General features: G+C 38.0%; 2 protein-coding genes across 6 annotated transcripts; one reads left to right on the top strand and one right to left on the bottom strand.

Annotated features, from left to right (window-relative positions):
- Positions 1–473: 473 nt before the first annotated feature.
- On the bottom strand, positions 474–41958 carry LOC145985841 (leukocyte elastase inhibitor-like). The gene is made up of 8 exons (XM_083119938.1): positions 41651–41958; positions 24373–24488; positions 23143–23325; positions 14280–14427; positions 11888–12120; positions 9887–10072; positions 8802–8955; positions 474–701 (listed from the first exon to the last, which is right to left on the bottom strand). The coding sequence occupies exons 1-8, from the start codon at positions 41667–41669 to the stop codon at positions 574–576; spliced, it is 1167 nt and encodes a 388-aa protein (XP_082976064.1). The 5' UTR covers positions 41670–41958; the 3' UTR covers positions 474–573.
- Positions 41959–69223: 27265 nt separating this feature from the next.
- On the top strand, positions 69224–248747 carry LOC145985122 (apoptosis-resistant E3 ubiquitin protein ligase 1). 5 transcript variants are annotated; one of them, XM_083118758.1, is made up of 18 exons: positions 69224–69265; positions 87335–87594; positions 189424–189580; positions 199446–199586; positions 206071–206276; positions 209826–210025; positions 215164–215401; positions 217151–217320; positions 217613–217781; positions 221963–222174; positions 225973–226114; positions 228955–229076; positions 238362–238437; positions 238863–239152; positions 241374–241499; positions 241655–241843; positions 242176–242438; positions 246365–248747. In XM_083118758.1, the coding sequence occupies exons 2-18, from the start codon at positions 87420–87422 to the stop codon at positions 246465–246467; spliced, it is 2979 nt and encodes a 992-aa protein (XP_082974884.1). In that variant the 5' UTR covers positions 69224–69265; positions 87335–87419; the 3' UTR covers positions 246468–248747. The 5 variants fall into 5 exon arrangements, with proteins under 5 accessions (XP_082974884.1, XP_082974883.1, XP_082974887.1 ...); XM_083118757.1 differs by having other exon boundaries at positions 215143–215401; XM_083118761.1 differs by lacking the exon at positions 199446–199586.
- Positions 248748–264460: the final 15713 nt, after the last annotated feature.

Raw genomic sequence — 264460 nt, 5'->3', positions numbered from 1 at the left:
CAATGTCTTCACTAAAAATGTAAAAATCGCTTAGGGCAAGTCTCTGACCTCTTTCGTCCTTTTGGTGTTCACCAGGTACAGCAGAGCATTGGTATACGACTGTTAAAATATTAGAGCAAGTAAATAAAAAAGACCATACAGTAAAAGACAATACAAGGCAGAGTCGTATTATGTGGTAAACCAAGGCCAACAACTTTGTGAGATCGCCTCATATATAATTTGTATTATAACTTTCAAGCCATGTTGAGTCAGATGATCAGTTTAGCACATTACTCGTATATATAGTCATGGCCCCTTGCAAACCATTTCCCCCAGTGCCACGACGGCCGTCCGTAAAAGCTTAATTTTATATGTACGTACACTGCACCATAAATTTGCCCCTTTTAACAAACAAACAAGAATCCACAAATAAGTTTTTTCTGGTAACTGTGTAATGGAATAGGTAAAAAATAATAGAGCTTAAGTCGTTTCTAGTTGTATTTATAAATCAATTTATTACAAAATATCATACAAGAGCAGCAATGTACAGGTAACAGGCATAAATATACTCTAAAGTGGAACTCTGGGTGTATGTCAGGGTACTTGAGTTGGTCTCTCCACCTTTCCAGACATAAGGACCAGGCTCGAATCTCGTTGCAGGACGAAGAACATGAAAGGGTGGTTTATTGTGATGGTTTCGGCGTCCCTACGAACCCTTCGAACTGAAAAAAATATGTATAATTAACACTCCAGCGCTGAATTATATGAATTAGTTTACATGAAAAGTGAAATCCCCCCCTCACCTCTCTCGAACTTCCTACATCATCCATCGTCTTACTGTTCATTTGTCCATTACTTCATCACCATATGACATGACAAATGAATTTCAGAAGGTCGAGTTTTTCTAGCGTGAAAAAACAGAATGATTATTGACTTACCCTCGTACATTTCCTATGAATAAAATACCTGTTTATAATTTGATTGATTGATTTGGTTTATCTTACTTTGTTTTTTTACCACTTTTGGCTAATCGCGAAGATGAGGATGAGTGGTGATATGATGGAATTGATGAAGGGACACTCACAAAGAACATCCACGCTCAGACCGCGATTCGAACGCGGGATCACTGGTGCGCTGTAAAAAATACATGTTTATTTTCGTATTTAAACCAATAAGACTTAATGTGTGTAATGGTGGATGTTCGGGAAACACCTTTGTTTTTGGTCGATTTTTCAAATCTTAGGAAAGGTATGTAAAACTCAGTTTGTCTGCAGCTTTTGATAATTTTCAGGGGTCGTTTAGAACCAGACATTTTAACTACTTGTTATTTTTATTTTGTAACACCTTCACGTGTTTACGTATATTTAGTGTTGTTCATTTTATGGTAAGTTGCAATGTTTTTCAAGATGGCAATGTTTGTATTATGGATCGCCATGGTGGAAATATTTGCTTACACTGATTTTTTTACGTATGCTGCGGACAAATGTGGGTCCAGCACCACCATAAAAAGAAACAAAAAAAAAACAGAAAAAAAACGGAAAAACTGGGAAAAGGTCAAGATGACAGAGACAGTCATTGCAGTCAGAGAGAAGAGGATGGGGCTAAAGAAATGGTTTGACATTACGGAAATGATATTGCGACCGACGACTGGCGCAAGAAGTATAAATATTCCCATGGATGTACTCTTCGCAAGATCTTACTTGACCGCCCTGAAAAATTTCAATGTCCGGAATTCGTGAATGTAGCAGCATAGCGCTTCAAAGACAACTAAGAGTAGCCAACTTTGCAACATTTCTTCTTTCTAAATGGAAATACTCTTGTGAATTTTTCTTATTCTTTCACATTCCATGAAATTAAGATACCCTAAACCAGTAATACGTACAATACAATACTAGTGTGGTTGGAAAGCAAGAAAAAATGGAAGAATATTTCACTTCCGGCGGAGAACGCGCCCTTTGGGGGGCGGATACTACATTAATTCCCGAACCTAAAACGACCCAGACCCCAACTTTTTAAGCCCTCGTTTGTCTGTAATGACGTCTTCAAAATGGCGGTCATGGCCAAGATTCTATTCCTGTTCATTGCAGTTATTTATCATTCATGACATCTTATTTTCACGTAATTTGCTGTTTACAACTGTATTATGATAATAAGAAATTAAAAAGACCCACTTTATCAAATATTATTAGATATGGCGGCCAATATGGCCGCGAAAAGTATAAAAATAACCCTTTCAGCTATGTGATCATGTTTGAGATCAAACCTTATGTTTTGGAGGTTCCAGAACTCAACGGTGGCATCAAAAGTAGTGTCATACTAAGCCTACGAAATAATAATAGTTCAATTTTTTATAATCTGTATATGTACAGGGTGTTTCAAAAGTCTCACATCAAAGGACAAACTGCGTTATTAGTGCAGATGGCAAAAAATGGAAAGAGGGGAAAGTTGTTGGAAACATGAGGTTTTAAATATAATGTGCTTGAATTTTCAACGTAGCATGCACCGTTGAGGCTATACGTTGGTACGAGCCTCAATGAGAACTGACATTGCCTTGCTGCCACATACATGCTTAAAGGAAGCATTTGCGTTATCGTAACACCGTAATGTACTCGGTGAAGTGAGAATGATGGCGCAAAATTAAAGGCAAAGTAAGAAGTGCATGTGTGTGTGTGTGTAAAACACAGACACACACGCACACATACGCACAAGCACACAACTACAAAACCTGTAATTGTGGCTAATGTTTTCTGAAATAGAGTTTGTTCATTATAGTACAGTGATATGAACAAAGGATAAAATTTCGAAACGAAAGGGGTCTTAATTTTTTCCCTTCTAATCAGGATAGATCACCACTAAAATATATTTGTGCTCAGACAACATCTTCTGTTGGCACATACCTGAAATGCCAACAATAATGACAATTAAGAGGGTAAAGGTTCACGTAGACTTCGGAAATTGCTCAGAAATGTAGATAAGTATTCTCGTCCAAGGCAGTCTACTTTCTGAAAAGGTCTCCGCAAAGAAGCAAGAAGTTTGAACCAACGACCTTTGAATCCGCAAACAAACACGATCCCCCTACACCACGTCGACAACGTTATTTTAAGTACTCCGTTCGACAGAGGCATTTCTGTACAGGTGTAGTGTAAAGTGGAAAACTGTAGGTGGGGGAACGGAAGGTAGCGGCTTACGTAAATTTTCATTGCTAAGCAATTGTATATCTCAATGTTATAACTAGGGGTCGGAAGTTGAAGACCTATAAATTGCCAAAAAAAGACCTATAAAAAGATCTAAAAATGTCAAAAAAGGACCTAAAAACAGAAAAAAGGACGTATAAATGTGATCCAAATTAATCAATAACTTCAGTTTTAATTACATATTTAATGAATATGTGCGGCACCTCCTTACCTGACTTGAGAACTTTGCAGGCGCGTGCTGTCTGGTCGTATACACCGTGCTGAAAGCTTCAAAACAAGATAAAGTTGCCACTTACAGCGCGATCTTCCAAACAAGTTACGGTTAAAGGACCCTGTACCTTACCTGCTTGAGTCGTCCAAAAATGTTTTTCTCTCGTTTCAGGGATTGTTCAAATATATATATATATATTTTTTATATTTCCTTACTATAGAAAGGATGTTTAAGAGGTGATGAACTGATGATGATTCCAATTGAGAATGGGCACTAAAAACGTAGTCGAAAGAAGGTGAAGTTGCAAAAAATGCCGTTAAGACCTAAAAAACGGCTAAAAAAGGACCAATAAGCCAAAAAACGCCGAAAAAGGCAAAATGGACAAATAAAACCCACCTTTTTCTGGCTTACAATGACCCAAAATGAACATATATTATGTTGGGCCTCGTCTTCGGACACTAGGGGAAAAAAATGGATTTTTTCCTCAACTTCCGAGCCCTAGTTATAACACAGAAAAGTCAGGTTCATATTTCCAAAATAACGTGAAGATCAATGCCCCTTGTCACAACCAAAAAAGGTTTTTCATAGTTTGTAGTTCGTTAATATGCAATTGTAAGATTTTCCATTGTTTTAACTTCACACATGGGTTCGAGTCCGCCTGGGTTCAGTCTCTTGGTATTTGGCCTGTGCATAGGACGGGCGGCAACACACCAACGTGAAAAAAAAATGGGAAGTTACGAGTGAGTAGTCATAAAAATCTCCTATAACGGCTGAGGGTTTGACGTGCTGAACCCACGTCAACTCATTACCGGTTGAAGAACTCCACACCTCTAGGTAGGATTGTGGGAGGGAGACTGGCAGTTGGGAGATAGGCTGAGGCCCTTCCAGGGCTTTTGCGCCATGGGTTATTATATATAATATATATACTTCGAGGAATGTTCCTTTAGCTCAGTTTGATTTTCTCTGACTCAATACTTGTCACGTATTAAAGTCGGTTGGAGAAGCAGGTAAGGTAGGCTCGAATTTAGCTGCAAATCAGTGCCTTCGTTACAGGAAAAATCCCCAACAAAGCAAGAAAATAACTAATGAATGATAATGCTTTACGATCTTTACGGTTAAAAATAGGTGAACGAACCTCTTTCGATTTAAAACTTTAAAAGAAAACCGTTTTACAGATGGAATAGGTGTATGCATGAATAGCAAACAAAAAGTAAGATATCGTATTAGCTGTGGAGTTCACTATGCTGTAGCTTTGTGGCGCATTTCTGTAAAGGCACCCATTTACAGTTCCACTTGTGTTTGTGGTAAGGGTTCCATCCTCACTTCATCTGGAGACTGGATATTTATATTAAAGCCTATAAGACAATAATATATGCAAGGTTCCGAAATATTTCTTATATGGGTGTATTTTTTTTATTTTTTTTTATTAATTTCTTAGTCAAGGAGTACTCTTGAAACTCTATAGTTGTAATCATGCGATTTGTTTTTCGCAGAGTGATCTGTTATAATCAAGGTTAAATTATTACAAAATTCTTGTATTCGGTAAATATCGTACTTCTGTGTCCACTTCTACAGAAAAAAATGAGCGGCTGGGATTTGAACTTCTGATCTTTCATTTTAGATTTAAAAAAAAACAAAAACATTTCCTCCTCTTAACGCAGTTGAAGCAACAACATCTGCCAGTGATCAAAATATTTCTTTGCCACAGATTGTGGGTAAGTTGGTTTCTACTAGTGTTGCCCACGAGACGAGATTTTGGCCTGTCTCGTCTCGTGGAGTCTCGTGGAATAGCTGTCTCGTCTCGAAAATATTCGTTTGTCTTATGACACATGGTCAATCTCGTCTCGTCTCGAATTTTTAATAGCCTGTCCCGTCTCGTCCCGTGGGCAACACTAGTTTCTACAGAAATGCCGGTAATGTGCAGTGTATTTTAGCTCAAATTTTGCCTAAACTCATTCGAACTTTGATGAAGAGGATTTACCGGGATATCAACCAGGTTATTCCCGAATAGTTTTCCGAGGTTTCGAGAGCTCTTTCATCTTCTGGGATTGAAGTGATGACTGATAACGTGCTTGTTCCTGGAAAACGTGGTCGTAACTTCGATTCCTCAGGATTTTATTTAGAATTTTATTTTCAGTAGGAGTATGGCATCGGACGTAAAATATATATACCCTGCTTGGATGATCTCTCTGTGTATTTCACGAGGTGGAAGTAATGATGAAGCGTTTAGCATTTCCGGAAACAATTTCAATTATATTACGCAATCACTCACCACATGGAATGTGGCAGAATCAAGTAACGTATAGGAAAGTCTGATGGTGGTTGTTTTGAATATTGCGAATTTCGTGGAAAGACCGTTAGATATAATATTTTCTGTTGAAATAACACAGTTGAAATTAGACAAATGTTTTGGATACAAACCAGTGGCGAATTAATGATCATTCTCAAGTTTTGCATTTTTTAGATGTCACGCAATATATAAATAGTTATTAGTCGATTTTTAACGCATCGGCCTCGGTAGTACTAGCCATTTACTTACGTTAATTGGGAATTTATTATTAGTTTTAGATGCATCGGAAGATGGAAGTGAGGGGAATAAGAACAGTTATTACTAAAGAAAGGGACATACACTGCTCCACAAAACTTAAGGAACACCAAGAGATTATCAGAACAAGTAGAGTACTAGAGAATATTGTAAATCTTGACAATAACCTTACAATAAAACATCTCTTTTGCACATCATCGTCCCAAGTTTATTTAAGCTTTGTCACGCCACTCCCGCATACGCAGAGAGGGGTTGATGAGGCTTCAGCCGAATCCAAAATTGGGAAAAACAGCATTTTGCGTTCATAAGTTCCCTATTTCCGGGGAACATTTGGTCCGGAGTTCCTATTTATGGATGACCATGCTCGCCCGCACCGCGCACGTATTGTGTCGTAATTCCTGGAAACAGAAGACATCATCCGTATTGAGTAGCCTGAATGCTCACCGGACCTCAATCCTATCGAGCATGTTTGGGATGATGTTGATCAGGGTTTATGAACACCAATAAGGCACAGATGCAACATGCTACGAAAATGACCAGCAACATTGTAAAATGGTACGCAGGGTAAACCCTGTTTTTGTGTTTGTTTCCCTCTCTTCCCTTGGTGTTCCTTAAGTTTTGTGGAGCAGTGTAACATAACCAATCTTAGCGAATTGAACACATTAAAATCTCTCGTTCGTTACAAAAATGCACTACATCAATGTAGTGGATTAGTTCCTAATATAATTGTGTGTGTTTGTGTGTTAGTATTTCGAAATAATTAATATTTTAGGTGTGCAATCAAGAGAATACACAACACTTATCTTAAATTCCATTCCTTGTTTGATTATTTGGTTTAAATTACTTCACCTTTGTGACACTTTTGGTTAATCGCGAAGATAAGAATGGGTGATGGTATGATGAAATTGATGAAGGAACCAAGATTCGAACCCAGGATTAAATACCATTACCTACAGCATCCTGAATGCATATACGTATATGATATGTAAATTAGTCATAATGTGTGTTACCACAGCTTATGAAGAATAGCTAAAATACAAAAAGTTTTAACCTTAAATCCTGGCAACCAACTGAAAAAGTATTAACCTTCTTAGGCAAAAATGTGCAGAAGAGACATCCCTCAAAGTGTGCATCGGATATTTCTAGTGTTGAAATATCAACTGTCTCTGTTCAGGGGAAAAAAGGAGAGGGTGGGATATGAACCAGCGACCTTTTGAAGCGTATTGCAAAATAAGGATACCAGCGTCTAACCAACTGCTCTATATTAACTTACTGACAACATCCCCTTAAAAGCACGTTGACGTTTATGATAAAATCGACCTTCCTGTGTTCCAGCACGTTTTATCACAAGTCGTTAAAAAAATAATTTTTTGAGAACTGTTCCATATTGTGCAGGGTATTGTAAATAAAATGTCGCATAAACTTTTCAGAAATTTGCCTCTTTCTACTCAAACTTGATGGCGATTTCTTCCAGGTGGAGAAAACACCTGTTCAGTGTCTCAAACCTACGTGATTTCAAGTCGAGCACGCAGAATTGTTACAATTCTGCAAGATTCTTATTCTTATTCTAACTACTATTTACTATTTCTGTTTGGTTGTTTGAGTATGTATTATATTAGCGATTTATAGTTTATAAGTTAATGGAATGTGCGTTATTGGAAACCTTTCATCACAGCGCTTTTCATCTAGTTGAGAGACCGACTCAAAGTTGGCTACTCTCAGTTGGCACTGAAGTGCAATGTTGGTAAGTTTACGAATTCAGGACTTTGAATTATTTTGGGGCGGTCAATTAACATGTTGCGAAGAGTGCGTAGAATGGTTTACCAATTAGAGGCGAGGTGTTGACAGGGATGCATAAGTAGATTTAGGGAACCACTCCTTATATATCCATACACTGCTTGCCCACGTACAATTCACCCCATCCCCAATCAATAGATTTAATATATCCCCCACCAATGATAAATGAATTACTAATTAAACTACCAGAAGATAAATAAGGAAGAAATCAGATTCCCCTTATTGGAAGTTCTGAATATGTATGTTCAGATGGTGGAGTTGCTTGATATCATTCAATTGATGATGTTTGTTGTATATTAAATAGTGCTAGAATCCTATTTTTGTTTATTATTTCTTTCATTTTGTGTATGTGAGGGAGCTCTTGGCTTATCTATTATAGTATCACTTACATGCACACATGGTAATGATTATTTTAATTCTTTTGTACCGGAAGGTTTGTCTAGTTTGGTTAAACATCGTTAAAAGATCAAAATGGATTTCGCTTTGGTTCATTATTTTCTATTCAAAGAAGCAGCTATTGTATGCTTTAAACATTATGTTAACATATTTTACCGTTACATAAAATAGAAAATACTTTTCTAAAATTATCATTATTTTTTAATTTTAAAAAAGAGGTCCATATTACCAGAACATTTGTATAAAGACTTACCTGTACTATTCTCGCTAATTTTTTGCAAAGATTACCCTGTAAAAGGTATATTGTACATCAAATTACGAATGGATAGCCAACAGAACAAGGAAGCTCGACATAGCAGAAACTTAATAATTGAGCTTATAGACAGACAAAATAGCTCATAACACAAAGTGGAGTTCCATGTTACCACTTTTCCTATAATTCAAGGAAAATGTATGTGAATACTACACTTTCATCAGTAAAATAAGGATAATCCGCTTGCAGTTCTTGCATGCAATATGTTCCACAAGTTATGGCTTATATAAAATGAAATAACTGTAGAAGTAACTTACAGTCAATGTTTAAAGTAACAGTACCTGAAACTAAGTTACATTTCAAAACAAGTCATTAAAAGTAACTTTGTATTGACTGCTCTAGATGAAAGGTCGACTAGTCACTTACCAAAGTTGGCGGAGACCCCGCCCACAGAGTTGACAGACACGAAGGAAGTGGCGAAGTACGCCTCTTGGATGACGGATCTCAGGAGCACGCTCTTCTCCTCGCTGGCACCCGAGAAGTCTGCCTCGGAAGCATCAAACGCTGCCTTCATGCCCAGCTGAAACGAAACGACACACATGAGCCCTGGGTCACCCATCCAGTGTTCTTTTATGTTAACTAAGAATTAACATTTGTTCCTATTTTTCTACTACAGTTAAATAAAGATGAAATTGGAGAAAATAGTAGCACTTATCACCTATTGTGTAAAATAAGCTTTTACCACAGAAAAACTTATTGTACATAATACGTTTATCTATGCTTTTACTAAGCATACATACGCCGTAGGAGGCCCAAGATAGAATCGCGGATGTGCTGGCTTTTAACAAAATCATTTAAAAATAAGATATTTCTGTCATATAATAACTATCCCCTTGTTCCTGTGAACACACTGTGAAGCAGTTTGCTGGTGCCAAAGCACGCAAGTGAAAGTTTTAGTTTCTGCAAATAAATATTTTGTGATGAATTCACTTTTGTTACTTTTACTTATTTCTTGAACATACTTTTTTCAATATACATCAGGCATGCAATGTAGTATTTTCGTGTTTCAGTCTGCTTTCTTAATGTAAACAAGGACTTAATATCATTATAAGAACCACTTTTTATTAATGGATTCTACTTATTAATCATAAAAATAAAGACACAATAAATATTTTTAACCCACTATTATAACTAATATATTATAGTGCATAATTGTAATGACTTCCTCGCAGCGTAAAAAGTACTTTTGCTGGGATAATGGCATGGCTTTGATGGGGCGTGGGAAGAGGGCAAGATCATAACACGCACCATGGCCCCCAACGTTTTAGTTAAGGCACTGATACAGGGTGGAAGATCCAAAATTTCGTTCTTGACTCACCACCGTGAAGACAATTGAGGAGCTAAGTAGCAGACTTCGGTCTCAAAGGCCAGAAAATTGTGCCGATGGGACACAATATACTCGTACATGAAAGATATCCACGTAAAGCATATTGTACTACAGAAGCACTCACCTGCTGCAAGGGTGATGTGAGGTCCAAAGCATTCGCAACTGCGAACTGGGGCAGTGAGACTTGGATCTCGCTTTTGGAGAGGGAGTTGATCTTCTGTGACAGGGAGACAGAGTCCAATCGTTGCACGGCGTACGCCAAGCCATCCACCTCGTCCGGCACCAGGAACAACACACTCGAAGATTTCTCCTGCAAGAGCGATTTCAGAACTGAGAAAATAGATTTTGACTGTTTTTCATTTGATTACTTTGCTTTTTTGGCACTTTTGGCTGATAGTGAAGATGAGAATGATCGGTGACAAGATGAAATTGATGAAAGGACACATGAACAACACGCAAGTCCCACAGAGAGTTATACTGACTGACTTGAGTCCAGACGCCAGAGCCTTGTTAGTCTGCAAAATGCAGTCCTGGGTGTGCACTACATCAATGTAGTGGATTACTTCCTAATATAATTGTGTGCGTTTGTGTGTTAGTATTTCGAAATAATTAATATTTTAGGTGTGCAGTGAAGAGAATACACAATACTTATCTTAAATTCCATTCCTTGATTGATTATTTGGTTTAATTTACTTCGCCTTTGTGACACTTTTGGTTAATTGCGAAGATGAGAATGGATGATGGTATGATGAAATTGATGAAAGAACACTTACAAAGAACACCCATGCCTGACCAGGATTCGAACCAATAATTAAATACCATTACCTACAGCATCCTGAATGCATATATATGATATGTAAATTAGTCATAATGTGTGTTACCACAGCTTATGAAGAATAGCTAAAATACAAAAAGTTTTAACCTTAAATCCTGGCAACCAACTGAATAAGTATTAACCTTCTTAGGGGAAAATTTGCAGAAGAGACATCCCTCAAAGTGTGCATCGTATACTTTTAGTGTTTGCATTTGAGTTCCTCCTTTACACCCAACTGATAAAATTCTTCACCTGGTGAAGCAGGGAACGAAAAGTTAGGCGAAACCAGGATTGGTAGCTCCGTTGAAGACTAACATTATTTTGAAAGATAACAACCGGGATTGAAATAGCATTAGCCAAAAGAAATGTAGTAACCAATGAAATATCTTTTATAATTTGCTTTTCTTGTGCTGTTTACAACTACAAACTACAACTACAAAACGTGCATATTTTACATTGACATGATTGTTACCTTTAAAATTTGTATTTCGTTACAACTGTCTGTAACTCGTTGGAACTACTTTTACAAAATGTCTGCAGGCAGTGGCGGCGACTGGGTTCCAAAACTAGGGGGAGGGCAAAGACAATATATATCTCCCTTTGGGGATAAGATTTAGCATAGTGCAGGGGCAAAAGTGGCGAAAAGTGGGGCAATTCCCCACCTCGGCCCTCCCTAATCGCCGCCACTGCCTGCAGGTTAGAGTAGGTTCAGGAGATATGAATTACTATGTTGTATGAAAAAAAAATTAAAAATGCTAGAATCATTGATGGATTAAATAACAGAAGATATTTAAATGGTTTATCTTGAGCGTCAGTAGTGCAAACAAGTTTCAACTATAGTTATGTTAGCTGAAGCTACAATCGATGCAATTACCTGATATAAAATTTAACTTTCTAAATGGCATCGGACAGTGCCAGTTTTCATTGAAAAAGTTAGGTTTAAAAATAGGCATTCGTTAAAAATAGTTGTAATCAGTTAACACTAGTCTAACTTACATACATTCGATAAAACTTGTACCGAACTCTGTACAAAGACAGAGAACTCAGTTCAAAGCTTGATCAGGCATGGATACATCCTTGTGTTTGTCCCAACACTTTTTCTTCAGTACATCCTCCTCCTCGCAATTAATCCAATAAATAGAAAGGAGACTTAAAAATAACCAACATTCTGGATCAAATCTACATGGATAAATAAAACTAGCTTCAACTAATTTTACATAAATTAGTCTTCTAACGATGCGAAGATTCAAGCATCAAACACTTTTACGAAACGAAGTTAATTTTGACTCGAACATGAAGATGAGCTCTTACCGTGAGCGGCAGCTCAATGGCCGTGGCGTTGAGCTCGTTGATCCTTCCGTGGCGGAAGACGCCGATCTGCGGGACCATGGGCACCACCACGACTTCCTCGCGGGACACGTAGAAGGGGGCCCTGTCCTTGTGCTGGAGGAACACGAACACCACCAGCGCCTCGTAGTCCTTCCAGTGGCTCAGCACTCCAGTGTCGCTCCTCACTTCCAGCACCTGGTCGTCCGGGCGAAGGCCTGCGAAGTTTTTAGAAGTATAGAAGTTAGGTAGATGAATTGTTTCCTTGTAATGGCGTAACGACGGTAGGAGTTCAATTTATCCATGAAATGAATACGAAATCTAAGCACTAATTTTGCATGCAGATGGAAAAATGTAACAGACAACTGAATTGAAAGAGGCAGTCACTGTAGTCAGAGAGAAGAAGATAAAACTTCAAAAAGCACATAAAACAATTTGAAGTTCCGTAAATGACATTGCAACGACTGGAAATGCAAATCCCCATGGTTGTATGTACGTAGAATGGCTTACCAATTTGAGGCAAGGTGCTGACAGGCGTGCACGTGTGTCACTTTTCCAGATAGATTTAAATATTCAAAATTCATTTCACTTCGATTTATTATTTTCTATTAAGAGAATCAGCCATTGTATGCTTTTTTTTTCTTCTCATTATTTAGTTGAAAGAAGTCTGTAAAATATTTGCACAATAAATGTATACAGAATAAACAATTATAGGCCAAGAACATTGTATTGAAAAGTATGCTAATAACGCTTTTTCGTCTACTTTGTTTTGTCTTGTAGTTGCTGTATAACTTTTTTTTTTTTTTTTTTTGTAATTCTGCTAAAATTTGTGGTCAACCTAGAATTTTACCTTTTGCTGTAGGCTAATTTTTTAAAAAAAATCCTATGGGACCCTACTTTACAAAGTAGAGGGATTTATATTACCACCATCTTTTGTGTAATGACTTACTCGTACTTTTGTCGATAATTTTTGCACACATTGGTCTGTAAATGGGATATTGTACAATCAAATTAGGAATTTGTTCTGACAAAATAGCTCAAAAACAAATTGGGTTCCATGTTACCAAAGTTTACTATAGTAAAAACCATTATTGAATTAATTAATTAATTGAAATTTATGGGCGCAGCAGCCCTTGTTGTTGCTATTTGCGCCCTTCTAAATATGCGAGGGAAATCCCTCATCTAAATTCTATACCATATGTAAACAATTTGAAACGGAGGGGAGGGTACATGTCTGAAATGAAAGGTACATGTTGTGTAGTGTAGATATATATATATATATATATATATATATATATATATATATATATATATATATATATATATATATATAGAACAGAACACGTTAAAAGAGTATTAAATTAATAAAACAGAAACCTCTCCTTCTCGAAAATCTAAAGCACTCAGTAAATACTTTCATCATCTTTCAATGTGAAAGATAGAAAATTGGTAAGATTAAAAACAGATCTGAAGATATGAAAGTCAGCTTGCTCAAGAAGAATGTGGAACACAATGGAAGGTTTCATTTTTTTACAGAAATATTTCAATTTAGCTTTATTTTCGACTTCCACTATTTATACTATATGTAACAGTGTGATTTATATACATGAATACATTTGTATATATATATATATATAACATATACACATACATATACACATACACATACATATATATACATATACACACGCACGTTTTGCAGACACTGAATATGACCATTCAGTGTGTGTACTGTATTATGAATTAAGTTAGAACTTATCATTTTATCATAAATAAACAGATACATTATTAAATGTATAATTAAATGTATAACAATCTGCATATTATAATATATTCTTCGAAAGGAACTTTTTTCTGGAAAAGTAATTACTGAACATTCAGCAACAAGTGAGAGGGAATTGGTTATATCTTATCAACTTATAAAGTGAAGCAAACTTTTTCGCCGCCAGAAGTCCAGAGATTTCTCGAGCCAAATATTTTCGCCTCACTTCCATCCCAGTGTGTACTCAGCTTAAAGCAGGCAAAGAACGCTTCTTCCCGTGGTTAACCTATGTTATATAAATCATCTGTATCAATTAAATAAACAAAAATCCTAGAATATATTTTTCGGGGACAATGTAAATGAAAATATTTGCACTAAATTTTAATAATTAAATAATATGTTCTTGAGTTGTTTCAAGTTCATTTTATGTACAGATAGGCTAATCGGGACTGAACCTATAATTTAAAGTGGTATCTGAACAACTGTGCAATATGTCTCCACCGGGTATCTAACCCGGGACCCCTTGATTACAAAGCAACAATGTTACCACTACGCCGTCGGTGAGGACCGTCAGAAGTGCGAAACCTTAATTAGATTGAATTTCGAATCACTCACCTGTGATGTTTGAGAACTTGGCGTTCTCCGTGACATTAGCTCTGTAATAGTTCCGCAAGATGTCTCTGTAGTCGTGAAGCAGCCTCTGGGACGCCGAGAGACCGACGTGGTTGAAGGTGCCAGCCGCTTCCTCGTTCAGGGACTGCGACTGAAAAACATCCGAAGTAAACTTTTTTTATTCATTGAGTTGATTAGGCTTGACTTGAAGTCCAGTTATGAACACAATCACGCTACAAAATATTCTTTAATTTTTTTTTACCTTGATCTCTCAATAAGCAGCAAAGGTAACTCAAATATTATTCTTATATATTGTTTAGTGGGATACACAAGTATTTCTTGGAGGAAAATTGTCTTCTTTCATTATTTTTTTCCTCTATCGTATGTGTTTTTCAGGAATTGCTTTGAAAAGGGCCACGAAATGATATAAAACATAACACCATTAAGCCTTGTTCCAATGATAACCAAAAACTCAATATGCTGACCAAGGCAGAATTCATTTTATTTTAAAACATAAACTAAACGTTACTTTTCAACTTTCTAGCAAGGTCTTCTTCAGACTCTGTACCAAATACAAATAAGGTACAAAACAGGAAGATATATATATATATATATATATATATATATATACAGGGTGACTGGTAATTAGATGTATTCCCTGAAAGGGGTTAAAGTAGAGACAATTTGCAATAAATTTGACCATATGATACCCCGTCCGAAAATTAGTAGTTTTCGAGATAATCGAGTTTCAATTGTTTTTTTAAAAAATGACAATTTTCCACATAAAAAGATGAATTGAGAAAAAAAACTGCTCATTGTATGGAACTTATTTCAGCGTTTTCTGATAGCTAACAAATAAGTGGTTCATTGAAAAAAAAGTTTTTCCCAAATAACAATCACATGTAAGTAACGGGTGGGTCTAAACTTACAAGTGATGATAAAAAATGCACTCTTAGTTTACTTGGCAACGTATTAATAACAAAAATGGTATAACACGAAGCATACAAATTACGTAAATTACTTCCTTGTGACATCTGCTATCCAACAAGGTACAAATGTTGCTAACATTCACATTTGTGTACAAGAAATAATACTTCATTCATCTTCATGTGAATGGAATCAATGAACAATACAATTAAAGAACATTGCATGTCTTGCTCAAAGTGGGCACCTCCGTTACGAATGCAGGCACGCAGGTTTTTACGGACATTTGTTCTCTTAACTCGTGATGTGATGGTGTCCTTGATGTGTTGACCAACTGTTAAGATCCTCTCCCTGAGCTCTTCTTGCGAGTTTACCGGTGTCTTGTCATGTGGCTCCAAATGTAAAAGTCGCAAGGCGTCAAATCGATAGGGGATCGAGCTGGGCAGTCATCATGATGATAAATCATGTCGCGTCTTGTAGCTAGAGGCACATCCTCCAACAACATTGCCATCCCGATCCTCAAAAAATGTTCATAAGTGATGCCATTTAAGATTTGGGGCAGGAAAAATGGCTCGATCAAATGATTGTTGATGACGCCCATCCATTCTTCTGCCTGGGCGTGCGACTGTGGCTGGATGAAAATTACCCAAAGAAATGGATTGGCCGAAGCGGTCCGATTCTCTGGCCGGCTCGATCCCCCGATTTGAAGCCTTGCGACCTTTACATTTGGAACCACATGGCAAGACACCGGTAAACTCACAAGAAGAGCTCAGGGAGATGATCTTAACAGTTGGTCAACACATCAAGGACACCATCACATCACGAGTTAAGAGAACAAATGTCCATAAAAACCTGTGTGCCTGCATTCGTAACAGAGGTGCCCACTTTGAGCAAGACATGTAATGTTCTTGAATTGTATTGTTCATTGATTCCATTCACATGAAGATGACTAACTAACTAACTAACTCTCTAGCCTTCTTAAACCCGAAGGTTCATGGCTGCAGCAACACAGGCCTTCCATCTGTCCCTATCTTGAGCAAGATCTATATACTCTTTTCCATCCCTACCGATTTCCCTTAGGTCCATCTCGACGTTGTCCCTCCATCTTCGTCTTGGCCTTCCTACTGGTCTCTTACCATCAGGTTTCCCAACAAGAATCCTGAAAACTCCTCTTTCCTCTCCCATTCGTGCCACATGGCCTGCCCACCTAAGTCTTCTTGATTTAATTATTCTAATAATGTCTGGACATGAATACAAATTATGTAGTTCTAAATTATGTAACCTTCTCCACTCACCTGTCTCCTCATCCCTTTTAGGTCCAAATATTTTCCTAAGGATCCTATTTTCAAATACTCTCAATTTATGTTCCTCTTTCAATGTAAGGGACCAAGTTTCACACCCATATAATACTACAGGCAAAATTACGGTTTTGTATATTTTAACTTTTAGATTCTTAGATATTAAACGAGAAGACAAAAGTTTATGAAGAGAGAAGTAACATGCATTTCCTGAATTAAGCCTACTTTTTATTTCCTCTTTAATATAATTTTCATTTGTTAATATTACTCCTAAGTATTTGAATTTGGAAACTGTTTCAAACGAGTTGTTATCAATAATTAGATTTTGATTATTACCTAACACTTGGTTTCGGCCTGTAAGCATATATTTAGTTTTCTCTTTGTTAACTTCCAAACCTATCTCTTTAGCAGTTTTGAAAAATATTTTAGCATTATTCTTAATTGTATTCACATCATCCCCGAGTAAGTCTACATCATCTGCATATGCTAACAACTGAGTCACACCATTTAATTTTAGTCCTTCTTTAGTTTCTTTTACCTTCCTAACAGCATATTCTAAGGCAAAAATAAAGAGCAATGGAGATAATGCATCTCCTTGTTTAACCCATCATGAATTGTAAATTTGTCAGACATATTATTACCCACACGAATTTTACTTTCTGTTTCACTGGTGCATATTTTTATCATACTAACAAGCTTCTTAGGTATTCCAAACTCTACTAATATATTATATAATTTATCTCTTTTGACAGAATCATATGCTTTTTTGAAATCAATGAATAGCTGATGGACATTTTGATTATATTCCCACTTTTTTTCAAGTGTCTGTCTGATGTGAAAAATTTGATCTGTAGTTGATCTGTTGCGTTTAAATCCACATTGATAATCACCTATAATTTCATTAGCATATGGGGTTAGTCTTGTTAAAAGAATGTTAGATAATATTTTATATGTTGTTGAGAGTAGAGAAATTCCACGGTAATTATTGCAGATCATTTTATCACCTTTTTTAAACACAGGAACAATTATGGATTCTTTCCACTGTTGAGGGATTTCTTCTTTATTCCATATTAAACAAATTAATTTATGAATTTGACAAATTAATGAATTTCCACCATATTTAATTAACTCAGCTGGTATTAAATCAATGCCAGGTGCTTTGTTATTCTTTAGCCTTTTAATAGCATCTTTAACTTCAGTCAAGTTAGGTTCTGGGACTAAAGGTTCTGCTGTGTGTACTTCATTCACTTCTGATTTATCTCCTACATGGACATTTAAAAGGTCATTAAAGTAGTTCTTCCATCTATTTAGAATATCGCTTGGGTCAGCTAGAAAATCACCGTCTTTATCTTTTATCAAGTTTACTTTAGGTTGCCACCCCTTTCTAAACTCATTTACACCTTTATATAAATCTCTGATATTTTTATTTTTGCTGTTTGTTTCAATTTCGTTAATTTTGCTTTTCAAGTAATCTCTTTTTTTAATTCTAAACGTGCGGTTAACTTCTCGCTTTATTCTATTATAATTGTTTAGATTTGTATCATCAGAGTTATTTAACCACCTAAGTCTAGCCTGATTTCTTATTTCTATTAGATTATGACATTCATTATCAAACCATGGCTTACTTTTTCTCGGTTTATGGTATCCTATACTTTCTTTAGCTGCTGATTCTATTGCATTACGTATGTGCTCCCAATTCTTATTTACGTCTGTTTCATTTATATTTTCATCATCATTTAAATCCTGCAAAACATCAAATCTATTTGACAGTTTAATTTGGTAATCTTTCTTAATTCTTTCATCAGTAAACTTTCCTGTATCAAATTTTATAACTTTTAGATTTTGTTGCTTATGATTTATCACTGAGAGTCTTTCTCTTAATTTAGCAATTACTAAATAATGGTCACTGGCACAGTCAGCACCTCTATGTGTACGAACGTCAATTATACTAGTATGCCTTCTCTTATCAATGAGAATATGATCTATCTGATTATGAGTTTTACCATCTGGAGAAGACCAGGTATATTTATGGATATCTTTATGTTTAAAAGTGGTACTTTTCACAATTAAATTCTTTGAGGTTGCAAAAGTAATCAATCTTATACCATTATCATTACTTAATTCATGAAGACTTTCTTTACCAATCGTGGGTTTAAATGTCTCTTCTTTGCCAATCTGTGCATTACAGTCACCTAACAGAATTTTCATATCATACTGAGAAAATTTATGAAAGACCTGTTCTAACTCTGTATAAAAATCATCTTTAGTATTATCATCTTTATCTTCCGTTGGTGCATGTATGTTTATTAAAATAATTTTACACCACCTACCCTGTAAAACTGCATATGATATCCTATCATTAATAAATTCTATTGTTTTAAGAGCCGAGATAATTCTATTATTTATGAAAAAGCCTGTTCCAAAATTATGATTTTCAGTACCACCATAGAAAAAAGTATAATTTTTAGTTTTACAATTCCCTTCTCCTGGCCACCTAACTTCCTGGACAGCTACTACATCTAATTTATACTTGACTATCTCATTAACTGTACACTGAAATGCCCCAGGCCGGTAAAGGCTCAGAACATTCCAGGTGCCTAATTTAATATTTTTCTTATTCCTAACGTAGATCTTATCCTTAGTCCAGGGACCTCCCAAAGTAGTCCCCACCCGGAGATCCGAACGGGGGACTATTTTACCTCCGGAATATTTTACCTTGGGAACATCCATGAAGAACAACTTTCTCTCAGAGAACAACATGAAGATGAATGAAGTATTATTTCTTGTACTCAAATGTGAATGTTAGCAACATTTGTACCTTGTTGGATAGCAGATGTCACAAGGAAGTAATTTACGTAATTTGTACTCTTCGTGTTATACCATTTTTGTTATTAATACGTTGCCAAGTAAACTAAGAGTGCATTTTTTTATCATCACTTGTAAGTTTAGACCCACCCGTTACTTACATGTGATTGTTATTTGGGAAAAACTTTTTTTTTCAATGAACCAATTATTTGTTAGCTATCAGAAAACGCTGAAATAAGTTCCATAGAATGAGCAGTTTGTTTCTCAATTCATCTTTTTATGTGGAAAATTGTCATTTTTTAAAAAACAATTGAAACTCGATTATCTCGAAAACTACTAATTTTCGGACAGGGTATCATATGGTCAAATTTATTGAAAATTGTATTCCCTGAAAGGGGTTAAAGTAGAGACATCTAATTACCAGTCACCCTGTATATATATATATACTGGGTGAGTCTGTTAAAAGAGGCCCCGTGGAAAATGTGCTCCTTGCATGTAGGCAACCCTGGTACACTGAAGAGAAGAGCGGGGTAGAGAACAGTTCAGGATATCGGTGACAAGCAGTTTCGACAACATGAAATAGAGGGAAATTGAAAAGAAAGTGTCCAGTAGTGACCTTGAGGCAGACAGCCTGCAGGTCAGTTGAGTGCAGTTGAGCGGCGGGGAAAGTTGTAAGTGTGGTTCGGTGGGTCGGCATATCATTGTTGTCTAGACGTATGCACGCCTCGGTTTGGCGGGAAACCAGATCCGTGCTGAATAGGCCAAAAGTGAGTCCAAAGACTGTCCGCACTGAGGCAAAGGTGGGCGACGCAGCGCAGCTAATGATATGCAGTCCACGAAAATCATCTCGGCGTTTGGCACAACAGTTGCAGGTGTCCCAGTCAACCGCTATGCGGATCCTGAAACAGGACTTGAACTTGCACGCATTCAAAGTTACCGAGATGCATCAGGTGCGGGATGTGGACAAGGCAGCTCGCGTGCAGTTTTGTGAGTGGTTACTGTCCAATATTGCTGCAGAACGGTTAGTTGTTAATTTCCGATGAAGCATGGTTCCATCTGTCAGGCTACATAAACTCCCAGAACACCGGTCAGGTGACAATCCACACGTTTTCATGGAGGTTCCACTGCAAGCCAGAAACTCGGTGTCTGGTATGCCGTGTTGTCACGCCGCATCATCCCCGTGTTCTTCCATGAGACTGTGAACTCGGCTCGTTACATCAGCAAATTATTCAACGTGTTTGCTGAACAACTGACTGAGGATGAGCGAAGAATCGCTTACTTTCAGCAGGATGGAGCCACGGCGCATATAGCATGTCCAACGATCACGCGCATTGAGTCAGTTCCCGCCGTCAGTTCGCGTCATCAGCCGTGGCACGAACCAACCTTGGCCACCTCGTTCTACAGATTTATCACCCTGTAATTTCTTCTTGTGGGGAGCTCTAAAGGGACAGGTGTATAACAACAACCCTCACACACTCGAAGAACTCCAGAACAATATTTTCACAGCTATCCAGAACAGCCCGCAGGATGTCCTCCCCGTGCTTTTCAGAACATGTGGTATCGTCTGCACACATGCCTCGATGTCAACGGAGGACACTTCCAGCACTTCTTCTAGGTAGGTTGTTGTCACGCTGTACTGTATTTACATAAGAGATGTTTCATTCATTTACGTTTATGTCAAGTTTTCTAAACTGCTTGGCACCGATATCCTGGACTGTTCTCTACCCCGCTCTTCTCTTCGGTGTACCAGGGTTGCCTACATGCAAGGAGCACATTTTCCACGGGGCCTCTTTGTTACGTAACTCAACAGAACTGAGCAACGCAACAACGCAGAATCGCTCCCCATGACACCTGTCACGCGAATTAAACATTACATGAATTATAATACGGTCAGGATAAGTGCCTACAGTCGGAGTTACCGAGAATAAACCTAGGAGGATTTGATTTTAAGTACCTGAAATGACGTTACATAATACTACGGTGGTTCTGAATATACACATATATTAAAGCACAGATAAATACACAGTACATCTTGCCCTCTTTCACTCGATCTCTCATTCATACACTCATTCCATGGCATATTGCGACAATATGACAATTACAAAGGTTAGATTAATTAATACTTTGACTATACTCATGCTATTTCTTGGCTACATTGCCTTTTACAATTTATCGTTTAGGGTTTTAAGTATAAAGTGAGTAATTGTTCTTTGTGCGAACCCTTTTAGCTTTTCAGAAGGTACAAATATATTTCAATGAACTATTGTTTAGCTGTAAACATAAACTCTGATCTCTAACCTTGATTGTCCGCCGGAATAACGATGTCTAGGTATGCCATAGCACTAATTTAAGTTATGCAATGATTTGATTTACGCAGATTCGCGGTAGATTGGCGTCATCTCTCTCACACACGCACATGGTTGGATCTTACCTTCGCTGCATTCCCTCTGACCTGGGTAGGGTGAAAGTGGTCCTACAGTTTTGGAAGATGTCCGCACTCCAGCGTCGTACTTCGCTGTTATCCTGTTTGGCGAAAATGGATCTCCCGGCAGTTCCGTCTGGCATCATCGGATCCTGGCTTCACTCGTTCACTTCTCGCGGTTCCCATGGACACACATGGATATTAAATGTTATTAACTTCTGCTAACTTAGGACGTTGTTTCGGACGATTAACACAGGTGGACGTGTCTGGCGTTACTCTCACATACCACACGTATGTGCACGAATGAGTTGACGGCGAGGGGGAAACGACCCCCCCCCCGGGTCTACTCTGCTCTACTCCATGGCTCTAAATACTCACGCGAGTCAAAAAACAAATCCAGACCACGGGTCTGATCGCGACTCTGAGCTAGGTCGCACGTAGCTCACACTCCGGTGGCGATTCTAGGCAAAACTGTTTTTCGCTATTCCAAATCATCCCTTTTATTCAAGATTTGAACGAGGTGACGCTCTAGCCTCTGTGTTTAGGTATTCATTTATTGTTTCTGGTGCTTTGACCGTTGTCCTCCTATCCTGGTCAACGCTCACTCCGGTCCTTAACCTCTGGTAGCAGCCTCTCGTGCAGAGATTAGGCTAAATCCTCGGCTATTGTGTCAGTCACGGACAGAGAGGGCCAACTCACCAGGATACCGTCTCCCATTGAATCCAGCGATGGATATTTAATAATTCATAACTCCCATAGTTCTGTTCTGATTAGGCTCAAATCTTGGAATCAGTACTTTCATGATGTGGTCTTCCGCTGGTTAAAATCTCCTCCAATTCGGTCCATTGGTTTAGAAGTTGCTCTTTTCCTGCTATTCCCATAAGAATGCATGTAAATCCGAATTCGGGCGAAAAACGGTGGTTGAGCAAGTTAGTGTTGGCTAAGACAGTCGCTAGACAACTTTATTCGCGACGGATTTTAATATTACCAATTGTAATTAATTCTTAATAACGGGCAATTAGATTAATTACCTGTTACTCAATATTTGACCGTTATATCTTTTAACAGACTCACCCAGTATATATATATACAAAAATTACTCCCCTCCAGACACAAGATTATTAGAAAGTTGTTTATCTGGAACATTTTGTATTTGGTACAGAGTCTGAAGAAGACATTGCTAGATGGTTGAAACGTAACGTTTAGTTTATGTTTTAAAATAAAATTTGATGATAAAACATATCCGAAACGAAACGTGGAAAAAATTTGAAAAATAGTCTTACTACCTAACAAAACTTGGGCTAAAAGTTATAACTGAAATTGTGTATTGTGAATGGGGATGTCCTCATCGGGACCTGGGTGACACCCTGTATATTCAGCTAGTAAATAAATGTTTAGAAAAGATATAGCTACTCACCTCAAACTTTTCGAAGTAGTATTTGAATCCGTATCGCAGCACTTCCAGCCTGTGCGAAGTGAGGTTGAGCAGTTTGAGTATTTCGCCTTCGGTGTTGCCCCTCGACCCCTCCAGCAGCATGGCCAAGTTGGTCGTCACTCCGAAAGGGGAGAAGACAACGTTCTCTCTCTCTGTTGACAACAGCTGGAAAAATAGGAAACAAATACAATGTAAGTGTACAACGTACGAACTAAAAGGACGCAACAACATTCAAAGCATTACAAAGTGTGAATAATTGGGGATGTGATAAATTACATTGAGCTGTGATAACATTCTTAGTAAGCATACAACTCGAATGCATCAAATCAAGGTTGTTGCACTTTTGACAGTCATGTCTTTAAGCGTTTCTGGTGCATCACAACGAACAGCTTCCCTGATGGTGTAGTGGTAACGTCGTCTTGTAATCAAGGGGTACCGGGTTTGACACTCTGTGGAAGTACATGGTGGTTCGGATCCAACTTTAAACTTTAGGTTCAGTCCCGATTACACTATTTATGCACAAAGTGGACTTAAAAACAAATTAAACGAAACAGCAGCTGATAAAAGTACCTTTTGATTCATTTCTGTGTGTATTTTGATTCAAGGACGTATTTAGATTTGCAAAATACTAAAAAAAAAATATGAAAATGTACTTTTTAGCATTGCATGTACTATAATCAATGGCAATTTATTTCCTATGAACTTGGAAGACAAGGATTGTTATATTGGCATCATACTGCTTTGAAGAACAGTACCAAAGGAGATTTATGCACACTACCACTTATGAAAATATGCAATAAATATTAATCAGGAACATCCTTTTTTATTATTCAATAAATATTCAATTCTTCATCTATTTGACATTAATTTCCTTGTTTTTTTTTACAAATTTGGAGATCTTAAGTACACGCAAATTAGATAATAAATATATGCTGTTATATTTATACCTATACAATCTTTTTAAGTATTCATGCAATATTAATAAATTTCCATATTTTAATTTATATTTAATTTAATTATACTTTAATTTAAACATTATTATTATTATTATTATTATTTTAGGGCAATCACGAAGTTTATGCTGTATCTTCTCTCATACAAAAATCTCAGCTTTGGAATGTATTGGTCAAGTTATGACTTGTGTGTTTCTTCTTCAATTCTAGAGAAGAAAACTCCAACATGGCAACAGAAGTAATATTAAAACTTTCTTACCTGCAGCAGTTTGACAGCCAGTCTGTTGCTGACATCCGTGGTCAGTGTGATTGGATCAGTTGTCTTCTGCAACGACAGAGGGAGCTGGTGGAGGACCACGAGCGCAGTTAAGAGCACTGGAAAACGAAATTGGCAAGTGAGAGCCATAGCAATATCAAGGATAAGTTTGAGCAAGAAGGTCATTAAATACCTTTAAGTAGCAGCAGTGTATACTCTGGGTCATCTAGGTAATCGGAGATGACCCGGCTATATTTTTTATACTTTTTCTTCCCGATATTATTTCGACAATCTTGGAATCATACATTTCTTCGCTTCCAGCGCGCGAATGGTCCCAACAGTTTGCCGCTGATTGTCTGAGAGGCTTTCTTCACCTGGAGGAATCTCGGCCGGGTGAGATTCCACCGGCTCCCTATAAATCTTCTGACGGAAGGGTTGGGAGAGGGAAGGAAACACTGCTTCTCAGGCGGGGTGATTCCGTGGTCAGGGTAACCTCCTTCTGGAGAAATCCACCGGTCGCACTCTCCACCCCAGAGCTTTTGACGTTCCCTCGGCTGGAGCCCTCTTCTGCCATTCTTCCCCGATGGCCTTTGTATCGTAGGAACTGTGTTGTTTACGACAGGGAAATTTCTCAGGAATGGGAATTCTGGGTTCACAAATTACGTACTGAAAAGGGAAGTAGGGAAAATACATCTGAAAGTGAGCAACAAACAGGGAAATCTGAACAAAATGGGTAAACCAATTCTATGCTGATTTTCATTTTACATTTGTTTTTAGCCTTCATGATTTCTGCTGTTTGAAAAGAAAATTGTCAAGGGGAAAAATGTTAAACATTGAACATGACGATAATTAAATAAATTAAAATTTAAAGCTCAAGTAAATAAAGCCGTCCTCCGTGGCGGTGTGCCTGGCACAACTTTCTACGACGCCAGAAGTCCCGGGTTAGAATCCAGGCCTGGGCGAGCATTGGTGTTCTTAGTGAATATCCCTTCATCAATTTTATCACATCACCACTCATCCTAATCGTCACGATTAGCCAAAAGTGGAAGAAAAGCGAAGTAAAATAACCTAATTCAACCAATCGATCAATGAAGTAATTAAACTATTTATATGCTGACTTTTGTTTTCCATTCTTGTATTTAAAAATGCATGATTATTTTCTGTAGTCTTCAAAAGCAGTGAGAGTGTTCTTTCATGGAATCGATAACACTGGGGAACAAAAAAAAAAAAAAAAAAAAAATTGTGGCATAAAGTTTAATAACAGTTTCAGCACACAAAACAGCTGTGATTGCCAATTGTATGATTGATTCAGTTGAATTGGCTCCAGTTTAAAAAATAAACACACCATGGAAAATGTAGGAGGTAAAATTACTCCACGCTTTTCTCGGTAATATCAAAATTTGATAATGGGCTGAAATTCCCATTAAGAAACTTATTAATATATTTTTAAATTGTTGGTAGGCAACTTATGAAGCATTGCTAGGCAATATATCTCCTATGTTTGTGGGATAGTCGTGCTAGAGAAAAGCATTGGACGATAAAAGTTTGGCCCCCAAGGGAAAATATTACAGTGGGAAAAGCTAATATCATTCATGAACCGCTGATAGATAGGGACAAAATCATCCTTCCAGCAGTGCATATTAAACTTGGGTTGATAAAACAGTTTGTCAAGGCCTTAGATACAAGTGTTGATTGTTTCAAATATATATGCCACACTTTTCCAGGACTAAGTATAGAAAATTGAAGGCAGGAATCTTTGACGGACCACAAATTCGTACACTTATAAATGATGCCAATTTTACATGTCTTACATCGAATCTGAGGCCTGGCTGAGCTTTGTGTCCGTCGTCAAAAACTTTTGGGGGAATCACAGAGCAGAAAACTACCGCGATATAGTTGGAAATATGTAGAAAAAGTTTTAGAAATTGGGAGCTAATATGAGTGTGAAGATACATGTTCTACATAGCTACATTGACAGATTCCCTGAGAACCTTGGTGATTTTAGTGAAGAACAGGGAGAAAGGTTCCATCAGGATATAAGGATAATGGAAGAAAGGTACCAGGGATGGTGGGATCGCCACATGATGGCCGACTACTGTTGGAGCTTACAGAGGGATTGTCCTAAAAAGCAATACAGCAGAAAATCGTATAGAAAACGTTTCAAATAGTTTGTTACTTCATTGTGTACATATTTTCTTAATTATTATGATCATAGGCCTATATAAATTATTTTTTTTAATAATTATTGTAATCACAAAAAGAAATATTAAATTGTAGTTGGAAGTTCATTTATATGTATGTCTTATGTTTCCGCCATTTTGATTTAGTTGCATTTATTTCATAAATTAGAGCCAATTCAGGAAATATATTATTATATCATTATTCAGCAGCATGAAGTCGCCCTAAATTAGCTCTCAAACACTGTGCCGCAATTTCACTGTTCCCCAGTGTAATTCTTGAAAGGGAAAGGTATCAGAAATAAATGTTATATGCATTAGTTCATTTACGTTGCCACACCTTTAGATCAATAGTGATGATGAAGATGAACGATAAATAAAAGACAAACATTATGATTCTAACTTATATGATCACGGCCATCGCAGGGAAATTCAAGCTGGGAGAGGGAATATGTTAGCATCCATAGGGAATTTCATTCTGAACCAGGCAGGAGAAATTGAATGCATGGAGTCTTTATGTTGTACTACTTGGTGTTCTTATGGCGATTCGAAAATTTAATATGGGTTAGTGATTTAGTAGCTAGTGCTGTGTTTACTTAAATTAAAGACAATGGATAAAATAGAACATTTGCGTGTGAAAATATTTGGAACGAGATGTTTTTCGGAGAAATTGCAAATCGCTAATGCAGGTAGGCCAGCACCATCTCTTGATCCACAGTTCTTTAACTTATAAAAACAAGAATCTGGAATGCTCAAGCCTCTGGGTACTTGAATTTTACACTTAGATTAATACCGAGCGATTTTATTTCACTAGTACATGCCTTTCAAGTTATATTTTATTGGCTCTCTTCTTTATAGCTTTGTTATACTTTCTTGTTGTATTATTTGAAATTCTACACCTAGATCAAGAATTAATTGATACTGGTTGTAAAAATAAGATAAAATTTGCCACACAATATTCATAAATCCGATGTGGATGCTGAAGTAAATTTGCAGGGAGACTAAAGGAGTGGGTGGATGAATCAAGGTCGGAGATTACCCACTAGTTAAAACCAGCATACGCCACTGTTAAGTAGAGGTAATTGGCATTTAAACAAATTGACCGCCGCAATTTTCATTCATCTTTCTCTTATACCCTGCTAAATGAATGGCACCGACATTGAATAGTTTTACATTCCACGTCTACCAGGTGCACCTGGTAAAGCGAATATCTGGCGTACACTGTTAGATGGTACCGTACCGCAATAATCTGCCGTTAAAATTTAACAGTCTGCCTGTCAGTTTACAAGAAAATAGACTCAACAGTTTATTTCGTAAACGCATGCGCATTCATGTTGTGTCATGTCGCGGCGTCGGTAACCACTTGGAACCCAGACACGACTCATACATGTATATTACATACCTAGGTAGACCTTTGGCACAGCATCGACGCTTATATATATATATGTATGTATGTATTATATAAAAACTTTCCAATTTAAATTTGAACATTTTATCTTGTACAAAGATAGATACTTTATATACTGCAATTGTGTACTGTATACCATATTTTTGCATTTTGCTGTTAATATAATGGCCGTTAATACTTCAAAAATGGCCTTGGTCATTTCTTTACGGTAGTTGGATGGCAGCGGAAATTGGTGGTCTTAGACGGTCATGTTTGCAGTCAACTTTTTACAGTGCGGGTTTAGGGGCGCACGAATTTCTGGTGGCAAATTGCCCCTTCTTAATGCGTTCGGACATTCCGCCTCCCCTTTTTTAAAAAAATCTTCAAGCTATTTTTGCGAATTGTTGGATTGGTGAGTATTGGATTGTATTTTCATGTTGAAATGATACCACTTCCGAGATCGAGCTTTTACGTGGTTAACTTTCAATCTCGCCACCGAGATATCTAGATTCGAGTCTCGGCCTGAGCATTCGACCGTTGTACTTTGTGAGTGTTCTTTCATCAATGTCATCTAATGACGACTCATCCTACTCGTCGCGATCAGCCAAATATTGCAGAAAAACAACGCTAAATAATAACGATACAAATGCATATATGATTAATGACAAAATGTAAATGGATACCATGTTAGCATGCCTTTGATACAATTTCAAAGATGAGTTTCTCTTCCTAATCCATCAATCCATAATGGCTGTGATTTTCCGTGGTTATGAAAAATTTAAGATGGGCGTTGAGGAAATTTTGGGGAGTGTTAGGGGCGTGTTGGTGTTGTGTGGATAAACCACTGATGGAATCTGAAACCAGTAAATTAGAAATATTTCTACAGAAGTCCTAAGAGAAACTGATGATAGTGCAGATGGTGCAAATGTTCAAGAAGATGGAACTCTAATTTCGGGATGCAAGTTTGTATCGAGATAGGAGTAAGTTCGTATTTAGTGGGTGGAAGAGTAAAATTATTCTCTTTTCTTGTTCATTCGATGTGCTTCGGGTGAAAGAACTTGTGCTGGTGCTGGAGCAGAGGTTGCCATCTGTTTATTGGTGTTTTTTTTCTTTCAATTCTCGAACCCAAAGTTCCGGAAAAGAGAATGAATAAGTGTGGTGATGGATGGACAATTGAAGGGGTCGTGTGTAAAACATGGTAAGTGACATTTTGGTCATTTTTTAGTTACAAAGTAAAATGTGCCATCCTTCAATTTTCGAGTGAAATTGCCATGTCATGCAATTTGCATTGGACTCAGTGAAGACTTCTGAAATTGGTAAACACAACACGAAAACAATTTATCTACAATATAGCTTCTAATAACTTTTTCTTAATGAACTCAGAAATGACAAAAATGTCACTTTTGATGTTTTACACCCGGGCCCTTCAATTATAGTATTTCCCGTTCGATGTACTAAGAGGTATGTGTATGTCTGCGTCGGGGGTGATTGAATTCACACATTGGAAAGATTATTGACTGTGAAGACCTAAAGAATTTTTCCACCTGGCGCCACTGCCAAAATCTTAATTTAATAGGGCGCAAATACTTTCACGGGGCGCAGCGACGTTTAAGTTTTCTCTTTCTGCTCTTCCGAGGCCCCCTTGCCTCGACCCCGAGGGCAGCCCCCTCCCCTACTCGGCTATAGGTACGGCCATGGTCGTATGGTTCAACGGGTCCAACCCCCCTTTGGTTCAGTAAAATTACCAGATTACCTGTTCTATCCTCTATGCGCAGAGACTTGTTCGTAAAAATTTCTTCAGACTTATTTTGTTCTGATAAATTACAAGCGTATAGAACGAGATACGGATGGGAAAGAAATTAATTCCACGCACGAGATGGAACTGCAAAGCAAATGTCTGCAATTTCCTGATAGTTTCGGAATTTCTCTGGAAAATACTCAGAAAACTCCTGACATTTCATAAATTCTATAATGCCACATGTAATTTCTGCCCGTAGCAACTGCTTGTGAACTTATAGCGCGAACATTATAATTTCATTAGTAGTTCCCCATATAGTTTCTTACCATTCAAGATATAAGTATTCCTCAGGTTCTATTTTTTTTTATTTGAAATTTCCCAACTGATAATCCCAAAAGTCGATAAACCATTTTCCAAACTCTAGATCGGAATGGGAAACTTGTCCCTGTTGGAGATTGTAACTGCATCTGGGTTAGCTTCAGCTATAAGTACTTCTACTCTCTCTGGGTTGAGTGGGTGTGGGTTTAGGAAAGAAAAAAAGTAGTTGGTGAAGAATGATATGCTGATGTAATGGGTGGTAGAATTAAGGGAGTGAGATAGATAGATAATTTCAGAGAATTGTTCAAAAGCAATTTTTGTACAATGTTCAGCACATATTTTAACCCTGGCTATTGCCCATTTCTGTGGAATTTCTGCAATATTGAGACTGTCAAATCAGTTATATTTTTTTTCCTCGAGTCTTCTCAAAGGAGCACCCCCCGTGGTTAGCACATCGTGGGTCCCGGTTCGAAAAACTGGAATGGACATGTGCGTTTGTGGGTGTCCATTCATCAATTTCATCATGTCATCACTCATCCTGATCTTCTGAAATTAGCCAAAAGTGTCACAAAAGGCGAAGTAAAATAATGCAAATAAATCAATCAATCTTCTCAAAGTAATTTGGTTGTAAAAAAATGCAGTGCAAGATAGCTAGGAAAGTACTGTAACTTTCTCAAGTTGTTTGACACAAGATGGACAGAAAAGTATCAATACTTAGTAGGGTGACTTGTGAAATCGTATACACTAATAGTAGAAACTTTACTATTGTCCATTTTTGGACCATTTTGTTTTAGAAACCCAAGCCAACACATTGAAAAATTGCAACAACTTATTCCAATATGAAATTCCTATTCCTCATTCATTGGAACAGTGTGCCAAATGTTGGATGGCCTGGTTGATATTTTTGACATTTTCAAATCTGAATGAAAAATGTGGCAAACAGTAATTGAAAAGACATGTCCAGGGTCAGCATTGTAGGCAGTAGAAAATTGTGACATGCTATTGTACTCAAATATGCACAAATTGTTGGTGATCTTGGCTACACTGCCAGTTTCATCCTTAACACCCAAGAGGATGTGTTTAACATTAAGGAGGTTGAAATAATGTCCTTGCAATTCAACGGGAGATCCTCCACTAATGGACCCTACACTGTTAAGTGTACATACATACGAATATTAAAATAATACCGATGATGTTATTTTCAATTTTGTAGCAAAGAGGAAAAGATTAATTCTAACATTGTAATTCTTTTTTAAAGAAAAGCTGGGATTAGCTCTTTCAAAAGCATTTTCTGCTCATTTTATGTAGAAAAGTTAGAAGTTCGTAGATAGACATAATTTAATAAATGTGTGACCTTTCATGTGGTAGCAGAGTGGATTTTAATAGGCAGATCATACCTAGGAACGCTATACGTCCCGGATTTTCAGGGACAATCCCGGAATGGTATTATTTGTCCCGGTGTTCGGAATAGTTTTCTCGGGATGCACAAATGTCCTGGAATTGGGTGGGAAAGAAGAAATGATTAAGACTATACTATCCTGAACTATCTTTATTTTTAAATGCGTGGACGTAATTTTAAAATGCTCATTTTACAAAACAATCTAACTCTACATTGAACCACTCCCTCTCCATAATACAAGATTTAACGAGATACAGACGGTAGTGCAAACATCTTTGACTTCACGATGGCGCCACCGTCTTCTAGCAGTGCTGAATTTCAGTTACGATTATCTTCCATTGTATAGTAACCTGCTTACTACAAAGAGTCAGTGCTTGGGTACCTATCTGTTCCGTCTGCAGTTTTCAAATAAAGTTCCCACACAATGTGGAATGTAAATGGTAATTATGTTGTACATACATACAACTATATCCCCCCATCACTGCTCCCTAACAAGCTACCGGTCAGTACTAGTGTCCCGGATTTTCATTTATGAAATATAGGAACCCTAATTGAACCAAGAGTTGAACCCCCCCCCTCCTCCCTTACGTGAGCTATATATACGCCCATGGGTACGGCTCTGTACTGAACCAAGCAAGTAAAAACATGTGGAGCATACTGAAATAACTGCATTACCATAAAGTGCATGAAACATTGCATTTTGTGTGTATGATCTTGTGAAAGTTGGAAAACATTGGAATGTTCTATGCTTTACACAATCTAAACAGGCCAGTGTCCCAACAGCTACGACTTTCATTTCTTAAAGGTTCAAATTCCTTTTCTTTTTGCAAAGTTCAAGTAGAGAGCATCAAACATTAGGACATAACTTTAGCAACGTCGAACCAAGGATGCTACTGAGACAAGTCTCAGCTTCCTCTTTGCAGCGTGCCGAAATTCGAAACGAGTTCGACAAGGTCTGTACAAATCGAAACGAGCATGAGACCAGACCTTTCGAGACTTGTCGAGACAAGACCGAGAACGAGATAGAGCTCTGTAAAATCGAAATGAGACTTAGTGTCCGAAACGATCGATCTCATTCCAGAGTTTTGTATGATTTTTAATAATTTACCTAAATCAGATTTACCATGAGAGTTTTTCAGACATACCATGCGGATATCTACCTTATTATTTTTACAATTAAGTCGAGTATTTTGTTTAGGCCATTAGAAATTACAAAGTCAATCCCATTAGTGCGAATTGGAGGCTTGTGAAGCGTGGTTGGCGCCCTATCGAATTAATGTTATCGCAGTGGAAAAAATCTGGGTTAGCAATATTTTTTTCAATGTGTGAATTTAATCCCCCCGACGTAGACATAGTATACATACCTCTTAGTAAATCGAACTCGGAATATAATAGTATTCATGATAAATACATGTATTCTTTTGGAGGGCTCTTTGTATCGAAACGAAGTGTCAAACAGGGGGACGTTTTTAAGAAAAGTTGGTTGTCTACACGATGTGAGAGTGTGTGCGATGACATGTTGTATGCCCCTATATATTGGAAGTTATCCTAATTACATTACGCCGGTCCCCGTAGCGGAGTGGTTAGCACGTCATGCTACTACGCCAGGGGTCCCGGGTTTGAATCGAATCCTGGTCTGGGATGGGTATTTGTGAGTGTCTGTTCATCAATTTCATCATATCATCACTCATCCCTATCTTCGCAAATTAGCCAAAAGTGGCACAAGAAGCGAAGTAAAATAAAGCAAATCAATCAATCTAATTACAGTACAAAGAAAATGATAAACTAATTCGAACGACACGAGACTTGGTACACTTTTACGTTTGGGCCCCTTATATTCCAAAGTTTGGAAAATATATAGTTTAGAAAAAAAAATTCAATACCAGAAATGTAATTTACATTAAATACAAATGATGGCATATTTATTTTATAGTGAATTTATAATAAAAGCCAAACAAATTAAAAGGAAGTAAAAATAATATTGTTATGGCATTACAATGAACAAACTACAGTATATCAAGTCAATATTTATGATAAATATGTGTAGCAATATAAGTATTGCTTAACCGTAATGTAAAAATTAAATTGAACTTCTAGTTCCAACTTAACTTTTGTGGTATCCTGGAGAAAGTTGAGGTGTCGGGAATGAGGAATGGTGATCAAATATTTGTTTTGTTCTCCTCGTATCCGAAATCCATTTCAAAAGAGAAACTTATCTTACATCGAACTGTCCAGACGGTCCTCTGGACATCTGTATTATTAGAACAGTGCCTGTCAATAGCCGCGTTCCACACACATGCGGTTTTGTACCCGTTCTGAAATTCGCGATAGATATAACTTATTACATGATTTCTGTAGCATTTTGTACGATCTACAACTTTTTTCCTGCACTTTTCCCCATAAAGTGTAAAGCTTACATTAATTTGTCGAAACATTTACAACTCTCTCCGAAAAATTCACTACATTATTTTTGAAAGTGACACCGAGCCTTAGTAATAAATAAAACTTGATAGTTCTTACACTGAAATGAAAGCTCGTTTCAAGAGGAACAATTTAAAAGAAACAGCATCTTTCTAGGACAAATAGTTCCACGCAACAATCATTTTAGAACAAGTGCAGAAATCCAATACATATTGGATACATACTTTTTCCAAAAATGGCGAAAGCCTTCAACGTGAATTTTGGAGACTTTCTAGGGGAAACACAGGAGACCGAACTAAAGAAATTCTGACGGTCCCAGTTTGATATCTTGAATTTCCATCTATGTGACATTTTTGAGTTATTTGCACTGGAATATAACGAAATGGTGATGTGTTCATTAGGTTCTTATGAGTAGCTGAAACTTATCTAGTACAACTTCTCCTATACTGCTTGATCTCTACCTTTCCCACACGTAACCCATTGTTGCTCAACAATGCCTTCCTGCATATAGTGCCAAGGTCTTGCCATCTGTGCACATGAAGGTACACGATCTCTGTCGTCTACCAAGGAAAGGGAAAGTGAAATGTTCCCAGGAACCAATGCGATAACTAAAGCCTCAGATACCGGGAACTTGTTTTACAACCACGCAACACGAGGCGCCTTTTATATTAACCCAAAGAGCTATCTCGTTACTTTGCAGAGTACACGCTCCTGTGGAGTAGCATACTATGCTTGATCCAGTAAATTGCCGAGTTGCTAACGTAACACGATACGAAAAAGAAACTTTTGCTTCGAAGCTAAGGCGTGGACGATTCTTTCTGTATATATTTCTTCGCCTTTGTCGCCACTTCATCCTTATCGTTGCAATTAACATACAAAATCGAAAACCAACGAAAAAAAAAAAGTACATACTACCTACAGTAAATGGAGCGTTGAATTAGTGCTGCTAGTTTTCGTGAGATCTGATGTACAAATCCTGAGACGAAGGACGTAATTTAGGGGGAGACGTCCACTGGGTCCGCACCCCCCTACCCCGAAAGACTTACCAAATACAAATATAAAATAATGTACAGTTTTGCACTATAGTCGGTGATTACTTATTTCCTATGAACTTGGAAGGCAAGGATTATTCTATTGGGATCATGCTGCTTTGAAGGACAGTACCAAAGAAGATTTATGCACACTACCACTTATGATAATATGCATAATATATTAATCAGGAACATCAACTGGATCTAACATCCTATTTTATTTGCAATAAATATTACATTTTTATCTATTTGATATTAATTTCATTGTTTACAAATTTTAACGATCTTAAGTACATGCAAGCTAGATAATAAATATATGCTGTTATATCTACATTCTTATACCATCTTTTTTAGTATTCGTCTAATAATAAAACGTGGCTCGACAGCCCTTGAAGGGCATAGGATTCATGTAATAATAAAAATGAAATGTTAATAAATTTACATATTACAATTAATATTTAATTTAATTGTAATTTTATTACTTAATTTAAACATTTTATTATTATTACTATTTCTGATACACTTGGTTCGGACCCCTCTCGCCGAAATATATTTTTTTAGATACGTGCCTGCCTGAGGTGGGTTATTCTGACCGTGCCAGCGTTTATATGGGGTAAACAAACAAAATCGATCTGACAATTCTATTATCGAAGGCGGGGATGAAACTTCCGGTTTGGCCAAGTTTCCAATGTAAACAATTGGAATTCAGATTGTCTTCGAGTTAATTTTGTTATAAAAGATCGGATACATATTGAATCACTTGGATTTTTTAAGTGATATAGAGAAACAAAGGTATCTCGAAAAAATTGGGAAGTTCCCGGATCTTTTGGATGCAGATATAAGGGACAATAATAATATATTTCAAGGCAATGTTGATCTTCTACAAAGAGTTTTGCTTTTGTTAAGACTTCTGCATGTTGAAATGAAGCTTACATTAATTATAAACATTGAAATACTTCGATTACAACAGTAAAAGAAATAATAATAATAATTACCATGGTTAAAATTGCTATTCTACACTAATAATATAACCTAATTAAATAAATTTTATTCGAAATGTATTATTGTTGTTGCTTATTATTGTCATGCTATTCTATCCACAAGCCGAGTGTATTACGATCACAACTATTTTACATTAATTCTTTTACATTTTGAAATAGTTATTGCACTGAAGCATGTCTGACTACCATGCGAGAGACCCGGGTTCGATTCCCGGCGGGGAGAAACGGGAGTTTTTCTACCCGTACGTACAAGTGGCTCCGGTGCCCACTCAGCGTCGTATAAAGTGGGTACCTGGAGGAAACTCTTGGCGGTAAAGGCGACCAGGGGCGTGGTGCCGATCACATCACCCCACCCTCGGCCGTGATCAAGAAAGTATGAGTCCCTAATTCCACACACCCTATACTCCTTTATTGCGTGGTGCAATGCACAGGGGAGCACTTTATTTTTTTTTACTGAAATACACAGTTATTGTACTTTGTTATTAACTCTTGCAAGTAGCTATCGTTCAAGAAAGGACTTTATAAGTTAGAAAAAATACTCATAAAGTTTATATTGTGTGACCTCATCTAAAATTATAATTTTTCGAATTCTGAAAACTGTGGAACCATTTTTTTTATAAAATGATAGAAATAATATGAAAATATAACCTGGTTCCTGTATCTTTCACTATTTTTTTCCATTTAATGCATTTTTACGTTGATTGCTCTGTTCGAATACTAACCAAGAACTTTATTTGTGTTATTAACAATAAAAACAACAAAGTTCATGCTTTTTGTAACTTAAAATCAACGATGCCAATTTCCAGGGGGGGGGGGGCGTTCAACAGACCCATTCGATTCGACACACTCTCCCGACGACCATGGAGAGAGCGCTTAACTGTATACAACCGAAGGCAAATGCGTTATAATATAATTATAAACAGTTTCAACTTCTAAATTTAGTCAACAAATGTGCATTACACAATTATAATTTTCGAAACACGTAAAATATTTGATGAAGTGCCGACTGCAGAGCCTACTCACTCGTGTTTGTGTCCAATATTTTCACTTTATTGCCTGAATCCACTCATTTTTCCGTTTCGGGGCTGTCTGAAAACGATGCATAGATATCTTAGAACAATTTTTTGTTCCCTATCTCATGTCGAAACAAAAAGCCGCACATATAGATTGTCACCTTTTCTAAGACACTGCCTTTACACCTTTGAACTCCATGTTATTCTTTTCAAAACCGGAAGTGCAGACCCCGCCCGCGCCAAGGAAGCACATAAATGTAAACATCTGGTAAATAGCCCCTATACATGGCGACACGGCGGTAACAACATCGTATCAGGCCTCTTTATAGACAATTAATATACAGGGTGTCGCCGTACAACATCGGCAAACTTACACAAGTGTAGGGAACATCAAGGTGAACCATATTCCTTTGCTAGTTGAGGTCTCGCGTCGACGCTACGACCCCCTCCCCCCTCTCTCTCTCTCCAAAAAGAAACCTACCATTTCATCCTGTTTGTATACAGACATACGGTTGTCACTGACAATTATATTTTCTGTCGGTAAACGACAATTATTTTAGTGTATTAAGACAGACTGTGAAACCAAACAATATGCTGGCTGTCGTGTTGAGTGTGAATACCTCTGAACATAACTTAAGCCATTCTATAATGTGGAAACATGATTTAGAGTTTCTACACGCGTGTGGAAGTCAATAGTTAATACTTGAGTGAATAGGGAGGTTGAACTCGGCGATTTCACCCTACGGTCATCTCTCCTGTGCTTCCATAGCTTGTAGAATGTTTTCCGACAAAATGATAAAAGTGACAGTGGCGACCATAAACCTTTCGCTCATGGTTGCATACATACAGGAAGAAAATGGACGTTCTTTGAGGGCTCACGGCGCCAAAACGAGCAAAACGTTACTATACTCTGTCCCGGTTATCTCTTGAGCAAGGCCACGCATAGCGGAAGAGAAGGTTGCGAGTGGGCAGAGCTCGAAGGCTGGTAACTGCAATCGCTTCCCTCCCTCTTCATGCAATACCGTTCCATCTCGCGTGTTCATTGGAGAGCCGTCTCGCGTCACTACTTGCGCAGAGACTTGTTTTCGTTCGCTTGCTCCAGAGATATCCGGGAGAGGATATAAGGAGAAATTTTTTCGTCTCGATGTCCTCTATGCGGTGTGAAGGTTTGACGTTGGCTACATCCTCAGAATAAAAAATAAAAATACCTATAACTGTCTGGCTAAGTATTGTCTACGGATTTTACTTTCCACTTCCTTATCCCATTCTCTGCCCATCGCAGTTCAAATAAGCTAACAATAACAATGCTGCTTTTCGAATCTGTTTGCTTTGGAAGTTCTTACTTTCCTACGTTTGCTTTTTTGATTTCTGAGGCAATTTTCCCCATCTTATCTTCCTGCGTGTAAGCACTTCCGTAACTTTCCAATTTCTTTGCTACGTTATTTTCTTCCTACGAATAATAATGTCGTAGACTCTTCTTAGTTTTCTTGTCGGAACAATCTGTCGGCGGTGGAGCGACTGCAGCGCCACGTTCAATGTTCCTGTTTCGTTGTGCAAGTCTTTGAATTCTGAATCAATTTTACGTAAGACCGTGTAAGACGCAGTTGCATAATACATAAAAGGAAGTTCGCTTCACTCAGTTTGCTATAATAATTTGTTTCTATTCACTTTGCTGTTTGTTTAATGATCTTTCGTAAGATATCCAAATTAATACGAGTAGAACCTTGGCCATTTGCCTTACAGAGATCAAATATGTACGGGAACGAACGGCTTTGCTTGTTGGTAGTTTATAAATGACAACAACAATATGAACTTCAAATTGAGATGCTTATTTTCAAGACGTCTAATGTTGGTCAAACAAATTTAAACGGTAAGTCACTGAAAACGTGTAATTATGTTTGTTGTTCTGCAGATATGGATCCAGCCGTCGTCTCTGTTGGGCACTTTTTTTTGCACAGGCCATTTACGTTTTTCTTGTCGCTTAAATTTGTTTGATGGACATTTGGAGATATGCTATTGCATTGCAATGTATCAGGGACCCAATATAATTTGTTATCGTTGTTGAGAACCACCAGAGCTTATGTAATATTTGAACTCCTCTAGTACATAATATTTATTTAAGTTGCTTGTCAAAGGACTTTCATTGTAATTATACAATCTATTACAATACTCATATTATTATTGTATTAATAATAATAATACTCAGGATCGTCTGCAGGGGGTCGGGGGCATGGAGGCACTTGTCCTCGTCAAAAATATCTAGAAAAAGGTCATGTAATTCGAATGGTTAATTTGTAGCGATATTTTATTACAAATAATATTGTTTTCTGTGATTTACAGGCTGGCAGTTACGGCAATTAACTGTCATGTCTCGCCTTGTATCTGTATCTGTACTCTGAGAAAAAGTACAAAAAATTAAAGATCTTTTCATCAACAGTGATAGAAGTTTATGGAAAGGAAGCAAGGCGAATCCAGTTTCTATCTAAATAGCAGACTGTAGTCTGAACTTGTATACAGCGCGTAACTATTTTCAATTCATTCTTAATTTTATGATTTGTAAAGTATAATAATAATAATAATAATAATAATAATAATAATAATAAAAGTTTCTGCCGGCTCCCGTGGCGGAGTGGTTAGCACATCGCGCTATGACGCCAGGGGTCCCTGGTTCGAATCCTGGCCTGGGCATGGATGTTTGTGAGTGTTTGTTCATCAATTTCATCATATCATCACTCTCGCAAATTAGCCAAAAGTGGCACAAAAAGCGAAGTAAAATAAAGCAAATCAATCAATAATAAAAGTTTCCCTGAGAAAAAATCCTGCGGGCGTTCTCGATAATACGCTATGCGCCAAAATATACAGTACTGAAACTCGCGCACCTCGAACGCGCATGTGCGTTTGTCGATGGGGCATAGCTCCAGCCGCTCGTGTTCTCAGTAGTGAAAAGGAAGTTATAACTCGCTAATAGTGTGTATGTTAGAGTTTCTTTCAGGATAAATAAACTCACAGATGACAACAATTTAATGTTCGTCTTTTAATTTCAGTACTGTATATTTTGGCGCATACTGTACTTAACACTGAAAAATATTTATTTTGTGCTTACATACATTGAAACACATCAACACACAGACTAGAAATGATCAAGCTCCCTTTATCTGTTATATCGTGCTTTCATCCACTTTTAGAGCAGAATTGTGGGACACGGAACTCTTTCTCCTAACGGTACATTTATGTTGACTGACACAAAAAATGGATAGTAGACTTTGTTTTTAGAAATGTGTATCATAAACAATCTCTAATATGAATAAAAATGTCAACAATATTGTCACAGTTTTCAATGTAGCAAGCCGTGGAACATATTCAAGTCGGTTCATTTCATAATTGAGATTCTATTTTCCTCGAAACTTCACGACAAGTTTGTTCAAATGTTTTCAAGGTTTCACACAGGGAGAACATGAGCTCCACAGGTTGTGAACTGTTAAATTAGCATATTTAATAAATATACAGTAAATACATTTTATAAGATTGCGAATACTAAAACAGGTACAATTTTCCCTTTCTAATTGTCAATCTCATAAATAACGTTCTTTTTGTAGGACAAAGAAAAGAAAAAAGGGGCAATATTACTTTAACGAACTCTGGCACGCCATGAAACTCAATCATAGTAGGTATACAGGCTAGTTATCTGAAATTTTCTATTACAAGACGGAACCGGAAATGATAGTGTTATCTGTGACAACGATTATCAATAAAACAGCAACATACATTTCCTTTATCTTTGAGTAATAAAATTACTTTCACTACAGCAGCCAAGGAAACTGAATTGTCGGCTTCTGGCGCGTGCGTGCTTGTAGCTCTGTCTCCGCAAAGCGTTAGGGTATGGTCACACTGGATCCGGTTTCGGACGAACTTAATCACGCAGTCACTTATTCAGACGCACACAGGCATGTTTAAATTACGTAGTTCCATAATAAACTAAATTTGAATTAGGTGAAATTCTTATCAACTGTACCTCACATAACATTCTAGTTTACTAAAGTCTGCAACGGAAAAAACATATAGTCTCTGTCTAATCTCGATTTCACAGACGTTTATCGTTCTCGCACGTGTCTCGACAAGTCTTGGTGACTGGCTTTTTCTCGTCTAGATTTTTAGACATTGCTTTTGAACTTCTTATCTCAGTACCACAGAAATAGAAACAACAGATAAAACTTGAACGATGGAGACCAGATTGCGATAAAATGGGAAGAAAGAGGGACAGATACCATGCAAAGAGAAGAGACAAAGTGAAATAAATAGAGAAGGGGTGAAAGTGACCATATTTTTTCCCATTTTTGTCATCACTTTTATTTCGTATTAAAAATAAATCTGGCATGGTTTTCATGAAGCACTTTCTTTGACAACCGGTACGCTTTTCCTTCCTTAAGATCTCGGGTAAGAAGTAGGGTTGTGCGGGATCCCGAAAATTCGGTACTGGGATTGGAAAAAAAATATCCTTCCAGATCCCGACTTCGGGAAATTATTTCTCGAATTTTCAGAATTTTTTTTTTAAAAAAAAAAAATAAATGGAAAATGGCGTGTAAAATTTGAGATTTTCACAGTATCAGGAAAATTCGAACATTTCCTGTCCCGAAAATTTCCCGCATGGGTTGGGAAATTGCGAATTTTTCCCGTACAGCACGATGGAACTTTAAAAATTTCCCATCCCGACCAAAAAAAAATTGTCTCGCACACCCCTAGTAAGAAGCTCTGTTCTGGAATATCCAGAACCTGTATTCTAAAAGTCACTGCCTTACCTGTCGCCAAGGTTCCCATTTCACCGACGCAGTTCTTTTCCTGTCGCACTGAACACTCACTCACGCACTTCCGAAGGCAGTGGCAGTCAGCCGAGCGCTAAGCAAACTGTCCCTTCTGTGCCGTGCGAATTGAGGTCGCGAGAAGTGTGGGATTGACTTTCATCGCCGACCTTCATTTCATGCTAAGAAAGTAAGGTTTCCTCTTGTGGTTTCCTCACTTCGAGTCCCCCCAAACAGCAAAAAACCGTCTTCCAATGTGGTTTTGTGGCTACTGAAGGAAGAGAATCCACTATCGGAAATTTCCTGCAGCTCAGCTTTTCCGAGAAATCAGATACCGGTTGTTTGTAAACATTACTTTGCATTTATCGTTTAACAACAGCGTTCGTATGCTGTAATAAGTGAAAGTAAAGAGCGCAAAGCATTACGTAAAGCAGAGGTCACGTTGCCATCTCATTCTGCCGGGGTTTATGAATGGGACTTGTATAGGCACCTACAAGCAGTGGCACACGAATTTTTTGAATTGGACATGTACAGCCAACGGCAAATATAATATTAGGTAAAAATGTCCATTGCCATATTCATTTATTCTGTTTTCTTTAATGTAACGTTAAAAAAACACAAGTTTAATTCAATTCCCTAAAAACACACAGAATGAAGAAGAAAAAATACATACAATATACGGGTATACCTGTTATTATGTGTTAGTTAAATCAAATGCGCATAACCATGTACAGAATACTACTACCAATAAAAAAGCAATATTCACAAAATAATTTCGTATTCTTTTATTTTTTGAAATCTTATGGCTATTTTCTAGATACAAGTAGTTTTTAACACGTTTCGGAACAGATAAAACTAAAGGATCTATAGGTCTTACCAAATGTCTCGCATATATTAAAAATAATACATGTATTAATAATAATGGACATATTATTATTGAAATAGTTTCATTATTTTGGTAATTCATTACAAGAAAAATTAAATAGATAACGACATCCAGAACATTTATTTATCAAACTTTTCTTCCTTTACTGGAACTTCATATAATAATAACAATAACTTTGATTGATTCTCAATTTCAAACAAATTCCACTTTTTTTCTGAAATGTTAGTAACATGACAAGGGCACAAATACAAGATAAAGCAGAACAGTTATTTGAATTTTACGAAAAGGACTTTGGGTCTGGCATTTCCTAAGGAATGCGATCTACTTTTCATCGTTTATGAAGGCTCACTTTCAGGACTTACACGAGTATGAATCACGTTATGATGTATCAGAATTGCTCAAATTTCTGAAAAACTATAAAGTGGATTTTTTTTTCCAAATTTGGAAGATATTATGCGAATTTATTGTAGTACAGAGGTTATTTTGGTATAGCAGTCACTAACTCTAGTGGAGAATGTTCGTTTGCGGCTTTAAAAATAGTGAAAAGCTACTTGCAATGCAGTTTAAACCAAGCAAAGATCAACTCTGTTCTTTACCTATTGTATATTGAAAGTGATCTAATGAGAACAATTCTCTTTGACATCATAATCAAATAAATTATTTGCCGAATCGAAGGCGAAGGTAAAGCAGCTAGTGTGAATATTGCCTGTCTGCCGCACACGTTTCATGATTTCGTCGGATAATGGTGTGGTGAGTCATATTGAAATGCGTATGCTATCCTTTTCCCTGATACATAAAGTTTAAGACGATAGTTAATTGTCGTGTTTTGTTTGCGAAAATCCTCCCGAACAACCCGTAAAAACACTATCGACTTTATAAATCAAGGACGCTTTGAGTATAAATTTCTCCCTATACAGTTATATCGATATTATTTTTGCTTGTCTATTTCTATAGTACTAAGTGAGAATATTCTAATAATGTTGGACTGAAAATATAAGAGATCTGGAAGGAGGGAGAAGGTGTGAAAAAATGTTTCAGCATCGCTACAGCTTTTTAATCAGACAATGCTTGAAAGTTGCGTGCTATACAACTTTAGGCTTTGTGCTCCCCCTTCTCTCTCTCTCTCTCTCTCTCTCTCTCTCTTTCTCTCTCTCTCTCTCTCTCTCTCTCTCTCTCTCTATCTATCTATCTCTCTGTGGGGTATGCCTGTGAACTTGAGTTGAAGAAAATGATGTATTTTCCTATGTATAATTTTTAGTAGAATAAATTCGACACGAAGGAGCGAAAATACAGTTAAGAGGCCTTCAAAAAATACTTTAAGATACAATAAAAACTGCAAACAAACGAAAAAAAACAGATAGAATAAAAATAGATTTCTATTATCAACTTATAATACGGGGAACAATACTAATATTGATGACGACTACAACTTAATGATATTAATGATGCATGACAAGCCTGATTCCCTACAGAAAGTTCTGACCAAGGAGATGCATGCTACTGAAAAGTAATTCTTGCCCCTCCCTAAAAAAAAAAAAACTTCTGCGGACACCCTTGCGTACGGTGCTTAATTTTTTCAAAAGTTTATGCATTATGGAAATAACTCAAAGAGGCGATTCCAGAGGAAATTAGGGGTAAGAAAAGAAAGGATAAATAAATATTTGCAACTCGCGAACTCACCATGTGAAATTCTCCATCATGTCAACTGCGAGTTCAGGTATCTAAATTACCAGTGATATATTGCGTGTCAACCGCTGTGATTTCTAAGCACTTTCAAGCTGGTTTCCAAACTTGATAAACGAAAACAATACGCACAGAACAGACACTCGCCATTTGGGAGGGCTTCAATGTTGCCTTTCACTGACAACCGCACGTTACGCCATTTTTATCACCTTTCAAGAATATGAATGTTTATGAAGTCGTTGGGAAATGAAACAAGTTCATTTACAGGCAATCACGTTTCACTATCGTCATTGTTGTTGTTTTTGCTTTATTTGTATATTTTCGTTTTGATTATTAGAGGGAGGCGACGCTTCTACTATCTGAAGTGTAAGGGACGACCTTATCTGATGACACTCACGTTTATCCTCGTAGTTCACCCTGGGCTGCATTTTTGAAGGCTCACGAGGCTCTGGCACCTGAACTCATATCCAGGATAATTCTCCGTGCGACTTCTGTTGTGTCATCCACACGTTTGTGATTGTCCCTTCATCCGTCTCATCTTATCACCATTCATTCCCATCCTGGCGATTAGCCAAAACTGGCAGAAGAGCGACGTAAAATAAACAAAGTCAAGTCAACAACTTACTATAAAAAAAAAAAGCTCTTTTCAGTTCTTACGTCGTCCGCTCTAGAAGCTGGCAGGGGAAGTGGGGAGCGGGGAACGTGCCGCTGACCAACCAGAGAACAGACCACCTAGCGGTGGAGCCGAGAGTTACGCAGTTGCGGGAGGAAGCTGCAGCGCTAACTTCGTTCTGCACGTTGCTGTGTTGCCAATTCACCGCGTTGCTGATGGTATTTTGCCCCAGTGTTGATTCCTGTTTGTTATGAGCGGGATGTAGGAATAACATACGTGGGAGTAATTGTTGTCGCGTCGTGTATTACCTAACTGCATTGTTTCTTCGATAAACGTGTATGTGGCATGTGATGTGACGTTTATGTGTACTCTCGTTGTTCCATAGGGAGCTTTGTGCTTATTAACGCAGTAAGCATAGGCGCCGACTCCATGGGGCTTGGGGGCCTCGAGACCCCCCAATGTTAACGATGGGGGGCAGAGCCCCCCAAATAATTTAGCTTAAGAGTTCTAATGTATTATTTTGCTTCTCTTGTCAAGTTTACTCTGAATTGTGCCACATGAACTTAACTTTACATACACATTTGAAATGTTCTAGACTATCAACTTTGGGGGGCTGAGACCCCTAAACCATCAACTTAGGGCGGGCTGTGACCAGAGAAAAGACACATGAATTATTACTATATACTAAGTATATAATTATGAGTATTGTTAAAATTTTTACTAAAAAAAGAGTTTCAAAAGACGATGTGCATGAACTAGGGTAGTGGATGGGACGTTCGGGCTACATGACATTCAGAACGAGACCTTTGATATATTAGGAAGATCTGCTTTGCGCTCCTTGGTAGCAGATATTAAAAGTCGAGAATATTTTGCTATTATGTTTGACGAAACTTGTGACATATCCATCCGTTGACAATCAATATTCTGCATTCGAACTGTGAATAAAAATTTTGATATTTTTGAGGAATTAATGGGCTTTTATGAGATTCCGAACACTGAGGCCAAAACTTAAAAAAGGGAGAGAGTGAGTCATTGATTAATTTATTTCAGTGATCAGAGCCCCCCTAATAATTTTGACAAGTCGGCGCCCCTGGCAGTAAGTATCGTACGATGGCGAACAGGAAAGAGGGTAGTTTATACCCAAGGCAGGAAAATAATCAGTAGGGTTCATGGATATTATCATAGAATATGATATTATGAAAAGGAAGCAGAAAACAGTGGTCCCCTGGTAAGTGTGCACAAAGTGCAACAGAGTGTGTTGGAAGCTTTTGGAGTGAGTACGCGAACTGTGCAGCGTATTGTTAGGGAAGGCAAAGACAGTCTTGAGGCGTCGGGTTCCACGTCATTTGAATCACCGCGCAAACGAATCAAAAGGAACAGTATCACAAAGACAATCGACGGTTGCGATAAAGATATAACAAGAAGAATTATCCTCGGGTATTATGTAAAGGGCGAATATCCAACACTGAACAAGTTTTCGTTGATTTGCATACACAAATAAGCTTTCAGTGGGGAGTTTCGTCGTTGTGGAGGATACTGAAGTATATGAGGTTAAAGTACAAAAAGAACAACGACGGTAGACGATTTCTGATGGAGAGAGCCCATATAGTTACAGCCAGAGTAACGTTTTTGCGAAAAATGGATCTTCTAAAAAATAAGGAACCTTTGCCCTATATAGGTATTTCATTTAGATGAAACGTACACTGGCGAACTTTAGAAAAAGGTCTCCTTCCTCTTAGTTAGATTGGAAGGTAGTTGGAAACACTTCATTACTCCTGTATTGGATAAGAAAGTGGGGGAAGGCAGTTGGAGACAAGGCCATCACTACCCTATGCGCACGTAAACTTGTTTCCGTAAAGCTTGCTGTTGGAGTCTTGTCAGGCATGATCTGGGCAGTTTGTGGAAGATTTTTGTGTTCCTACCCCCCCCCCCCCCCCTCTCTCTCTGTGTGTGCGCGCGCGCCGACCGACACCTGTTTCTTTTTAAGTTTGACCTATTTTTATTGCATCGACTAATTGCTTTTATGGCTGGGAATGAACAAGGTTAGCAATGGGCAAATAAAAAAGTATAAAAAATACCAAAATTCCTGGCATGAGTAGTTAGTAGTAGTAAAGGTTAGGTAAAGTTCCTCGTGCGTATAGCAACGTGTCATGAAAGCACATTTAGGGGATGAGGTAGTAGGACACCGCATATTCTTGAGCTCGGTCATTGCGGAGGTGATACTATCAGCACCACGCTCCAGCCGCCTTTTTTATTCTCCAGGGTTGTAGTAGAAATGAGAAAATAGAAATGTTTTTGCCTTCTGCGTATGGGACAGTATTCTTTGGATATTCTCCCTGAAATATCTGTTAACATCCTAACCCGCAGTTTTTTCAGGATAAACTAGTTGAAGGCCGCGAGTGGTTCCTGAGAAGTAATGAACATATCACAGAATGCGCAATAGTTTAGCTCACGTTCCTTGGGGGGAGGGGGGAAGAATGATATACAAATTTATTCTACGAATGCTTACGTCATTGTGACCATGGAGTGTATTTTGCGTCTAGTCACAAGGCCAGTATAATGGTCTGTGGAGTTTAGGCTGTGTCCTACGTTTGTGATTGCCTTTCACAAATTTCATCTTAACACACCTTTCATCCTTATCTATGTGATTACTCAAACGTGGCAGAAACGCGAAGTAAAATAAACCAAATCAAACATAAATAAGAAGCTGAAGGGAAAAATGTTCCATTACCAAAAATAAAATATATAAAATACAGTAATTACTTTGTTGACACTGCAGTTTTTTTTGGCAGTGTGTAGCTGTCTTAGGGCCGTATGTTCGAATTAGCTGACCTCAAAATATACGAAGAGTGAACGATTAATGGAAATGGGGATGCACATTTCTATTACTTTAGTAAGCGTTCAGTCGTAAATCATGTGGACACAGTGTGATTTTCGTCCAATGAAGGGTTCCTGGGACATCAACTAGGTCGACGTGTACTTATAACGTTACGAGGGTATGGATATCATCTCTCAACAAGTGCAACAAATGTTTATGGTCATGGAAATTATTTATACAATTTGTTTGAGTAACGTCGTTTTCTACCTCTTGAAATTAATGGTGACTGGAGATGAAAAGACACACGTGGCAGATTGTAACGTGCTTTGAAGACAGAAGTGTTAAGTTCGAACCATGATTAAGGCATGTTTGCCCCATCAGTTATCAATTGGTCAATCATTCTCATCGCCACGGATTAACCAAGAGGCAAAAAGGCAAGTAATATATCCTAAATAGAAAATGAAATACAGAAAAGGGGCAAGGAAATGCACATATCGTGTCGAGTCGAGGTTGTGTGTTGCAAGACGGAAATGTGTAACTATTATCGCAAGAGCAGGTTCAATTATATTAGGGCAGAACCATATATCACACAATACACGTGAAATCGTTGTAGGTTGACGTGAACTGATAATCTGCCTCAACTCTTAAATACTCTAATATCAGGTTTCTTGTTCCACTTATTATTTCAATTTTGAGGGTCTTCATGACCGAGTGCTTTGCATACTGCTCTATGAAACTGGAGACCCTATGTTCGATTGATTGATTGATTGATTTGCTTTATTTTAATTCCCTTCTTGTGCCACGTTTGGCTAAGTTGCAAATATGGGTGAGGCCTCCCGATGGCGCAGTGGTAGCATCGTCGCCTTGTGATCAAGGGTTCCCGGGTTCGATACCCGGTGGAGGCACATAGTGGTTCGGATCCTACTTTAAACTGTAGGTCCGGTCCCGATTAGCCTTACTGTGCATAAAGTGAACTTCAAACACAAACTAAATCAATCAAACTCAATGAAATATGGGGATGAGTGACGATATGATGAAATTGTTGAATGGACACTCACAAATCCATGCCCAGGCCAGGATTCGAACGCGGGACCCCTGGCATCGTAGCGCGATGTGATAACCACTCTGTCACTGGGGCCGGCATCTATTTTCGAAGCTTGGGTAATATTTAAGAGCTTATTGTGTTCGTTCATTTTTTTTTCTGGTCACTCCAACATTCGTCCTTATCGTTGAAAGTAAACAAGAGCGATATACGTAATATGCTCGTAAAAATAGCAGAGTTACCACTTTTTATTTTTTATATTTGTTTTAGAGCTAATGACAAAAGAGAGAAAAGAAACGAAAAAATGAACAACCTATTTTCATTCATGAAGGAAATAAATCGCCAGCTCAGAACCTGATTTCTTGAGAGCTCAAAATTGACAAGAATATTTCTTCCGAGGCCAAATGACCACAGAAAGAAACGCTGTGCTAAATCCTTGATGACTCATGGTTAACTTTGCTCTTCTGTGTGGTGTTCACCACTGAAAGCTGTGCAGTTCTTCCTTATCTTGCATAGAGTTTCGGCATTGACGCTGCAGTGCTTCCAATTCAATATCGGTTTTTGTTTGTTTTTCCTTGTAAAAGGTGAGGCCTCGGTGAGGCCGTACTAAAGTTTTCCAGTGTACATACATCAGAATTACGCTCCAACGAAAAACTGGCAAAATAAAGAGGGTACATGGGGTTTAAAAGTGCCCGTGGGTAAAGGTGGGCGCATTATTGTTTGTCACGTAGGTTCCAGTCACACTGGTTTTCTACAGTAATGTAAATTAGTTTTCAGTGGTTTTTGCACTTTTTAGATCCGCTTGACGAAAGGAACATCAAAGACGCAGTGATTGTAATGGACAATGCTATAGATACCATTCGGTACAGTTGGAAAGAATTCCTACAACGTATACACTTGATATCGTACACTTATCGGTATTCTACTGACCACAAGATGGGGATAATATGCATTCTCAGGCCATACGCGAACAATGGGACGTCTGTATTTCATGGTTCTTTCGATTTCAACTCGCCTTTCCCGCTATTCTGGCAACGCTGCAGTCTCTCTCTCTAACCGGCCTGTCTCGTTGCGCTGGATAGGCTGTTTTCCCGCTCTCAACTTCCCCTGCCAGCTTCTAGAGCGCACGCCGTAACAACTGAAAAGAGCTATAGCAATTCCAATGCCCCTGGTTTCATGTTTTGCTGTATTATGCAGGTATTATACCTTACTGCAATTAGTGTTGCCCACGAGACGAGACTTTGGCCTGTCTCGTCTCGTGGAGTCTCGTGGAAATGCTGTCTCGTCTCGAAAATATTCGTTTGTCTCATGACAGATGGTCAATCTCGTCTCGTCTCGAATTTTTAAAAGCCTGTCCCGTCTCGTCCCGTGGACAACACTAACTGCAATCGTTGAAGTGTTCTCTGTATCAGGTTGCTTATAAATATAATTTTACATTCTATTATTTGTTCAGGAAATAACAAATTATTCGAACAAGTGTGGTCTTGTACAACATTTTTCTTTTTTATAAAGTTGAATATCAGATGGCCATAACTTCGAAACAGCATGACTTGGAATGATCCCTTGCGCACCACTTACAGAATGGTTCTTTTAAGTACAACACAGAAAGTTCTCTCTTCTGCAATGAAAACTTTCCTCGGAATTACGGAAAAGACCAAATGTCGCGATTTGCTTTGAAGTAAATAATATCGACAAGCAGACAACTCAACTGCCAAGTCCATAAATATGTTGATGGGATTTCGTACATTAGATATCCAAAGTCGTTTTATTACGTGTAACATGACATTAGGAAGGAATGCAGTTATATGGCTACATCCGCATAGGGTATGTTGCAATCCAATAGTTTGAAACCCCCGCACAGCAAGAGTGAATGTGTTCTGAGCGAATGTGACAGCATAACAATTGTAACAATGTGTTGTCAAACATATTCAGATAGTAGTGTAATTGGGGCGTTTCAAAATAGTACTTAGTAGGTATTGTTTTTTTTTATCAATTGAATATCATTTTTTGACATATTTTGACAATTTTTTGTCCATGTTTTAGCGTTTAGCGATGTTTTTAGTAAGGATGTCACGGCCTGGTTCTGACTTAATTGAAAAATCCTGGAGTTGGTCGTTGAATGCAGATCTAATTGGTTTGCGTTCATTCGATAATTTAATTTGCTTGGAAGTGGAAGCTTCGGTTCCTGGATCATCGATTTTTCTTTTCACTGTTCCTCGTTCGGTCGATGGTTTGCAAATTTTGAGATGTTTACTTAAATTTGTAATGCTGATCATCTTTCCGCATCGAGCACAAGACTTAGAAGGTGACGAACGATTAATTCTCGAACCTGTTTCGCTACATCTTGCCCTGTGTACCGATAAATTGTTCCTTGAGATTAGCTTCCCACAAGTAACACATTCAGTTTTATCATATTTACGATTCAAACTGGTGGTGGATGCCATTGCTTTTTCGAAAATCACAGAAATCAAAAAGTCTAGTATATAGCGATACAATTTTCAGGTATGTTATTTATATAGAATTTCTTGAGGTGAAATAGAAAATGCACGATCACGTCAAAATTCAATCTGGTCGAAATTACTATGAAAAACCACGTGAAACACCTTTGAACTTGAAATAATAGATGGTATGTAGCTTCAAAGAAAGTTAAATACCTATTTTTTTTACAAAAACGAGGAGCGCTGCAACAGGACGTCCGTACTCTTCGGCTGCTCTCACGAGACTGACTGATCTGCAGTGTATGCCGTCTTATATAATAAAAGCGCGGACCGTATTGAAAACACCTGTAATAATTAACCAATCAGAAGACGCCACGTTAGATATGACTCATCACATTACGTCATAACTTGTTGCAACATGTTGTGTAATAGTTTACTCCCTTATAGTTAATACAACGAAGGGCATTAGATATGAGTCATCACAATGTTACGTAATAACTTGTTGCAAAAACGTTGTGCAATAGTATACCCTTATAAGTAATACAATTAAGAGGTATTTAATATGAGTCATCACAATGTTAGTTACATGGTTCTAGTTAGGATGATGATTTTTTTTTGGTTTGTTGGATAGAGGTTGAAGAAGACTATTTGTTGTAGTGACCACAGTATTGTTTTTTTTTGTGTGTGTGCGTTTTCTGTTCTCTTACGAGAATTAATATAGGTTGCCATAGAACCCTCCAATTCATGACTTAGGAAAAATCTGTTTGCGGATTCATCACGTACGCCTATACATCAGTAAAATGTGAATAGAACCTATGTTCGGAAATCCAAAATGGCGACCGGAAGTAGGATTATCTTAGAAACAGTAAGACTTAGGAAAAATCTGTTTGCTGATTCACCACGAACGCCTATATGTAAGTAAAATATGAATAGAACCTATGTTCGGAAATTCAAAATAGCGACCGGAAGTGGGGTTATCTTGGAAACGGTAAGACTTAGGAAAAATCTGTTTCGTGATTCATCGTGTACACCTATATGTGAGAAAAAGTATGAATAGAAGCTATGATCGGAAATCCAAAATGGCGACCGGAAGTGGGGTTATCTTGGAAACGGTAAGACTTAGGAAAAATCTGTTTGCGGATTCATCACGTACGCCTATATGTGAGAAAAAATATGAATGGAACCTATGCTCGGAAATCCAAAATGGCGACCGGAAGTGGGGTTATCTTGGAAACGGTTAGACTTAGGAAAAATCTGTTTGCAGATTCATCACGTACGCCTATACGTGAGAAAAAGCATGAATAGAACCTATGTTCGGAAATCCAAAATGGCGACCGGAAGTGGGATTATCTTGGAAACGGTAAGACTTAGGAAAATTCTGTTTGCGGATTCTTCATGTACACCTATACGTGAGAAAAAGTATGAATAGAACCTATGCTCGGAAATCCAAAATGGCGACCGGAAGTGGGGTTATCTTGGAAACGGTAAGACTTAGGAAAAATCTGTTTGAGGATTCATCACGTACGCCTATATGTGAGAAAAAGTATGAATAGAACCTATGCTCGGAAATCCAAAATAGCGACCGGAAGTGGTGTTATCTTGGAAACGGTAAGACTTAGGAAAAATCTGTTTGCGGATTCATCACGTACGCCTATATGTGAGAAAAAGTATGAATAGAACCTATGCTCGGAAATCCAAAATGGCGACCGGAAGTAGGGTTAGGGGCCAGGAATCTTAAAAAAAATATTATTTGTTTGTTTGCTTGCGTCACAATATAAGCGCGCACGCGCGCGTGTGTGGCACATCGTTTCCGAAAGAGGTTTACAAAGGTCACGATATATAAACATTGGTCCCGGAGTTGGAAAATTACGATAAGATGCATTCATCCTTCAAAGGATGGGAGAGAATACATTATTTACTCATCACGTTGTGTCAGCGCAACGAATGAATGCGCGGAACGTGGAGAGAAAGTGAGGTTTTGAGGTTTTGGTGAACCTCAATTAATAAAAATGAGTTTTTGAGATTTTGGTGATCCCCAAATGAGTAAAGTGAGTTTTTGATGTTTTGGTGCTCTTTTCTTCGCTGCAAAACATCGTCAGCGCAATAAATGAGGCGCGTAACGTGGAGAGAAAGTGAGTTTTTAAGGTTTTTTTGATCCCCACTTGATGTTTGTGAACTCTCTAATCTGCACTACTCTAAAGTAGGTCAAAGCATGTAGAGGCTCTCGTTTAGTTTAGCACGTATTAAAAAAAAAAAAGGATAGGTTAAGTTATATCACGTAAGATCGTGGTATACCTACCAAGTGTGAGTGGGAAAAAAGGGAAATTTTACTAAAACATCGCTAAACGCTAAAACATCGACAAAAAATTGTCAAAATATGTCAAAAACTGATATTCAATTGATAAAAAAAGAGGCTACAAATGCATACCTACCAAGTACGAGTGGGAAAAAAAATAATGCATTGAAAATTGTACTAAAAACATCGCTAAACGCTAAAACATGGACAAAAAATTGTCAAAATATGTCAAAAAGTGATATTCAATTGATAAAAAAAAACAATACCTACTAAGTACTATTTTGAAACGCCCCAATTACACTACTTCAGATATTTTTTAAAAAATACTATTTTGGAGAAACACCCCTCCTTTGAACTTTATGAGTCTCAGACATCGTCTTATGATATGTCACTGGAAACCAATTCGACCATATCCTACATATTAAAAAAATAATAATAATGAACACTGCGTCGTGAAGTTATTTGCTGTGCCCATTGACCCGTACAATACAGCTAAATCTGTTGATACGTATTCTAAGTTCACTGACAAGAAAGCGGGTCTGCTCACCTCAAAAGATCTGTTGAATTTCTGGGATTTATGCAAAAATTCAGGAGCACGGAGAGAACATTACGGGGTTCCTACACCTCGCCCCCACCCCCGCACTGCGGAGTTTGCGGGGGCGACTGTTACGCCATTGCCTCAATCCCATCTCCAGTATCGATTTATCGAAATATATAACATATACAGTGCTGTATTCCCAAAAATTTTCAGAATGTATATGCAAAATTTCGTTAAGTGGAGCCACGGCCAGCTTTATTCGGTTAAAGATGGCCGTGGTGGAGTTCGCATTTCCATTAACGTTATATTAGGTTTCTATTAAAATTCATCGATGACATCAATTAACTTTTAGAAAAAAGAGTCATTCATGATAGAGTATTGATGATAATGATATAAAAGTAGCATTTTACAATAGAGAAGGCATTTTCAAAATAAAAAAATATTAAACGCGTATTTTAATATATAGTTGCTACAATAGTACCTAGGTATTTTACAGGCTCCAGTACAGCGTTATTGTATTTTATTTACTTGTTGTTGCTCTTGTGAATTGTCAGTTTGTATAATGTTAACAACTTTAATAATACTGTAAATTGCACTAAAAATGAAGAGCTTGGAAAATTTATTGTACAAATAGCCAAAAAAAAAAATGAACAGAAAGAGCAATAATTCTCTATTTTCTCGTTCTCTCTGAAGTAAACAAGCCAGAAGTATTTGATCGTAATAAGCTCATTAGAGTAATAGTCAAATTGTAATAAATAAATATAAACTAAACGAAAGTACAATTTACACATTGTAGCAGAAGACTCTATCCCATATACCTTCGACTACAGCCATAAACACATAGGAGTAGGGTAGGTCAAAATTTCCCCCACCTCCTTTTTTTTGGCGAAGCATTCACCTTGTATTTTTGTTAGCATGAAACCCTTTTTTTTAATAATAAAAAAAAATGTTTCCGCCTAAAAGAGATCTCGGTGTGCCAGCTGTGGGCAGCTGTGGGATATTCCCACGAGTTAAATTCCTTGAGCGACCCACTTCACACACAGTGGTAGGGACTAATGAACACTCTTTCTTACGAAACGTTTTGGCGTCGACTGCAAGTTATTAGTGCCAAACGGACAAAAAGGTTATGAACCCAGCTTATGCTTGCACAAATCATTTCATTTGACCTTCGTAAGGAATTTCCTCGCGGCAGGATCTACGATCACTGTTGTTGGGGAGAAGAGGCAGGCCATGTTGGCTGCTAACTTTGCATAACACAAGGAACACAAACTGGCTGCGAAAAAAGGTTGGATTGGAGAGGAGCGGATTTAAATTACCTCCGCCCCTAGGCTAAGGTAACCAGACGTCCCGTATTGACCGGGACAGTCCCTTTTTTGAGTCTCTGTCCCGATTTATTTGGTTTTGATTGATTTGGTGTTTTACGTCCACTTTATGCACAGTAAGCCTAATCGGGACTGGACCTACAGTTTAAAGTGAGATCCGAACCACTATGTGCCTCCACCGGGTATTGAACCGGGACCCTTTGATTAAAAGGCGACGACGCTACCACTGCGCCATAGGGGAGGCACAGATTTATTTGGAAAGGGGACGCCAAAATATCCCTTTTCTGTGACAATGACTATCGGTATAGAATTACTACAACAATACACCTTATCTACTATTACTATCAACTATGGCATTGTTGAGTAGAAATTATTTCACATTTCAATATCAACAATGTGCCATGTTCCATTTTTTTAAAAAATATTTTCAAGGACGGCGCGACGGGTGGGCGAGGGTGGGCAAATCTCTTATTTAAAACTTGAAACATGATCCAGTTAATACCTCTGCGGCTAGAAGTAGTGCAGTTTTATACAGCATGAAAGGCACGTCGAGTTACACCATCTGTGGCGAGTGCACGGTGTTCAGAATTGAAACAACTAAAATGTTCTTCCATACGTGTACTGTATACATTATAAAGCATGTATTTAAGCAGCGCCGCTGCTATGTACCTAATACTCGTTTTATGTGAAACGTCATTCATCTCGTTTCAATAGTTATCGGCTTTTAAATGTGTGAAGTGATGCATTGTTTACATCTCAGTCGGCCGCCATTACATCTGCATCCGTGACGTAGAGCTCGCTTCTGATTGGTTATGCTACGAAAAATACTATCTAACAGGACCGATTCTATCCTTGAGAAATGCCATGAAATATGCCATGGCATCTGAAATGCCTTAAGATTTTCCACTTTACACGGTAACATTCTAGTCATGGCATAAATATTGAGAAAAATGCTAAGGAAAATGCTTCCGTCTAAAACAGGCCTTACTTCACTTTTCTGCCACTTTTGGCTAATCGGGAAGTTGAAGATCAGTGTTTGGAAGTAACTAGTTACAAGTAACTAGTTACAAGTAACTCAGTTACAAGTAACAGTTACTTTTTTGAGAAAATGTAATTGTAGCTAGTTACTTTTAAAAGTGAGTAACTGTAACTGAGTTACTTTTTAATATAGAAGTAACGTTTTATCAGTTACTTTTACAGTTACTTTGCGACACTTAAATTGTTATGTAAGTGTCATAAATTACTGGCGATTTTGGAGTGAGTGAGCCGGAATTTAGTTTCTGCTGAAATATAAAAGCCCATCCTTTGATACATTAATTCTTGCAAACAATAGATGAAGAGGAAAAGAGAAAGTTGTTGTACTAAATTTGTCTCCTGGCGGTGGTCAGTCGGTAGGCTCCAGCCAGATGCCAGGAATTTCAAGCTTTATCGTATGTTTCATCTTTCGTTTGGTAGATCTGAATTCCAAAGCGGTATACACACCTCGCAAGAGGGGTGGATTTCACAGAAGCAGGAAGATAAGCCTCTAGGAGGTAAATTCCTTCCTATTGCTGACAGTTTGCAATTGTCAGTTGTGTGCTGTGAAGTGTCTCTTCTTTCTGTAGTTCGTTCCTCTGTGATCTTATAATTTCCCCCTGTAAGCTGCATTCGATAGTTTTTTCTTTGCTATAATATCGGATTAAGCTGAAAAGGGACGTACTGCAATATTTCAGTGTTTTTACGAAAGAATTCAACGATACTGGTAGTATGAGCGAAACTGAAGAAGGCGAGAGCTAGCAAGTGCGTATATGAATGGAAAACAATGTAATTGTTTCCACGTGATTTCATTTATCTCAGTTCCTGATAATTTAAATGTGGAAGTAAAATATTTCCGGTTAGAATTCGCTTATTTATGATTATTCAGTATTTCTGGACATTTTGAAAGAAGTAATATATTTTGGTAAGTGATGTTCGTTTAAGATTTAAATGAGAACCCATTTTCTTGCAATAACAGATACGACAGATCTCACCATTATTATTGATACAACAGTGAATTACAACACTCAAGTTGCAAACGAAAGAATCAGGAAGACCCTCAGGATCATTCTCGCTTGTTTATGTAATCGTCTCAGAGAGAACTGAAGGGGTAAGTTTAAAATACCCATTTTCACCTTCATTGACATACGCGCCGACTCCATGGGGCTTGGGGGGCTCGAGCCCCCCCCCAATGTTAACGATGTGGGGACAGAGCCCCCAAATAATTTTGCTTAAGAGGATCTAATGTATTATTTTGCTTCTCTTGTAAAGTTTACTCTGAATTGTGCCACATGAACTTAACTTTAAATACACATTTGAAATGTTCTAGACCATCAACTTTGAGGGGGGGCTATGACCAGAGACAGCAAAACACATGACTTATTACTATATACTAAGTATGTAATTATGAGTATTGTTAAAATTGTTACTAAAAAAAGTTTCAAAAGACGATGTGCATGAACTGGGGTAGTGGATGGGATGTTCGGGCTACAAATGGCTCTCACATGACATTCAGAACGAGATCATTGATATATTAGGGAGATCTGTTTTGCGCTCCGTGGTAGCAGATATTAAAAGTCGGGAATATTTTGCTATTATGGTTGACGAAACTTGTGACATATCCATCCATGGATAATTAATATTCTGCATTCGAAATGTGAATAAAAATTTCAATATTTTTGAGGAATTCATGGGCTTTTATGAGATTCCGAACACTGAGGTCAAAACTTAAAAAAGGGAGGGAGTGAGTCATTCATTAATTTATTTCAGTGATCAGTGATAACTGAGTTACTTTTTAAAATGAGTAACTGTAACTTACTTTTTAAGCAAGTAACTGTAACTAGTTACTTCTTTAAAAGTAATTTTCCGAACACTGTTGAGGATGAGTGACGATATGATGAAATTGATGAAGAGACACTCACAAATAACCCCCATGCTCACGCCGAGATTCGAATCCGGAACACCTGGAGAAGCAGGATAATCAAAGAAGTTATGTAAGCGGTTTTTCTTCTCGCCCTTATGAGAAGTGTGTCCCTTGTAACGTCAGCTTTTACCTTAGGAATGGGAAATTTCTACTTACCTAAACTTTCGCTCTAAGTTCTCGTTAAGGAGATTAATTCTAGTGTGTGTGCACAGTAGTGCAGGAAAGGGAGGGGGTACTGGGATACATTATACCCCCCTAAATTTGGAGGTACAACAGTACCCCCTAAACGGCAGATCCAAGTTGTACCCCCCTCAAATAATTTGACGGATACAAGGTCCTGCTGTTGAGGAAACCTATTTTCTAAAAACTCAACACAAAAAGTTTGTATTGTTTACAAACATAATTTTCCTTTATAAAAGTATATAAATCATTGGAAATCTATTGTACTCGTATTGATATTTGCTCTTGGTAAGCTTTTAAATTAAATGAAAATTGTTTGAAATGAGTATGATACAATGGAATCAGATGAAATTTACTTTCAGGAAATCGCGCTGCAGGCTAATGCTCCTTTGTGTGTGTGTCGGGGCGGTGGGGGGGGGGGTTACACTTTTCTAAGAATTAGTCGATTTAATGATAAGGTATAAATCTGCTTACGTCTGCTCTTCCGAATTTTTCAAATGGAATTTTCCCAAATTAAAAACTTTTACAATTGTCACCAAACGAAATTGTAGGAATCCATCACTACAAGCAGAATTTACTTTTAAATTTTCCCCATTTTATGCTTGCGTAAATTTATAGAAAATGACATATTTTTATCAGAGTACAAGAAAATAAATCAGCTGAATAGACTAGATGAATGGGACTATTCCTGTATATGATGTCTCCCTAGATGCTTTGCCAAGGCTTCTGTGATGCTTAGACTTGATCCATTTTGTTGCAGATTTTTCAGCATTGAAGCAATGGATTGGAGGTCCATGTATTGAAAGAAAAAGAAAGTTTGAAAGTGTTGCAACTTCTAGATGATTTCTCTGATCAGTTCAGGTTAGATTCATATCACTGAACACGATTTCACATTCAACTGTTGATATTGGTAAAATTTATATTTGATACGCAAGATTTTGAATGAGGTAACAATATGTTTTTGACTTTCTTTGTGCATGTGAGAAATTCTAACTAGTGGCCTGCTTTCGCTTACATTAAAGTTCATTTTTTCACATAAGCGAGGAAAAAATACGATATTCATCTGAAGGTCATGTATCTGTATTTAATACGAATATACCTGGAAATAAACCTAAGTCTTGAAAATGGCTATTCACATTGTGTACCAAAGATTGAAAGAAAATGCTAAAATGTCATGTAAATGTAAAAATCATTCTTTTAACTTCAAAACTACACACGGTGAATCAATTGTTCTCAGTGTTTCAAGAGTTCTAGTCATGGCAAGTTCTTATTTTCCTCTAAGAACCGAAGGGTTTCGGTTTTGAATACATGATAGTACTTTCAGTATTTGTGCTTGTAGTGCAGCCAGCTCCATTATAAATAACCACTTTGTCAAATGTTTTACCAATCAATCGAATTTGGATATCTTGTGAGTCGATCGGAACTATTTCGAGTTTCGACTGTTTTTTGTAAAGCCACAACAAAATACTACAGGTCTCACAACACGCGCTCGAACAGCATTAATGGACGAAGCGACCCAAGGTGTCCAGAAAGTAAATGCTCGGTTGATGGTGGCGTTGCAAGCAAAACTTGAAATATGAAAAATCTTAAGGTCAAATGTGTGACTGAACACATCATTCCCACCTGACGTTTCTTGAAACTAAGATATTCTCTTTTCTTGGAGCTGCGTCCCAATATTGTATTCCATAAGGATCTTCATGGGTGGCAGAAGGTAAAAAATTGTGACGGACTGGAAAAACATCTGAAAGACAATAAGCGAGAAGAAATACGCCTCGCCAGTGGCGAAACAATTCAAAAACGTATCTAAATTATCATCTACCAGTAGAAGGTGTAAGTGAGTGGTTAGTGTTACGACTTCACGCTCTGAAGAATGCGTGTTCGAGCCCGGTTAGAGAAGTTTCTTTTTATTTTTTATTATTATTTTATTTTATTGTGTAACCAAAGAAGTACATACCACATGCATTTGTAATCCATGTTTTCACCTGCGAATTTCGAAAAGCACCTTAGACTTTTCCTTCTTAATAAAGACTTTTTACATTTGCGGACCAAACATAAGAGCTGTCAGATCATACCTACTTTTACCGTGACTATAAATTACATGCTTCTACATTTTAAATAAAAAATGATTTCGAGTTTGTTGACACAAGTTTGCATTGTCACCTACAAATATGTTCAATTTAATCTGTAAAGATATATTATTCTGGAATCCTAGAATGCGGATGAGTCAGACGTTTATACTTTTGCACAGCATGTGGATACTACAAATGTAAATCGAGACGATACTGATTGGCCAAAATACAATGTGCTAAAGATAGTCTTCAGAACTTTTTTTTTGCTATTCTTATATTTAAATAACCCATGGCTCAACAGCCCTCGGCCTATCTCTCGGCTGCCAGTCTCCCTCCCACAATCCTACCTTGAGGTGTGTAGTTCTTCAACCGGTAATGGGGTTACGTGGGGTCAGCACGTCGAACCTCCAGCCGTTGTAGAAGATTTCCGAGACCGGGTTACGCTACTTACTCGTAGCTCCCCAATTTCCTCACGATGGTGGGTCGCGACCGGTCCTATAAACAGGTAGAGAACCTAGAGACTGAACCCAGGCGGACTCGAACCCATGCTGTCCCGCGGTCGGAGCCCAAAGCACTGCGCCTTAGATCGCACGACCACGGAGGAGGACTATTCTTATATTTAGCTACAGATTTTACAACATAATTATAATGTTAAGATCTAGACTATAGCTCGACCACAAGGGAAAAAACCTTCCGTCAAAAGCGTTCGCGCATCTTCCCTGCCGCTATCGCCGCTCGGGGCAGTGTTGCCAGGTTAGAATTGAAAAAAATCGGGAGATTGTTCCTTGGGAAACCAAACGATCTGCTATAAAATCCGATGATATAGTAGCGGATGAACAACGTTCTCGGGGGCGGGCGGGGGGGGGGGGGGGGCGCCGGCATAGGCGTGCGCACTGGGGTGCAAGGGGACGTCCACAGATTTTTTCCAGCGAGGGGGAAACAATGTAGTTTTATCAGGCGGGTAAACGAGGAATATTACCCCGTAATAATGTTACCCTCTCAGAAAACACCACTTGAGTTTGAAATTATCACGTTCCTACATCCCTATTATAATAATGGTTGTTAATTACTGTGACTGAAATCAGAGGCGCAACCACGAATTTTTGTCTGGGGGGGGGGGGCAAGTTCCAGGATAAATGTACCAATAATAATAATAGTAACCATAATTATAATTTTAATAATAATGTTAATAATAATAATAATGTTATTATAACATTATTATTGTTGTTATTTTCGAAGATGGGGAAGGGGATGAGTGATGATATGATAAAATTGATGAATGGACAATTAAAAAAACATCCATGCCCAAGCCGGGATTCGAACCCGGGACCAACATTATTATTATTATTATTATTAGTAGTAGTAGTAGTAGTAGTAGTAGTATTAAAGACGTTATCACCCTCGTAAATTATGCAAAAAGGGGGTAGAAGTTGGTGCTAAAGCATTTGTGTTCGAACAAACTATTTGAATTATTTTTTCAATACGGTCAATTGCATATTAATAATGGAAAACAAGCACACAAAATATTTTTGAAAGACAGAAAACGCTTTATAAATGCATTCCAAATATAATTATCTTTTTACATTAACATGTATAACTTTTACGATAGATGTTTCACACATATGCAACATGGAGTGACGCGGACACTAAATTGTGTAAGTATTCAAAGTTTCTTTAATACATATTGTAAACAACATATATTATTTAAATATATTACACATCCAATTCATCCATCTCACAATAAACCAAGAGCAAAAATTACATAATTTGTCTCTCAAATGTTCACGTTCCCTATCCTCAAAACAATTGTTATTGCATTTAAAACAAAATCAAATAAAAGAAGTCTTATTTCTCTGTCTGGAAATTCACAATGCATTACAGAGAAGAATGAGAAATTGCGAGCGAAGCGAGCAAGAAAATTTTTGGATCCAATTTTCTTGCAGGCTGTAATCAATATTGATTTAATAGGGCGCAAATAATTTCACAGGACGCCAACGCATTCTCTCTTTTACAACTTTTGTGCCCCTCCGATGGTGTAGTGGTAACATCGTCGCCTTACGATAAAGGGGCCTTGGATTCGATACCCGGTGGAGGCACATGGCACAGTGGTTCGGATCCCACTTTAAACTGTAGGTCCAGTCCCGATTAGCCTTTCTGGGCGTAAAGTAGATTTCAAACCAAAAATCAATCAATCAATCTTACAACTTATTTTCATTTAGGTCACTCTGTGTCCAGGGCCGACTTCCGCCGCCCCCTAGCTACGGTTCTGAACTTGATAAGACTAAGAGAAGCAGGTATTGCGAGCGAAACGAGGGAGAAAATTTTACGAAAAGTATTTTTATTTGCATAAATTTTTAAGTTGTGAGCAGCAATGTTTGCCCCCCTAGAACTCATTTCAGTCCAAGGTTGGGGGGGGGCAATGCCCCCCCCCTGTGGTTGCACCGCTGACTGAAATTAACTCATACGTCTGAATAATAGGTACTTTTATGTCAACATTCATTTTCCACAATCTTTCAAGTCGAATGCTAACAATAACAAATTAATTTGCCTTCTGATGGTGTTCTGTGTACAGCTATCGTTAGGAGTGGGCACGCGTCCTGCACCATAATGAGAAAATGCATTACGTATGTGAAATATATTTGGTGAATTAGACAGCACGTCTTCCTCAATAAATCAAGATAGCAACGCTTATTCTAGGGTACCACCTATCCTCCCCATCTGCTAGAAACACACACACACACCCACACACACACACACACACACACACACACACACACACACATACATACATGTATAAAATAATTTGTCCACGTTACGAAGTCAGTGTTTCTACCTACTAAGGCAAGGACGTTTCACTGTGTTTGTGTCATTTCATTCATTTCATCAGTTTTTCAATCATCCATATTGTCGTACTTACCCGTAGAGGCACAAAAGCGACGTAAAATAACTAAAATAGAAATAGATTTTGGGGTGGGATAAAATACAACCATCTAAAAATAGTAATGTAGTAATAGTAACAAAATAATAATAATGCATCCTTTTCAAAAGTTTGCAACGCTTCCAGAGCGAAGGAGGAAATCGGGTAACTCCCGTCTCTCATTACACAATCCCGTTTCTCTCACTATTCATTGGTGTAGCCGTCTCGCGTCACTACTTGCGCAGAGACTTGTTCTCGTTCGGCTGGTCTACAGTTAGCTAGTACGGAGTTTAGGCAGCTTGTCTGCATGTAGGGCGTTGCCTAGCCCCTCTCCTAGGGGCGGCACTGGTTTCACAAATATAAATACTTCTTGTAATAACTTTCGCTGCCTTTTGCATTGGTAAAGAATATATTCCATAGTTTCATAAGTTTCGCATGAATTAAACAGCACTTTATTTGCTCCCATCACCTAATAAAATAGTAGGCTATGTTGAAAATTCCTTCTTAACTTAAAGGCACGAGAGACAGTGAACAGTTGAAAGCATGGACAGGCGGATATACAATGAAAGGAAGAAGGATTTAAATGAGAGAGAAGTAGGGAGATTAAATCATGACTGACACTGGAAAGACAGAAGAAATCATACAGAGTAGAAAACCCTGAGGAGCAACAGATCTTTGAAAGGTCAGAGCAGGCGCATAGCCAGGGGGGAGGGATAAGGAGGCTGAAGCCCCCCCGAATTCCTACAAATATCTAATTTATATAGTGTATAGTGGTAATTAATTTTACTTCTTTAGCAGGATTAAACTGAGAAATTCATCTTCAGGGCATCTACCCCCAACTTTTCCGACATTAGATGACGGTTGCTGATAAAGGAAGAGCCACCCTCCACCGAAATAAAATCCTGGCTACAGGCCTGAACCAAAACTGCCAAGTGTTTTTTTCAATATGTGACGGCATCGAGTCCCTTCGCCATGTTTTATTTATAGCAGAGTGAATAGGGAGAATAGAGTGGGGACAAGCTGAGTTAAAAGGTACGTAAAGGATAAATAAGAAAATGTACACCATTAAAAATAAATGGGGAATGAAATACAAACGAAATTGGGAGGGGGGAGAATTCATGTTTGTGAAGCTCCTGTATATATACTTTATATCTGCCCACCCTAATTGATCAATATTATGGATCGTGCCCACCCTGTCAAAATTTTCTGGCGACGCTCCTGAATGTTGGACTTTCTTCCCTGTTTAGCTGGAAGTAATGCCCCCACTGAACGAGTGTTTTGCAAAATGTTATTTGTGAAAGAAAAAAGCATGTACTGAAGAAGAACCATTCAAGATAATACGAAAAATGTATATTTTTGTTTTATTGAAAATATGGCAATCTTACCCTAGGTTAGTGTAAAAAATGAAGAAGTTGTGAATTGTGGATTTCTTGTTTTAATTTTATGTTTCATTTTTACCTTTTGAGTTATCGTGACGATCAAGTGGTGGGGCAAACACCGTTATACACCATGGCCGACGAAGGTTCGAACCTTGGACCTCTGGCAGTTTAGTGCGTTAAGTTGGTTCGGAGTCCGGCGTGAATTACGGATGTACTAGGGTGAATCAAAAATTAAGTTACACCCGACCCGTGTTCCTGTACTAAGAGAGACAAAATAATCACGCTTGGTGGCAACACTGTCTGGAATGTTTTCTTCACACACCAGAAGCAGCCGTGCTTCAGCTGGTTTAGTATGCGCGTAGTCACAGTGTGAGTTGGTGTTTTAAGTCCACTTTATGCACAGTAAGGCTAATCGGGACTGGACCTACAGTTTAAAGTGGGATCCAAACCTCTTGTGCCTCCACCGGGTATCGAACCCGGGACCCCTTAATTACAAGGCAATGACGCTACCACTGCGCCATGGGATAGGTCCTAGTCACAGTGTGAGTATGGCGTGTCGTATTGAGGTGGCGTCCAACATTGAGGTGCGCTCCGTCGTCCGATTTTTGTGGGCACAAAGGCATAATCGGAGAGAAATCCATCGCTAAATTGTCGAGGTGTATGGTGAGAATGCGATGTCAGGCCCCATGATCGCAAAATGGTGCCAGATGTTCGAAGAGGGAAGATCGAACGTGAACGACGAACCGCGTGTCGGGCGGCTTGCAACTGTGAACACTATCGACAACGCGGAGCGTGTGAATGCAATCATTGTTGCTAACCGCCGCGTGACAATTAAAGAGATTGCAAGGGAACTGAACATATCCTATGGTAGTGCGTCTATGCTGATTCGTGATCAGATGGATTATCGTAAACTGTGCTCTCGATGGGCGCCGCGCTTGTTAACCGACGGGCACAAAAATCAACGTTTTGATGCTGCGCTGTCATTTCTTCGGCGTTATTCCACCAATGGTCCGCAGTTTCTGAGCAAAATCATCACAGGAGATGAGTCCTGTGTGCAGCAATACACTCCCGAGACAAAGAGAGGGCATCCATGGAATGGAGACACAAGGATTCGCCGCCACCACCAGGAAAAGTCAAAACCTGTCCAACGGCTCGAAAGGTCATGCTGACTATCTTCTTCGATTTGGAAGGCGGTTTTTACAGTCAGTTTGTGCCCCGAGGAACAACAATCAATGCCGCAACATACTGTGAGACTTTAAAGAAGATGGAGTTGTTCTTCTTCACGACAACGCTACCCCCCATACAGCTCGTGTCACACAGGATTTACTGCAGAAATTCAAGTGGGAAGAGTGGTCTCACCCTCCCTATAGCCCCGATTTGGTACCATCTTTTCGGTCCTCTCAAACAAGACCTAGGGGTCAGCGTTGTTACGTACCCAAGAGGACCAAGTAATGTAAATAGTTTGCCAAAGAGGAATAGAGATGGCAGCACCAGGCGTGCAAGATTAAGAATTGGCATAATATATGTGAATAACTTTATAAATAAGAACAAAGCAAATTGGAAAGATGAAAAACAATAGAATATATTATAAGAAGACAGAGAATAAATATGAAATAAATAAATTAATATATATATTTTATAAATCAAATCAGTGATCATATGTAAGTTAATATGAAAATTAAGGAAGTCAAAGCACTGATACAAGTTTGTGTCTTTGAACAGATATTGCATCTGTCTGATTGATTTATCATTCCCATAGCGGAAATTTTGTTTACATCAGTGGCGTGCGATTTCCAATCGACGCCCCACAGCACTTTTTGGTTGCGCGTTTTAACCGTAGCACCTACTTGGATGCGCGTGTCAATCGTTCGCACCAAGTATACACTCTGTTGTACCCAGTTAGTGTTGGCGAGTTCCAATCGCAGCCGCAATGGAGGATATTAGTATTATTCCCAAAGCTTAAAGTAAAAGGCTGGAAAAGGATAAAGGAATTCGTTAAATAGTCAAAACATAAATAAATTGAAATCCAGAGGGAAGTTTACAAAGAAGACTAGATGGAAGTCCAGATCCAGAACGTCCATTAAGAGGGAAGTCCAGATCCTCCATGTTGAGAAGGAAGTCCAGATCCAGACCGTCCATTGAGAAGGAAGTCCCGATCCAGACCGTCCATTAAGAAGGAAGTCCAGATCCAGATCTGTCCATTACGAAGGAAGTCCCGATAGAAGAATATTCAAATAGAGAAAATAAATAATAAAAAGCATATTGAGATGAAAATTGACTGTAAACGAGAAAATTATAGAAGAAAGTAGCTTATGTAAATATTCTTACTCCATGTATCCTGTGTTTAAATAATATATTCGTTTAAACGTCTCCATTGGAAAGCATCCTGTCTGGTTTCGTTGTCTACAAAGAACCCTACCCTGTAGATAAGCTAGCTGAGATTTAAGATTAAGATTTATGTACCTTTGCACCAAATGGAGATAGCAGCGTTTCGTGTCAGATGAAGAAGTGCAGGAAGCAGTCTCAAAGTGGTTCAAAGAAATTGGACGGAATTTTTACACAAGGAATCGAAAAACTGATCACACAATACGAAAAGTGCTTGGAACACCTTGGTGACTATGTCGAAAACAATTTTAATGTTCATGCGTTTTCGTCCAATATTTTTTTTCTTTCTAATGTGTTTTGTTTATTTCTTACAGGGGAGTGTAACTTACTTCTTGATTCACCCACGTACTACGTTAGTAGTGACAGAAGCTCGTCTTCCATTCCGTCCCAATTGCTACAATTACTGGCAAATCTAAATGCAGTTTGCATGCATAAAAAAATGTGTCACTCTTAGAATTTGCTTCATATATAATATATTTAATACTTTTTTCGATCAAAACTCGAAACCAGGGGTGTAGCAAGCATTTTTATTCGGGTGGGTTCCAATCTTCTACACGCAAGTGCGCGCGCGAAGACAGGGACCAAAGGAACAATTGAATGAATTTACAAGACCAGGTAAAAAATGCTAGACGTTTTATTTCTGTTGTTAAGAAAATAAAACGTTCTTTACCTTTGTCCAAGTGTATTCTCGCAAGCCATAGCAAACGCCTTTTTGTCAACAATTCTTGAGTCATCGTCATTGAACTGTGGCAATCTTAGAGTGGGATACATAAGTATTACCAGCAAAATGTTCATCAATATATACGTATTCATTCTTTTTGCTTACCGGTGGAAGCTCCAAGAATTGAAACAAAACTCCAAACAAGCTGCTGACAACCTCTGCACCAGCATACGTAATAATCCAGTCCTTGAAATACATATGATGCAAGAGAAAATTAACGAAAACAACGATGAACAATTTGCGGAGCAATACTTGTATATCCCACTGTACATTCAGTTCTGATAAATATTCCGTTTTTCCTGGGGAAAAAAATAACTCTTGGCATTCATGCATGTCATTAGCCTCCCTTGAACAAGCTGTTCCATTCAAATTTCGGGCAAACATGTCGTTGTGCTAAAAGCTAAACGAAGAAAGTCCCTACTATTATATAGCTTCATTGACATAAAATCATAGATGCCTACTAAAAATTGGTTGGCATTTGACGTAGTGAATAAAGGCTACATGCGTGTTTCAACATCGTACCCTGGTAATATACAATGCATTACAGAAAAGAATCGCATTGCGAAATGAAGCGAGCAAGAAAGGTTTTAGATCTAATTCTTTGCAAACTGAAAACAATATTGATTTAATCAGGCGCAAATAAATTCACGGGATGCCATGGCATTGTCTTTAACATTTTTTTTTTTCATTTAGATCGTTCGGCTCCCAGGGCCGATTCCAGCCGCAACTGAACTTGACGAGCCGGTAAGGAAAGCAGATACTGCAAGACAAGCGAGCATGGAAATTTTACGAAATATATTTATATTTGTATAAAATTTGAAATCTAGGGGCAATTGTCTCTCTGTGCCCCCCTACAGGTGCCCTTGGCCGTCTGGAAGAAAAATGGCAAGAAATACGTGAAAACTAATTCCATCTTGAGTATCCTTTTGTCCTCCTAGATTCTGCTAGTCTTGCTTTTTTACTTATATATTCCAACCCACCCAGAATTTATTTCCGTCCGAGGTTGGGGACAATGCCCCCTATCCTCTCCTGTGGTTGCGCTGCCAGTAGACTGGTAATGCTGAAGTCTGTTGCGAGAGCCCCTTGGCTAATTTATCGATGTGCGAGAGTATCGGATGCAGCAGCAATCGTGTTGTATGTGTTCCTGAATGGCAGGTTTGTCTGTGGTATTTATTAACAGATTTCCATATTTACGTATGTAGCTTTAAATGAAACATTACGTTACATATTTAAACATTATTTTGGCAAGGTTAAATTTTCATGTGAACTAGGTTTCCAAACCCTATTTCGGAATGCAATCTCTTATTCGTGCTGTATAAACGAGAGGAAAATTTCTTTCCCCAGTGGACGTCTGCTGGTGAACTGGTCTGCTGCTGTCAAAAATGAAGGGGTAAGGAAAGCTGATTATAACAACATATGTGGTCGTAGTGACACCATGAACGTATTATTGTATCTATACACACTCGTACCATATATTTTTCAAAACTTTTGTCAACACTATCAGTGATAGCTCCCAATTCTGTTTCCTTTTTATTAAATCTTGGAAGGAAAATTGTAACTTTATTTCTGACGGCTCGTCAACCGTACCCTTTATTTATGTTGATTGACCAAACTATTTTTTTAATTTGATGATAAAATAACCAAAAGTAAACATAATAAATAAAATACACTATGGAACACAGAAAAGTATGAAAAATAACAACACAGAAATAAAATTGGATACGTAACCGGCTCTTTGTACTCATTGATCAAGTTATTTTTAAAAGTTTGACAAAATAATCAGAGAACATAATAATAGGAGAATTCTTGAAACACGGTAAAAATAAACAAACGAAACGGTAATTCGATAAATTTGATGAGTCAAAATGGAATTGAATATTTCAAAGAAATGTTTGACGAATTGTCTTGTAACATTCTGTCGGTTAGGTTTATTGTATTCTGATCGTTCCAGACTGTATTTTAAAGATGGCATTGGGCAAGGAGGGTAACACTTTACTATACCGGAGACTGATTTCTTCAAATTTACAGGAGAAAGTACTTACGCAAATCATTTTCTGTAGCGTTGTTGATGTTCGGGAATGTAGTTTTGATCCATTTTAATGCGAATGCATGTGGTTTTCTACGAAAATATATTTATATTGCTGCTGCCGCCATTTGCTTTCTGCACGAGAGCACAATACGCGCTATTGCTGCTGTTGCTACAAGCCGATGTTGTCTGTATATCCTAAATTGAAAGAAAGGAGTGCTAATGGAACCTAACCTAGTAGGCATACCTCGTCCCTGTGATGGTTCATGGGGCTATCGTGAATTTTTGGGCTAACGTCAATGGTTTTTGGGGCTGCCCGTGGATGGTGTGTTTGAAATAAGGAACAACAATAAGTACTCGTTAATGTAAGAAATATACGTTATTTTCGTTAGAAATTCATTATTTCACCTAAAGAAATGTTCCACAATGCAGAATAGTACGTTAGCAATGTAAAAAATTGTGAAATAAATCATTGATAGGTGTCTCCGGTATAGTAAAGTAGTACCGCAAGGAGAATATCTGGTCTATTTTGGTAAGAGTCTAGTTTACGTCCTTTTCATAAGGAATACGTGTCATATATCGTTGGAAAGGTTATTGTATAAGGAATCCAACAAACTAAATCCCAATGCGAGGAAAAAATTCCTGTAGGAGAAAATCGACCGGATCAAGGAAGTGTGGGGCGTTACCCCCACACCCCCTATACGCCTTCAGGCGTAGTGCTATGCACAGGGGAGCACTTTACCTTTTTTTTAGGAGAAAATCGAGAAAAACCAATGTTGTCCGGATATGCGTGATTGAACGTACTGAGGACAATTTTCGATGATGAAGCACATATTTAGGGGTGAAATGAGTGCTAATGGAACCTAACCTAACAGGCCTAACCTAACCTCGTAGGCATACCTCGTTTCCGTGAATGGTTAGTGACAGAAAGTGTAAAAAGAAAAACTTACTTACTACGAGATGCCGGAGCGCCGGCTGTCTGCTAGCATGGTTTTGTAAACGGGCAAGAAGGACGTAAACTAGACTCTATCCTCTATTTTTCTAGAGATGCTCGTAAATATATTGCTACTAAACTTACACACACACATAAAACACCCATACATGCATAAGTGCATTTGGTTAACTTCTATATAATGGACACTGATGCAAAGCTTGATTTGTACAGTAATGTTTTAGTTTATGAAATAAACTATAAAAAATACCTTATCATCTTTCATCCTCATCTTTGCAGTTTCCCAAAACTAACAGAGGTACCAGTTAGATATAGTGAAAACACATTTAACTCGTTTATTTCCGAATTATTAACATTCGTACTTACCTTATATGCATAGCGGAACATCTTTCGACTTGGGATTATGTTTTTTTTTCACTGAAAAAAGCATAATTTTTCACATTACAAGTATTTATTGGTCGTTGCTAATTCGCTTTCGTTACACACAATATGGCGGGCAAATCTTGACTCACGTTGTCTATCGTCAGCTGATATGCAGTATTTCCAAACTTATGAACCGAAAAATGCCGCACAAACTATTCACAAAAGGTTTTTACGCGAAAATTGATCCACAAACCATTCACGGAAAGTTAGGTTAGGCAAACATAGAAAATTAAATTGGGGAAAAAATACCGCTCACACGTCATCTTGTAAAACTACCGTGTGGTCGCTACACTAACATTTATTAACCAAAAAATGGTGGTTTTAAGGCTTAAATTGATCCACAAACCATTCACGGAAGGTTAGGTTAGGTTCAGTTAGGTTAGGCAAACAGAAAATTAAATTGGAAAAAAAAAACACTCACACGTCATCTTGCAAAATTATCGTATGGTTGCTACACTGACAGGGGGGTTACATATTCAAACGCACAGAACCTTTGATTCACGTAGTCAACGGTAATGGTGGCGCGAGCTATCGTGCAACGGAGATACATTAATGTCTAAAATGACATTATTTACGGGCCGAATAAGATGCACAAATGGAAAAAACAATATTCCCAGCTTCCAAAAGTCCACAGGAACTCAATTCCGTAAGTAATTTTCTGTCTTTTCTCCTGTAAATTTGAAGAAATGTGTTTTCACTGTATCTAACTGTTACCCTAACAGAAACTACAATTAACTTAATCAGTAATTTTTGTAAAATTTCTTCCAAGTTTAACAAAATAAATTCAGCATGCATGAATCATCTTGGATCATACAGGTGAGTAATAAATACTCAGAATTATAAATTCGGTAACAGTATGTTCTCGGGACAATGGATTTCTTCAATTTTACAGAAGAAACTACTTCCCGAAATGAGTTTCTGTGACATTTTCATAGTTCGTGGAGGTATTTTCTTTCATCGTTGAATCTATTGGACCGGGAATTCATATATTTATGAAGAGGAATATATCTCCGACGCACAATTGCCATTCCTTGTATTTGCTTCCTCTACGTGAACCGGATGTTTCTGACGTAACCCCCTGTCAGTGTTTCCAACCACGCCGTGATTTTCTGATGTAAAATTACACTACGAAACCTTTTTTTTTATAACTATGTTTACATAACCTAACCTAACCTTACCATGAATGGTTTGTGGGGCTATGCGTGAATGGTTTGTGGGGCATTTTCTGGTTAAGAAGGTTGTAAACACTGAATTCCACAATGCTAGTCAAGCTGTGCCCGCCATATTGTGTGTAACGGAAGCAAAGAAAGGAAGAACAATAATTACTGTTAATGTCAGTAATTGAAGTTATTTTCGTGATAAAAGCAAAATCACACCTTAAGCAATGTTTTGCAATGCACAATAGGTAAGTACGAATGTCAAAAATATCAAAATAAACGAGTGAGAGGTGTTGTCCCGAGAACATACAGGTACCATAAATTCAACTGCAAGAAATTTCGGCCCAAGTTCCTTTTGTTTTATTGCAATTTCATCATGCTACAAATGCAATTTTTACATGGTTCGATTTCGATGTCTGTTAACACATACTGCGAAGTTTTAGCGATTACTTAAGGTTTTGTTCAATATATGCTTTCGTGGTTAGGTTAGGCAGGTTAGGTTTGGTTCCCTTAGCATTACAATAAAGTCCCTAAATGCATTCTACTAAGGTTCCGATTTACTTCTACATTCATTCCCACGCTTTTACGATATTTACTGTCGCTTGTCGACGGAGAATATCTTATCCATGAGAAGTGCGTAAGGTAATTTTCAAGTTTGTTTTTTTTCAACATAAATAACTTTTTTCGAGTCGAAACAGTGCTCATTACTTTAAGAAAGGTTCAAATTTCGTGTGACAATGATTTCCAAAATTCTACGATAATTAGTCTTTGTGCTAGAAGAAATCATAAAACAATCGGAACCATTACCGAAATTTCTTAAGTGTGCATTTGGCACGTGCCCAAATACCGGGTGTCCCAGAAGTCTTTCCCTGATTACAAACTTCATTCATATCCGCTATATGCAATGTAGAGATGTGAAAGTGGTGCCAAAATGTTGGAAAACTAACCAAGTTTATTTGTTGCAGGTTTCAGTAATGTGGCTGTAGTGTAGCAGTGTCAGTGCCAAGGAATCCAGAATTAATGCTCTTGACATCGGTTGGCATCTTTCCATACAATGTTTCTTGGACTTGACAGGATTTGGGAATGAATATAAATGAAGGGCCAGGGGGAAAAACGATGAATGTCGATTTTTCGCCCATTTTGAGATCGCAGCGCCATCTGATAGTTCAGAAGCTGTACTATAAGAATGAGAACGGCCTTGGTTGGGAAACGATGAGAAGTGCCCGAAAAACGCATTATTGTTTTGGCATATATTAACGTACTTATGGAAAGAAATACTTTGTTTTTCATTTCCTGGCAAATCGTCTCGAATGAACATTCATCGTTTTTCCCCCTGGCCCTTCAAATACCAACTTATTGATGGCAGATATTCTAGACTAAAGAATTCTGTACATTTGAAAGTTCCTCTGCACTGTTATTGGTGACCGGGTCTTGTGATACCAGAGGACATGCTGAGTTTTTTCCTGATTTGTGAACATTTCCAGTTTTCTGGGCACTGACACTGCTACACTACAGCCACATTACTCAAACCTGCAACAAAAAAAAACTTGGTTAGTTTTCCAACATTTTGGCACCACTTTCACATCTCTACCTTGCATATAGCGGATATGAATAAAGTTCGTAATCAGGGAAAGACATCTGGGACACCCGGTATATTAAATATTTCCTTCCTCTGTTGATTTCTAACAATGTCACAATCACATAAAGAAGCAGGGTATTTGGTAACTTTTCCTACACAACAGAAATAATGCCATTTCAAACCATTATATATGGAAAACCAAAAATGACAGTTCATAGTTCTTCCAAAACATGATTAAGAATCACATCAATTCCGAATTTGATGACAAAATACAAAATTTTAAAAGTTGTGAAATTTAATATTTTGTACCTGTGAAAAGTTACAGGACATGAACTTTGCTAGATTGTATAACATGGAAACCAGGCTAAACATAAACAATGCAATTTCTGACTTAACTTCGGTAACGGTTCCAAATGTTTAATGATTTTTTCAAAGTTACATAAGAGAAAGACAAAGTATTGCAGAATTGTAGAAATGATTTTTACAGTAAATTTGAACCTTGGTGAAATTAATTATCACTGTTTGCAATTTATCGCCGAAAAAAAGATGTAAAAAGTACGTTACACAGGCATCCGCACTTCTCATCGACATGGCATTTTTCATTCATAGAAGAAAGATAAAGTAATGCAGAATAGTGGAAAGGATTGTGAAAGTAAATTTGAAGCTTTCTGAAAGTATTACCACTATGATCTCGTCCCAACACCTCTCACTCGTTTATTTCGTCATTTTAAACATTCACACTTACCTATTGTGCATTGCAAAACATTCTTTAAGGTGGGATTTTGCTTTTCTCATGAAAATAATTTCTATTTTTGACATTACAAGTAATTATTGTAGTTCCTATTTTCGCTTCCGTAACACACATTATGGCGGGCACAGCTTGAGTTGCATTGTGGATCGTCAGTGGGTATGCAGTGTTTCAGTGCATATGGGTATCGTCAGCCAGTGGGTATGCAGTAATCGAGAGTTCCCGGGTTCTGTTCTGGCCTACATATATATTATATTATACAGTAGTTTGTATCTTAGAACTGTAGACTCAGTCCAATTTAGCCTGTCTCAGCATAACTTAGAGCTGAGAAATTTCAAAATAAAAAATTACGTAGTTTGACTTAAATTAGTTGGAAAAGAAGTCAATTAAAAGTTTGACTAATATTAATGAAACTACTACTTCAACCAATATTAGTCGTTGCCGACTACATCGACTAATATTAGTCAATCAACTAATTTGACTAATGTTAGTCGAAAAAGTAGTAGACTAATTTTTTTGGCTATTTAGTCGATATTTTGTTTCGACTAGCAACTAATTAGTCGGGGTGTAAGGGGTGCTCCTTCCACATAGTACACCCAATAGTCAACCTCATTTCCACGTAGTACACCCTCGACTGCAGATTAACACCCAAAAAACTTAAATTTAATTTCAAATTCAAACTAATTAGTTGATGGTGCCTATCACTACTTGCTGGTGGACTCAACTAAATTGACCAATGAATGGGCTACGGAAATCAGCAAATCTCTAAGAAAAGCAATTCAGAAAACTACATCAATGAGAGTAACCAAACCACATAGTAAACTTTGGAACAAAAAATTGACTATTCTTAGGAAATCTATGCAGAAGGCAAGAAAACTTTATCAAATAACCAAAATAAATATGTTCAGACAAATTAATCTAGAATTGTACAGGGCAGCCAAAACAAAATATGAAAGAGAACTGAAACGATTTAAAACAGAACAATGGACAAATTATATAACACAAAAATTGGGAAAAGAACAATTGGGGACTCCCTTATGAAATTGCAGCAGATAAAATTAAAATTGGGAAAAGTTTTTCAACAATGCAAAAAAAAAGGAAGGCAGTTTCACCAAAAATTTACAAGAAACCGGTGAACTGTTAGATAAACTGCTTCCTGATGACAGGTCAGATAACGATACTGACTTTCATAAAAACATAAGAACAGATAACCTGGACGATTATAACAATGAACCAATACTACCATTCACTGAAGAGGAGGTGGCAATGGAGATTAGATTGTTAAAGAAGAAGAAATACCCTTGCCCGGATAACATCTTGGCGAAAATTATACACCTGGCGATGCCAAAAAACACTCCTGTTTTAACTTCCTTATTCAATCATTGTTTGGTTACAAAGGAATTTCCAAAACCCTGGAAGGAGGTGAAAGTCATAGTTATTCAGAAATAAGATCTTACCATCCAATTTGCCTTATAAACATTCTGGGTAAATTCATGGAAAATATGTTAAACAGAAGGTTACTGGATTTCCTAGCCCTAAAATATAACTCTGGTAACCAATTCGGATTCAGTAAGGGGAGATCTACAGAAGACGCTATGAACAGCTTACTAAATTTAACAAGAGAAAATAATAATAAATACATAGTTGCTACATATCTGGCACCTTCGATAATTTGTGGTGGTCTCATCTATTTCACGCTCTCAGAGAAACAGAATGTTTGGGCACCCTTTACAGGGTATTAAAAAGTTATCTCACTGACAGAAGGATGACCTTAAATTTACCAGAACAAGAACTTTCAAAAAATAATAACCAAGGGCTGCCTGCAGGGATCACATCTGGGCCTGCAGCTGTGGAACGTGAACTTTGAGCCTTGCCTAAAAACAATAATGGAAATGCGGGAGGTTCATAAATGCATTGCCTATGTGGATGACCTAATGATTATAACTGTGGGAAATTCCAGGAGAGAAATCGAAAACAACACAACCGCTGCTTTAAACACTTTGACAGAGTGGTGCAATAACACAAAATTACAACTTTCAGATATGAAGAATTTGAATTTGATTTTAAAATTTTGGGTGCGTCAGCACTTAAGGCTATTTTGCACCCGTCACATTATACGGGGGCCAGCCCCTTATCATTACAATTAACAACTCTAGCGTTGCATAACTAAAATCATAAAATCTTAAAATGTTCTGACTTCTGTTAAAAGCTGAGGCTGGAAATGGGCACTCAGCACACACAAGGACAAGAAACAGGACAACACACACAAAATTATACTGGCCATAGTGCCAGTCGCCAGAGCCTCGTTAGTCTTCAGTCCAGGGTGTACTAACGTGGAAGTGAGGTTGACATTTGGGTGTACTACGTGATAGGTCACCCCTTACACCCTTCAGATATGAAGACAAAATGCATAATCCTGAAAGGAAAGCTAAGCTTCAGTTGCAATCATCAGATCAAATTACAAAACAAAACTATGAAAAGGGTTAGGGAAGTTAAATACTTGGGGATAACCGTAGGAGAAGGGTTACTGTTCAAAGAACATAGAGAAGGAGAGGCGCTCATGAAGAAAATTGCTTCAATCGCCTCCAACAATTACAGATTACATCCTTCAATCATCGAAACTTATGGCGCATCGATATACGATTCAATAGTTACATATAGCGCATCTGCCTGGGCCTCATCTCTGCATAAAACAACATATGTTCAAAAATTGAGGTCATCACAAAGGAAGGTGATTCTTATGTTAACGGGAGCCTATAAGACTACCTCGACGGAAGCCCTGCTGTTTATTGTGAGCATTCTGCCAGTGGATCATGAGGTTCGACTCAGGGCAATGTCGTATTACTTCAACAAAGGCAACAAGAGGGAAATTACCAAGCAAATGGAGAACTTCTTTCCCACCTTCCAAGAGATCAAGTGGAGAATAAATGAAGATTGGCAAAAGGATGCTTTGGAAAAGGGCAGGAGATTACATTAATTGATTCCCTGTACAGAAGAGAGAGTATTACAAAATGAAATAACACCTTTGAAAGGACTGGTACATCTCTTAACCAGGCACGACCCCTATGGGACCTACCTCATGAAAATAGGAAAACGGGACAAGGACATTTGCAGGGCATGCAAGACTGAAAGGGACACCCCTGAACACAAAGTGTTTTTCTGCCCAGCTTCCGAAGAAAAAATTGTACTGGCCAGTTGAAAATTACCGAGCATAAACATCTTTAAATTAATACACAGTGACCAATTACAGAATATGAATGAATTACCAAATATAGTGTCTGATACCGAATTATGGATTTTCAAACAAGAGCAGAACATTTCACCGCCACCCCCACCCCTAACCTTCGAGACCCTAGAAGAAGTGCCAGACTGAGGGACCAAGCCCCCCACCGGAACCACCACCAGTTAACCAAGGATGCCAGCAAGAAGACGAGGATGAAGCACCAGAAAGGATATCCTGATGCCGGAACTTTATCGTCTTCAGGAAGGGCAGGAAGCAGTGGCGAGAAGAAGAATAAATAATTAGAAAATAATAATTAAAAACTAAATAACAAATGTAGAAGCAACAAGCACATTAAATTTTGAATCACTTGAGATATAACCATAACCATAAAAGACACTAAATAATAAAACATTATGCGACCCTCAACATAGATTTTTTTGTTTGTTTGTTTGCTTGAAAATGGGATTTTCTGTCCTATATGTATGTAACCTCATTTAATAACTTCTTTGTTGCCACTGGCATTTACGTTGATGGATTAGAAAAAAGGGATACAACAAACGAAAAAAAAACAGTATGGCCTAGTATGAATTGATGATGTATTCTAAGAAGGCTCTGCACACATCACTTTTATCAGGCTGCTGGACCAACTTGTTGATGTCTTTTTGGTAGAAATCATGTCCCTGCTCATTGAACTTTGTGGCAGTTGCCTGGACGTCATTGTCGCACGAGAACAGTGTTCCAGACAAGTGCACTTTCAGCTGGGGAAAAAGGCAAAAGTCACTGGGGGCCAAGTCTGTTAGGTATGGGGGTTATTTCCACACTTCCCACCTGAAACGTTGCAGCAACTTTTGAGTCTGGCTGGCCATGTGGTAATACTCTTATCATACACTTCCACGAGTAGACATGAATATCCGCTGCCGGAAAACATTCCTCACCCACAAGAAGCATATGGCACTTCACACTTCCACGGCATACCAATTCTGTGAACGTCTCGCCATTGCATCGGCTACTACGCCACCGACGGTAAAAATAAAGTTGTTGAAACTCGCCACATGTATATGACACCATCTGTTGCACCTCCGGGTAAACCAATTACTTACCTCCTATTTCGTGCATTCAAAGAATGCTTGTTGTTATCTTTTTTTCTGATCCATCCACTGTTGAATAAGATTCTAAAAGCGAAAATATGCCATGGGAACAAATATATTATATACAGGGTGTTAATTTTAACTTGACATATGAAAATAGCGGGAGTGATATGCATGTGAGGAAAATTTGGTCCAAACAAACCATGATCCTTGTCGGGGGGGAAAGTTAATGGCGTACAAATGAGCCCCCCTGGGGGGCAGGGGGGGCACGTTGTGTTTTTCAAATAGGAACCCCCGAATTTTGTTTCATTTTGGGATTCGCGGAGTCAAAATAAATAATAATTATGCTTGACATGGGTGCAACAACATGCGAAATAAAAAAGAAATGGCCAAGTGTATGTTTGGAAACATGTAAATGTCGTGCATGGAAAAACGGTAACAGGCCCCCACGAAAATACGAAGAATGGCGTGTGCAGAGGAAAATGTCATTGCTGTCGATGGTGTCATTGAAGAGTGGAAGAAGTACCAAAAGAAGAGTGCAGAGGGGATAGGGGGAGGGGGTAGCATGCAACGAACAAAGTGGAAATACATCTGCTGGATTAATGCAGATGCCAAGGATATGAGGGAAACAAAATAACGAATTGTGCCGGTGCCAGAAAAGTGAAGGGGTAGGGGATGTAAATCGTGTTTCCAGAACTCACGCGAAGAGTATGTTATCACCACCGACGTTGTCGGATCAGCTGTGTTATCAGACGCCAGCCACACGTAAGGTACAAACTAGGCCATTTGACCTTGCACTGAAGTCAGCTCTCTGTGCCCGTGTTTGCTTGGGGAAATAGGTGGTTATTGGGCGTGAGTGCTTCAGAAGGTTAGTTGACGTGCCCGTGTTCGAAGTGAGTGCAGGTATACCTAGGACGATGGAGCGTGTATCTGTGGAAGACAGAATTGAAATGATATTCATGTATGGTGAATGTCGACGGAATGTGGACAATGCTGTCACCGAATATGCCAGATGCTATCCGAACAGAGTTCGTTCGTGGTCGACTTTCGCCAGGGTTGTCAAGCAATTTGCAACAGTAGGAAGCGTGTGTCCACAACAAAGACGGCATCGAAGAACTGTCACTGGGGAAAATAATGAAATCGCTGTATTAGCTGCAGTGGCGTATGATCCCCATTCCTGCACGCGTAACATAACTCGCCAGAGTGGGATGTCCCATGTCAGTGTTTGGAACATACTCAAGAGGCACAAGTTTCACCCATACCATGTGTCCCTGCACCAGGAACTTCATGGTGATGATTTCCGTGCACGGATGGTGTTTTGTGAATGGGCACGTGGACAAATACATCGAAATCCGGCATTCTTTCGGGACGTTCTGTTCTCCGACGAAGCAACATTCACAAACCATGGCCAGGTTAACTGGCACAACATGCACTACTGGAGTGCCGACAACCCACACTGGTTGCGTGAAGTTGAACATCAACGCCCGTGGTCAGTGAACGTATGGTGTGGTATCATGGGTGATAAACTCATTGGTCCGTTTTTCATTGACGGTACATTGAATGGGCGAAAGTATCGCAATTTCTTGCAGGACGAACTACCGATATTGCTGGAGGATCTAAGCCTTGCACAGCGACAGGCCATGTGGTATCAGCATCATGGTTGTCCAGCGCATTATGCTGCCATAGCTCGGGAAGTATTAATGTGCAAGTTCCATCATCGCTGGATCGGACGACGTGGTCCTGTCGATTGGCCGGCTAGATCACCAGACCTTACTGCGGCAGATTTCTTTTTGTGGGGTTTTCTTAAAGGAATGGTGTATCAAACTGTACCCACAACGGCCAACAACATGATGCAACGAATACGAAATGCTTGCACACAAATTGATGCCGCCACACTTTTGCGTTGTGAACAGTCATTTCATGCAAGAATAAATAAATGCATCGACGTTCATGGTCACCATTTTGAACATTTGCTTGGGTAAGGCATGTATGCCCACACACCACCCCACCCCCACAGGTGAGAGGCAAGGGGACTCACGTGAAACAAGCACCCCACAGGTGAGAGGCAAGGGGACTCACGTGAAACAAGCACCCCACAGGTGAGAGGTAAGGGGACTCACGTGAAACAAGCACCCCACAGGTGAGAGGCAAGGGGACTCACTTGAAACAAGCACCCCACACGTGAGAGGCAAGGGGACTCACGTGAAACAAGCACCCCACAGGTGAGAGGCAAGGAAACTCCCTTGAAACAAGCACCCCACAGGTTCGAGGGTAATAGTATTTGCATTCCATCCTTCCCATCTCCTACACTTTTCTGGCATCCCTGAATACGTTTTTGTGTTTCCCTCATCTCCATGGCATCTGCATTAATCCAGCAGATGTATTTCCACTTTGTTCGTTGCATGCTGCCCCCTCCCCCTATCCCCTCTGCACTCTTCTTTTGGTACTTCTTCCACTCTTCAATGACACCATCGACAGCAATGACATTTTCCTCTGCACATGCCATTCTTCGTATTTTCGTGGGGGCCTGTTACCGTTTTTCCATGCACGACATTTACATGTTTCCAAACATACACATGGCCATATCTTTTTTATTTCGCATGTTGTTGCACCCATGTCAAGCATAATTATTATTTATTTTGACTCTGCGAATCCCAAAATGAAACATAATTCGGGGGTTCCTATTTGAAAAACACAACGTGCCCGCCCCCCAGGGGGGCCCTGTGCGGGGGCTCATTTGTACGCCATTAACTTTCCCCCCCGACAAGGATCATGGTTTGTTTGGACCAAATTTTCCTCACATGCATATCACTCCCGCTATTTTCATATGTCAAGTTAAAATTAACACCCTGTATATCTGTCACACACACACACACACACACAGAGAGAGAGAGAGAGAGAGAGAGAGAGAGAGAGAGAGAGAGTGAGAGAGAGAGTGTGTGTGTGTGTGTGTGTGTGTGTGTGTGTGTGTGTGTGTGTGTGTGTGTGTGTGTGTGTGTGTGTGTGTGTGTGTGTGTGTGTGTGTGTGTGTGTGTGTGTGTGTGTGTGTGTGTACACGTACGTACGTACGTATGTACGTACTGTACATGTTTACAGCATTGCAGCACATGCTGCGGTGTCTCCAGAGAAAATTTCTAGATATGCCTATGGATTTGGCCCCCTTCAAAAAAATCCTGGGTATGGGCCTGATTTAGATTATTTTTATCTTTACTTGTTTGGGTTTGACACAATGTCTGCAACACCTTTAGTCTACATAGAGAGCATAAAGCATACCAATGATAGCATTGAGTAGCTACATCATACCATGCTTGCAGTGGAAAATGTTAGGTGGATGAATATTTTGTCGAGTCTTGGGATTAACTGGGGGAGATGCTCCTATGGTGACAATGAGACAGTTGGGGTTACTAGGGGTATGCCATCCCCCTGTATCCCCATTACTTCGAGCACTTTTACCATAGACATGTAGTGGAAGAAGTAAAATTGATTGAAAGTCAGTAGTTGATAGAAAAATAGTGAAGCTAGCTGGATTTTTGGGAATAGACAAGAGCATGAAGGAGAAATTGGACTAAATGGACACCCGTTATCAAGAAGCATGTCATCATGTGTAATGAACTTCACCTTCCAAAACTCAGTGAGTGTACCAGAGGCTACAAGGAAGAGTTAACTGAAAACCTTAGTTTACTTTTACTTTACATATAAGATTGCACCTGTTTACCATTTTTCAGCATATTCTAATTGTAGATGTGATTAAGTACCTGATTACCTCAGGAAAAATAATCTTTGAGATGCTTGTGCAGTCACTTATGTGCCACTGTGAAAGTCTTTCCACCTATCTGCCAGTGATGTCACCATCAAACTTTGTTCTCCAATTGTAAATGTGCTAATGTGGTAAGCCTGTATAGGGGTGTTGGATTTTCATTTGTTGGGAAAAAATGCAGATCTTCACTGGTGCAAGTGTGTAGAGGACAAATATTCTGTTGTAAATATGTTGTAGATGAAGGGCCTGAGCACACTAACTTTATATAGTGAATGCAGACCCGTACCCAGGATTGTTTTGAGGGAGGGGCCAACCTTGTATGTATGTGTGTGTGTGTGTGTGTGTGTGTGTATGTATGTGTATATATATATATATATATATATATATATATATATATATATATATATATATATATATTCCTCACATATATATATATATATATGCTACGACGCCAGGGGTCCCGGGTTCGAATCCTGGCCTGGGCATGGATGTTTGTGAGTGTCCATTCATCAAAATCATCACATCATCACTCATCAAAAATGATGAAGGAGACAGTAAACACTACATAAAGAGAAATAGTTCTATATTTCGTGATATATATGTTGCATTTTCAACATAGAAGATTGATAGATATATATATGTCAATAATTATTAAATAATTAATTGATATAATTAAATTATTATTTATTTATATATATTTATAAACATATATAAACAAATTAATATGCTACATTTATAAACTAGCAAATTAATTTCTTTAACAACTGGTTCAAATATCAAGAAATTAGAACATGGTTGAAATGTTTTTAATAAGTGTTAGATATTATTTAATTATTGCTTTTTATTAAAAATGATAAATTACATTTTCATACTTTTATTGTGTTATGTTTTTATAATAGTGTAAATCTATTAATTGTCTCTCGAAAGGAAATATTTCCTTATCAGAGTTGTAGCTAGAGATTTCAATGCCCAGGACGAGAATGATTTTAGCACCACCCTACCAAACTAATTGCTTATCTTTGTTGTTATAACACAAACTATTAACTATTACCCTCGGAAAATTTTAATGGGAGAAAATGTGAAATGGTATCAAAACCCAGACATGCCATACAAAACTGACTATGTTCAATGCTGCACCCAGGAACTGTTCTTATCCACGACAACGCTAGAGCACACATGGTTGCCCTCTCTCTCTCCAGATGATTGAGAGGTTCGAATGGAAACTTTTGATCATTCCCCGTATAGTCTGGACCTTACACCTAGTGACTGTCAAATCTTCCTGCACCGCAAAAAGTGACGTGCATGTCAATGATTTGCAAAAACTGAGGCACTGAAAACAACAGTGTTGGATTGGTTGAACCCCCAGTCAGCAAACCTCTATGCAGAGGGTATAAGAAAGCTTATTCAACAGTACCAAAATTTCTCCGAAAATAATGGTGACTATGTTGAGAAATGAAGTAGATACATATGTGTTTGTAACCACTAATACAGTATTGCTACACTTCTTTTCTTCTCTGATATAATCAATCGGCCCTTATTTTTTAAATATGCCTCGTACAAATATTCTTCTAGAAAAACTCTGTGCAAGACGATCCCAAGGTCCTGTGGGAGCTTATCTCCTTTGCATAGACATGCACAGACCATCTGATTAAGGGGGGGAGAGGGGGGGGGACAAAAATCTTGATGGAAGTTCAATCGGGGAAAGAAAAAACCTCAATCCAATTCCCTGTTTCATGTGTGTCATATCATATCCCCAGTGGCAGCGATTAGGAGGGGCGAGGGGGATCAGTTGCAATCGCCACCACTGAATTTCCCCATACAGAAATGGAACTCATATTTACTTAGTAAAGGAAAGCAGAATCTAAACAAAATTTACTCTTTTCTTAAACTAAAACTTTCACTACATACTCATACACAATTGCATATGTATATGTATTGGATACCGTAAACTGTTTTACAAGATTTTAAACATCTTCATTATGTTACTGACACAAACTTGCATTGCAAGGGTATATGATGTTGATCGTAATTTGGTTTTTACGTGCGGCATCTTAGAGAACACTGTTTTGCACGAACAACTTGTCACAGGAAGAACATAAAGTATCTTCAGAGCTTTACAAAAATTATATATGTTGCAGTTGAGGTAGTTCCAGAATCACTCAACTATTTAAGCAATTTTCAATGGAATTCTATGTAGAGCTGTTTAGAAGTCAAGATTTTCAGATGTAGCTCAGTGTCGGACACAATTAACTGAGCAGAAATAAGCCTTATATCTTCTTCATTAGGTTAGCCTGCCCATTGCATTCATCACATTTACAGTTTTCTGAATGAAACTTAAATCGATGCTGCTGACAAGTGATTCAAGGAAGGGGCAAAGTGTACTATGAATTCTTCTCCCGTTGATTTGAACTGGACTTAATTTTGTTATTATCTAGTCTGTGAGATACTTGATTTCTTTTGATTGGAGCCATTTCTATATCCAGGTTATTACATCTTTCAACAGTGTTTGTGATTCTGGTTTCGTACTATGTGTCAGCTTCACGTAGGTTTTGTAGAGTGCATTAAATATATATCATGTTATTCATTGCCAAAAACAGGTCGATCTGTGATAACTATAAAGTCTTGCTAACTATAACAATGGACTTAAAATTAGCTAATATCTCTTAACATAAAGCAGTCCTTTGCTTTTGCCTTCAGATACTTTTGTTTGTGACAAGAACATCTTCAGATATATATTTTTTTTTTGGGGGGGGGGGCGGACGTGGAGTGATACTTTTCCTCAGTTCAGAGAATTTTTATAAAGCATCCCCAGCACTAGGATAATTTTCAGAGGGACATAATCTGCTGTCTTTCACAGCACCCCTCGTCAATGTTCTCGCACTACAATCTCAAAATTTGAATTGTATGAAGACTTTCTGAATATCACAGGAGGACAAGACCCACTAACCCCCCCTCCTATCAAATATTTACGGAATGATTTTGATGGTCACAGCATCAGCATAGCAAGACCATCTTGTTAATGATAGATAGGGGCCTTCCTGAAGAGGAGCAAGGGGGACACCTTTAAAATGAAAGTCAACCAAAAATTATATATTTCATACATATAATTTCATTTCAGTCATAGTAATATATTGCACTTATTGCAAGGATGTTGCAGGAACATAACTTCAAACTAAAGCAATGTGTTTTTAGGAGATAACACTATTAAGGGGAAAATGCACCTCGTTTGCCCCCACTCCGAAAAAAATAACTTCATTGTCCCTCCCTGAAAAAAAAATCCTTTCTAACATCGATGCTGATACGGACTTTAAAAAAGAAGTTTCTGCACTGTCCTTTTTTTAAAATTCTTTTGAATTTGAAGCTATTATGTATTGGATTATTCCGAAAAAGTGGAAAATTCCTAAGTTGAAGTATTAGGGGGGCAACTGCTCCCCCTTAACCCCCTTCTATGCTCATGTCTATGACCCTTTGGACTTTTCTTTTGTGGGTGGGACACAAAATATCATCCCATGACATGATTCAGTATTAAATTTCAGAAAATGATGCAAGAAAATTTGATTTTTGATTAGGTATGTGTTGTTCCTTTATGAACTTTCATTGTACTGAAAAGTGCATTTTGATGAGCCATAATAATCGAACAATTTGTCATTGAGATTGGCACGAGAGTGAGCTAAAACCTTTTTTATGCAAAGCTAGCGCCCACTGTCACCAACATGGTGGTGAATCTCCATAGTTCAGTCACTATGGTGTTGTATGGTTTAAAAGATGTACATTATTAGTCCCACACATTAAAGTCTACCGTTGGGAAGATAAAGCAATGTAATATAATTGAGGTAGGAAAAAAGGAAAAGCAAAGTAACTTAGTTACAGTTCCTTGAAAATCAAGTGTTACTTGTAACTCATTACTTCCAAAGGATGGTTATTTTAACCCTTTCTTCTTGTAAATCGGATGTGGCCCAACATTGATATTTTGCAGTTTTACTCATAAGTATGACATGGCATTGTGTTGGATAGTTTTCCAATGTTGCTTTGATCTAATTGTTGTGAAAAGTGAGGACTGTGCTGTTTGTAGTAATTGGAATGTGCCTGGTTGACAGAGAGATACACTATTTTTCTAAAACTCATTCAAAAAAATCCTACACCACATCGTTCAGAATGTTTTGAAAAATACCATATCATGTCAAAATACAAAATATGCTGAAGAAAAAATGTACATCTATTCATCCAAACACTGTAATAAAATACAAAATATATCAAAGCTAAATATGTATTTTTATTTATCCAAACTTGATACTCAGCAGTAATTTCAAGTTAGACCTGTAAACCATAAAAATGATTTCAACTAAAGCTTTAAAAATGCAGAACAAAAATTCAGAGATATTGGTACATGGTATTTTTCCCCCAAGTATATAGGGTTAAATATAGTTCAGTATTTGTAGTAGAAATAAAGTTTAAATATTTACTTCATGTCCATTTATAATTTAATATAATTTTCTTTTTTTACAGATTTCTTCTTGAGAAGACTGTGTAGTGAAATTTCGTGCGAAAAACGTTTTTTATCATAAAAAACAATGGGTGAATCGTGGTGACTATGGATCAGCGACTACCTCCTTTCGTAGTGGGAGTTATTTGCTTAATCTGTTTCTCGTTGTGTAAGTTAGTGTTTACCGTGTGGGCGGAAGTTAGCACTCGCGAAAAGACTGAAGCTGATCTCTGGTTGGAGGAGAACCAACTTCATGAGTACAAGGAGGCATTCAGAGAGAGAGGTAAGTGTCCTGCTTCTTGCAGTCTGTCAGGAAGTGGTTCTTCATGTCATATGTGATGTGTGAAGTGTGATCAGAAGAAAAGTTTGCAGATGTGTCATTCTGAAGGTAATATTCACTGTCTGGCATTTAGTGTCTTGAAAGAAGGTCCAAGGAACTACTGATCTGTGTAATTTATTTGGTGATTTGCCGTAAGCAATGCCCTGTTGGATATACAGGGATGTGAGCTAGGTATTTTCACCAATACCCTCTCTGGGATCCTGAAACTGATGTCTTAGCAGATTTTCAGATACATGAGTGTCAGTCTTCCTCAGAGATACTGACTCACTGCTGTCAAGTTTAATATTTTAGCCGGATGGAATAGATCTAGTGTGGTTTATTATGTCCTTCCCACAACTGCCGCAGTACTGGACGATAGTCAAATTGCCTCATGCCGAATTTACATTTTGTTCTTTCACGACTTGCAGGTTCTGTTTTTCTTCTGCTGCTTCTTCCTTTTTGTCTTATATAGGCGAGGAAGCTTGTAGATGCATTTTCTTGTGTCAAGCTGTCCTATTTCACTTTTTTTTCACAGTTGGATTTGTGTGATGGGGTTGTGCTGCCCAGAATTTCAGCCTGCTCTTAAGCATGAACTCATTCAGAGTTTCTTGGTCCTGTGCATTGTGGATCTCAGCATTTGGAGTAAACTGATCAGTTGCCATTACGATGCCTAGCATCTTGTTTTCACTGAGTGAAATAATTTTAAAGGTGACTTTTGGAACATACTGTGGCTCAAATAATGTTCAGGAGTAGGAATTTTATCTTTCTGGCATCGTGATTCCAATAAGTGTTCTCTGGTTACCAGCCAAGTTAAATCAGCGTTAATGTCCAATGTTTCAAGTGCATACATTACTCTCATCTTCAGGGAATGTCGATTAGATACCAAGTGTGAGGTTAAAAATGTGTGTTACGAGGCAGAGCTTACATTCTGTCTTGTGGTTGGATTGCTATGGATTCCATGTTCTATTTACGGATGCTGTGCTTTTGATTATGAAGAAATGGATTTCAGTGTCTCGTAAGGCCCTTAGAAGGGTAGATTTTTCTCAACCTATGCCAGCTGAACACAGGAAGCTGAACATGGGAATGCACTCACTACAAGTACAGATGCTTCAGTGCACAGCCCTTGTTGCTTGTAGCAAAACAGGAGAGGAACGCCTCATTACAGCTGTTTCACCATTCATTAGATGCCCTTCAAGCAAATCAAGCAGAATTCTCGCCATGTCTGGGGTAACTATACATAGATCACCACCAAAGACTAAGACACTACTTTGCCTAGTGAAAGATGACTTGGAACTCTGTATTCCAGGAGTAAACAGCATATCCAGTGAATGTGGGACACCATATATGAACATCAATACTACATCAGACAGTTCCAACCAGAAAAGTGAGGTCTAGCAGAACACAGCATCACTGAGCGTCACAGAATTTTATTTTCAGACACCAAAATCATTAGACATCAACCAATCACAAGACAGAGTTCAAGCTCTGCCTCTTAATACACATTTTTTTAACCTCACACTGGTATTGGTATCTAATGAGTAATCAACATTCCTTGAAGATGAGAGCAATGCATGCACTCAAAGCAATGAGCACTAACGCTGAGATTACCTGGCTGGTAACCTGAGTATTCTTGTTTCAATGTTGAGGTGATTTCATGTTTGTATTAATACATAAGGTTTAAAGTGTGTCATGAGTAATTTGATTATTGTCATGGTTAGCAATAGGTGATAGTGGAAGTTGTTGCTGTTAGTTTTGTATTAGCAACTAGTACAAATATATTATTTGTTTTAAGAAAGAAAATACAGAAATCTACTTACGAATTGGTATATTACACTATATCCCATAATTAGAGGCACATATTTTTGGTAAATAAAAAAGCAAAATTTCGGTACAAAAACAGAGTCGATTTCGGGTTCAAAAGCGGTAAATAAAATAAAATTTTGGTCTTATAGCGGTGAATAATCACATCAAAAGTGCTATATAAAATGACATTTTGGTTTTAAAATTGTGAATATAATCCTAAATTTGATTTAAAAACTGCACTTATTACACAAAATAAACTTATCCCTTCTAATAGCACATTTATGTAGTTACCAGAGTATTAAGTTTATTCCTATGTAAAGGGGTCCATTTTTGCTTCTGAAATATTTACAGCAGAATTAATAAATTTTCCGTGAATTGCATAACTCACAGGATACTTCACACTTCAGAAAGTGTCGCGTCGGTATATAAATGGTAAATTTCGTGTTTAAGAGTCAATTTCACATTTTGCAGTTCATTTCGCATTATTTCGTGACAAAACAGGGTAGAAAAATGCACCTCAGACCTTTCAGAAACATGAAAAATGAACATTACAGCATATTATTTCATATTTCGTGTTTTCGTCAAAAATGAAATTTGCATGCCTCTACCCATAATACATAATTAGAACAGTAACAGTGATAATGAAATGTCTTTCTTCTTATCAAAGATTTTTATCATTAATACAACTTAATTGTGAATGTTATCAAAAGATGACAGTAACAATAACCTCCCCTCCTGGGGTGAAGAAAATATAGACACCATACTTTGGTGGCTTAAAAAGCAGGGACAGCGGCAGAAATTTTCGACCGGGTGGGCAGAAGCTCCTTATTGATAGATTAGGGTGGGCAGTATATATGTAAGACCATATATAGTATATGTGTATGTAAGACGTATGTATCCCTTCTCTCTTACACTCCCGATTTTCCTCTTATTTATTTTCCCTTTCCTTTTCTTGTTTTTCTCTTTATCTTTTCTAATCTATTGTCGCATCTTATTCCATTTCCTTTTGCTTTGTCTCTTATGGACACAATTATTTCAAGGAAGTGTTTACCCATGCGCAGCCTGAAGCAAGTCTTTCACACACACTTCAACGAAACATCCTAGTATTTATCTTTATCCAAATCTACTTACAGTTTGTTAAATTCAAAGAAAACTCGGATGTCACTATATATAATTTCAATATATTTTTCACTTATTGATCTACTGTGTTTTGTTTCTTTATCGTTGCTATGGTCAAAAATGTATATAGAAATGTATACATCGTAATTTTACATTATCAATAATGTGATAATAATTAATTATACATCATATTAATGCAACAACGTTTTCTAAAATATAAGAAAATAGTAATTGATAACAACATAAATATCATAATGCATTTTAAACACAAAAATAAACAATAAATAATAAATGAAATAAATCAACATCTTTGGGTCAGTCACAATATGCACCCCTTTCGGGTGAAAATTTTCGACTTATTTAAGATCTGTAAATATCGAAAATTTTACATTTAGTTACAAACTTGTGAACATTGCATTTTTAAATTACAACATAAATTAGATTTTTTTCAAACAATATTAATTCAGTTCACTATGATCTCCGTGAATCAAACTTGACTGACATATTCTTCATTTTGTTTTAGTTGCATGCATTCAGTACATTAAACTAAAGACAATATTCTTGAATGGAAACAATCATTAACATAAATTATTACATCTCCAATTGTATTTATAGCTTCTCATTGTCCGATGTAATTCTCAAAATCTTCTAACCTTCTTACTTCGCTTCTTCACTAAATCTTGGATAATTTCTTCAGCAATCGCAATTTAAAGATGTAACTTAAACACGACAATCAAGAAATGCAAAACATACACTTAGTTCATTCCTTCTTCTATATCTTCCAAATTACTATCTTAGTTGGAAACTCCGTAATTATTTATATATAGCTACATGATTCCTTATTTCCTTGAAAAAATACATCAAATTGTCAATTGAGTAGCAAGTAATAATATAATGCTGCGACTGTTTCTTCAAATATTATACTTATTTGCGCGCACATAAACTTGTTAGACGAAGATAATCATCACATCGTCAGGGCATCCATGGCCTTTCATAAAAGTATTGTCTACATTTATTCATGTACTTTGTAGACACATCAATTCTCAAATAAAATAATAACCATATGTAATCTAGTGGATAATTACATTTCTCATTCCTACTAGATACAATACATTGGCATAAATCAATTATTTATATGCAGAGTATATTATTCTCTGAACAAATTCTTAAACAATATCGCGCAGAAACAGAATGTACATACACATTCGTACTTGCATGCAGCAACAATTCTCGTATTTTAACGCATCAGTAGCAATAGGAAGAAGTTCCAACATCATCAGTTATATTGAATATGCATAGATTAAAATATTCCACCTTTCTTTGAATTAAAGTGCAAATAATTAATAAATACATTTCTTGATGTCGTTTTAAACAAACTTTGCCCTTGTACAAAAAAAACTTGCTTGAAGTAAATCATCCCAACCTTTTAATTTAACATCTCACGGGAACTTGTGTTAAAGGTAAAGAACCTTGTACTTGATTTATTTGCGAAGTATTTTGTTCACGATTTGCCATTCTTGTAGAATCAGAATTAATTTGTGATACCAAACCTTCTGCTTCAGGTTGAGAATTTAATGAATTTGAATTTGCAGGAAAACGCTGATATGGCATTGTATTATTGTTATTAGCACTGCGATTTTCATTCCTGTAATAGAATTGCGATTGATTGAGCAAATTTTCATCATTAAATTGTCCTATAGATGAACGAGAATTATTTTGCCTGTAATTATTTCGGAATTGTCCTCCATTTCTAGATCTGAAGCTATTATTATTGTTTCGAGCAATAAAATTTCCATGATGTCCATAATTATTAGAGGTTCGCCTAAAACTGTTGAAATATCTGCCTCGAAGATTGTTTCCCTGCCGATTTTCGTAACCTTGATTGATAACAGCATTGGCATCTACCTCACTACTAGTTGGAGTCTGAGTACAAACACTAGTGGTCTTCGAACGTCGAACATTAACTTGCCGCACATTTAACTTGCCTCTATTTTGTTCCGAATTCTTAAAAACCTTTGGAATATTTTCACGTTCGTTGTCTTCATTAGGAAGAACAACAAGCCCCTTTCTACTAAATTTTATTACATCTAATCTTCTTAACATGCTAGTCAGTTGATCTACTGAACGAATTTCGTGACAAGTAATGTGATTGGCAATATTATCAGGTAATTGGCTAAGTATTAACTGCACAACATCTATATCTTGAGGATTTTCAACCAAATTACAATAACTAGAGTGAGTTTTTAAAGCAAAAGTCTCTAAACTGCCATGTACACTGGGATCGTATTTGCGATTCCTCAATACGGAGAGTTGTGATTGGATAACTTCCGAAGAAGCAAACTGATTAATGAATTCTTGTACAAACTGATCAAAAGAATTAAAATAATATTTATGAGTCCGAAACCAATAACCAGCTCTTCCAATGAAGCATTGTTGAATACTTTGCAGTTTCATTTCTGTTGGCACTCCTACAACATTTAATATGTTATCCAGCTGTTCAATATATTCTCTCGCTGATTGTTGCTCTATCTTTCCCGAGAACTTAGGCAATTGAGATAATTCACTTAATTTTAAACGTCCACTTCTTGCATTTCCTTCTCCATTGCATGTATTTCTAGTTATAGGATGATCACTTCTTCCTCTCAAACTATACGGTCGATTATAGCAAATATGATTTGCTCCGTTTAACCCTGTGTTACTACAGTTATGCAATCTCGAACCATTTACAGAAGAATGAAGATCATCGTGATGGTTCGAAACTGAACATGGTACACTTACATCACGATAGATATTACTAACACAATCATTTTGTGGGTTAGGTTTTGATATTTGTGGGTTAAAATCACACCACATACAAGGAGAATTAACGCTTTGATCCAGATGACAATGTGGATTATTATGTACATTACTACCATTGTCATTATTCTTAGTAAGCACAAAACTAGAAGTAGGATGTGAATTTGTATCAAACAGTTGATAGCAAGCGTTAGTGTAGTTATATTTCTCAGCACCTAACTCTCGTTTTTGGAATGGACCTTCTGAGTCGTCACTTCGGAATTTCTTTACGGAAGTTTCTTCAGAGCTAGATCTTACAGATTTATTATACTTGTGCTTCCAACGGACATGTTTACGAGCACGAGTGTTAGTAACATTCTTCTTACCAGAAACTTTCTTAGAAGAATCATCTGATACTTCACTAGATGAAGTACTGAGTCCAATATCACACTGGGTTCTTCCATTCCGACATGTATTAGATTCTGTATTATCCACAACAATTGATTTTGTTCTACTATTACTATTTGTAACAACAGAATTACGATCAGAGGAATTATGTGCAAGGGCTACGCTACCTTCATCATTATCGTTATAATTATCTTTGACTGTTAAATCCTTGCCATCAGTTTGAAGCTTTTTGATATTTTGTTCTATACCTTCAATATGGGAATTAAACTGTTGGAACCTTTCTGTACAATGAGAAATATGCTTATGTACATCAGCATTAACATCGCTTTTACTTTCTAAAATAGTGACTCTAGATATAAGATCAACTATATTAGCAGAGCATTCATTACAATTTGAATTGAGATTATCTAAACGTTGGTCATAATCAAGAACGTGTTCTTTCAATGATAATTGTACATTTTCAAATTCAGCTAGTTTGACATCAACATTACGACATTTATTATCAAACACAGATTCAAGACTTGTAGTTGATTGTAAACACGCTGTACTAACCGCATCTATTTTGTCCTTAAATTCAGACATTAAAATATTGAGCCGATTGTTAACATGACTAATATCATGATTAACAGCTTCAAATTTGACATCAAGCTGTGAAGATAACTGTGTATGTGCACTAGATAATTCAGCTTGTTTTAAAGATATAACGTCAAGTTTAACCTGAATATTTTCATTAGACAGATTTAATTCTGATCTAAGTTCCTGATTAGACTGCTTAAGTTCTTGGTTAGACTGTTCAAACTGAGTCCTAAGTTCTTGATTAGACTGCTCAAACTGAGTCCTAAGTTCTTGGTTAGAACTTACAACAGCTAATTGTATGCTTCTAATGCTGTTTAGTATGTCATTTAAATTAGGATTTATGCTTTCCAAATAAGCTGGTAATTGATAAGGATCGTAACTGGGATCATATTTGTTGCAACAGTATCTTTCCTTCGTGGTAGAATAAATTGTCCAATGTGTAACGGAAAGCTTCAAACAAGATACATGATACCACGAATGACAATCAAAACATTGCACATGCCTCAGGTCATTATCAAGTTTATCACAACACGCCACTCCTTCAATCTTACCTGACTGTACATCACAAATGTCACCATCGTGAGAATTACTACTATTTAAGTAGGTTCCTTCATATGCAACATTAGACTTTAGCCTACGTGAATGTCTAGGCTTCGTTTCCTTAGATTTATCTGCCATGATTGCACAGAATAATAATAAACATAAATAAAATATTTAGGGTCGCCAATTTTGCCTTCGCAACATGTTCAACAAATTGCAACTCGAAGACAAAATAAAATTTTAAAAGTCTGTAACAACCATTGCGCAAACCTCAAACCACGCATCAGAAGATTGTCCTTTTCTTCTTGAATCCTGGCTGTAGGCGCCAAATTATTGAAGCAAGTCTTTCACACACACTTCAACGAAACATCCTAGTATTTATCTTTATCCAAATCTACTTACAGTTTGTTAAATTCAAAGAAAACTCGGACGTCACTATATATAATTTCAATATATTTTTCACTTATTGATCTACTGTGTTTTGTTTCTTTATCGTTGCTATGGTCAAAAATGTATATAGAAATGTATACATCGTAATTTTACATTATCAATAATGTGATAATAATTAATTATACATCATATTAATGCAACAATGTTTTCTAAAATATAAGAAAATAGTAATTGATAACAACATAAATATCATAATGCATTTTAAACACAAAAATAAACAATAAATAATAAATGAAATAAATCAACATCTTTGGGTCAGTCACAAGCCATACATTCTAATCAGTCACATTCTTTCATGCATGTTAATACAGTGAAATAAATGTGAATTAGGATTAAGCTTGTGTTGCAAATACAAGGCACATTCTTGATTTTATGTATTCGGCGACAATGACAGAAAGTGCAATGGTAGACAATCGTGAAGTTCCTCGTAATGTAAATGCATGTTCCTAAGCATAGTATTTTCATCGTATGAGTTTTTGACTGAAAGAGTTTTCTTACTCCTTTGGGGATCACTTTTCTTAGCTTACAAGGTTTGTACAACTGACAAATCTATCTGAATGTTTGTAGTAGCGGCGATTGGGTGCCAACATTTGAGGGGCAAGGACAATATACTTTTTCTTGGTAGAAAAGGTTTAGCATAAAGAGGCCATAGTGGGGGGGGGCAAAAAGTGGTAAAACGTGGCGGGGGAACTGCATCCCCCACTGCCCGCTCGTCCTAATCGCCGCCACTCCCGCTCCTCCTTTGTTCATTGTCCGTGAAGTATTCCTAGGCTAATGAAAGGCTATTTTGACAAAATATCACTCATAAACAAGTAAGATTGAAAAATTTGTTCAGAATTGAAGAGATTATTAGCTAAGTTGCTATTCGTTTTCTCAACTGTCATGTTACTAATGCAGGAGAAGCAATACACGTATGGTTACATGAACATATTTTTTGAGGTGACAAAATTATTTAGGACACAAGGAATTCATCGAAGTTGATCACCGTGCCAGTAATAATTCATCTATTTTTCATAGATGACTTGGGTTGTATGCTGTGACCATTTCGAACACACTAGAATGTCAACCTCTATCTACCCTGTGCAGCATACCCTGGAAACTTTGTTCTTTCAGGGCAACGAGTCCCTAGCACTTGGAACCACTGTCAAAGTAATAATTTATGTGGGTTTGTATTTTGAGTGTCAGCATGTGTTTGTTTTCGCCCCTTCGTTACTTTCATCTAATCACCATTGAACCTTATCGTCCTCATTATCAAAATTAGCAGAAAAATGACTTTAAATAAAACAAATCAACCACAGCTTACTGTTCCAAAAATGGAGTTTCATTAGTCCATAGCTCTTAGAAAGTTGAGGTGGTAGTTTCAATTGCACAGCGTTTCATTAGTGGATCAAGGCAGCTAATTCCGTGAACAATGACTTTGTTTTCCGAAAGTCTCAAATATTTGTCTCAGGCAATCACCCTCTTAAAATAGACGCATCTTCTGTGGTGATAAAATGCCACGTTTGCTGCAAGTTCTTTCTGTATATTTTCCCCCAATGGCATAACGCTGTCGCATTATAATGAAAAAGTCCTGTGTTCGACTCCCCCCCTCCTCTGGTAGAAGCACAATGCACACTGGTTCGGACTACACGGTAAACTGTAGGTTTAGTCCCGATTAGCCTATCTGAGCATAAAAGTGGGCTTAAAAACAAACAAACAAAATCGTCTTCTGGATACTTCGTGACACAACTTTTTTTCTTTACTTCAGCTGCGTGTACAGATTCTGTTGATATTTTCGGTTGATTAATGTGGCCAAATTTATGTGTGGGGCGAGCATTTCTAAATAGGATAAGCCACTCATTAGTAGATAATTGAATAATTCTGTATAATAATTTTTCCATACATAACTGGTTTATTAAAATTTATTCACTTCAGTATTGTAGTGATTATTGTGATTCCTTCTTATTAGAAGAATGAATATAAAGTTGATATTTCCCATAGCATATTGATATTTGAAGATAACAGGTATATAAAAATTGTAATGCAATAAGAAAAGGGACACTTCTGGAATTTCAATGCAGAGCTAATTAAAACTATATTATACTCTGTAGCATACTTAAACCCAAAGGTTTATGGCTGCAGCAACACAAGCCTTCGATCTGTCCCTATTCGGGGCAAGATCAATCCAATCTTTCCCATCCTTGCCGATTTCTTTTAGGTCCATCTCAACGTTATCCCTCCATCCTTGTCTTGGCCTTCCCACTGATCCCATACCATCAGGTTTCCCAACAAGAATCCTGTAAACTATTCTTTCCTCTGCCATTCGTGTCACATGGCCTGCCAATCTAAGTCAACGTGATTAAATTATTCTAATAATAATTTAAAAAGTCGAAATAAACAATAGTGTTGCCGGAGGAAGTAAAGCTAAGATGATGTTTTTATTTGTTTACTTGGAGATTATTTTAACCATACCCAGGCTGGGATTTATATACGTATGTGGAGGCCTGGAGCTGCAGTCCTCAAGTTCAACCTAAATTCTGATCTAATCTTGATCTTACCCTGCATATTCATTTGATCACAGTTTTTGTTTCAATAGCTCTAGTAGTTGCTTTCACTTTCTAATGACAAAATTGGCTTTTTATGGGTTGATAATATGTGAACTTTTCTAGCATAGATAATATTCACAAATAAAATATCGAAACATTCATATAGCTATCTCCAAGTATATGTACTTATTGAATTTGATTGGGTGGGCAATCAGGTGGGCACAGGAATTTTTGGGTGGGCGCTTGCCCACCCGTGCCCACCCCTGTCGCCGTCCCTGTTAAAAAGATACATGATCTTAAATATACACATCGAACAATTACATAACTAAAATATTCAACATTCAAAACAACATTTAATACTATAACAAATCTTTCAAAGAATGACAATCAATTCGAAACTACGTTGTTACCCTTGCACACCTATTTGTTAACATTCAACAACAGCTCATGTTTCTTCTCCAATGAACAGTGGAAGGGTTTGATATTTTGTAAATTGTGTCTACACTTTATCTGTTGTCCATCTAAAGACACCAAGTTCACGAAATTGTTCTTCACTTCCTCCACCAAAAATGGCCCCACATATAAGTCATAAAATTTATGGATAGTTTTGTTCAAGGCAGAACTTCTTGCATGATTCCTAACCATAACCAAATCACCTTGAACAATTGTAGGGGTTTCTGCGTTTGAATGAGTCTTCTTTCTAGATTTTGAACGTTTAGTTGTTTCAATTAACTGAATATATTTAGCTGTCCAAGACAATTCGTTCATCTCTTCTGGCCAGTCAATAACAGAAGTTATTTTATCCCGAACTTCCTCGTGTAGAAAAATTTCAGCTGGAGTGAAACCAACAACCTCGTTATATGAGTAATTTAGTAATTTTATAACATTTGTTAAAACATTGGACCAAGATCTGTGGTTGGTTTTACAAAAGAGTGTAAGCAAACGAATGATCTCTTTATTATATCTCTCAATTGGATTCGCATGAGGCAAATATGGTGAAGTGAGAATATGCTTTACACCAATTGACTTCAAAATTTTTTTCCCATTTATTGGATTTAAATTGTGATCCATTATCCGTTAACATAACTGTACACATAGGATAATGATGGAAATAACCTAAGTTAATTCTGTTGATAATTTCTCGAGTTGTTGCCTTCCTGAGAGGATAAGCCATAACATATTTGCTGGTCAATTCTACAATAGTCAGAATATGTTGATATCCTTGAGATAATGGCAATGGACCAATCAAGTCTAATGATAAGAACTGATGTAATTTGAAAGAAATCACGTGAAGCTCCTCTTGTGTTTTTTGTTTCGTCCTTGCACATTCTACACAATCACTTAAATATGACTTGACACTTCCTCTCATCTTAGGCCAGAAATAGAATTTAGAACACTTCTTATAAAGCTTAGAAAACCCAAAATGGCCAGCCAAATCATGTTGTTCATACAAAACTTTCTTGACAGCTGCTTCAGGTACAAACACTCTCCAATGAATCGAGTTTGTAGATCTATAAAACAATATATTTTTATGTAGTTTAAATATTCCCTTAATTTCGAAATGGTGATCACCCTTGCCTAACATAGAAATTATACGTTGACATAATTCATCGTTTTGTTGTACTTTCATCCAATACAAAAAGTATTCTTCTTCAAGTAAATCAATACCTGCACTTTACATGTAAAGTGGAAGCAAACAAATTGTTTTGTGACTTAATTGGATATCTACTTAACGCGTCAGCAGCCGTATTTGCAGAACCACTAACATGCTGAATTGTATAATCATAATTTTGCAATTTCAAAGCCCATCTATTAAGCCTTGGATGTAACGATCTTGCTGAATTTAACCAAGAAAGTGATTGATGGTCACAGTGTATTACAAATGGTCTGCCCAATAAATATATTGAAAATTTTTCCACGGAAGAAAGGATGGCAAGACATTCTATTTCATGCACAGAATATGTTAATTCTGAACCTCGCAAAACTCTGCTCGCATACTGGATAATCAAAGTTTCACCATCGTCAGAATATTGCCATAAGACTCCACCGATTCCTATTTTACTGCCATCAGTATTTACATGGAAAGGTTGTTCAAGTTAGGTTGAGCTTAACATCTCCGGAGACTAAGCCAATTCCTTCAGACGTTTAAATGCCTGGAGATGTGCTTCATTCCATTCCCATTTCTTATTCGTTCTAAGTAAATCATGTAAAGGAGCAGCAATCATTGCAAACTTATCCACAAATTTTCTCCTCCAATTTACCATTCCTAAAAATTTTCTTAACGCTTTTCTATTTGTTGGAGTAGGATATTCAGTTATTGCTAGATTTCTTTCTGGATCTACAGCGATGGTTTCACCTGATACTATGTGAACAAGAAACTTCACTTCAGTTTTACAAAATGTGCACTTTGATAATTTGATGGACATATTTACTTCTTTCAAAGTTTTCAACACGTAGTCCAAATATTTTAAATGACTTTGCAGTGATGATGAAAATATAAAAATATCATCCACATACACTATAAGAAATGAACTAGTATCATTGCCAAACACTTTATGCATTCTGTCGACAAGAACCCTAACAGCACTCTTAATACCAAAAGGCAAAAAATGTAATTCGATTAAAATACCACGATATGAGAAAGATGTGAACTTATAAGATCTAGGTGTCAGTGGTATTTGAAAATATCCACAAGTTAGGTCAATCGTCGAAAAGAATTTTGCACCTCTCAACCTAGGCAAAAGTTCAGATATAGGTTCAACGTGTGTCATGGGCAGTGATCAGAACGCTACATTTTAAAAGTAGCTTCGCTACAGCTACAGCTACTCTTCCAAAATGTAGCTTCGCTACAGCTACAGCTACATTTACCAAAAAGTAGCTCGCTACGCTACTCCTGTTCGCTACTCGCTACTTCGCTACTTTTTGCGCTACTTCTGCATAAAAAAATAAAAACAACCATATGGGTATTAACAAATCTCCTACTACTGGTAAATAAATTCTGTTATCTATTATCATGATTCCAGTCATTCAATAATTTTGATAGCAGTGTTACTTCAGTTACTTATTTTTACTATAGTTTTTGAGAATACCATACCTATGCAAGTGGCATATCAATTCAAATTTGATATATCAATATTGCAAGTAGGGTGTTACCCAAATTAATGATTACAACTATACACAAATCAAATTTGGTAGGATTACGTATTTATGTACGTATGTTCACATCAACATATTTTTCTTGAGAATAAATATTTCATTTTTTATAGACTGATATGAAGACAGCATTTTGAATGAAAAGTACCTGAAGCCCTTTGACTACAAAAGGGCCCCAGGTTCGATTCCCAGCGGAGGCACATAGTGGTTCGGATCCAGTCTCGATCAGCTTATCTATGCATAAAATTGACTCAAAACAAAAACTAGGAAAGACGCCAACTTGGGAGGATGGGATCCTCCTGCTCCTTCATTCCCCGTACTGCTCATCATTCATCATTCTTACTCGTTCTCACAATTAGCCGAAAGTGGCAGAAAGCGACTATAGATAAGAGAATAATTAAATAAACCATTCATCCTCGTTGTCATGATTGAGAGAAGTGGAAGAATAGATGAGGAGGTAAACAGAAGAAGACAAATGGGTGGTGGACTATATCAAAGTGTTCGAAGATTAATATGGAACAGGGATGTACCTATGAAATGCAATAATTGCGTATGGAGCAGAGACTTGGACAATGACAGAGAGAGACAAAAGAAAGATGCAGGCAGTGGAGATGAAATTGTTAAGGAGTATATTAGGGAAGACAACAAGGGATAGAACAAGGAATGAGGAGATCCGACAGACAGTAGGGGTGGTGAGGCTTCACGACAGAATAGATCAGGCACAGATGAGATGGTTCGGACACATGAAGATAATGGATGCAGAAAGACTGCCAGTAAGAGCTTAGAATGCACAAAGAGTGGGAATAAGGCCAAAGGGGAGACCAAGATGTCAGTGAAAAGAGCAGATAGTGGAGAGTGTTAGGAGAAGAGGACAAGATTGGAACACCGTGGAAAGAGAGGACTGGTGGAAGACCAGGAAAAAATGGAGAGGCTTGACTTGCATGCCGACCCAGCCAGAGGCAGGAAACAGCGAAGGATGATGATGTCATGATTAGCAAAAGTTACAGAAAAGTGACGCAAAAGTAGGAGAAATACATACATTTGAAAACTATGTATACGTATTAACTAAAGAAAATTGTTGTTTCTGTAGGAAAGTCAATAACTCGTACATACTTTTTGCAATATGATAAAATTATTGAGGAAACTGTCGTGTAAACCTGACTGTTCTAAATGTATTGTAATTTTAAAATTTGTGAACAAATACTATCGCGAAAATAATTGTAATTCCAGAAACTCTATCATTCTTGTAACAATAATTTCCAGCTGGTGAGATCCTATATACTGACGATGATCAATGCTGTTACCGTACTGAGCAATTTATTGCTGGCACTATTCCCTTATCAGTGCAGTGGTAAATCCATCACTCGTTATTTCACTGCAAGTTGCATCTTACACAGCAATTAATGACATTTTGGTGTCTCTTACACCACGAATATCCACAGGATTTGTTCCGGGGGTGACACAAATGAGGCACTTTTTTCCAGTGGTGCAGCAAACGAGGCATGTTTCTCCTCAAAATAGCGATGCAGCTAAAAACACGTAGCTGTTAGCAGGAATATATTCATATATGTCAGTTAGTTATCTAGATATCTGAATTATTCAGCTACTAATTAAATAAAGTACTCAGATATCTATAATCTACAATCTAGATAATCTGTACCTCCATGTAATAGACTTTCTTTATGAACCTCTTGCAAAATTAAGGGTTATTGTTGATTTTTTCTGACGCTGTTGCCACATTCAAAATTCACCTCAAAATGCTGAGAAAAATGTAGCTGTAGCGAAATTTTCGCTACAACTACAGTAATTTTGTAGCTTCGCTACCGCTACAACTACAATTCTCAAAATGTAGCGTCGCTACAGCTACAGCTACAAATTTTGTAGCTAGCTACAGTAGCGACGCTACAAGTAGCTCGCTACTTCTGACCACTGGTCATGGGTGAAATTACATGTTCATTTAGCTTCCTAAAATCAACAACAGGACGCCACAATCCACCTGCCTTTGGAACTATGTGGAGAGGGTTCCGGTATGGAGAAGTACTTTCATGAATTACTCCCCATGTTTTCCATTTCTTTAATTCTTTCTCCATATCATCATACCTAGCGAATGGGATAGGGTACGTAGATTCCACTATAGGTTCATTCGTATCTAGCTGTATGTCATAAGATTCCACCTTGGCTGCATTTGGTTTGTCCGAAAACACATCTTGATACTTCAGTAATAGATGAAATAAATTATCAGCAACTCCAGCTTCACAATATTCGTTGCCATAAACTTTCTTATGGATCTTCTTCAGAAGCTAGATAAGCAGAATCATTAACATGGGAAGATTCAAATGTCAAAGTTTTACAAGATCCAATTACGGAATTTAGCGAGCAAGTATTATTTGTTGAACTCGGAACAAAAGGAGCTGATACTTCCTTACCACTTGAATGGATTAGTTCAACAGTAGACATACGATAATTAATTATAGCCTTGTACTGCCACAAAAATGGTGCTCCCAAGATCAAATCGACATGTAATTGTTTAACTACATATAAACCCACGTGGAAAAATTCATCTCCCAACTGCATAATGACATATTTAAAACCTACAACTTTTATACGTTGCTCACCAGCGAAACAAACCAACTGAATTCCTTCTATTGGTTCCAGCTTTATACTTGGTAATAAAGAACTTAAGAGTGATCCAAACCTTGTAATCCAACAAATTACATTGACTACCAGTGTCAATTAAACAATTAAGAAACAAGTCACAAATTCTTCCCTGTATTTCTGGTGCTTCAAGTAAAGGTGTAGGAGTTCCTCTATCTGTAACAGTCCACTCAGGTTCGGAATCAAACCACTCCAGCAAAAATGCAACAGGTAAAACATCTTCTTTATCAACGCCTAAATATTTAACTGTATTAAAGTCACCGAGACAAGACTTAACATGCAAAAGGTAAGGATCATAATTACAAGTAAGTTCCATGTGGTCATCCTTTGGCAGGGTGAATTGGAACGAATTTCCCCGCCTTAGTTGTTTAATGTTCTCGGAGGGCTCCCACTTGTAACATTAGTTACTGAGGAACATTCTTGATTTAAACTAATGTCATTGCAATTCATTCCATTTCGGAAATTTCCATTGTTCCTTGCTGAAATCTCTGAGTTAGTGTTATTGGAGTCACCTCGCAATTCTGTATTGGTCGGACTTTGAAATCTTCTATTTCTGTTGTGTCTAGGTGCATCTGTATTATTGCCATTACTAGCGTTCCTTTGAGTGTTTGTTCTTTGATTGTTATTATGAAAGTACAAACTTCGATCGTTACCTTGTCGCCTACAGCTCTCTAGGTTAGCTCCAGATTGCCTATAGTTGTTTCTGGGATTCCTAGCAGCTGGTTGGCCCATAAGTCTCTCTGAAGCTACTGTTTGGGTAGATGAATCACTGCATGACTTATTTTCCTTAGACACTTGCCTTACAAAATGCCTAGATTTTTCGAACCTATTCGAGTTGTACTCCCCACTTATATAATCACCAGGTAGTGACAAAGATTTGGTTTTATCACTAGAATATAAGTCTATTGTCCTGAGTTTTTGTTTTAATTGTTTAAGGTTGGAAATTTCGTGGCAACCCACATTCTTAGAAACTGTTTCCTGCAATTGCTTCAGAATTACTCTTATTATCTCAGCTTGTTTAGGCTTTTCTACAAGGTTGCAATAAGATGAATATACCTTCAATGCGTAGGCTTCTAATGATAAACCAGAAGATGTGTTGTATTTACGAGAACGCAAAACTGCCAGTTGGCTTTCTAACAAATCATTCGAAGCAAATTGTTCAAGAAACTTGCACACAAAATCATCATATGATGAGAAATTCCATCTTTCACTATTGAACCAATACGCTGCAGTATTGTAGAAACATTTGTGAATAACTTGCAGGTGATATTGAGAAGATACACCAATCAAATTTAACATTGTTGTCAGCTGGTCTATAAACTCCCTAGCTGATTGTTTCGAGACATCACCTCCAAAACGTGGTAACTGGCTTAGCTCATTTACACAAATAACTTTACTCGGGCATACCAAATGGGTTTCCTGCAGAAATATTTGTATTACATTCTGCACGTGCAGGTTTACAAAACTGGTTTGATTCAAAATTTGGAGACTTAGAATCCCTAGAAGCAATGTTAATTGGATCATTCAAAATGTTATTTCTGGGAATGTAATTTTGATTACAAAACATCGGACTCATTGAAGTTGTAGCATTTGTATTACCAGCCTCAGTATATATTGGCTTCTCACATGCTGAAAATACATTTGTGAAATTGGATTATTTGAATAAGCTTTCGTTGTACTACATTGAGTTTCATTATGAAAACGCATTCAGAGGACTTCCATAACCATAATGGTTAGTAGAACAAGGTTCATTGTAATGCACCCTATATGTATTCTCCGAAAGTGCGAAGTCCCTATTGGCCAACGGATGTGTAGTGAAATGAGCAGGTGATTCGTCACGTAATGGAGGATCCCACAAATAGGATGTATTGGAAAGCCTATAGGTAAAATCAGTTCCTAAAAAAGTAGCGTTCTGACCTGATTTACGTTTAGTAATTGCAGGTATATTAATATCAGAAGAATCATAACCGGAAGAACCAACACCACGTTTGTCACTTCAAGCACTATCCCGAAATTTAACATTTCGTGATCTTCGATTTGAATTTGCATTATTTGTTTGACAAGCCACATGCTCAGTTTGTTTACTATTTCCATCCTCTTCGCTCAGTTCTCGTCTTCCATTCAAAGTTTCGTTAGCAACACTGTTGCTGATGGCATTGCCTTGCTCCAAAGAAATAACCCTATCTCTAAGGTCATTTACCAAGGTTTCAGAGCTACATGTAGCAGTCTGAACTACCTTCATTCTCTCTAATTCCGCATTTAATGTTTCAAACCTAACCTCTTGTTGAGTAAATTTCTCCATAATTTCCTCATTGCAGACTTCCAACCTTGCCAACTTTCCGTCATGACTCTTCATTTGTTCTTGAATATCTGAAACTTCGACAAGCATTGTACTAATACCTTCATCCAATTTACACCTCAACTCACTGCTAACATTTTGACAAGTTTGGGCAACATCTTGTAACGAATGTTCAATATGATCAAGCTGGCCGTTAAACCTAACATTATGGTGCTGTAATTCATTTCGAATGGCTTGAAACTTCTCTTCCAGATTTTCATTATTTTGTTGCAAATCCTTTTGCAATTCCCTTTGTAACATTTCATTATTTTGTTGCATATCCTTTTGCAACATTTCATGATTGTGTTGCATATCCTTTTGCAACTCCTTTTTATTATTTTGTTGCATATCCTTTTGCAACTCCTTTTGCAACATTTCATTATTTTGTTGCATATCCTTTTGCAACTCCTTTTGTAACTCATTTTGCAACATTTCATAATTTTGTTGCAATTCACAGCGAATGTTCTGTTGCAGCCTTTCTTGAAGATTTTCATTATTTTGTTGCAAACTTTGGGTAACCGTAACTTGAAATGCAGCAATAATCTTGTCCAAGTTGGGATTCACTGCACTTGTATAAGATTTTAACAAAAATGGATCAAAATCTGGTTTACAAGATTTGCAGAAATAGCTTTCATTAGAAGAACTAAATATTACCCAGTGCATTACAGTCAAACCTCTGCACTCCAAATGTTCCCATTTATTGCAGCCATTGCACTTCACAAGATGGGAATCTGCTTCAATGTTACTGCAACAAATAATATTCTTCATTGGGTCAGCATTTTCTTCAATAGTTTCATTTTCCCTGAAACTATAGACGACATCGGATCTTAACAAAACTCCCGTTCTTAAGTTGTAAGAATGTTGCTTCCGATCCATTATTTAAAGTAATCAGAAGATAACTTCCACACTATATATTCACGAATCCTGGCTGAAGGTTGCCATAATTGTTGCTGTTAGTTTTGTATTAGCAACTAGTACAAATATATTATTTGTTTTAAGAAAGAAAATACAGAAATCTACTTACGAATTGGTATATTACACTATATCCCATAATACATAATTAGAACAGTAACAGTGATAATGAAATGTCTTTCTTCTTATCAAAGATTTTTATCATTAATACAACTTAATTGTGAATGTTATAAAAAGATGACAGTCACAAAGTCCCAGATATTTAAGACATGCACTGTTCAGTATATACAAGGTGTAGTCTCTTACATTCAGAAGTTATGTCCAGGGGTGCCCATCCCCCCCCCCCCAAGGCCAATGGCGCATCCCCCCAAAAAATCATGTCATGCATCCCCCAAATTATATCATTCACGCCCTCAAACCATATTGATATTGTAATCCCCATAAAGTATTTAATTACAACAGCGTATCTACTGAATGTTACTTTTTCTTAGCTTTACTGAACACTATACTTCATCTGCCCATCCTCCCTAAACAGGGGTGCCCCTAAAATCGTTAATCATAATCCCCCCAAAACAGTTTGGATGAATATGTAATTACTGATGTCTATTTGAATGAAATACCATGTTAAACTGTCCATATTTTGTAATTGTTCAATTTTCGATGAAACCTAAAGCTAGCACATTGATTGGTTAAATGTAGTAAATTAAATTATGTAAATATGCATATAAATAGTGTTTGTAAGTGGGTTTATAAAACTCACAATTTCAGTATTTTGCACAAATTGTTACACAACTTAAGATAAAGATAGGAAATTCAACCTCGGCAAACCAAATAACATGCTCCAGTCGTATGACCGATTCAATTATTGTTTCACGAGACATTACAGAACCCTATCTAGAAATTCTTAAGCTAAGGGTGATAATATAATACGGTTCCACTTTCAAACACCTCACCCTCACCCTCCCCAGTTGTCTTGGGGTAAATATAATTATTTTAGTAACCCATAACAATAATTACGTGAATTTTATCTTCAGTGTAAATTTAACTTGTTAAAGTAAAAAAAAATCCTGTGACAAGAAGTTAGAAATGCGGATTCGATATATTTTTGTTCTATATGATGCACCTGCTTCAAATTAAGCAGTATACCAATACTAAGCATTATATTTTAAGAAGTGATGTTACTAATGCGTATTATGTCTTGTAATGAAGCTATAGTATAAAACTTCATATTCACCTCAGTAAAATGCCAAACACGCATTGTCGCAACACATCATTGCGAGCAAAGTGAGCAAGAACATTTTTAACTCCATTTCTTTGCAGGCATTCAAGAATATTAATTTTGTGGGGGTGTCAATACTTTCTATCCTGAGATATTTAGTCTTTTCCAACTTCTCTTGGCACGTTCGGGGTTGAAAACGTCTGGATACCTTACTGATAAATACAGTCTCCAAAATTTAATGTTTGAACTCTCTCTCCACTAGGACCTCCCCGAAGGTGCAATGGTAACGTTGTTGCATTGTAATCAAGTGGTCCCGGGTTCGATACCCAGTGGAGGCACATAGTGGTTCGGTACACTTAAACTGTAGGTCCAGTCTCTATTAGCCTTACTGTGCAGAAAGTGGACTTAGAACACCAAATCAATCAATCAATCTCTCTCCACCACATAAATCCCTTGACAATCTAAGATTTAACACTTTATCAAGAGCTTCCTATCTTTCCCTTTAAATTTAATACTCAATCCTACTACCAAAATTTCCCTTCCAATTTTAGACTTACTGTTGATATTGGAGAGTGGATATTGCCTCCACACCAGAATTTCCGCAGCAGTCTAAGACAATAGTAATACACAAGAATTGGATACTCCCCTGAATTTAATGCTTAATCCCCTTATAACAAAAAAAAATGCAATAATCTAAGACTTTAGATTTGGATACTGTCTCCCCCCCCCCCCCAATGTTTAATTCAGAATCCCCCCAAAACGGAAGTGTCAATTAAGGCCTAATATGAAAGAGTTGGATATTTCTCCCCCTTCGATTAAACACTTTCTTTTCTTCATCTAATGCATTAAATATGGTGCATTTAAGGAGTAAAATTTTTACATATGTTTTTGAAAAATATATAAATGTTGAATTTTATATTATTTGAAGGAAAAAATCGATGGGACAGCCTGCACCATAATCCCCCCCCCCCCACCTCTGGGCACCCCTGGTTATGTTATAAAATAGCATAAATGCACAATTCTTTGAATGAGAGATAACATTCCAGTGCTGTTTGCAACCCAAAGGCCAAGACATTTTCTCTGGAAAGAAAACCGGCAGGGATTCAAATTCAAATTTTGTAAAAAACAAACAAAAAAAAACATTTTTTTACTTCCATCTTGTACTTGCCCAGGTGTACATGTATTGCATAAACATTACTACCTGAATAATTCTGAACAAAACAAGGTATCAATCAGAATTGTGGCTTACCTGGCAAAATGAATCACACAGGTTTTCTCAGGTTACCAGCGATGTGAAGGTGGCATTTATTTTCAATGTTTTGGAGCACTTGCATTGCTCTCATCGTCAGAGAATGTTGAGTGTAAGGATAAATATGCCTTGTGAATAAGGGATACCATACATACAACGAACATAGCAGCCCCGAGAGGACCTTCCAAGTTACATTAGACTGTCCCAACCAAAAAAGTCAGGATTAGCAGAACACAGGATCCTCGAGGGTCACAGAATTTTATTTCTAGATAGTAAAATTGTAGCTAACTGTGCAGGTTACTGGGACAGAAGAGTAATGGAGAATTCACACCGTAGTGACAGGCGACATGTGCTGCTTTTGGAACAAGCCAATCAACAGCAATGTTTTACACCGTAGTGGCATGAGAGGCTGCGTAAGCCTGCGTTCGGTTGGTAAAATTGTCAAACAACACATGTCGCTTGTTGCTTCGGTGTGAATTCTTCCTCAAGGAAACCATAATCACTGCCTGAAAAGGCACAAACTTCAACAGGGACATGGGACTCCAGCTCAGTTGCTCCTGGAATCCTCTTTTCCATAAGAACATTTCATCCGCCAATGATACACCCCAATCCAGAGTGAACCAATCACAGTATGCAGTCTAAGCTTCATTCCCTTATACTTTCACTTTAATGTTTACACTTGGTCTTCACTCAACATTCCCTGATAATAAGAGCAATATATGATCTCGAAACATTGGAAATTAACTCTGGTTGGTAAACAAAGAACACCTATTTGAATATATCAATAAAACTTTGTGTAGTCTCTGAAACATAAAAATGAATTTAGAAATAGATGTACATAATTTCAATTTCATACTTAAAAGAGACTAATATCATGGAACACAGCCCAGTTGTCTGAAAGTTAAACACTTATCACAATGTGAAATGAGTTTTATTAATTTCAGAGAATGGTATCAAGCATCTGGAGCTACCTTGAAGCCACAATATTCACATCATCAGTAGTGCTCTCAAACTTATATCAAGGCATGTGTTTGTTCCTTCAATGAAGTGGATAGCAATGTATTCCCCATTTCCTCCTTAATAAACTCTTCCCCATGTGCACAGTTTATGTCAATTGTCTTGGATCTGGGAGCTTTCATATTTCACACCATCTTGCTTCCTGCTTCTAGTGTGTAACGACCCTGCGTGGTCGCCACATTTAACAACCCTGCGAGGTCGCAATATTATATTTTGTTAAGAAGGTATGGATGAAGAATGCATGCTAAATGTTTAAATGTGTTAACGGATCCACCTCTACGGTTATTAGTTTCGCTTATTATTATTGGACCCTACGTGGTCGCTGTATTCTATAAATGTTAATGGGTCCACCTCTACGTGGATGAACTTCACTCATTGTTAGACCTTGCGTGGTCGTTGTTTTTGGTAAATGTTATCAAATATTGTGACATGAGAATTAAAGGTTAAAAACCTGAAAAGGGGATGTGAAATGAAAAAAAAAATTGAAAATTAGCTCAGCGAGAAGCACTCTTTGAAATCAGTAAGTACTAGGCAGAAAGGCCTGGAGTTCAAATTCTGAGTACAGTGTGAAGGTTTATGACATGAGATTGTTAGCCATTTTTATTGTCATTTATACTGTTCAATTTGTTGATGCAAGTGAGTGCTAAGGGTAAAGGTAAAGACACTTGAGTAAGTGTGCTAAAGGACATCTTTGTGATACGATTATAATAAACTGTTACATATATATGTATAAACCTGGTTTAGTCTTTCTTTGCACCTAGCAAGCCCTGCGATATTTCTGAGTCCTTGTACTACGACTGAATCAGTTAGCACATATGGGTAACTTTTGCCGACCCTCCAACTGCAGTGTTTAGCGTGTTGAACGCAGCCAGTACCAGTACTCCTGCGCCTTGGTGCTGAGCACTGCGTGGGTGGACGTTGCAAGTGCATGGTGCTATTTTTCTAAGCTCTGCCTTGACACTACACCATCACTGTAAACATCAACCAGTTCTCCATAAATTTGTGTGATATGCACTGGTGTTGGGTGGGTTCACTTCCACACCTGACTACTTTTGCTAACAGTTTGCCATTTTGAACAGCCATTATGCAGGTAATACTGCCCAGAATAGAACAGTGAGAGATGCAGTATTAGTGCACACCATTGTGCAAATCACAAGTCTCAAAATGTGAGTAGAATTTTTTTTGTTTTTGTGCACATGTAAATTTTTGAAGTTGGACATAAAAAAAAGTAAAGTGCTCTCCTGTGCTTAGCACCACGCCATGAAGGTGTATAGGGGGTAGGGGTGTAATGCCCCACATTATCTTGATCCGGTCATGAGTAGGGGGGATGTGATCAGCTTCATGCCCCTGACCGCCTTTACCCCCCAGGGTTTCCCTCAGGTACCCATGTTGGACATACCTTCGAGGAAGTAGGTTAAAAAAGAACACAGCACACAACAAATGAAAACCTTAATTCCTATAGTGGAACCACAAGGAAAACAACCTGCGCAGACCCGCGACTCCTGTGCACCTTACTCCCACGTGGAGGGGAGGGGGAGAGTGGACCATGCTCTCAACCGTGAGTGTTGTTAATATTAAATTTGTTACTTGGCTCTTTTGGCAAGTAGACTTAGAACTTTTGTAGACAGCAGCTGCATTTGACAGACAGTGATTATCAGTGTAGTTCGCTAATTCCTGATCCAGAATTTTCCATCTGGAGTGTTATAAGTTCATATTTAGACAGGTGTAAGGGTCAACTTTGAGCCAAAATTACCATAAATTGAACCTATGTGAGAAATTTTAGGGTCATGTTGAGGAAATTGGAGGGGCTGTTAGTAGGGGTGTTTGGGGTGTGTGGATAAATCGCGGATTGATTCTGCTCATTTCTTCATTTTTCTGCAATCAGTTAGATCATGGACTCTTTTCTTGTAATTTTAACTGCAAAAGTATGTACATAAAGTAAGGTAAAATATGTAAAATAGTTCAAATATGTAACTTTTAAACTGTAATATTTATTGGAGGTTGCTATTCACTCTACTACTATTAGGAAGTAGATCATGACACTAGGAAACTTTTTTTCTGATCACTCCTTCCTAGGCATTTATTGTATGAAATGCTTTAGTTTCAACCATGCTGTGAAGATTGCTCATCCATTACTTGTTAGGTGGATGAAGGCCATAGACCTGCTCTTCCCACTCCTTAAGAATCATCAATGGGCATTCCACGTGAAATCACCCATAGCAGCTTGCTTAATAGGCGTGGATTTGCTTCAATTTTTTTTACTGATAGATACTTGGTCCAATATGACAAATATGTAATATTAGACTTGTCCAACAAATATGTTGAAAGTTACACATTTTTGTAACTTGGAAGATTTTCAGAAATTGGGTGGACAAACGAACGCACTATGTGACTCAAAACATGTCATATCTTAGAAACTATGTGGAGTATTGTGATGATTTAGGTATTGTTGGAGACGATAAGGGCAGTCCTAACAGAAAATAACTGTGTTATCACTCTCACCTGCTCATAAAGTAGAAAAATCTTTAAAGAAAGTAATTTGTTGTAGTGAAAAATAAACTCTACTTTGGGTAATTGTTTGATAGGGAATCTCAGGTTTTACCACAATGACAGGACCACCTAGTGCTGACAGGATCTCACCTGCACAAACACAAAATGGTCTAGTGACGCTAGGCTGGAGCCAGCTTTCTATCATTTTTCTTAGCTGAGTTATAATTATTATCGCAACTGTCTACAAAGGCCAAAAATGCCCGAAGTCATGACACAAACAATGGCCACCATTTTTAAACGAAGTCAAGTTTTAGGCAAATAATGCCTGCTTTATACTACCCGTGCATAGGGGTTAGAACAACAAAAATATTGAAATTTTTTAAAACTGTCAAGCTACCAGTGCTTTACCATTTGGTATGGACTGACCCATATGCATTCTGGACAAAATCTCTGGTTTTAGTAGAATTTCTGTGAGCTAAAAGTGGATAAACATTTCTAACAATATTATGTGTACTCATATTAGTGGTAATTTGTGAATATTTTAGGGCCATTTTTCAAAAATATAACTGTGTGCCTGTGGAAGCAATGGTTCATACATTGAATACTAAAACCTGTGATATTTTTATTATGAACAACATTACCTTTCTGATCGTATGATTATGCTGTGTAACAATTTTCATTGTGGTAAAACCTCGGACTCACTATCAAACAATTACCTGAAGTGGAATGTCTTTTTCATCACAACATATTACTCTCTTTAAAGATTTTTCTACTTTATGAGCATATAGTTTTCGAGATATGGCACATCTTGTGTTGGGTGTTGCATTCGTTCGTCCACTCAATTTCTGAAAATCTTAAAATTTTCAAAAATTTGTAACCTTTAACATATTTGTTGGACAAGTCTAATGTTACATATTTGCCATATTGGACCAAGTATCTATCAGTAAAGAAAATTGGAAGCAAATTCGTGACTATTAAACAACTTTTTTCTTTCAATTGGGTGATTTCACGTGGAATGACCTCAATGTGTAACTGTTGTTACAATCTCTTCTCTCCCCTCAACACACTACCTCTCAATATTGCTGATCAATTGTTTCTCTAGCAACTGTCTGGTAGAATTTTTATCTGGTGTAGCAGTCAGTGACATTAGTTTAGAAACAGCAAAGACATATCCATAACTCAAAAACGCTCTTAATAATTCTGTATAAGGCTTTTTCTTTACAAACTGCAGAAATGCCCCCAAGCAGAATTCAGTTTGCCAAAAGATCTTGCCATGCAGTAAATGTTTACATTTCATCAGAATTTCTGACTACAGTGTGTGGTTGTTTATTCAAATTCTGAAAGACTTCAGGAATTGGTCTGTACCTATGGTACTGAAGAACAGGGTATGTGAACTTCAGCAACTCTAAAAAATTAAACATTTGTCAACAGTGGCGACAATTGGGTTCCAAATCCTGGGGGGAGGGGGGGCAAAGACAGTATATTTCCCTTTGTAGATAAGGTTTAGCATAATGCGAGGACAAATGTGGCAAAAAGTGGGGGCAACTGGCCCCCCCGAATCGCCGCCACTGTTTGTCAATATTGGTCACATGAAATTTTGTAGTGACCTTTTCATTTTAGAATTATATATTGCATATCTAGGGTTGTGTTTGTAGGGGGATGAGGGGTAATTTCCCCCTTTGAATACTACAGTAGTGGCATTAATTCTGGACACTTTTAGTAAAATGTTATTTTTTTTAAAATCTCGAATGTAGAAACTAAATTCTGTATAGAAATATTAAACAAGTTTAAATGACATCGTTCAGTAACTTCAATAATTGCATCTGAGTGCAGCATTGTAGTATATTATTGATATTGTTATTTTCAACCAACAGAACTTTTGTGTGCGATTGTTGTATAGTAGGTCAACTTCCAACTGCTGCAAACAATGAAGCTCACACTTAACCCACAGTACAATACAGAAAATACCAATAATCAGAGAACAATGCTGCAGTAAGATGAAATTCTTGAAGCTACTGAACAATGTACAACGATGATGCTCCCAGTTGACCTACTATACAACAATCGCACACATGGATGGATTTTTTGTCGCAAGCACAGCCGCTCTTTACGAAATATTTTTTTTTAGAACAGTGTAATTTTTTAAGAACAATGAACTTAGTAAACATAAAGCAAGGCAGTCATGCACGTTGCTAAATTTCTTTATGAAGTACCACAATGTTAGTGAAAAAAGTGAGCATGCTATGCAATATCGGGAATCCACATTCAAAATTACTGAAATAATAATATTGATGATGGAAAATACTGTGTTGATCAAGAAAATTTGGCAGGTGCATCTACAGAAGAAGGCAGCAGTAGTAGAGAGGTGAGTTCCTTTGTGATTGGTGGTTGCCTGCCTAAGTTATGAAAAATTTGACAAATGGAAAATTACACTTTTTGTATCTAGTGATGAAGTTGGCTATTATTTGCAAAGTGTGCTGTGAGATGAACAGTTAGGAATGCATGCAGGAAAATGGGTAAGAATTTATCATGCACTTATTGTTGTAGTTTCTGCTACAAGAGATAAAAAAAAATGAATGGTAAAATATAGGATCATGGTGTACATACAGTGGTTGGACAAAAATATGGAAACACCTGGCAAATTACCTTTATTAATATCGATTAGGACCACTTTGGCTCGCAGAACGGCCTGCAGTCGACGTGGAATGGACAAATGCAGGTCGCGTATGGTTGTCAAAGGGATGTTGTACCATTCTTCTTCCAAAGCAGCTGCAAGTTGTTGTAGAGACGATGGTGGTGGGTAGCGGGCTTGCACCTTGGTCTCCAAAACCGACCACAGGGGCTCAATAATATTGAGGTCTGGCGATTGTGGAGGCCATGGCAGATGTGACACTTCATCTTCGTGCTCATCAAACCAGTCCTGGACGATGTGAGCTGTATGAATAGGGGCTCTGTCATCTTGAAACACGACATCACCATCTGAGAACAAAGTTTGCACCATGGGATGCAGCTGGTCACTCAAAATGGTTACGTAGTCCCTGGCAGTGACATGTCCATGCAGGGTGATGATGGGTCCGGCAGAATACCAGGAGATGGCTACCCAAATCATCACTGAAACACCGCCATGCTTCACTCTTGGTAACAGTCTGTTTTGTACGCTTGTGCTGGCGTTCTCCACACGTACACTCGACCAACAGTTGGAAACAATGTAAAGGATGACTCATTCGACCAGATTACAGTCTTCCACTGCTTCATTGTCCAGTTTTTATGGGCGTTGCACCACTGTCTCCGTCTAGCAGCATGTCACGAGTGTGGTTTGGGAATTGCAGATCTGCCATGAATACCCTGCTTGTGGAGTTCTCTTCTGACTGTTTTGACGCTAACAGGGTTTGTAAGCACTGTATTCAACTCAGCAGTGACTTTTGGAGCCATGGTGATCTTCTGCTTGGTCACAATCCTACCCAATGTGCGTCTGTCTCTGTCATGCAACACACACTTGTGTCCACGCTGGTGCTTCTCTGATGCGGTTTTTCCGGAAGCCTCGTAGGCAGTCATGATCTTCGAGACTGTGCCTCTTGATACACCAAACATTTCCGCTGCTTTCCACACGGAAGCTCCCACCATACGCGCACCCACAATTTGCCCTCTTTGAAACTCTGTCAGCTCAGACATGATTCACGATAACCTGCACGGACCGGTCGCTGAACTGTAACTGGCCCATCTGTCAAGTTGGCCAGGGTGTATACCTCACAGGAAGCGGCTGTGATCACAGTGCCACCTACCATTCAGACGCAAATCGTGTTTGAAATGGCTACCTGTTTTATACCAGGTGTTTCCATCTTTTTGTCCAACCCCTGTATATAAATCCCACTTAAAAGGTTTTTAGTTGCTGGACATGGCAAAAGGTAAAACAATAAAAAAATGGCATCATTTCCTTGTGTAGTCTCTGGAAGGAACAAAACAAAGAAAATGTGGATGTTACTGTTCATGTTACAAAAGTGTTATTCAGAACACACACACACCAATCATTAAACTTCCAAGAATCAAATGGAATTAACATGGGAAACATGGTATCTTCTCATGTGTCTTGTAAGAATATATTGGGTTGATGCATAAGTTCATAGGGTTTTTTTTCACCATGGCAAAGGTTGTTTTTTTTTTATTTCATACACATTTGAGATGAACAAAAGACATAAATTAATCAGTAATATAATTTCCTTCATTGCCTATGACTGTCTGCCATCGCTGGGACAATATTCCATGCCAGAAGAAATCAACTGATTTGGGGTTATGGACGTTGTCAAGTGGATTGAGAGCTGAAAATGTGGAAACCTGAGGGTGCAAGATCAGGGTTGTAAGGAATAGCCTCCTAAACAAGCTCTTGGATAGCAGCTTTTGTCACGTTAGCAGAGAGTGGTCATGCATTATTGTGTTGGAGCAGCACTCGATGCAGCCTTCCTGGCCTACTCACTGATTTGTGTTTTTTTTTCACTTAAAGCGTGGTATTCTGAACCTTACCCATGGAATGCACATGTGTGGATACATGGAACTGTGGGACGATATGCTCGTTACGCCATCTCTTGTCCAGGTGCACGAATTAATTCCTAGACCAAATAGTTACAGTTACTTGCTTCAAAAAGTAACAGAATTACAGTTACTCATTTTGAAAAGTAACTCAGTTATAGTTACAGTTACTTTTACAGTTACTTTCTCCTGGAAATTTTGCAAATGATTTACACACAATTAATAATCTGGTACGTAATATAAGTCTTTATATATTCACATAAGATTGAATTAGATTATTTTACTTAGCTTTTCTGCCATTTTTGGCTAATCACGACGACGAGTGATGACATGATAAAGTTGATGAAGAGTCACTCACAAAGAACACTCATGGCTAGGCCAGATTCGAACCCGGGATCCCTGGTACTGTAGTGCGGTTTCCAAGTTTTCCGTATTACTTCTGCTCATAAAGTCACAAAGGTATCAAACATACGTAAGAGGCAAAAATCCATTGACACTTAAGCCTATAATTTTTATAATTAATACAATTACTACATACCTGCATTTATGTAAACAAGAAAAGCATTGATGCAACATTAATATCTTTTCTGAGCTTTAGTGAATGATCAAATATGTGTGAGCAATAATTGGTTCTTATTTGTTATTAATGATGGTAATTTTTTGTAGCTATATCTGCACACGTATAAACAAGTAAGGAAGCAATGAATCAATAACAAAATGGTTTTTTGAAAGTTAGTGATAAAATAACTCCGAAAGCCCACTCCCCTTCTCAGGCAAGTAAGTTTCTTGAATGGCATAAGTAAACAAGGGTTCAGACGCCTCAGCCACACTCCCCTCCCCTTTCCTAACAAAAGTCTCGAATAATTACAATTTAAGTACGAATTTATCAGTTTTATATGCCCTGTTTGTGTCATGAGAAAAAAATTCTATTTGGTTCAATATTTCTTGTTAGTTCTTTCAATTTTTGTTACCTGTTGCAAGTCCAGGAAAAGAAATAAACAAGTGCCACACTGTTGCTACAAAGGAAGCTACATATTTACTGTTTTATTAAATTTATTTATATTTTCAAGAACTTAAATGCTATGAAATTATATTTTCACAGGAGGAGGGGGGGAGGTGTTTGAGGTATGTAAAGAGTGTGACAGAGAGAAATAAATTTCAAGTGCTTGTGCGTTATCAATGAAGCCAAAAATTACATTGTAAACTTACCCCTCCAGTCCTCCTGTAGATTACATTAACAAGTGTGTGTGATGGCTAGGTTCTTCCTCCTCGTTGGTTTGCCACATGAGTGTTGCAATTAGCCCATTATTCTTAAAAAAATGATTTCGTAAAGGACTACTGCGCTCACGAAAAAAATCCATGTAGGCTATCTTCCAGGTACTACTATTATTACACTCATTCATGCAAATAGACGTTCTGCTGTGGATAACCGAATCCGAGTCACCATGACAACTCTCTCATTCATTGTGAAACTATTTTCTGTCAAATTCCATGGACAGAGAAAAGAGATGAGGCGATCCCTTGGTTCTTTTATCTATTGGCATGACCATCACTTCAGGGGGTGATGCCTTGACGCTTGCCACTTGGGCAGTTCCAGGAATAGGGTATTGCTTGAGGCTACTACTACTGTTTTCGCCAAACACAGCTTCCAACAGTCTGACAGGAAAGTGTGGCAACGCAAATGAATGGCGAAGAGGAAAAGAAGTAGCCAAATTGTCAGTAATTTACATCACAATAACAATTTAGTGTCGTAAAGTAACTGCAAAAGTAACTGTTGAAGCATTACTTCTGCTGAAAAAAGTAACTTTTACAGTTACATGATTTTAAAAGTAACTACTGCTCAGCAAAGATGAGAAAGTCTCTCTGGCGCTGCTGTCCTGTGAGCAACTTATTTGTTCGAGGGTGGGGTCGGGTGGGAGGTGTGGGTTAGCAAGGACTGCTCGATTTCTGACACTCTTTCAATGTTGCCAAACTTACATGGACGAAAGGTCATTGAGTTCGAGTGCGTCTGTTGCGTATGTTGTTTGTACCGAAATGAAGGGCAAAACCGTACATTGTGAGAGCCGAGAGGTGATTTCGAATGTTGTTAAATTTTTTGACAAGGAAGCCAGAGAAGGATGTTACACATTTCCAGCCAATCAAGCTACAAAGCATGCGGCGGCCGCAGTTCGAATGTCGGACACTTTCATAAAGAAAATTAGAAAGGGCAAGGACGTATTTAGGAAGGGGTGTCCAGGGGGTCCAGACCCCCCCCCCGAAAGATTTATCAAGTATTAAAATTAAATAATGAAAAATATATTCGTTTAGGCATTGTTATATAATTTCCTCTCAACTTATTGTAAGACAAGGATTATATTGGGATCATACGGCTTTGAAGAACGGAAAGGATGTATTTAGGGAGTCCGGACCCTCCCCACCCGAAAGACTTATTAAATATGAAAATTAAATAATGAGAATATACTCGTTTAGCATTTGTTGTATAATTTCCTCTGAACTTATTGTAAGACAAGGATTTATATTGGGATCATAGGGCTTCGAAGGACAGGAAGGATGTGTTTAGGGGGTCCGGACCCCCTCCCCCCCACACATTTAGCATTTGTTGCATAATCGATGGTTATTAATATCCTCTGAACTTTTTAGAAGGCAAGCATTATATTGCGATCATACGGCTTTGAATGACATTACAAAGAAGATTTATGTACAATACTACTCAAAATAATATGCATAAGATATTAATCAGACACTTACTTTTCTCCAACTACATGTAACATCATTTTTGTTATTCGATAAATATTCAATTATTCATCTATTTGACACCCAATCGCCGCCACTGTCTCTAAGGATATAATTGTAATTAATAATTAAATTGAAGATAAAATCTGTTTCTTAGATGGTAATATTTTCTATCGCATAGTAAGAATCACAACCATGACAATAGATTTTAATGTTATTAATTATTCAACCACTGACCGCGCCACCCTTAACGTCACGTTTTGTGGCAGGTCTGCCAGAATTCCATCTGTCAGAGATCAGCTGTGAGGCAACGTGGCAACAGCGTGCCATTTGAGAGCAGAGGAAAGAAAGATTTCCCCCCAATTCTCATCTGCTGCCGTTCACCGGGACAGAAACAAGTGGGAGGGGATTTTAGTTCACATATTTTCCAGGGGTTTTCTCTTCTTTGCTGAGCAGTAGTTACAGTTACATTTCTTCAAAAAAAGTAACTGTTACTTGTAATTCAGGTACTTGTAACTAGTTACTTCCAAACACTGGTGTCTAGTCTGTGGTAGTTAGAATTTTTGATTTGAACCTCTGCATAGTTGTGTGTATTATGTATCAATTCTCGATTCCCATTTTTGTGGTGGTGGCTATTTTTTATAAGTGGAGCAGTGTGAGTAGTCTTGTCTAAAGAAGTTGAGCCGTACGTTAGCCATTTGTTTGGCGGATGATTGGAAATAACTTGGATATACTGCTTTTCTGTATACTATCGAGACAAACCTGCCTGAAAAGTTCATTGCTCCATTGTGTTTGTTATACACTGTAAATTTTAGTTTGGGATGGTATCACCCCAAAATTTTCGCAAAGCATTTCCCCAGCTGTCTCATTGTCACCATGTTAAACAATAAGAGCATCCCCCCAAGCTAGCACCAAGGCTTAACCAAACATCCCTCCAGCTAAGAATTTCCACTTCAAGCACTGGTGATGAGAGAAGGTTCCCCATAGCAAAGCTTTCTGTTTGCAGGCAGAAATCATCCTCAAATTGGAAATCGTTGTATTTGAGACAGATTCAAGGAGTTTGAATGTTTCTGCAGCTTCTAATGCTGATACCCTGTTTATGGCTAGCCATCTCTCAACTGATGTGACTGCCAGATTAATGGAAATGGAGTTGTATATATGTACTGTGTGTGTGCTAGCTAGTTTGGCATTGCCAACTTGAACTGTGGAAATGAATTGTTTAGTTTGAGCAATATTGTGTTAATCATATGTAAATTTATGGTTGAAGTCTGAGATTTTGTTTTTTACCCATTTTGTTAGGTGAACGTTTGGTATTGAACCTTACTACAATCAGACGCAGCCAGGATTCTTGGGGGGGGGGATTCATGCGACCAACATGGTACCTAGAAAGGGAGACAAGGGGGAATGATGCAATTTCAGTGCTCTTCTGTGGGGAATTACACATTTCATGCATATACTCATAATTTCATTTCAATCACAACACCTTTCATTCATGATGGGGCATTCCATACCAAATCAATCATCCAATGGTGGTTTCATGACCATTTTAGAAAAAAATCATTTTTAGTACATAGTTTGGTACATGTTTCTAGATACCAAAACCAATGTTCAAAGGAATTTCCTGCCCTTAGTTCTCCTACAGCGGCCATTTTTCCAACATGGTGCATGGCTTTTTTTGCTCATGTAGCAGTTTACAGAAACCTTAATATCCCAAAAGCCATTAGAGGTAGAGACCTGGAACGAAATTCATTTTGTAGATAATGAAGTATACTTTCTATGATATTTAAATATGTTTTGCTCAAAATTGCATCCTAAGTACAAAAATTATGGTGGAAATTTGGGTAACAATAGTTAGAAAATGGGATTTTTAAGCCTGATTTTTTAAATGAAGGGCTTTAGTCTAAGGCTTGATTTTTTTTAAAATAAGATATTTTTGCTTAGAAATGCAACCCTTTTTTACAGCATGAGCTCAAACATGGCCGTTCATGGAATTTTCACAGTTTTCAGGGTTAAATGTCTCAGATGGGTCCTAATGAAAAATTCTGAAATTTAGCACAACCTAACTCTCAGTAAAAATCTCAACTTTTAGATTCAACTCGTTTGGTCAATATGGGGTAGCGTATGTGACCTAATTTGTGATGTTGCGGATTAAAGTTAAGCTACATGCATACCTAGAATAATGAAGCCTTTTCTTTTTTGAAGTTGAGTTAAAAAAAGCCTCAGAAAATATAGTAACATAGGATTTTAATACTTGACTTACCAGAAATTGAAATTAAAAGGTATGACACTTGAAGATTGCAAAATCTCATTGCAATAGGCAGTGGTCAGAAGTAGCGAGCTACTTGTAGCGTCACTACTGTAGCTAGCTACAAAATTTGTAGCTGTAGCTGTAGCGACGCTACATTTTGAAAATTGTAGTTGTAGCGGTAGCGAAGCTACAAAATTCCTGTAGTTGTAGCGAAAATTTCGCTACAGCTACATTTTTTCGTGGCATTTTGAGGTGAATTTTGAATGTGGCAACAGTGTCAGAAAAAATCGACAATAACCCTTAATGTCGCAGGAGGTTCATAAAGACAGTCTATTACATGGAGATACAGGTTATCTAGATTGTAGATTATAGATATCTGCATAATTTATTTAATTAGTATCTGAAGAATTCAGATATCCAGATAACTAAGTGACATATATGAATATATTCCTGCTAACAGCTACGTTTTTTAAGCTGCATCGCTATTTTGGGGAGAAACATGCCTCGTTTGCTGCACCACTGGAAAAAAGTGCCTCGTTTGCGTCACCCCCTGAACAAATCCTGTGGATATTCATGGTGTAAGAGACACCAAAATGTCATTAATTGCTGTGTAAGACACAACTTGCAGTGCAAAAACGAGCGATGGAATTTCCACTGCACTGACAAGGGAATAGTGCCAGCAATAAATGTCTCAGTACATTAACAGCATTGATCATCGTCAGTATATAAGATCTCACCAGCAAGAAATTATTGTTACAAGAATGATAGAGTTTCTGGAATTACAGTTATTTTCGAGATAGTATTTGTTCACAAATTTTAAAATTACAATACGTTTAGAACACTCAGGTTTACACGACAGTTTCCTCAATAATTTTATCATATTGCAAAAAGTATATACAAGTTATTGACTTTCCTGCAGAAACGACAATTTTCTTTAGTTAATATACATAGTTTTCAAATTTATGTATTCCTCCTACTTTTGCGTCACTTTTCTGTAACTTTTGCTAATCATGACATCATCATCATCATCCTTCGCTGTTTCCTGTCTCTGGCTGGGTCGACATAGAAGTCATGCCTCTCCATTTTTTTCCTGGTCTTTCACAACTCCTCTCTTTCCAAGGTGTTCCAATCTTGTCTCCTAATACTCTCCACTATCTGCTCTTTCCACCGACATCTTAGTCTCCCCCTTGGGCTTATTCCCACTCCTTGTGCATTGTAAACTCTTACTGGTAGTCTTTCTGCATCCATCCTCTTCATGTGTCCGAACCATCTCATCTGTGCCTGATCTATTCTGTCCTGAAGCTTCACTACACCCACTGTCTGTCAAATCTCCTCATTTCTCATTCTATCCCTTCTAGTCTTCCTCACAAGACTCCTTAAAAAATTAATCTCCACTGCCTGCAACTTTACTTTGTCTCTCTATGTCATTGTCCAAGTCTCCGCTCCATACGTAATTATTGGCACATAGTATGTGTTACATATTACCTTCTTGCATTTCATAGGTACATCCCTATTCCATATTAATCTTCGAACGCTTTGATATAGTCCACCACCATTCATTTGTCCTCCTTTGTTTACCTCCTCATCTATTCTTCCACTTCTCTCAATCATGACAATGAGGATAAATGGTTTATTTAATTATTCTCTTATCTATAGTTGCTTTCTACCACTTTCGGCTAATTGTGAGAACGAGGAAGAATGATAATGAAATATTTATTCTCAAGAAAAATATGTTGATGTGAACATAAATACTTAATTCTACCAAATTTTATTTGTGTATAATTGTAATAATTATGTAATTTGGGTAACACCCTAATTGCAATATTCATATATCAAATTTGAATTGATATGCCTCTTGCATAGGTATGGTATTCTCAAAAACTATAGAAAAAATAAGTAACTGAAGTAATATTGCTATCAAAATTATCAAATGACTGGAATCATTATAATGAATAACAGAATCTATTTACCAGTAGTAGGGGATTTTTTTTAATACCCATATCGTTGTTTTTAAGTTTTTTTATGCAGAAGTAGCACAAAAAGTAGCGAAGTAGCGAACAGGAGTAGCGTAGCGAGCTACTTTTTGGTAAATGTAGCTGTAGCTGTAGCGAAGCTACATTTTGGAAGAGTAGCTGTAGTTGTATCGAAGCTACTTTTAAAATGTAGCGTTCTGATCACTGGCAATAGGTTTGGTACCCACATCCAGTTGGTGTTGTCATTTCCAGTTTCTAATTTATTCTCTTTGTCAAATCAGGCAGAATTTCTTGTTCTTTCACTAAGTTCCTACTCACTCTAACTAAATGATCAGAAACCTTCAGTTCATCACATATATTTTTTCTTGAGCTTTTCAACATTAGTTTTCGCTAATTTCCTTTTTTCTTTTTATCATTTCAATTACATGATTGTACTGTCCACGCAAGGATTGTCACACTTGCCTTTCTTTTCATCAGTTCTAACACTTTCTGAATAACAACTTTCCAGTTTCCTTTGCACTCCTTGTATGATGTGAATAGTTTTGCGAGCAAGAGCACTTTATTGTTTTTCTGCAGTCAGCCTCCTCAGATTTGAAAGAGGAGATATATTGAAAACAGAACAGACTTCATCCATTTCCTTTAGTGTTTCCTGGGTTGGCACAAAGATATCATTTCCATTCTGACATTAAAGTAAGTCACTTTCTCCAGAGGTGAAAATTTTACTACATGTCAGGCATATTGATTTAACAGGGTATAAGGCTTAGTTGACACTTTTTTGACCTTACCAAATTTAATTTAAAACATTCCCTTACTTAACTTTTTTTTAAGTGGTATTTCAGAAGATAACAACATACTTTACCATATAAAAAACTTTTTTCAATGGTATTTGCGTATTGTCTCTAAGCCATCAACATGTAGTCTTGACCTAAGAAGTGCTTTATCATTTTCACAGTTTGTTAAAATTAATTAAGTCTTTGGTAACATCACCAAAAGTGTATTTATGACAGTCCTCTCCAGCAGGCACGTATCTAGAAATATGTTTGGGGGGGGGGGTTCCGAACCAAGTGTCTCAGCAATAATAATAATAAAATAATAATGTTTAAATTAAAATAATTGTATGAAATCAAATTAATACTAATTACAATACATAAATTAAAATTATATTATTATCACACGATTAGATAAAAAGACTGTATAAGAATAGAGATATAACAGCGCATATTCATTACGTAGCTTACCTGTAGTTATGATCGGAATAACTTACATAAAATCAAGTGCCCTGGCAATGATATTAATGTCGAATAGATGAATAATTGAATATTTATCGAATAACAAAAATGATGTTACATGTAGTTGGACAAATGTAAGTTTCTGATTAAAATTTCATGCATATTATTTTGAGTAATAGGCTAGTGTACATAAATCTTCTTTGTAAAGTCATTCAAAGCCGTATGATCCCAATATAATCCTTGTCTTACAATAACTTCAGAGGAATTTATATAACAACGGCTAAACGAATAAATTTTTCATTATTTAATTTTAGTACTAGATAAATCTTTCGGGTTGTCCGGACCCCCTGGACCCCCTCCCTAAATACGTCCTTGCTCTCCAGTTAAAAATCCTACAGAACACTCCTTCCAGTCATAATTAACAAACATTCACAAGTCACTACTCTCAGCACGTTGGGCAAACTAAGCATAACAGCAGTGATTGTCCATACACAGATCAATTCCAGGCTTGCCCCACATCCAATCAAAGCTGTGCAGGACTCTGAGTGCCCAAGGAGGGGTTGATGGGGGCCATATCCCCCACCGGCAGAAAAGATGGAAAAACAGGGCTGTATACTAAAAAAGTATGCGTAAACCCCCCACCCTTCGAAATTCCTGGGCATGCCACTGCCTACTTTTAAGCTGCATGCACTGCTACATTTAAAAAATGTTGAATAAACTTAGTTTTGGAGTTGACAATACCAACTGGACGTGGGTGCCAAATAAATCAAACCTTTTGCAATGAGATTTTGCAGATTTTCAATTGTCATACCTTGTAATTTCATTTTCTGGTAAGTCAAGTATTAAAATCCTATGTTACTATATTTTCTGAGGCATTTTAAACTCAACTTCAAAAAAGAAAAGGCTTCATTATTCTAGGTATGCATGTAGCTTAACTTTACTCCGCAACGTCACAAATTAAGTCATATACGCTACCCCATATTAACCAAACGAGTTGAATCTAAAAGTTGAGATTTTTACTGTGAGTTAGGTTCATGCAGGGCTCCCTTTATGCTAAATTTCAGGATTTTTCATTAGGACCCATCCGAGATATTTAACCCCGAAAACTGTCAAAATTCCATGAACAGCCATGTATGAGCCCATGCTGTAAAAAAGAGTTGCATTTCTAAGCAATGCTATTTTATTTGCAGACTAGGCCTAACACTTAAAAAATAATTCAAGTCCTTCATTAAAAAAATCGGGCTTAAAAATCCAATTTTCTAACTATTGTTACCCAAATTTCCACCATAATCTTCGTACTTAGGATTCAATTTTGAGAAAAAAACATATATTTAAATATCATAGAAAGTATACTTCATTATCTACAAAATATTTTTTTCCAGGTCTCTAGCTCTAATGGCTTTTGAGATATTAAGGTTTCTGTAAACTGCAACATGATAAAAAAAAAAAAAAAAGCCATGCACCATGTTGAAAAAATGGCCGCCGCAAGAGAACTAAGGACAGAAAAGTTTTTGGAGCATTGGTTTTGATACCTAGAAATGTACACAACTATGTACTAAAAATGATTTTTTTCTAAAATGGTCATGCAACCAATTATTTTAAAATTGGTTGATTTGGAATGGAATGACCCTGATCATAATACATTATTATTCTTATATATCCAAACAATCCATAAGAATTATGGCACGTCTATTATCTTATGGCGCTCCAGGAACCCTTTGACGTACAAGCAATGGCAGTTCACTACAATACTTTCCAGACATTGACTTACGGAGATGATGTAGATTTTGATGTCTGGAATCTTGACAAATTTAAAGGAGACCTTCGTATCCTTTGAGAAAGCAGTAAAACATACGGATCCAGTGATAAAAAGGAAAAGACAGGTCTGCATGTTTGTGGAAGGAACGAGACCTCTGAGGAACACTTTGCCTTCGAGAATATAATCTCAGAAGGTTTGTCAACATTGTACTTTATTGTAAATAAAGATAATAACAGACTCTTGAAGTAGATGCTCGTTGCATTTACCGATAAGTGGTAAGTCCTTATAAAACATAAGAAATCAAAGTTCTACGTGCAACAAAGGGGAAACCAAAAATCAGGCGAATCCAGGGCTGGCTCGGCAGCTCAGTTGGTAGAGCACTGGCACGTTACATACGTACGTGTGCCAGAGACTTGGTTCGAGTCCTGTCAATCTCTGTGGCGGAGCGGTTAGCACAACGCGCTACGACGCTAGAAGTCCCGTCCTGGTCATAAGTGTTCTTCGTGAGTGTCCCTTTATCAGTTTCATCATATCATCATTCATTATAATCGACGTGATTAGCCAAAAGTGGCAGAAGAGCGACCCTAAATGACAAAAATCAGATCTAAATCAGGAATGTTCGAGTCCTGGTCGAGCCGACATTTTCCGTTAAAATTTATTCATAGTACATCTCCTGTGTGTGCCATAATTATAAGTCAGGCCTGGTCAACCCGCCGTATTTGTGAAATAGCGCTCTCGTATGCACGTGTGGAGTGCAGAACGAGAAGCAGAACTGTGTCGTCATAAGAGTAGCGGAAATGAGTCAATGAGCGAGGCAGGAGGCTTCGTCGGTCGCTTTCGTACAGCTAGAAACCTCTCGTCCTCCGATTCGTGAGTAGCAGTGCATGTGGCATTTTAACCATTGCAGAAGAATAAGGAGGTTCTGCCGTGAAAAGGAAGGCGCCTTCCCCCCAGTAATTTTTACCTCTCAACGCAATGGTCTCTCCTACTCCTACTCCTGCTCTGCTGCTTACTGGTCTGGAGTGCAATGTGCATGCGGGAATCGCGCAGTGCACGGAGCGTTTGCTGACCTTCACAAGTGTAAGCGAGTTGATCGAGGCTGTTATAAGATAATAACGACGGTGCGGATTTTTGCCTATTTGCCTTTTTTATTCCTTTGTAGTAAAATATAGGCTTTAATTTTTTAAGTTCCTTTCATGGTGTTTCTAGTTCAAAAACTCATTTTAATAGTGCCTATAAATGCCTATTTTGCGTAATCGTGCCTAAAATACCTATTCTGCAATTTTTGCTTACTTCAGCTATTTTTATGCGCCTTTGACTTTCCTACATTGCAGAAGGTAAAACTTTTTTGATGTTGAACTGTCTGAAATTTGGTATTCGCCAGATTTGAGGGTCACAAGGGATGTCAGATCTTTGGAAATACCAAATGTCGCTTAATCATGGTTGGTGATTCATACTTGGACAAAACTATGCCAACCCACCCGTTCTTTCTTCCACCTATAAGATTTTTGGAGTCAATCAGTACTCATTTGATTTGTTGTGTGTGTGTGAAAGGAAGTAGATAATTATCTGTGGAGATATAGTGTTCATGTGTTTAAAAATGCCAAAGAACAAGGCAACCAGAAGTGTATTAATTGAAAAATGGATTACTGCAGAAGCTTGTTTTACCACCGACGGAAAATTTAATTTTTGTTATTTAACGTTGCTTTTCTTCCCCTTTTGGTTAATCGCGACGATGAGGATGAGTGTTCATATGATGAAATTTATGAAGGAACACTCGCAAAGAACACCCATGCCCAGGCAATGGCCTCCACCAACCCCCCATTAGGTATGCCCTGAGTATAACTACAATGGAAGAAGAAAATTCAAATATGTTCATATTCAATGTCGATTTTAATGGTTTTTTTTATTTTGGGGTGCCTTTTAAGTGCCTATTTTAGTGCCTTTTCTTACTTTATAGCGCCTTTTTAAGTGCCTATTTTCATCATTTTTGGTGCCTTTTTGCCTGCCTATTTGAGAGGTTTTTAGTGCCTATAAATCCGCACCCTAGTAATAGCCAGTGTAATTTGGCAAAATTTCAGGTAGATTCCGGGCCCAATATCTCATGGCTGGCTCCGCCATGTAGTGTAAAAGGCTGAAGCGGGATTCAAGTGACAGAAACCTCAGAGATTAAATTTCAGCTTATTAGACTATTGTTTGCAGTGGTTCAAATATCATAGAACTGTGCGGGTGTAGCATATAAAGAAGACGGTAATATCTTCCAAAATTAAATAAGATTAAAGATAATATCGAAATATTGTATATTATCTAATAAATTAGCAACGCTCCGTCAACAAAGGAGGCAAGGTGCTCCTGCAGCACCAGGGCTAACACTAGTTGAAGTAAAAAGAAAAGAAAGAAGAAAGGAAGGGGAGGAGGGACACCAGTTCTCACATTTCCCGATGCCAAGAGACACTTGGGTGTGGGGTAAAACCTCCAATTAACTCTCACCTTGCTTAGAGCTGAACTCCATAACATCCTTGACCGGTTGTCAATACGCCAGTACACTTAAGGCGCAGTAGAAAACTGTGTCACCCCTTCAATCGATTCGGTATCGATCAGAAACTTCTTCGCGGACTCCTCCTTCGATTAATTATAAATTGCGTCATGCAATGTCTATTTCAGCGGACGGAACTGACCGTGGAAACAAACTACAGTTTCTCACAATGTTGTTCGTACAGATGAAGTGTGAGAAGTAAACGAAAGCAAAAATTACAATAAGCCTTAGTAAATTAGATATTCTCCCTACATGTAGTTATAACACACATGGTGATTTATGTACAACCGTTTGTTCCCACATAATCTTTATTAATAACGAAAAAGCATACATTTAAGCACAAACATGCTACTTTGATGTCACATTACTGTTCGTACAGTTGCAGTGAAAACAGAAAAACAAACATAAAAATGTTACAAAATTTGACAGTTTAATAGCCAAACATAAAAATGTTACAAAATTTGACAGTTTAATAGCCAGATGCATAACCCTTTGCCTTAATAACTGCTTGGCATCTCCTGTGCATAGAAGCCACCAAGGTTTTGCAGATGTCTGGGCTGATTCCCTCCCACTCTAAAGCGACGGTTCTCTTCAGATCTTCTTTTGACTTGCACTCATGTTTATGGACACATTTCTTCAAAAATGTCCATAAATGTTCAATCGAATTCAGATCTGAACTTTAAACTGGTGTTTTCAACTGCTTTGGTACATTCAAAATCCGGTGGGGGTACATAGTGGTTCGGATCCCACTTTAAACTGTAGGTCCAGTCCCAATTAGCCTTACTGTACATAAAGTGAACTTAAAACACCAACTCAATTAACATTCAAAATCAACCAGTCCCTGTTGTGCTGAGCAGTATGTTTGCTGTCGTTATCCTGCTGGAATGTGAACACAAGTGACAGCCCTATTAGCTGGGCACTTTTTTCGCGTTATTCTTCAAGATATTATTACAGACATGTTTGTGTCGCATTTTCGAAACTCCTTTAGTCGACATACAGGCCCAGATCATAATGGATCCTCCACCATGTTTTACCGTATCCGTTGTATTGGCAACATTGTCCTGCGTATTTGCCTTCCTCCACACTCTGGTCACACCATCTGATCCGTGCAGGTCTATTTTGGTTTAATCGGACAAGATCACGTTGTCCCAAAACTCCTGGTCTTTACGTAAATGCTCTTTAGTAAATCCGACTCTGTCGATACGTTTGATCTGCACGAACAACATTGTGAGTAACTGTATACGTAGTCGAAAATTTAAAACCGATAATAACATATTGATTGTTACTAGGGTTAGTACCAACTCCGAGACCACATTATAAATATAGAGATGACAACATATAGACAGGCATATAGACAGATTTCTATAAAATGGAGAATAGCTGTCCGAGAGTCTCTTCTCGTTAGAAACTCGAGTTCTCTCAAGTCGCATTCTCGAACAAGAATGTGAGGTGTGCATTTACAGAGATCATATTCATCCTTGTACCCTATAATTTGAGAAAAGTCCCTACTGTTCAGCTCATTAGCGTACTTATTATTTATGGGTGTAAACTATTCATGCCCTGTAAAAAGTCGATCGAAGAAATGGCGATGTCAGACCTGCTGTCCCTGCCTTATTACGGGCAGATGATAGATAATGGACGCTATTACTTTCTTGGACTGCCTTCGATTTTCTTTGATTTATTAATTCAAATGCGAATGGATGTCCGAGTTCTGATAAAAATCTTCTACAATTTGTTTCTTTATCGTAGGAAACTTGGAAAGTAATAATGCTCCCATTGTTTCCAGTACTCCACATTTCCTACTTAAATTACCAGAAGCATCGTAAAAAACCAACCCATCGAGTTTTATTGTTGCAGCGAAACTATTTTTAACGAACAACGAAAACCTCACTATCTACATAAGAATGAGAAAAGAAGGCACTTTTCACTGTCCATCTTATCAATTGAAGAATTCTCTAACAAGCGGAAAGGTCAGTGACAACGTGCTGTCATTACGTGTGACGTCAAGGTTGGGATCGCCCGCAACTCCCTTTTTGTTTGTAAGTTTCGGAAAATAATTTCCTCAACAACTATTTTCTCAACAACATTATATACATATTTTATGTTTATCCTCGGGTACATAGGGTGTAAAAGTGGCCGGAGCGTGGTGCTGATCACTTCACTTCCATATCATTTCATGCCATGTTGCAATGTGCAGGGGTGACTGTACTTTTTGTTTTGTGTACAATTCTTGTTGTTATTACTTGGAGACGATACCGAGGACCAGACAAGCTCTTTGTATCGTGTCGATAAGAGTAATCCGACCTCTGTGGTGGAGTGAGCACAGCGCGCTACGACAACAGGGGTGCCTGATTAGAACCCTGACCTGGTCCTGGGTGCTTTTTGTAAATGCACCTTCATCAATTTCATCATATCCTCACTCATCTTCGCAAAATCAGTCAGTCGATAGACCATAGGTCCCTTCCATACTGGAAGTGATGTGATTAGCACTACATTTTGGTCACCTTTACCCAGATCATCCACCCCTGGAATCAAACCTGCGTGGCAGTCAGACGTCATATTGATATGACAATCGCGTCCACTTGGTCTTGGAATCATCCATAATTGTTACTAATTTTAACCAACAACAACGGCGTCATTTTCTCAACAATGCAATAAGTCCTTATTGTATGACAAAGTTACGGTAGCTCGTTACTTTTGGAAGTAAAGTGACAGGAACGTTTACAGGCGTTTTGCCAGTAACGGGCCGAACTCTGGTTACGTGTATTTATTCTACGAAAATAGAATGGCTTTCATGCCACTATGAAATCGCGACGATGAAGGTGGTTGATTAGTATGGCTAGGGTTTTTACTGACTGACGCTACAGTCCACGCGATGAAAGTACAGAGTTAGATTTTCTGTCTCCAAACGAAGAGATGTAAAGGTGGGCTCAGTGTTGTCACGTTTTTGCTTTTACAAGTCGACATCTGCTCTCCTCTCGCAGTTGAACCAAGATGGCCGGGGAGAGCCCGCCCCCATTGCTAAACCGTTGCGACTGTTATACCAGAGCGGTCGTAGTTTTCGGCGCGAACCGTAGTCTTTCACCATCTCTATGTACCTTGCCTTTCACCTACGCTTTTGCGTCAGTGAGGGAAATAGGCGACGTGATTTGCCACTTGTGGCAGGCGCTCGAACCAACCAATCAGAGCAGCATGTTCTTGAAATATGCCCGTGCTTTTGGAGGCCGTGAATAACGCCGGCCGTACGTTAGGTTAAGCAATACAGAATAAATATAAATCGTCTCCATGGTAGCGAACCTTCCTTGATTTGTTCGACGGCCAGCACAGCCTGCGTCTATCCGCCTATAGAAAAGCAACAAATGTTCACTGACAGCTTTTAACTCTCGTTGCTACTTTGACAAAACTGTGAGAGATAGACACAGAACTCGAAAAGCATCAAATCAAGGTCGATGCCTTTTTGGTGCTTCCATTGACGTCTTAACGTGTAATTTTGGTTATTTGAAATGATCGTGTTTTATCTTGCCAATTGATGCATGTTTAGCGCATCACATGGAACACGAGCTGATAAAAGTACAATTTTAATGCATTTCTGTGTGTTTTTGATGCATCAAAGAGTGTGTCATTAGTAGTTTATACACTTTAATGTGTTACTGGAGTCAACATATTTGTTCAATTGACACATTTTGGATTCTGTGTGTAGAAGGCGAGTCCAAGCTCTCGAGATGCAGCAGGTATCTACCTACCTAGTTCACATTGCTTGCCATTTTTTAAAAAAAAATCCCGAATCGAACCCTACAAACTGCCGTTTGCCAGCGGTTTTCACCGGTTTTCAATATATCGGAGTGTGTCAAGGATAGATGAAAACCAATAGTGACGCTGCAGTCGTAACAGCGTCACGGTCAGTCGAGGACCCGAGTCTGTTGTAATTGCTCACCCAATATGTACTGTAGCTGTTCATGTTATGAAAGGAACTAATAAAATTAAAGTATTTTGCTAGGACATACACGTGCATATTTGGCCATTTTTGCGTGGTTGATCATATATTAACGGTTTTCGGTCATATTCAGCATTCTTTTTCTAGGTATACGGAACTTTGTTTATGCACATATCTACAGGGTCCTCCTTGATCCTTTGGGCGCCTGACGGCGGCACGCTTGGCGACCGCCCGGACACCAACTCCCGTCAAATCGCGTGCGATATCTCCGCTATGGAAATCGCTAGCTTCGAAATGACTTCAAGTTCTCAGAATTATAGTTACAATTACATTCAAAATAAGCACGTTAATTGTCACGGGGGATGTTGGAAATGTTGTCCTCGGGCATCCATTCGTTTTCGGCACGGTTTTAGGAAATTTGTGGGCTTATCCCGGAGATTTGTTTTAAATTTTATGCAATAATAGGCTAACGATTTGCCATAAAATGCCTTTTCTTGTTCCTTGGCCAGATAATGTAGGTGTTTATCTTTAAAAATCGCCTCGTAACATTTCTGAGTGGTATTCATTGATTGATTGATTGAGTTGCTGTTTTAAGTCCACTTTATGCACCGTAAGGTTAATCGAGACTGGGTCTAGTTTAAAGTAGGTTCCGAACCACTGTACCTCCACTGGGTATGGAACCCGGGACCCCTTGATCACAAGGCGACGATGTTACCACTACATCATCGAAGAGGCACAAACGTTGTAAAAGAAAGAATGCAATGACGTCCCGCGTGAAATTATTTGCGCTTTATTAAATCAATATTGATTACAGCCTGCAAAAAAATTGGATCCAAAAATGTATCATTGTTCTCTGTAATGCATTGTAAATTACCAGAACCACTATGTGCCTGAGTGAGTGGTATTCATGTTTCACAGGTATAGTGTTATTTTGTGACGGTTTTAGTCACAAGTGCTTCTCTCGAAGATAACAGGTTTTTCACTGTCTAATGCATGAAAATAATGAAAAATGTTCAGCACGTTTAGTTTGATTTGATTTCATTTATTTTACTTAGCCAAACGTGGCACAAAAAGCTAATTTGCGAAGATGGGGATGAGCAGGCACGTATCCAGGAATTCCTTTCGGGGGGGGCTCAACACCATTTTTAAGGGGTATAGTAAGAACCTCACAATTGTATGTTCAAGACCAGTGGTGGGAATTGGGTTTCAAAACGGGGGGGGGGGGGGGGGTGCGGAGGGTGTTGCAAGGAAAGTTTACTTTCTCTTGGTAGACAAGGCTTAACATTAAGAGGCCATAATGTTGAGGCAAGAAAATAAGAAATGGGGAGCAACTATCCCTTTAATCGTCGCCACTGTAAGGCTGTCATTTTAATCAGAATGTGAAATCGGAACATCTTTTACCACTCGACTCCTCTGTTTCCATGCATTAACATTGTGTGTTTGTCCATTTCTTCTCATCAGACATAAAAACATCTATGGGATCTTTGAGTGTTTTTACGAAGCTGTTACACTACACGGGATGGATAATCCACTCGACAATGTGAGATTCAAACTGTGGGCTGCGAACTGGACGCAGACAGCTCTCTGATTCGAGCCTGAACACCACTAATGTGTCTTGTCCTCCCATGTTTGCAGCTCTTATAAAAGCCGAAACCCACCAAATTGTTCAGATTGAGACCTTAGCACTCGCAAGTGTTCAAAAATGCCTGTCACAGCTTCCGCTGTCTTGTTATATATCGGCACGAAACAAAGGAAGTCTATTCGAATACAGGTGGATCACGAAACAATTAATGCACAGTGAAAACACTTCCGTTCCCAACACATCTAATGTTTCGCCTCCCAGTATGATCAAATGCTTACTGATTTATCTCCAGTGACGTACCCAAGGGAGGGTTGGTGAGGTCATAACCCCATTTGACCCAGTATTCCTTTTTTTTTTAAAAAAAAAAAAGATGAACGTCGAAGACAGGAAAAAATGACAAAATCAGGACTGACCACCAAAAATAGTATGCGTAACCCCTCTCCCTTCCGAGAATCCTGGGCATGCCTCTCTTTATCTCGGACACATTTTTTTAAAATCAACTCACCAGAAGTTTTTATCATTCCGTATTGGAGATTAAAGTAAGATGCGTTCTTCCTGCAGGTTTGTATATGATCCTTTAGGGTGCTGTCGTCTGCCTGCCTTCACGCCTAACCATTTTCAAGACTTAGGAAGGTTTCAGACCGAAGGGACACGCGATACATGTCGATTGGAATGGGCGAATCAACAGCAACGTTTCACACCGTAGCGACACAAAAGGCTGCACAAACCTAATTTCGACTTGTGAAATCCTCAGGCGACACGGTGTGAAATCTCCCTTATTAGGCCACTGTCATTGTAACCTCGCTGTACAGGCAACACCTTACGATTTGATATACACAGGACATGTACTATGTAGACATTTCAACGAAAAATCGGTTGAAGTCAAGGATGGCTAGGTGGCTCAGTTGGTAGAACCCTGATTTGGGTCCTGGTAGAGCCTGCAATTTCCGCCTAAAATGTCTACATATGCAACATCTTCTTGCTTTCTCTTCTCGACATTCATGAAATTTTCGGCTGTCTCTTTATGGTAGTTAAGTGTTTGAATGTGTTTCGAACCCAGTAGGCTTAAAAAAAGTATTTTTTTATATCATGAAATTCTCGGACTGCATATACGAAATTTAGTTCTGAGAGAGAGAGAGAGAAAGGCCTTGATCTCTTCGGCCCTCGAACCGAACTAGCACCACACTGAGGCCCCGGAAGTTCTGCTGTCGTCAATGTCTTCATTTTATAAAGCAACCAGAGGACGCTGACTGATCTGATCACCAATCGATTGATTGATTGATTTGGTGTTTTAAGTCCACTTTATGCACAGTAAGGCTAATTGGGACTGGACCTACAGTTTAAAGTGGGATCCGAACCACTTGTGCCTCCACCGGGTATCGAACCCGGGACCCCTTGATTACAAGGCGACGACGTGATCACCAATCGACTGTATGAATTATCACACTTAGCTCTGAAATATCATTAACCGATTCTGTGTACAGATTAACCGAAAAATTAAATCCGCGTATTTATATCCTCATTATATTCTAGAACGTTCCGCAGATAAAATGATTCGTTAATATTGCCAGTAGTTGACTCCTTCTCTCATTCAAGAAAGTACCCTCTCCCGACTTCTAGAGATTAGAAATTACAACGAATCGCCCTACGTGTGGCGCTACCTTCGTTGTGCAGCTTCCAAATGCTGACAAGTCTCTACATAGTGCTCAAGTGCGCTGCGACAACACCGAAAGCGCAAGAAAAGTTTACGTGAAATATTAACAACAGGATTATAGAACATTCTCCGTCTTGCCTCGATAATTGTCTATCTCCTTAAATCATCGTCACATTATTCAAAAAGCCAAAAACCTAATTTTATCTAGTGTAAAATAAAAATTTTCCTGCGGGGGGGGGGGGGCTCGAGCCACCTCAACCACACCTTGGATAAGTGGTGCTATTAACAATAACAGGGTTATAGAACACTCTCCGTCTTGTCTCGATAATTATTTCTCTCAGATTTATAAATTTATTATCTTCACATTATTCAAACGCCAAAAATCTAATTTTATCTAGTGTAAATTGAAAAATTTCCTGGGGGGGGGGGGGCGAACCACCTCATCCCAACCTTGGATACGTGCTATAAACAATAACAAGGGTTTTAAAAAAAAATTCCGTCATGCCTCGATAATTATTTCTCTCCTTACATTATTTTCACATTATTCAAGAAACAAAAAACCTAATTATATGTAACGTAAACTGAAAAATTTCCTTAGGAGAGGGTCAAGCCCCCTGTGCCCCATCTTGGATACATGCTATTATCAATAACAGGGTTACAGAACATTTCCGTCTTGCCTCGATAATTATTTCTCTTCTTAAATTATTGTCACATTATTTTATTTCACACCACAAGAAACCAAAAACCTTATTTTATCTAGTGTAAACCTAAAACTTTCGGGGGGGGCTCGAGCCCCCTAAGCCCCCCCTCTGGATACGTGCCTGGGGATGAGTGATATGATGAAATTGATGAATGAACACTCACAAACATCCATGCCCGTGCCAGGAATCGAACCTGGGACCCCTGGCGTCGTAGGGCGATGTGCAGAACGATTCGTACCTATTTTGTATTTTGTTCTTATTTGCCTGCTTATTTTGCGAGTTTTTAGTGCCTATCAATCCTCATCCTGTTTATAAGCCCTTATTTAACCTCCCTTAGATTTGTAATAGTGATGACCGTGGATGGTGTAAATAATATAGGACACTGAAAAGTCTCATATAAAAATTATGTAACATTTTGAAAACAGTTAGTTAATTAACTTGCGAGAATTCTTTCAGTCTGTAATGATGAAAACTTTTCTTAATCGCAGATATTTTATTTCTAAAACAAATATAACAGGCAAATTATTGTGTGGAATCGAGCTCCATAGGCGCATTTAAGTTGGCGCCACTGGCACTGCCCCCTATTTTTGTTTCACTAAACTACAATAATTTCTTCACGCTGGATGTACTTCTGGCTTCTTGGCAATACTGGCGTCGAAAGCGTAAGGACGGGAGGACACGGCCCTTAATAATTGAGAAAAAATATTTTGGAAGGTGGCATATCGGACTCTCAGAGATGCCAATTTTTACTGTAATGACCTACTATGTTATGATAATTATTGCAAATTCATTCCTGCAACAAATGCAGTTACAGTCATTAAGGTGTCAATTACAAATAGGCTATAATCAAAATAAGCACGTACCTTGTCACAAGAGATGCTTTAAATGGTGTCCTCCTGCATCCACACATTTCTGGTATCTTTTCAGGAAATTTCCATTTACAGGCAACAGTTCAGCTTCTGAAATTGCTTCACTTTCTCTCTTGATATTCTCCCTCAGTTCTTCTAATGTGTGGGGGTTGTTGCATAGACTTTATTTTTCAATTTCCCCCATAGATAAAAATCGCATACGCTGAGATCAGGGGACCCTGGGGGCCACAATCCTTTGCTAATAACCCAGTGTTCAAATATTTCCTGAATGAAATCCAACCTGAGCTGTGTGTGAAGTGGCAGAGTTTTGTTGGAAAAACCCTGACTTTCATTCAATATCAGTTAGTTGTTCGAAGAATGGTGTGAGTATGTCGTCCCTGTATCTCTGTGCATTTATGGTATTTTCATAAAATATTGTCCCTATAACTCTGTATGCATTTACTGCGCACCAAACACCGATTTTCTGGTCATGCAAATTAGTTTCGTGTATAAAATCGGGTTTATCTGATCTCCAATACCTGTTATTCTGTGACGCAACATTGCCCCTTAAATGGAACCATGCTTCGTCAGAGAAGAATATTAAACGTGGATCAATTACCCCACCGTTAACATCCCCCAAAATCCATTTACAAAAATTTACCCGACTCTGGTTATCGCGTGATAGTAGTTCTTGGACAACAGTGACCTTGTACGGTTTCAGTTTTAAAATTTTGGTAGGTCGCCATGCTGTTGTTTCGGAAATTTCTGTTTCGTGTGCAAGTCGTCGTAGCGATTTTTGTGGTATGTTCTAATTAATCTTTCTCCGACTTCGTCCAATTTATCCTCGGTAAGTACACGCCGTTTTACCGTTCGCTTCTTATCGAGAATAGATCCTGTTTCCCTAAATTTTTCACAAGGTTTCGCGCGGTATTTCTGTGTGGAACAGGCACACCTGGGAATTCTGTTGAAAATCGTCTACGAACGTCCCCACAAGAATTTGTAATCACATACGAATCGTACATAAAAACTTTTGTTGTAATAGGTATGTATGTGCCATTATTAAATTATAGCAAAACGCAAATTACATTTAACAATACAATAGAAAATCGCAAGAACACTTGTAACACATACTTTAAAATTACGACTGAACTGAGATCGCGAAGTTACTGAAATGGAATGGGGTTAAGAAAGAAATCCACAAGTTATGCTCAAAGCCATGTGTTTCAGTTGGCACTCTGGCGACACGAGCTGTTAGGAAATTTAATTGCCCTTTTAGCGTGTCTTGTTACCAAAGCTACGTGAAATTTCCTAAAAACATGGCAAAAAAGTGTGGATGCACGAAGATAACATTTCCAACATCCGCCGTGACAATTAACGTGCTTATTTTGAATGTAATTGTAACTATAATTCTGAGAACTTCCAAAGTGGATTTCTTTCCTGCTTCCATGGTAACTCACGTTGATTTCCCTACAAGCGTGTATTTGGGGAAAGTTGTTGAGGAAGGTGAACCTGGCTTTTATTGGTTACGCAGTTTGTCCGTAGGGTACTAAATTTTTTTGTCGATTTTCCTACTAAAATATAGCTGTCAATGGCAACCGTGATTCTGTAGCGCATGCAGGATATAAAAATGCCATAACGAGCAAACGTTACCAAGGAAAAGTTGCTCGTCTTGATTTTTCTACGTAGTTTGCAACTTTGTCGGTGTTGTATGGCGACACCCTGTATAAGTGATTGTCAGTGGTACGCCGAGCCTATAAATCCGGGCCTGTTCTCAAGAGGCAAACTAGTTATGTGATACTATAAGGGAAATATATTCAGAAATAAACATTTGAGCGAAGGGATAGCGAGGAGCAGATCACTCTGTTGTATTTATTTGGGGATTCCGGACAATGCCCGAGTATCAGTGATTTATCCACACCCCTAACATCCCCCAAAATTTTCTCAACACCCCTAAAACTTTTCACAAAGACTCGATTTATGGTTATTATACCCTTACACTCCTTATTACATTATTACACTCCCCTATATATACCCCCCCAAAAAAAAATGAAAAATTCTGAATAAACCCTTGCCCGAATATATAATAGCTAATAATTTTATTTTCTGTGTGTTTATTTTCCTAAATGTTCGCCTTTTCTTATTGTAAATCAGGTACTTTCTCTGTTACCTGTTAGTCCACACGAGTCTTCCAAGCAATTTAAATTACTGTGGATGTTTACAAACAAACCTCACCTGATTAAGACATTTTGAAAATGAAACGTACTCAACTCTAGAGGCGTGATTGCGAGACGTCGCGATTAATCTAGTGGGATGGGAAGCGACGTTTTCGGTTGCAGCATCATGGACCATCAGATGAGTGACGGAGTGTCGCGGAGAGGCGCAGCCGTGTCCTAATCCTCGTCTCGGCTTTTCCATCTCCTTATCCACCGTCTCTCGTGCGGCATTCGCATGCAAAGCCTCTGAGGGGATTCGCGAAGATAGTTTCCATCGAAAGAAATCTCAATCGTAATGGAGTTAGGAGGACGAGTTTTGTATTATTTGTGGAAAGGGAGATATTGATCGCGACGTGGGAGCGAATCGCGCAGTGCTGCGTTGAGCCAGGACGGGGGAAGCCAGCTCTCTCCTCTTCTGTGGCTGCGACACGGGCGATGCGGCTGCCTCCCGACTCATGAGGCCTCTCCAGGCGTCCAGCGATGCACGCGTCCAGCTCCACGTCAGGTGAGTCCGCACACCCACGCCATGTGCGTGTTTCGTATGTGGAGACGTAGCTGACAATAAAAACCATCTCTTTTTCCCCCAGGCTCCGTTGCGACGCTCGCTCCTTCTTCCCCCCGTACCCGTCCGCTCTCGCCGCGGTTAGAACATCCCTCACGCTACTCCCAACGCCACCAATACTAGCTCCGTTTCGACAGCGTAGTGGTTAAAAAATAGAAATGTCAGTAAAAGTAAGTTTTCCATCCTGATCAATAGGTTTTTTTTGTTTTTTTTTTAAGTCAGCATATTTTGTGTTCATGACTGCAAATTGTGATTTTTTGTTTTCATTACTGCATATTGGGGGATACACGACAATTTATTACTGAGATGACAAATTCTTTCAGTTAAAGAACAGATATCCTTTCTGTCATTTTCTTAATATAGTAATAAATTATCACGGCTCGGACAAAGTTATGAAAGTGTTTCTTGAGCATTGGCTTTCTATAAGTGATGAAAATTTTAAATATCATTATTTGTGGACCATGTTTTCTTCTCCGCTTCCTACTGCGCTAACCATGTACCAAATCATCTTTGTTTACAGTGTATTAATCTTGATTTTCTTCGTACAATATGAAAACATAAAGTACAATAATGAAAGCAGTGTTTTGTCTTCATAAAAAAATATTAGTTTTGTGTTCAGTAAGCCATATCATGACCGACTATGGGTTCTATATCAGATAAAATCCAGGAAAACCCAGGTCTACTTTAAAGTGTTAATTTACTGATAGGCTGTAATTTAATTGTTTGCTTTTGGGGCGGGGGGATTTAGGCTGTAATTTAATTGTTTACTTTTGGGGCGGGGGGATTTTGGTCAGTTAAGTCAGTATTTTGACCCTTTGACTAGTTTCCACTCCTAGATAAATGACAGTAGCTAGAAATGACCTTGAAGCAAGACAAATCCCGTAGTGAGTGATTATGTAACGGAGAACGCGTATAACTAATGTCATGCTCTCTTGTACTCTAGCACGCTATACACCACGCATGAGCATACGTGCGTTACATGAAGATTCTTCCCGTGACGGCGACAAGAATTTCTGTAACCAAGCAAGAATTTTAAGGTTTGAAACACGAAGCCAGAAAACGGCGCCGCCTTGGCCAGAATACAAGGGCGTCATCTTACAGAAAGCTTTGACACGAGCCCCATTGTGTCTCGAGCAAGGACGTGCAGTGCAGCGAAATAAATAGTGTTATTCATTTTCGATTTTAAGTTACATTTGTGTGAAACTAAATAAATTAAATTTTTCGCCCACAACTTGGATGATGTATAGTCCGTTAAATATCAGTGCTTCAGATTTATATAATGGAAAAATGGTTCTTCTTTACTTGGGAAGTGTAATTCATGCTCGATGATTTTTCTATTTCCTACTGTTTTCGCCACCCTTCTTGGTGTAGCGGTTAGCGAAGTCACGAATATTCTAAAATAAGACGTGCGCCTTCCCCCTTTATGCATACCCCTTGCTCTATTTACATTATTGCTTCGTAATAGAATAGAAACGTACAGCTATGGCCGTAGCTAGTGATGCACACCAGACTATATGGAAGTCATAATAGCTCTCCCTGAAAAAAATAGTCATCTACCTATCTCTATAGAATTCAGATTAAGGTACTGTCCACGACTTCCGTATCTGAACAGGGTTTTTTAATTTTTTTTAAATAATGTCCCACTATTTTTGTTAGTGCTTCTGGCACCTATTGTGTTTTTACATAATATTTCGACGTTTCAAACGATCTCTACAGGCAAACGAAACAAAGATGTTAAGTAAGGTGTTAATTAAGCTCGTCACAAGTTTGTTTTGATAGTTTTCTTCTTTTTTTTTACTGCATGTTGTATTTTTTGTCTCGAAAATTGAAATACTACACTGAGATATTACAATATAAGAAAAATAATATTCAATTAAGCAAGAAAGAAAATAAAAATATAAGAAATACCAAAATGAACCTGTGACCATCTCATTAACACCTTAGTTAGCATCCTTGTGGTAACTCCCCTCATCAAGACTACTTCAAACATTCAAAATATTGTGTAAAAACAAGTGTTATGTGCTGGAAACACCAGTGAAAACAGTGTTATTATAATTTAAAATTGGAATAAATTACGACTACTGTGGTACATGCAGAGATTGAGACAAAAAATGAAGTTACCGTGCAGTTTCTTAGCTTGTTAACAATTTGTTTTTAAGTGAACTAGTTGAATTACAGCTATTTAATCGGCAAAATAACTCATTTACGGTTATAGTTATTCACTTTAAAAGGAACGAGTTTCATATTTGAACGTATCAGTCTATGATAATTAAACTCTTTCCAACACAGCGAATTTTTTGATCAGTATATACATTTGTTTCACTAATCTAATGGGTTCTAAAAAAGATAGATTTGGATTTTTTTTTCTGAATTGCATGCAGTATTGGTATCTTCTGAGTTTTAAGTGAACATGTGCAACAGTGGCGGAATCTGTAAAGTAGAATGCATAAATATTACGAAGCATCACCATGTTTATTCTCTTTGTTTTTAGCAATGAGAGTTCCAGGAATTGAAACAATACACCCAACAAGCATCTGACAACTTCAGAACCAACCTACGTAGATCCAGAAGAAAAAATAATGAAATTATGAAAATAATCGTGGACAATTTGCCGAGCAATGCTTGTTCATGATGCTACAGTCCTACCACCCAAAAGAAAACGATGTTTTTGGACAATCCAGTTTCGGACGATCGTTTCCACAATGACTTTTTTGGGCTGAGCACAGATGCCGTCACTGCTGCACATGTTTCCTCGTGTGAATGACACTGTCCTCTTTTCATCATCAATGAGTGATCCGATCATAAAGAGCACAAGAGAGGCTCATTTGTTAATCTTATCGTGAGGTTCCTTTTCGCATCCTACAAGAGCTTTCCACTGTGTGAACGTTCACTTTCTATTAGCCTTTCTAACGCATTGTAGGATCTTGTGTCTCATCTGAAATGAAACATGTACATAACTTCACATAAACGTATGGGGGTTCAGACCAACCTGTACCTAGGTCGTTTAAAAGCACGGAAAGTTACTTGCTTCTTGTGCAAGTTTATACGTGTATTTTGGGAAATCTATGTTTTACAAGTGCGACTATTATATTGTTATGGGGGGATAAAATCTCTGTCAGGGATACTTGAGTGTTAGAAGTTACCATAACATTTACAATGTTCTATCGTTAAAGTTTGTCTTGTTATTTTACAAGAACGGAACATAACCGTTTTCTTATTTAAATTTGAATATTTTGTCTTAAAGATAAACAAGATTATAAATTGCAGTTACATGCACCATAATGTATTTTTAGAAACTGAATTATTAAAATTACATTAATTAGCTTAACTATGTAATGGTCGTTAATGCTTTAAACATGGTCATTTTTCATAGTAGTATGTGGATGACAGCGGAAATTTGCATTCGTAGCCCGATATTTCCCCAGTCAACTTTTTACAGTGTTATGGAATACTTTGTGTCCCTCTACTCTGTTACTAATTTGCACTCTGGTACTACTCGTTTTGGGTGCAGGGCCTCCCCGATGGCGCAGTGGTAGCGTCGTCGCCTTGTAATCAAGGGGTTCCGGGTTCGATAGCCGGTGGAGGCACATAGTGGTTCGGATCCTACTTTAAACTGTATGTCCAGTCCCGATTAGCCTTACTGTGCATAAAGTGCACTTAAAACACCAACTCGTGGTGGGTGCATCACGTCCTGAAAGCGGCCAGATGGGAGGGTGTGCCCTTTCTACTCACAATTCTCAAAGGGATCGTCTGGGAAGACACTCTTCCATGCAGCACGCCCTGCAACTACAATCTTGCAGACAAACGAGGCTGTGGCGTTTGGACCTAGAGCAAGTATAATCCTGTGTGGGGTTGTGTGTTGTGCCCTTGTATATATGTTTGTATAGCCACACTGTTTGAAATTGGCGCAGTGATTCTCGTTCTTCGTTGTTTTAATTTGTTCTTGATAAGCAGTTCATCTCTCTTAATATTTGCTCCAGTGAAACTCCTTCTTACTTTCAATTAACCGAATTAAATTTGCTAAGGGTCTTATGTCTCTGCATTAGGAGAATGGGAGGGGAAAATAACCTCAGTGCTGATGTGGCCAGTATACTCTTAGTAATCAATCTTCAGTATTGTCCCAAGCAAAAAATGTATTTCAGTCATGAAACTTGTCAAGAAACTAATCTGTTACTAGTTACTGCAAGGAGTTACGGTTTTAGAAAGTTACAGCTTATCCCGGTAAAGTGGCATGACCTTGAACTTCAACTCCCATTTTTTATTTATTTTTTTACAGGGAAGGGGATTTTTTTCAGGATCACAAAATTGCACAGTATTCATTTCTCATGACCTACTTCAACTTTAAAAATAAATCAAGCCAAACAAAACAACTATCTCACTGTGTTTAAATTTCCAAATTATGGCTCTTAAATCAATAAATAGTTTTACTCAGTCCTGTACTGTATGTAGTTTTGCATAAAAGAAAAATATGAAGTAAACAGTCGACTATTTAGTGCGCTTCTCAATTCTGTTTGGTAGTTTCATGGAAGTTTTTAAAGACTGTTTCTACTTAGTCACGTTCAAAATGGAATTAAAGACAGGAGAAATTTCTTTCCTGATTTGAGAACAAGAAAACTCTCACACGGTCCTGAAGCAAGGACGCTGTAGTTTTATCCTGAATTCAGGCCTAACATAAATACCGTGTGGGATTAGCATCCAACAGTCGCCAAAAAGCGGTGGGACAAGTACAAAGACTTATATTTGCTACCTTGTTTTCAAGCGTAACGATGAAAGCATATTGCTGGACAAGAGGAGTCTAGAAGATATCATCAACCACCGTACAAGATTCACCTTAGGTGTGATTCGAAGATTCCGTTCGAAATTTCAAATCAGCCACTTGATCGACAGCCTGACACTTATATCACCCGCTCGACATCACGGTAGAGTTGGTTGTCGTCATATAAAGGGTCTCCCTCATATTTTCATTTCGCAACAACAAGACCTTGTAATGGCTGTAGGTGACAACTAAAAAATATAATCAGTGGTTAAACAGTGTTGCCAACCTGGGATTTGTGCCTTTATGTTGCCAAGTGTAGCTAATTATCGTACATGTAGGGATTTGCGACGGCATGTTGATGACACGCAAAAAGTGGGATTTCTGTGTAAAAGTAAACCTTTCTCACTTGCCTATTATATGTATGAACGTCACTTACTTCTACCACCTTTTTACTTCACGATTAGATCGTCACAGATTATTCTACTCTTCTCCTGCGGCGTTTTTTCAACACGTGTTACAATTATTCCAGAATTATAAACAGCAGTACAATTACGTAGACATTTAAGGCTCGACCAGGACTCGAGCCCGTACCTCTGGCATACCGTTCCACACATGGAAACAGAGGAAGCGAGAATCAAGTGAGACCATGACTGACTCGGTAGCTTAGTTGGTAAGAGGCCTGGGTTCGAATCCTGTTCGAACCTGTATTTCTTGCTGAAGTACATATATATAGTGAATCTCCTGTGTGTGCCAGATTGTAAGGTGGCAATACAAATACCATATTAGTTTTGTTCATTTTCATTATAACGAAAGCCCCATTATATTATATACAACGATCTTTAGATTAACCATTTACGTTCAATCTTCCAAACTCGAGTAACTATTTTTATTTTTCAACCAATGCTATATACGTATGACATTGGACCAATTCATTTCCCGTATAAAATTTCACCAAGATGTTTGTCTGTGTTGGCTTACCCGATGCCTTATGGGTAACTAACTCTGTAGCATTGTAATCAAGAGATTTTGGGTTCGATTACCGGTGGAGGCAAATTGCACAGAGGTTCGGATTCTTTTGAAACTGTAGGCCCAGTCCCGTTCAGCTTATCTTAGCATGGAGTGAATTTAAACAACTTTCAAATTGTTCAGAGGAATACGAACAATCAGCGCCCTCTGTTGATTTAATGTTTATTTACAAGATGTTTGGTTTGGACCGAACCAATAACTATTGTTGAGTTCATAGGGGGTCGGTCCTGAGATAAGTAGTGTGAGTTTTATTGTTGTGATGAAAGAGTTTCCATATGGCCACGGGCTTCCGTCGAAAATAAGTGTTAGTCTCAAATTATATATTTCAGACATATCATACCATTCACGGTAATTTGGTACGGATCATTGTAGGAACCTGATAACTGTAAACTGAAGCAGTTTTTTTTTTTGGGGGGGGGGATCTTATCTATCTCAAGGGACCTTTCTGGAAAGATTCCCACTTGAAATCACCCACAACTTGAATCGAACCCGTTCTTCCTGCGTGCCAGTCAGACACGCTACCGACTATTTTTTACTGACGAATGTTAATTTCATCGTTTTGTTTTCTATATAGGGCAATTTTGTCGTGGCTCAGAATTTTCTACACTAACGGTGGCCACACAATTTATCCACCGAAGTTGTCAGGCCGTGTTCTGACCTGAACACGGGTGTTCCTTTGTGAGTGTCCCTTCATAATTTTGATCTAATCATCGTTTTTCCTTGTCGTCGTTATTGGACGAAATGGGCAGAAAAATGAAGTAAGGTAATACAAATGCTTTGCTTTACTTCATCGGTTTTCCAATGCTGATGCTTTTCAGTTAACGGGGAACTTGTCGCCTTCTCTTTGTGTCTCCGGTGCGAACACATTTTCCCGAGACCTGAGGCAAATTGGAGCATCGATCGTTTTGTCAACTGTCATCTCTAACAACTTTCGATAGTCTTCAGTGTGTGCGAAATTGGCAGCTCGTTGTTAAGCACAGCAAGAATTCCTTGACAGATGTGACGCTAGTTGCCACGAGTGAGATCTTCTGCTCGGTGCGACTACAAAGTTTTAGGACTGATGTTGCTGAAAGGCCGTTGTGAGCGCTGTCTTGCGATTACAGTATATCTCGTCTCGATTTTACAAAGGCCTGTCGCGTCGCCGTCTCCGCATAATCTCTAATGAAAAACCAAAATAAATAAAAATGGAAAAGTGTTTGTTTATTTTTATGAAATATTTACAGTGATATTTTATTTTCCTGCACTTGTTTGTGGTATGTGCCCGTGATCAGTGAGGTTGCGCCTAAAATTCGATTTCAAACCCAGCTCGGAAGAGTGAGTTGTGAGAATCTGAGTTCATTTAGCTTTTATGTACAATAACCCTGGCTCTCTAAAGATATAGCGTGGATCAATTTAGACTACTTTGAGGTTGGCAACACTGCGTAACAAGTGGACGAGGGGGAGCAAAATAAGATTGTGGAGTTTGCTGTGTGACAGGAATTCAGGAGCCAGAGAGCTCTGGCTCGTGTAGCAAAGTGTTTTTTGTGTAGAGGAGTTTATTCGAACCAGTTCGATAGCATCAGTGCAGCGTGCCTTCTGGACGCAGTTGGGTTGGGAGACGAACAAAACCAGCAACCAGTTCCTCGTACACCGAAAACAATTAGAGAATGGATGAAAGAATGGCGTGTGTCTGCCAAAGTTCAAAATGAACCACGTACACGGAGAAAGACGGTTAGAAAACCTGAGAGCCACACCTTACCCTTAACCATAATCATGAAGATGCATACTTGGGGGGGGGGGGAATGTTTAACTCTCCCCCTCCCTTCTTTCCCTCTTAGGGTTGAACTACTGCGCCTTGAATAACGTAGTGTGGAAAACGACCCAAGAAACTGGTTCCCCAGACGGAAGAGAAACATAGATGGCAGTGCGATCAATGTCGGTGCTAATTTTCTTATGAAAGTAATGCGGCTTTGTTAGTTTTTGGAATATATTATGTAGATTTGTTTGTCTTGAAAGGCGGTACGTGAATTGATGGAAACAGTTATATTTGTGGAGTGATTTGCAGTCACGAAATGACATTAATTTGGAAAGAAAAGTAAAATAAAATTAATAAATAAATACCATGCGTAACACAAGAAGAAACATCGCAAAGTGATTCCGGCAGGTGTTGGATTGTGTACTAGAGTTTTATTTTTCTATGTTATTAGAATATAAATAGTATCCTGAGAGATATTTCATACCGAGGCGACAAACCACAAGTGTCACTTGGAAGCGAGCAGTCCGTAATCAATGCAGCCTTTCGAACCGTAGGGACACAAGCTCTGACTGCACCGTTTCCTCAAGGAGATTTTAGACCAAAGCGACACGCGACAAACGATACGAGGATTTCACACCAAAGCGACACGGGTCCTTCGGTCCAAGGCAACTTTCACACCGAAGCGACACATGTTGCTTGGAAACGAGCCAATCAAGTGCAACATTTCACATCGTAGCGGCATGACGGGAAGCACAGGCCAGCGTTCGGTTGGTGAAATCCTCAAGCGACAAGTGTCGCGTGCCCCTTGTCGCTTTGGTGCACAATCTCCCTAAAGCAAGACACTCATTGCATCGCGCATGCGCGAACAACAAACCACGCCAACATGTTGCAAGCTATTGAGGAAATGGCCCAGTTTGAGCGACGCACAAGCGACAAAGCGACACGTGTGACTTATCGTGTCGCCTAGATCTGTTGTTGTAATGTGCGGTTTTTCGTGTCGCCTATCTGTTGTTCGCACAATTAGCATCGAACGCTTGCCAATAGACTGAAGGCACCATGTTGCTTGTCAATTAGTTGGTAACTCCCCCTGTAGCGCGTCGCTTCGGTCTGAGCACCCTTCCTTTAATGAGCTTTCCGATCGAAGTAACAAGTAGCACGCGAATACGCCATATGAACGTGTCGTTTGCTGTTTGGACCCTCATGTGCAATGAATGCTATTTTACAGTCTGGAAGTGTGTGTCACTAGTGTGACAGTGTGAACCTCCCGTGTCGCTTGTCCCATTGGTTTGAAAGTTTCCTTACACTCATGTCGATGGCACTAAGAAAGTTTTGTGGGTTTCCCCTTGTCGTTTCATGGAATCATCATTATCATCATCACCGCGATTAGTTTAAAGCGGAAGAAAAGAGACAGTAAATATAAAAAATACAAATGCTTTAGTGCGTATATCTTTAAAAGAAATGATGATGATGATAATAATAATGAACCTAATTCATACACAAAAATGTAGTTGCCAAGAGCATTCCACGCGTATTTTTTCTCCCGTATTATTAACGAAAGTATGACGATAACAGGACGTGGTCGACTGTCTAGAATGTTCGTTAATATTTTCGCGACCACTGTACCAAATATCATTGCAATTATCACATTCATAGATATGTTTCATGTAAAAGAATCAGACGTTGCAGCGAAAACTCCATTTACTTCCATTATAAGCAGACGAATACCAAGCACCGGGTTCAACACCAGCGCCTCTAGCGGATCATTTTCGAGTGGAACCAGCCAGAGCGCGCAGAACTGTGCCGTTTTCCACACTACGTTATTCAAGGCGCTGTAGTTGAACTTCGGAAAATCCTTACTACTGGGTGCTTATATCATAAACTTACGTGTTACCAAGTTCAACTGTTTGAACTATAAAAGTATAATTAACAAAAAAGTAACACCCCTTAGGGGGAATTTCGGAAAATCCCATCGTAGTGGTTTGCTTATTACGTCGTCAGAGGAAGACCCCCCTCTAAACTTTCATGTTTTTAGGTCCATGGGTTAGGACTGTGCGTTGATGAGTCCTTGAGTGAGAACACACTTTTTGTATATAGTAAGATAAGGCATTATATGAATTATATTATTGGGCGCCTCCGAAGGCGTAGTGCTAACGTCGTCGGCTTGTAATCAAGGAGTCCTGGGTTCGATACGCGGTGGAGGCACATATTGCTTCGGATTCCACTTTATGCTGGAGGTCCAGCCCCGATTGACCGTGACAAGAAATACTATATATTATATAAAGTATTATATTCCACAACTAATGTACGTAATGTAAATCCAAAAGTGCAAAGCACTTTGTGTAACAGTGGAATCCATGGTTTTTAATTGTAGAGGCTTTCAAGGTCTTTTGAAAACAAGGCAGCCACCCTGCAGTTATAGTCGGTGTTACGAGAGCGCCGACAATCGATCTCCCGACAAATGGGCCAGGGCGATTTGGCTAATCTGAATCCTCGGCGCGTAACTTGAAGGAATTTTAATGAGAGTCGGGACTCCACAAAACAAGTCTTAACTCTCTAGTGCTTCCAGTACCTCTACTGTTGAAATTAGGTCTTGGCCCTTCGGTTCTCTTCATTCCAATCATCTCTTATTTGTAGCCGCATTCCACTTTCGTTACTTGGATTCCATTCTCCTTCTCATCGTCCTCTTGTCGATTTCTGGATCTTCGCTAAAGTCTTTTCCCACCACTAAAGTTCTTTGTAAGTCTTTGTCTTACAACTGCCCAAGACTACACGTACAGGGTGATCCATAATGTTCTTGTGTGACGTCACTTGCCCTACCAATTGTTTATGGGAAACTTTTACTGCGACAAAATTAAATTAAACCAATGGTGGATGAGAAATAAAAATTCAGTAGAACCAGCAGTGGAAGAATTAATAGTCTGGAAGATTAATAAGAGAAAGATAATTAATTATTATGCAGTTATAAATTCTCAGATACATTCCTGCGTAACGAACGTCACTTACGCACTTATGCTTTTGTGGATGGCCTTCTATACAGTCAGTGTAACATAGGATTTGAAACACAAAAAAATTCTCGACTGCAGAGCACGACAGTGTGTTTATTTTCAGAAAGATATGTGGGTACATCTTGAATAGTGAATAAGATAGCAATATGAAATTTGTCGTAACGGACGTTGCCTAGATTGGACATAACATGTGCAGTGCTCAGGGAAAATAACATTTCCTGTGAAAGTTATAAGGTTTTATGACCTAAGTTTCTGACTGAAGAAGATCATCGTATGTACTTTATTACCAATATGAATATGTCAAGATGCTACAAACAGCTTCCGTGTTGTAATTGCGTGAAACCTTATTACAGACGCGACATACCAACGTCTATTGCAGTACGCATCTACACGGTTTCTGGCTGACCACGTAACGTAGGGTTGCCAATCACACACGTGGCGTATTTGTTAGTACTTATGCCTAGCAATTCGACCCTTTTTTTCATGGCCTCGTCCATTTTCCGCTGTAATGTACCCTTAATGTTTTCCTCTAGTTACTGTTAATAATAATAATAATTAGGGCTGAGCCGATGCCGATGTATCGGTATCCGAAGGAATCGGTTGGAATTCATGTACCGATATCAGCCGATACTTTTCAGGCATTTTGGTCTTTCACAGGGTCCGCAAAAATGCCGCGCGACTTTCACGGAGTCTAATTATCCTGGAAATTTATGCAAAATTCGAACTTTCTTTTTATTTTGCCCCAATTTTGCACGAAAAATTATATTTTGTAATTACATAACATCTATTTTCATATTCTCGTGTAATTCATTCTTGAATATTTAAAGCAAATTTCTTGGTAATTTGATGCATATAATTGTAGAATATTACTTACACACCAATATTGATTATTGAACAAATTTATAATTATTGCAATTTTCAAGTATCGGTATCGGTTGGAATCGGTAATAGGAGTATCGGTATCCGTTCAAAGTGGTATGAGCTCAGCCCTAATAATAATGTGCATTTATCTGCTCCAAAAGACCACCATCTTTCCTACGTAAAAAGTTTATTTCGCACACCGACACCATCTTTGTGCTCGCATGAACTGTGAGAATGAAAAGTCGGAAACGCGGCACCGGTCGATTGTCCGTTGAGTGTGTTATCAGTGAAAGTTCAATGATGCAGTTCAATAAATGGCAACGGAAAGTGTCAGGGGACCATCCAGACAGACGAGTGGATTTGTGTGGGTGATCGACATTACAATACGCGGCCTGTTTACAGCAGGCCCAGTTCTTCATATCTATCTTGTTGTACACAACATTAATTTAATTGCGTACCATTCATATCAATTGAGGTATTAGTTGTGTACATATAATTTCATGTTTGTAGTTTGCCATGTGTACGTGTGTGGAAATCCGGTCGGATACTTGTAGTTCTAACGTATATCATTACTTTTCAGGTTTGAAAATATGTCTTATGTCTGTTGGGAGTATCTTCTATGAAATGTTCTTTTATATTGTTGAGGGCGTTTATTTTCAACAATATTGAGTAAATTTGATTCTTTGGATTAACTTGCAAAGGTAAAAACATAACACTTATTTGGTGGCATGTTAAATCATTGAAGAGCTGAGCGTGTCTACCAGTCTGGAAATCCTGGAAAGATCAGGGATTTTTTTTCCGGAAAAGTCAGGGAAATTGACTGTGTTTCTGGAAAAATCAATATTTTTTGTAGTAGTGTAATAAAAATTAAGCTTTTGAACAAAGAAAAAGAGGACAAGAAAGAAATTTTAAAATTGTTGTGGACAAACTACACTTCAGTTTGATATATAGTTACAGTAGAAATTGCATATTCAATACTCGAGGAAAAGGGGTCATGTTTTGAACTATTTTCAAGTAGAAGTCTACTACAGTAAATAAATAGCTGTTGGCGCTGACCACTTTCTTGCTGTAATGTTTTTGGTTTGGGTTAATACGGATGTTACTAAATTTTACAAATTGTTATGAGTTTTAAAGAAACTAATTCTTTGGTCAATACATTTTAAGTATTATGTAAAAACTCACACCCTGTCAATTTCTATTCAGTTTCCAGTCTCATTATTACTTTTAACTTAGTTCAGTGGGATTCTAAGTGTGGCTTAGCTAAAATGTAGTGACCTGGAAAATTTGTGTTCTTGGTCTGGAAAACCTGGAAAAGTCAGGAAATTTTGTTTTTGTGAAATCATAAACACCCTGAGAGTTGTCTGGAAAGTCAATCAAAGGTACGTGAAAGAGTCAGAGCAAGTTGGTTTTGCAAAATGAGTGGAAACCCTGCACACAAGCTTTCTCTGTCTATGTATGTTCACGTACATATTAATGCACACAGAATTGACTTCATACAGTTGAAATAGATAGTTATTAATTTTTGTTTACCTCCAGCCGGCTCGGTGCTTTCGCAGTTACTGGGTTCGAGTCCCGCCCTGGGATATTCTGATATTCTTTGTGATCGTCCTTTCATCAATTTCATCTCATCATCATTCATCCTCATTGTCGTGATTAGACCAAGAAAGTTGAAGAGAAGCGAGGCAAAATAGCCAACATACAAATACTCTACCTCCATTTTTAGTCATTTTTCTGCATTCTCCTGAATACTACACTGCGAAAATATATAAACTTCTGTGATGTCCTGGTTGATGACTCCACTTCCAACGAGTGTCCTCCTCAGGTCCACATTTCACAAAAGCAAAAGGGAGAAGAGAATGGGATGTTAAAACTTCATGTTTTAACAGAAACGTCGTCAGTCAACGTCAAAAACAACACCACAGAACGTATGATTCTTTTATTTTTAACAAAGCTAGCCCAGACAATATCTAAGAGCCTTAGTATACTACAGGATGTCTCTAAAGTCATATAAATCAATCCGATAAGGTCGTAATTGTGAAAATAAAATTTATTAAGAAAAAAAGTTGATTGGATTATTCGATACATATACCCATACTCAGAGATCCATGAATGAATGCAAAGATGTCTACCGCAGCTCCAACTCCACATGACCTCCACCGTGTAACAACACACCCAACCTTTCAGTGGAGACGCGAAGCCTAGACTGAGGCCTGCTTTCCTCTGATACGATTACTTGTATTCATTAGTCTGTGACGTTACGTTCGTAAACCGCGTTTGATGAATTCCCATGCGAAGATGTTCGAAGGGGAGTTACATCGGGTGACTGGAGTTCCCTATTCTTATTCCCTTTCGATGTATATATTCACTACATTTTATGTACGTTGTCATCAATCCTAATATATAGAACGAATACGAGATTTTATTTTACCTTATCCAGCGTTGATAAATAATCTCTTTTCAAACTTACAAACAGGTGCAATTCCGTTATACTTTCTACAGCTGGCACATGGCAAGCGGTAACAAGTGGCAAGGTTCTCGATCATAATATGTACAAGTAGGGTCCTTGCGGCCACCAACTCCCGTCAAATCTCGTGCGATATCTCCGCTATGGAAACCGCTAGTTTCGAAATGACTTCAAGTTCTCAGAATTATAGTAACAATTACATTCAAAATAAGCACGTTAATTGTCACGGGGGATGTTGGAAATGTTGTCCTCGGACATCCATTCGTTTTTGGCACGGTTTTAGGAAATTTGTGGGCTTTGTTTTAAATTTTATGCAATAATAGGCTAACGATTTGCCATAAAATGTCTTTTCTTGTTCCTTGGCCAGATAATGTAGGCGTTTATGTTTAAAAACACTCTCGTGACGTTTCTGAGTGATATTAATTGATTGATTAATTGAGTTGGTGCTTTAAGTCTACTTTATGCACAGTAAGGCTAATCGGGACTGGACCTACAGTTTAAAGTTGGATCCGAACCACTGTACCTCCAACGGGTATGGAACCTCTTAATCACAAGGTGACGCTGTTACCACTACACCATCAGGGAGGCACAAAAGTTCTAAAGGATAGAATGCATTGGTGGTTCTTGAAATTATTTGCGCCTTGTTAACTCAATATTGATTACAGCCTGCAAAAATATTGGATCCAAAAATTTTCTTGCTCGTTTCGCTTCGCTCGCAATGTATCATTGTTCTCTGTAATGCATTGTAAATTACCAGAACCACTATGTGCCTGAGTGAGTGGTATTCACGTTTTACAGGTATAGTGTTCTTTTGTTACTGTTTTGGTCACAAGTGCTTCTTTCGAAGATAACAGCTTTTTCACTTTCTAATCCATGAAAATAATGAAAAATGTTCAGCACGTTTAGTTTGATTTGATTTCATTTATTTTACTTAGCCAAAAGTGGCACAAAAAGCTAATTTGCGAAGGTGGAGATGAGTGATATGATGAAATTGATGAATGAACACACACACAAACATCCATGCCCAGGCCAGGAATCGAACCTGGGACCCCTGGCGTCGTTCTTCTTCGTTTGTTCTTATTTGCCTGCTTATTTTGCGAGTTTTTAGTGCCTATCAATCCTCATCCTGTTTATAAGACGTTTTTTTAATCTCCCTTAGATTTGTAATAGTGATGACCTTGGATGGTGTAAATAGTATAGGACACTGGTAATTAAACTTGCGAGAATTCTTTCAGTCTGTAATGATGAAAACTTTTCTTAAATGCAAAGACTTTATTTCTAAAAAAAATATAACAGGCAAATTATTGTGTGGGTTCGAGCCCCATAGGCTCATTTAAGTTGGCGCCACTGGCACTGTCCCCTATTTTTGTTACACTAAACTACAATAATTTCTTCACGCTGGGTGTACTTCTGGCTTCATGGCAATACTGGCGTCGAAAGCGTAAGGACGGGAGCGCACGGCCCTTAATAATTGAGAAAAAATATTTTGGAAGGTGGCATATCGGACTCTCAGAGATGCCAATTTTTACTGCAATGACTTACTATGTTATGATAATTATTGCAAATTCATTCCTGCAACAAATACAGTTACAATCATTAAAGTGTCAATTACAATTATAATCAAAATGAGCACGTACCTTGTCACAAGAGATGCTGGAAATGGTGTCTTCCTGCATCCACACATTTCTGGCACATTTCACACGCAACAGTTCAGCTTTGGAAATTGCTTCAGTTTCTCTCCCGATATTCTCCCTCAGTTCTTCTAATGTGTGGGGTTTGTTGCATAGACTTTATTTTTCAATTTCCCCCATAGATAAAAATCGCATACGGTGAGATCAAGGGACCGTGGGGGCCACAATCCTGTGCTAATAACCCGGTCTTCAAATATTTCCTGAATGAAAGCCAACGACTCCTGAGCTCTGTGAGTATGTCGTCCATGTATCTCTGTGCATTTATGGTATTTTCATAAAATATGGGCCCTAACTCTGTATGCATTTACTGCGCACCAAACACCGATTTTCTGGTCATGCAATGGACTTTCGTGTATAAAATCGGGTTTATCTGAGCTCCAATACCTGTTATTCTGTGACTCAACATGACCCCTGAAATGGGACCATGCTTCGTCAGAGAAGAATATTAAACTTGGATCAATTATCCCACCATTAACATTCCACAAAACCCAGTTACAGAAACTTACTCGACTCTGGTTATCGTGTGGTAGCATTTCCTGGACAACAGTGACCTTGTAAGGTTTCAGTTTTAAAATTTTGGTAGCTCGTCATGCTGTTGTTTCGGAAATTCCTGTTTCGTGTGCAAGTCGTCGTAGCGATTTTTGAGGAGTATGTTCTAATTAATCTTTCTCCGACTTCGGCCAATTTATCCTCGGTAAGTACACGTCGTTTTACCGTTCGCTTCTTATCGAGAATAGATCCTGTTTCACTGAATTTGTTCACGGTTCTTCTGCGTGGAACAGGCATACCTGGGAATTCTGTTGAAAATCGTCTACGAACGTCCCCAGAAGAATTTGTAATCACATACGAATCGTACGAGGGCCGCACTGAAAGTTTCGGGAAAATGACATAAAGAAGAAGAATGAAAGTACATCAATTTTTTATTGCTTTTCAAAATATTCACCCTTTACAGCAATGCATTGTTTCATGCGATGGAACCAATTGTTGAAACAGTCATGCCAGTCTGAAGTTGGTACCTGCGAGACATGCATTTCGTATGCTTCGATAGCCTCTTCGGGAGTGAAAAATCGCTTACCACGCAACTTGTTCTTCATTGTTGGGACCAAAAAAACATCACATGGGGCTAAGTCAGGTGGATAAGCTGGATGAGTCATGAGTTCAACTTGTTCATGGTCCAGAAAGTTCCTTGTGTCAGATGCTGTGTGCGAGCTGGCATTGTCGTGATGCAGAATGATTCGACGATTGGGGTTTGAAGTTCTGAGCACGTGGAGTACTTGTGGCAGGCAAATTGTGGTACACCATTCTGCATTGACTGTTCTACGATTCTCTAGTGCAACAGTCGCAATGTGACCTGATTTACCGAAAAAAGAGGCAACCATTTTTTTCGACACACTGCGTGCACGAACAATTTTCGTTGGTTTAGGCTCATCCTGGAACACCCACGCAGCAGATTGTCGCTTTGTTTCAGGTTCATAAGAGAAAATCCATGATTCATCGCCTGTGACGATGTTAAACACAAGATTTGATGATCCCGACTTGAACCGTTTGATCATAGCCTTGCACCACTTCACACGGTCGTCTTTTTGTGCTTTTGTTAAATTGTGTGAGATCCAACGGGCACAAAGCTTTTTCACACCTAAATGATTGTGCAAAATTGTTTGTATTTGACTCATGCCAATACCTAAGGAACCCTGAATTTAGCGATAAGTCACGTGTCAATCACTGTTGATTAGTTCACGAACTGCATCCATGTTTTCTGGCACAATGGCTGTCGATGGGCGGCCTTCACGAATTTCACCAGTAAGGCTAACCCGGCCACATCTGAATCCTTGAAATCAGCGATAAATTGTCGTCTTTGATGGGGCATCTTCGTGAAAAGTTTGGATCATTCGACTAACACACTGTTGCTGTGTTAAACCTTGCCGAAAATCATAATAAATCATGGCACGTAAGTTCTCTCTTGTTAATTCAATTTTTTTACGAACACCTCTCTTCAAACTACTATCCTGAAACGAAAACGAATCCGTGTTACATCAGTCCTTGTAATTTCAGTCGACAAATATCACAGTTTATAAATATAACAAAATCTAACAGATTGCATAGTTGCCAGTACCTGATTCCTGAAACTTTCAGTGCGGCCCTCGTACATAAAAACTTTTTGTTGTAATATGTACGTATGTACCATTATTAAAACTATAGCAAAACGCAAATAACACTTAACAAAACAATAGAAAATCGCACTTGTAACCACTTTAAAATTACGACTAAACTGAGATCGCGAAGTTACTGAAGTGGAATGGGGTTAAGAAAGAAATCCACAAGTTATGCTCAAAGCCATGTGTTTCAGTTGGCACTCTGGCGACACGAGCTGTTAAGAAATTTAATTGCCCTTTTAGCGTGTCTTGTTACCAAAGCTACGCGAAATTTCCTAAAAACATGCCAAAAGAGGTGTGCATGCACGAGGATAACATTTCCAACATTCCCCGTGACATTTCACGTGCTCATCTTGAATGTAATTGTGACCATAATTCTGAGAGCTTGAAGTCATTTCGAAGCTAGCTGTTTCCATAGCGGAGATATCGCACGCGATTTGACGGTAGTTGGCGGCCGCCAAGCGCACAAAGGGGAAAGAAGGACCCTAGTAGATTGCCTGCCAAAGCTGGTGTTGCAAGGACGGTGTACTTTCTCTTGGTACACAAGGCTTAGCATTTGGAGGCCATAGTGCGGGGGCAAAAACTGCGGAGTTGGGGTAACTGTTCTTCACTCCCCGTAATCGCCGCCAATGTGTACAAGGATCGAGATGCGTGGTTAGGCGATACGCTACACCCTTATACCTATCATCTTCCGGTAAGAATGATTTTCATATAGTAACGATCATCAAATTTGATGCCGACGTTTAAATTGAGATGGAGGTTAATTTTAGGCATGCGTTGCATATTATTGCAAATTTTCCATTATTGACCACCAGTGCGGCAACATGAAGATTTAAATTTAACTTTTCACGATCTCGCTACAAAAGGTTCCGGATTCCAATCCCGGCCTGAGCACAAGTGTTTCTTTGATTTTCCTTCATAAATTTATCTTAGTATATTCATAATGATCGTCGCGATTGTCCAAAAATTACCCATTTTAAAAAAAAAATGAAGAGAAAAAGCAACCTTTGAAAATATGGAAATGTGATGGAAATCAACCAACCAGTGAGAAAGTTATGGTAAAGTTTTGAAACTACATACAAAAATTAGTAAAGCCAAGAAGAAAGTGTTTTTGTGCTGGCCAGGATTTGGAGATATACCTAGTCTTACCATAAATACTGTCCCAAAGTTGTAAGTAAATAGACACAAAATGGGGAGAGATATTGTAATATCAGAATAACATGAGGTGCATGGATGCATTATGAACCAAAATCACAAATAATTATTCGAAATGGCCACCTTTAGCACTGACACACTTCTGAAGTCTTCGTGGCCACTCATCAATTGAATTACGCAACACATCGACTGGAAAATGAGAAACTGCCTTCAGAAGAGACCGACCGCTTTAAACTTTCAATATTGGGATGTATCTTCTTCCAAGCCATCTCCTGAAGTTTGGACCACTATTTGTAGTCCAAAGAGTATAGGTCCGGACTTGCAGAAGGCCAATCTGAAGTGGAAATGAAGTCTGGAACATTTGCTATGAGGGCACGCTCCATTTCTGTGAAAAAGAGGTAAAAACATCAGCCAAAGTGTACCAGCAGACAGTGCTTGAGAAACTATGCAAGAATCTTACCGACACCATCTTCCATGGAGAGAACTGGAGCTTCCAGCAGGACTCAGCCCCAGCACACAAAGCACACACCACCCAGCAGTGGTTGGAGGCAAATGTTCCTGACTTCATTTCCACGTCAGATTGGCCCTCTGCCAGTCCAGACTTAAACCCTTTGGACTACAAATTGTGGTCCAAGCTTCAGGAGATGGCTTGCAAGAAGAGACATCCCAATATTGAAAGTTTAAAGCGGTCTCTTCAGAAGGCAGCTGCGGAGTTTCCACTTGATGTGTTGCGTAATTCCATTGATGAGTGGCCACGAAGACTTCAGAAGTGTGTCAGTGCTAAATGTGGCCATTTCGAATAATTATTTGTGATTTTCGTTCATAATGCATCCATGCACCTCATGTTATTCTGATATTACAATATCTCTCACCATTTTGTGTCTATTTACTTACAACTTTGGGACAGTATTTATGGTAAGACTAGGTAAATCTTGATGGATGATATTGTACACAAAAATATTTTTAGCTTTATCTTTTGTTCATTTTCAACAATGTTGCACCAAGTTCATTCCCTTGAATGGCAAGTGCAATTTGACACCTGAATCTTGGTTGGTAACATGGTAAGGCTCCACAGAATGACCTGGCTGAGGGAATAAACTATATGAGATTTCCATGCCTTGACCCAAGATTCGAACCTGACACTTCATACTGTTCACACAACGTAAATTATAGAAAAATACAATATCTTGCGAGAGTCGAAATTTCCCCTCCCCTCCTCTGTAGTTACAGGTAAAAGGTTGTTCCTACCTTCGTGCACAGTGCACACACCATTTAATATGTCCGTGCAAGGACAGCATTATTGACTTGGTTCGCGTGATTATGTCCGTATCTTCAGCAAGGGAAACAGCAGTTGGGATCCCAGTGAATAATTCAGCATCTCTTGTGAAAGAAATGCCATCTGTCTTACCCCTTTATTAACTGTCGTGCGTAGTACGTTAGCCTGGGAAAACTGGCGTGCATGTTCTGGGTGTGTCGGAAGGAAATTGAAATTCTGTAGCTATACATTGCAACATGTCCATATTTAAACCTTGTCAAGATGGACGTCATTTCTTTTTTATTCGAAGAGGAAGGATTCTCATTTGGGTCGTGATGCAGACAAGCGGGTTTTGGATACGTTTTCCCCTTTCATTAAAATTCATATGCTCTGCACATGTACGAAGGATAGAGGAAAAGTAATGCCTCCCATGTCGTAACTCATTAATACATGATAACAGTGATGCAGTGCAAGCACTCACTTATTCTTTAACATTTCTATTTCCATTTCAGTGTGTGAGCTGCAGGGTGTGAAATCCATCACGTCTAGTTTTTTTCAGAAAACAGCAGTATATTAATTGCCTTAATTTCACAATAAATTCCACCATTTCTTCAATAGATGGCCAAAATTTCCCTTGCATAAATTTATTTTGTTCCGTTCTGTAATAAATGTAATCGAATGGCGAATATGAGAATTTTGATTGTGAAATTGTGAAAAATCCTGACGTGATAGGAAAAAATGGATGTTATTTCCGTGATCAGCATTCAAAATACTTCCACAATCACCTATTGATTTGAAAACAGCCGATTTTGTTTCTAAATGCATTGCCGTGTAATAAGTGAAAGTTGGGAAGGAGTTGAAAAAAATATCACAATTCCAGATTAATCTGAATATGTCCAGCATAAACATCAGATTCAAGCTTATTACAGTGTGAAAGACATGTTTAGCTTGTTTCATCGTAAAATTTATCCCCCCCCCCTCCTTTCCGCCAGCAAAGAATTTCAAATTTGGCTTGAAACCACTAGTACCTCCTCCCATTATCAAACTTTAATTGTTTTAATAACGCAATTAGTATAAACATAATGTTAACTATTGTAAAAAGTTACAATTTTATATGCTACTGCGAATTCAGTTTTTCGAAGACGGAAAAAATATGGATGAAAAAGAGAAATATTTTTCTGGTTGCGAGAAACAGCCTCTGCGGCTAGAGAACTTGAAATGGAGGCATGTCAGTTTCCAGAAAGGATGGACGGTGAAAGAAATACATTCCAGGGGCGATTCCTCCATGTTAGAAGTGAGGAACTTCCTACAGTTTTTTTATACTTGCTTCCAGTTATCTTCTTTTTAGGAGTTTAATAATAATAATAATGCACGTTATGAAATTATGAGCACAATGTACGTACAATTGACTAGGTTAGCCACTGTCAAGAGTTGACTGCTGTCGCTCGCTCAAGCCGGAGCCCAAAGACGATGGACACACACGCTTTGCTTCCCCGCCTGAGGAACATCGCTGGTAGCACTACTACAGCGCCTTGAATAACGTAGTGTGGAAAACGAGCCAAGAAACTGGTTCCCGAGACGGATGATAACATAGATGGCAGTGCGATCAGTATCGGTGCTAATTTTCTTATGAAAGTGATGCGGCTTTGTTAGTTTTTGGAATATATTATGTAGATTTGTTTGTCTTGAAAGGCGGTACGTGAATTGATGGAAACAGTTATATTTGTGGAGTGATTTGCAGTCACGAAATGGCATTAATTTGGAAAGAAAAGTAAAATAAAATGAATAAGTAAATAGCATGCGTGCGCAACACAAGAAGGAACATAGCAATGTGATTCCGGACGTCAGGTCTTGGACTGTGTATTAGAGTTTATTTTTCTATGTTATTAGAATATAAATAGTATCCTGAGAGATATTTCATACCGAGGCGACAAACCACAAGTGTCGCTTGAAAGCGAGCAGTCGGTAATCAATGCAGCCTTTCGAACCGTAGGGACACAAGCTCTGACTGCATCGTTTCCTCAAGGAGATTTTACACCAAAGCAACACGTGACAAACGATACGAGGATTTCACACCAAAGCGGCACGGGTCCTTCGGTCCAAGGCAACTTTCATACCGAAGCGAGACGCGATACATGTCGCTTGGAAACGAGCCAATCAAGAGCAACATTTTACATCGTAGCTGTTTTTCATTGAGGGGTGTCATCTTTGCTATTAGCCAAAAGTGGCAGAATGCCAAGTAAAATAAACCAAATCAATCAATTCGTTGAAGGAAGGATGCGTGGTCAGCGCATCGAGTTCCATCGCCGATGTTTTTTTTGTTTTTGTTTTTGGAGACGGGATTCCGCTACAGTTGTTTTCAAGTAATTTATAATGTTGTTTGTAATATGCAGTTTTAAAACTTATTACCTCCTCATAATTCCCATAAATACTGTTAGATCTTCAATATATAAAATACAAGTTGAACCCATAATATTATACATTGTGTAAGTATCCGCCCTGGATCGTACTTGCTTCGATGGGTCTATTGAGCCTCGGCTTCACACTCAGTATCGCTTCGGGGCTTGAGTCTCCTCGGCTCAAGGTTCGGGTTATTCCGGATTCTTCAATCCTCGATGTAAGGTCCCTCGTAATTCTAGGTCAAAGGTTCTCAATGTACTTATAGATCTTGACCAAGATTCTATAAGCAATCAACAATCCTTTTTCCCACTAGGTTCTGTCGATATTCAGTTAAGTATCCAACTTCCTTTTCTCTTCTCAGCCTCTGACCAGAGAACTGAAAATTAATCCGTGACCACGGAATAAGAAAAGGTGCTCCCTGACCAGGGACACAAACGTTGACTACTAACAGTCTATCGACCGATCCCGAATTCTGGTATATCCTACGACAATCACAATCCTCTCAATTATATCTCCTGACCAGGAGCATAGAACCGAGAGAACATAAGCCTTCTGACCAGAAGAGCTAAGTAATTGTCCTAACGATAATCCAGAATAAACTAATTCCTAGTAGCGACGTGGAAGTAAGCGCAGAAATACGGGTGTGAAAAGAAAAGACGGTAATACGAGTTCTGTATTTATCTGGAGTTCAAATACAAAAGTCCACGGGCCACCGAGCTTTGTTGCTTATATAGGATCTCTCGGTGCCGTGAAGGATTTACCAACTTTTATCTTTACCTCAATTTTACATAACAATAAAATACATATTAATAAAATATCCAAGAGGAACATAATTAGCTACATACAAAAATTATTAATTTTACCCTTTTGTGAATATTAAATATGCAATATAATTTTTAATTGTTACACTCAGCATTTAATTTGACTAGGGAGTAGGGCTTCTTCCAACTCCCCTCTCTCCCTGCAACGGCCACGCGAAAAGACAACAAAGAAAAGAAAGAAAGTTTACAACGTTAAAATGTTAAGCAAAAATTTCTTTAAATACAGGTTTTGTCTTGCGCGGGCATAACTTTCGTTTACCTTAACATAACTAAATTCTGATTACACCGTCTTGCAGTAAAAGAATCAGGGATTAATATGATATTAGTTAAATTATTGTCCGCCAAGGGACATGACAGATATAGCGTGGGGAAGACAGCCTAATCTTTCGTCTTTTCCCCGGTTTCAACGTTTACATAAAGTTGAGTCTGCCTGGCTTCTACACAATAGCGATTTCTTTCTCGCATTGTTGTCACCGATAAAGAAATTCCAGTTCAGCTTGCTGGCAGAAAGAAACAAACTCTTTGAACTTACATTTAACATCAGGATGTATAGTCTATATACGAGGTGTGTTTCACTTTTCTTGGTAATTAACCATTAACACACAAACATTTTAAGTACCAAACAAAGAAAAATATTAAGTTTATATACACATTTGTAACGTGGAACTGCTACACGTTACAATTGTATCATTATTAAAACTTGTGAATAAAATTTGTCAAGGAATAGATCCTTGTAGCACTCGACAAGTTATTTTTGCTTTCTCTATACACACACACAAGAAATAAAAGTTCTATCCAGTAATTAATTATCGAACCATTTAAAAAATCGGATATTCCAAGTATATCCCGTTTGTTTAAGTCCACTTTATGCACCGACACAGGCCAATCAGAGCTGAACCTAAAGTTGAAAGTGGGGTCCAAATGACTATTTGCACCTACTGGGTTTCGAGCCCGAAAATCATTGATTACAATGCGACAAGTTACTATTCCGCCATCGAGGAGGCATAACCAGTTTGTGTAGAAATAATTCATGGTTTAGTGAGTCAAAAGTTATGAATAAGTTTATCTGTGATTTCGTAAGTAATAATTTATTATTAGTTCACGATGATTGCTTTAAATATTATAAAAATTTTCACTATATTATAAGGTAAGGTGAATGTAGTTCCCCGTGTGTAGAAGTAAGACCCTAAACATTCTCGATGACAGTCAGTTTTGGAGGTGATGTGAACAGGGAATCGAATCCGGTTCTCCCGCGTGCTAGTTAGACCCCTACCTAGACTACTGCTGGTTACAAATACTTTATATTCAGGTCATCGTCACGCACTATGTAGCCAGAGATACCAGGTACGAAGCCAGGATGTATGACTGTGCTTATCCCTTTCTCCATTCCATCAATTCATCATTTATCCTGTCGCGACGGTGGCCGATCGCGTTGAGTCCTGGCATGGACGTGGCTTTGTGAGTGTTCCTACCATCAATCCTCATCGTCACGATTAGCCAAAAGTGGAAGAAAAATGACGCTAATTAAAAAATTCGAAATGTTCATTCATGGTCATCATAGCGATTACCCTGGTAGAAAAACGACGTAAAGAAACTGAAATGGAGAGAAATAATAGTTTATATTACTTTCGATAATTGTTATTTATTTATTTTACTGTCATCATTATAATAGTTAATTATAGTTAATAATTTGTCAAATTTATGTGAACAACCTTCCCCCATCCCGTATAAAAATTTATGTCGAGCCCATGCTTCTAGCCCACGCTCGCTGAGACGGGTGGACAAAATGATAGGAGAAATGTCGCTCTGGGGTTAGCCCATGCGTAAATACGACCCTCGAAATGGGCGCGTTGTGATGCTGAACCTCTGCTTCCCAACCAAATCAAATTATTTATCGCCGTAGCCACCCCGTCACGATCGATCAGCCAGACCTCAAGGACGTCTAGGCGAGAGAGAGGGAGACGCCTTCTCCGAGAATTCGGTCACATTTCAGTCTGTGAACACCGGAGGAAATGCAGATTAATTTCTTTCTAATCGATCGAAGAACGATCCGATATCAGATTACAGGCATTTCCTGAGGGAACTTGATTATTAAAGCCCGGATTTTTATGTAAAAAAAAAAAAAAGTAAAGTGCTCCCCTGTGCTTAGCACCACGCCATGAAGGCTTATAGGGGTGTGGGGGTAATTACATATTTCTTTCTTAGTATGCAGCCAAACGAAAGTGAAAAGGGTCAGCAAATTGCGAATTTTATGTTACGTATTTTGAACCACTGTTTATAGTACATAATTTTACTCAAAATGGTGTAGATTGCTCTATTTCTCTAGTTTCCATTAAGTATAGAGATATGCTTATGGGGTAAACATTCAAAATGTGATTTCTCGAAGAAAAAAGATGTGAAATTTTTTTCTGATTGCCACCTTACTTTCACGTAATCTTGTTATAAGCCATAGAAATACATTGTTCAGGTCCCATTACAACCTTGCAGTTTTAATTAATTTTTTTCAAGGGGCTTTTTACCCCTTGTTTTAATATTTTAAGTAGGAATCTTAGATAACGGTGTTATTTCCCTGTATATATTGAAGGTTGCAGAATGGCCTAATGTGCCGACGCACCCAAAAATTTTAATTCAATCAATCAGAAATACATTGCAGAAGCGAACGTTCCGAGTGTACTTTGTTCTTCACTACTGCCATATTTCTCAAATAATATCTGCTACTGATTCCGTAAATAGAGACTGAATCTCAACAGTTCAGGCAGTGTCTGTGACGGAATTTACGACAAATCCATACGAACCTAAGAAATAGTACACTGGAATAAAGAAAGTGACCGAATACTGTATGAAAAAAATATTATTACACCTTGTAATATATGTACATATTTTTTTACAATTTCAGTGGTTTATTCCACTTCCTATGGTTCGGCTACGCATAATCCGTCTCTTGATAATTACATATTTTAACCCAGTATATTTAATCCCATAAGCCGACCTCTGTGGCTTAGTGGTTAGCACAGCACGCTACGACGCCAGGGGCACAGTATTCGAATCCCGGCATGGGTGTCCCTTCATCAGTTTCATGTTATCACTGATCTTCATCGTTGCGATTAGCCATTAAAAACTGCGTAAATTGAAGAACAAACGGAATGAAATATTCACATTTTCCCAACGAATCAAACCTATGACCAAGCAGTTAGAGAGTCACTTCGTCATAGAGGCTGTCCAACATTCTACTGTTCTGATTTTCTTAAAAATGAACAATAAAAATGTATTCAAAATGCATAGATATTTGTAAAATACAAAGTGCTGTAATCAACACTTTCTTGAATTCATTCTACAAGTATTTTTGTTAAGTGCACTTAAAAAGTTTGTCTGTGTACCATGTTAGCTATTCAACTATATATTTTACCATATGTTGCTACATACTTGTGTACGTACATATTTATTTATAAGTTTATGATACATAAATATCCTGGCTCCGTTGATTGTATATTCACTTCCTTAATCCTCGTACGAAGCCAAATGCCACAAGAACCCTTTTTCTACCATCGCGCATCGAGTCCCGTCACCCCTACGGATGAGTTCACCGCTGCTTTCAAGTAACCCAATTATCCCCACGATGCTGGATCGAAACCGGAACAACGCGCTCCAAAGGTGAGAGCGCTAACCATTCAGTTATGCCTTAATAACTGCAATAGGTTTTCATGTTTACTGAAATAGAAAACAGCCAATACGTCACTTGTATGCCCCCAAAAAAAGACCCCACACCACACCCATTGCTGGTTTCAGGTGTTAAAGCTAATGCATACATTTGCATCCAGTCTCCTCTAGGTAAGAGATATTCGAAATTGTTATTATTAGCAGTAACAAGAAAAAAACATTAAAAATGAATATTTTATTTTCTCGCGAAAATATCACCCCCATCGCATGTGGATTTATCACGACCATGTGTGGACGTGATGTGATCAACATCACGGCCCGACCGCTTCTCACCTAAGGTATAAGAGCTGAGTGAACCCCCAATCAGTCCACCTGAAACCTTTAGGAACCTGGGTCTTCTTCCACGTAGCAGTCAGACATCTTAGTGACTGAATTGGTGCAGTTCTTGCGTCCCATCGTTTCGTCTACTTAATTTCTCTCTCTCTTTTACTTACAGTTCTTGAATTTTAAAACACGTGTATTATCCATTTAAACATTTTATTTATTATATTTTTATTTTTATTTTTTGTATCCAGCACTTAAATCATATTAGCATTTGTTGGATATTTATACATGACTTGCTGGTGTCTTTCCAATGGAGTAGCGATACCACTGTCAGCTTGTAATCAATAGGTCACGGCTTCGATCTCCGGTACAGGCTCAATGCATTGTTGTTCGGAACTCACTTTAAATTGTATATTCAGTCCTGATTGGCCTCTCTGAACATAAAGTTAACTTTAAATAAATAAGCAATACATGAACTATTGAAAATAATTCTGCAACTTGTATAAGCATTTTAATTAGAGAATGACAAAACGATGTCATTTATTTATTCTAGGGACTACAGCAGCGGCTACTTTTCCTACAGCTTTAATATAGTATAACAGACAACTATAAAGTAAATGCCATTTCAAAGTAACAAGATCAAACAAACAAACAGACAACAAAGCTAGATAAGGGCATGTCCATGTTATTCGTGTGACCATCGCAAATTATTCGTCAATTATATATAAAGAATGTACTACTTCAATACTCTAAAACATTAATAAATTTTACATATTCACCAGAATATTGAATTTATTGAAGTGGTATAGTGTTCAAATAGTACATTTTATGATATAATTGGAAAGTGAAATAAAATGATAGTCCTTTGGAATAATTTAGATTATATGAATATAATATGCGATTTAAATTTAAAAATATATTAAAACACCTTTACTATAGATATATTGTATGGGTGTTCCGGGAGGAAGCGGCAATACTTTGGGAACTGGTAGTATGGGTGATTCTAAGCAAAAAAGTTCATATGAACATGGGTCCGATTTTGAACGATAACTGAGATATGAACAGAAATAAGAATGATGTAGGAAAACGTAAACAAAAACAGTAACAAGTAAAACATGGCAATGTAATAGTAATTGTATAAGTAAATACGAGAAGGGACATGCTGATAATAATCTTTTTGCATGAATTTGTGGTGTAGCAGTAATTAGTACACGATAATTAAGTAATGAAGCAAGCAATAAATTTAGAAAAATGAAATGTTAACACCTGCTGGTCAGTACTCACATGAACGAATGTGAGGAGGAAAAAGGCCACAGAAATGATAGCAGATCAGAGCAGATTCTCAAAAATACCACCACCAACATCAGTGCACTTCTGAGAGCGTCGGAGGACATCTTGTGTTGCACTACAATGTTTCCGATGATGTTCCCGGATTAACGCAGCAGCATTCATAATGCGAATGTGCAGTTCATCCCTTGTATTCACCCTTTCCCGGTAAACCTCCTGCTTCATCCACCCCCATAAACAGAAATCAAGAGGGGTAAGGTCGGTGGCCACGGAACCAGACCACTACCACGACGACAACGACCAATCCATCGATTAGGGTAGGTGGAATTCAGATGTTGAATGATCAACCGACTGGAGTGAGCAGTTCTACATTTATTGCTTGCTTCATTACTTAATTATCCTGTACTAATTACTGTTACACCACAAATTCATGCAATAAAGATTAGTATCAGCATGTCCCTTCCCGTATTTACTTATACAATTACTATTACATTGCCATGTTTTACTTGTTACTGTTTTTGTTTACGTTTTCCTACATCACTCTTATTTCTGTTCGTATCTCAGTTATCGTTCAAAATCGGACGCATGTTCATATGCATTTTTTTTGCTTAGAATCACCCATACTACCAGTTCCCAAAGTATTGCGGCTTCCTCCAGGAACACCCTGTATGTGTCTGTGTGTGTGCGCGTGCATTTAAAAGTAAGACATTTACCCCACGCCACTTTCGCACTCATCATTCATCCTAAGAACTTATTAGAGTGGAGGAAATAAAAAGCGTTTCAAAAATTAACAAAAATAAAAATACAGGGAGCATCCGTAGTGTATCTGCATCCGTGATTAAAGACTGAAGGCGAGAAACGCCGCAATGTCTGTGCTCGCATTGCTATGCATAGCGTAAAATGATCTCGGTGCAGGTGGCGTAATATGACCCTCCCGCTTGGGTTGGCGCAGTCACCGCTATTCATCATTGCCACCTTGGAGGTTACGCGAAACTCGAACTGGCATCGTTGTTGCGCTTTTTTCCTCTGTCGTTTCAGTGGACAACTGCAGTGGCTGCGCTGGAGAGTGGAAAGGGGTAGGCGGATAAATACGGGTGACTAAGCGAAACGGAGAACGGTGGAATTTTTCGTATTGAGGAACTTGAGGAGATTTCCCCCCCCCCCCCACCTTTCAGCCCTAAAAAGGAGCGGGGAAGCAATACCACCCACGCCACACTTTCATTCATTCGTTGTTTTCTGCCCATTGGCCACGTTTTGCTTCCAACTTCTAGTTTTTTCTTCGACTTTCCGCTTTACGCATCAGAACAGCGTAGAATGCACACCAGGTCTAGTTAATCTGTCGTGTGGAAGGGTGCCCTCGTATGCAAGCGTGCAAACTAACGAGGCTCTGGCGCCTGGACCTGCAGTCAGGATAATCTCCTTTTAGAAATTATGTTGTGTCGTGACTTTCTCTTCATCCATCTCATCGTATCAAAATTCATGTAGATCGTCGCCATTATCCAAAAGTGAGAGAAAAGCGACGTAAAATGAGTTCATGATTTAATTCATTCATTCGTATCGCTCGCGGACTGCAGAGCGAGCAGCACTACTCTGGCGTTGTAAGAGGGGCGCAAAGGAGTGAGCGAGCGAGGGGTTCGTGCGGTGAGAAACCTCTGGACATCTGATTCATGAAAAGGACTGCGCCTTCTACGGCTATATGTATTATGTCTTAACACACGCGGCTCTCCCTCCACTCTTGCCCTGCTGTTTACTGATTCCGAGTGCAGTGTGCAGGCGGGAAACTCTCACTGCACGGAGCGCTCACTGACCTCTACAAGGGCAAGCGAGGCCCAATCCCAATTAGCCTATCTGTGCATAAAGTGGATTTGAAATCAAACTCGAGGATGTTGGAATGGAAAACATGTTTCCATTGCGATCAGGATTGACATTTTGCCCGGTTTTTTTCGAAAGAAACACAACCCGGGTGGGTTTTTTCGTTTGTTTTTTCAGATAAAACCCGTGCAAAATTGGGTTTTATTGGGTTTTTCAGGTTATGTTTAAAAATATATATATTAAAAATGAAATATTTTTTCTCCTAGTAGTAATACATTGTAACATTCAATTTGTATTGCTTTATAAACCTGTTCCAACTCACAATTTTGAGTAGTTTTTATGATGAACACATTGACAAACAACACGGTAACATATCAACTTGAATAGTACCGGAACCTTTCTTCCCAGAAAAAAAGCAATAACTAAGTTTTTTCGGACTTAATTTTATCAATCAGGTTTGCTACCTTCTTCCTACATAATGATACTCAAATTTAGGTATTTTAAAGTATATGTTTTTCAAAATTAAGCACATTTTTAGTTAATACGATTAGTGAATATTCTATTCTGAACTTTGCCAGCGCCCGTGGCGGAGTGGTTAGCACATCACGCTACGATGCCAGGGGTCCTGGGTTCAAATCCCAGCCAGGGCATGGATGTTTTTGAGTGTCCATTCATCAATTTCATAATATCACTCATCCCCATCTTCGCAAATTACCCAAAAGTGCACAGAAAGCGAAGTAAAATATAGTAAATCAATCAAAACCATTCTGAACTTGAGTTTATGAAACAAATTATTTTGTGAATGCAGTGTTGTGCCTATGTTGGAATGAATTATGCTACAGCTACAAAAACGTTTTCTTTTATCTCGTTTATTTCATATGCCATAGACCATTAAATAATCCAAAAATACTATGTAACACAATGTTTTAAATCTCCTAGAATACAGTTTGTTCACAGTTTATCGAAGTTGTGTTTTCCCATTATTTTTCTGTATGTTTCAAGCAAAAATACCTCCTCCATGTATTAACCATACCGAATTATAAGTTTGCCGTATTTAATTGTCTGGCTGATTTTATCCAAATGGAATACGTTATACATCTTCCAAAATATCTGGCTGCTATGAGATCGACAATTTTCATGGTCAAAAAATTGGTGACCTCCAATTTGGTCCACAACGATCCCCAAACGTGCACTTTATTTCAAAACATTTATTGTCAAATTATAGCTTAAGCGAAACCCTAAAATTCTAAAGATTCTATTTTCTTAATCTCTCTCTTAGTTTAGGCAGAGATTTGAAAGTGTCATCAGAATTTAGAATTACCTCAGCATAAGAAAAATCATTTTTTTATCTACAATCTTGAAATGCTTTGAACACATGCAAATGCAAAACTGAATCTTTCCCAAGGTGTATCTAGTTGTGATTAATTTCAGCTAAAAACCTTAGATTTGCTGCAGTTATTGTGGTCTCAAAATTGGTGACTTACCTAACCTTCCTAAAACATACACTACATTACAGAGTTTTTACTAAAAACTTAATACTCAAGTGATGCCGTAACATTGCTGAGACTTGTGTTTCTTAATCTAAGAAAATATAACCTAGTCAAATATGAGCATAATTTAAAGTTTTCGCAAGACATGTTAAACCAGTCTGTCATCTACTAAACGTGATGACCAAATACAAATACAATGTGAGATCAATCCTTCAAGTTATTGTCAAATTATAGTGCAAGTACATAATTCTGCTGTAAGTTTAATGCACAAAGCTGACATTGTGGTAATTATAAAGATGCACGACTTGCATGGCTACAGAGCTCCTAACCAGACATAAATAACATTTTATTGGACAAGCAACCCATTAGGATGAGAAATGACAAAAATCATTTAAAGAGTGTTCTAATTTAGTTATGTCACAATTAACGACATTTCAATAAAATGTACTCAATTCTCCCTTGTAATGTTTAAACATGCAAAAAATTCTTGTATCAATTGATCATCACAGTTTAAATTATGATGTGCCTCTATGGATTCCCCCACATAAGGAACTGACTGATAACCAAAGTGCTCCCACATTTCAAAATTATAAGCTTTGTTCAAGTATGATGCATCAATAAATGCAAACGTTTTATCTAAAAATGTCTGATACTTTTCTTTTTTGTTTCTTGGATATATGATCTTTTTATTTGTGTTAAATGTTCCTTTCTAGCATGATTTGAGGAAAACAGCCTGAAAAAAAAAAAACACTGACTTGTACTACATTCACTATTTTTAGTATTGTAAGCTCTGATAAGCCTTTTCTTTACAAGTTTTCCAAAAAAGATTGACAATTATAGAACTCACAAGGATTTAAAGCAATAATTTACATTTTCAGAAAAAAAAAACATTTTGACTGGGTTTTTTGGTGGGTTTTTTCAAGGTGGATTTTTCTGAAGAAAAAAAACTGGGGGGAAAACTGGGCTGGGCCCACCCGGGCCAACCTTGATTGCGATGCAAGTAAACGTTCTCCTAACGTAGCACCAAAATCTGTGTATGTAATTGTAGTCGAAATGCGTGTAATAAATGGTAAGTAGCTACCGATTCTGCTTGATGTCGACAGCGCTCGTTCATCCTATTTATTTAGGTTGAACGAACGAACGTGAGACGCATCCCCAGTTAAGACATCCCTCTCGCTTCTATTCGGAACGGAACGCATCAATCGTCTGTACTCTTCGTACGTTTTCCTTTGCTGACACCAAACCCTTCTTCTTCCAACTCTCCGTCAACCTTAGAATTTAAGCGTCTATTTCGGCGGTTCTTAGCCTGTGGTCCGTGGACCTCTAAGTAGCTTCCAGTAATGTTAAAATGTGTTTAAAATCAGTAAGAAGGTCACCAATAGAGTGTATTGTGCCAGAAGATATCGCCTCCCGTTGAACGCCATGTGGAAACTTTTCGTAAACAAAATACTGCAACTGGCCCTACCAGCAATAAAATTGCCACACCTATATCCTTAAATACTCGCTTCCCTGCAAGGCGTTGTTGCCTACCTCTACGGCGATAAGTGGATTTTAATATCAAGTTTTCAGTGGTAACTTCTACCACCGCCATACAGTTAGGCAACATACATAACGTCTTTGAAGGGAAGCTAGTATTTCAAGATCTTGGTGGGGTGTAAGGGGGGACTGACTATCCACGTAGTACACCCTGGACTGCATTTTGCAGACTAACGAGGCTCTGGCGAATGGACCTACGGCCAGTATAATCCTCCGTAGGGTTGTGTTGTCCTGTGTTTGTCCATCTGTATGCTGAGTGTCCTTTTACGGCCTCAACTTTTAGCCTAGGTAAGAAGATTTTAGTTCTCACAGACAGTACAGTTTTAATTCTTGTTATCACAGACAGTATAAACAGCGCGAGCGAAAAATCAGGCGAAGCCAGGCCGGCTCGGTAGCTCAGTGGTAGAGCAATGGCACGGATTACCAGAGACCCGGGTTCCAGTCCTGGTCGAGCCTGTATTTTTCGCTGGAAATCTACGTAGTATAATTTTAGTTCTTGTTTAGTAGTGAATAAATGAATTAGTTTTAAAACTTGAGTAAGAAAATGTTTAACACATACTTTATTTTCTCGTTAGCTCATTAGCGGCTTCTTCTCAATTTTGTTTTAGTTAAGGGGCTTCTCCCCGCATTGTGTGACGGGCCAAAATAGCCTCAGTGCTGAAGTACCCATAACGTAATAATCAATTCAGGATCTAGGTGTTCCATTTTATTGCCGGTGACTCTACATTTCGATAAGATTTAAGGAACGTGTCCCATTGAAGCATTTTTTTTTTATTTTTTTTTTTTTTTAACAAAGAGGAACTTGAGCTAATTCTTTTCCGGTAGAGAAATGTATCTAGCAGCACTTGAACTTCGAAGAGCGCTCCAACTTTTGATGAACTTTCCCATCTCTGCTTCACAGCTGCCTACATCCACTGCACTCCCTAGGAGTTATTGACTAGCAAATCCAGCGCGGAAATACCCTCCCCTCGCCCTCCTAGATCCCACACGCCACTCGTAGATACTAATTTGGATCCTCTTCCGTGCCTGGCTTCCATAACCGCCGGTGGCCCTCCCCGAAACTCTGTTGCACGCATCTTGGGAGCAATCCTCGAGTGCTTGGAATAAAACCCTTGCCACAAGCAACGCTGCCAGGTTTTTACGCCTTTCTTCAAACTGGAAAGTCATTTTTACGAAATGAAAGTGTAATTTTTGTTTACAGAAAATGTACTGTACGAGTGAGTGATACTTCATGTGTAGTGGCTGTCAAGAATTGTAATACAATATAATGATACTACGCGGGAACGTTTCTGATTTTGGGGTAGATATACAAAGTTTCACCTGTCAAATGAGCTCAGAACGAACTCTTTTGCCAATGTCTCGAAACGTCTTACTCGTACACAAAAGAAACCATGATAAAAATCAAACCGTAAAATTTAGAAACATAAGAGAAAGTAGTTTGTTTTTTTTGTTGTTGTTTTTTTAGGGGTGGGTGGATAAGCCTAAAGTTGGCGGGGAAACATTTTGCACTGCTTGATTGTAATGTCCTCAACTGTAGATTTTTCCACTTGTCAAATTCAGAGGGGGATACAATTAGGGTTGATGATTTTAGTGGATACTGTGCCCCCTCCTAAACATTTGAGGCGTACAGTGAGCCCTCTAGTTCTCGGACCACTGTAATGAAGAGTTAGAAAATGTTAATCGTCATTTGTATTGTAGAGAATGCTAATTTTACATTTATTTTGGTATTCAAATAATCTTTATTTATGAAGTCAATGTAAGAACTTATTTGTTCAAATAGGGTAATCGAGACTGGACATTCAGTTTAAAGTCGGATTGGACCGACATCCCTGGTTCGAATCTCGGCCTAGGCATGGGTGTTCTTTGTGATTGTTTCTTCATCAATTTCATCATATCATTCATCCTCATCTTCGCGATTATCCAAAAGTGGCAGAAAGCGACGCTAAATAACAAAAATCCATCAATCAGAGTAGGATTGGAACAAATGTGCATTGTGCTCCCACTGGGAACCAAATCCGGGATGCGTATTTCACATATGCACATTGAAATAGAGATTGGGGGCGTGGCTTGTAATGGAGACGTTTCTGGTTGGCTGGTCTATTTTTTCTTTATTGAGTACATCTATGGCGTGCCTAACAATTGACTGCAGGCTTGAACTTGTTGAATGATGTAAACCACTTATATTTTCCTTTTCCATCTATTTTCTACTTTTTATACATTGCTTTGATCTTTTCTACATCATTCTATTGTAGTTCACTTTCACTAAATCCATACTTATATCCTCCAGCGATTTATTTATATTCCTTCACCTTGTGCTGCCATCTACTTTTCTTTTTTGAAACTCCTCTCTTTTCATCTTGTGTTATTGTTTCCAGTATGTAATATCTGGTTTGTAACAACTTTTTACAAAACAAATAGCATTGCACTTATATAGTCGAAATTAAGGTTTTGGCGCTAGTCAAGGTTTTGACAGATTTTTAAAGTAAGAATTAAAAATGTTCCTTGTTTTCATCTGACGAAAAGCGGAAAATGACCCAATATATTAAATAATGGTATAAGAATTTTCATCCAACGCAACATTTTAAAAATTATTGCCTCTTTTATTTCCAATAAGAAAGTCTATTCGCTTTTCGAGTATTGATTACTATCCGATTGCGTTGTAATTTTCCCACTAGATGGTTCTGCTTGTAGTCTGTGGTTTACAGAAAGTGTTCGCACAAGTCAATGAAATAAATGCCAGTGTCCTATCCTGTATCGTTGAGGCAGTCTGCTAGCCAATAGGGAGCATTCATACACAAAACCACGCCCACAATCTCTATTTCAATGTGCACATGTGAAATACGCATCCGGGATACCTTGAATACAACGCGACAGCCTTAGCCACTACCTTATCTGGAAAGATTAAAAGTGTAAAAAGTATAACTATTTATCTCTGTATTTCATTATGTATCAGTATTGTACTAATATCAAAGCAAGGAAAGTGGAGTGTAGATATTTGGACAGGGGTCAGAATGCTACAGGAATTTGTAGCATCATACGAAAACAAGATAGATTTTCTCGTTCGTAGTCTCGCTGCCACCTATACCAGCAAACAAGGAAATGTTTGCATTTGACAAATTTGTATTTCAAACCAAGCGTTTCTTACAATTCTCAGTTCAATTCACCAACTGTACTAAATTGTCTGATATTGCAGCCAAAATTTTAGTTTCAGTGCTTGAACTTCGCACAGGTTTCCTGCTGACCTGGAAAACTGTAGGAAATCAAATGCCATTTTTGTTCTTATAAGGATTAGGGACAAAATATTTCACACTTTCTGGGATTGGCTTTTTTGGTTTGACTAATTCATGCGATATTGTTTTCATATTTATTTATTTTTATTCATTTCTCAAGCACGTTGAATAAACTTCAATACACTGTCTTAATAAAAATTTAGCATTATTTGTTACTAAAATACAACATTACAGAGTGGTCTGGAAATGTGTAACTCCATCTCGAAAACCTGGAAAAGTCGGAAAATGTGTTTTCGAAAAGTAAGCAGTGAACGTGTGCTTAAGATGTCTATGAAATGACCTCTTCCATTGAAAAATAAAATAATGTCTTGAAATCTGGAAAAATTATTCTGGAAAAAAACTGGCATTGTTTTGTCCCCAGACTATACCGCAGACTAGCCGGACCGACGGCTAATCTTGAGAGGTATTAATTTCTGCCAGTGGTTTCCTGGTGCTGACGCCATCTGAGCCGCGTATAAAGCGCTGTACGCGTAACATGACTGTTCTGCAGTAACGTTGCCGAACGTTTTCTGCGTTTGCGTGTTCACTTCCAAATAACTAATCACAATTTACCCCCGAAATATTTTTTTGAGCTTTGTATCCTAGTTATTTTTAGTCTTCTATTCTCACTGTCGAGGAAACTATGTCCCTGCAGTAGGTTTGGCAACATGCGGTGTTTACCCGCGAGCAGCGTTCGGCTCCTCAAGTAAACAATGTCAGCCAAACTCAAGTGAACCCACCGCCGATTCTTTGCTTTCCAACCGCCATTTGAAAAGGTGGGCCACCTTGAACAATGTCGATTTGCTGAAAGTTTGTCTTGAACTTTCGGCAACTTCACAGTTCCTGTTTTGTCAGGTAATTTGCGTGCTCCAATCGCTTAGTCGCAACACCTCTGCGACATTGAATGCGAATGTGGAACTCGGCTTCTGTGAGATGTTCTCTGGGTGTCCAGCAGTCAAAGGAGACTTTCGCACGGAATCAGAAATAAGGAGTCACGCGATGTGCCGTGAGGGAACAGGTTTCTGGCGTGAAATTTGTGGCGATTGGTACAGGAATAGTGAAACGTGGGCGTGAGTCAGATCTCGGGAGAGGCAGAGAAAAACCATAGTCACCGTGAACACCCAGCAATTTCCAGCACATAGGGAGAAGACGTATCACTGGGTACAAATTGAATGTAGGATTAAGACTGTTATCAAGACGTCTTCTCGTGTCGTTGAGTGAGGAGGTCTGTCTCAAAGCTTGTCGACTTTATACTCAGGCTGAGATTGGTCAATCCGGACTGGAACTACAGTTTAAATTGGGATCCGCACCACTGCGGGATGTGCCTCCGCTGGGTAGCGAGCCCGGGAACCCTTGATTACAATGCGATGAAGTTACCTCTACGCTATCGGCGAGTTCCACGATCTGTTTCGTGGCTGTTCGGAAAAATAAAACACTCGTCAAGAAATTCAATTTTACAGCAGGCAATTAGTTATTTATGTTTATTCTTTTAACTTAAAAACATTACAGACATGATATACCGGTACGTATTAGATAATCACTGTTTAGAATCTTGGCACGTGCCGATATAAAAGTGTACTCAATATTTTCATTAATTAAATCAGTGTGACTTAAATGAAACCAATAGAATATCGCAGTTTCTGACTTTTGGGCTTTTTTCCCCAACACCCTAGATATGCGTATATGATGCGTCACTTCGCAAACTTTCACAGCGTGCAGAGGTCCTTAAGGCTCGACTGGACTTTTGGCCGCCGTAGGGGCGATTTTATTTATTTTTTAATTTTCCTCTCCATTCGAAAAACCTCTTTGATATTCCAAAATATGAAAAATTACATACGCTTTGAATTCCTTCGCGATTACGTAACTCAATTAAACTATTGAGAATATCTAGATAACAGTGAAAGCAAAGTACACGAAAATTCACGACAATGCTCTAGAAGGAATTCTAAACGTATGTAAATTTTCATATTTTGGAATATCAAAGAGGTTTTTCGAATGGAGAGGAAAGTTTGAAAAAAATCGCCCACGCCTGCCAGAGGTCCAGTCGAGCCTTAAGACATACAACCTTTCTTAACAATGTGTATTGGGGGAGATCATCCTCCATGGGGTGCTGGTAACGCTGTTGCCTTTTATTCAAGGGGTCCATGGTTCAATATCCGTCAAGCTTCCTTGTTTTAGGCGATTTCACAAAATACTTTCAACTTCGCAGGATGAGAGAAGAAAAGAGAGGGGAGGGAAGATATTTCACCTTATCCACAGAAGACATGTGGTTGCCAAATTTAACCATTCTCCCACGTTACGTACTTTCATGTTTATAATTTAAATGTCGTAAAGTAACAGTAAAAGTAACTTGGTAACATTACTTCTACTGCAAGAAGTAACTCTCGCAATTACAGTTATTTGCTTTTAAAATTAGCTGGTTACAGTCAAAATTTCTCGAACAAAAAGCAAAAAGTTGCCTGTTACTCGCGGTGATATCGTAGTTCGTGAATGGGTAACTACACACTGAAAGTGCTGGGAGCGATGTTTACAACGTCGCGTCTTCATACTTCCTGCATCCTCACCATTAGGTATCGAGCACCCGGTAAATATTAAAAATAATCATTCAATACACTGGAATGATTCTCAGACTTCATATAAACCCTGACATTGACGATTGCTGGAGTAACAATAAAAGAATTTGAATTTGAAAGTACTCACCGGCAAAGCTGAAAACAGTTACCTACCTCTACGATCTGGTATTTCAGTATGATAGCACTGCACCATCCGAGAAGCTCTCTACATTTTTCTACTTTAACTGCCGTACTTCTAACACTATATCTACTACCTCTTTTGCATGGTCCATGTTCCTGACCCATAAGCCATAACCGTATAAAAATATTTATTCAAATGCTTCAGCCGGCTGATACCTCCTTCAGAACGTCCATTTTTTTAAAAAGTTTGTCTTTCTCCTTATATCCTCAATCGATTATCGAGCGTTCTGAACGATCACAGTTCTATTGTGGCCTTTCCTGGGGTTTTACAGCTCGCAAGGCGGTCAGTGGAGAAAAGTAGTAAACCTTCGCGTGCCTGGTTCAGAGCATCGGTCACGCTGCACCTTTTTTTTTTCCTTCCCCCCAACTTTCGCATCGTAAATTAGAACCGGAAGATGATGGAGTACATTTTAATTCTCGCATGATAACTGCTTCCTGTACGTAGTGTGTGGATATAAATATTGATCTAACAGTTGCAACGTATTCCATAGGAATGTTCAAGGTAGGGAGGGGGCGGGGACAATTATTTCTGCACGTCAAATTACGTAAGTGCAATTATTATTTTCACGCAAATCACTACGGGTCGAATTTTCCGTAAATGCACGCTAAAGGGAGAGGACAATTGTGCCCTTTTTTAAAAAAAACAATTTTCAATGTATAATAGCACGATGTGTCGGTATCTGCCAATATCAGTGGTATCGGTAAGATTTTATTTACTTCTACGGCATTTTGACCGTTCGCGGGTCCACAAAACCTCCGCGTGACACTTTCACAATGTAGTTAACCGGAAAGTTATGCAAAAAATCAAAGTTACGTTGATTTGCACCAATAATATGTGAAAAAGTGAATTTTGTGATCACGTAGCAGGTATTTTAATATTCTGATCTTGATATTTTGATATCTGAAAGCAAAACTTCGATAAATTGATGCTTAATTGGCGTGGAATACTCACCCGCTCAATATTAACCAATATTTTGAACAACTTGTAATTGTTACAATTTTCAAGTATCGTTATTGGTGGGTATCTGTAAGATTATCGGGATCGGTTCAAAGTAGTATCGGCTCAGCCGTAATCTTAACAGATTTTTTTATGTGCCCCTCATCTGCCAACCCTTACCATTTTTTTTCTTGTGTGTGCGTGCGCGTTTGTGTGTAGCGTCGTTACTGTAACTAAACTGTCTTCCATGAAAGGAAAAGTACACAATTTTGAATCCATCAAATTTTTCAAAATAGTTTTGAATTTTGCAGGGCTTCTATCTTCTTGTATAGCTGTATTAAAGTAGATGAAAATTAGTGATATATTTTTGCGCTTTTCACGGCGACCAATACCTTCATATACTAGAAAAAAAACAATGCCTGCGCAGGGACTCTTTGTTTGCATGCAACGTCGTCAATTGTAGATTATGAGACAAAGCACTATTATCATCATTAGTTCTTTACAGTCGCAAATGTGTGTTTAAATAGGCTGAAAATTGACTTATCTCGAACATGGTATCTCTAGCATGTGTGTGAAGAAAATTTAAATAATGTACATTGGCAAATGTTGTGATCCATGACCAACAATGATGTAGTTACATGTAATCAAAAAAAGTATGTGAGGTCTTTTTGCATAAGTTGTTGTTCAAGCTCTATAACCTACCCTCTCCCCTTAATACGCCACTGAAATAGGCATATTCTCAAATTTAGGCAGGTCACGGTGCACAAGGTTGCCCCAATGTCAGCAAGTCATAGGTTCTCAGGGACCAAAAACGGTAGCGTTGAATTAATTTAGAGCAAAAATGTAATTATCTCATGGCCTCAGCGAGCTAACTCTTGCAGGGAAAGTTTTAATGAAGCACAGATTGGCATCACAGCTGTAGTGATTTGTACTTTTTCTTTCAGCATTAATAAGTAGTAATAAATTCATGTGCTTTAATCTTGGTACATCATTAGATCTTTGTAAAGTTTGCAGACGCTTTCTATGCATAGATAATAAAATTGACCAGGTCCACTAGACACACATACAGACAATGATATCATAGGCCCTGTGAAGAATTTTCATGAAACAGTGCTTTGGGGCCTCAACTGTATGGACTCTGCTGCAAGTAGAGACTGGATTTTAAAGGGGGAAAATTTCCTCTAGAAAGGACAAAAAAGGGAAAATTATTGCCAAAAAATGGGGAAAGAACTATTGCTTTTTTTTTTGCACTCTACTAAAAATCCTATTTTAAATGAAAGCGCAATATATACCATTGGTATATAAAAAGGGATACATTAAATTTCGTATTAATGTATCCCTTGAATTGTATATATTTTAGTGGAGTGCAAAAATAAACTACAGCCCTTTTTCATTTTCCTTTTTTGAAGGTAAAGTACAGCGAATAATCTTACCATCCGTTTCGATGAAGTCTTCCTTGAAACAACTTACCGCATCCCATGGCTTGCTGCCACTTGTACCTTGCTTCGCCATTTCACTGACACTCAGTACTGTCGTCACTGTCGCACATTAAAGTTAAAACTATTCTAAAAAAACTTCACAATACAAATCTAAATCTATCAGATAAGTACACTTTTAATCCAAAAGGCGTGCCGCTTACAATTCGTTTGTTACTGCTTAAACGCAGATTGCATTGTTGCAATAATCGCTGCAACGTACTCCCAACACTCGTGGAGGGAAGGTAAGGTAGAAGGCTCTTGTTCTTTCTTTCCTCTAAACTGCACCAAATAGACAATTGTTGAATGTTTTGTTCATGGAAAACACAGTCGTACAAAATATTTTATATCTTGTCACTAAAGGGACCAAGGAGGGTGTTTTTTTTAAAAAAAAGGGGGGGAAAGGAATGTAGGCTGAAAAACTAGTCAATAAAGGGACCAGAAAGGAGAATGTTTTAAAAAAGGGGGGAGGGAATGTGGGCTGAAAAACGGAAAAAGAAGGAAGTCAAAACCATGTAATCTTAAGTTGGGAGAAGATAATTATCCACACTGTTCTTATTTATTCCATGATCCGTGTTGAAAAATGAAAAAGGACTTCCCTTTAATATCCGGTCTCTAGTAGTAATAATAATAATAATAATAATAATTCCTTTATTTAGCGGGTGAGGTTCAGCCGTAGGCTGCTCTACCACCTAACCCTTGTCATGAGCTACATAAGAAAATATAAGTATATATAATATAATATGATAATATATGAGTACAGATGGAAAGCTTGATTACACTAAAGAGAAATAAAAAATTCACATTACCTACAATTACGAATATTCTCATTTTCGTAATATTAGTCATAGGATTATATAAATGTGAAAGAAAAAAGAAGAAAAGTAAAGTGCTCCCCTGTGCATAGCACCACGCCATGAAGGCGTATAGGGGGTGTGGGGGTGACGCCCCACACTTTCTTGATCCGGTCGTGAGTGGGGGTGATGTGATCAGCATCACGCCCCTGATCGCCTTTACCCCCCAGGGTTTCCCCAGGTACCCATGTTATTCGACGCTGGGTGGGCGCCGGGGCCGCTTCCATCGTTAGAAAAGTTCCCGGATTTGAACCGGCCGGGGATCGAAGCCAGGACCTTTAGCATGGTAGTCAGACGCGTTACCGACTGAGCCACCGCGGCTTGTGAAAGAACAAGAAAATATTTTTAAAAAAATACAAATGTGAAAAAAATATATATATAAATGTAAATGTTAACATAAGGTAGCATTTAAGTAAATAAATAATAATTTATAAGCAACAGAATGTGAAATGCTGACGAAACAACGGTGCTATTCGAAAGTAATATTTGCGAGGTCCGTTAATTTATGTTACTTAGTAACCTGTTGTATTGTACTGTGACAATGTTTATTACTCTCCAAAGAAAGATGCAGTTTCTGAGATCCCATGGCGCAAGCTGAGCCTCGGGCCCAGAGCCAGATTTAAGTGTAGTATTATATGCCCGGTCGTAAGGGCGGAAATTTTTCCTGTGTTAATGCGATTCAAGCAAAATTGAGTGGAAGTCAGTAATACTAATACATACCTAAGATAAAGGTTATTCATGTCAAAATCGACTAGAAATCTGTTACACACCCCGCATTTTGAACTGGCGGCTGGAAAGCAACAATTCAGGGAGCGATTCGGTTATGTTCGGCTGTCTTTGTTTACTTTCGTGTCCCAAATACCGAACGTTTCTCATGCAGAGACGGCGGGACGGGTGGGCAAGCGCCCACCCAAAAATTTCTCTGCCCACCCAGGCAAATTCAAGAATTATTAATAAGTATTTGAGAAAATACGAATGCTTCAATAAAATATATATATTCTTGTCTTGACTCCGTGCATATTTTCCTTTTGAATATTGTCGATACTAGAAAGGCTCACAAGAAGTTTCGATGTCTTTGGATTTACATTAGTTTACCGATTAAGATAGCGAAAATCGTAATAAAATACGGTGACAGATAATACCTATTATTTATAATTGTATTCCTTACTTAAAGCTTGAAACATAAGACCAGTGATCGATTTAACAGTTCACTACAGACAACGTGCACTTTTTCCGAGGTGGGAGTACAAAATCATGATATGATATGATAAAAATATAAACAAATGAATAAATTAAAACATCCTCGCGTTACTTCCACATGTAGTACGTATGCAAAATAACTTCGATTCACGACTAGGCTTCTTTAACCAAGCGTTTTGGGTAATGGACATTTCATTTATTTCCCTCGTGTGGTAATTGTCAGTAATTGAGACTGTTTCCAAGAGTTTCAAAGCGCAATGAACAAGAGATACCCAATTTGTACGAAGGTAAGATGTGAACAAGAGAGAAATAGCTACATCTGGCTACCATAATCAAATTTCGTATTTGTTTTGTGTAAATTACTTCCTATAATATAGTTAAACACATTATTTGTTTTCTCAATCTCTATGCATATTTCTATCGAATCATATCTAGCATGTCGATATTCATTTTGCACAAATTCCTTTATTTTTACAATTTTAATTTTTATCTTGTGTGAAAATTACGTTATTATGCCAGGAAATTTTAATGCAGAATGAACATAATATTGTTAAAACTGTATATTCAAGATCATTCGTTTGAATTATGAAGATAAAAATATTTCTTCGCTATTGTTGGTGTTTACCATACTTTCTGTCATCATCCTTGAATATGTGATGTACGAGGCATACAACATTGTATCGCAACACAAACAAGTTATTTCGTTTTAACAGTAGCAAATTAAGGCGGATAGTTGAAACTTGCGCAAGTGTAAAAGTCGATTTTTTGCATAACCTGCTTTCCGAATCTAAAACGATAAAATTATACATTTCATGTAGTTTTGCTCCAAAGTGGCTTCCCTCCATGAAGTATGAGGCCTTGCCCTTCTCCTTGCGCCAGTTTCACACATAGAAATACTTCTTGTATTGAAATGTTTCTTGCATTTGTAAAGAATTTCATTCATATTTTTCATAATTGTCGCATGAATTAAACAATATACTCCAATCTGCCACCCAAATGTCAGCCTTCCTGACTATGACAGCATTTACCAGACTAACGAGGCTCTGGCGTCTGGATTCGCATCCAGTACAATCCTCTGTGGAGCTTCTTTTGTGATTGCCCATGTGTGTTTGCGATTGTCCCACTTCATCCTCATCTTCGTGATTAGCCAAAAGTGAAAGAAAGGGAAGTTAAATCATTCAAAATTAATCAGATCTGCTTCGTTCACCTAGTAAAGTATGCGCTATGTTAAATACCTTATTAATTTAAAGGGATAAGATAAAAAATATTCCCTGAACAAAGCGAAGTACAATGTTAGCAATTGGAGGGCATCAGGGAAGGGACACTATTTAAGAGGAATAGGGAGATTATATCAAGATTGACATAGGAAAGATAGCCAAGCAGCTTTAGAACAAGTGACGACATCAAGTCCTCACGCTACTTTTTTCTAGATTGGAGTAGATCGAGAAAAGTTTAATCAAGATTTGGCGAACTATTTACCCATATGTGTGTGAAGGCGAGATAGAGGAAAGGGGGATACATCAGTGGAAAATGGTGGAAAAAGATAAATAAAACGTATAGCAACAAAGAGAAAAGGCTAAATAAATACAAAGGAGTTCTGGAGACAGAGAGAATACGTGTTTTTGAAACTCAAATTTTATATCTGCCCACCCTCATTTATCAGCAATTGTCTCCTGCCCACCCTGTCAAAATTTTCTGGCGCCGCCCCTGTTCTCATGATACAAAACGAAGTCGAGTTGGTTACATGTTACCATTGTAAGCATATGTTTCCTTCCTCGCGCATTTGTAAACTTTGTAAACTGCTAAGAGCTCTATTACAAGTGACCCTCATGTGCGCGGGGGACAATGGCGCCCGAAATACCTCAGCTTATTGTACTTATTTCTGACGCCCCAACACAGCTTGCTATAGTAGAGCCGATGTTCATCGTTCGATGACCCCTTCGCAACTGAGATTGCCACACGCGCCAGCGCACATGACCTGGAAGACTATTTGCAGATTGAAGTAGCTCCCAAGGTCAACCGCCAGTAGAAAATACGTTCTCTATAGTGACGGGAAAGATGCAACAAAAAGTATAGAATCAGTAGGTGCAAATTATTGTAGTGTGGAAGATTGTAAGAAAACCCTCAAATATCAACTTGAGGTTTCAATTTTATGTTGTATATTCATGTATATTTGTAAATTCTAACACTTAACAGAAATTGTTACAAAATGTTTTGATGCATGCATTTTCATCTACAAGTAGCTGCAGATATGCGGAAAACATCGAGTTCTTCCGCTTATATGTGTTACACGTATCCAAAATTAACGGCGAAAATTTTCCACTGGCCTAAGATGGTAACACTTTAAATGCGACTTACGATCTCCGTGACAGAGTAGTTATCACAATGCGCTGCTACTCCAGGTTACTGGGTTCGAATCCCGGCCTTGTCATGGGTGTTCTCTATGTGTGTCCCTTCATCGATTTGATCATGACAATTCTGCCATTCTTATCTTCGCGACTAGACAAAGAGTTGCAAAAACCGAACTAATAAACCAAATCAACCAGTCAATCGAACTGTAACATTTTCACGGATAAACTATATTTATGGAGCTACAGAGCGAAGTTTATAGAAATGTTAGAGCATCACTTGCGCTACAGGTACACAAGAAAATATTTTTAAATATAGTGCGTGTTTTGAAGAGACAGGGAGTGCCAAGTTCCTTTTTTTTTTTTTTACCACGATAGCTGCTGTATATTTTAAAAGTTTTAAGCTGTAATTAAGCAGCCAGATATTGATTTGGTGTGGCATTTTAACAAAATCGGTCGACGTATTTCAAGATGGCAGACTATAAACGTGAAGATATATTTTTAATTGAAATTTCTAACATCAAAATCTAGTTGGGCATCCACTGAGTTGGCACTCTCGCCTATGGTGCGAGTAGTCACTAGCTTGTTATCGACAGGAGCGCCTTTTTTTAATGTTCACTCTCGTCCAAGAGGCGAGAAGAATTGATGGAGCTTTAACCCCATATTTTGCATGTGATATTTATGAATATAGTAAATGCAACTACCCTCTCATTTCCCAGCGACATCCCAAATATTTGTTCTCTGTTTTCCGTATTATACTGATATTATTTAATAATAGTTGGGCAATTCCATACTTTTGAGCAAATCATGTCTCTAATTGCAAGATTCTATGCAATTCAATTTGCATGATAGCTTCGTTGTTGCAGGCGGATTTCATCCCGTTTCCACTGTTGGCATTCTCTTCAGCTATGCAGCAGAATGAAGGATGGGATTTGACACACTCGTTCAATGTTGCCGCTGGGAAATCAATAATAATTAAATGACACCGTTGCACAATGTGATGGATTGCCTTATTTGAGGACATCTGTCAAAACTTTGAGCAGAAACACAACACAGCGCTAGGAAGGGGAGGAGTGGGTTGCATCGACATTCGATGAAGCCTTGTTTCGTCTGCCTTGACAGTTAATTGCTTATAGAGTGTATACTAATGTGCAAAAAAATCCTAAGCCGCAGTGGATCGGTAGAAAGCCTGACAGTGGTCCTGTATCAAATGGCTCTGGGGCTTGCACATCTCATGCGTGGAGGCAACCCTGGGGAGGTAACTACAAGAATTCATCAAAATGCCAACACAAATTTCAGATTCTGACCGTTTCTGGTTTTCAAGACCTTGCTCCACATACAAAACTCAGCATCATGTAATCAGTAACAAATCATATAATTGTTTTTAAGTAGTAAGTATGAGGTTGATGTGACTATAGAAACATTATTACTACGAGCGGAGTGAACAGTGAAGTTTTTACTAAAACCCAGGTGGTCATAATTAAAGTTTCCCTACTCAGAGGTCTCTGGATTCCGTTTGAAGCATCAGATTGAGGTGAAACTTGGGTATAGAGGCTATGAAGATCATGGGAAGCGAATGCTGGTGAAAAAAACAGTTCAAATTTTTGCCACCACTAATGCAACTATAACTGTGATACTCTCTCCTCCGAAGCAGTACTTAAATTAGGGCAGCTTGAAATCGTGGTGTTTGAACTGTAATACCTAATATTTTAACAGAACCTTGTTCGAGTATGTAAACTAATAATTTTCTTACAATATTTTTCACAGTATTTCTTCTAAAATTGACCTTTTCCGTACTTTCCAGGGATCTCGAGCCTTGTCAGCTGTGCTCAATTGGAGCAGCTGTCAAGTCTCCCAGACTGGGACCAGGAGCGCTTGCACCGAGCAGCCCATTTACTTCAGCAACGACTCATCCTTCGGCAGTGGTTAAATTATCATAATCTTGTCCATCACTACCAAAGGTATTTCTGACTTCTTTATGCACAGTGTGGCAATTGTCGTTAAAATCAAGGCCATTCCTTGAGTCTCAAAATCAGAACTAATAAATTGCAATTGAGTCTCATAATCTTTAAGCGATTTTTTAAAATTGAAATGCAGGGAAGTTTTACTCTTTTAGAGACAATAGTTATTTCTTGTATGGTGGTGAGAACAGAAATATAAAACTTATACTTTAGGGTGTGTGTGTGTGTCCCACTTCAGAGAATTTTACCCCCTGAGAAAGTTTTCTGTAGGCATCCATGGCTACGCATATTGAATGTAGTACTTAGCATTTCAAGCTTTCACATAAAGGTGTTCGTCTGGAGCAGAAATGCTTTGTTTATAATAAGGAAAGTTAGGTAAAAAAAAAAAAAGGATTGAGAAGCATTCTGCTGATGCCTCTTTACACTGAACTGACATTACTTGGTGATGGATAACTTGTCATTGATTGGCATAACCAGTTTTGTGCATTCAATCTCAGGAGATTTCATCACACATTGATAGTGATCTGTAAAATATTGATTGATATATCACAATTTAAGGAAATTGGAAACGTTGATATTTTTCACACTAGAACCAAAAGATGGTTGTGGGTTCTGCTGACATGGCAGGTAAGAATCACCGAACATGACATGCATGGGAATTTAAATATAAAAGTGCCTCATTCTGCCCAGGTTTTGCAAAAATGCTCTAGTAGGATGCTAGGTAGAATGGGACAAAGTTTTTTTTAAAATGTTCATTCTTGGGAGCTCTTATTGATACTAATATATCAACACAACCGATTTCAGGTAGAAGTGACAAGCGACTTACTTTGGGTGGTACGTAAAGATGAACCAATGAAATACAGAGTTATGCTGTGTGTCACATTATTACAGTGTGAAAGGTCACTTGTCACTTTAGTATGAAATCTGTCTGTTGTTTTCAAAAAGTATTGATTTGGATTTAATCACTGATAAGTAGCAGATACTCATCCAGACTCCAGGTATATCATGGTGTTTGCAAAATGCATGACACTTATATGCAGTCTAAATATCCTGTAAATTGTGCAGAATGTATGATTACAGCAACATTTTGTGGCAAAAGTGGATTTCCTGATTAAAGATAGCTATTTTTAATATTTTGATTATGTGACACGTGAACATTTTTTGTTTATTTTGAAGCAAAACTCTGGTAGATTGATATGGAAGGGTTGAATATAATTTAAAGATATGTTTTATACTTTGTGAATCCCTGTTTCATTCCATTTTTTCGCAATTCTGCAAAGTAAGTTTTCAAATTGCAGATATATTTATGTGAAACTTAGAGGATGCAACATCTTAATAGTTTTTCATGGCTGATCTTGCACCGATGCTTACGAAGCAGTACCACACCCTGTTACCTACATCTTTGGGCTACTACAAATAACTCACCACCACTTGCATCATTTTCATTAAATACTACTTCCAAGTCCGATTTCTTAAATTCAGTGTCACTCATCCACTCACAATTCATTGAAAATTTCATATTCATAGATATGGCCAAGTCCTGCATTGTGGCCATGTCTAAGGCGTCATGCTTTGGGCTCTGGCTATGGAACGTGTGCATGTTCAAGTCTCCTGGAGGGAGGGGGGCATAACAACTTTTCTCTTGAGATTTTGGCCTGTGTATGGGACCAGTGGCGACCCACCATCATGAGGAAATTGGGGAGCTAGGAATAAGTAGCATAACCCGGTCATGAAAACCTATAACAATGAATGGGGGTTTGTTGTGCTGACCACACGTCAGCCCGTAACTGGTTGGACGTTCTCCCACCTCGGGTGAGAGTGTGAGTAGGTTCGGGTGGGAGTGAGGCCGGCAATCAATAGGTAGGCCTGGGCCCTCAATGGGCTGTTGTGCCACGGGTTGTTATTATATTATTGATTCCAAGTGTTGCCAACTCAGTCCTAGACAGAAGGTTCATGAGAAAACATATAAATTAATATATTTTTAGAATATGGATCTACAATTGACTTGTCTCATATATAAGGAGCATGCAAACGAGACAGATAAAAGAAGGTCTTTACTCTAAAAATATTTTTGCAACTGCTCGTCACTTTAGCTTGCAGTAACCCAGATTATCTTCTGCAATTTTCATGGATCATTTCATGCTGTTCAATCTATGAATCACACTTGATAGTGTAAAATTGTCTTCAAATTCTTCTGAAAAATCTTCCCCTGATGGTGTCTTCTTTATGTATCATATTAATTGAATTAATTGTATTGAATTTATGGCATTTTACCAGTGGCATTGCTAAAGGAAAACCAGGTGCCTCTTACCCTCTTGACCCCAAGTTTGTAGAAGAAATAATGCCCCAACATAGTCAAATAGTTAGCATTCTTGCATTTAGTATGAGTTGTTGCCCCAGGTTCAATTTCCAGTGACAGCCCTAAAATTTTGGTGGTCTTGAAAGGCTATGGTCTTGAAAGCCAGCAAACAGTAGCTATGGGACATAATGGTCTGACTATGCATCACCCAATGAAAAGCTGCTTGGCAAGTCCTAGCCCTCAGAGAGCTGTTGTACCATGAAGTTTCTTTTTATTATTATTAAATCAACGTACATGTGTATGCATAATGGCATTCTTACTATTATGTATATGTGTGCAATATTCTATATTAACTGTAGACTTCTGAGAATTTTTGTGCATCTCCCATCTGCTAATCTGACCCTTCTATAAATTTTCTGGCTTTGCTTCCAAGTTTTACTACATTCTGCCTGTTCAGTTTTTTAGTTTTTATTCAACTTTATGCACAGATAGGCTAATTGGGACTGGACCTACAGTTTAAAGTGCAATTTGAACCACTATGTGTAGTGTCGTCGCCTTGTAATCAAGGGGTCTCGAGTTTGATACCCAGTGGAGGCACATAGTGGTTTGGATCCTACTTTAAACTGTAGGTTCAGTCTCGATTTGCCTTTCTGTGCATAAAGTGGACTTAAAATACCAACTCAATCAATGTATGTGCCTCCAGGATTCTGCCTGTTCACAGAATCACTATAAACACTAATATTCAATGAAACTTGCTTCAGCCCCAAGTTCGTCGACCACTAGTTTTCCCCTGCTCTTGAAGGTCTGATCATAACATGGCTTTCTTTCAGCCCCCATGTTTACAACCCCGTCAGGGTTTGTCTGATGACATCAAGATGAAACTTCATTTGTTTCCAGCATTGTAACACGTCTGACTACCAAGCTACAGGTGCCGGGTTCAATCCCCGCCCAGTTCAAATCCGGGAACTTTTCTAACGTTGGAAGCGGCCCCGGTGCCCACCCAGCATTGAATGACATGGCTACCTGGGGGAAACCCTGTGGGGTTAAAGGCAGTCAGGAGCGTTATGCTGATCACATCACCCCCCCCCCCACTCATGACCGGATCAAGAAAGTTTGGGAGCATTACCCCCACACCCCCTATATGCCTTCATGGCATGGTGTTAAGTGCAGGGGAGCGAAAAAAAAAGAAATTGTAAAGCATACAATGCTCTTCTGTAAGGCTTGACTGGATCTTTGGCAGATGCCAGAGCACCTTTTTCGAATTTCCCTCTGCTTTCAAAAAACTGCTATGATATTCCAAAATCTGAAAAATTACATCTGCTTAGAATTCCTTCAAGAGCATTCACGTGATTCTTCATGTGGCTTACTTTCGTTGTTGTCTAGATATTCTCAATAGTTTTGTCGCTACGTAAATCTATTAAACTATTGATAATATCTGACCATATTTAATTTTTCAGATTTTGGAATATCATAGCGGTTTTTCGAAAGGAGAGGAGAATTAAAAAATAGCTGCCCTGGCATCTGCCAAAGGCCCATCCGAGCCTTAAGGGGAAAAACACATATTGAAAAACATGGCAACACAACTTACATAGAATACATGAATGTAATAGTGAATAGGAAAAATGTATGTAAGCATAAGTTTACCCACGGTTAATGCCAGAAAAACTGGAAAAGGAGCATCTCTGGAGCTATTGTTTTTTCTTCATGGTATTTCTCCTTTTCATGTTTTGAATCCTGCCGTTCAAATATAGAATTCAGAAATAAATGTTCTTGCTTTACAAACAGTGCTGGCAATTAGGAGGAGACATGAGGGAGAAGATTCCCCCCAATTTTGGCTATAGGGTCTACCCATGAATAAACAAAAACATATCGAACAGCTCAATCGATTGTGGAACTGTAGCACAGCAACCTCCGGTTCACTGCCACTGGGTAGGCCTTAAGCCTAATTCCAGCACGTACTTGCAGATATCTCTTCTCCTTTTGTGTACCAGATGAAATAGATAATGCAAAATCACTTGACGACGAAAAGAAGAAGAGATATCTGGACAAAGTAGAGGGTTTTCCATATCAATTAGATGAGCAACTACGAAGTAATACGAGATTATTCCAAGATGATATCTGTTTCCTGAGCCTCGTTGCATTTGGCGATATGTGTAGCCTACATATTTAATAGAAAGAAAGTATTTCTTCTTACACAGAGCAAGCGTTTAAAGCATATAAATCTTTGGATGCGTACATTTATGTTTTAAGTGAAAAAGTCCGAGATGTACGGACATATAAAAAGTGGAAAAAGGAGGGTTTTTTTTCCTTCCTTCAGTCAGGGTGAGTCAGCGGGATGTGGTAATGCATACTTGCTGATTTCGTTCCCATTTGAACACAGAAATACAAAATGCTCATCGCTATTTTATGTCAATTTTCTACTATTTGTGTTAATCGTGACGATGGAGATGAAAATAAACTGGAAAAATTAATGATGGGACAAACACAATAACATACCATTGCCTCACCAGCATTCAAACATTCTATTCTATAAATGTTGCATAGATTACCATATGCAAAAGATAAAAAAATAATAAAAATTCCCCACTTAGTTTTAGGTTTACACAAAAACTTATTTCTCCTGGTTACACAAAAATATTTTTTTTCTGGCTACACAAAACTTTCAAGAACATAACGTGTAACCCAACTGACTATGACTGAGCATCTTTTGAAATGAAAAGTAATATTTTTGCTCATATCACTAAATCATAAAGAGAAATTCGAGATTTTAATGATTTCACTTCTGCCTTTAATGAAGTGGTTGCTAGGGGGTGCGGGACGCAATATTTTTGGAATCAGGACGGTGGTTTTTTTTTAAAATCCTCACATTCTAAAAGGAAAAATAATGCTATTTCTCGACTAAATTGGGAGACCTGTGAATGATTATTTAGCTCCGATCGTAGTTTACATCCTCCTGCTACACACTCCTTTCCCATATGAACACAATCTTAACTCCCTTTGCAGCATGTTGTGAGCCTACGAACTGGAAGTTATTGTGCTACAACTATGGCATCCACGCGAAGACACTTCCTTCCGGTGGATAGCCTCTATACTTTTGCCCCTGCAGTATGGTCTCTTAAGCTAAGCATTGTCTAACAAGAGAAAGTAAATTGTCTTTGACCACCACTTTTGGCACCTGATCACCGCTACTTTTCAGAAAACACCAAGTACTTCATGTTGTATTGGGTTTACAATTGTTTCGTTTTCTTATGAACAAATAAATGATAAAGATTTTTGTTCTCGAAGTTACATATGCACTTAGTCAGACAACCTTTTTCCAAGCACATCTTGCTTTCACACTACTGATGGCCAAAAATATCTAGATTCAAGAAAATTTGTAAATTTTACTATCGCATTTCTGAGGCAATCCAAATTTGGGATAGAGAGGATTATATCAATTTTTCAGGTAGAATGTATTAACAAAACTCTTAATATGCTGTTTTTTAAGTTTTGTGTTCCTCATTTCACGATCATATACACTGTTACCATCAGTGACCTGCTCATGTGTATGTAACTGGAATTATCAATGTAGGAATGGTGCCTTTCTTCAGCCTCTTCTTTGGTGAAATTTCTAGTAATTCAGATTGTAAATCACGTTCGTAATATTCTGGTAAACAATATTAGCAGCCTGAAATGTTGTCTTTTCGATAGCATTTGCTCTCCCAATTTTTTGGAACTTTTCATCGGACAGAAATGTGTGGTGAACTATGGTAGAATTTTTTGTTTTCTTGAGATAGTGTGGACATGCACTTACAGCACAGTGAGACATTATTATTATTCGGACACTATTATATCAATCGCATAAAAAAATAACTGGAAATACACGAATACAAGAGCAAAAAACAACAACACAGAAACATGTTTCCCTTGCTAAATCTAGCAGATATTAAACTTACCCCCCATGATCTTTCATCTCTATGATGTCACAGTTTTACAACTGCCTCAACTTGCCAAAAAGTGGCCTTTGACCAGACCTTCTGAGGCAGGTGGCAAACAACGTCAATGGACCATGCTTCAGTCTAATTTTTTGTACAGTCTATGGCTAAGATAATAGTACGAAAGTTCTACAATTTTTCTTGTATGTACATATTGCTTACATTGCATAATTATTTCTCTTGCAGTTGATGGTTCTTTCAAGCACATAAACACAATTTTCAATGTAACGTTTAGGGGGGAACACATGCTCCCTTCATCAGACATTTATTCTTGTTTGATTGATGTTACACTTATAAGAATATAGTAAAATTAACAGAAAGAAAAAGGAAGCCATTATAGAGGGTGTTACAAAAGTCCCATTACCCCCCCCCCCTTTGAATTGTAGACAAACCTGCAAAATGTTATTTTAACAGCATGCATATGATGAGAGAATGGTATACCATTAATGACCAATGACCACCATTTACTCCAGAGGATCTGTGTGCACACCGCCATTTTCATGGCATGGTATTATTCGCCTCCAGGTGCGATGTGAAATCCTCCGTAACATGGCTGGCGTGAGGGAAGCAAACGCACTGCGAACAGCTTCTTGAAGTTCCCCAGTTGTCTGATAACGATTATGGGCGACTTTCTGTTTGATGTGTCCCCATAGCGCATTATCACAAGATGTCAGATTTGGACTTTGGGGTGACCATTTTAGAGGCGCTGGTAAATTTGGTGATCCTCGTCCAATCCATTTGTCTCTGAACACATCATTGAGGTATTCTCTTAAAATGGCCACCTGAAATCCAGATCAGACATCTTATGTTATGGGGGATTTCACATCGCACCTGGAGGCGAATAATACTGTGCCATGAAAATGGTGGTGTGCACACAGATCCTCTGGAGTAAATGATGGTCATTGGTCTGATTTAATGGTATACCATCCTCTCATCATACGCATGCTGTTAAAATAACATTTTGCAGGTTTGTCTACAATTCAGAGGAGGGGTAATGGGACTTTTGGTACAATGACCTGTCAATAATTACATTGTTGAAACAAGCCTTTTTTTTTTTTTTAAATGTAATGTGAAGGTAAAGTTTCCCATGCATATAGCACCATGCTGTGAAGGCACATTTAAGGGATGGACGGTGTAGGGCACCACACATTCTCGATCTAGGCCATTTTGGAGGTAATGTGATCACTACCACACACTGGCTGCCTTTACTCCCTCCCCCCTTGGAATTGCCCTCAGGTCCCCATTGATTTGAGGCTGGGTGAGTCCCAGAGCCACTTTATGCAGGGTCAAGGCCTGAAAAATTCCAACCTTAGCTCACCCATAATGGGAATCGAACCTGGCTATCCTGCATTATTACTATTTCAAATGAAGATGCTATCAAACCTCAATTATCGATCCTAAATATCATCAGGCAATTCAAAATCATCATCCTCTCTACAAAGATTCTTGATGTGTTCTGCAGGACTAAATTTCAAAGGTAGCTTACCCCACTTATGAAAAAGATAACTCCATAGTGAGTCTATATTGACACTCCCTTTATTGAATTTCTTCCAGGGTTCCTCTGCAATGAACAACGCCTCTCACACATTTAAATCATTGCCTCCCATTACTCTTTTTAAAGACTTTGATGATGTGAACTAACAAACTCATTTGTGGGTCCAAATTTGTGATGTCTAAATCATATTCATGCCATCGTTTTCCCATTTTTCTTAATGTTTGCCCCACACAATCTTTCGAACATGAACATATTATTTTACATAATCCTGTGGTTACCTCATCTGGCACTGTTTTTCTCATTTGATATTCGTTAAATGTAAATTCCAAATTCCTTTGTGATTAAAAACAATTTTGAAGTCAAATTCTTGAAGAAGAAAAAAAAATGTGCAATTTTGTGTGGCAAACCCTTGTGGAATGGAATACAGGTTAATTTCTTTGCAACAATGAGAACATGTATAATTATTCATAATTACCTTTTTACTCACTTGATCACTCTTATAATCAGTCTTTATTGACTTCATTAACTAACAATATAAATAAATAAAACCATTTGAGTGAGAAATATAAGTGAATATCATTATTAATTTTAATTGATTGTTTTTGTATGTGGGTAAAATAATGTAAAAACCTTTTAAATGTCCTTAGATGCAATACTATGACAATACTAAGAAAAAAGGAAATCACAATCCTGTAATTAGCCTTCCATCACTTGTACACTAATATTTTTCACATATATCTATTGTTTTTCTATTATTAAATATTGGGAATGAAACAGACTAATTGATACTTTCTTGGCATTGAGTGTATATTAATAATTTCTGGTAATTGTGCCAATTTGATATTAATGTAAATAGTTGATCCAGTTTGTTATTGTTTTATAAGTATAAAAGTTTATTTCATGTTCCCTGTTTTTGTAAAACAAAATTTCTAATATGTAGCCTGAGGCTAAACCGATCAAACTTGTGCAATAATAATTAAAGGAGGTTAATGATTAATTTAGGTTTCTGAAAACGCACTTACAATTTTGTATCACTTCGGTTAGGTTGTCAGTATCACTAAATTTTATGTCTGTTTGCCATAAAAGTTTTTTTTTCTTTTCTAATGTCCATATTACTATCATTGTATACTATAAAATGTAAAAAATACTACAAAGCTCCGTGTTCTTACATATGGTACCTTCTTTTTTCATCTGCCAATGTTTTGATCACCATTACTACGATCTTCATCATAGATTATAAGAAATTCAAATTTGAATCTTTAAACCCATGCTGAAACTTTGACCTGCACCAGCAAAGTCATTTCCTCTCCTTTAAAAAAACTGCTGTGATATTCCAAATTCCGAAAATTTACATCTGCATAGAATTCCTTCTAGAGCATTCAAGCCAATCTTTCAGTTTGTTTCACAGATGACAACCATTTGAATGGTGTAGAACAGGTCTGGTGAACCTGTTATAATTGTGGAAGAGCACACTCGTATGCATATGTGGACTGGAGAGCGAGCAGCAATATTGGAGTGTTGTAAGAGGGGCAACAGGAGGAAGCGAGGGAGGAGTTTTCATTGAGTTCATGCAGTGCGCAAGCACAAAACTCTCACATGGAAGCGTTTGCTGACCTCCACAAGTGTAAGCGAGTTGTTCAGGTCTGCTCTAGGAGGAAATCTGAACAGATGTAATTTTCTAGAATTCCGAATATCATTGTGGTTTTCCAAAAGAAGGGAAATTTTGGGGAACAACTTTGCTTATTCAGGCCAAAGCTTCAGTATGGGCTTAGGAATAAAATGGTCGAAAACAGGGCACATTGATTTCTGCCAGTTTGTGCACATGTGTTCTATGATGAAGATCATCGTCATAATAACCGAAACTTTGGACAAATGAAGTAAAAAGTTACCAGTCATAAGTACGCAATCCATTGAAGTTTGTTAGTAAAATTTGACATAAGTCCACGCCTATTAACTATACATGTAACCTGTTATCAGTTCGAGTTTGACATCTGTTTTAAAGAACAGCAATTATTTTAAAAGCAAAATTATTCCTTTACACTTGACGAGAATGTCAGATAACTTCTTTACGACTTCATGCAGGGCTACTGTCTTCAGTTGCAGGTTTTCGGAGATTTTCCTCAAAGATTCTGCCCTTGAGATAGGTCCAGAGGTTAAAATGTATCACGGAAATAAACTATGTGACATTGATGACCAGGGCTTTCTTTCTCCACAAACATCTGGAAATCTTCAGGAAAGGTACAGTGCATACTGTGTGTGTCCCCCTTCCCCCAGTCTCTCCAGTGTGTGGCTTTTTCTCTAACAGTAACTGTTCCTTGCTTTGCTGTGCTATGGATGTAGCTGTCCTTTTTCTGAAAGATTTCTGATCATGATGTTGTGCTTAAATGTTTTAACCTGTAATTCTCAGATTCCACTAGCCAGAACAATGTTTGAAATTGGCAATCGGAAGTTGCAAATTGCAACTGTTTTTTATTTTTTTTTATTTGGTGCCTGTCTCTATTTGGTAGGTTCTAAATTTTGGTGACCACATAATTCTTGTGCTCATGAACATGAAAAAAAATGCATATTTTCATGAATATTTTTGATGCAGGAACATGGGAGTATTGTTTTTCTCACATTGTAGAATGGGCAGTTTCATTGATGATTCATGAGTCAAAGAATTTCTTTCCTTTTTGAACATGTGCATGCAGTTATCCCTTTCTGTTAAACATTTGAGTGTGGTGTATCAATAGATATTTAAATTATTGTATCAACTAAAAAAATTCATCTAAGAACACTTCGCAAAGTAATATGAAAGTAAAGTCAATCATATTTGTTTAATCCAAAATACTCTCATCATAAAATTTACAGAAATGTATACTTCTTAAAGTTTCTCATTTTAGTTGGATCCACGTTTTGTTGATTAATTATATAGCTTTGATTTTGAAGCACTAATGCACACAAGGAAGAAGTTTGATTCATTAAGTTTGCTGTGAACCCGTACGTGGATCTGACATTAACATGGTTCTTATGAAGTGCTGTGTAAAGCCACTCATGTGCTTTGCTCCATTACGGCCCATGTAAAGCCAGACATAAGTGTGAGTTCACAACAAACTCTCTGCATCAAAATCAAGCATTTGTTAACCTAGGGCTACCAGAAATATACTGGATCCAAAGTGACACCAAGATATCAAAGTTTTGAACCCCAAGCCAGAATGTTTATGGTTAATTTGTAAAGAAAACAACATTCCTGTTCTTCATTCCCATTTTTTTGCCTGTTCCTTGTTATGCTCTATGGAAGATGCCTAAAATTTTATGACTGCCATGTTTTTCATCTGTGTTGAGTATAAGTAGATCTTTATTTTGATGAAGTTGAACAGTAATGTTAGGCATTCTTAATTTCATTACATAGCAATCAGGACACTGTTTCCTAAAGTTATCAGTAATATTACTTATATACCAATATATCTGTATCAACCAATATCGATTAGAGTGCCAATTAATCTGTTTTACCTATCCTTACAGTGAAGTAGATTGGTCTGTACTTTTAGGTAACCCTTTTTCTCCCTGTATTGAGCCAGTAGCTTAAGACGTTGACTAGATATCGTCATTGTAGATATTGAGTAGGACGTTTAGTAATGACACTGAGATTTTCCTGCATTAGATCCATTTTTAGATGTATTTTCCCCATCCACCAGGTGATGCGCAAGTTATTTCTGTAGATGGTGATTGAGGGGTTTTGCCGTTGCACATTTGAGAGGATAAGGGAGAGTTATCCATGATCAAGCTATGCATCCCAGGATTGCAAGGCCACCAAGGCTTTCCCAAAAGTTTTCCATCATAAGATATATTCATTCTATCTGTTGCCTAGAGAGTATTAGTGTGGTTCAGTCTGTTGGAAGAGAAGAGAGGGTAGAATATATGTTTATCTGTCACCTACTATGTTTATCAAGGATGTACTGTTCAAGACATCTGTGAGCAGAAAGGAACAACCTGTCATCCTCCCTAACCACCACCAGGCCACAAGAAAAGAAAAACTAGGTAAATTAATGCTTTTTTAGCCCAAATATGCTTTTTTGTATTGTATTTATGGGTATATTAATAGTGACTGCTCTCTCAGGAAATATCCCTCCTCACTCATTGTTTTCTTATGTATTACTGGTGAACAGAGACTGCATGATTTTATGTGTCTCTGGTGTACAAATGAGAGTAAACCTTCACATTAGAGTAATTTTTATTCCTCCGATCATTTTTTTATAATTTCCACTTTATGTAATGGCCTATTATATATACTCCTCTAAATTTGATATGCACACTCACACATACATTGCATCCCCATTAAGCAGCAGAGGAGTGGGGAGCCACTTGCCTTGAAGGTAAAATATATTGGAGGGAAGGCACCCTTCTTTTCAAAGAACCACCTCCTGTTTCTCCTGTGTGTGTGTGTTTTTTTAGGTGTGAGATAATACCAATTTGAACCAATACTGATACCAATGCCAATACTCGTATCGATTACCACCAACACCAATACTTAAAAATTATAACAATTCAAAGTTATTCAGAATATTTATAAATTTTAATGCTTATAATTTTACATGAACTATACAGTAGCAATCTACCAGAGTTTTGCTTTAAAATATTCATAATTTCACACGAGACAATCCTTTAAATCACAAAATCTACTTCTCTCCACAGTTTTGTTGCAAAAATAAAGAAGAGTATACATATTTTCATAATTTCCAGGATATTCAGACCCTGTAAAAGTGTCACGTGGCATTTTTGAGGACCATGTGAGAATTCCAGACTCCAAAAGTATCAACCAGTATCAGTGATTCAGTTTCAACCAATGCTTTTCTATATAGAGACTAAAGAAAAATATCTAAAGTGTAAATTGTCCAACTCGAGGTAGGTAGTGATTTGGAAGAAAAAAAAAGTGTGATGTCACTTTCTCCATCACTTGTAGGCAGGGCCAGACTGGGATTGCCAAGAGGGCAGTGGAAATTTTTCCTCAAGAGGGTGCTGATTGTGAGCAGTTGGGGGATAAAAGGCGCTGAATGTGTGTTTTTGGAAGGGCACTGAGAGGTCACACCGGGAGTTTGCCCGGTGGGCCAGTCTGGCCCTGCTTGTAGGCCAAAGTCCAATTAGTTTTCACTTATTTTTCATGAGAGATGGAAGAATTCTCGACACTTATTCTTATTACTTGAATGGGTTTTGAAGTTGAAGGAAGTTTTCATTCAACGGTCAGCTATTTATAAAATACTTCTACTCCATTTGTAGGCAAGAAATGGAGAACATTGTGATATATATATATATTGCGATATAAAAGGAATGGACACAGAAAACTTTTTTTATGCATTATTATTAGTAGTACTGGTATTTCAAAGATATTTTGGGAGTGGTTGAATCCTCAACCTCTGTCCCCTCTCTCTCTCTCAACTCAACCTTGTCTAGCCTGGAAAAAAGTTTCACACAAAGGTGAGGCTGTAACCCTGTAACCCATTTTGAGAAATGGTCTTAATAATAGTAACAATAATCATGCAGTAAACTAGAACTGTTCTTGACTGCACATACAACTAAACTTTGACATTGGCAAAATAAAAATAACGAAGTTTTTAAAATTTTAATATGCAGTTTCAATGGTAAGCCTGGATAATGTTTACATCTTTCACAACTACTGGTTCACATTTCGGTTTAATGTGTTGAGTTGGTAAGGTGAGTAATACCACAAATTACAGATGTCCACATTCCATGATCCCTACCATTGACAGGCATGATGCAAGAAGAGTAAAAACTGACATGGGTACTCTTGTGACTCATGCTGTTTTGTGGTTCACAAAAATCAGGGGAGTCTAAGACTGAACACATGGTGAAATGGAATGTTCCCAAGAAGCTATAATACGGCTCTAAGAATTCAATACTTGAAACCCAGCCATGGAAGATTTATGGAAGTTAAGTATTGCATTGTTCTCCTCCGTGGCCGTGTGGTCTAAGGTGCTGTGATTTGGACTCCGACTCCTGGACGGCATGGGTTCAGTCTCTGGTTTCTCGGCCTATGTATAGGACCAGTGGCAACCCACCATCGTGAGAAAATTGGGGAGCTATGAGTGAGTAGCGTAACCCGGTCTCGGAAATCTCCTATAACGACTGAGGGTTCGACGTGCTGACCCCATGTCACCCCATTACCGGTTGAAGATCTCCACACGTCTAGGTAGGATTGTGGGAGGGAGACTGGTAGTCGGGAGAATGGCCTAGGCCCTTCAAGGGCTGTCAACCCACATGTTGTAAGTATTGCGTTTGTTGATGGGCACATCTCCAAATGAATGTGCTACAGATGGTATGGAAAGTTTGAAACAAGTGATCATTGCAGAATTGGATGAAGAGCACATAAAGGAATTATTGTAGGGAGATGGTGGGTGCAGTACATGCTTTAGCTAGATTTATTGTTTATAAATACTAATGTATTAAGTATAACGAACTACTACTTTGCAAGGTAAGAGTGATTTATACATGGGGTAGAAATTGACAAGGTGCAAATTTTAAGGATTGATTTATCACAGGGATAAAGTGAAAGAGCACACTAAAAATAACAGTCTTTTAAACACCAACATTTATTTCTTCTCTCCAATTTGCTCCCTCTGTTGGAAGGTAATTTGAGTTCAGCCTGTAGTACTTTTTAACTGATGCTGATACCAAAGTAGGGAAGTGCATTTTCCCTAGTGCTCTTCATAATGACAGTGTTGTAATTAATAGCAAGGTGAGGGAGAAGATAGCAGAAGAAATGATGACTTCCTAATACGTATGTGGAAATAGTGAAGGAGTAGTACAGAAACAGCTTGAGGAAATCCAAAGAGCTGGGTAAGCACAGGAAAGTGTGAAGTGTTAGTAACAAGAAATGTACAAAGAATAACGTTGAAGGTAGTAGAATTTCAAATATCAGGGAAGCATAATTAGATGAGGAGGTAAATATGATAGATATATCCACAAAATAAGTTCTGTTTTGCAAATATTGCTGCTGCAGTCACTATGGTGTGCGTTGAGTTTCCGATTCTTTGGCAAGGCATAAATCCCGTTTGCAGTCATTTGAACTGCATTTATACAATGTGCTGTGTGTTTATAATGTTTAAGAAAATCGAGAAGCCTGCCTGTTTCTTGAATGCAAGGAACATGAAACTGGCTGAAATTGAGAGAGAACAGACGATTCACGATTACAGCTTAACCAAGATGAAAAGAACCACATCAAACTCATGAACTAAAATGGACAGTCATTTGTTTTCTCTATCGCTTCACTTTTTCTTGTGCCTGAATGCCTATGTTGCCATACGTATAACTTCCCTCCCATGCTTCATTGTTAAATATGATGCCTCTGCTTTTTCTGTGTATGCTTTCCCCATCATGATTCAAACACTTAACAATGAATAAAGATGAAAATGATGGGGTGAATAATGCTGCACATTGTGGCAGTCCAAGGGCAGGATTATATGGCAGACAGCTATTTGTTTCGCTCATGTTCCCTCTTCTTGCTTACAGTTGAAAATTTGATGACAGCCTCACAGCGGTTTTCTCATCTTAGTCAAGCAGTATGTCACTATTCTATAGTTTTTCACCAATTTCGTGGTCACCTAATAAACTTCATTTTCAGAAATTGTGTGCACATGCTGGGTGCCAAAGATGCTTACAGAAGAGCACAAAGTGAAATGGCAGGCCCAGTGGCAGCGATTGGGTTCCAAAACCAGGAGGGGGGGGGGGGCAAGCACAGTTTATTTCCCTTTGTTGATAAGGTTTAGCATAGTGTGGGGACAAAAGTGGGAGCAACTGCCCCCCTTGCCCTCCCCCCCCCTAATCGCTGCCACTGGGCAGGCCTGTGCATTGGTCTTTCTAGCACAATACAGTGAGCAATGACTTTTTGAGCCGTACAGTCACAGGAGACAAGACATGTGTTTCCACATCTGAAATCCTTCCTTGTCGACTGGTGGTTCCACAATGACAACAAGATGAAAGAAGCTGCCACCGCGTGGTTTGAATTGCAGCCAGCATCATTCTATAATGAAGGGTGACCTGCTACAACAAATGCCACAACAATGATGGTAACGTTGTCAAAAAGGGTTAGAGACAGAAGCAAGATGTAGGGATGGAGCTCGAATTCTTAAGGAATATAATAGGAAAGATCAGAAGACACAAAATAAGGAATGATAAAATTTGAGAGAGAGTGGAGGTTAAGCTGCAGAAGAGAATAAATCAGGCACAGTAGAGGAGGTTCAGACATGTGAAGAGGATGGGGTGGGACTACCAGTGAGATCACAAGGAGAGGGGGAAAAGTCCAGAAGAAGACCAAGATTTTTCTGCAAGTGGTAAAGAGTGTAAGAACAAGAGGACATGATTGGAACACAGTGGAAAGAGAGAAGTGATGGAAGATCAGAAGAAAATGGAGAGGCTGACTTCTATGCCTATCTACTTAGGGACAGGAAACAGTGAAGGATAATGATAACCATTGTGGCAAAATTTCATGTTGTTCAGATTATTTATGAAAATTGGAATGTAAGTATACCATTGCAACTAACCAACCATATTTTGGAACTTCTACCGGATTTTTTTTTTTTTTTAATTAGATAATTCCAACTTGTGTCCTGAGTCAAATCAAGCCTTAACTACATACCCAACTGATGGCGACACTATTTTCCAACATTGTCCATATATACTCCTTCTTACAAGATTTGTTAATCTCAGAGGTGTTGTGTCTTTTCAGGTTGGTACAGCTTGAAGTAACATCGTTAGAGGATGTGTACTGGTTAGAAGATAGTAGAGTTGAAGGTTTGTTAGGCAAAGATTTCGTGACATGGACTGCAGCCCGCCAAGCACTCCCTACTTCCAAAGATGATCTAGAAGGACTTAAAATTTCACTCTGGAGCTCAGTGGTAAAAAGCAGCCAGCATCAGGAAGCATGGACCTGGGGTAAGTGTTTCTGTAAAAACATGTCCGTTTATTCTTATTGTCATCAAACAAAAGAACTAATACAGTGTATTACCTTACCTTGACACATGCAGGAGGTGTACTATGCAGAAATTTTAGCAAGAATGCAAGCTGGACCAGAGCTCAAACTTAATTGTTAGAGCACTATTTATAGGTAATCAGAAAAGGAGGAGGAGGGTTGTTGGTAAAGGAATGTGCTAACACTTACCTCTGCATCCTGGTGACAGCACTGACTGGTCTCATTTCTGTTCTTCTTGCTTGGCTTACAGTATCACCCAAAGGTAGACAACTCTTACATAACAAAGACGAGTTCCCTCACGACACCCAAATCTTATACGAGGGTCACTATTTATATTTTGAGCCTAACAATGAAAAAACAGGAATTTGGCATTGAAAACTGCTTTATTGTTTTTCGAAGTATTCTCCTTTATGGTCAATACACTTTTGCGTTCGTTCGAACCATTTGTCAAAGCAGTTTTTTCAATCTTCTTGAGACACCTCCATAATATGGTTTTTGAACGCATCAACGGCATCTTCCGCCGACGAAAATCGTTGTCCACGCAATTTATTCTTGACATTCGGGAACAAGAAGAAGTCATTGGGTGCCAAATCAGGACTGTACGGCGGATGACCCATCAGTTCGATTTTTTGGCATGTCTTGATGAAGAATGATCCGACAGCGTTTGTTTGTTTTCCGTATTTGACCGAAGACCTCTGGCAAACAAATTGTTGTGTACCATTCTACGTTCCTCTAAAGGCACAGTTGCCACATGACTAGTTTTCCCGAAAAAAACAGGCGACCATTTGTTTCGATGTGCTTCGAGCGCGAACAACTTTTGTTGGATTGGGTTCATCTTGAAACACCCATACAGTCGACTGCTGTTTACGTTCCGGCTCATATGCATATATCCATGATTCGTCACCTGTTACAATCTTATATACGTCTTTTGAAGCACCATGATTGTATTTATTGAGCATTTGTTTGCACCAATTGACGCGAGCGTCTTTTTGAGTTTTTGTCAAATTGTGTGGGATCCAAGGAGAACATACCTTTCTCACAGCTAAATGATCATGTAATATTTTATATATGCTGGTGGAACTAATGCCTATGGTTGCCTCAATCTCACAGTATGTCACATGACGATCTTGCAGTATTAGGTTTTGCACAGCATCAATGTTTTCTTGAACAACAACTGATTTTGGACGACCTTCACGAATCTCGTCGGTGAGCGAATGGCGGCCACGATTAAATTCATTATACCATCGTTTCACAGTGGCAAAGGATGAGGCTTCATCGCCAAATGTGGAAGTAAGTTGATCGATGCACTCTTGTCTTGATAATCCACGTCGAAAATCGTAAAAAATCATCGCACGAAAATGTTCACGAGTTAATTCCATTTTATTGTTGTCGTGCAATCTCCAAGGCAACATAAACAACACAAATGAAGCTATTGACAAAACATTTGAAGTACGTTATGGTCAATAATGCCAGACGATTCCGTGCAAACGTCAAATCGCGCCTAACTTCAATCGTGTTGCCAAGGCTCAAAATATAAATAGTGACCCTCGTATACATAGTAGCTACTGCCACTACCTTTTGTCGCCTCCATTACCTGTGGAAACCTCCTATGCAAGTAGGTGCATTCCTTTAGATGGAGGCCTCCCTGATGGCGCAGTGGTAGCGTCGTCGCCTTGTAATCAAGGGGTTCCGGGTTCGATTCCCGGTGGAGGCACATAGTGGTTCGGATCCCACTTTAAACTGTAGGTCCAGTCCCGATTAGCCTTACTGTGCATAAAGTGGACTTAAAACTACAAATCAATCCAATCCAATCCTTTAGATGGAGGCGACCAAGATTGTTCCGGAGTTCCAGGAAAAAGCTTGGTTTACAGGTATGCATAAGTACACCAGAAAATGGCAAGTATGGAAATCAAAATTACTTGAAATCGTGCATTTTGAATCGAGCTTATACTGATGTATACAGGGTCCATTCTGAAAGTATACGAACTTATTTATTTGCAAACAATTTATTGATGACAATTACAACTGCTGTCAATAGTCTTCAATGTAGGCACCTTCAGCCTCAATACAGCGAGTATAGCGACTTTTCCACTGTTCACAGCAGTCCTGGAAGTCCTTGACTGAAACCCCCTTTAATGCTGCGGTCGTGGGAGCTTGAACCTCTTCAATTGACGCAAAACACTTCCCCTTGAGTCGGTGCCAAGTCCTGGCTGTAAGGGGGATGAGGCAGCATTGCCATGCTTACGTTGGCCAAAAACTCATCTACCAACAGCGCTGTGTGAGCCGGCGTGTTGTCGTGGTGAAGCACCGACCTGTCGGCGATGTCGGACCGGACGCGCTGGACCCTCTGTCAGAGACGCTGAAGCACTGTTTTGTAGTAAGCTGCATTCACGGTGGTCCCAGCAGGTACAAACTCTTTGTGCGTGACCCCCTTCACATCGAAAAAGACAAGGAGCATTGTCTTCACCTTTGATTTTGACATCCGGGCCTTGTTTTGATGAGGGGACGCGGGGGTGTTCCTTGAACGCCGTGTGCCATGTGTAAACTTGTGTGCGGGACATCACTTCCTTGCCGTAAGTCTCCCGTAGCATGGTTAAAGTCTCCGTAAAATTTTTTTCAATTTAACACAAAATTTCACAGCGTAGCGCTGTTCCAAAGTGCATTCCATTTTAACCAAATCCACCAACTGCAAATTCTTGACGCGACGTTTTTTCCGTGTACACAACACGAGCGATTGCACCTCAACCACTGCTCACAGGCAACTGAGCATGGCCGTGTTTTGAAGGTTAAGGTCCCCACTGCCACCTGGTGCAGCTTACCCGAACCCTAGACCAATTCTCACACCGCGCTGCGGACAGTTCAGATACGTTCAGAACGGACACTGTATGTTGATATCAGCCATGAATCCTGATGAAACTTTCCCAAATGTGGTTAAAATTGAAAAGTTGTATGGCATATATTGATGCCATGTTTATGTGTCATCAGAAGAAAATGTTTTAAAGTAGAAAGGAAAGAATACATAAAAGGAATGGTGGAAAATGAGGGAGGAAGAGAAAGAAGTAAAGAAGCAAGAGACAAAAATGTTAGCCAAAGTTTGTTTTAGGCTGGACCTACAGTTTAACGTAGACCCAATGTGCCTACATGATGGATCAAACCCAGGGCACTTTGATTATAAAGTGACAGCATTATTTGATGTTACACCTCATCATTTATGGATGCGGTGTACACCAGGTAGCTTTGCTTGATCCACCATATCTATGAGACGTTAACCAGATCTGGTTTTAACGCCTCATACAATGTATGTATTGATATTGAAACTATCATCAGTAAAGAAGGAGGGAAAAAAGAGAAATGGGGGAAATTCCGTTGATCTGATGTCCTGGTTTATTTTAAAGGCACCAGGGCACTAAGCACATACCCCTGAATATATGTGGTTGGTGGTTGGAGGTTTGGCATCTTCAGGGATTCTCCCCTTTTTCATGTACTTATGCACGTGATGGTTGCCTCTGCAGGTGGGATGCTGGTAGTGTCAGTAAGTGTTGCTGGACTCGTAACTTTAGCTGCTATGACTCAGCCAGCCCTAGCACCTGAAGCGAAGCACTCCTTGCTGCAATACGTCACCGGAAAGTATCTGCTTCCTGCCAACTGCAAGGTGGTTTTCGACTGGAGCGATCCACAAGTAGTAGGAGAGACAATGACTTTTAGTGTTAAGGTAAGACAGCTTTTCCTTACTTGAAATTAGTCATGAAGCTTCATTAGAGATATTGAGTTTATCAGCCAGGTGCAGACCGTGTAACTAAAGGGTGTGTAAAAAGCAGTTGACCTCACTTAAGAATTTTTGTATTTTTATTTTCAGTCGGGAATTATTTTTTCATTTTTTTTTTCTTTCTTGGTTAATATTGCAAGGTGATGAAACTCCGAACTGCATAACTCATTCTACCATGTGGTGATCACGTGAAAATCTGGCAGAGAGGAAATTTTGAACTTGGGAAATTTTCGATAGGTTGAGGTTTGGTGATGGGATTTTCACGTGACTTATAGGTTTGGGCAACCATGCCAATGGTGTATCGTGTTATTATGACCCACTGTAGTCCTACAGATCATTACCAAATAAATCCTGATTACTGTCCAACTCCCTGAAAGCACACCTATTGTGGGTGAACAATTTACACCAAGAAGGAGGTCATGGAAGTTCACAAGGAGACCATGAGAAGTTCACTGGATAGGAATCAAATCTGCTGCATGACCAGGAGCTATAGAGCCTATGACAGGGTCCTATCCAGAGGAATGACACCTCTGACCAGCTTAACTGGCATTCAGCAACAAGGATTGACCTGGGAACCTGAGCAATAGGGCAGCAACCCATATAAGTGCTCTCTCACTCACTTGTGCTTACCGCTCCTCTAAGTTGCATCGTAAGTGGGATATTTTGGCCAATAGGGCAAGAAGGGGTCCAATGAATTTCAAATTTCGTGAAAAAAATAATTGTTTTTTTCTTTCTATTTCTTCTTCTAACCAATTAAGAAAAAAATGTTTTTTTTCTACCACAGTCTTATAGCCCATTGTGTACTGAACAAAACGAGGTATAGTTTATAACTCTAATGTTCTTAGTTCCTGAGCTAAAATAAATTAATTTCAGTATGGTGATTTTCGAATTTCCCACTGGAAAAGTGATCGTGTGTTCTACATTGGATTTTTTTTTTCTCAGAGAGTATCAACAATAAGTATGCAATTGTTTTGCACAGTAATGGAAAATCAGGTAATATGCAGGTACTGTTTTGTACCTTCACTTTCCAGCATTACATGCTTAGGGGTCTGATGAATTTCAAATTTCGTTAAAAATATAGTTTTTCCTTTCTTCTTCCAGTTCCAGAGATATAAAATTTTATTTAAAAGCATGAAGTTTAAATTTTCAGCTGTAGTTTGCAGTTCGCTGGCAAACATGCTCCGTCATTTAAGGGTTAAACTCTCAGAAGAGATTTATTAAACAATGCAGTGTGTTACAATATTATTTGCAAAACTTTTTCCCACTTCAAATGGAGAATCATTTCAGTTGCTGCTGATGAAGAGCCCCTCATTAATTTTCCACCCTTTGTTTTTATGAATCTTTTGCTGTTACGAATCTGATACAGGAGATCACAATCTTTTTTATTTCTAATACATTGTTCCCAGGTGACTTCACATAGGTATGAAGCAGCCACATTCCAAACTGCTATCTCTTTTGAAATAACATCATATTAGACAAATAATAACATTTGTCCTTAAACATGGTAATGAAATTAAAATACACTTCCTCATCTGAATCTGTCTTTGAACTGAGCAACACTCAAATCGGTCTTTTAATAAACAAATAGAACAATTTAAAACTTCTGTAAGTCTTCTAAAGAAATTAAGAATTAACTTCTTGTCAAATATATAAGATTGTACATTATAATTCATGGTAAGTTATCTGATGAAATTTTTAGTAACTCAGGGTTGCTACACATCTGGAAAACCTGGAAAACAGAGGAATGTCATTGAATTTGGCTTGTCAGGGAAGAATCAGGGAAATGTCAGGGAATTTTGCAGATCGTCTGGAATTTACGTTCATTTTGGAGTCTGCAAGAGAAAAAGATGCAAAACGAACAAGCAGTTCACTTCCACTTCTGGATTCGGTTCTTGTGATTCCACTCCCAAAAAAGATTCAGTTTAGAAACTTGTTTCTTTCGTTCTTATGATTCTCAGTCTTGTGCAAAATTATGGTTTCTTCGAATTTCTGTAATAAATTTTCACTTTTATAATACTAGATATTAGAAAGAATATCAAAGTAAAACTTACAGTTCAGATATCTGATTGATAACTAAACAATATGATCATAATGTTTGGAAAGGTTGGTAAAGATTAGGTTATCGTCTATAATTTTATTGATCTTAATCTTGTTGGCATTTCCTATGGAATTCCTATATGCAACAAAAAATTCTCCAGATGCTGTGTACTTATAAATTTAAGCAAAAAAGCAACATTTTCTACGACACTATAAATCCGACAGAAAATGAAAGATTGTGTATGGTTTATGAACTTTTTCTGTTGATTTTATATTGTGGAGGTCTGTTATGGTGAAGTTATGTACCTCTGTTACCTTAGCCTGAAGGCTAGATGGACGTGATTGTAGCACCCAATATAGGGTTACCAGACGTCCGGATTTTCCCGGACATGTCCTACATTTTAGCCTTGTGTCCGGCGTCCGGGAGGAATTTGAAAAATATCATAAATGTCCTACATTTTGAGCGTCACATAATATTAATTAGAAAAATACGTAACAGAAAAACGTCATGCAAATTACAAGTCTATGGACTGCGCTTCCAAACTCAATAGTGAAATTTATTTTGATTCAGTCTTTACACAAAAAGAATAAAGTTTGTCCTGCTATTAAACAAACTGGAAAACGGAAGCAATTAATGAACAAATAACGTCACTGTTCAATGCCTGAGCAGAATTTGTTGCCTTAGGGTTTATATTGATGGAACAAGGTGTTGTCCATTCTTATTCAATATAATTTGATTGTAAATCAGAGGTATAGAGAACAAAGTTATTCAAGGTGTCTGCCAGTCATGAAAGTCATGGAAGTCAAGAAAAAGTAAAGAAATCAACAAGTAGGTCAAGAAATCAATAAAAAGGCAATAAATTATTCTTGTGGTCAAGAATTTTTGCTATTTATTGGTTGATTTGGTTCATTTTACTTCACTTTTTCTGTCCCTTTGGCTAATCGCGAAAATGAGGATGAATGATGGTAAGATAAGATGGATGAGTTGATAGTCATAAACATATAGGGACAACCGACACAAATCCCACATAAGACTATACTGGCTGTGAGTCCAGACGCCAAAGCCTCGCTTGTCTGCCAAACACAGTTCAGGATGCATTAATACGAAATAGCAGATCTAATTCTGTTCTTAAATTCAGCTTCAGTTTTCATCTTAACTGGCCCTTTGGTAGGGATTTTCATTAAATAAATATTTATTTTCTTAATTACTAATTTCCAACTTTACCTAAGTAGGATCTAGAAAAGATTTCTGGATGTATTATTTTGGTAGACACCCTGTTATTGAACTAAAAACTTCCCAAGATGAAACCATTTTAAATTACAGTAATTTCTGAATATTTGTTTCCCATTACAGGTCATAATTCAAAAGTTGAGAGAGTACTTTCATTACCATCAGAACAACAGACTCAGGAGAGAATTATTTTTCATAAACTCTGTAAAATGTTTGGTATTGGTTCCTATAATTTTAACGAGTTTGACCGTCCACTCTAACATCAATATATAGTTTGACTAAACCTGAAATTTTGATAAAAATTGTCTCCTCTGAGAAGTACCACTTAAATCAAGTAGTAAGAGGTGCATTGATTAGTATGATTGCAATTTTGAAATTTTGCATTTAAACATTCGCTGGGAAATATATTTTAAAAAACTGAAAAATGTCATTTTTCAACTACTTCCTAACGTGTTCTATAGAAATATGTATTATTTATTGAGAATGTGTTGCGTCCTACATTTTGACTTAAGGTCCTACATTTTGGGACAGCATGTCCTACATTTCCCTTACACCGATCTGGTAACCCTAACCCAATACATTTAATGCTGATTGTAATTTTACATTTTACTCTTCGAATTTTCACATGTTCTTGTGTATGTAGAATGTAATCTGCTAAAAAAAGTTGTGAAAGTGAATATTCATAATAATTAGCTGATTATATATTTAATTGAAAAACACAAAGTTCAAAAGCAAAAATCATGATGATAAACATGTCTGGAAAAATTTCATTTTTGGACTGGAAAACCTAGAAATGTCAGGGAATTTCAAAAAATCATAGCAATCCTGTAACTGGAACTATGATAAAACTACTTGAAACATTCACTTTCATATTGAAACATACTCTGACTTACTTCACAAGATTGTCACATTCCTCAGAATCTGATTTGAAACAGTCATTTATAAAATATGGCTTTTATTTAACCCACTAGTAATTAAAAATATTATCAATCAATACATTACTGTTGAAGATGCTGTTCCAAGAAATAGGAGTCTAACAGTTGACAGAAGCAATCAATATTTTAGTGAACTATCACAAACAAATAAATACAGAAATGTTATATTTTCTTTATTGAAATGCTGATAAAAGTAATAATTTCATAATTTATTTCAATTTGGCTATTTAGAAACTACAAGAAATACGAATTTTAAATATTGTAGAATGAAATGTGGTTCAAATGTTAATTTATTACAATATGTTCTACTTCAAATTGAATAAAATACTTTACATATTTATCAAAATACTTTACCATTTATCTTTAAAGATATTATCCCTTTATTATTCTCTTTAAACTATGTATTTGCAAATTTCTTAAACTTACTATGTTGTCTGTTAATTGTAAATGTTACAAGTTATATTATTAACTAATTGGCTAATTGTCAGATCATCTTCATAGACATTGGTAGTTTTTTGGGTAGGGAATTTCCATTTGATGTAGGTTGGAAGACCTCATAATTTACAGACAATTACAATTGTAAAGTGTTTTTCATGAAAACTTTACAGGGATAATTTAACATATGTTTATTCATATTTCAGAAATTTATGGCATAATCAGAACTATAATACAGACACCATGAATACACCAGATTTTGATGAATACCCATGGAGTTTATTATGGTTACACAATAAACTCAATTCGAATGAGAATTTAAGACTTTCATGTTTCAAATTTGGTTTTATTGTCAAGTCAAATGATATTGGTTGTATTGAGAACCATGTGCATTTTTGCGAAGTGTTTCCATTTTGATAGTTAAGTCTTTCTTGTCTGATTTTCAGTTCTTCCAACGCAATGGTCGTCCCTACCCTATCTGCGACACAGACAACTTGCTGGTGGAAGTCACCCAGGGAAGCCACAAGGTTGCAACTCTGACAGAGCTGGGTGGAACAGACCCAAGCTTAGCCAATGTTGCGGTTGTGAAGTTCACCGTGCGGCATTCTGGGCAGTACCAAATCTCTGTACTTATTGGGAACACTCACGTGAAAGGCAGTCCTTTCCTCAAGAACTTTCTTCCAGGTACGTGTATTTGTGCTTGCATATTTTATTCATCAGGGTAGCTACTCACCGGGAATTCTGCATGAATTATTGGGTCAGGGAATTCTGCATGAATTTTTCTCCGTAGATGTATAAAATTGTAACTTTTGTTAATCCAAATCCCATTGTATACATTTATAAATGCCCTGAGGCAAGATTTTCACAGTGTAGGTTTTATTTTTATCGAGGAAGGAAAGGAAAAGAAAGCTGCGGGGAAAATAAAACAGAATTCTCTCAATCCATTTACTTTTTTAGTGTATTTTGCAGAACAGTCTATCTCAGTGGTTCTCAAACTGTGGTACGTGTACCCCCAGGGGTACATGAACGACTTGAAGGGGGTACGCGAGAGAAATATCGAGAATGCCCACACGACAACATTTTTTGCTGCAGGTGTGTAGAGCAGCCTTCATTGTTTCAAACTTTATAGCTTTAAAACAACAGGAAAATAGGGCTGATTTTGTCACTGACACTCTTATCTTTCTTTCATGTGTTTTGAAATAGAATACTCGTTCGAAATCTATAATAGATTAAATTTGGAGCCGAATCTCCGCTTGAAAGTTTCAAGTGCACAACCAGACATCAAGAAACTGTATCAGGCTATGCAGACACATCCTTCTCAGTAGAAACTCTGAGGATTTAGAATAAAAACTCCAAAATTGTGTTTGACAGTTTGTTTATAAACTTATTTTTGTTTTTTTACTTTATTTCAGTAACTCTGAAAAAATATGTAAAAATTAAAGATTTTTATATACTTCTTAGCATACATGTGTTTCACATTTTTATTTTTGTAACTAATCAAAGATTGTAAACATAGGAATACCCATTAAAAAAATAAACGTATGATTCTGATCTTTCCACATATAGCCCGAATACCATTTTGCTCTATTGCAGAGACAACAATCAGGCAGCCAAAAAATTCCCCCAAAACCCACTATTCGGTACATTAAATGTTTAGTTACGAATAAAGGGTACAGTGAAAAAAGTTTGAGAACCGATGGTCTATCTGACAGACAAAAGATTCTTGCAAGATAAGATATCCTAAAGTTGAATAAATAAATTTGAGTTTGAAGTTCTTGTACAATTAACAAATTTTCGTAGATTAGTATATCCCGTAACATCCGTCACTTGTGTTTGAAGAGGTATTTTGAGTCTGAATATGTGGAATTGCAAATGCAAACTCAGTATCTTAAATTAAATATTTTAAATATATGTACCGTTTAATTGAATTGATTTAGAATTTTGGGGTACGTTGGAATCACACAGACACTGCTTGGCAGGCTTACCAAAACATATTAGTGTCAAAGAGCTAAAAAGAAGCTAAAAACTATATTGGAGGAGTTAGATTTTGTAAAACTGAACAGTTTGTCTCAATTTTCATTTGAGTCAATTTTTTTCAGGGTGCATCAACACAGATGTTATTTTTTACTTGTCTCGACTAAACGTTGTCTTTGGAGAAAATTTTAAAATACTCATGATCTTGAAAAGTCATGAAAGCAAAACTAGCGAAGCAGAGATTAAGAGTTTGAATACTGTGTGAGAGTGTACACAATGAACAAGGCAGGGGCTTTCTAAACTTTTTTTTAATTAGAAAATAAATACTAGTGCATGCCTGTACCAGCTGATACCAATAGAGCACTGATAAATCTTTTCTATCCCATCTGTTTTTAATATTGCATATAAATTTCTAGAATGCCATAAGAAAGTTTTTATTCTTTTTTTATATTTTGACAGGCCCACCTGACCCAAACAAAACTGTGTTTGTGAGGCACAGCTCCACGGTTGTGTGCACTGCAGGAATCCCTCATACGCTAACCATTGAACCTCGAGATGAATTCAACAACATTTGCATCTTCCAGCATAATGAAACCCCCACAGACGACTACGAAGTCTCCATTAATGAGGTATGTTTTCTTACAGTTTAATGATACTGATAACTTTACTGACAGTCAAAATATTGACAAGTAAATCATGATACCCATTAACCAGTAAAATATTATTATTTGATGAAATATCACCATGTTACATCATGCTATATCATCCACAGTCATTAACGATTGTCTTCTATATTTTTATCAGCATTCAAAGGTGTGTCAAATAGGAATTGCTCATGGCAAAAGCACATGTTGAGATTATTATTCAGTACACGTACGTGCATAAATGTTACTTGAATTAGAACATTTTTCCACATTTCAGATCGGCTCAATGGAGAAAGTAACTCCCACAATAAGATTAGATTATGATGCCCCATCTCAGCATATTAACCTCCAAGTGAAATTTGCCAATGAAGGCTGCTACCATGCGAGCGTTTCGTATCGAGGTATCACCTTAAACAATGGAGACTTCGATATCATAGTGTTAAATGGTAAGTATGGTACAGACTGATCACTCACTTTCTGCATGTGAATGTGAATTTAGCAAGAGTGAAATTAGTTGTAATTTACTGTTTTGTGGCCTTATGTGTGTAAAAGCATGTTCTAAAGTGAGAAACAATTGAATTGTTGGTTTTGATTTCATTTTTCTTCCTGCTAATTCTGAGTTTCTTTTTAGTAAAGATACTAAGCTATATACACATGCTACATGAGCATTCTTTCCTTAGTAAATGAAGTAATCTCAAATTTCTGTATATTGTGATTATTGCCTAGTAGGGCTGAGCCCTTACCACTTTTATATCTGATACCAATATCAATGTCAAAATGCTTACCTATTGCCACCAATACTGATTCAGATACTTGAAAATTGTGACAATTTAAAGTAATTCAGAGTATTTTAAAATTTTATTGGATTGGTCCACCAGAGTTTTGCTTTAAAATGTTCACAATTTGATATGAGATAATCAATTAATCAGAAAATCCATGTTGCTCCACAATTTTGTTGCAAAAATAATGGAAATGATTAATTTTTCCTAATTTTAGGACATTTAGTCCCCCACAAAACTATTTTTGGGGTGAGACTGTGAAGCACGCAGACTCTAGAAAGTGTAGGCCTGTATTGGTGATTAAATTCCAAACAATTCTTTCCCGATATATGTTTCGGTTTTGGCTCGACCCTATTGCCTAATTATTCACATGAGTAACAAAATTTCAGCATGACTTGGCATTAAACATTCTGCATATACCCACTTCTGAAAATTCAAGATGTTTCTGCATTGTTTCCATGGCCTATAATTTTTAAACCAGAACCTGCAGGGTAAGGCTTCTTACAGAACTCGTAAAGTTTTATTACTCATAGCAGTAGCATCGATGCTACAGAATGCTCAGCAATCCCAACAAACACTTCTTGGATTTGATGAACATCTTCCTTAAGAGCACTATCAGGAGCAGAGTACACCACCATGCAAAAAGAAGGATATTTTCACTCCTGCAAGTACAAAATCAACAGAAAATGCATGGAATGTAATTAGTTTCCCTTCCTCCGTAATGATTATGAGGGTCATTCGGAAAGTAACTTCTGTTTGGGTACAAAAGAAACACCAGGACATTGTGAGAGTTTTTATTATATACAACTGAAAGAGACAATTCTAAGCTATTTTTCTACATAAGCACCTTTTCTGTTGAGACACTTATCATATCGGCGAACAAGGTTTATAATACCCATGTCAAAGACATCTGCCACCTGTGCATTCAGCCATGCAGTAACTCTGTCCTTGAGTTCCTGGTCATTGTTGAAGTGCTGTGCCCCTAGCCACTTCTTCCTTTTGGAAAGAGGTGATAATCGCTAGGGGCCAAATCTGGGGTGTAAGGAGGGTGGTCAAACAATTCCCACTGAAAATGTTGGAGAAGGTACTTGGTTCGAGCATTAGTAGAGAACAATCATTACTCCTTACAGCCACAGCCAAGATTGATTTTACGGTGCCTCATGTCAACAATTCCAAATACTTCTAGTGAACATTAACGTATGTCTGTGTACACCACCACACAAAAAGAAGGATATTTTAACTCCTGCAAGAGAAAATCAACAGAAAATGTTCGCCAATATGATAAGTGTCTCAACGGAAACAGTGCTTATGTAGAAAAATAGCATAGAGTTCTCTCTTTCAGTTGTTTATAATAAAAACTCTCACAATCTCCTGGTGTTTCTTTTATACCCAAATGGAAGTTACTTTCCAAATGACCCTCGTACATTATCCAACTATTATTCACTAAACTAAATAATTAGAAGCGCAGGAATAAGTACTGGTTGTGTATCTTTGCCACCAACCAGCCACTGCTTTCTGGGTTGAAAATTGTTTTCGGCCTGAGAAACCTTGAAAATATTCTTCATTCATCTGTACAAATGTAGCGAGTTATACCTGAAAAAGAAATCATTCTTGTGCTTCAGAATGCATGTGTTTCATGCATGTGATTGTGACCAGGATGGAATGTTGCAATTTTTTTTCTCATGTCACGAAAAACTCAAATACACCCTATTTTCACAACCTCCATGAGGCCATGACTAGAGCTAGTCTTGCTGAATGACTGGCAGTGACATAAGTACTGAGAAACTCACTTCCTTGTGAAAGTGAATGTATCAATCCACATATGGGAATCCAGATTTGTGACCATAGTCATGGTGGGTCTTCAGTGATAGCACACAAAACCCTGTCCAATAACTGATAGCGTATGTCTGCAGTTTCACATTTAATATGGTTGGTTGTATTGCAGATATAAATCCACGTATACAAAGGTCTATTTGACGTGACCATATAAAGATTTTGCATGCAAAAGTACAGAAATTTCTTTTGGAAAAGGATGGGGATGTGAATGAACAGAAATTTTGCCCATCGCTTGTCTCATGTAGAATACAACTAGCTCACTCTTGTTTTGCATCGTCCAGCTCTGTTTAAGTGTTGGCTAGTGATCTGGTAGTTTTTAGTGCACAGCTTAATTTACAATTAAAAATCAGTGCTTGTTATACTTACCATTTATATTTAAAATATACACATAATGTTATATAATTAGCTTGAAAGCCTCCCTGATGGCACGGTGGTAGCGTCGTCGCCTTGTAATCAAGAGGTCCCGGGTTTGATTCCCAGTGGAGGCACATAGTGGTTCGAATCCCACTTTAAACTGTAGGTCCAGTCCCGATTAGCCTTGCTGTGCATAAAGTGGACTTAAAACACCAACTCAATCAATCAATCAATTAGCTTGAAAGTTGGAACTATATTTTTAGATGCTAGAGATCGTTGTGCACTTTCCACAATCTCACATCAAATTTTTGCATCATATTTTATAATGTTACAAAGTCTTTTGTTGTAGCTGATAACTTCTGCACACTGTTATATGTACAAAAGTACCGTAAACTAATGAAAATATCAGTAAATGCTTCAATATGGTTAATAAAAAAACAACATATAGAGGACGTGCATGGTTGACAATTTAAATGTGAGAATTAGTAATTATACTCTTATGTCCCTACCAAGCAAGTATAGCAGCCATGTTGTGGGGCAAATTGGGAGATTATGAGGTGTCCACTTCTCTGGTATTATAGCTGCTCCAATGATATTTTTTTTTTCATTGAGAGGGTGCCTCAAAAACCCACACTAAGTCACTGAATCCAACACACATTGTTTTCTCTTGCTCCTATTCCCGAAAAAATAAAATGTGCATAGAAAGAATGTTCTTATTGTTTCTAATAAATCTCATCTTCATTTGTAAATGCTGAGTTATTTCCAGAATTCCACATCAAAGATTTTAATGTCAGTCTTGAGGTAAAAAACACATCTTTTTTGTGAGATTATTCCATACTCAATCAGTACGACCTACACACATCAAAGATTAGATTTTTTTTACTCCTTATGCAAGCTATGATTGCATATCATTTATAATTAGTGGTGTGTGTGTGTGTGATCCTGAAAACTTAGTACTGTGATCAGGAAAAAAAAATTCCCAGCCAGGAAACTCCAAATTCTAATGCTTAAACGTGGTTTTCGTTTTCTGTATTATAAATGTCTGAAACTTTTCAGAAATTGCCAGATATTATTCTGGAAATGCAAAACCAACCACTTGAGAGGAAATAATGTGTAGAATTCGAGATTTCCACAGTGTCGGAAATTTCAATTATTTCCCATAAAATTTCCACTCACATCCCTACATCCCTACTTGTAGCACATATTTGGTATACTTTTGATTATAAATATCCTTATCTTTGTACCTACTGTACAATCGACATCATTGGCAACAAGTGTTACACAATGCTAATAACTACATTGAAAAACTAAATATTTGAAACAGGTAGGTGTTTTGTATGTGTAGCAATTATACAGTTGCCCCTGTAAAATCTGAACAACTTAAACTATTATAATGTTCACTTATTGCTATCAGTGTAAAATGATAAGAGTATAGACATCGATATTGGTTCAAAGTCATATTCTTCCACAAAAAGTGGAGCACAGATATTCTTACGACCAAGAAGAGTGGGAAGGAGAGAACAAGCGAGTCCACTTATCTCTGTGTGCACTGTTGAAGATGACCATCCTACACCACCTCTTGTTCATAAGTGTCTGAAGGCATGCAGGGTGTTGTAACCATCCATTGTTGTGTTTTTTCAAATTGTTTGATTTTTCAGATAACGATGCCTCATTAGTCCACAAGAATGTAGCGACCAAGAACCACAACATATGGTACGAAGCAAGGCTTGTTAGCATCCAGGGCGAGAAGCTTCAGAAACCGAGGAAAGTCTTCTGCTATGTGTCACCGAAACAACTTACGATTAAGGAATTCCTTCTCAAATTTATTCCCAAGAGACTGGTTACCTTTAGGTTGTGTCCTTCCACAAAGGTGAGTTTCTTTTTTTTTCCTGTCTTTTTGGATTAATCATTGCTCTTGTCATCTTTCTGCCTAGAAATCTTTTCATTATTTTCTCCCATTTGGAGGTGTGTGTTGTCACATAGAACAACAATATGTAAATTTACACTACATAGAACAACAATATGTGAATTTACACTATTTTCTGTTCAGTCATTCCATGTCAAACCACGCAGAATTTCTGTTGTTGTTGTTGTTCTTTCTCATGTGGTCCTTATGAAACATGGATATGGAGTCTTGAAGTAATCACTAGACGATTCAAAATTGACATCCAGCTCAGTGGCCAAGCATGTTCATTGATTGACTTTTGATCTCACTGCCGAAGTTCCTAAGTTTCAATCCAATCTTTGGCATGGGTGTTCCGTGTTAGTGTTCCTTCATCAGTTTCATCCCCATCATCGTGATTAGCCAAAAGTGGCGGAAAAGAGACATTAAATAAAAAGAAATAAAAAATTGGTAACAGCTGGGTAGTTCAACAAACTTTATGCACTGAAACTGTTTGTAACCTTTAGTGGGTGGATGGGATGTATATACAGATGGGGGACCAAATAATACGAACACCTGTGAATGTAGAGAAAATGTTTATTAATAGGGGGTTGGACCACCCTGTGACTGAAGTACACTTTGTATGCGACGTGGGATGGACGCATAGAGGTCATGCACAATGTTTAAGGGAATATGGAGCCATTCTTCCTCCAGAGCAGTCTCCAATTCCGAAAGTGTGGCTGGAGGCAGACTTCGAGCATGAAGTTTGGACTCCAAATATCCCCACAAATGTTCTATAATGTTCAGGTCAGGAGACTGTGGGGGCCATTCAAGATGTCCTACTTCATCGTCATGTTCTTCAAACCATGTTTGGACAGACCCAGCAGTGTGGATAGGAGCGTTGTCGTCTTGAAAAAGCAGTCGGTCCCCAGGAAATAAAGTCTGGACAAAAGGATGGAGATGATCCCCCAGAATGCTGCGATAGTGACTGGCATTGATCTTCCCATGCAGAAAAACAAGTGGTCCCACACCATGCCAAGATATCGCACCCCATACCATAATGGACCCACCTCCATGCTTCACAGTCGGCAAGAGGCAGTCAGGATGAAATGCATCTCGAGGCATTCTCCACACATAAACGCACCCCGTGGTCTGAAATAACGTGAATGTTGATTCATCAGACCAGATGACTTGTTGCCACTGCTGTGGGGACCAACTTCTGTGAGCTCTGCACCATTGGCGTCGCTTGACAGCATTACGTGATGTCACCAATGGCTTACGAATTGCCACTCGGCCATGAATGTTTGCAGCATGGAGTTCCCTTTTGACAGTTTTGGTTGAAATGGGGTCCTGGAGATGCCTGTTCATTTCAGATGTTATCTCGGATAACGATTGCTTGTGCTTTCGGGCCACTATGCGCTTCAACACCCTCCTATCCCGAGCAGCAAGCTTTGTCTTTCGTCCACTGTTGTGCTTTGAAGACGCCATCTTACCTTGTGTTGTGTACGCTGTCATAACAGCTGATACTGTGCTCCTTGCACACCCAACAAGCTTTGAGGTTTCAGTCACCGTGGCTCCAGCTGAACGTGCTCCAACAATCATGCCTCTTTGGAACTCTGTCAGATCTGACATTGCAGTGTCTCTTGAGAGCATATGATAGACGAATGCACCACCTATGACTGTTGTTGGCAAACTAATACCTTCCCCTTCACAGCCACTAGGTGGCAGACTTCAGTGCCAGGTGGTGCTGCTGTACTGCCGGTGTGAAATGTGGCATACTTTTTCACAGATGTTCGTATTATTTTGTCCCCCATCTGTATATGGGTCAGTAAACCCATTGTGGATGAATGGGATATATATGTATATCCCAGCACCACATGACAGCAATTAACATGCCATTTCTTGAAAACTACACATGATATTTCGGAATAAAAGTAAAAACCTAAATAAAAGTGAAATAAATAACATGTAGGCTAAGATATGTAATCCGATATAACTAATTTTTATGTGTGCAAGAAAAATTACTAACAAGAAAACAACATTTGCATGATTCTTGTAGGCATACCTTCCCTCCCCCCAACAGCAATTTCTAGATCCACCCTTGGACATGCTTGAGGTAAGGTTTTGTTTCTTTCCCTTCTACCTCAGATTCCATCAATTCCTTTTGCATACATTATTTTTTCATCGCATTTTGTATTGTTGCTCTATTATCCTTTGGGTTACTGGACTCCTTCCCTGCAAAGTTTTACAAACACAGAATGTGGTTGCTAGTATATCATTTTTAGCAGAATATGTGTGTTCCTTGCAACACTGGTACATGCCATTTCACGACAGGAAGAGATGTCACAGATGCAATTAAATGTTAGGTTGGTTTGCCAGCATACAGGCAGGAAATGGTCTTCTTGAACATTTGTAGGGCCAAAATGACGCACCAACAACAAAAATGTTACTAAGAAAAGTTGTTTACTTTTGTGTTCTCTAAATGTTTCTGTGGTCCGCGAGTGCCATTTTATTGACACCCTATATCCTATATACAGGGTGCACAAGTAGAATTGGCGCAGAAAATACATTAAGGAAAAACATCTTTTAAAGTTCTAATCTTAAACATTTATTGAAAATTCCAGAAACAAAAGCAAAGTAATGCTTTATAGATCGAACTTATTCAATGAGGCAACCTTCAGCTTCAATCACAGCCTCCAGACAACCCCGGAAGCGAGAACAGGCGCATTTTACAAGTTCAGGAGACAAATCTTGAAATACCTGGCAGATTCTCTTACTCAGCTCACCTTTATTGTTACAGGCAGTCTTATTAGCGATCCTTTCAACTGCACCCCACACATAATAGTCAAGAGGATTGCAGTCAGGTTTGGACACCACATATCAGGGGGTAACATGGTCAAAAAAGTTTCCTCAAGCCACTTCTGAGTTTTGCTGGCCAGGTTAGCTTCTTGGAACATGTATGGTCTTTCTGCGGCAACTTCTTCAATCCAAGTGCTCTCAGAATGGCCCAGACGTTGAGAAATCTCATGGATCGAGAAGGAGGGGTGTTTGTCAATGAGTTGCTGCATATTTGAAATGAAAATGTTACTTCTCACCCTCTGTTCAGCTCGATTTTGTGTCTTTCTGGCAGCCATGGCCTCCACATCCAAGTCTGAATCAATCAACTGCTTCTTAATTCTCTGACTTGTCCTCAATGCCAACTTCAACTTGTCTACGATGTCGTTGTTGGTCATCCCGGCAGAAATAGAGTAGACTATTACCTTCCTTCTCCACTCTTCAGGCCAAATCATCCAATCTGCTTGAGGTCTGCATTCTTTAAAGTCTTACTGATAACTGAGAATTTGGAATCAAAAACATGGATCAAGAAAATCTTGTATTATCTGTAATTTCCTGTTTAAACTCGTGCCAATTCTACTCGTGCACCCTGTATATAACATATCTTTAATAATGTATGTTTCAGATCTAAACTAATTCCTTACCTTTCTTGTTATATCAAATTAATCCCATTTGAAAAATTGTAGGGGAAGGATATTTTACGATAAGGTAATTGGTGGGCAGGAGTCCCTTCTATTAACTCTGATTTTGCACCCTGCCTCTGCTTGATCGTTTTCTAACACCTTGGTTTTCCTTTGTGACCTTTTTCCCCCACTCCTTGTCCAGTGTATGCCCCTGCTGGGCATCTTTCTGGCCCATCCTCTTCATATGCTTCAACCAACTAAACTGTAGCATATTTTTATCATACAATGATGTGAAATTTAATAATGCTCATTTCTCTTTCTTTTTCAGTTCCATTTCCTCAGCAACAATAACCAATATAACCAACCCTCCTTTGTCATTGATGATGGCTGCCAACCGAAAGTAGAATTAGTGACAAGAGACAGAAATGTTATAGCTGCAACTTTTACACACTTTTTGCTCAAAAATATTGGTATGTAAACAGTTACGAATAATACATTTGTAAATCATTCCTGTGTACAAAGTCTGTCCAAAGAAAGCAAACTGATTCAAAATTATTATATTTACTTGTTATACAACTGAATCAGATTAATCTCCTTCAAAGTAATCACCTCCAATGTTAACACACTGCTCATAGCATTTCTTCCACTGTCGGAATGCATTCTGGTATGCATTTTGTAGAATCGCCAGCACAACAGGCCTCAGTGAATTTTCTTTAATCTCCTCTCTCATCTGAAAACAGCTTCCTTTCAGGATGGATTTCATCCTTGGAAGCAGAAAGTTGTCCAGTCCGCTGGTGTCAGAGCAGGAAAATAGGGTGGCTGACAACAGTTGTGCAATGCTATGCCAAAAATGATTCAGAGACCTGTTGCTCTACAAGAATCTTCATTTTCTTTATATCAGAAAATCACCGCAAGTCCAGAACACTACCTCACTTGAATGCTTGCAGACTACAAGATGAAACAACGTAGTTTGACATGGCAAACAAAATATTACTTCAAACAAATCCCACTGTGCAGTGCCATTAGCAGATCTTTTTAGACAGACCTTGTCCATAAATAATGTTTGAAATAAAGCTCATGTGGCAGATCGAATAGAAGTCTCTCACCAAGTATATACAGTAATAATAATATAGTTTGTTAAATAATTGTTATTGAAAGCATCATTGTTACATTATTATTATTAGGGATCAACCTATGTGAAAATTTCATTGGTAATTTTAAAGTGCCGATATAAAGTTGCACATTTTAGATAAAGACGCTAAATGATTCATCACCCTCTTTACTTAAAGTATGCAACCAGGCAAATGCATTTGGTTTTTGCCTTAACCCTCCGTCATTCGCATCCTCATAGTAGCACAAATGTCCCACATTCGGCACTCAGTGCCACCCTATCAAAACCAATGTTATTTACATGTATTATTGATGCAGTCGATGTTGAATTACACTAGCACTTACTGGAAATCAGGCGAAATATATATGAACGCAAGCATGTCCATTTGGGACATTTTTTATTACCTATTAAAGAAAATAAACTTAAAAATGAGAGAAAGTATCTTGTAGAATTACAAGGTTAGACTCTTGAAAATATTATTCTAAAAATAATTAAAACTTTGCCATATAATGAATGAACAAAGTAAGAAAATGAACTTGCCATTCACGAAATTTTCAACATATTTTTCAAAAATTGTCAACGTATTTTTCAAAATGGATTCAAAATCATACAACTTATATGGGCTTAGAAAGGAATTATTTTTTCCAAAATTCTCAGTCAAAATCTTACTGACTCGCAGAAGGAGCAATCAAATGTATAAAATACAACTCGAAGAAACTTACAAAATACAAATCCTGTTCAAAAAGAAACCGAACTCCTTTCGTAAAGTTTGTATATAAATTTGTTGAAGAGAACCAACAGTGGTGGTGCCTAGCAGCATCCTTAGTTATTAACTTGGCCCAGTTTCATCTCAAAGCTGTTGCTAACTGCAGTAATGCAGTATATCACGTTGAGTGCAGGCATGTTGAGTGCCCGCTGCGATTTTCAGTTACCCTACTATGAAGTAACTGGAAGGGATGAGCAGCGAGTATGTGTGAAATTGAATAAAACTTTCAAAGAGACTTTCGTAGTGTTACATGAAGCCTATGGCAAGGAATGTGTACCAGTGTTACAACTGGTACAGACGTTCAAGATCAGGTTGAACCTCCATAAAGGACGACGAACGAGTAGATCCCATGTTAAAATGATGTTAATCATGTTTTCGACTGCTACAGAGTCAAGTTTGTGTTGCATGGTTCTACAGTGAATGCAGCGTTCTACCTTAAAGTAATGCAACGATTACAAGAAAAGATGCAGCGCAATAGGCCACAGATGTAGAACAAGTCGTGGATGGTTCATCATGATAACGCATGTGCTCATCCCTCACTCGTTACCCGGGAGGTTTTGGCAAAGCACAAGACACTTGTTGTCCCACAACAGGCCTATTCCACTGATTTGGCACCTACTTCCTCTTCCCCAAGTTGAAATCAACCCTCAAAGGTCACATATTCCAGACAATAGAAGAGATCAAGGGGAATTTGCTAAGGAGCCTGCAGGCCATCCCAAAGCTGGAGTTCCAGCAGACACTCCAGGACTGGAAGAAAAACTTGGAGCAGTGTGTGCACATGGGAGGGGAGTACTTTGAAGGAGACAGATCGAAATAGCTAGTGAATATTACCATTTTCTCAATTTTGTAAAATTTCGGTTTCTTTTTGACAGCCCTTGTATTTTTAAAATCTTCAAATCTCAATATATTTCTCCTACTTTTACGAGATATACATAAAAAACACATACTGACTCAAATAAAAGAAACCGATTATTGTCAATTTGCAATATCGTTATTTTGACAACTCTGACATTTCGTATGAGTACTGCAATGGTTTCGCATACAAATAATTTGCATTCCGAACAATGTGGCGTCATTTTATTATTCTTATTTCCTCCAAATTCATGGCTGGCGTGCTATAATTTTAGGTAGGAAACGTTCCCGTACGTGGTACTGAGTGCCGCCAAAGGAGGACCGGTGACTTCAGAGGCTTGTAAACAACTGAGAGAACGCCAGAAAAAAAGCACGAATGCCTCTTTGTTTTCAAAGGAATAGTGTAGATATGTTACCTAGTGCTTTCCCAGTCATTATTGCACTGGCAAGGAAAATAATTCAGAATTTTCACTGCGAGAGTTACGGGTGGTTAAAGAAAGAAACTGGAGTTAATATTGATTAGTGTTAAAATATTTCCATGGTAGCATCTTCTAATTGCAGTTGTCTTGATGTTCTTCCAGGTGGTTCAGAAACTTTCAAGGACAAGCAGGACTTTTTCTACCATGAAGTTCGGAAGTTTCATCAAAAACACTACCATGATAAATTGCCTTTAAAGGTTGTGAGAAATCGGCTTTTGGAATCTGTAAGTGCACAATTTCTTATACTTCTCTGAATGTTAGTAACAATTCATAAAATACAAATTAGTATGCATTGTTAATTGAACTTTATCCATTGTCTAGTATGTCTACTTTTAACATTCTAATAATACATTCTAAGAGAGCATCTTCTCTTTTGCCTTCAGGTGAACTTTTCACCTACAATGGACCTGTAATTTGCAATAACTACTCTACGCCCCTACCCCACTCCTAATTTTATTTTAAAAAAACAGCCATTCATTCTACTAAGGAAATTAACGTCAAAATAATACAGAAAATGGAAGATTTAGAGAATAAATGTTAATGAAATCCTTAATTTTTATGCATATTGTTACTGTTATTATTAGTCATTGCAGACACTATCAATACAAAATGATTCATTCAAATCCGATCTGTAGCTATGTGTAAACTTCATATTGTACAACAAATGGTAAAGCATTTTGCTTATTTCATGTAAGTAGTTGAAACTCTTTCGGGGGGGGGGGGGGATGGAGCTGAGCTGATGACCTCCCTCCAAATATGCACTTGTTAGGGTATATTAATTATACCTTTGTATTTGTAAAAATGCTAACGAAAATGGAAGATTATAGAATTGCCAGTGCACCAGTATGTCTGTATCAATCTATACAGATAGGGCACAAATAAATGTCCTATTCATATTAAAAATGTCTAGTTGAGAAACAAAATAAGAAGAAAGTTTTTGCAAATTGATGTGCATCATACTAATTGCCTGTTCACAATTTTCTTCCATGTTTTAGTTTCATAATTGGTTGCTCACAACAAGGAACACACCTTTATGGTGAATAAAAGATCAGAATTTCTTTACAAAAACTGAGCATACTTCAGGATCATGAACTGTATATAAGGTACTTTAATTGTTTCAATTTCCATTACTGTATCAGCATTTTTATCAGAGGAAATTGTTAAGAGTATGAGTATTGCAGGTGTGGTTGTACCCTTAGGTCACATGCTCATCCATCCATTATGTAACTAAAAAGAACTACAATTACAACAATTTATACTTGTTTGGAATGCTTGTATTTGTTGTGCCGCAAGCAGTCTTCATCTGAGATAAGATAGCTTTGGATGAAACTTGGCAACATAGCAATGGTCACATTCTGGCTGCGGACTTCCTGCCTCATTGATTTAACATCATCCCTACATTCTGAGCTGATGGAGAGGTCCGGAGGGTTATGGGTGTTTTCATTGCAAATGGTAACAAACACTTGGGGCACTATGATGTCAAAGTCTTACATCCAGTGACTCTAGTTTCCCGCTAGATGGTGGCTAGGTCCATTTACCGTAGCTTACCAAACAAAAGGAATGAATGGGAGAGAACTTTGGAAGGAGGTGGAGAAGTTTTGTCAAGGTTCGATTGCTTTGAAAACTTTTTTATAAACTGGTTATAGTGAGTTCTTTACTGACTTGTTACCGTGAGCGTGAAAATAAAGTGAAATAAATCAGGTGAGATATTGCAAAGCCAAATTTTAAATCACCAAGACCGATTGTTGGCCAAAGAATTAGGCCCGTCAAGGCCAGAGCTTTGCCTAAATCAAGTGTTCAAAGATAAAAACAGAACATACAACAGAAATTTTAATAAAAATATATACAAAAAGTGAGAATGGATGTGTGGGTGTTCTGTAGCTAATTCCTTTTCTTTTTTTTTTTTTTTGTTTTCCGTGCATTTTATTCAATGGAAAAGACACATTGATTGAGAAATTTACTACAGCCAAAAATAGGAGAATAGAACTGATATACAAGAAATAAAATAACAAGGTAAACTTTTCTAAAGTATTATATATTTTAAATCATGGTGGAAAGACAAGAAGGTGGATGCATGTGCATGCCTCTCAGCTCTGTCGTCATCCGAGTGCCCAAAACCCAAGAGGGGATCTATTTCAGAGGGTAACAAGCGCTGTTTCCAGTTGTTTTCTTCCGTATCCCATTGAATTAGAGATTTCTATGTTTTCTGCGTTCATTTCGAAAATGTAAATACATTGCAAAAGCGAACATGCATAACTGTGCTCTTTATTTATGGCTGTAGTAATCATTACAGGTAACTGAATGGAACAAATGTCAAGTGCACCTATTTTCCTGTGAGTTTTAAGGCTGGAACACAATGCAATAGTACGTAACAACAATCCAGCAATCTCTTGACAGTGAACCTCCTCCTATCAAGTTCAAGAGCAGTAGGCTTTAGTTTCCAGATTTGAAAGTAGTGATTACAGAAGTCAAAATTGCCCCGTATTTGCCCAACATTTTGTCCCTTCCACTTGTTTTCTCATAACTTCTATAAATATATTATAACAGTTTCTTATTTTGTTCAAATTAATAGTGATTTATTACAGAATATGTATATGCGGATCTACCTGCTAATTTTAAAAAAGTATTAACGACTATAGGCTGTATATATCCTACAATTTCTGTTTCTAGTTTCTGTTGTTAAGTCCAGTTTATCCACAGTTAGGCTAATCAGCATGGATATACAGTTTAAAGTGGGATCCGAACCACATTCAATGTGCCTCCCTGGGATTTCGTACCCAGATCCCCTTGATTACAAGGGGACGACGTTACAACTACGTCATCGCGGAGGTGTAAAACACAATTTCTTATGAAACTCACTTGCACTGTTTTACAAGCAAAATGATTTTTCACTTTGAACTTCTCTAGCGTATTCCAAATAATTTGTTCTAAATTAATTTCATCTACACATAACCTTGGTTGCAATGAACCTTAAATATAGAAAATGACATTAAAAAGAAATTGGCACCTCTGATTGCATCCCTCATAATTTGAAACTACAGTCGGCTATTTAAATTTCTAATGGCTTTGCCTTTCGAATCTCATAAAATGGTTACAGTAGCCGTAATTTTATCTACGGGGACTGAACCTGGAATCTATTACATCTAAAAAAGTTTGGTAAAATTGTAAGACAAAAATGAATTGTCCCCCTTCCTGCATGTATGTATTCCTGCCTTAGAAAACCAGATGACAGCGATGTTGAGAAGCATTGTGCCTATATTTTCGATGTGCCCTGCTCCTTGCAAACCTCATGAACCACCACTGGAGTATTGGTATCATATCAGTTCAGCTCCTGTATTAACTATAGTTATAAATCAAATTAGGGTCTTCATTGGCAATTTTAACATCAAAATTGGCATCTGCATCAGCTCATTCTTACTTAGTACTGGAGGTTATTGTGCCACTAGAACATGACTTGATTTTTCACAAATCAGGTCATCGTCTTCTTACTCGCTCACGAAGGGTCGTCAGCACCGTAATGTAATAATGTTGGTTGACAGTTTGACCTTTGGGTACCGAATTCGAATCAATTCACCAACATTTGCAATGTTTAATTCAGTTTTTGACGTGCAAGGCCATCCAGGATGCGAGTCGTCCGCAATCACTTCTCGTCCCTCTTTAAACCTTTCAAACCACTCAAACACTTGCGTGCATGATAAACATTCATCTCCCTACACTTCCTTCAACAAACCATGAGTTTCTGTGGCGGATTTTCCGAGTTTCATAAGAAACTTCACATTGATACGCTCTTCCACTTTCACACTTAACAAAGTTTCCAACGAAGCACAGATGAACGGTTCACTTTGTCGACAAGCTACAACGGAACTGAGCGCCGCACACCGTGGGCAATCACACAGTCGATAGGCAGGATATCACGTTATTCACTCATGCACCTCTCGACCTTGACGTGCTTGCCATTTGTCGACAGCAACATCAATCCGTTTTTTTTCTAGCCACACCTCGTATTACTGTAGTTCTTTTGGTGCTTGCAATAAATATTTGTTACAACATATTTCTGGTTATATATTGAATGAGCCTTGTATATTTTGAAAGTTTTTACCTGGCCCGCATTATGATGAAAAGAAATAGTTGCCATGACTTATGCGGTAACCCTCATATACAGGGAGGTTATTGCAGCATGCCACCGCAAGAGCTTCGGCCGCTTGCCGGCCCAGTCATGCAACAGGTGCCGGCAAATTGCGTAACAGATAGCCCGTTACACAAACCGCTTGTTTTGTAATGAAATTCCTCTGAACATCCATAAGCTCCTCAGGTGTGATTCTGGCAATTTCTCTTCTTATATTTTCTTTTAAATCCTCTATTGTACGCGGGTTATTCTGATACACTTTGTTTTTTAATGTTCCCCATAAATAATAATCACAAGGAGTAAGATCGGGGCTACGAGAGGGCCACAACTCAGTACTGATAATTCTGTCCTCAAAAATCTCGGCAATAAAATTAAGTGATTCATAAGCAGTGTGAGCAGTAGCAGAGTCCTGCTGAAAAAATGACTGCTGGCATTCAATGTCCGTTAATTGTTCAAAAAAAGGTTGTAGTATGTCTCTTCGATACCTTTCACCGTTGATAGTACCTTCATAAAAAATAGGCCCTATTATTCTGTGCGCATTCAAACCACACCACACACCAATTTTTGCAGGATGGAGCGGAACTTCATGCACAAGGTCAGGTTTTTCTGCGCTCCAATAGCGATTGTTTTGTGAAATAACTCGGCCATTCAATTCGAACCAAGCTTCGTCTGAAAATATGATTAATTCTGGATTTACTCTGCCAGCAACAATATTATCCAGCATCCAGTTACAGAATCGAACTCTAGTCGCGTGATCGCGCGGTTGCAATTCATGAACCACTGTAATTTTGTAGGGTTTTAATCTAAGTAATTTAGTGGCATTTCGTGCTGAGGATTTTGAAATGCCTGTTTCCTGAGCAAGCCGACGGAGGGATTTTTTTGGAGTATGTTCAAGTCGTTCACCAATTTCGTCTAGCTTTTCTTCCGTAAGAACACGTCGTCTGGAAACACGTTTCTTAGGTTCAAGAGATCCTGTCTCTCGTAATCTTTTAACGAGGTTGTAAACAGTATGTCTGTCCGGAACAGGATTGCCAGGAAATTTTCTTGCGAATCGCCTGACTACTTTTCTGCAAGAGTTCGTTTTCACGTAAGTATCGTACATAAAAACTCTTTGTTCAAGACTATATTTGTTTGGCGGCATAACTAATGAATGAATAACAAATAACACGATAAAGCACTAGCACTTTAGCACACCAACTCAATAACACAGTATAAACAACACGAGTACTGATAAACGCAAACCGAAGTGAACACGTCTAAACAACTGGTAGCCGACAGCTGTCGCATTCGCGTAGTATCGAGAGGCTTCTCGCGGCTTACCACTACTCCGATAAGCCGCTGACGCTCTTGCGACATCTGAGGAATTTCGCTTCTAGCGTCGGCTCTATAGACACTGGATGGACCAAATTTTGAGGGAAGCACAACAAAAGACTACTCTATGAGGATATGTAATGCTCCTGCCGCAACTTTGAAAAAAAAAAAAAATGGAAATTACGACGTTCAGAAATTTTGCGTAATTACGGGGAAAATAGAACTTTGGGATTTGGCCCCCGTTTCCCCCTGGACTCACAATTGTCGGAATTTACATAAAATGTTGCTTTTTGTTCATTCTTACATTTAGAATTTAAATTTCTTAAAAAGATGCAGTTGTTGAGCAGTTATAGCCTTTTATATTCAGTTTATCCCATAGTAGCAAAAGGGGAAAAGTGCTTATTTCAAATGGCGCTCTCAGAAAGAAAAACGCACACAGTGTATGATCGCTACTTTACTTCAAAAATATTCACACGTTAAAATTAAGTGACACTGTTAAATAATTCGTTTATCTGCGCTTTCGTTTTGCATAATAATGTATACGTAACCCCCCCCCCCCTCGAAAATATTGGGCACGCCACTGACTCTAGTGTTCAAAAGGATTAATCTTGTGTTATCTGCAAAATAAGAGTCACGGTTTTGTTTATTCGAAGGCAAGACAAGAATGAAAAATTGAATCCTTTATGTTGGATGAGTCATTGCTGTCAGAAGCGATATGGGCAGAAATAAAGTGCCAGAAATATTTGTATTTTAGAGGACACCTTTTCCAGCATCCTTGCGGCAAGGTACGTGCTTATTTAAGTTGTAATTGTAACTATAATTGTGAAAAGTGGAAACATTACAAAACAAGCGGTTTGTGTAACGGGCTATCTGTTACGCAATTTGCCGGCACCTGTTGCATGACTGGGCCGGCAAGCGGCCGAAGCTCTTGCGGTGGCATGCTGCAATAACCTCCCTGTACGTATTCCATTGCAATTATACCATATCATCCTACCAGAGTTTGCTGTATAATATTTATAGGTTCAGATATGAGATAAGCAGAATGTTAAAATTGCCGTCACATATTCATGGATTGGTGCAAATATTTCTGCAAAATTAATGGAAATAGTTCATATTGCATAATTTACAGGATATTCGTACTCCATGAAATTGGGTAACTAAGATTGAATGCACGAGTTTTCACACCAAAGGCAAGAGTGCTAAACACTTGGTTACAAGAGCTCAACCATTCATAAGTAAGTCAACTCTCGATTCAACGACCTTTCACAGTTCCCGGGAAAAGGGTCGTTATTTCGAAGGGGTCGTTATTGGAATTTGCACCAATTTTCAGCTTAAAGGGAGCTGAAACGGACAGAAAGATGCCTAGGAGATGGTAACACCATTTATCCTGGTAGTTATACAACCTGTTATGCACAGGATGCGTGTTGTGAGAAGAAAAATAGAACATGAAAAAGTTTTCACAAACGAGAATTTATAATAATGTTACTTTGTTTCAATTGTGCACAGTCGTTGCTTTTCCAGTAAATTCTTACAATTCTAGTTCCTGAGAAACCCGTGTGCACTGAGACCAATGGAAAGGAAAACAATCTCTCGCTTATTGCAAGCGAAACTTGAAGAATCTTGACACCAGTCAGACTGGTGCCAGCAAAAGTCGGGAGATAATCGGGCAGAATGAATGTTGGATTTTATACAGGTTCACTGGAGCATTGTCTGTTACAAGATTAACTGGTAAGATTAGATCTCTCGGGAGAAACAACACAGGTTGTCTCTAGGTACCAGACAAAAAAAAATAAAGGCAGGGCTGTAATTTTCGTTCTGGTTCGGCTGTGTAAAATACATCGTAAAAAAAGTCACTTTTCTTTGCTTCAACCAACTTCATTCTCCCTCCTTCCCCATTAAAGGGAGCAGTCCAAACTCCTTCCTTGACTTGCATTGTAATCCAGCGTGAAAAAGGAAACGCGCAACTTGCGATCTGTTTTCACCCAATGCGTATTCTAGGACACGTCATTAAACAGCGTGGCAGTCGATAATCATTCGGGTTTGGAATTGAATTTCACTTTAAACTGTATATTTAGTCCCGATTAGCCCATCAGCATAAAATGAACTGAAAACAAGCTTTATGAAATTGCGCATTTTCACATGTCAAAATGGTAGATCGTTATTTACTCTCATGTTAATGGACGATTGAATGTTGGATTTAGGAGTATTCTCGATGTCAAACACCCACCCCTCCAAACGTTTTCCCCTTGAATAATGTCTTTTTAATCGGTCTCAGCGACCATTCCTACATTGAACTCTTTTTTTCCCCCTCCACATGAATGGTTCTGAAAAAAAAAGCGGATGCAAATTATCAGAAGGCGCAGAACATGAAGTTATTTTAACTCTTGTTTTCCTTTCTGGAGATCGAATTTCGTTATCGTCAAATCAAAACAGCTTTGCGAGATTCAAAACAATAACCTTTCTCTTCACGCTGGATGAGTCATCGCTGTTATCCGCAAGGGACAGCTTTGCAGATGCTAGACAAAACACTGGCGCCAGCTGCATCGTAAAAACAAAGAGACCGGCTGGAAGTTCGAGCAACAGGTGGCGGAAGAGAATAATCCCAGCATTTTAAAGATAACGCAACTGTCAAAGACGGAACTTTTAACAGCAGTGTAAGGAAGAAAGAAATGACCCTTGCTTTACGTTTTACCATGCAGCAGACAATAATAGGGGCAATATTTCCTATGCAGACAACAGCATTAAAAAAAAAAAAATCTGCAATTATCAACATTGCCGTGCACACCAGTGGCGGAGAATGAGCTGGGGAAAGGGAGTTGGGTCACGTTTTTTTATTACTTGTTCTATGGTTTTTGTTCGTTTCAAGAATATATCCAGAACTGGTTGCCCCATTTTAGACGTCAAAGGAAAGGAAGAGGGGTGGGTCATTTTCCACCCTCGCCTGTAATCAGCCCGCATCAGCAAGAAAATCGGGGCTGAAACAATCTGCATCACCCCCCCCCCCTCACGTTTGCTGACATGAAAGGTGGGAGAAGTCAGTCAGCCAACGGAACACTTTTTTGGCAGATATTACGACATCGACACAATTAGGAAAACGTATGAAGTGGGATTATGATGCACGTAAGATCGAAGTAAACTTTTATGGAAACCTGGATGACAACGCATTAAGCGGCTTGACGATCTTTAGTTCACCAATGTGGTTTTGATTATCTAAAAGTTTCGCTTTTTTATGAAGTGTTGCAGGGAACAAAGAACACGTTTTGAATGAAAGCTGTTACCGGAAGTTGTCGTCTACAAGGCCGAGAGTTACTCACTCACGGGAACCTGCTAAACTCTAGGTCAGAGCTGGACAGATGGGCCAGACTTCCAGGCGCCAATCATCTGTATTTTCGAACATTCCTGCGATCTTCTCTCTCAAGGTGGTGTATTTATCGATGAAAGAGCTTGACCTGCCATACACATTGGCAAAGTCTGCAAGTCCAGCAGTCATTTCAGGCTGCTCCTCCCCCCTCCTCCGCGAGTTTTAAGCAGCTCTTAGGACAAGGAAACAAGTCAAGTCGATTTAAAATAACATCCAAGCACATTCGATTTTCTTTTCTCGCGTATCCAAGAGCAAGCCTGGCGCGTTGGGTAGCGGCCGTCGGGTGCGGTGTAACATTGGTGCGCTTGAGGGAGGGGAGGGCAGAGGTCAAGTGCTATTGGATATCACTCAAGCATGGTGTGGTGGTGTCTATTTTTAGTTCAGACCTAATTGTGAGCGGTAGAGCGCTCGTAAAGGGAATGAGTGGAGGAAAAAACAACGCATTTTTCGGCCGATTTCCTTCAATTTTTCAACTTTTTTTTTCCAAATTTTTCTAATTTTTTCTAAATTTTTCACGGTTCCCGGGAAAAGGGTCGTTACTTCGAGAGGGTCGTTATACCCGGGGTCGTAGAATCGAGAGTTGACGTACCTTTTTGTTTCTTTTTTATATGAATTAAAGTTTGCATCCATTTAGTGATGACATATTTTGGTTTATGACACTGTCTGAAGCACTTTTTATAATGCTCTTACTTTGTTTCTTTCTCTTTTTAGTCCATGAAGTCCACAAAAGGATTCTCCGTGAGCGATTGGTGCCGTAATTTAGAGATAACATTCCAAGGAGAACAAGGTATTCCTTACTTATAGTTCTTAGGATATAATTTCAGTCATGTGTTGAGCATGACTGATTATCATTTGACAAGATTATGAATTTCAACTGTGAACACAAATTAGCTTCAAGGAAAAGACTGAGATTTATTTGTGAGTGTGCATTTACCAGCCTGCAATGATTTAAATACTTCAGGGGTGGAAAATGGTCGGTAATGTCAGTAAAAGTCAGTTTTATTTTATCTTGGTCTCTAATTTGTCAGTTCTCATAAATGTTTGGTTACTAAAGCCAATATTACCACATGTCACTTGAGTCGTGAAGTTCCTAAGACTTAAAACTAAGTTACAGATGTTAATAATGGTCTGGAAATTTATTTAAAAATGTCTGAGAATATTAGAATTTTGATAAAATGAATGGAAATCCTGTAAGTGTTGTTATTTTTCCAGCTCTTGATTGGGGAGGTGTACGACGTGAGTGGTTTGAATTGATTTGCGCGGCATTGTTTGACTCAAGAAATGGACTGTTCTCTGGATTCTCCGACAACCAGCAGGCTCTGGTTCATCCAAATCCTCGACGTCCATCCCACTTGAAGCTGAAGCACTATGAGTTTGCAGGCCGTGTGGTAGGCAAATGCTTGTATGAGTCAGCTCTCGGTGGTTCCTACAGGCAGCTAGTCAGGGCACGATTCACCCGTTCTTTCTTAGCACAACTCATTGGCCTTAGGGTGCACTACAAGGTACATTTATAAATATTATTATTTTCAGTAGTTGTATTTATTGTGTACAGTACACCCATGGTTTAATTTTATGCAATTAAATGCTATTAAAGGTTGAACAAATTAATTTATATTCTATCAGTACCTGTCAATACAGGCATATTAAGATATCATAAAATGACTAATAATTTTACTGATCTATCTACAGGGTGAACAGAAACTATAGGGACAAACTTCAGGAGGTGATTCCTGACAGGTATAAGAACAAAAAAGTTCATATCAACATATGTTCGGAAACGCATATTTGCCAAGGTAGATGGCACTGAAAAACGACATCATCCTCTCATAACAATACTCACAGTGTGCTTTTCTGTGTTGCATATTGTGTGATTGGAGCTACGTCGAAGCACCATGGTCCATTATTCATACCAGGAACAAGCTGAGATGGTCTTCGTACACGGTCAAGCAGATGGAAACGGTTGAGAGGTTGCACGGATTTATTGAGCCACGTACCCAGACAGACAGCACCACCCAAACTACAAAACTTTTGCAGCCATTTATGGGTGTTTGTGTGAGCATGGGTCCTTTCATACAGGCAAACATGGAGTGCGGCCACGGCATGTGCGTACACCAGATCTGGAGGAACATGTGCTACACGATATTGAGAACAACGCCAGTACAAGCTCCAGGCAAGTGGCCCGCCAGCATGGTGTAAGCCAAGCGACGTTCTTGTGTATCCTACATGAAAACTGCTACTATCCCTATCACCTGCAGCGTGTGCAGGGATTATCACCAGCGGAATTTCCTCCAAGGGAACGGTTTTGTCGCTGGTTTTTGCAACAGGCCACCACCACCATTTTGGGATTTCTGTCGTCAGTCCTCTTCACCGATGAAGTGACCTTTGGTAGAGATGGCATCGTCAACCTACACAATCGTCATCTGTGGGCTACAGCCAATCCTCGGGGAATGGTTGAATCATCTCATCAGCAACGGTTCAGCATCAATGTTTGGGCAGGTATTATTGGCGACCACCTACTTGGACCATTTGTTCTTCCACAATGCCTTAACGGACAGACATATCTGGAATTCCTGCAGAACACACTGCCTCTTTTGCTTCAGAATGTGCCTCTGGCAATACGACAGGTAATGTGGCTGATGCATGATGGAGCGCCAGCCCACTTTCGCGTTATTGTTCGTCAACACCTCAACAACATCTTCCCCAGAAGATGGATTGGACGAGGAGGCCCTGTGACATGACCCGCTCGATAACCGGACTTAGACCCTCTTGATTTTTACTTGTGGGGGCATCTGAAAAGTGTTGTGTATGCTGAACCAGTTCCTGATGTGCAGACCCTTGAACAGCATGCCCATGTAGCCTGTGACGCTATTCGGGTACAGGCTGGAACATTCGAACGAGTGAGGCAATCCATGATGCAACGCGTGGACGTTTGCATTGCATCCCATGGAGGCCACTTTGAACACCTGTTGTAACATGGATGAAAGTCATGCCATGTAATGTGTACCGATACTAATTGCTTTATTGCAGACTCACCATCCATTTCCGGACATATGTTGATATGAACTTTTTTGTTCCTTTACCTGCCAGGAATCACCTCCTGAAGTTTGTCCCTATAGTTTCTCTTCATCCTGTATAACTTTGAATACAGATCAATGTATTTTCAGATTTTCTGTTTATACAAAGAATTGCAAATGCCATAGTTCGCATTTAGAAAACTTTCAAGAAAGTAAATTCAAATACAGGGTCTTCGAAAAACAGTGAGTACATTACAAACATTTTTTTTTTGTACATTTTGGTAATTATTACGTGTATATGTAAAACATATCAGAAAAAATGCTGAATAACCCAGTCATATTTTATATATTTAATAACATTGCCTATTTTATCCTGGAGAAAATTACTTCTTTAAAAAACAATTGTTAAAAATATGAGCAATTAATATTTTTTTTTTTCAATTTGACCATGTCAGACCTTGATATGTATAACAAAACAAGACGTAACTGAAATATCCTTTTGGTTTTGTAGAAATGGCATGTTAATTGCAGTGCTGACCACTTAATCGGCCATGTATGTAGGACATAAATTGTGTAGTCACCTCAGTAATCATCAGGCATACAAAGGTTAAAGGATATTTCATCTAAGGATGAAAGCCCCAACTGTATTTCTAAAGTTGTTTGTGTGACAGCCAAGGAAAGCTTTGTAAAGTAATGATTTCTGTTGCAGTACTTTGAGCAAGATGATCCAGATCTGTATCTAAGCAAAGTGAAGTATATTCTGGAGCATGATGTGGAAGAGATGGATCTGTTCTTTGTAGAAGAGGAATATGACCACTTTGGACAACTGGTCAAGGTATGTCTAATTTTTTATACAATTTAGGATGGAAATTTAAATTCCAACAATAAAACCAACTACCACACTGAAAATAATTCTTAGCATCATACAATTGCACTGGCTGAATGCTTTTTTTCAAGGGAATTAATTTTTATTACTTTTTTTGCTTGCAGGTTGCAGAATTGGTACCAGGAGGATCAAAGATACGGGTTACAAATCAATCAAAGCACCAATACTTGGATGCTCTGGCCCAATACCGTTTGGCCAACAGCGTCAAGGACGAGATGGAGCATTTTCTCAAGGGGCTTAATGAGCTGATTCCAGATAACTTGCTTAGTATATTTGATGAAAATGAATTAGAGGTAAATGACCATAATATAAATGTTTTTTCACTTGCTTTTGTTGAGACACATATTTGTTTTTAACCCTTTCTAGTTGTAAGTTGAACCTGGTCCGACATTGATATTTCGATGTACCAGTCATAAGTCTGACCTCATCAGTGGGTAGCAGTTTCTTCTAAGTTGCATTTACCTGGTTACAAACATTACATTAAAAAAGTAATGATCCATCCATTCACGTTCTTCAAGGAATATTTGTAATTTTATATCAGATCAGTAGAATATTGATAAATTTTATATCAGTATCAGCAGAAATTTTATATTTGTCCATCACTGATATTTTTATTTTATTCCAGCTGTTACTCTGTGGTACTGGAGAATATAGCATAGCAGATTTCAGAGCTCATCACGTGATAAATGGTGGATCTCCTGAGTTCCGTCATGTATTGGAATGGTTCTGGACTGCAGTCTCCAACTTCACACAAGAGGAAATGGCTCGCCTGCTGCAGTTCACCACGGGTTGCTCACAGCTGCCTCCAGGCGGTTTCGCTGAGCTCACTCCTCGGTTCCAATTAACTGCAGCACCCACTTTCGGAAACCTTCCAACTGCCCACACGTGGTGAGTGCCTATTTATTGCATTCTTAAATTTGAAAAACATTCACTTAATCCAAGTAAAATAGTTTTGTTTAACCTTTAGCAGCCAGACAGTCAAAATTTCGACTGCCACATGTATACCGGTTGAGAACAGATGGTTGATATTTTGACCAGCAGCGTGGGGCAGCAATTAATGCGCAATTTCTTGAAAACTATGCATGATATTTTAGTTTTGTCTCTTTTTATTTTTAGTATACATATGAACTTATGAAATACTTGAATTACAAAAAAATTGTTCATTGTTACTACTATTAACAAGCGAAGTTTGAAAAACTCCTTTGTTTCTCTTCGTTTGCCTTCATTATTGCTATATTATTATGGGATAGATTTCTAAATGTGGCTATAACTGCTAAACTGCTACATCTTTTTGAAAAATTTAAATTCTACAAGTAAGAATGAGTAAAAAGCAACATCCGACAATTAAGGGTCCAGGGGGAAAGTGGAGGCAAAGGCCCAAAGTTCGAAATTTTCCACAATTATGCAAAATTTCCGAACCTCGATTTTTTTTCTTTTATTTTTCCAAAGTTGTGACATGTGCATTACATATCCTCATAGAACGGTCTTATGTTGTGCTTCCCTCCAAAATTGGTCCATCCAGTTCCGGACATTATCCCGAAGCTGCCGCTTTATATAATGTTATTATTAAGAAGTAGCAGTCTGATTTGAACAAAAATTTGCACGGTTGCAGGAATACACCACCGCTACATACCACATTTTTTCATTCACTTTGTTCTATTGAGGGGGGCACAGGTATGTCATTTTTTTTTAAAGAAATTCAACTTTCTTCTATAACATTAATTATTGGGAGGCACAATGTATAAATTTTATCTCCGCTAAAATCCCTGTCTTTAAGAAATGAAACAAGACCAATTATATCTGTCTATGTCATCGTTTCTCAACCTATGGGGCATGACCCACTGCATACTATAGAAAAATGGCCCAGTCCAAGGGACCTTCAAGTGTGAAGAGAGAGACATCGAGCATGTCATGTCACTACATAGCGTAAAAGGTTGTATTAGATTCTTGGGGTTTGTTTTCAAGTAACATGTCACTTGGAGGTTGCATGTTGTGTTTCACTTTGGTGCAAAATCTCCCTAACAGTACCTTGCGAAGAAGCTTTTCCACCCCTGGAGAATGATCTAGGGCAGTGGTTCCTAAAGCGTGTGTTGCAGCACCCTGGGACACCATGGCTTACAGGGGCATCACGAAATGTTCCAATATTTTCACTGAAATGACATTTACTTGCTAGAGTCACATGGTTTTAGTACTTTTTACACATAAAATGTTTCTGAATTTGAAATATGAGTTTATTTTTTAGCTTGAGGCAAGCAACCAAACTACACTAACTGTTGTAAGTGTTAGATAGGCAGGCTTACATTCTGAAACACTAAGGGCACCGTCAAATGAAAAAGTTTGGGCACCACTGATCTAGGGGAATCTAAAATGCTGCAGAACACTGAAGTACAATACATATTGTGCAGGGACGTTGGAACTTATTTTGGAGTGGGGAGGGGGGAGTAGTAATTCAATATATGAATATCCACAGTAGCTCATAAGAGATAAGAGGAGCCCGAGATGCCTCTATTGCAGATTATTTTATTACTTATAATTTCATTAAACGGTGCTTAATACAAGAAAACTTAAATATTATATCTTACCATAAGATAATTATCGCAAATTTCCATCCCTGCCTGGTACTCGATCTTCATATGTAGTTAGGCATGATGGTATTGAGGCATTCCCTTTTTTTTTTTTTTAATGATTACTGACATAACTGAAAATGCACTACTATGAAGTACACGTTCAAACGTATTGAGAAAATCCATGTTTCTGAAACTTTTTGATCGGTGTGTTGCAAAGAAAGTTGCCTGTGTTCTCATTTACCATTTCATCATTTTATAAATCGTAGAATAATTTTAACAAAAATGTCACATACTAAATACGAATTACATGAATGAAAGAGTTAGAATGAAATAATAGATTTAGCTTAGTTTACTTTACTTTTCTGCCATTTTTGGCTAATCGCAAAGGCAGTCTATGAGATGGTATCTTTTATTTGGTAGGCGCTATATTTTTAAAATTTTAACATATAAAACATTTCTGCTTCTGAAAAGGCGTAAAAAAACGATTCTTTCACCTTTTACTGATATTTCCAAATCTCAGACTGCTATTCAGATTGAGATTAAAAAATGAAACTCTCAGTAATTTTAGCACATTTGCTAGGCTAAAGTGTTCCAACGAAGACTTTCAAATGTAGGATATGGTTGGAGAGGGCGGAGGTATCAGATATGGCTCTAGTCGCCAAGGCAAGCCAACAGCTTTAAAATTAGGTATTTTGATCTGTAATTATCATAGCAGCTATACCCTGTCCCAGCTAACTCTGAAGCAAGGCCGCGCATAGTGCCAGAGAAGGGAAATCGAGTGGCCAGAGCAAAGCAGTACACACTGCTGCAAAGGCAGTCGCTTTCCCCCCTCTCCACGCAATTCCGTTCCTCTCACGTCTTCATTGGTCTTCCATCACTACTTGCGCAGACACTTGATTTCGTTTGCATGCTCTACAGTTAGCTGGGACAGAGTATAGGTACCTGGTATTGCATTTGAATGAAATCAGTCTGAACTTTTACAAGACTGGAGGCATCAGGGGAGATCGTCCCCCCCTCACCCTCAAGAGGTCTAAAATATCGATCATGCCTCGATCTTGGCACCTAAAACTAAACACTTACTATTCCCAACACATAAAAAATCACCTGTTAACATAAGAATAAATGGTGTTACCTCCCTCTGAGGTCTAAAACTAAGTCATCAGTCCTGAACATGACGTTTAAAACAAACAGTAAACTTTTAATAAAAATGTTCAAGGAATAAAAGATCCTGCCTTCCCATGAGAGGAGGTGATTCATACACTCCAAGGTTTGCAGCGTTAAAACCCGAAAGGGCAGATGGTATATCGAGAAGATACTTGTCTGTCTCTAGTCTCTTCTTTTTCTGCCCTATCACACACAAAAATAAATTCCTAAAAAAAAACGCAAGGGGAGAAGTAAAACTTACCAGTCATTTGATCCTATATCAGGCGACTAAGTGCAGTGAAGTCATCTTCCGACGCGACCTAGCAGTCGGTGTACTTTCTGCAAATAATTTACACGTACTGTACATGTGCACAGTTATATCGCGTGGTGCAGAAAGAAATCCAAACTCATCACTACAATTTCCAGAGTAAATGCCGAAACACGCCATCTGCAGTTTTTCTACTCTGAACAATAACTGTGTCGTCTGACCAAGTCTAAATTTGGAAAGGGAAGGGGAGATTTGCCTAGACTTGGATTTCCAAGAACTTGCAAGGTGCGCCTTTTCTATCGTCGATGACCTTTTAGACAGCAAGGGGTCCTTAAAGAAAGCTCGTGTTTGAAAACTGCACAAGATTTAAAGTTAAGCTGTTCTCTTCCCTCTACCCCGGTGCATTGTTATATGTGAGCAAAAACTCCAGTTTTGGCATGTACTTACTTTTTTCTATAGCGTTCACCACATCATGTGGCATCCTCAGGAGATAAGACAAGAATACTCAAAGTTTAAAACATGGGGAGGTAAGTTAGGTTTAAAAAAAAGTTAAAATGGTCATGCAGTGCCCTGTCAATCCACCCTACTTCATCTCTGGCTGGAATTGTCTTTTTAACCTCTTTAACCTAACTTACCTTCCCATGTCTTAAATCTTATCTATTCTTGTCCTATCTCCTCAGGAAGCCACATGATGTGGTGAAAGCTAGAGAAAAAAAGTAAGTATATGCCAAAACTGGACTTTATTACTTAGTAAAATGATAGCATGTGGTGTAAGTTATGCCTTATCTGAAGAAATTTCTTGCATGAAGATTTATTATTTCTGCATTCTCTTACAGCTTTAATCAGCTCTGTTTACCTGACTACGAATGCTACGAGCAGTTCGAGAAGGCCCTGCTACTTGCAATAAATGAAGGGACCGAAGGATTTGGGATGATTTGAGTCGGCAGAAAAACAATGTCAGGTATTCAGCAGTATTTTCTTCCAGGAAACAAGATGTGCTCCTGCAGTGCGATTTCATGGCCGGAGAGTTCCCAGGAGCCATACACTGATGGGTGGAGGGTGGTAGATCTCTGCAGTATTGTTGTTAAGAATGTTTTAGGCCCACGTGGGTCCCAAGCAATATAAGTAGCAGAGATATGGTACAGCTTGATTTTGGAAGTCTTCGCATATTATTGTGCAAAGATGCACAAGCATAATAAAGAGTTTTACTTCATTTACACTCAGTTTAGCACATTATTATTATTATTTAATGATGCATATTTATGTTTGTGCCTTAAGGCCACTTTTTATTTATTAATTTTACAAGGTTATCAACTTTTATCACTTTGCCAGTTGTATGCTACACTAATTCTTTTTTAAAAACTTCAAAATAGTAAGGACATTTGTTTTAACTTTTTGAAAGTGTTTCATAACAGTATTTCATTATATTGCATGTGACTTGGAGTAAAGAATGAGAAATCGAGTAGACAAGATAAGGATTATGTTTGGTTCCTGGATTTTGAGTTTGTACATTCCTTTCACCAAACATTTGAGAAGATCTTATTGGTCTTCACTGAAAGTTGTTAACTAGTTTTTAAATACTACTCCTCCTTTCCATAAAGTACTATGCAACAATGTCATGTAGAAACTACAAATTGCATGAAAATAACAGTTTAAGATCCAACTGTTAACATTAGCAGAAGTTCGATAGTAAATTTCTCTTCCTATTCTTACATATGAACGAAGAAAACCTCATAGGTTTTTTGTGCATATTTTTAATCTGATCTTTGTAATTCAATCGAAAATTTTAGACACTAAAACTTTTCCTTGTAGCATCTATCAGTATTTTTCCTTCGTGTGGGGGATAGAATTCCAGCCATTTTGAAGATGGCTGCTCCATTGCTAGCTATTTGATATTCACTATTGTTAGAAGACATGTCTTTTGACTTGATCCCAGACAGACACACTAATTTATTATTATGTTCTGATTTAAATAATTATAACAGCTAAAGTTTTTGTTAAATTCAATATAGAAAAAAAAATAGCACATATTGTTCAGTCTATTGTACATTCAAAGTCAATTACTTATTTTCAAAGCTTTTTCATACTAGCTCGTGATATTCTTATTAATAAAAATTTAATAATTAAAGGGTGAAAACTTGACAAACTATTAATTGCATAGTCTTATTTAATGATCATTCTGTCTCCCTAAATCTGTAGTAATTTTGAAACCTTCATTGATGTTAACAGAGGATAAGAAACTGAATATTATAGAGAATAATAATGCAAATCTACTTTACTTCCCTTTGAAATTTCATACTCATAAGATAGTAAAATGTTTGACTAGCATGTCAATGATTGGTTTGTACTCAGGGTGATAGTTTTTGCTGGGACCAGAGAACAAGGGATTTTGGTTGGATAAAGCTGTAAATACTTATCTCCTCTTCTCACAAGAAGAAAATTTGGAAACTGACCAGTGCTACCTGGCAGACTCATAGCAAGCATAGAATACTTACTAAGAATGAAACAGTTGTTTAGCAATAATTAAGAATATGCAATTTCTTCAGTATTTTTAAGTTATTTAGGTACAAATTGTTATAGCATATGATCTAGATCGTCACTAAGTTTGTTACTAAAAATATATTTATTTATTTTTCTTGTGTGTTCTCTGGTCTTTCTATAATGTTTTGAACAGTTACGCCTGAGACTTCTGTTCAATTTGTACCAGGTGTGTTATGTTAATGCAATAAGTAGTGTAATTTCTCAGGAACAGTACTTGAGTTTCCATTTTTTTCAAAATGTTATTGTCAGTTGTATGATATGTGAATACAACATTTAGTTTCAGTAGAGGTACAAACATTACAATGAAATTAAATGTTTACCTAATATTTTGTCTAGAATTTTAACATTATAAAATAATTGATTGGTAGGGATCGTGTTATTGTCAAAGGAGGATGCTCATTGCTGATGTAAATGCGTATCCATCATAAAGTTATTATTTTTGGATGAATAAAATAATTCTGCTGGCAGAACCAAGTTTTGTGTAGTCGTAACCACATTAAATATCTCCATCTTGTGGTACCCTTATGTTTGGTTACTGGTTGAAGGTAGAATTCTGTCGCTGGCTATCACAATGTGTCATTTGTGCTAGCAGTCATGTTCAAGTACAGAATGTATTGTTGTATAGTATTTTGTACAAATGCTGCCCAGCAGTTTTGTAGAAATAAAGAAAGCTCATAGCCGAAGAAACAAATGTGTTGTTAATAATTACAAATGTCTTCACTCGGATGTTAAGAAATGTTCCATGTTGCTTACAGAGACATAATTGCCCTAATATGGATTGCCAAATCAATAAATTTGTTTTCAGATATTTTATTTGGATAATGAATGTACATGCCTTCCATGCAGAAAGATGATCATAAACCCTATTACATGCATTGTGTTGCAGCATAGCTTTCAGAGCTGAAAATCATGTTGGCAAGACAGTCAAGTGGTGCCTGTACAGTACAGCAATCTGATGGGAGAAAACTCAACACCCTACTACACGTATCAGCTTGGAGCACAGCCATCAGGAAATATGAAACAGTCTGATGTTCAAGATTCAATCTGAACAAATTGATCCCTATTACAAGATCACCTTTTCATGCGACACTCTGGTTGTGATTTTCTAAGCATGTGTAATCTGACCATAATTAATATTTTGACTGGATATTGGATAATTGTTATTTATTTGGCTGTAAGATGTTATCTGGATATCAGATGTTTTTATGTAGATGTTGGATAACACTGTGCAACAAATTTTAACTTGTGTGTCTTGCCGCGAGATGAAATAAGGTGTTCTTTACTAATCAAATGTGCTGATTGTGAAAATGAAATGAGAAACGTTCCATCACGTACCAGTTTTTCTGGAAAAGATATGCTACATGTACCACTTAGGCTATATTTCATATAGTAAGCAATATATTGTAATTCATGAAAAACAAAGTAGCAACTTTCGCGACACTTGGAAACTACTCCATTCTAGTACAGGAGGAACCTGTAGCTGGATAAAATACGGATCATGGAACAAAATTAATTGTTTGTATTACAAAACATAAAAAAGGTATGAGAAAGCTGCAAAAAAGCTTGAAATGTATTTATAAGTTAGAAACATGTCCCGAAAACTTTCCGTTTGTGGGTGGATGGTGATACTTCCTGTAGGAGTATCCAGCAGTAATCTGCCAAAAGGTTTGGTGACCATCATCCCTCATATCATCTTTCCATGGCAGCGATATCTTGGCGATATCCATGTTCATCACTCACAGCTCCGAGATTAGGCAGGAAAAAATCCAAATGAGAATGCAGGAAATGTATTTTGAAAGACATGTTGCACCCCATAGCCTTGTAACAGTCCAGCATGTGTTCCGTCAGTTCCCTGTAATTGTCAGACCTGACATTACCCAAGAAATTGTTGCATAAATCTTTGAAGGCAAGCCAAGCTGCCTTCTCAGTATCTGTCAGCAACTCTTCAAAGGTTATGTCATTCATCAAGTCACGAATCTGAGGACCAATGAAAATACCTTCTTTAATTTTTGCAGTCCTAATTGCAGGAAATTTGGACAGTAAAAATTTAAAACCCTGCCATCTTTGTCCATTGCTTTCACAAAATTCTTCATGAAGCTCAATTTCAGATGGAGTGGTGGTAACAGCACACTGTCTTTGTCAACAACGGGTTCATGCCAATTCTGCCTCTCACAATGGCTGTGGTTGGGGCTGTGATGTAGATGGCGTGTAATCAAGATCTTAGTGATCTATTGGTTGGTCACTACCATCGTCTGTTTCATCTTCCAGTGTCCATTCCGTTGGTGGTTTTGGAACTGGGAGAGAATCGGAATGCAGAACTGGGCGCACTGCAGATTCCAAATTTGGATATGAAACTGCGTGTTTTGATTTACTTGAGATTTCAGTTAGTTTCATTAAACAAAAGTAGCAATCTGTTATGTGTTCTCTAGGTGCCCTCCACAACTGCAGTACGGCAAATGGCATAGATGGGTGGGTTCCATGCAACCAGCTTCTTAAATAGTAACGTGAGCAACAGTTCTGTGGTGCCCAACACTTACCCTCATCTACCTTTGATTCAAAATACAACTCGTACGCCTTTTTGACAAGCGGGGAAATGGGATGTCTTTGGGACTTCGTCGTAAACTCACCACACACATAACAGAAAAGGTTTGGTAAATTAACACACTTCCTAGCCATCGCTGAATACAAGAAACATGCACAAACAGTATTCTTCACCTTAGGGGTTTTGCATGACACACACTGCAGGAACAGACACTGCGTGATCCCACTAGCAACTGACGGATGCAAATAACCAACTCCATACCTCAACCAAATGGCAATCTATCCCTTCTCTCTCCACCTCCTCCCCTATGCACTGTCGAGCCCTAGTAACAGGCTGTGCTTATAAGTGCCGCAACAACAGTAACATGCAGTCGTGCTCTGATAAAATTGTGTTTCCAGAGAAAAGTTTAGCTGATAGCGAAAAACTGTTTTCACTATCGTCATCAGGGTACTTAACTCCATAGGAATCACATGTTTTTGTTCTGCGGCAATTTTCATTGTCGCACACTTTAATCAGTGGCAGCGAGGGAGCAGTTGCCCCCCCCCCCTCCACTTTTGCCTAGGCACTATGCTAAACCTTACCTACAAAGGGGAATATACTGTCTTTGCCCCACCTTCCTTTTTGGAACCCAATAACCGCCACTGTGGATAATTGTTGTATGGTTATTGAATATTTTTATCTTCATATTGGATAATTCTTATTTGGACTTCAGACATATTTATTTGTATATCAGTTAATTTTTACATTGATATGGCATATTTCTTTGGACAGTGGATAATTTTGATCCACCTACAGAACATTTATTTATTATTTTTCCAGATTCTAAACACCTATCACTCATATATTTGGATTATTCAAATCATGTATTGTTTTGAAAATGGAAACCAGATCATTTAAAATCAGCATATTCATTATATTGGCTACTCCTAATTGATTATACAAGTTTCAAAGCAAGTACAACATCACAATTACAAACAAAAGTTTTGCTAGATCTTTTGTGGATAACTAATAAAGAAAACAAATTAAAAATCAGCAGTTTTTTTTTTTTTGTTAGGTTCCATAAATTATCCAGGATCAATCCATATCAAGTTGTGCAACACTGGTTGTTTCACCATTTTCCATTTTTTAAAAAGCATATATTTTGTGTGGTGTTAGCCTCATATAATGACAGTTCAGAACCACTATTATTTTATTTTTACTATCACCGATTTCAAGATGGTGGGGCCATTTTTTCTATTATGGTCCACGTCATTTTCTTCATTTGTAAGCATCAGTGGTAACTTTCTTATCTCAGCAAAGGCTACAATTATATTTGTGTACAAACTATTTCCTTCATAATAAATTTTAAGTTGAAAATTGTGTATCCTAATCGTTTAAAATGTCATTTTCGGATATTTTTTTTTAGGAGAAAGGCAGTTTGTTTAACACTTAAACATTTTTTCAATACAAATAGTGTATGTCAAAATTATTTGAAGCTTGAGACTAATATCTTTTCTACAGTCATAAACATGTACTTTATGTTTAAAAAAATCCAAGTTCAGGGTTAAATATCGCCGGAGGACAGTTGTTTAAAAATCTGAAATTTTTACACAATACAGTACTCTATGATAGGTAAATTCAGTTAAAAATTTTGAGTTTGAGATTTAATTGGTTTAAGAGATATGGTCATGCAAAACTCATGAAAAATTCAATAAATCGCTTTAAATAAGGTATGCCTAATTTTATTTCTTATAACATATTTTGTGTTAAAATTATGCAAACTGTAATTTTGAATGTAAATGAACAACATTACAATCCTGAAATGGATCTGCAATAAGGTATATATACGAGGGCATGCTGAAAAGCAATGCCTCCTCTTATTTTGTTACTGTGTAAACACATTTTGGATTTTGAGCAACCATGCATTGTACTTATTCTTCTCCATTGAAGGTTTCAAACTTCTATCGCCAGGGGATGCTGAACTATAGCGAGGAAAATGGCACTGAAGCACCTGAAGCAGCATGCAGTGATAATTTCTAACCACAGAAAATGTGCCCCCAATTGACATTCATCTGAAAATGAAGGCTTTTTATGGGGATGAATGTGTAGACAGATGTCAGTACTGTGTGAAATTGAGCTGTTCGTGCTCGTAATGAACACTCCAGCTAGAGAACTCTCAACGTACGTGACAGAACAAGAGTGGAAGGTCGGATATTGCAACTGACGGAGGTCATCTGAATCATGTCGATGAACTCATTAGAAAATTGAGCTCAGAAAAAGACTGCGTGCCATGAAAGCAAAAATAGGGAAGGTTTCAGCTGCTTTAAGAAGAAATTTTGAGAGGCCATTTCATACTGTAATGGAAAATCAATTTTCATTACAAGCACGAACAGCCCAGCTGTAGAACTCTCAACATATGTGATAGAACGGCCACGTACTGCAACTGATGGATGTCATCGAAATTGTGTCGATGAACTAACTAGAGAGAACCGTCACATATCCCAGGCAGAACTTGAATTCAAGTGTGGCATATCATGGGAGTCTGTGCAGGCAAAACTCGCAAACTTGAGTAACAGTCTATGGTTCAATGCCAACACCATGTATCTTTCCTAGTTTTGGTGGAATCTTTCACCAGTTCTCTTTTCAACCTTACCAGACATTCAGGTACATAGAACTCTGTAGCTTTTCTCTTTCAAGTACAAGAGTCTTTCTCTAAGCTCAATTTTCTAATGAGTTCATTGACACGATTCTGATGGCCTCCATAAGTTGCAGTACCTGGCCTTCTACTCCATTCTGTCACATACGTTGCGAGTTCTTCAGCTGGAGTTTTCATTACGAGCACGAACAGCCCAATGTCACACAGTACTGATGTCTACACATTCATCCACATACAAAGCCTTCATTTTCAGATGAATTTCAATTGGGGGCACATTTCCTGCAGTTAGAAACTCGATCACCACACACTGCTTCAGGCGCTTCACCGACATTGCATGGTTACATGCTGCCATTTTCCTCGTTATAGTTCAGCACCCCCTGGCGATAGAAGTTTGAAACCTTCAATGGAGAAGCGGGAAAGTCTGATAAGTACAATGCATGGTTGCTCAAAATCCAAAATGCGTTTACACAGTAACAAAACAAGAGGAGGCATTGCTTTTCAGCATGTCCTCGTATATATACCTTATTGTAGATCCATTTCAGGATTGTAATGTTGTTCATTTACATTCAAAATTACAGTTTGCATAACTTTAACACAAAATATGTTAATTAGAAATGAATTAGTCATACCTTATTTAATGCGATTTATTGAATTTTTCATGAGTTTTGCATGACCATATCTCTTAAACCAATTAAATCTCAAACTCAAAATTTTAACAAAAGTTACTTATTATAGAGTTCTGTATTGTGTACAAATTTCAGACTTTGAACCCTGAACTTGGATTTTTTAAATAAAAACTACATGTTTATGACCCTGTAGAAAAAATAATAATTCAAGTCTCAAGCTTCAAATAATTTTGACATACACTATTGGTACACAGGTAATTGAAAAAAAAAGTGTTATCAAACTGCCTTCTCCCAAAAAAAAAAAAAATTTATACATAAATTCGAAAATGGCATTTTGAGCGATTAGGATACACAATTTTGACCTTAAAATTTATGATGAAGGAATAATTTTTAGAATATTATACACAAATATAATTGTAGCCTATAATGTGCTTAACATCCCACATTTTGTCTCATTGTCCTAGAGTTACCAGAGCTAAGATAGAAAAGTTACCACTGATGCTTACGAATGGAGAAAATAATTTGCACCATGATAAAATAAAATGCCCGCCATCTTGAAATAGGTGATAGTAAGAATAAAATAACAGTGGTTCTGAACTGTCAACATATGATGCTTACACCATGCAAAATATACTTTTATAAAAATGGTCAAGCAACAATATCTTTTCTTGTGTACCACTTGATATGGATTCACCCCATAGTAAGCTGTATAAGGAATTATTCATAAATGTGTCGTATGAGATGTTGATACAAATTATATTTTTTACAACATTTGTTATTATTTTTAACCGGGAATTATTGGAAAATTCACCTTGAAAACCTCGAATTATACTTGAATTGTATATGGGTCATAGAGTAAAAAAAAGGTAAAGTGCTCCCCTGTGCTTAGCACCACGCCATGAAGGTGTATAGGGGGTGTGGGGGTAACGCCCCACACTTTCTTGATCCAGTCGTGAGTGGGGGTGATGTGATCAGCATCACGCCCCTGACCGCCTTTACCCCCCAGGGTTTCCCCCAGGTACCCATGTTATTCGACGCTGGGTGGGTGCCGGGGCCGCTTCCAACGTTACAAAAATTCCCAGATTTGAACCGGCCGGGGATCGAACCTGGGACCTTTAGCATGGTAGTCAGACGCGTTACCGACTTAGCCACCGCGGACACAGGGTCATAGAGTAGCCATTCTGATTAATCTTTAAATTTTCTACACTAGCAGCAACTAGTTTTTTTTCTGATTTGTTGTCAATCTTGCAATCACACCATAATTCGAAAGAGGTACTCTGAAAATACTGAATCCAATTTAGTATTTGGCTGGCCTTTGTGTCCATTAAGATTTTCATCATTGTAGCCAAAAGAATATTCAGAAACATCTTAGTTTTATTTTAAATGCAGACAGCTTTGCCCCAAAGAAATTGAGTGACCTATTTTAAAAATGAACAAAAAAGTTAGTTTTATGTAAAAATGGGAGTAGTGTACCCCTATTTTCAAGTGAGTTGAAGTTATTGTTATTCTAATAGTAATAATACTAAACTGAAACAGCATGGAACACACAAAAACGTTTAATGAAAAATAACCATATATGTACAGTAAATTATAAAAAATCATTTGTAGTTTGATGGCATTAATTACTAATATATTTATAATTACTATAAAAATATTCAACACATAATTATACTGTATGATTAAAAATACTAAAAACATTAAAATAAATGACATACTATATGCTAATGATTCAGTCATAAGATTTTAACCCCTTACTATCAGGCTTTGTATTCTGAATAGAGTGCTGCAATGAGCATTTTTCTCTTAAGCAGCAAATAGTTCGGATGGGCAACGCTAGATGGCATGCAGAATTGTTAGGTCTCGCGCTCGAGCGAGCAGAAGACTCGAACCCTATTAGTACACCTATTTCTGCAATTTGTCTAGGGTAGTGGGCCTTCAAATATGGATCATGAAGTAAAAGACAAAGTGAAATAAAAAAATAAGTGAACATAGTCATCAACTCCATGTTAAAATGCAGCTCTGTATATCTTACAGAGATATGTGAAAATGAAATAGATGATTATGGGAGCTGAAACTACAAAGGCTGACATTTTGTTTATACAATTATTGTCACATTAAAATGATGTTCGATTGAATGTTGTAACTGCATTTTATTATTTCGCAGAATATTATTATCCTTTCCGGTAAGTGAAAAACGATGTACACGTACTTCTTGCACTGTGATACCATGTTTGTAATTGCTGGTCTGTCAGCAAGTGTATCCATTTTACGTTTCGGTCTGTAGATATCGAATGCTTTCATATGGGCTGTATTTTAGTCTTACATAATATACGGAATTATTATTTAGAATTGTAATTGCATAGAGTGGTTTCCTTCCATGTATGGGTTTTAGGTTAACAGTGCTGCTTATTAGGCTCTGAAATAAGGGACGTTGTCAATCATTTCACTATGAGTGTGGTACAATCGAGCATATCATGCTCAAGTGTGAGAGAATCAATTGAGTATTTTCATCTAGTCATCACTAGACATCCTCATACAGTGATTAGCCAAAAGTGGAAGAAAAGAAGCATACAATGACAAAAATGTTAATATTTACATTACTTTTCTGTCTCATTATGCTAACACAGTGATGAAGATGGTAATGATTAGATTAGGTTAAACTGATTAATGAATGCTCACAAAGGAATATCCATCCATACGTCAGGATTTAAATCTTACACTGCTGGTGGTGATATCACGAGTGCAATACTCAAGAGTCCTCAGTCTCCAAGGCACCCAAACATCACATCTTCCACATTACATGTTTAAAATACATAATATAAAACTCCATATTGTTGGTAGAGGTTTGTGCTATTTAAGAGCAAAAATATGTGACATTTACAGCATCGAAGTTTATTTACTTAAAGCAAAATATTCACCATGCATGCATAAACAACAGACCAAAGCAACATGTTCAGCTTGTCGTGTCGCCTCAGTTGAAAAGGTTGCATTTATTTCTGAGGTTTACGAATAGATGTCCCATGCCTTGGGCCCCAGCTACAGGATGTGTGTAAGTTCAAGTCTCTTCGGGAAGTGTAACAACTTTTTCCTGAGATTTCGGCCTGTGTATGGGACCAGTCGCCACCCACCATTGTGAGGTAATTGGGGAGCTACAAATGAGTAGCAGAACTCGGTCCTAGAAAACCTACAACAACTACTGGGGGTTCATCGTGCTGACCACACGTCGCTCTGTAACTGGTTGGATGATCTTCCACCTCTAGTGGGAGTGAGGTCATCAGTTGGTAGATTGGTACTGGCCCTCACAGGCTGTTATGCCAAGGGTTACCAAGAGACACGAGTCCTGTTGCTTCGATCTGAAAATCCCTGTGGATCACCTTTATTATTAATATTCTTTTTTTAAAATTTTTAATTCTTGGTTATCCTAAAGAGGAAACTGTTCTGACACTATATGTTTTTTAGATGTGTTTTCCTTCTAAGTTAATATCAGTGGTTGCCCACTTGGCATTGAGTGATCTCCTCACTATCTTGCCACTGAAGATTCTGGGTTCAAGTCCTGTCTGGGCATAAGTCTCCTTTCACCAATTTCATCTTCAAAAGTGGTGACAAAGAAGAAAAATACAGATCCAACATTAGTAGTTATGCAATATATAAGAAAGTAATAAGTAAAATAAATTGAACAAGAAAGAACATAAATAAATCTTCAGAGTAATTTTTTCCCCGAAAGATCATCAGCATCTCCATGACGAACACTCATATGATTGTTCAGCTCTGCTTTGAAGACATAAGACTTTCCACAGTAATGACACAAAAATCTTCTAACTTGCTTGTGTGTTTTAATGTGCAGTCTTAAGCTACGTTTTCCATAATATAACTTCCCACAATGTCCGCACTCAAATTCAGGTGGCCCAGTATGTATTACTATGTGATCTACAAGACCGATTTTGGAACTAAATGATTTTTTACAGTGTGCACAGTGGAATTTAATTTTATCTTTGGCACTTGCTCTACAATTTTCACAACCTGATTCCTTGTAATCGTGGGTACAACATGAAACAAGGTGCATTTCCAAATGCTGAACAAGGAAAGATTTCTGTGTGAAGGATCTGGGGCAATGCTCACATCTAAAAGTACGTTCCTGAGTGTGAACTGCCATGTGCCATAGCACGTGGCTTTTCCTCGAGAACAATTTCTTACATATGTCACAAGAGAAAGGTTTTATCCCATTATGCAGCTTCTCGTGTCTTGCAAGATGAGTTTTTCTGTAAAAGCATTGCGAACAGTATTCACACTTGAAAGGGCGATCCCCATGTAATTTTACATGGCCAGCAATTGTACTTTTATCAGAAAATGATTTGCCGCAGTGATCACATAAAAACTGCTGATCTACACATTTACTTTTGATATGATCCAATAGTTTACTTTTATCAGAACATGATTTGCCACAACGGCCACATGAAAACAGCTGATCTACACATTGATTTTTTACATGATTCAACAGTGGGAGTCTCTCTAAAAACGATTTTCCACAATTCTCACACATAAATAGTGTGTCTGGACAGAATTTTCTCCTGTGTTCCAATAGACGCCTCTTTGTAGTATATGACTTCCCACAGAACTCACAAGAAAAAGTCTTTGCTCCTGTATGGACACTACTATGGCTTGATAAGTCATAATTGTCTCTACATTTTTTTCCACATTCTGTGCATATGAATGGACCTTTGCCTTTTCTATGACTTCGTCTTTTTACTGTGCACTTATTCCCAGAAAGAGAGTGCCCACGTTTCCAAGACACTCTTTTGTTCTTCCTTCCTTTATGATAAACCTCAGACTCAGCATTTTGACGTGATCTCAATTGCTTTGAAGTCTTCCTGGTTTTTACTTCACAATTCATACTACAAGTAAAGAAAAAACACAAAATTTTACAACCTTTACATCTAATTTACCTTTGAAAACTAAAACATTCATTTGTTTTTCTCAGTATGATACTAATGTAGTGATCATCTTTAGAAATCTATTGTTGCAGTTCTCTCAGTTTTATAATGTTGAAAAACATGATTTTCGACATAAGCACATCTGCAGTACTGATGTAGTAATCAAACATTTAACAAAGAAACATAAAATAAGGCCAGCAACACATTGTGAAATCCTATAATATAAACTCTAGATCAACATGTTATCTTAACATGCATGCAAAAACAAACTGTCGAGGAAGCAGAGAGCAAAGAAAATCATCAGTGGGTTTTCAGAAGTTTTGGAACTCTGCATATAAAAAGTGAATTCACGTTCAACAAAAAAAAAAAAGGCATCGCAAATTACATGCTCAATATTGTATCAGTACTAAAAATTACTTATTGGATTTGTTGGAACAACATATATGTAAAATCCTTTCTGCACTTGTGTGAAGAAATGAAAGGGCTCAAGTTCAGGAAATATAATACTCTATGCATAAGGAATGCCGAAGAAACGAACATTCAAGTCTAAGTTAGAAGATGGACACAAAATCTGGATAACAGATATTCGGTTTTCAAATTATCTGATATAAATTTCAGATGCAATGGATAATGTGAATATCGGGATAGTACAGATTTGATGAAGGATTTGTAGAAAATCCATGCAGTGAAGTATGAACATGGCAAATAAAAGAATACGTTGATAGTCCATAAAACAGACAAATGATAAAATTGCCCGGAAAATGCACACATTCGGATATCTGGACATTTTGGATAATCCAAATATCCGGATAAAATTTTATCCAGATTTGGTCATTCCTAGTCTAAGTGTATTTGGCTGCTTTTGATGACCCACCCATAGGTTGGTACACTGGATGGGCTGCCTCTAGAGGTATGCATGGTGTTGGATGGATGATGCATTCATCTCCAGATGTGGTGGGATAAGTCAGCTATGTTCACATTAGGCATTTCCTCTTCAAGAAGGAAAAAAAACACTACAATGGGATAAATACTCCCTGTTGTCTTTTCTAAGGAAAGTTTCCACTCATGTCTTAAATTTGGTGGTTGGAAGATTAGTGATTTGGATATTTACCATACTGATTAGATGTCCAAGTTTGCATAAGTCCACCCATTACAAATTACTGTATATAAATGTAAGATCAATAATCATTTTTACTTTTCCAGGTTTTTCTAAATTTTTAATAAGTTTCCAAATTTTGTAGCCACAGATTGGTTTCCCTGACTTTTCCAGGCCAGCGGGAATCCTGTATTCATACTATTTTCAAATTTAAATCAATAAGAATTAAATTTACATCAACTAACTACTCAAATAAATTATCACCCATGCAACCCAAAATAAATCTGCCAGTTTCTGCAAACTAATCAACAAAATCTAGAGTATGTTACCTACATTGTTACCGTCATGCACCGTAAGTAACAATAATGAATATACTTCAAAACTAACCTTTCATTTAATGTTAAATCACACAAAGGAGAGACACTATGAAGTTCTATTTTTTCCTCACTCAGTACAAGTTCTTCTTTTTCAATGCCATGATCCAGTACACCCAAGTGCAATTCAGCTGCTTCCACAATACATTCACTTCTTTCAAACTCATCATTCATTTCTGGATGAAGCATTTCTTTAATTCTTGCTTTATCATCCAAGACATTAAACTGTGTGTTTACATCAGAAGGAGGGCCAGTTTCAGTTGACAATGTAAGAAACCCTTCTCTCAGTGGTTTGTCTTCTTCCGAATTTCTGCTTCCGTTCAAAGACAACAAAAATTTGTCATCGCATTCTGTATCTTGTTTACAGTCCAATATTTTATCCACATTATGAATGGTACAATTAGCAACATTAAATTCAAATTGTTCACTTTTACACTGCATTTTCATCTTTGTAAGGAGCTATTGAAATGTATTTTAAAATGGATATGTTACGTATTTTTTTAATGCTCTACAATGATAAAAAACAGTAACACCTCTTTCAAATCATATATTCTCTGAATTCCAATAGTGATCAGTCAAAAAAAAAACGTTTTATATGAATCAACAATTAGCGCAAGTTCCCTCTTCATAATCCTATAAAAGAGAATAATGATTATATTATATACAGATGGCAGGTGAAAATTTTCAATTAGAAAAAAAAAATATTTCTGGGCATTTCTTAAAATAAGTATAAGAATATATTATTTGCATTAAACATAATTAAATAACAGAACAAATAATTACACAGAATGCTGGTACAGGTTCATCTCAAGAACAACCAGAATTAAAAACATTTTTTGTTATTTCCCATGGACCCATTTAGCATGGACATGCAAAATGTTGAATTACATAAACTGCACTTACATATTCATTAGAGTTATTTCCTATACATGTACATATACAAGGGTCGTTCAAGGTTGACCGGGATTTTCGTACATAAAAAATCGATGAATAGCCGGATCATGATGAAACGTGCGGGTGACGTAATGTATTCCTTCGTGAGTAACTAGCACCCGGCATGACATATTTCGCGCATGCGCAGCAGTTGCAGCGAACATGGTGGCAAGCAGTGTGTCTGTGGCTGTGGAGCAGCGGTGTGTAATCAAATTTCTCGTGAAGGAGAAAGTGAAACCAGCTGAGATTTTCAGACGATTGCAAGCACAGTATGGTGAACAAACGATGTCGCGGACAAGAGTGTACGAATGGTGTGAGCAGTTTCGCGAAGGACGGGAGCTGGTGACAAATGAAGCAAGCGCATGGACACATTCGCCCGACTGCAGTCACACCAGTGAATATCGCACGTGTTGAGCAAATGATTCTTGAGAACCGGCGAGTAACAGTGCGGGATATTGCTGCCGAGGTGAATATCAGTGTCGGGAGTGTTGAGACAATCATTCACGGCCACTTACGCTTCCGCAAAATCTGTGCAAGGTGGGTTCCCTGCCAGCTGACATTCGATCAGAAGTGGACATGCAGGATGGTCTGTGAACAGCTTCTGAATCGGTTTCGAGCAGAAGGTGATGAATTGTTGCAATCCATCATCACGTGTGATGAAACATGGTTGCACAATTCAACCCCAGAGACCAAAAGATGCAGCATGGAGTGGCGGCATAAAGGTTCCCCGCCCCCCAAGAAAAGCAAAATGCAGCCGTCCGCTGGAAAGATCATGGCAAGTGTCTTCTGGGACATGAAGGGCGTTATCCATGTGGATTTTCTGGACAAAGGGAGCACGATTAATGCCCAGTATTACTCCACATTGTTGAGTGGTGCTGTACGAAAGTCCATTCGCAAGAAAAGACCTGGGATGTTGTCTGGAAATGTCATTCTTCTCCATGACAATGCCCACCCTCACACGGCCAATGTGACAACAACTACTCTGGCCGACATGCGCTGGGAAGTTCTGCCCCATCCCCCCTACAGTCCGGATTTAGCCCCCAGTGATTATCATTTGTTTGTACCCCTTAAAGACCATCTGGGAGGGAAGAAATTCACAACAGACGAAGCACTGCGGAGCGATGTCCTCCAGTGGCTACAACAACAACCAAGTTCTTTCTACGCCAAAGAAATTCGGGAGCTGCCAGAACGATGGCAACGGTGCCTCGGCGCACACGGAGAATACTTTGAAAAACTGACATAGTTTGGAGTTTCTTCTGCTACCTTTTCCTCTGCAGAAATAAAAGTCCCAGTCAACCTTGAACGACCCTTGTATAATTTACAGACACACAGATCGTCGCCCCATTCTGAAAATAGGTTTTATTGCATATGACTTGTTAGCATCACTTTTCTTCTGCCGCTTTGGCTAATTGTAATGATGAGAATGAGTGATGATCAGATGATTTTGATGAAGCGACACTCATAAAGAACATCCATGCCCAGGCTGGGATTCAAGCTCAGCAACTTTGGTGGTGAGATCAAAGTTGACTACATAAAAAAGTTTAGCCTCTCAGTTGGCATTAAAGAAGTAATTACTGAAACATTGTAGAACAATGTATATGGGGATACACTGTCGTTAAATGTGTAACATCCACACATAAAATATAAGGTTATAGACATGCAATTGGATAAAAATATTGATACTGAAACTGATTTCATAGAATTATAAAGTACTTTGTGGTGTCTGTTAACCAATGAATGAAAACTTGAGTATGACAACATAGCCTGAATGGATGAAAAGCATTAACAAAATGTTTAAGCTTAAAAAATTTAGCCAAGTTTGACTTCATTTGCCTGTGAAGCACGTAGGGCTACAGATGCTAATAAGCTTTGTTGATGAAACATACAAATTATATGGATTCACAAACATTCAAAGCTTAATGCAATTAAAAACAATAACAATTTCCAGGAAGTTATTCATTTTTGTATGTTTTCGTTATTTTACTTTCACGTAGGTTAGGTTAGGTTCATGCATTTATGTTCATGTTACTACATGTAAGAGATAAAAATAATGCTTTTGAAGTGTGGGTAAGATCACATAGTGAAAGCTTGTGATATGTCTGTAATTGCTTTATCGATTCTACTGAAGTCTAGCCCAAAACACCTAATATTTCAGTCATTGACACTTCAAGGTTGTAAGGATTACACAGAAAGTCAATAGGGTTGTTACAACCCATAAGTGTCCGTGACTGTACATCTAGGCTTTCCAATTGTGACCTGTAACTTGGGATCCTATTTGTCACGGTATGCTACCTTGTTCTAAAACAAGCACAATTTTCCAGTCTATGTGGAATATGAAAATCAAATTAATTTTGTAAGCATATGTGATAATATTTCATATTAAAAGCATAAAGTTACTTTTGTGGAAAGGGAAGCTTTACTGGCAACAAATTCGTACTTTAGGAAATTCCTGAACACTGTTTTCAAATATATTAATAAACACAAAATAGAAAAACACAAGATAATAATGAACAAAAATTAACATCAAAATGTAAAGGGCAATGTCTCTATGAACATTGAGACATACACCATTGTTACTAACAATGTACCAAATCTTTAGATTGAATTTAAACAGTTGTTGCAAAAGTAATTTCTGCAGCCTCCACATACAGGTTGAGTGCATACAACACATCTCTATTTAGTTTTCTTGTCATTGCCAAGAGGGCACCTACAGCACTTTATGTTTCATCAAATCCTCCTGACTTGAGACTGGGAGTTCTACATCACGATGACCGAGGTTCTCAAATCTGATGACTAATGCTCAGTAGTGCATGGAAAATGAAACCCAAAAAGAATAATGTTCAGTAGCACATGGAAAACGAAATCCAGAAAGAACAATGTAACCTGAGACATGAAGTAGGCTATACTCCAGCCCGAAATTACAGCAGTTTAGGTTATTGTTACTCGTATCCAAGAACCATCATGTGTAACAGTCAATAATCAACTGACAGGAAGGTACTCCATAGCATAGGTGATGGGTAGCGGAATTAAGGTAAAATATGAAAAAGGCTGGGGTAGAATCTGCCCCACATCTAAGGTTACGGGTTAAAGAATAAAATTCCGAGAGATTTGGTTACAGATTTCAAATCTTTTAGATCAAAATGTTCTGAAAGCCGTTATTGATTTGTAGTCTTTTTACTCAGGGTACGAAATCCTTGGACAGGGACATCCCCCCCACAGACACACAAACCAGCTTGACCTAAAAAATCCCCACT

The sequence above is a fragment of the Lepisma saccharinum genome, chromosome 3 (genome assembly GCF_977018435.1).
Source record: "Lepisma saccharinum chromosome 3, izLepSacc3.1, whole genome shotgun sequence".
NCBI lineage: Eukaryota > Metazoa > Arthropoda > Insecta > Zygentoma > Lepismatidae > Lepisma > Lepisma saccharinum.
Note: the sequence above shows the minus strand (reverse complement) of the source record. Positions and strands in the feature narration are given on the sequence as shown.

Bases quoted from the DNA above. Each gene is read 5' to 3' on its own strand.
- LOC145985841 (XM_083119938.1), bottom strand. The intron at 14,428-23,142 runs GTGAGTAGCTAT...GATGTTTTTCAG, and splicing joins ACTACTTCGAAAAGTTTGAG to TCGCAGTCCCTGAACGAGGA. The intron at 702-8,801 runs GTAAGTGACTAG...TATTTTTTTCAG, and splicing joins CGGGGTCTCCGCCAACTTTG to TTCGAAGGGTTCGTAGGGAC.
- LOC145985122 (XM_083118757.1), top strand. From the start codon at position 87,420: ATGGATCAGCGACTACCTCCTTTCGTAGTGGGAGTTATTTGCTTAATC. The intron at 226,115-228,954 runs GTATGTAAACAG...ATGTTCTTCCAG, and splicing joins CTTTTTGCTCAAAAATATTG to GTGGTTCAGAAACTTTCAAG. The intron at 241,500-241,654 runs GTATGTCTAATT...TTTTGCTTGCAG, and splicing joins ACTTTGGACAACTGGTCAAG to GTTGCAGAATTGGTACCAGG.